Raw genomic sequence first — 276,429 nt, forward strand, 5'->3', positions numbered from 1 at the left:
TTGAGGTTCGTTACTGCTGACAATCGGCATGAGATTTTTCAGCACTCACAGTGTTGAAACATCGGCTGATATGCTCGGAAGTGGCCTGGCCGACGAGCGGGAGTGACGCTCCCATTAAAACCAAAAGCTTTGCCGTCAAAGATCTGACCCAAGCCAGGAGATTGACGTCGATAGGATTTGGCTCCCAGTACATTGGATCCGTATGAGTGTCGATATTTGAAGCGGAAATATTTGACGGATTCGCTCTTAAGTGCTCCAGACTTGCTGCATGGCTGGGTCTTTCGGCATCCGGTGTCTGCCGCGGTGGAGGAAGCTCTGGCTCGTATGCTACCAAGTAGTGAACTACAAGGAGGGCGAAAACAAGATAACCTGTCCCCACGAAACCAATCAGGACCTGAGAGAGATCGTATTAGCGAGTCTTCTACATCTGCTCATTGCAGACTTGTGTGCTCGCAACCACGATGGGTTCGAAAACTCACCCCCAAGCCAGCTATGTCGCTATTAGGCTCCCAGGCGTCAGCTGACTGGCAGTTGAGCCTGGTTGGACACACAGATTGTGACATACTCAGACTGTGGATATCAACTCTCTCTTCGATTCTTGTGCCGAGAATCCGGATCCGGTGAAGTCGTTCTCGACCTACAGAGATGCTTGATTGAGATTGCTGGATTTGCAAACAGCCATGAGCGGGACCAGATCTTCTTATCTCTTGAGAAATGGCCACATTGATCGTGGGATGCGATGATCACGTAGCAATCCTAATGGTGGTGCTGCAGGAAACATTGGCTCCCCTGCATCATCGTGTACCCGAATGGCAAGGAGGTCAGCTTCCCTTTCCATTCGGCGAATTAGAATGATCCAATGGCTGACAGAGAATTGGAAAATTGCCTAGAGGATCATTCTGTACTACCTCGGTGTCACTCATAGCTCCCTGATTTAGATCAGGCTGACCTATCACCATCAGCATGTGCCGTCCTGCATGTCGCGAGCTGCCTGATGTTCTACGTGCGCGACAACTCCTCCGGTTGGAGCTAGATTGAGCACAGCCAGCGGGATGGGAACAATATCGAGGGGAGCAAGATACGTCGTTAGTTTCATCCTCAACGCCGCAAAGTAGGACATGCTAGAGACCGAGAAGACGGGCCGCACCTGCCGGTGTCAAGATCAGGCCCGGCCCCACTTGGCCCGGAGCTGACGGCGTCCCCCTGACCGTGACGTCCGACTCTCCGAAGCCCTAGAAGTCAGCCTACCAGCTAATTCGCAGATAAAACAACAAAGACTGTTCTTTCCCTAGTATCCGTAGAATTCCAGCTTAGTTTTGCAAAGGGGCTAAAGTCAATAATCTGCAGTGGGCGGCAACCACGGGCTTGGCGGCGGTGACCCTCCATCTCTTGAATCCTTGCGAAGTTTGTCACCACCACGGAAAATCTGACAATAATAGTTGGGAAATCACCAAGGCCTATACCACGTAGAATTCCAGGTATCTGATAGGAACATTTGCTAGATTTGACCAGAGACAGTTTCCGTCTTACAGAAACTTATCCAGATCCACCCATCGATCTCACTAGCATTCCCTTTGCAAGACTCGCAGTCTGACAGAACACTCTTTTACTAAGTTCAATCTACCATATTATCCTATTCCAACAATAGATCTCGGTTTTTTGCCTCCCTCTCTTTCTCAAACATTTGAGACGACCGGCCAGACACACAACAACATAAAATCCATACAATACCACCCTGACAAGAATGACCGACCGAATTTTCCAGTCTGAATCTATCACGCCCCAGCAGATAATCCAGGTGTACATAACATTTGTAACAAAAGTTAAATGCCAGGAAAGAGCAAATCCCAAGTAATAGCCGAATGTTCCAGACGGATGACTGGCCCAATCAAGGGCCGTTAACCCGGCCAGGATGGTGGCATGTCCTGCGAATAGATAGCTCAAGAGAGCCAGGTAGAAGACTCCTATCTCTGTGAACATATATTCCGTAGGTTTCCAGTCTGGCCAGAGCCAATAATGCTGATATGGGTCTGTATATTCATCCGGATCGTGAGATAACGCAACCATATAAAACAGTATCTTGGTCGCGTTTCGGAAGGGAAAATATACGTGTACCCCGATCAAAACAATACTAGAAGTCAGATAAGGTATGATAAACTGCATATCAGAATAGATGTTCCCAGAAACAGCAACTGATGGACTCAGATAACTCCTATTATCGGTTCGATCCGTGGCGACTTCGCTGCCAGAGGTTGCTGCCGTATCTAGTGCCATCGTGATTGGCAATGAAGCCTCATCGATTGGCTGGCTTCGATTGATTCTAGGCGCAGAACCCTTTGAGATACCCACATTGTGTCTCTTGCAGTTTGTGCAAGTTGATTCCGAGATAAACGAGCTGAGGAGGGTAACAAGAGGTGCCGCCAGGAGTAGCATTGGAAGCACCTGACCAAATTGCCAACGAGTGTCTTCGGAGCTGTCCTCCACCAGAAACGTTTTCCACCGTCCTCGAGCGGCGGCAAGAAACAGCTTCGAGGTACCCCAGAGCAGAACGACCCAGAGCCAAAATATCTGATTATCCAAGTTGGTCAGTTATTCTGATGGCACGTGGAGTGTATGGTTTACTTACATCTCCTAACATGGAGTTGAATGAGGAAAACAATGACTTAAGCTGTGCCGATAAAGCCAATGATTACCTTGGAAAATGTGAGTTAAGTTCTTCCCAGCTTTTCGCAAGGAGTCGCGAATACGAACGAAGATGCAATCATTATCAAGCACCAGACTTACTCCAGTTCCTGCTATATCGCTATTCGGTTCCCAGGGTTGATGATATTGGTCATGACGGGCGTCTATCTGACATCTCTCAAGCATTATGATTCGGAGACGCCATAGACTTAGAGGAATGTACAGAGATTGGATGTGCTACTGGGTCTCTCAAATGTGTAATGAGTTCAACAGGTTGACGAAGGCTTGGGAGTTCATGCAAGGCATCGACATGAGAAGGGGGATAAGATATAGTGCGGTGAGCTTTCATATAGCCTTAAATTAGGCCCCTAAATTGTATCCTCGACGGGAGTTGTGCTTTCATCGACGTGGAAGATGGCGAGTTACATCATCTTCGGCGAATGCGGTTACGCGTTGCACCCGTGAAGCAATCGAACCAGTAACACCCGCCCAAAACCCACTCTCTTCGCGCCAGAAATCGTTTTTTGTTAGGAAGTTGACCAATTTCATTGTAGATTCGAATCATACCACCGAGACTGCGGTATCGCCAGTCATGCTGTCCTCCTTTTGAAACAGAGCCTGACGCTTTTCAAGGGACGCGTTACCAATCCAAAAGGAGGGAGGAAAGATCCAAAACATCGCCAACTTCTCATGAAAAACTTTCATTTTTCGCAATGAGGCGTAAGGTAGCTTGTTCAAACCAAGGCGTTTCCAGCACGGCGGGCGACAACGGCGATCGTTTACCGGGCCGGGACTCGGCCCCACATGCGGCCGAACGGCAGTGTCTGGTCACCCGGAGACACCGATGGGCTACCTCAACTACCGTTGCTCTAACGCCTGGGGGGCGACATAAGTGGCGAGTTTGTTTCTGAACACAGTTGCACCGGACGTTGGATTGGATAGTCGGTGAAAAAAGGAAGCGGTGTTTTGAAGTCAAACGTTTAACAGGTGACAGATCTTCTGCCACCGAACTTGATGCTGCTCGAAGTCTGGCTTCACCAGTACTACCATACGTGAGTAAAATTTGAGGCTGTCTAGGGCGCTCTCGGGCACAATGTTTGCCTGTCATCCTGACGCTGTTGCTCAGAATGATCGGAAGATTCCATGCATATAGCCTTTTTGAGAGGGGCAAGAAGGATAACGTCAGTAATGGCGTCATCAGCGAAGCTTTGCCTGTGACCTACCTAAGCAGCGTTTAATTTCATCCGATCCTGAATCTGATTAGCCTCTCTCGTCATGAAACTCTGGATTGTCTCCTGCCGATAGTATATACTGAACGCGGAGCGAAAACGACAGCAGCGAAAGAGAGGCAGTTATGAGAACGTAAGCTGATTGTTCATCTTGTGAATTTGGTATATTCGATTAAAAAGTATGTTATCCTGTGTCTTTGCTAGACATTTGCGCCAACAGCAACAAACCAGGCCATGATCATGAACTTTTTCTTCTTCCCAGTTCCTCCGCCCATCCTCATTAAGTCTAGACGTCCAATTGCTTTAATTCATCCTACACATACAGTCCCAATGGCGGAGTTTCATCTACACAGTATATGCGTACATGCTACCCCTTTCCTGAAGGCAGTTCCTTTCCATAACCATCGCCAAATGTCAACCCCTTTACAGAGCAGCAACGATACCAGCGATGGCAGCAAGGGCAAGGCCGCCAACAGCAACGCCGCCCTGGGGAGCAGCGTTGCCGGTGGAAGAGGCAGTGGCGCTGGCGCCGGTGCCGGTGCCAGTGACAGCCGTAGAGGCGGTGCGGGAAGCAGAGAGAGTGGCGCTGCTGACGGAGGCAGTGGCGTTACGGGCAGAGGTGACGATAGCAGAGGCGGAGGCAGAGGCAGAAGACAGAGCGGCGCTCGCGCTGGCGCTGACGGAAGCGAGAGCAGATGAGACGGCACCGGAGACGGAGGCAGAAACAGAGGCGGCGGCCGAGGAGGCAGCAGCGGAAGCGGAAGCCGCGGCGGAAGTAGCGCTGGGCTGGGCAGAGCCGGCGGTGGCAGCGTAGGCGGCGCAAGCAGCGGCGGCAGCGGACTGGGCCTTGCCGAGGTCGGCCGAGTTGCAGGCGGCGAGCAGGCAGGAGGCGGCGACGGGAACGAGGGCCTCCTGCTTCTCCTTGGTGCACTGGCAGGCGGTGTCGGTCAGGGCGCAGCCGACCTTGGGAATGGCATCGGTAAGGCAGGGAATCTGAGGGGGAGGAATGTTAGTTTGGGGTCATAGGGATATCAGAAGGATTGTAACGTACGGCGCAGGAGGGCTGGCCAGAGAAGTCCTGGGCGACAACAAGGCCGGCGGCAACGAGGGCGAGAGTGAACTTCATTGTGAACGTTGTGTGGTTGTTGTGAGTATTACACGGTATTAGGTTGATATATCGGTAAGATATAGGACGTGACGAGATGGACGACGTTGAGATTAGCGGACGTGAAGTTGAGCAAGACAAGAATCAAGAGGACGTATCCAACGTTGATCCGAGAAGACGGGATGGGCCATAAATAAGAGTCCAACGCGCGCCGGCAAGCCACCACGTTCCTTCGGGGGAGAGAGCGACAGGAGCAAGCGAGTGAGAGGGACCCCTGGCCCTGACTCTGAAGCTTTTCCCCTTCTGCCCTCTGCTCGCAAAAAGCTTATCCCAAATATCCGCACCGCGCAGCGGCGGGCGCGCGCGACGGCGGCGTCTCCAATATCCATTGGGGTGGACTCGTGGAGGGTGGAGGGTTACGTTAGCTCCGCTTGGGGAGGCGTTAGCTTTTCGCTTTTCTGCTGGGGCGACGCGACCTTGACTGGCGAGCAAGGGGGTGTGAACCTTGGGGCCGTCGAGCTACTGCGAAGAACACACTGGGACTTGGAAACCTGGACCTGGACCCATTCGACCTGTAGCTAGACCCTGGGCCACGGACCGGGTTCTGGCCAGGAACATGCAACCATGATCTCTTTGGTCAATGGATGGCAAGTTGGCTCCTGGTGGAAAAGGGTTGGCAGGGGCAGAAAAGACGGGGAATCAGCGTGATCATTCTCGAGCTGGGCGAGTGAACTGACTTGTGGCGCTGGTGATTGAGGTGACATCCAATTGACTCTTCTGGCTCCAATGGAACGTCAACGAATTGCTGTTTGATGCATCCCTTTTTCGAGCTCATTCGAGCAACGGGCTGGCGCACAAGGAGCTAGATTCTTGAGCGAGGTTGTCCACCGTCCAGCTATCTTGCTGTCTAGCTATCTAGCTGATCCACGCTGTCTCGCGGTCCGTCCGTCCGTCTAGCCAACTCACGCTTCAGCTCTCTAGCTCGTGTCCTGACTCTCGATTGCCCGTCGACCTTGGCTTAGCGTCCAGCCTCATGAAAAGTGTGACAGCCGAAAGACGACTACGAGACGGACGAAATACGGGCATCTGTGCGTTTTGATTGGATGGCAGGTGGCTTGAGCCCAACCAAGAACGCGTTGAGCCGGCTGGCTGTGCTGAGACAACCATCGGATTGAATCGAATTGCCTCGACTTGCCCATCATCTGCCCTGTTGCGTCGGCACTTTTCCTTCCCATCAGTCTTGCTTTGGCCCCGATGCCCCCTCCGAGATTCTGTTAGTCAGTGTGTCTGCCGCTCTCACTATCTTTAACTGTTCGGCCGCCGGGCAAGCTATCCGCACAGAGATGAGTCAAGGTGTCAAGGCTCGACAAACCTGGCGCGTCGCCGTCTTGGTAGTAGCAGAAAGCACCCGAAAAGAGCGAGTTGATGGCCGGCCGGTTCTACGACCTGAGTGCCGGGCTGGCATGACATCGTGCGAGGTGACATGCGGGACCAGCAGACCAGGGGCCAGGGGTCAGTAAGAATACCTACCGCACGGGGAAGCCCAAACCAGAGAGACCAATGGCCGTTTTTGCCGTCCTGGTGACCGTGGTGAAGAGGGAAAAGAGAGAGAGGGGCCCCACGGTAAACACCTGATTTGACCAATTTCATTAGAGTTTGTCACTGCCAATATGTTCCTTGCAGCATAGAAACAATGAATTACTCTATTCTGCAGGTTGCCTAGGCGCCTTCTGGTAACTTTGTGGCCGAAGAGACTGGGATACATACTGTAGAGTTTCTGATTAATTTTACTGAGAAGGAAAGAGAAAGGTTAGTTAGAAAGGCAAAGAAACATTGAACCTTCTAGACTTGCCTTATCAGGCGAGGGGTTTCTTTTCCTCACTCAAACTCATTTCGGTTGGTTTATTCATCACAAGAAAGATGCCGCTGTCGCGCTACTCGTAGACACTGTGTCGCTCACGCACAGCAGCTTCGGAGCCGTTTCTTCTGACCGCCAACTTTGCCATGTATTGCGTACCTTACCCATATTCTGTAGTTGCAACCCAGTAGCGAGCCCGTGGAGTAAACACGAACGATATTAATAACAGCAAGCCAACTGTTCGACGACTTGGAAGCTTCCCCGACCTTCGGCTACCAAATCAAACGTGGAGTTCGCTTCGGTACCAGCGTTCGGACCTCTAGCTCCCAGTCGCTGCTCGACTCACAAAAGGTTGTTCCTTGGAAATCTTCCTTGCGCTGCTATGCCGATCCCCGCTGGCAATAAACCCACCCGACACGAGCTCTGATCCCCGTCTTATCGTGCCTATGTTTGTGCCGTGCAACTCCCCACAGCCATTCTCCTGTGGCTCGAATATCAACAACCGATGAAGCGTTTCTTTGTTGTTCTTCCGGTCACTCTGAGCAATGTCCGAATTTCTCCACAATTCATATTCTTTGCTCACACGCGAAAGCTCGTCCCGTTGAAGGTCGCATCTGGCTGCCGTGCTCAGTCCACGTTCGGTTGGTCATGTCTCGATGAAGCTATCGATCGTTAATGCTCCGCAGGTTGGGGTTGGAAAGTCTCCGGTGGGTTTCGATATGCTTCCGGAGTTGGCCTTTGATCTCCCGACTGCATGTGATAGCTTTTCTTAACAGTTCGGAGAGCCAAAGACCGACCGTGCTGATGATGAAGCGAGCGCTCAGCGGATATCGGAAGCGTTGAAGCCCATTGAGGAGTGCTTATTTCGACATAATCATCTATTCTCACAATCCAGCGCACTTCCTCCTATCGATCCTGCCCAAACCAGATGACCAATTCAAGCCCTCCTTCAAGCTGATTTGCATGTTGCTGCTGTATTGCCAGGAGCGATGCGGTACCCATCATTAACTGTCATGACGAGCGAGCCTTTGTTGATCATCTCCCACGGATTCCAGTAGAATTTCAGACCTGGCTTCTCCTTCTCCACATTGTACACACGACCGATGAGAAAGACGTCTGATGGTATCTTGCCATGCTTGAAAGCGTACTTCCGGGCCTGCATTCATGTTAGATTTCCTCAATCTCTGATGAACCTGGAAGTCAGTGGACAACTCTTACCAAATTCATTTGGTTCTGGCTGAAGTGGAACGGTTCTTCGAATCCACAGACCGTTCCCTTGACCTCGATGTGATAAGTGATCGTGTGCGAAGACCACGATTCGCGAACGACTCCAATGGCCTGGAGTATCTTCCCCTCCGTATCAGTGTAACTGAAGTCTGCTGTAGCTGATTCGTCGCCAAGGAACACGGAATAGCCCCTCTCTTCCCGGAGATGACTTGTCCAATGCTTCTCGGGCTTCCAGTCAGGAAGATGTTGTTGAAAGAAATTGTTGACCTGAAGAAATTGTGAGTAGAACACCATGATGCCTCTGGGAACATCAAACTTACGTGTATCTCGGCCTTGAGTCCAATCTCCCTGAACCTGCTAGGCAAGTCTTGTTGAGCAGATGTGAAGATCCGAGGGCCATGATCAGTCGCATGCGACAGCAAACGCGGCACCCCAATACTTAGCTGTTTGAATACACCTCTCGCTGCGGCGTTCAAACCTGTAATCTCTCCATCTTCGGCAGCAGCATGCTGCTCAGCCTCATCGACGCAGAAGTCGAGAACTTCAGTGGAAGCTCGAATATTTGCTCCCTCTAAAAGATCTCGCACATCGCCAAAGCTGGCTTTCAAGATGAGCGAGACGAGCGAGACACGGCTGACGTCCTCGATGGCACACAGGCGAATGAAGAAGTCTACGAGCTCCTTATCAACTCGTGGACTGCTATTCTTGAAGGGGTCCTCTAGGACGACGATTTTGACCGAGTCTTTGCTTTCCGTGATGGAGACATGTCCGGCCTCCGTTTTGCCGCGTATGCCTCCGATGGTCCTCTCCACGCTCAACCCCGAGGCGAGCAACACCTCGAGATGAGGCAGCGTCATGTCTGTATTGATGCCGAGACTGTTTCGACTCAGCACAGTCTATTTCAAATAGGCATTTGCAAACTTACAGAGCGATGCATCTCGCTTTCTTCTGGATGTCATTGGACCAGCCGCGGTTGTATACAGGTGATCCTAGGTAAGTTGTCCGCTGTTGTACCGCTGAACTCAAAATTTTGTTGTCAATAGACAGCCACTTGATCAAGGGCATAAGCTTGTAGATATCCTCAACCTCAAAATCCAGGAGGTAAACTCTTTCGACAAATGCCCGTCTCAACACGCCCCTATCCCCAACGTACCAGTCCTGGTCGATGGACCTGTACACCACACCGGGTGGTTCACCTAAAGACTCGGGTGTTGAGACCATCGGGAAGATTTGCAAGTTTCCCATCGTTCCTCGTAGGGCATCATTGACCTGGACTGGACTCGGTTGGCCTTTACTCAGGGATTCGCTCAAGGCAAGGATAGTTATCTTCAACAAAGAGTGATCTCGTGAGGAGCCCGGAATCTTGTCGACACGAACAAGCTCTTTGACTATTTCAGCGACACTTACATCCGCAACTCCTAGCGTGCGCTGAAAAAGCTCAGAACTGGCAGGATAGATGTTGGCGAGCGCCAGAGAGTTTGGGAGATAGCTTGAGCCTTGCCAGACGCAGGCATCCAAGGGCACCCAACCGCCTTGCGGGTGATACACTAACTCCATGACGGATCGGAGCTTATCTCTGCAAGTGTGGCTGTCAGCTTCGTCGTTTGGGACTCGATAGCTTTTGTACTTACTTCGCATCCCCCTTCAAGTTGCGGCAGTTCTTGGACAGGTATGTGTAAATTTGCCCCACGGCCCCCAGAGTCTCTGTGCCAATGGGCGACAAAATGACTGCCTGTAGCTCTTGCATATAGGCCTTGATGTTGACTTGGGTGGTTACCGAGAAGCTCGAGAAACATGACCAGTTTGCGTTTTCTGGATCGGGAAACTCTCCAAATGCGATGTGAGGGCAAGAGTCGAGAAGAGATTTAGATGGCACCGCAGTATCCTTCAGTTGCCGCTCTTGACCATCCCGGCAAGTGATTTTCATACACTGGACTTCCTGTCGTATGTACTGGAGATCTGAGTGGTAGTCCTTCAACAAGTGGTCTCTGAGGAGTAAGAGAAGCCCTTTAGGATCTTTGGCGATCAGCCAACGGCATTCCCTGCTAAGCGTCATGCCCATGAGGTCCATATCAAAGAACGTCAATCTTGGGAGAACTGCTATTCCGCAAGAGGACTGCAACCATTTGATGAAGGGGTGTGTCTCTTTCTTTGGCGCTGAAGTCTCGCCAGTCAACCTGGCTTCAAGTTGAAGATCTTCTGCCGCCACCGCCATGGCTGTTGAATCTTCGAGAGTTACCGTCTCCCTAATCGCAACCAAGTAACTTGCCCGCTCAAGGTATGCTGGGTGCAAAACTCTCATAGGAGCTTCTGGGTTACTAACATGCTGGTTAAGAAGGTTAGGAGGCGCATCTGGGTCGACGTAATAGACATATCGGGCGCGAGTTGGGCTTAGATCGTCATCGGCTTGAACCCAAATACTTTTCAGGTCCCTCGCGTCGCTCAAGCCGACCAGCAAGTGTCGATGGAGGAAGAGGTATACCATCTCTTCTACCAGGTAATCTAGAGAGCGTCGGTCATCGCGTTTGTGCTTTGTGCGGTGATCTCTCACGATCCATTCGCATATATTTCTTTTCCATAATTCGTCGACCCCAAGTCTTTGAAAGAGAGTCTCTCTGCGATGATCGTCACGAGCCTCGGGGTCCACGAGGACGAGCTCAAGACCTCTGGGGGCACTCCAAGCCACTTCTCGCGAAGCTAAGTACAGGTTCGCTGTTGAGGCAGCAACGAATGATCCATTTGTTGTAGGTAGAAGTGGTAGATTGCGCAACCTCGCTTTGCATTGCCCGGCAGCGACAAGAATCGCCGATATTTTCCCATGCCATTCGGTGGATTTGGAACTAAGGTCAGGCTTTTCCCGAGAGACCCAGTCGCAAAAGTTGGAAATGAATCTCTCTTCATTCATAGTCGTTACCCCAAGACGAGCAAGGCCTAGAGGTAGGGAGTTTTGTGGTGTGTATTCGACAGCTAGATGACCAGCTCGCTGTTTCGGGCAGTCGATTAACGGTGCATTGTTGATGCAGAAATCGGGTGGAATGAAGATCAAAGTCTCAGGGACTTGGAAACACCCTAAGCGGCTTCGAAGGATTCGAGAGGATTTGAGGCAATTGATCAGTTTAGCGTCGAGACTATCCCAGAAGACGTCGCGAGATGGGGTCCGCTCCAAGTACTGGGGCCAAGAGTACTGTATAGGATTGCCGATCTTGTTGAATCTCTCGACCGCATCCCCAAACGCGTTTATGACTGTTTCTAAGAGCTTGTTGTTCCACGCGTTTCCTTCGGGGAGGCGTTCTCTGTCTGCGAGTAAAATGAAATCGCTCTGAATCAGGAACTGTGCCCTCGGTTAGTCATTTTTGAAGGAGCTTTGTTGCGCAAATCTTACCCGGAATCCGTAGTTCCCAATTGGTAGGAAGGTAAAAGTTTGCTGCTCGTGAGCGATGGGACTTCCATCGTCCTTCACTGGGAATGCCAAAGTTACCTCTGACTGGTGTATGTTATTTCTTTGGGATTCCGACGGCATCTCACCCACTGCTCTCCGAACGATGATGTACTTGGTCTCTTTCTTTGACTCTGTGGAACTCTTCCTTATGACGACAGATCTCACTTCCCCTTGTAGTTCTTCATCATGGCTTCTGTACGTAGCTTGGTACTCAACTTCCTCTGTTCCTACTTGGACAATGATATGTCTCAGTCGACGGAGAAAGAGCAAGACTTCTGATTTCATCTTGCGCAGATCTTTGGCGATCTTCCCATGATATTGCCTGTCACCGATCCGTAGTGTCATTCTTGTGGTTTCGGTGTCATACTTCTGTTTGATGACTCGGGAAGGCAATGGTAGCATTACTCCCAGCATGTCCCCGGTCTTGTTAAGCTTGAAGTGGTAAAAACCACTCGAGATGTGAACGACACTTGCAACCTTGAAAACAGACTTGAAGCCTATGCCTTTCTCTCCGACGTATCCCGAATGGACATCTTTTTTCGACTTCTTCGTGCTCTTTCCGATGCAGCAGAGGGCGTCGATCTGGTCTAGGGAAAAACCATTCTCGTTGCACCCAGTCTCCAGGTCGTAGAACTTCTTCCCATCAGCATCAACCAAGGACTTGAGACTCAATGAGAAGCTCGGGAGTAAGTTTTGATTGATGGCCGCCGAGTAGTCGTTATCGTCGGCATTTTGAATGAGCTCCAAAATGAAATGGGTTGGATTGCTGTACAGGTGTTCCGAGAGAAGTTTCAGTGCTCCCCCTAATTGTTCACCCGTGAATTTATCTTTTTGGCCCCTCAGCGCGCGTCGCTTTCGTATGAGCTTCTTCAATTGAGCGTCTGCCTCTTTTCGAGACCGTGGTAGCGTTGGCGGCTCCATGCAGGGCGCGAAGGCGACTTCTCGCTGCACCGGTGTGTGACGGACTTGTCGGAGGAAGTCTTGGAGAGGCCCGAGAGAGTTGTGTATGAGGACTCAAAAGCCAAACAAAAATTCAATTGAGCGGCTGAGAAGTTATGATCGGGGCGAGATCAAGGCGGCGATGAGTTGAGAGTGGTGAGGTGAGTTGAAGGTGTGAGTGTGAGAAGATGAGTATGAGAAGGTAGGTGTGAGAAGGTAGGTGTGAGAAAAGGAGAGAAGGTCTGGGAGATGCGCCCAAAGAGGGAGGCCTGGTGATAAGTCACTTCTTCGCGCGACATGTAGTTTTTCGTAAAATTTGCGCGGCCTTCGAGATCAAAGGAAGGCACGAGGTCGTGGATTGAATAGCTGCTGAGGAAGGAGCCACCTTCGCTCTTGCTGTCTGACGTGTATTCCCTATCTTATGGGGAGGCGGCTTTTTTCAATTTCAGTGCCTTGAACAAGGTATCATATATTGGTGTTCGATCATTAAGGCAATCTCATATTAAGATGGCTTTCACATATCTCAAGTATGAAACCTGGTACTTGGTTGATTTGGCCGCTCCAGGGCAAATTCGAGGCAGAACCTCCAATATTCAGCATCGCACCACATTCCTTGATGATGAGATTCTGTTGAAACTATAGAACGAATTGAAGAGGCTGCCACTGCTACTGCCAATATCTATTGCATGTAGTCGTACTGCTCGGTCTGTCTCGCGTTTGAAGCGGAGCATGCCTTCACATCAGTTCACGAAAGGCACAATAAGTTGATGTAGTCTGTATATCACAGTAGACTACAAAGTCTGGTCCATCACTCCGATCCCTTAGCCCTCGACGGCTCGGTCGTCACCACGTCTCACATCCCCGGCCGTTCATCCAACATCTCATCATGGATGTAATCCGCAGCCCGTTCATCCTTCACCTCCTCATTCCCACTTTCATCTTTACTCTCCGCAGCCGGTTGATCCTCATACACGCTGCCCCCAAGATTCTCCGCCGGTCCCTGGAAAGCGGAAGCGAGATCACTGGCCCCTCGGAGGACTCGTCTGTGTACTTCAACGAAAGGCCATGTCTCAACAACACGACGGGCAGCACCACTAGCAGCGGAAGCGAGAGCGGAGACGAGATAACCGAGGCCCGCGCCATTCCGGCCACTGTCCTCCTCCACCGGGTCGTATGCCCGATCGAATACCGGATCGTATCTCGGCGCGTGGTGATGACCGACATTGAGGTGGGGTTGATGGTGATGGTGTCTAATGAATATAGCAGCATCTTCCCATAGAGCCGCAACATTCTCCCGGTCAAGAGGCCTGCCAGTGCCGAGCCAATACTTGATCCACTCATCACCAGTCTCCTTGAATTGGCAGAAGACCGTGACATTTCCATCACCATCGATGAAATACACGTTCCAGAGGTAGCTAGGGGTCAGAATCCGACCAAACGGCACGCCATTATAGATGTCCCGCGGCGCGGGATTCGCATCCAGATAATTGATGACCCATTGGCGGGGCTGCTGGTCAACGTATCTGCCGTCGATGTCGAGATAGAAAGATGAGATGTAGTACATCAGACCATCGCAATGGATCGCCTCCACGAGCTCCTGGGCTTCGGCATCGCTGAGAATACCGTGGACGCGACTGAGAACAGACATTTGATCCCAGTTGATCCTGTTCAGCGTGTAGTCCAAACCCATCTGGAGGAAGTCGCGACAAGTGACCTGCTCGCCCCTTGCATGGCTATCCGTCTGTAGCAAGACTTCGTAAATGTCTCTGACATCCCATGACTCTCCAGGGGTGTCGTGTTCCAGGCTGTAATTGGCGACCCTCACAAAGAAGTCGTCGACGGGGGACGGGGGCTGAGGCTTATCTGCTATACCCATCGACATCGTGGCATTCCTAAGCCAGACGTTGAACCGATCTCGCTCAAGATGGTAATCCTCAAGGATCCACCACAGAGGCTGGCAGATGAACTGGCATTCACATTCTTGCTGGCGACTAGGAAGCCAATGGTTGCATTGCTCGCAGGCGTTGTAAGGGACACCTCCGTTCGGCAACCACTCTCGAGCCCATGATCGACCTGAGAGATAAGTGGCGAGAAAGTTCTTTGTATCGGCTTCCCTCAGTCTCCAGAGGAAGCGGCGGTAGCCCATGAACTTATGGATGTCCTCCCTGATTTCGAGAAAGTCCTGCCACATTGCGAGCTCTTCTTCGATGTCTGCATCGTAGGGGGCTCGGCGTGCATCAGCGCGACGCTGCAGTGCCAGGAGAGGTTCGCGCAATTTAGGAGACACGCTCTCGGGATCTGTGTCTCCAAGGAAGTCGAATACCTCCTCAAGCCGCTCACGGCGCTTCTCAAAAGTAGGAAGGTAATGGACGTCCATTTTGATATGGCTGAGTCGGCGAGACAGGATAGAGGATTGGGAAATTTGAAGAGAAGGGGGCTATGGTTGATTTGTTGGAGATGTTGGGTCGAAAGAATGGACTTCTCACGAAGAGCGTAAGACCTTTTTATATATACATATATATTCCTGAGTTCTCGAGGTCTCAACATTGTTATAGGTGTCGGAGATAGGTACCTTTGGCTGGCACTATAGTTCCCAACCCGTTGCAAGATAGAGTTGGACTGTTGCGAATCAAACCGTGTGCCTCTACGGTCTTAATACGACATAAACAGTTCGTACACAGAGTTTCGTACACAGGGTAAACATCATCTATGAAGATGGCTTCCATAGCATTTCTTTTCCTTGTTGGGAAGGTCACGGGTTCTCCAAACCTGCTCACATTGCGGCAAGGACTCCGTCAAGGTATCAGCAGCGAGATACCCGGTATCTCCGATGAACCGGCTTGGGTCCAAAAATAAAACAAAAATAAGAATTGGCCCATGAGACTACTGTGGTTCCTTGGTTCTCGCCAACGTTGTTGTTGCTGTCAATTATGACCTCAAACTCTAATGCATACGGAGCCTCCAAGCCTGATCACCATCCCTCAGTTTCGGAAAGCCTGCACGAGCTCATGCAGCTTGTCAATGACAACCGGAGCAATGGCTCCGAGAGTGTCTTCAATGATCCTCTCGAAAAACAGCATTGACTCCTCCTCTGTGAGTTCCAGGTGAAATCGTTCACGAACCTTCAGCACTGCCTTGTCGGGCTCGAGTCGAATGTCGGGAATGTTCGCGTCCACCATCAAGCTAAACAAGTTGAGGATAAGATTAGAGGATTTGCGCAAAGCAGTGTATGCCAGGAAGCAGTACTGCTTGAACTGTTTGAAGTGCTCTGAGTTGACTCCGCCCATACAGTCTACCATTTCCTTGGAGAGCTTCATGACTGGTGCAAACGGCTTTGGATCTCGTCCGAGGATGAACCCAAAGTCAGCGTGGAAGAAATGCCCATCCGGAGCGAGGAGAAGGTTATCCAGATGCCGATCGCCGACACCTAGAATGTAGGTGATCACGCAGTATCCGGCGCAAGACTTGATATAGGTGTCCAGAGTTTCTTGACGCAGACCTAGGGGTTGCCGGTCGTCTGGGTTGTTTGATTTCAAGTAGGTAAGTGCCGGATTGTTCCTGAATTTCGAAGCAATGCTTTGAAAGCTGACGGACGGAACGAATTGAGAAGCGCCTGCTGTTGTGCTGGTAGCCAGAATTTTGTAGGGGGACAGCTTCAAATCCAAGTTTTCTTTCTGCAGTAATTGGTCCATGAGAGTAATGATTTGAATGACCAACTGGTCCTGGCGGAGGTCGTCACCAGTTTTGAAGATAATAGGATACTTCTTGCTGGTGCTGGTCTTGAAAGTGACTTTAATTGGGCAAAGGGATGACTTAAAGACCGTCGTCTCATCAGGTACCACCCCGACCACTAGCATAGTAGGGTCGAGCGGCAAAGGCAATGGCGGGTCGATTGTCAGAATTTCATTCTTTGGATCTGCCAAGAAGTGTTTGACGCGGTCAGTCTTTTTGGCGATTGATTCGTGTGACGTTTTGACTTCTCCGGAAATCTTGGATAAGATGGCAATCAACTCAGCCTGTCTCAAGAGTGTTTTTCTCGATTCGACTCCATCTGGTTGCTTCACTAATTCAGTCATGAAGTCGTAGGCCACCTTTCGGTAGATGTTGCGGTTATCCAACCCCTGCTCTGGGCTGTGATCGTCGCATTCGACCATCAGGTACCAATGGAAGTAGTTGCCAAGAAGGAAGTTACCAGCTGCTCGGGATATTAGGAATTGAGCCAGAGACGAATCATGAATGGCCTCCTGGGAAGAGTCGGCCTTGATATGCTCGTATTTCAAGGCTTGCACCAATTGCAGCAGGTAAAGGAGCAGCTCATGATCATCCGCCTTACGTAGTCTTTCCACAGCATATGCTCGAACAGCTTGGTTGTCGAAGGTGGGGCCAAGCAACTCTAAAGCGTCGTCGACGTCGATTTCGGTCCAGCGTCCCAAGACTTGCACTGCCTGCTTGGCTTCGCTTTGGTCCTGCCAGTTGACTGATTTTACAAACTTGGTGACAGCCCGTTTGTCTCGAGTGAGATGATAGCGGAATTTCCAGATCAAATCCTTCTCCTCCGGGGTTAACGTGTGGGTTGGCGAATACGACATGATGAGATTCAGCTCATCTCGGACCTTAGCATTTGGTTTGAGGTCCTTGTCGAGAACCCCGTGGCGATGCTGACTTCTGACCAGCCTTCTGTGCTTGCTTTCGGCTGGATTGTCGCGAGCACCAACCTCGGGGTCATAAACCTTCATCAATCGACTCCCAGCTGAATCGTCAAGCGCGTCGATACCGGGACCAAACTGCACTTCGGGCGGCGGCTTCAGCATTACATTAGACTGAGAAGCAGACACATGCTGAAGTGCCGAAATCGGCGGAGGATCATACTCCAGATCCGCGAATACAACTGGGAAGTCGAATCGCGGCAATTCCACGTTGAGCTGGAACTTGGAAAACCCAGGATGGGACTCGGTGTTCACAGTACCCTTTTCGCCTGATATTCCCTCCTTTTCGGTCGATACATCTCCGTTGGTCGTCCTCTGGCGTTGCATAGTCTTGAGTGAGGCTTTTGCCGACTGTAGCCCGCGCTTCTCAAAGCCACGGAAGACAAGCTGGTCGAGCCAGTCGACTCTGGGTATCTCGCCCATTTCGTGCTTCTTGAATAGCTTCTCCATGCGCTCCAACTCTTCAGCATCCTTGTCTACGGTTGGAGCGGCTCCTTTCCTCGAGCCGTCCCGTTTCTTCCTCGGAACCGCAGGTGTAGTGGTATTATCATTCCCATCAGCGTTCTTGTGTCGGTGGACCATGCATTTCTGCCGGCCCTTCTGCACCTGATTGTCTCGGTCGAACAGTGGGAGCGTTGTGCCGCCGAAGGGGATCGCATGGCCTCTCGCTTGTTTTCCTCCAGCTGGCGACGAGTCCCATAATGTGATGGCTAGGCAGGAGTTCAGAGGGAGGGTTTTGTAGTTGATCGGTAGAGTGAGCCATTCGTTCCATCTATGCGCGCTACGGGTTAGAAGTGTTTCTCTAGGACCAACTACCAGAACTAAGGGGCGCCGCTTACCTCCTCTCATTACGAAACGACTTATATGCCGTCTGGATGGGCACTGTCAACGGCTTCGAACCGGCCCATACTTGGACGGTGACGTAGAGATCGGAGTGCGAACTATCAAGTCAGCGATGCCGACCAGCAGCCGTACGAAAGGTGTTACCTTGTGTTAGAGCCGATGTGTCTCAGCTCGGCCTTTTCCAATAAAGTGGAATGCAAAAATGGTGTTTCGTCGCCCTCTAAATTGATACTATCACGGCAGCATCAGTCACGCGCATTATTCGGGTTGGGAATGACGAAGTAGCTGGGCGCATACATGCGAATGCTGACTGGATAGTCTAGAGACTCGGAGCTGGCAAATGAAAATGGCTCCATCGTGGGAATAGGAGCTCGTTCGAAGAGGTTATGAGTCCATTATGCAATGGAGCAGGCAAGTTGCAGAATGTCGTTGGGCGAATGCGACAGACAGACAGCGATCGCATGTGTTTGTGGGTAGCAGGTTGAGGTCACTGACTGCACCAGACTGGATAACCGGGCACCGGTACCTAGACGGCAGCTGACTGTGGGAAGCTCCAGTGGAGTGCACTAGGTAGGTAGTGCCTCCCAGCATGGGCCAGCAAGCTGTGGACCGCTGTCGTCTATGACCCCCGCTTCAGCCACATATCTCTTTCCTATCGATAAGGCAGTCATCCTTACCTAGCCACATTCACCCCACGCACCTATAGGTACGATAACGATTGCTAGAGCGCGTTGAGTGGAAGGGTCGCCTGGGAAGTGCCTGTCGCGTCTTCCATGTTCAGTCGCAATTTCACGCGTGATATCCTGCACAACCACCCGAGGTCGTCATCGAACACCGTGCAGAAGGCGCACCCTTTGGTTCTACGCCAGGCCTTGCCTCATATCAAACCAAAATCCTCGACGACTATACCACCGAACACACAGAAACTTCTCACCAATCAACCCTGTCAACATCGAGAATGCCGGCGAGAGTTGGAGGCTCGTCCTCCCCCGAGTCGAGCGAAGATGATGCGCCCCGTCCTGCGCGCGGTCATCTCGCCGCGAGAGACAAAGGCAAAGATCGCGATGTCTCCATTGGCAAGCGGAAACGTACAGACACAGAAAATGGGGGTCATGCCGCCCGTCGCCGAGCTACGCGCTCCGTTGAGAGAGAAGAAGAATACGATTCAGACATCTATGACCCAGACCAACCGATGGAAGAGCGTCGAGAAATTCAACGAAAGCTACGAGACCTTCAAAAAGGCATTACCGAAAATATGGAAGAGTACATGCTGCCAGGCTCAACGGGTCTAAAGGATACCTTGATGATGGCTCAGCGCGTTGCCAAGGGTGTGAAGCAAACTACGGAGGCGACAATAGACTCTCGCCTGCTTGTCAGCGCCGTCGATATGTCGTACCGCAAAACCGTGAGGTTGATGCAGGGAAGCTCCACCGAGGGTGTCGATGTGGATGAGTTTGTCTCCAAGTGCTGCACCTACATGCGGCAAGCCGGTGGAATCGCAGACGACGAGGCGCCAGAGCTATCGGGTACACAAAGACGGAGACGCCGCACCAATAACAACTCACGAGATGAGGAGGATGAAGGAAACGACGAGGCCTTCAACTGGAGCCATCTGGGACGCTTCGCTTCCTTACCAAATGTTCGTCGGCCAGCCTTGCCCGGTTTTCTTCTTGGTCCCTTGTCCGTTGAGAAGAAAGTACGCAAGATATCGAAGCGCACCGCCCCTTTCAGACCCAATAACCTGGAAGAGACAAGACCCGAGGTGTTGAATGTTGAGGACCTTGCCAAGAAGGAGAATGATTTGACCGCTATCTGCGGTAAAATTCTGAAGCAGCTGGACAAGGTGCAAAGCAGCATCCAAACGGAGCTCTCTGAAATATTCGAAAACACCGAAATGGACGATGCCGAGCAGATTCAACTCATGCAGAAGTATGGTCTACGGGATACAGGCGGTGTTGACCTTCTTCGTTTCGTTGTCAACCCCAAGTCTTTCGGCCAAACGGTCGAAAACATGTTCTATGTCAGTTTCCTCATTCGTGATGGAAAGGTTGGCATCGAATTTGACAGCGACGAGTACCCCTCTCTCAGTAAGCCGGTTATCATCTAAACATGTAACCTTGATTGTACTGACCGGATTCCAGATCCCATCAGCAATGGAGACGCAAACGAAGACGGCACGGTCAAGCGTGAGACGGCGAAGCAGCAAGCAATCTTCTCCATGGACATGCAGACATGGCAAGATATCATTGACACATTTGAGATCAAGGAGCCGATGATCACCCATCGGAAAGAAGCAACAGCGCAAGGTCCCGGTGCCAGGGGATGGTACAGTTAGAAGAAGACAAAACGGCGTATTTGGCGTTTCGGCATAGCATCTTGGTTCCATCGTTCACTGGTGCAGGACGATATATAGAATACCACGTCAAGATGTTGCAATGGAGTTTTGTGGGAGGTATTATAAAACGGAGGATTGGAGGAATATTCCCAAGGTCGCCAGTGTATGGGGGAGTTGTTTGACCTACCTAGCAATGAATCAATGGGGCAACTGGCGCCCTCCGCAGCATCACTTTCTGGACCGTCCTCGACTTGCCGAAACTTCAAAACGGGCTTGCTCACTATGTGTCATGTCATAAGGTAAAGTACGAAGAGGTGAATGAGGCGAAGGCGAGGTAGGGGAAATTGGCCACAAAGACGGTCCAAAATTCCAAGGGATGTGCACGTCCGCAAGTCTTTGACCAACTCCAGAGTACTCATTGTTGGTTTGCGCTCCCTTATTCGGCATTGAGCCTTTGACTTGTTATTTTCAGATTCGGGGTTGGAAGCTTTGTTGAGAGTTGAATGGGAGTTGCACTGACATCAGGGCAGTCTGGTACGCAAACGGAGGCATTATCGTATCCCTCGATTTGGGAAAATCTGCCCCTGGCTAGAGGTCGAATGCTTTCAACATGTCGATGGAATTTATCCGAGTATCCTTCCAACTTCGGGACTTCTCCTGGCCAAGTCAATGTTCGTCATTTTGAAGACAAGCTATACCATAAGTACGGCGCGTCCACACGGATCAAAGACCTTTGGGGAGCTTTTGCCATTTCCATTCCTCTTCTTATCACTCTCTGACTTGTTTTCCTTGCTGTTATACACCACAGATCATACGAGAGAAATTGTAAGTACACCTTGCTTGGAGACTGACATACTTAGCATCGAGAGAGATGGCTGGGGAGAAGGGCGATGAAGTTGTGGAGAAGGAGGTTTTCCGAGGCCGAAAAAGCTCTCGGGAGGAACCTCCAGCGACAACAGCATCTGAGAAAGATGAGCTAGATGTGCGGACCTCGTCGGATCAGGGCTCCGAACAACCTCCAGCAAATGAAGAGCAACAGCGAAGTGGAAGGGGAGCGTCCGTCTCATTAGCGCCTCACGTTGACTCGCCAACCACAACAAATTCTTCCAGATTCTCCTGGGCCGCAATGGCTGGGAAGGGTGCCACTGGAGCGAAGTTGGATATGCGGAGCGTGGCAAGCCCTTCACGAGATGGTTTCCCAACACCAGCTACGCCCGTATTAGCCATACAGGACATATCTTCTGGTCGTCCTGCTGGTGAAGCAGGGCTTCCGGTCAGTCGAGGTCGTGACCAAGCAGTGCCATCAGATTCAGCCTCCAGGAGCTCAAGCGTCTCCCGGCGCGATGGTTCGGTATCCAGGGGCAGACGTCGCAACCCCGACGTTTCCAGGGGCACTGTGCTCGTCCAGCAAGCAAGACAGACGAGCAGACCGAAGAGTCCGGCCCCAGCCACCTCTGAGTCGACTCCGCTAAGCCAACAAGAAGGCGAGGAGACTCAACCGAGCAATCCAGCATCAACCACGGAGCCTATTGAGTCGACTGAGTCGAAGAGGCTCGAGGGTGTGAGAAATTATTTGAGAGGCCTCGCGGAATCACACGGCATTCTTTATCTAGTCAACAAGGAGCCGACGCCCGCAACATGCGAGGAGCTCTTCAAGAATTTTGCCTTAAAGGTCTCCGAAGAATGCAGTACAAGGCACGAGAAGCTTCAGGTAGAGATTTCAAAACTCGAGGCCTCGACGCAATCACACGCGCAGCTTGAGGGGGAAAAGACTGCACTGCAACAGATCGTGGCAACGCAAACCGACAAACTTGGCGACCTTGGCTCGCTTGAGCAACGGGTACGAGACCTCGAAATCCAGCTCACGAAGTGTAACAACGAGCGAGAAAACTTCAAGTCGGACCTGGAAGCAACACAGAACCAGCTCAAGACGGCTGCGAATGAGTGCAACGAGAAAGAGATTAGCCTGCAGCACCGCACAGCAGAGCTCAATGAAGTTCAATTGCGCATCCAACAAATGGCTCCTCCAGTGAACGAGGAAGAGCTTAAAAACACCATATCTAAACTCCGTGATCAGCTAAATGCCGAAATGTCAGCCAGGGCATTAGCGGAGCGCAAACTCGAAGACGAGAGGGGCGGGTGGCAGGCGAAGGAGAAACGGCATGAAGATGACATATCTTATATGGAAAAGCAGTTGGTGGACCACCAAAAGCAAGTCAAGGAAGCGCAAGCCATAGTCGAGAGTCTTCGGAAACAATTGGTGGAGCAGACCAGGAAAGTCTCCCAAGCCCAAATCGAGGTGGAAAACATGACTTTCACCGTCGACCACGAGAACGTTCCCCTTGCCGAATATCGCAAGCTCGTCGACAATGCGAGGGGCGAAGTTTCGGACTTGGAGTTGCGACTAGCCCAGGCAGAGACGGAACGCGACGAGGCACTGAAGCAAGACGTTCCCATGGATGATATGCGAGACATCATTGGAGAGGTTGTCGGCTTCTACGGCCTCGCCATGGATGATGCCGCGAGCAACCTATACAGCAACTGGCGAGAAGAGGAAGCTAGACTAGCGGACTTGGTGTGCGACGGCAACGACGGCTTCCGCAGATACCCTCATGCTGTCGTGCTTTCCGACGAAAAGCCTTCGCAGTCACTGTCTGATGATCTATTCTCGCCTCCCAAGCGGGCTTCTGGGGCGGTGGCTTCGAAATCTGAAGAATCGCAGACCGAGAGCGAGCCTGAAGTGAGGCTTAATCTCGCGAAGGAGCTTGGAGAATTCAACAGCCAGTCCTCCGCGGTAAGCTGAATTGAACCTCGCAAGATTGAATAAAAATAATAATTGGATTCATAGGAACCGGAAGAGATACAGGGCAGCCCCAATCGAACGCAACAGACACTCGAGGACGAACTCGACAGACTCGATAGAGTGTCTTCGGCAGTGAGTTTGAGCCTCTCCATTCTTGAGGTGATACTAACCAGTATTCAGGGGTCTCAGGGAAGCAAGGTTAACCAAGGAGACATGTCTCTTGAGCTTCGCAATACCCAAAACGCATTGAACGAATGTCAACATCATCGCAAGGAAGCCGACAACGAGATCAAAGATCTCAAAGACGATGCCAAGAAGCATGTTCACGAAGTTGCGGAGCTGAAAGCAAGCGCTCAGGTGCTGGAGCAGAGAATCAAGGAGCACGAATCCAATGCCGACCGAATGAGGGAAGAAGCCAGCAGACTATCTGCCGTCCAGACGCGCGACAAACAAGACTCCGAGACCAAGCGCAATGAAGCCAACGAGAAGATCAAGAACCTGGAAGTCACGCTCCAGCAACGGACGAAAGAGCTCAAGAGATTCCAGAAAAGGGACGAGTTCATGTCGCAGGTCTCTGAACAGCTCAAGAGGCAGTTAAGCGCTGTCCACGACAGACTAGGCAAAGCCGAGGCCAAGGCTACGTACGCCTGCGCGCGAGAAAAGTTGGCACAGGAAAAGTTGGCTCAAGAGGCTGCCACAGCGGATGGATCGAGCACGGGCTTGAGCTCGCTGGACGACCCAGGAGAGCATCTTCAGCTTGTGGCCGACTTGATCGACCGCGTGGACAAAGCGGAAAGCGACCAGGCGACGACCCGGAAAGATCTGCAAGAGGTTCAACAGATGATGGCAGGCCTCGATGAGGATGCCAAACTACTTCGGGAGGAAAGAAACAGCCTGGCTCTCGAGAGGGGCCAGCTCCAGGAAGAAAAGGTGGAATTGGTCCAACAGAGAGACACGTCGAAGGAGGATCTCAAGACGTACATGGAATCCGCGGACGAAGTCGCAGAGAAATACGTCATACTTCTGGAGCGACTACAAGAAACTGAGCAGGAAATGAGGAAGAAGATTGAAGAGATCATACGCAAGGACAAAGAAATCCAACAAAAGGATAGGGAAATAAGAGAAAAGGACCTCTTACTCAGGGAAAAGATGGAGGAGTTGAAGGCGAAGCAAAAGGCACTCGACTACTGCCACGAACATGGCGAGCGCCTCAATGCGGAAGTACGCACACTTGAAGAGAAGGTGGTCGAATTCCGGAACAAATGGAGCTCTGCAAAAGAAAGATACGACAGTGAGCTGAAGAGGCGCCTCATAGTGGAGCAAGAGGGTGTCGATCACCTCGAAACTATGATCAAAGGCAAGCTGATTGAGAAAGACAAGGAATTGCGAGAAGAGTGGATGGCGGAGCACAACAAAACCGTCGACAAGTTGGAGAACGACATTCAGGCCTTGGAGAGAAGAGCTGGGGTGGGCAAGACTGAGCTGGAGAGGACCAAAGCTACGCACCAGGAAGTAGTGGATGGCCTCGAATCCAAGATTCACGACCTGCAGAGCCTCAAGTCAGCTGCTGGCGAGGTTGCAGATCCGACGGAGATCGAAGCTCAACAGAAACAAATGGAGGAGCTCAAGCTTAGGGTTCAACAGCTGGAGAGTCGGAACCAAGCCCCCGACGAGGATGCTGGTCTAGCCAAGATCAAAGATGAACATCAGAAGACGGTGGATGCCCTCGAGCTCAAGATCCAGAATCTGGAGGAGGATCACCGGAGGGAGTCGGCAGGACTCGAAAGACAAGTCTTGTCTCTGACGAGCGAGAACGAGGGACTGACGCGGGTCTTGTCGGGCACGACCGTGCCGAGCGGGATCATGATCTCTCATCAGGGCACGCAGACTCACTACGCGCCGCCGGTCGAGAGCTCGACGCGGAACCCCGATCACCAACCGCCTAGCGAGGTGACTGTGAAGGCGACATCAGGCAACCAAGGCACACCTCCTGAATTCAGAGCCATGCACCAGCAGTTCCAAGACACTTTCAAAGGTCTGATACGAAAGCAGTCGGCCACCGCTGACAAGCTTGATTCCTTCTTCAAGAGGTTGTGCGACACACTTGGGAGGATGGAGCTACCAGAAGATCCTGACGAGTACGAGGTTGACCGCCTGGTAGAACTTCGTGACGCCTTCCAGGAAGCTCGCACTAAGATGTACGAACTGGGCATGCAGAAGAGGCACTTTTTTGAGACCAACATTGAGAACTACCCGGACGAGCTGTACGAATTCGCGCAGAAGATTCACATGTACAAAGAACGGCTCGAGTGGATCGAGGTCAGGGCCGCCAACACGGCGGCGAATACGGCGGCGAACAGGGCAGCCAACGAAGATAGCGGCGGAAACAATGTCGCCGGGAGCGATGGTGAGAATCAACCTCGTCAGTCCGAAGGCAGCGACTGGGTGACTGCCAGCAGTAGCGAAACTCCTTCTGGCGACGATGATGATGATTTTGATATAGACGGACCGGACCCTGGTGACGATCCAAAGAAACTTCGCAAAGCCATCGTCGCATTGGAGAGGATGAGGGACGAGGCCTATGCGACCCTAGAGCAAGAGGGGCGGATATTGCGCAGAAACATTGCTCATTACGGAGGGATCTTCAACCGGCTATACCAAGATCTGGGCAATCCGCGCGAGCCAGCCCGGCAGATCCGACGAGAACAGAGGGCCGTGGGACAGGCCGTTAGAGACTTGGCTGGCTCGGAGGCCACCGTCGCCGGGCCAAGCTCAGCCGCCGGCACCCAGCCGAACATCGCCGACCCCCCGCTGCCCCCAGACCCTTCACTCAACCGTCCGTCAGAGGACCTAGACAAGTGGAGAGGCAAGAAGAAGGCTTACAGATTCCCCGACGACGGCGATCCAGGAAGTTCGGGCGATGGCACCGTCGATGGGGACGACGATCAGTACGTGTCGCCCAAGCGAACTGCTTGGGAGGCACGCGTACATACCATCCGGGAGATTCTGACGCAAACATATCGGGAACAACGGGCTTGCATTTACGCTCGAAATGCCATCATGGAGGCCGCGCGAAATCTGCAAGTCGCTGATGACCCCGTCCGTCAACAGCCAGGACCGGCACCCTCCGGCGTTCCTGCACATCCGCTTCCCAGCGCACCTACAAATCCAGGAGACCCGGGATCTTCTCACGCGGGACCGTCGTCTGCTGCCGCGCAGCCAGCCACCCCGGACAGCCAAAACGACGAGTCCCGGAGGGCATTCCAGAGCCACAACGCATTTGACGACCTCGCAACCGAAATCTCCTCGCAGGCATCAAGCGACTTCTTCAATTTCCCCACCACGGACCGAATTCTACCGTCCTACCTCCCAAGAAGCATCTGGGACCCGCTGAATGACTGGTCTATGTGTTGTGAGAATGTGCAAAGCAATCTTGAACGTCTCAACTATGTAATCGAGGGCCTCATTCACGACGGCATCAACTCCCAAAACTACGAATTCCTGCGCAGCAGGGCTCGACAGTTCAAGATCATGCTCGAAAAGGCCAATGCGACAATCGCCTCCCTCAAGGCAAGGGAGGTCAACGAGTTCGTGGGCCGGTCTGACAACGAGCTCGTGGAAGAGGCTCAGCGGCTCAAGAAAGAGAACAAGGCGTGGGAACAGAAGCTTGAAGACTTCAAGCAGATAGCCGCGAAGCTACGAAACGAGGAGAGGCTCGTACGCTTCGCTGCAGATGCTCGCGCATCGACTTCGGAGAAGATGAACGAAAAGCTGAAAGAGACTATCAGCAAGTTGGAAAGCGACAAGAGGCAAGCTGTCGACGACGGCGTGGACAAGGAGATCCGCGAGACAATATACTACTACGAAGAGCAAAAGAAGGAAATTGAAAAGATGGAGCGCGAGATCGCGAATCTGGAGAAGAAGCTTGCCGAGGAGCGGTCGACGAAGAGCGCCGTATTCGACGAGACCGTCGGTGCCGTCAAGGACCTGCAAGAAGAAATTCGCCAGCTGCGGAGGGCCAACGAAAAGTTGGTAGACAGAGGCAGGACGTTGGCGACCGACATGGAACGGGCTCTGGACGCCACGGCGGGTACATCGGGAACTGACGCACAAAAGTTGGCCCGGATGCGGCAGCGCATCACCAACGCTCTACACCTGGACGTCCCCGACTACCAAGAAGAGGTCGAAGATTTCCCGATTGAGGCGGAGTCGGAGCGAGAGCAGGAGTTCGTTGACGCAATGAAGGAGTACGAGAGGCAGTCGAAGAATCTGCGAGATCTCAACGACCGGCAAATCCGCCAGCAAAAGCGAGACTTTGACGACCGACTGGCTAAACGAGACGCTTCTATGAGGCTTCAGCAGTCCAAGTTGAGGGAGATCATGGCTTCGCAGAGGCGGCGACTCGGGTTGTGCGAGATGGAGTTGGAGGCCGAGAGGATACAGCTCCAACATGCCAGAAAGAGGATGACACTGATGGAGAAGCAGCTGCAGGAGCAAGCTCAAACTAATGTAGATTTGATGATTGATCAGGATGAGCAGAACTTGAAGGCTGCTGAAGAGGGGACATCTGGAGAGAAGCCTGTGCAGGATAAGAAGGAGAATGGGAAGCAGCACGCAGGCGCACCCGGTGGTCCTGGTGGTGATCCCGACGACGATGATGATGATGATGATGACAACCATGGTGAAGGTTCCAGCGGCGGACCTGGCGCCAAACCGGGCGGCGGTCCTCGAGGACCCGGTAAGAAGCAGACAGGAAGCGGCAGGACGTGTGGCTGTCCCTGCCTTGGTGCCTGCGATTTAGCAGGCATGCCGGTGCCTTCTAGACAAAATGTCATCGACGACCTCATCAGGATGATCGCCAAATACAAACGTTGCTGTGGTCATGAACGCAACACCAAAAGCGTCACAAGCCAAGCGACCGCCGAATCCGCCTCCGGAACGGAAGCGGCGGTGGTCCCCGAAGACGACGGCCTTCTCCTGGTACGACTGGCCGGCCTCCTGCACATGGACAGCGACACGAGAGCAAGAATCGAGAATCCCCGCCTAAGCTACCTCGTGCGCCTCCTCCTCGCCTTCTGGAGTTGCATAAGCATCCACGGCGTCGCGTGGAAGCAGGTGCTTTACTGGCTGGTCGTCGGGAACCTTTACTCGGCCGTCTACTACCTGCCCGGCAGGCGCTGGAGACCGGGTCCACCAACGACTCCGTCGCCCAAACTCGTGGCGCTGGCGATCAAGGACGCGATCATATTGTACTGGTTCTACTACCTGTACCAGGCGCTCATGGCGACGTGGGCCGTGCAGAGGGTCTACGATATGGCCAACGGGTACACGAGGGCGTACTACATCGAGAGAGCTCTGCATCCGGAACGGTCCAGGTGGTGGGGTCTCGACGGGATCGATATGAGGCTTTCTGGGTTCTCTACGGCGGAGCCTCCTGTTCCTATTACTACTGACGATGGGGCGGCGGGCATCAGGAGGGGACTTTGATGTTTGGAGGGTAAAAGGAATGTGTGAAAGTTCGTGCCCGTGGAAGGCGCGGGAGGCGGAAGATGGGAGACGGGGAGAGTATCCCGCGCGCGCGTCTTGGCGGGGGATCTGTTAGTAGACGGAGATTTTGGCGGTGGGCAAAGGTATGTGTGGTAGAAGCTTTTCGTCTGATGATGGACAAACGATAAACGGTGTTGCGTATGCATGTCCGGGAAGTCTACAGGGAGCAATTGTACGGATCGTCGGTTTATGGTTCCACGGAGTATCGTCTGTAACTTGTTGTATTTTGCTTACCTAATGACTGAGAGCATATTGGTTCACTGGTTGTACGGATGAATGCTGTTTTGGGAAAGAGCATGTAAAGAGATTTTGAGAAACATGGCATCATTTACCAGTTGACGATCCGTGTGTCCGCTCTTGACATGGTCTTGACAGGAAACGAGAACGAAAGAGAAAGACTTGTGTGACTGACTGACTGACTGACTGACCAACAAGTGACCAGTGAACCAGCGAACCAGTGACAAACTGACGACAACCTCCGCTCAGCTCTCCGACGCATGATTTGGAATTCGGGGAACCAGGCCCATGTCGTGTCATTCATGATCCAGTTGCCAGTTCCGTCCCGGGACCCTGGGCCATAAGAAAAAGAGAGAAGAAAGGATGGAAAGAAGCCGCACTTTACGGGGCGGAAAAGGGCCTAGCGCCCCGGGCGCCCCACTATCTAGAAGATTCCCACTTTCGGTCTAGTCCGGCGTCTGTGCCTCGGCCCCGTACCTTTTCTGTTTTGCACCTCTGCTCTGCAACGGGACGATTCGTCTCCCCGGTTCCCATAAAAAGTGAAGGGAATCGGAGGAAATGTTTCGCGGAACCGCAAGCGCGCCTGCTTGCTGGCAGCTGGAGACGTTTTGGATTACCAAGACAAGCAAGTTGAATGAAGGGAACTAGGAAGGAGGATCCCGTCACCCGGCCCGGCACTTGGTGCACCAGCGGACCAGCACATCGAAATCCATTCGTTCGGGGCCTTGAACGGCGTCTACGATCCGCCGTCCCCGATTCTACCTCGGCCGCGAGATACCAAGCAGAGTAAGACGGCGCTCTTTTTTGGAAATGGAGCTTGGGGTTAGCAAAAAGGCACTACTATGCTATTACAGATGGCTGCTGGCGCCTGGCTTACTAACAGCGCGGCAGTGTGAGTAGCGTAGGGCGCAATGGAAGATGTCACTCTGATGCGGTTCCACCTCACACCACCCGGCCAGTGATGTCATGACTTGGGGGTGCCACGCCCAGCGCCTGTCAGTGGGCTGTGGTGGGAAACAACGTTCTGACTGACAGCAACCTGCAGGAGCACCCGCCGCGGCTGGTCCGGACACCCAACTGACCACCCATCGAACACCAATTTGACATATTCGCACTCGCTTATCAATTCAAGTTATTGTACAGAGACTCTTTGCGACAACCTGAGGTCGATCGCCAGTTCAACATCAATCGTAATACATTGAGAGTCTACGGATATAGTAAGACATTACCAGAAAGCGGAAAAAAGCTTCAGCAGACAAAGGGCAAAGCTCGCCGCAACAAGAATAGAGAAGAGTTCCGGTTTGGTCTGGTCCTACCAAGAAGTTCATAGGACAGCTGAGAAGAAAAAGCTCGGCCGACCCGAACAAGGCATTCAAATCTCATTTCCCATGCGCCGGTCACCCCATCGGATTCCATGAAACGTCTTCTCCCCCGACTCAGCACCATTTCCCGACCACACCCGGACGATCTCTCTCCTGCGCGGAACTCATCCCAATCACCTATCAAACCGTTCCCAAGTCACCTCTTGAGGAAAACAAAAATTGGCCAGCCCATTTGCTGACGGCGGCATCCCCCACTCCCGCGCCCTCCCACCTCTCCAATTCTAGAACGTCGTCTCCCTCGGACTTGGACCCTTACCGCAAGGTACATACGTTGAATTTGAAATGGTACGTGCTTTTTTTTTAGCTCGTGAACTTGCCTCATCCCAGCAGCCCGCCGCCCGCCATTACCTCATATATAGGTAGTCGCCCGTCCTCCTCACACTAAGCTCACAACTCATAAAGAGCTTCAAGATCTGCCTATTCGCACATTGTCACGCACTTTTGAATTTCTAATCACATTCCTCTATATAGAGACTATCAAGATACCCGGCTATAACAGCCCACGCCCGCCACCTCAACCCCTCGCGCATCCATCGCAGAGCATTCACGGCAACTCATAACCCGCAAGCTCAGTCCCAATCGCAACAATCATCAGCAGCAGCAGGAAACTCATCTCACACCAACAATAACACCAATACCAACTCGCAGTCGCCAACCCAGGGCCAACACACCCTCGACTCGCCAGAGCAACAACTCAAGGATAACAACAACACCACCAACCCTCTCCAATCCGCCAAATATCAAATCCACAACCTCGCAATGTCTTCAAAACTCATCCCCCAAAACCCGGCAGACGTCATGGTCATCCGCGACCTTACCCCCAACATCACAACCTTCTCCGTCCCCTTCTCCCGCTTCGGCACCCTCAAAATCGGCGGCCGCGCAACCTTAGTCCGCCTCACCTCCGGCTCCCTCGCCGTCTTCAGTCCCGTCGCCCTCACCGACGCGGTGAAGGCCAAAATCGCCGAAAAGGGCGGCAACCTCGCCTACATCATCGCCCCCGACATGGAGCACCACATCTTCATCTCCGAGTACAAGGCCGCCTACCCGCAGGCCAAGATCATCGGCCCCGACGGCCTGCCGCAGAAGCGCGCCAAGCAGACGGGCGACCCCAAGATCAACACGTCGGACGAATTCTTCGTCGTCTTCAAGGACGGCGCCGAGAAGCGGAGCACCACCATCACCCCCGAGTTTGACGCCGATTTCGAGTACGAGTACGTCGACGCCCACGCCAACAAGGAGCTCGTCTTCTACTTCAAGCCCGAGCGTGTCCTTATCCAGGCGGATTTGCTCTTCAACCTGCCCCCGCGGGAGCAGTACTCCAAGGCGCCCGAGGGCGAGCGCGACACCTCCTCCGGCTTCGGCAACAAGCTGTTTGGCGGCCTGCAGACTACCGAGGGCGACGTCAAGTGGGTGAAGCGCTTCCAGTGGTACGTGATGAGCAGCAAGGACAGGCCGAGCTTCAACGAGAGCATCCAGAGGATCGATGCGTGGGACTTTGATACGCTCATTCCCTGCCACGGAGACACCATCCAGGGCGATGGAAAGGAGAGATTCAGAAAGGTGTTTGAGTGGCACCTGGCTGGTACCAAGAAATAGAGGAGAAATCGGTGTCTTCTCTTTTTGTAATGGGGACAGGGGGTGATGATTTCACGGTTTGCATGACGGCGCTTGTATTTACTTTAGCTCGATACCACGTTAGAATCTAATAACATTCAAATCACAAGCAATATTCCGCAATCCAAGGGACAGATGATTTTGTTCTCGCGGAAAACATTCTGAAAGATACAAGTTTCTCTGGCCGATAAAAGTCGATCGGAGTCTTCTTATTAATGCTCCTGTAGCCCTCCTGCCTCTATCTTTTGAGTTCCAACAATGTGATTGAAGAGGTGGATTGGTAAAAAATGACCCTCGCAGGAGTGACACGAATCTCAAGCTGTTCATCCACCTCCGTCCTGTCCTCTTCTCTTCATACCCTCCCACCGTCAGTGACTGACAAGAAAAGTCGCTTCAAGTCCACCAAACAATGCTACAGTTCTGAAGGTGTTACAGGGTGAACGTAAGTATGCAAACGAAGTAGCCTTGCGATCTGAGTCGAGTCGAAGAGTCGACGGGAGGCGAGGCTCAAGGTTTGGCCTCTGGCTGGAGCCAGGTCTTGGCCGGATCTCCGGCTATCTTCGTGAAAGATCCTTCGATCAGCTTGTTTCTCACATCCACGGTGTTGATCGATAGAACGGGTAGTCCATGCTTGCTACTGGATTTGGCGTATCGAGCAGACCACCAGACCATCATGTTCGACAGGTTGTGATACCTGGACAATGCATTTGTCACCCAAGCAGCAGCGTCAGGGCGCCGCGTATCAATATACAAGATCCAAGCGGCCTCGCCAATGATGTATCCCAGAGCAGATTTTGCACAAGTCGGGTGCGCGAAGACCATATCAATGAGATTAATGGCCAAGGGCTTGCTCTTGTAAGACCACAGCGCAGTCATCAGTCGCTTATCAATGGTGAGCATGATCGTGAAAGCCTATAACCGATTGGCGAGGTCCCAGAGCCGGACATGTAGCACCAAATCGGCCTTGGGGGCATTCCAGTCAGTGGTGCCTTTGTAGAAGTAGTCGAGGAGGTGACGCATAACCTCCGGTTCAACGTCTTCGAAATAGACCACGCCGTAAATGTTCTCCTATCCGATGTGTCAGTTCTCGTTGTATAATGCAGATCATTTTGGAAACTACGACCTTGAAGCTGCTGTTGAGAAGAGTTTCAAAATACTTGGAGTGGCTGGCGAGCATTATCTTGTGAACATGAATCTCCTTGCCCCGACAGATGGGTTTGAAATCCGACAACTTGCCGGTTTCGATCATCCATCTGTGATCCTCTTTGGCCATCATGCAGGCCTTTATGGCTGGGTTGGCGGGGTAAAGTGAATGGTCTGTGGCAAGTGGGTGTGAGATAGTGGGGGAAGAATGAGGTTGGGTTGTGGGAGCGTTTTGCCGCAGGAGAAAAATGAGAAGTGGGAATGGAAGGAAATAGACATTTTCCAAACGAAGAAGGAAATAGAAGCCCGCAGGGCTGAATTAGTTCGGGCTCCTGATGAGAAGGCAAGTGCGATGCTTGAAGTGTGCAGAGAAGGGACGTGGGAGAATGGAGGCTAGGTCCTTCCCGTCTGACAAGACGTTGTAGACGGGTACTCTATTGATGATTTATTTTAACCTGCAGCTGTTTTTATTAAGAAGAAGAGCCAAAGAAACTTGTTTGACACCATATAAACGCGATCAGGCCAGGTCAATCGCAAGCAGTGCAGTTCGTTGACTTACATGATCTCATGGACTAAACGGCCTGGCGTTGCGGTTTGACAACGCCAGTCCTCAACAGGATCTTTGGGTTCTTGCAGGGACTTTTCTATTTGATCTGCAGAAAAGTAGATGCCATGCAAGAGGGGTGTCTTTATAGACTTATTGCATCTTCGTCACCTATCTGAAGCTCTACGAGTTTACGCTGCTCTCCAGCAACCCTTGCGTCGCAATACTCCATACGCACCGGTTTTGTCCGTCGTTCACTGTCCTCCCGGAGATCCTGATGGTGAAGATCTAGAACTTGACGAAGTTTAGCTGCGAAGAGTTCTGTGTCGGCGCCAAATCGAACCAAGTTGCGGAGTCGACGGGAGGCTCTGCAGTGTTATAGTCATCCTCATAATGTCCATATCTTCTCTGGTAGCGAGACTGAAGACTTGCTATAGAATCCCATGCTTTTTTATTTTTGACGTTTGAATCTCTCATCTTGCGCGATCGGATCATCAAGCTTGATCCCCATTCCTTTCACATCCAGCTGGGCCAATTTGCAATCCTCCGTGAACCTCCATCCGCTTGAAGCTACTTTTGTCATCTTCCACAGGGACCATACCACCGGATCCAATCCTTAGTGATAGAGTTTCTCCTATCAATTCCGATGTGGATTTCAGTTTCTTATCTTACCGGCTGTGGTTCCGGTAGCTGCCCTCGCATATCTCGAGACTGTTCTCCTCCCAATACACAGACAGTAATTGGAGCTGAGAAATGGACAAAGAGAGTCATCTGTCGAGGGAAGCCTAGATCTCATCACTAGATGCTTGCCGACTGCCTACTGATCTCTGCAGCGGAACCGGGTCCCTGGATGCTCCCCCGCCTCCCAAGATGGATAGCACAACTCAGATGGCTCGTCTTCCCAGCTTTTAGCAAGTGATTCCCACCGACCTTTATACCAGCGGCGATGCCATGCCAAGCAGCCTTGACTACAGCGCTGAGTAGCTCACCAAATACACCGACTCTTCGAAGGCCCTGCCATATTGTCACTTGGCTCTGATAAAACTCCAGAATAGTCGAGTTGTGTCCATACTTTCTCGCACCCTCCCATCGAGCAACTTTCACAGCGCATCCCTCTTGCATGACGCTAGATTTTAAAAGGTAGTCGGGATAGACCTCTCCTTCCTAGAACTTGATCCAGCACGTGAGCACATCATCACTCATCACGCCAGCAGAGGAAGAAACACAATGTCAGTAAACATCCGGATCTTATTCTCCAACACGCTCATGCAATTACACAGAGTTGAACATCAATCCAACCGCCCACGCACCACAGTATGCAACGTCAGACCCAAAGCTCAAACGACAATGCGTAAGATAAATCCCCCTCACGCGATGCCCTCTATTCCTACCCTTCATCATCGTCGCCTCACGTCCCTCACGTTCACGCGATACACAAGCATCTTTTTGCATGGGAACGACTTCTTTCGAATTGTTCCGGCCAGCCGCTCGCCTCTCTCCTTAGATCCTCGCCCTCAATCCTTTCTCTCCCGAGTCCTATCCTACTCCCTTGGCAAGCCCTCCCACATCCAAGCCTTTGCATGCGGACAAGCTGCTTTCCCAGTCGAACAAGAATCCTCATCCAAGTAGAAACAACAATGCAAAATAGAACCATGTATCGATGGCGAAGCAGGATTGCCGTCACCCCTTCTACATGAAACATCACCCCCGACACCGTCGGCCCCGGAGATTGGCGCCCGTCAGGTAGACAGCAGCCATCTCCATCGCCAAAAGGCAGCCACGGATGCGGCTGAAAAAGAATTTCTTGAGTAAAATCACTCTGGTATCGATCTTTAAAACATGTTTTCCCTTGGAAGACGGATGAGAAACAACTCATTCGTGGAGTGAAATCAAGGGATTTCGGATCTCCTGTTGCTCTTCCAAAAATCGATGGCTTCAACAACGTCCTCTCCCTTCTCGTCTTCATACGCAAAGATGATCTGTAAATTGTCAGTGAGGTGCGTGATAAGCAGGAGACAAAAAGCATTACCTCATGCGTGCTGCTGTGCAGCATCCGAATGTTCTTGTGTGGCACAATATGCACAGCACCATTCTCAATGTTTCTGAGCTCGATGAAGTTCTGCTCGAACGCCAGAATCCACGGGTAGCTAAGAGCAAAGCTTCCCGGTGTACCCTCCCAGTCGATCCGCCATTCAGGTCTTGCGCGCCATCCATTACGATTGACGAAGAACGAGAATTCAGAGTAGTTGAGGAGGAACTCGCCATTGAGACGCTCGATGTGAATCGGCTTGACATTCTCCTTCCTTGCAACGAAGTCGAGACTCGTGTCTGCCTGGTCGAGCAATGATTGCGTCTCAAGGGTCTCAAGTGAGACCACCTCAAATCCACGGGCACATGCCACACACAACTTCGACTTGAGGAAGTGTACGGACGATGATTCCGTGGGAATATAGAACTCCTTGAACGGCTTGAGCTCGTCTTGTCCAGCAAACATCTTGCCGAAGCCCTTTTGCTTCTTACCCTTCGACATAGCATCGTTGGGTTCATACACCTTTATTGTAGTCGAGAGAGCTGAGGACTTAACGCAGCACACAAGATGTCTGCCGAGGCAGATACCTGTCTTGAAGAAGTTGCAGTGACTCTGGATTTTCTTGGGTCGCTTGGATAGAGCAGGTTCGTTCGGATCCAATGCTCCAAGCGGGTACGAATACAGTGCCTTGTTAGATAGCACCAGAAGGAGGCCATATTCCTCAAGAACATCGAGCTGGGTGACGCTCGTCGTCTCAATGACGCGCTTGGGCATCGCATCTCTGCTCTTGCGATCAGAAAGGTAGATGCCATTGTCCGTGCCATACAGCAACTTGCGGCCACCATCGTACGGCGTAACGCAGTTGACTTGGTTCGTGCCCACAAAGAAGCCAGTGGAGATGACGCTTGTGTTGAAGAAGTCGGCGCGGGCTCTCAAACGTTGCTGGGCGCTATCAATGAACTCGAGCCACTTCTTACGTGCAGCCTGGTTAGACGCGTAGAGCGTCAATTCGTACCCGGCTTTGCCCAAATGCCTGAACGTGATCGGCCAGCCTTCACTCTTCTTGTTATCGTTTGTGTTGGCTCGAAGGGCGGGCAGCAGGCTTGACGAAGATCGCTTCATGGCACCGGAACCTGGGATAACCTCTTCCATTTCGCGGATAGCGAGCAGCTCCAAGGGAATCGGCCGCCTGTATGCCTTGATTTCTTCGCCCTTGCCAGCCTGCTTGATTCTCACCAGAAGAACCGCGTGGTCGAACAAGAAAGCAGTGATCTCAGACGCGTCTTGCGGTGTCTTCTTCAACTGACTCTTGAATACCAACTCTCTGCCTTCCTCTGTCAATCGAAGATCCACCCTCTCGTTCGGCCGGAAGCGCAGTTGCTCATGGAGTCGCCTCAGGTTGAATCTGTTCTCGGCCTTTCCTGACTCGGCGTTGACTCTCGTCAAGAGGTCGCGAATCAACTTGAGCACCTTGGGGATATCTTCCTTGTCAGAGCTACCGTCCTCTGTGTACTTGAGCACGTTTTCCAGCAAAAGTGGGTAACGAGCTAAACGAGTCGTCGGCTTGGTGAGGTAACCATTGAGTTCCAGCTTGCGTGACTCTTTCCGCCGTTCAATCTCATCAACGAACTTGGCAAAGTAGGGATTGGCGGATCGTTCATTCTCAAATTCGAACTTGGCCTCCAATTGCTTGGAACCATACCAAATAAATGGCTCGAACTGAGGCACACATTCGAGGAAAATGTCGCCAATAGCGCCAACAACCGGGTTCTTCTGTTGCCGCTCCGTCAACATCTTGGCGAATTTTGCGCTCACAGCATGCAAACTTGGGTGATCGACAATGTTGCTGAAAATTGCCTTGACAACCTTTTCCCTCTTGTTAGCAGGTATCGGAGAAGCCTTGGAGCGCAGAGGCAGGATCCAGAAGTCGCGCAGATATTCCAAGTCCTTCACGAAATCTCTCTCTGTGTAGCAGATTTCTGAAATGACTTCCTGTCTCTTCTTCTCCCTGTCACCAATACTGTCGGCCACTTCCTTCGGGACAGAGTTGATCCAGAGCTTCTGTTCATCGGTCTGGTCAACATCGTCTTCATTCGAGACGTTCTCAGACTCCTTCTTCAGACCAGGCTGGATCTTCAGGTTCAGCCGAGATACCTGCTCCAATCTGCGAGGGCACGCAATGGAGTAGCAGAGCTGATCTCTTGTACAAGTCGGCGAGTAACACTCGGAAAGGAGCACAAAGACACCGTCGACCGCAGGTCTCTCTTCCGTTTCTTCCATCAGAGTTTCTCGGAATTGGTACATTTCTGACGTGGAGTCTCGCAAGCGATGTTCGTAGGTGACGTCGTGGAAGAACTTTTGGGCATCTAGAGCTCGTCCCAACAGCAGCGCCAAATTCCTGTCTGTCGTTCTAATAATGTACGACAAGACATCCACAGCTTCGGCACCACTGAAGGCGTTCTTATACGTGAGCTCGTTCTTCGTCCGGTCGCCTGTGATGATCTTCTGCCGGAAGCAGTCGGCCACTCGCGATAGCAGTGCGGGATATACCAAGGGGGGTCGAATTTTGCCAGTTGGGGGTCGTTCACCGTCGATAGACTTGCTCATAGAAGGTCTATGCGTCAGGGTCGCGTCGCTCTCCGAAGGCGTGATCGTTGGTGCCACCGTAGACGCCATCGACATCGTCCTCTGATTATTCGGATCGCCGGTTATTGAAGAAGCCATGCTCATCGTTCTGGTCTGAGACCCTGGCGCTGGTGTATAGCCGCCTCCGAAACTTCCATTGGTGGCCGGCAATTCCACGGGCGCCCTTCTATTCGGAATGACCCGACCGCTCATAGTCTGGTGGGAATTCTGGTATTGGTGCACATCGCGGTCTTGCGGGTGATAACCAGTCATTGACATGGCTCGATCGTCTTGGCGTTCTGGAACAACCCTTCCTTGTGCTGTTGTGCGAGACGAGCTCGGATTGTACGGAGCATGGCGGAAAGCATTGGCCGGGGCCTGGTGACTAGGCTGTGAGCCGTACCCATTCGAAGGAGACTGGTACATGTTCGGTCTCGGAGCTGAAGCAAGAGACTGTGAGCGGTATGAATCGTTATTCATAGCTGGCGCCGCGCCTCCTGCTCCTTGGTAAAATCGCTGTGCTGCTGTTCTTGGCGGGCCGTACTGCCCTTGGGACGGCGGCGGCCCCCTTCCATCACGCTGGGGGATGGGCCCGGCAGGCCCTCCGTATGGGCGGCGAGCTTGCTGTTGCTGCATGTATTGTGCTTGCGGGTTGGGGACTTGGTAGCCGCCGGACGCTGAGCGTTGTTGAGCCGGGTAGCCATTCGGCTGCATGGGAGCACCTCTCGGAGAGCCCGGGTCGCGGTCCATGTACTGGCCTGGAGGCACCCTCGGGGGCGGCTGTCGTTGCATAGACGACATGGAAGATGACATTGTCTGCGTCCTTCCTCCCTGCTGTTGTGGCATCATCTGGGGAGGCATCGAAGAAGAGGTCATTGTCTGCGAACGTCCCGGCGGGGGATTGGCGCCGAAAATGTTAGAGTAGGCGGCTTCGCGCTGGTAATTGGACGAGTGACCCCTCGGGTCGCCGCGGTAGTCGGACATAATGGGTTCGATGGAGGAAACTGGAAGTCGGCGACAAGGCCCTTATCAGCTTTTGGTCGTGGGTTGGTTTAAAGGGGAGAGATGGCAAGTGTGCCAAGGTGGAGAAAAATGTGGTACAAGAGACTGGAAAGAGAGGTGTAGTGGTACTAACAACGTGAGGCCTCAACGGCCGCCGACTATGGCGAAGAGACACAGGACCGCCCAAACCGCTCAAAGGGCACAATTGGCGGGATTAGAGGCAGATGTCGACGCGGCGGTCGTCGGTCTGGCGGAGAGGCGGTGGCCGGCGTGGGGGAGGATTTTTTTTGGTGGTTACTATTCGTTTCCCCTTCGTTCTAGGTGTTCTGCGTCCCCTTTCCAGGATGGGCCGGGTGACGTTATGGGCCTATGACTTGACACACGGCCCTGACCCGGGCGATTGTCGAAGGGGGGGTGAAGAAGAAAGGAAACAGGGAAGGCGACGAAAAAGAAACCGAGCCACGGCAGATCTGGCAACTTTTGTTTATGTCGAGACGATGCGAAAAGGAGCGTCGGGTAAGGTAAGGCAGCGCAGTTGTGCGGACGGGCGATAGCAATGCTGAGTAACTTGTTGCTGGCGGCTAGGAAATGTTGCGGGCAAAAAGTCGAAGGATGGTGGTGGCCGTGGTGGTTCGTGGTGGAGGAGGTGGTGGTAGTGGTGGAAGAGGGTGCTGCTGGGTCGCTGGTCGTCGTTGGTGCTAAGTCATCGGCATTGGGCTAGAACTGGGTCGGGGACTGGAGACTGGAGGTGCTTCCAGGTTGGTTGGGACAGGCGTCGAAAGCTGGGGATAGATTGATAGGACGGCACCAAAACTGGCAGACAGCCCAAGGTCTGGATAGATGGACGGGATACCGCTGGGAGGGGACCAACCACCTCTTGTTGGTGTCCATTTACTCTCTCCAGTAAGTATTCGTCGAGGGGAGGGCGCCTTGCCTTAGTCAGGGTCGGGACGAGTACTTTTTCTGGATGCGCCGTTTTCTCGTGCGGGAGGTGCACATGTAAGGTACCTTTTCACTTTCTTCATCTACAGAGTACCTACCTAAGGTAAGATAGATGATTCCAAGTTCTACTGGCCTGACTCTCTACCTCCCTGCTTGCCTGCCTTTGAATATGCTACCTGACGGTGTATGCCTGTTGGACAGTGATACATCCTGCCTCCGGGTTTCTCTCTGTACCCTTCTTTTGCTTGGCCCAGCAAAGTGCCACAAAAGGTCACGCTTACAAAGGCAACAACTGCTGTGCGATCGGCTTGCGCCCATCTCGTTCGATTCGTTGCTGTTGATTCTGCTGCTGCTGCTACCCAGATACATCCGGGAGGAATAGATACACACAGAGAGAGCAAGCAGCGTGCCTGGTGCACGCCAACAACTCGCGAATGTGCTAGGACAGTAGATCGGTCAAATCAGTCAATGTCAAAAGAGACGGCCGACCGCCAAAAGGTGCAATCTGGACGATCCACCGAGACGCCAGCACAGGTGGACTTAGGACTTGGGAGAGACTTGGCCCGATCCACCGTCTCCCTTCCGCCCGTGAATTAGACGCAGCGCCCTGCTTCTCTGCATCCAATATTAAAAGGCGTCGATTCGCCTGGCCAGGGCATTCCTCTAACGTGCGGTCTGGCGATGTCAAGATCTAAGAATAACAATGTCTGACTTGTGATAGCGCACTCTTCATTATTCAAGAACCTTTGCTAGAAACAGGGGGGGCTAGACTGGAGACCGTCTTAACGCCGCGTGAGGTGGGCAGCGTGACTGCCGGAAGAAATGGAGCTCCCTCATGCAAGAACCGCACGCCAACAACGAGGCCCCCGGCCTGTCTCTTGTTTGCAATGCGCCCGTGTTTCGAGGTCAGCTTTACTTTTCTTGCGGTCGGCATTCGGGATGGCTTCGAATTAACAACGTCCCTCGAAGCTCTCCTGCCCTCTTTATCCAACCGGAACTGTCACTTCCCCGCAAGTGCTAGAGAGACGCGACAAAAGGTTGATTGTATTCATCGCGTCAAGGCACGTCCCGCCCCTCCTATTTGGCTGCGAGTGAAGAACGCAAAATGCGCCAAAAACATGAGATAGAGCTGTGACCTGCAGTCGAAGGGGGTGGAAGTGAAAGTTGGCAAAGAAAGCCCAGGGATTCCACCCGCTGCTCGGATGATGCGCCGCGATAAGGCTAAGGTAAGGTATGCATCGATAAAGCTGAAATCCAGACCCCCGTCAGACACAGACCACCTGGAGAACGCTGCTGCAGCCGCTGCGCCGCACTCGAGCACCGTCTCCATTCCTGCCAGCCCCGCCCCGCCACACTCCCAGTTTTCAAATGCTACACCAGCCACAACACCGTTGAACTGGGGCTGGAGTGTCGGGCCGGCATGGCGCCGAGTCACGGGTTCCTCAGCCTGTCCACAGTGCAGTCCTGATTGGGCCTCGTCACCGTCACCAAGCTCCAAGGTCCTGGATCCAGGAAGCCAACATCGCGGGATCCTCGACACGCATATCCCTCCCCCCTCCGTCGGCCATCAACACGCATCCCCCGCATCGAGTCCGACCACCATTTTGCCCACCATGGCCGAAGACTCTGTTCTCGCCCCCAAGTTCGCGCCGTTCATCGGAATGGTAAGCTCTCGCCCCCCGACATCCAGCTTGCTCAAGTAGCTCTTCCTCCAGCAAGCTACGGATAGCTATGACATTTATCTTCGAGCCTGTGCTGACATGTCTTCAATCTAGGCCGGCATTGCGGCTGCCATGATCTTCGGATGTACGTTCACTTTGCGAGCATAGCTATGCTTCTACCCGACGCGACGATATATGGACAATGTGGACAATGTACTAAACAGACTCTCCTCGACAGGCATCGGCGCCGCATACGGTACCGCCAAGTCAGGAATCGGTATCGCTGGTGTCGGAACTTTCAGACCCGACCTCATTATGAAGGCATGCCACTCGAATATTGAACACCGGTCGACAAGCGCTTGCTAACACTGCCGTAGTGTCTGATTCCCGTCGTCATGTCCGGTATCATTGCTGTTTACTCTTTGGTTATCTCGGTCCTCATCGCCCAAGATTTGGTCCCTCCCGGTGCTGGAAGCAACTACAGTTTGTTCAAGTGAGTCGCAACAAGACACACGACTACAAAAAACCTCTGTGTGCTAACTCGAGAATAGCGGCTTCATGCATCTTGCCTGCGGTCTCTCCGTCGGCTTCACCGGCCTTGCGGCTGGCTACACGATTGGTATCGTTGGCGACAAGGGTGTGCGCTCGTACATGGAGCAATCACGCGTCTTCGTCGGCATGGTCCTGATTCTTATTTTCGGCGAAGTCCTGGGTCTTTACGGGTATGTCACATCATTATGGACAATGCCAGGTGCATAGATGCTGATCAACGTAGCCTTATTGTCGCTCTCATCCTCAACACCAAGTCCAAGGGCTAAGACGGTCCCGAATTCCCCGAATAATCCAAAACGGCGATAAATTACTACAACTTAACATCACCCTTCAACGAAACAAACTGTACATTAAGCCAGGAAACCGCCGGACGTCAGGTTGAAGAAACATCAAAAGAGAAGGTGTATGGGTGGTTTCTGGTCCAAACCAGCATATGGCACGGCGTTACAATAGGACCCTCGTGTAGATTTTATGTATGACGGGCTAGAAGAAGGTCTCGGGAGCTGTGGAAGGTATGATAGGCATCCGGGTTCAGTATCTTTTAAATTTTTCGATCGCAACTTGAGTCCGTCGTCTGTGATAAGTGGTATATATGACAGATCAATCTTTGGTTAAGCCTTGAGTAAGTGTATGAAGTTCGGTGATCTGGCGCAAGTCAGGCAGCAGTGACTAGAAAGAGAGAGGAATCTCTATCAGATCCTCGCCCCAAGGCTCTCCACCGGGAAGCCTTGCTGGCAAATTCCTCTACTTCCCCAACAGAGAAACACTGTGAAACACAAAGCTCTCGAGGTCTAGCATTAGGGTCAATTACGTATCGCCGTCTCAGCTTGATATCATAAAATTGGTAAGCTTGACAGTGGGCCAGACGTATAAAGGGGGATGTTGTGCAATAGTGATCGAGTGACCCTCCAATTACATATTCAACGAAAGATCTTGCTTTAGCCACTCTTCGTACCTTAACGGACCTTACCAGCGAATACGGAAAAGTCGTGACAGCAAAAATGGCGAATGTAAACAAAGCAAGCCCGTTATGAGTGGCACCACCCGCTACTTCCTCGTCTTACCAGATCACAAAAATCGCAGCTTACTCCTCTAATCATCGGAAACACTAAAAGGCCAACACCAAAAAGAAAACTTGTCCATGATAGCAAAAGAGTTCATCACCCCGGTGGCGAATGGGGACTACATCTCTGGTGCACATGCTGGGACTCGAACACGGGACCTCTGAGCCTTCACCGATTAGGCTATTCGTGGACTTCAACCACTCCACCACCCAGCCAGGTTTGACCTGACCTCCCAAGGGAGGCGCCTGCTGGCTGGTGACGGGGACGGACTTGGAGGGGTATATGAAGGGTTTGAGGGTATCTTCTTGTATATTCGGGGAGGGTGGATGGGATGAATATACGCGAGGTGCGTAACACGTGATCGTGCTCTCAGGGGCACCTACCTGCCTATGAGGGTGCCCGGGGAGATTGGGTTGGGTGTATTCCTTGTTTTGACTGTTCAGTAGAAAAGCGTCTACGTATGTCATACACGCATATCGATGAATCATCGTACTCAAGATACTGCTTAGAAGGACGGATCTTGACCCGCGTGTTCGAGCTCATTGACAACTTTGAGTCACCTAATTTCTACGTTATCACCGAGTGAATGGGTGCTGTTGGCGTTGTAGGCTTTGATATATCCTTGTAAACCGCGTCGACGACCAGGGTGGGCGCTTATTCGGCTTCCGCTTGTCAGACTTGCAGAAGCCCCGAGGTCTCGTCAAACTGACATGTCAATTTGAAAGGGGTTCGTCTGTTCACACGAAGAACTGAGATTGGAGTGATGATACCTAGACAGGAGGCAAGCGTCCTAAAAATTAAAAAAAAAAGGACTTGTGCGTCAAAATCTTACAACCTTCCTCCACCTCTCAACTAGAAACAACTAGGGCCACCTCATCAACATGCATGGCTACCCTATCCCGACGAAGCGGCAATATTTCGAAGACTTGGGCTGTGAATAAATCAGGACTTCAGGTGCCCCTGGCCGGACAAGAAGAATACAGCGTGGGATTGAGAGCTGGTTCCGGGAGGTTCAACCGTGGGAAAGAGAAGCAAGTCAGCTCAAGGGTTGTTGTACTGTGCTACGTGTATATCTTTCGTACCTAATATGTTCACCCCAAAGACAAGGCTTGAAATTCAACCGTCTTCTCAAAAGAGAGGCATTTATCAAGTCTGAGCTAATGAATCCTCCGGCTAAGAGCGCTTCTCTTGTCTCCATAGAAATAAGACAGAGCATGTGTGAAATCATCGCGACGGAAGCGAGACCGGAGGACTCCTATGATCTGGCCACGAACGTCAAGATACATACCATCATGCAGGAATACGAAGTTATTTGTCACAGTTCCAGACGTAGATGAGATATCTTCTTCAATTTGGTTTCATATACCCTTGACCCGGGGTACTCTAGCTAGGCCCTATATGCCCCTGCCATTGGCTCGTTGAAACGCAATCAAGCCATGTAGACAGTATGTCTCCGGCCTTACCGAGTCCGTCCTCGGAAGGCATCTGAAATCTAGATCCGATGCCAAAAAGTGTTGAAAATCCGCCCTATGAAGCCCCAAAGGGGGGGGGGGGGAGGCCGTAGGCAAGACGTATGTCTTGAAAGAACTAGAAGGTTCCAAGTGCCGTGCCCGTTACCCATAAACAAAAAGACCCAAATGGAAATCATCTCCTTTCTAGGAGGAATCATCGGCTTCCCTATGCTCTATGCAGAGACGCCGATGGATGAATGATAAGAGAAAGACCAAATAAACGACAGACTCCTTTTCCCAATGCGTGACGAACCCTTTGTTTTTCAGTCATGTCACACGCGCATCAAAGATCGTGATAGCGTCAAGCGATCTACCAAAGACGTCCCGCAAGGCGGCGGGTCAGCTTCTTGCGCTGCGTCGGCGGGGGTTGACGCAGGTTCCTCCAACTACTGCGATCGCGGTCCTCCCAAGTTTGCATTTGTGCTGCCGGAGGGTTAGCAAGCCATGACCACACTCTGACAGAAAAGGATATGAAACATAAAACAAGACTTACCGAGAAAGCGGTTCCAACGGCGATCCTCGTCCCAAAGAATGTCCTCGCCGGACTCGCGTGCAAGTCTCTCTCTGCGAGCGCTTGCAGCGGCCTCTTCGCCAACCAAGTAAGGGTCCTCGAGCGGTCTGAAGTCTCGAGCTCGCTGGGCCGCTTCCTCCTCGGCCATGCGCTCAGACATGAAGCGACGTAGGTGGGCAACGGGATCGGCACCTTGGTTCATGCGTCTTCGGGCGACGTTGTTCAGCGTCGGATTTGTGTGCACCGTTGACCACGTCGGGATGCGGAACTGATCGAGTCGTGGGGCTGCGCTGGGCGGCGCCGGGGGAATCGGGGGCAGGCCGGTGGTTCGGTGGGGCTGCGGCGTCGAGTTCCCGGAACGGCTCGGGGCCGGGACGGCAGGGAGCAGGGACGTTGGGTGTTGAGTGGAGCCAGTGGCTGTGCGATTCACATTGTTGTTGTTGGCGGGCGGGGAGTAAGGAGGAATAGGCTCGGGATGCGGAGCGATGGAGTGGTAAGAGGGCGCGTCTGAGACTGTTGTTTGGTGTTAGCTCGACCACTTCCATTTTGAAATATACTGTGACATGTCTTTGTCTGTGAAGCTCGAGCATGTCAGGCGCCAGTACGACGTCCCGTGCAAAAGCAAAGAAGCCGCCCCGACGTCCCACGTAAGACTCGCTCGTGACAAGATTCAACTTACAATAAGACGGCGCGGCTGAGCGGATCGAGGCTGTTTCGAAATCATCGTGGCTCAGCGCATCATGATGTGAAGGAAAGAAACGCGGGGGTTCAGCTACGGCAGCGGCCATTTTGTCGCAAGGTTTCTCGGTGGAATAGAGCGTAGAACGGTAGGCAAAACTTCCAGAGTTCAAGAGTAACCGGTCGAAGGTAAAGTGCGGAGAATGGAAGGATAAATGTTGACCATCTGGTTGCGGAGGGAGATCCGGGCCTTTCAAAATAACTGCGCAAGCGCAGCTCGAGGATCAACGTAGCAGGTAGATCAAGCGGAGATCCCTAGCCAGGGTGTATTGCTGTGCGACTCTATCTTGGGCAGAGGAAGATAGCAAGAATCCTGAGCAGGTTGGGAAACGAGCGTGTAGGATGTGTATGACGGCTTCCGAGACCCAACTTCTAAGACAAGTAGGTCAGGGGAGAGGAATAATAAGTCGGTCACGCTCGAAGCGAGAGAGACAAGGTGGACGCCGCCCACGGATAAAGCAGCCCAGTGATGGCTGCAGTCCAGTCCGAGCCGGCGGGAACTGGGATGCCTCTGCCCGAAAGGTGGGTGCCCTTGGTGCGTAGTTTGCGTGATGGAGGGGGTGGGTGTGTGGAAGGTTGGAGCTTGGCGCAGCGGTAGCGTAGTTGTGAGCCTCTCGTGCGAATGTATCTTTGTGTATCCGCAAGACTGTAGCGGCCTCAAGGGTCGAGAACTACTACCCAGTGCTCCAGATTGGACGAAGGAGGTGGTGCAGGACACGTGAGTAAGGGACTAGAACGATAACAGAAGCCCAGCCGGAAGCAGGGTACAGGACGACTTCTCTACTGTGCAGTATTGTGGTGTCGAGGCCAGGCAAGGGAAGGCAGGACGATGCAGGTCAGATGTATCGTTTTCCTTTTTGAGATGTAGAGGGAGGGGTGAGGGGTCGAGGCAACAGGAAGGGAACGAGCAGATGAGGATGGATGGTATGCAGGCTGGGTTGGGCGTGGATGGTCCCCTTATACTAGATCAGGATAGGTAGGTACAAAACAAATTCAAGAGAAAAAGACCCGGCGCGGTTTCTCACGTACTTAGATTAGTTGATAGTTGAGGGCGATGGAGACTCTCTTACGTCGCGGAGGGGCTGAGGATAAGCAGCGAGCAGGGCAAGAGAATGGAGAAGACTGGATGGAAACAGCAACAACATCAGCCATGGCCTGAAGGAGCTGGAGAGACCAGAGGGAAAGTGGCTCTCCGAGGCGTCGTGTTCCTGGCGCAAACGTGCCGTCGCCGAGCATTGGCTGACGACGATGGGGCTTCTGTCAGTTTAGCCAGGAAAGCACCCCATTTGGGACTCTGGGGGCGTGGGCAGAGTGGAGGAATAAATGGATATTGAGCGGCGTATTTGGGGGGCCATGGCCAGGAACAGGATTCCGATATGGTTCAGGCCGGCACAAGCTGGGCCAAAGTGGGAGGGAACGACAGGTACGGTGCATAAGCCATCGTCAGTACAACGCCTCCGGCCTGTCACTGAAGGAAGAGACCGAGTTCCTGGGATGATGAGGGGAGGGAACCGGCAAAGAAACCGTAGAGATGGGGATTGATAGTCCCGAGGTCTACGTGGAGGCATATGCTGGAGATGATATACGTACGTATGCCCGCTTCAGAAGACTTGAAGGATAAGAATTCTAGAGAGAGGGAATTATTTCCAAGTGGAAACAAGACGAACACGAGAGGAAAGAAGATTCATTGTGCGTTCTGATAAGTATCGACTAACAGGATTGGATACCCCCGGACTGCGGTACTGATATGGAGTGAATAGAAGTGAGAAGTGAGAAGGCGTCAGTAAGCGCGGGGTTACGGACAGAAGGTCCACTTGAACCTTCCACTTCCATGTTCGTCTGGTTGTTTGATTGCGGGTGGCATGGGGCCGGTTTGCATTCTGGCGGAAGCAAGCACAGCCCAGTCCAGTCCAGGTCCAGCCCAGCGCCGTCTTTCCCGTTCTCTGAAAGCCTCAAAGCCCGTGGGAAAGTGCTCTAGTTCCGTCTCCACCGGTTGCCGACGTCCCCCGAGACCGTCAAGAGGGGTAGCTTTTACCTGCCGTGAGTTGTTGTCTTTCCTGGGAGTTTGATTTCTAGCTTTACGCACGGCTGCGTTGGCTGGTAATGACCTGTGGGAATAAGACGATGGAAGCATACCACCATGAGACTGCCGCGGTACTTGCGTACGGATGTTTTGTTTCCTTCTCGCGTTACGGTTCCTCCCAGCCAGTCGATGGATTGCGAGGTGCTTTTGGAAGTCTTGGCGGGGAAACACCGGTCTGCGGAGAGACTCCAATTTTGTGGATACCGTCGACGTGCCTTCCATTTGTATTCCAGAGTACTCGGTACGTACTCTATTGTGTCTCTATAATCGACAGGAAGGAGGAGCGATAGCGGGTGCGGTTGCAACTTCGGGTTAATCCACTACTCCAGTCATCTGGGAACATGGCAGGCATCGTACAATGAGTCCACAGCAGGTTCCTGAGCTCAACATGATGATGGGGATATCTCAAAGGGAAGAAAAACGGAGCCAGCAGCACCAGTCAACGGCGAACAAGTTACAACTTACAGCTAGAACATAGCGGGAGGAGGCCGAATATGGGGCTCTCTGCATGGTAATCAGAATCATGCTTCAGGAACCAAGCCTTGCCATCCCGCCATCCCACCTTCACAGCATTCGAGGATGTGATGAGACGACGGCAGAATGAGGTGCTCCGCGCAGTAACCAGCTTGCCCAGCCATCGGGACGACACGGATCCCCCGCCGCTACCCCACCCAAGGCGCCAACTTGAGCCAAATCCCCGATCTGAAAGGGCACAAGAAAGAAACCCATCAACGGATTCCGCTATCCAGAGACGGACAACAGGATCCCTCGGCCCCCAACGACTAACATCACTCTGTCTTTTCAGCCCCGAACGTGGTTAGGTTACGCAAACCAACCCGTGTCAACGGCCCAGAACCTACAGACAGGATCCAGGTGTGGGAGGTTGCGAGACAATCAAAACCTCAACATGTTGCTAACTGGGGCTACGTGTAGCCCGCCTATCCACTATGACGACCAGACCTCACCCGGCAGCCCTATAGCTATCATCCAAAACCTGCTTGCGACCTACCTTCTCCGAACACTCTGTACGGAATACGGATACATGTCCTTGCACGGGCTTTGTTCACTGGCCGTTTTCCTCACTTCTCATTTCGGCTTACCTTTGCGGAAATAATGTTACTTGTTGCCGTCTCGGTCCGTTTTACGGGTTACGACCTCACACTATCTACTTCGACTTGGTCCCGACGGCTGGACAACTATATGATGCTGTCGTGCAGGACCAAGTGGACATTTCGCGGGGAGCATGAGAAAATTCGAATTCCCTGGAGTCGACCTTGACGACCATGGAGCCCTCCCGGTCGCCGTAATGCAATATGCCAACGTTGTACAGGAGACATGTGAAGCTGTACCGTGGAGTCCAAACGAGTCGGCGAATAAAAGCCTGGACACTCCACCATCGCAGCCACACCTACACAGTACGGTAAATGTTTCACTTGATGGTACATCAACAACACCGCCAGATGCAACCCCAATCCAGGTTTCTTGGAGATAGTGGCTTGAACACGGGCCTGGACGTGTGGCACATGAGCACACGACACAAGACACTCTCACGCGACCACACTTTGATCCTTATCATAATCCCCTTGCGAAGAGAGGCAGAGAAAAAGGGTCTGGAGCCGCCCAGCACGCTGGCATGTGCATGCACCAACGGAGGGGTTTCTCCAACTGATCGTCGTTTCCCTCTGAATGCCGCAAGAGGGTGTGTGAGGTGAACGGTAATACCCAAGTTTACCTTTCCCTTGAGGGCCTAAAAGGGGGAAACGAAACCGCCAGATCGACGTTGCCGCTGCGCAAGCTGCCAAGAACCAGAACCCGCCGGGGCCATCGAACTCAGAAGTCTCTGGGAGGGTGTCGCATTAGCACCGCATTTCAACGACCTACTCCGACTTGCCATTTTCATTTCCATTTCCAAAGTGGGCAGGATTTGCGCGGCCCGCGAAACGATCGTCACAAATAAACGTCCTGTCAAACTGCTGAATTCCGATAAATCTTAAGCATGGGGATGAGACTAGAATGGGTCCGGTTCACGATAATGTCAGCATGCCGTCAATAATCCCATTTCTCTGCGGAAGCAAAAGAACTCGGCGCGGGATCGACCCCGGATCCTCACAATTCCCAAGGAATCGTGGGACCATTACAATCAACCCTGAGAGTTTGTACTTACCTTTGCGCAGACTTGCCTACACCCGTCGACGTAATATGACCGGCGCGCGTGAAGAGTAATTGAGTCTTGGGTTGATTTCTTGGTTCAGCCAAGGCGTGGGCCACGTACCGTTGATCTTGGCTTATTCGAACAACTCATCACTTGACAGTTATTAGTTAGACTGTCCACCTCAATCATCAGTTGAGTTCAGTCGTCTGAATTCCTGAGAAAAGCCAAACCCTTCCACTGGGTCGACATCGGATAACAAAGGATTCTCTCCTAAAGCTAGCCAATTGACGCAAAATGATTATTGACGTATTGATTGTGGTAGCAGCAGTTCAGTTATTGTTTGTTGCACTACCGATACTTATCATGCCCATACAGCCGCACCGTCATATTGACTGCGCCTGATTTTATGTCTTTCCAGCCTTCCAGGTCTTTTACTTAGCGTGATGAATTTGCCAGAACGACCCAAAGGGCTTGCTTTCCTGGATTCAGATCAAGATGACTGGAGTTCTATCTGCACAAGTTGCTAATTTCAGCGATGCTCGGCCCAAGACATGCATACATCGCCGTACTCGACGGCGGCAACGGCAGTGCCACCCTCCCAATCCCAAATGCAGCCGTTTTCCAGGAATCCTCACGCTAGGCACCTTAGGTATGTCTAGCAGTAGCACCATCTAGTCATCCTTCTTCCCAACCGTACCACCCTTTCGAAGCCCTCCGACTACAATGATGAGCACCGCAACCGTGGCGGCGAAGATGGTCCAGAATGCAGCGCGGTAGCCTTCCATACGCGCCTCCCGGGCATCGTCGTGGAAGACAACCGAGTGCTCCGTCACGGAGGCCGCGATGGCTGCTGTCACGGCGAGGCCTACGGCGTTGCCGATCTGCCCGATCTCGCTGAAGACGCCGCCGGCGAGGGATTGCACGTCTGCTGGGAAGGCGTCGGAGATTATTAGGTTGGAGACGGTGAAGAGGGCTTTTAGGATTTCTAGGTCAGTGTCTTGGGGGCTTGAAGCATGCTCGGAAAGGGGAGATAGGGTGAACATACCATCTGCATTCACTGGCGAAAGCACCATGGCCCAGAACGGCCCAAACCAGTAATTTCCGTCGAGGCTGACTGTGGCCATGAGTATTGGTGCCGCGGTTGTTATGACTGCAGATACGGCGCCTAGAGTCTGGACCTTTATCCGTGAGACGAGCCATGCTGCTGCAATGTTGACGAGGGTGCCCATCACGACGTGAGGCAGAAATCGCAGAGAGCTTTGCAGCGCGGAGATGCCTTGGACTTTTTGGAAACTGTTTGAGGGCATTAGCATTGGAAACTCTTGATCTCTGCCATACAGCACTGACTATAGCATGATGAAGTATTGTATCGCATTGAGAGAGGCCCAGCATAGGAAGATGGACACCTGGCGATATGTTAGAGGTGTCTCACGTCTTTTCTTCCCGGATATTCACTTACACAAATCGACGTAAATGCAGCGTTTCGCCACAGACCATTCGGAATCAGCGCCGGACGATCCATTTTAATCTGAAAGTTCATCCAGAGGGGGAACACGACCAGCAAGGCTACTGCTACGGTCAGGAGAGCAATATTAGTAGGATCAGCAATTTTTGTGTACGAAGAAGTAGTCATCGCTAGCACATAAAGCAGCAAACCCAGCGCAACACTCATGATGACGGCTCCTGTCCAGTCAATATCCTCCGCCAAGCGGCGCGTCCACTTCTTCTCGGACGGCTGGTGAATCGAAGGCAGAGACCAGACCGCCGCGGTCGACAGAGCAAAGTTGATAAAGGCCATCATGTAGTATGCCCAACGCCAGCCGATCGTATCTGTGAAGATGCCACCCAGGACCAGGCCGAGCGCATACCCGAGCGGGAACCCAATCCCATTCATCGAAAACGCAACGTTGCGCCACCCGCCCTTGGGAAACGTCTTTGTGATGAACGCCATGGCCGTGGGCAAGCACGCCGAAATAGAGACGCCGACGGCGGTGCGGAAGAGAATGATTTGGATCCCCGTCTTGGACAGGCCGACGGCGACGGTGAAGACGACGCAGAGGTAGCTCCCCGTCAGCCACATGAGCTTTGCGCCCACTACGTCGGCGACGGCGCCAAAGATGAGGAGGAGGCAGCCGGCGGCGAGGTTGTAGACGGCGGCGGGCCAGAGGACGAGGCTCTCGTCGAGACCGACGTCTTGGGCTATGCGCGGGAGGGCGGCGATGAGGATGCCGGAGCCCATTGTATTGAGGAAGTTTATGCCCGCGAGGGTGACGATTACGGTGATGCTCTTGGCTACGGAGACGTTGCGGGATGGGAGACCTTGAGGGGGTTCTGGTTCTGTCGGTGTTGAATTTCCATCAATAGGAGGGGAATTGGGTTTATGCGATGAAATGCTTTGCTTCGATGTGCTTGCTGGGTACTTCAATGGGATCATCTCTATGGTCGATGATGGGTTGTTTGAAGCGCCTTGCACGAGGAGGGCCTCTGGCATTGCTTCCTTGAGGGCGACGTTCATGATGAAAGGTAGACGTAGCAATGATTCAATTGAACCACTTCTGAGCTGCCAGAATGAGTGGTCGATATACTTTGAAGAATGAAGAGAGGATTAGTTGGCGATCACTAATATTTGAAGGAAGCTATGAACGGTGTAAGCAGCAAGATGAGACCAAGGTCCCTTATGCAGGGGAACAGCTAATTGCATTTGTAATCACGCCATTCATGTACGCAGGCAATGGGATGTTTGAAAAGCTTCCCGAAGCCGAACTTGGCGGTAAAGGCGCAAGTTGGCGCGTAAGCTGTCATCAACTATTCCTTTTGACGACGAGGATGGACGGTCACCCTGAAGTTGAAGGCATCCGGAGAATCGCAGGTGGATAGAGCATGGGCCAGGTCTCGTTACATAAGCAAAGTTAATTGAACATGTGACCTCGCGCCTGGTCCAGCGCGCATCCGATAGATGGCCCACCCCCGCAGGCGCGTCGAGCTCTGGACATTCGTCCTGAGGGTGTTAATCCTTCAAGCAGTGGCGGACTGCGACTTGCACCAGCTAAACGTCCTCTGGTCATACGATGAGGACGAAGCCATGGCTGCAGATCACAATGGCAGGCCGGCTGCCGCTGCCGCTCCCAACGCGCCGCCTCCCTCTACGCTCGCCGCACAATTGGTCGAGAATATTTCGGCTTCGACCAAGTCCACGCGATCCGACGAAAACGCCGAGCTGAAGAGGCTATTCGCCGTAATCGAGAAGGTCAAGAATAAGCCGGAGATGTTAGAGACTGCCGAGCAAAGGACGGACCACAATCATATGCTCATCTACGTCTACGCCCGTGTTGTTCTCGAAGGAATCAAGCTCGACGATCCGTTTTCCGACCGAAACCATATGCGAAACGAGGCTCTGAAGGCCATAAACTTCTTGAAGGTCACAATTGAGGAGACACCGAATGTCCTGGACCATACTACCGATGGAAAGCAATTTGTCTTCCGCGGGGAGGAGCCTCTTTGGATTTGGATCTTCCCCAAGATCCTTCGGTTGCTGGGCCATTCTCGCTGCCTCGAGCTGACAGGAGACTTTGAGGGTTTCTTTCAATTTGTTATCCTCGTGGTTATCCGTACGGGATCCATGTGGAAACTTCTCCCGTCCATGTTACTATACTTGCGCGAGACCAGTAGGGGTGAGTTTCGGGCATTCATTCAGTTTCAAGATCCAACCACTGACTTTCGCAGCTCTCATAAATCACCTGCAAAATATGGCACCGAGTTCAACTGGGAAAGACGCTAGTGTAAACATGACATTGCCTTCGGATGGTACACTGGAGCTCTTGTTAGGAAAGCCTGGCACACTCTTTGTCCAACAGACCACATATACCGTCCAACATGTCTCTCAGTGCATACATCAAGCAACGACATTGACCTCGGCCTTGGCGCACCCCTCAATCTTCAAAACTCCGAATCTCGTGTCACGGCCAACATTGTCTCAACTGGCACCGTGGCTGCTTGACTCTCTGCTTTCCCTTCGTGCTGTACAGAACGCATGGCAGGCGATTGTGCCAAGGCCTCGAGCCGACTTGCTCAAAATTGCTCTGAACCTGCTCCCAGTTAAGCCACGTCCTGGCAACAAATCATTCGACTCAAAAAAGGCATATGCTGTGCTGGCAGTGCTATGTGCTGAACTGGCAGCACACCCCGAAGAAATACAGGGGACAAATGAGTCGAGCGTGGCAGCGAGGAAGACGGTCTCGCTGGCGCTCATCCGACTGGCGCATGCATCGCTCGTAGATCGAGAAATCGGCAGACTAGCAGCACCAAAGATTGTATGCCCTTTGGAGTACGAGATTCCTTCACTTGCAACGATTAGCGATGCCCACGATTTCATAGTAAGTTTAAGGGTAATGACACCGTTTCGAGCTTCGACTAACACATCTCCAGCTTTCTATCCAAGTTCTGAAGCAAACATCCGGATCCATCGTCCCAAAAGCCCTCGACTCTGAGACTCAACCCGCTTGTTTTGTCGACGTCGACTTGCGTCAGGCAGTAGAAGACCTTGGTCTAGAAAATCGTACCACTGAAGACGCAGAACCCGCTTCAAAGCGTCTAAAGGTGTCATCAGATGCTCCTGAACTCCGAGCATTGGTCAAGCGTATCTACGAAGTCTGCGAAGTGAATGAGGTCGAGGAAAGCGGAGGGCTGGAACATGTTTTCTTGTATGTCTCTCTATTTGATACGTTTGGTCCGTCAGCTCACATGTGCCTAGGAACAAGTACAATGACCTCAGCGAAGACAAACAGTGTCGAGCTATCGACCTGGTAGCCCGCATATGTTGTGCAGTGGACTTGACAACAATTGTCGACGGCGGTGTAAGCATCAGAAATCGTAACAGCATGGGATGTGCATTCTGCGATGAGAAATATACAGGCTCTCGAAGCCTTGATGTGATAACAGCCGCAGAAAAAAGGGAGGCCCAATCTATTTTTACGAAGCTCATTCATCTACCCAACTTTAAGGAGTCGAAGCGCCCGAGGATCGTCGCGATGATCTCTGCCAGACGTATCATCAACCACGCCGACATTACAGAACTCATTGATCTCGAAACATCTCCTCTGGGCCAATGGTGTTTGCAAAGCTTGCATAGCTCTATCAGAGAGCTCAGAATCGCTTCTGGGTATGTTGCACTTCAACCCAAAAATACTCTCTGGCAAATAATAGCAACTAACTGATTGCAGACGCGCTCTTCCTCTATTCCTGAGAGATAATAACCTGGCGTCGCTTGACTCAACTCTGATCATTCGCAACCGAAAAAATGCACTTAGTCTGCTCAAGGCTGCTTCCGAGAAAGATGCAGCCATATTCCATGAAAGCGGAATCCTGTCCTGGGGCCAACTTGGACGGTAGGAAATCAAAGCTCCCGTGACTAAATGCGTTCATACGCGGTATATTAACGAGATCAGGGTCCTGACTGGAGACGAGCTCAATCTTGTTCTGCACAAGTTGCTTGAGTACCTCGGTAGTATCAACAGTCTGATCGCATCATGTGCCTTCAACGAGGTAGACATCCTTATTATTGACGCAATAGACAAAGACTAACGTGACTCTAGATTCTCAACCTAGCATCTGCCTTGAACACAACGCCGCGTCGTCTGTTCGAACCCTTTTGGAGGAACCTTGCATATTTCGCTGTCAAGGACATGCAGGCTCGGCCGCAAATTTGCCGCGCGATTTCCGACCTGTTGCAAATATCCGTCACAGACTTCCTGCTGCTTATCCAGGCTCATGCGTTGCCTTGGCTGGTATTAATGAAAAAGAAGGAGGTGATTCAGAAAATCGCAGAAGCCCGAGGAGAAAGGGACATATGGATCCCTATCCTGGACCCAGCCAATGCTGGCTCAATCATTGCGCTTTTGCTCATTCAAGATGTTGGTAACATCGAGAAGTTCGTCATGTCTAGACTCGTTGAGGTTTCCTCTCACCTAGAGACATTTACTTTGGTTGAGCTCGTGCAATCCGAAGTCTGTTCGGTCGCTCTAGAGCTTTTCAAGGCTGCCGGCGAGGCGGATGAAGCACGGAAGCCCCGAGTAAGTACATCGCCTTCGCCAAAAGCACTTAAGTTGCTGACTCGTGCTAGATAATTGAGGCATTGGCATCCTTCTGTTCAATGATGATGATCGCAAACAAAGAGTCAAAGCCGAAGAAGGGCAACACGATTGGGAGATATCTACAATCGTACATTCTTGGTCTTATGGCTCGCCTTGCAGATGTTATCAATGATATGCCACTTGTATTTCCTCCAGCCGAAGAACAGAGACGCTGCATACGTGCCTTAGAGGAGATGATCAGACATTGCAAAGTCTATGTTCGAATTGCTCGCCCACAGGTGAGTAATGATTCGGTTCGAAGCTGCTCTTCATACTAATTGTCCTAGATTGCCGCGTGTCTTCTGTCATCACTGGCTCAGGATGATCTCAGAGAAGCTGCATTCTCTTGCTGGGCGGCTCTGCTCACATGTCTCGAGCCTGAAGACGTCGAGGTTTTGATCGAGACTACATTCTTCGTCATCAGCCACTACTGGCCGCTCTTTAGTCAACCTTGTCGACAAATGGCTAAGAATTTGATCAGGGAGTTGATCACGGATTTTAGTGACAGCCTCACGTCCTACATCAGCAAGTTACCTTCTTTGGGCCACATCGCAGAGTTGGCAGACGTCGAAGGGGAACTCAACGCCGCGCGTCCAGTCCTGGACAGCAGGCAGGCATTTGCCCTCTTCGCCGAGCGCACGTCTCACGAGAACTCTGGTGTCGTATTACTGGCACTGACCGAACTCGAGGTCTACCTTAGACAGAGTGGAGGCTTCCTCCAGACTTCAGCCGTCAGCCAACAGCCTGACCCCGTTGTACCCATGTTGATACGAGCCTTGCTAGACTGTGCAGCAAAGTATAGTGCTATGCACCAGCTCGATATTGCCAGTCTTTGTACTCAATGCATTGGCTTGGTTGGCTGCCTCGACTCTAATAGAGTGGAAGCGCCACGAGAGCAAAAGTCGATGGTCATCTTGAGCAATTTCGAGAGTGCAGACGAGACGACAGACTTCGTGTTGTTCATCTTGGGACAAATACTCGTCAAGGCTTTCTTGTCCACGACAGACACCAAACTCCAAGGTTTCCTTTCCTTTGCCATGCAAGAACTGCTCGACCGGGTCGATATCAAGGCTGCACTGGCTATGAAAGGAACTGGGATGCGGGATGGTGGTGTCATCTACAGAAAATGGCTAACACTATCGGAGAGTGACCGCAATGTCTTGACGCCTTTCCTTACTTCCAGATATCTTTTGACACCTATGAACGTTGTTCCAGTCGAGTATCCTATCTTCCGCCCAGGAAAGCCCTACGGAAACTGGATGCGTTCATTCAGCATGGATCTCTTGGGCAAGGGGCAAAATGGGCACGCGGATCTTATCTTTGAACCACTGTGTCGCACTATCAAGGTCAAGGACTTGGCCGTTGCCGAGTTCCTGCTGCCATATCTTGTGCTTCATGTCATCATAGGTCACAGGAGCACGCGAAAGGACCGGGACAATGTCATTGGAGAGCTCGTTGGTATTCTTCAGCACCAACCCGCCGAGGACGCGCCATATTCGGAACGAGAAGACATGAAGCTGTATTGCGAGGTGAGTAAGCTTTCGTGCAGTGTTGGATTTGTAGCTAATCAAAGCAGGCTGTCTTCAGAGCTCTCGACTACGCGAGCAGGTGGCTCCAAGAGAAGGATGCAAGACGCAAGAATGACGATGACCTGCCCGCGATAGGACGTGTTCAGGAATTGCTAAACACTGTTCCGCCAGTGCTCATCTCTCAACGTGCGATGGATTGTAGAGAATACCCACGAGCGCTCTTCCACCTCGAGCAGCATGCCCAGCAAATGGAGGTTGAGAACAGCGACCCAAGGCAGAAAACTTTACTACTCGAGCAGCTGCAGGACATCTATACTCAGATTGACGAACCTGACGGGCTGGAAGGGATTTCCGCTCATCTGCACGTTTTGGATATCAACCAGCAGATTCTCAGTCACAAGAAGGCAGGCAGATATACTGCAGCTCAAACTTGGTACGAAATCAAATTAGCAGAAGAGCCTGATAATATCGATGTGCAAATCGATTTGCTCAATTGTCTGAAACAGTCCGGCCAACACGGTAAGAGAACATGTTTCCAAGCCACGGGTTGCACACATGTACTAACATTATCAGATGTATTACTCAACTATGTTGAAGGCATGCGAACAGAACCTTCGACAGAAAACAAGATTGTTCCATACGCAGTTGAAGCAGCGTGGGCTACGAGGAGATGGGATACTTTGAACAAGTACACTGCCCGATTCCATGGCAGCCCTCTGGAAGACTTCAACGTCAGTATCGCCAAACTCTTCAACGCGCTGCAGAAAAGGGGGGCCGGCAGCGATACATTCCCCGAAATGCTGCAAAGTATGAGAGAGAAGATCGCCTCCGCCATGACACACGTGGCAACGTCATCTTTGCAAGCCTGCCACGACTTGAGACTTAGGTGTCATGTCCTTACTGACCTTGAGATCATCGCTGGAACTCAAGCTTCTGAGGGCGATGCACATCAGGAAGTTCTGACAATGCTCAACCGTCGCCTTGAGGTTCTTGGGGCGTACGTAGGCGATAAGCAGTACTTGTTGGGTATCCGCAGGGCAGCCATGGAGCTTTCACGGTATGTGCAGTGTCGTCTACCAGCAATCCTAACTAAGCTAACATTCCATAGGCCCAAGTTTTCCGATCTTGACATATCTTCGCTGTGGCTCTCAAGCGCTAGGTTGGCTAGAAAAGCCAACTCAACCCACCAGTCGTTCAATGCCGTATTACATGCTTCTCAACTTGGCGACGGAGCTGCGGTCATTGAGAATGCTCGGCTTCTGTGGAAAGACGGCCACACGCGCAAGGCGATCCAAGTTTTGCAGGGAGCCATTGAATCGAACAACTTCATGACACAGACCAACAGTTCTTCTTCTATCCGTGGCATGGATGCTCAGCAACGGCAATTGACGGCTAGAGCTCAACTGATGCTTGCAAAATGGCTAGACGCTGCCGGTCAGACGAACCATCTGACACTGCGTGAGAAATATCAACAACCCCCTCTCACAGCTAGCGCCTGGGAAAAGGGCCACTACTACCTGGGACGATACTACAAGAAAGTACTGGAATCTGAGAAGATGCTCAAGGCAGACGATCAAACCGATCCCTGCATTCAGGGCGAATACACCAGACTCGTCGTCGAAAATTACCTTCGGTCTCTAAACTACGGCACCAAATATCTCTACCAGACCATGCCGAGAATTCTTACACTGTGGCTTGAATTCGGAGCGCAGGTTGACAAGGCCCCCGAAGGCAAAGTTTCACTGTCTCGTGAGCTGCATAGGAGGCGAACGGATCAGTTGAACCTCCTTCACCGGTTCCTTGACAAGTCCATAGCCCGATTACCAGCGTACATCTTCTACACGGCACTTCCACAAGTTGTGGCAAGAATTGCTCATCAGAACAAAGATGTCTATGAGCGTTTGACGCACATAGTCATCAAGGTCGTCCAATCCCACCCTCGGCAAGCTCTTTGGAGTCTGTTTGGAATCATGACAACGAGACAAAACTCAGAACGTCGGGTAAGGGGCCAACAGATCTTGCAGGCGTTGAAGGGAGTCACCAAAAAGGTTGACGGGAGCACCTACGAACTCAGGCAGCTCTTGAGGATGGGCGAGAAGCTCGCAGAACAACTCTTGCTGGCTTGCAACAACGGCGATTTCCAGAGCAACAGGACGACCGTGGCGAGCATCACGCGCGATCTGAACTTCAACCACAAGTGCACCCCTTGCCCCCTGGTGGTGCCCATCGAGTCGTGTCTGACTGCTGCCTTGCCGACGCTGACTGACAACGTCAAGACCCACAAGGCGTTCTCACGAGACGTCATTACCATCGACTCCTTCCTGGACGAGGTACTGGTTCTGGGATCTTTGGCCAAGCCGCGACGACTAACCGCACGCGGGACGGACGGAAAGAGCTACATGCTTATGATCAAGCCCAAGGATGATCTACGCACTGACCAGCGTCTGATGGAGTTCAACAGCATGATCAACAGATCATTGAAGCGGGATCCCGAGGCCAGCAGACGCCAGTTGTACATCAAAACGTATGCCGTCGTGCCTCTGAACGAGGAGTGCGGTATCATCGAATGGGTTGATGGGTTGAAGACACTGCGCGAGATTCTTCTGGATCAGTATAAATCCCGCCAGGTACACCCCGACTACAACCAGATCAAGCGGATGATGGCTGAGGCAGTGACGGGACCGAACAACATTAAGATGTTCACCGAAGGCGTCTTGGGCACGTTCCCGCCCGTCCTGCAGCACTGGTTCGTCCAGCGTTTCCCCCACCCTTCGACTTGGTTCTCTGCGCGGCTCAAGTACACGCGTTCCTGCGCCGTCATGTCGATGGTGGGTACAATCCTCGGACTCGGCGATCGACACGGTGAGAACGTGTTGCTGGAGCGCGACAATGGCGGCATCTTCCACGTGGACTTCAACTGCCTTTTCGACAAGGGCTTGACGTTTGCGCAGCCAGAGAGGGTGCCGTTCCGCCTGACGCACAATATGGTGGCTGCGATGGGCATCTACGGATACGAAGGTCCCTTCCGGCACTGCAGCGAGCTGACCTTGGGGATTTTGCGGCAGCAGGAGGAGACGCTGATGACGATTCTCGAGGCGTTCATTTACGATCCTACGCTGGATCTGCAAAAGGAGAAGAAGACGAGCCGTCGGCAGGACGGGGCGCCTAGGATGCAGCCGCAACTTGTTGTCGACAGCATCAAGCGTAAAGTTAAGGGGTTAATGGGACAGGACACGATCCCGTTGGGTGTGGAGGGCCAGGTGGAGGAATTGATCAAGCAGGCTGCTGATCCGAGAAACCTGGCGGCTATGTATATCGGTTGGTGCCCATTCTTGTAAGTTTGGATCTTTGGGGAAATGTGTATGAGAGGGTATACGGGCTAGAACTGGCGTCGAGGGATGACCAGAGGCATGAATATGGCGGTTTGGGCGGACATTGGTGTTGGCGGTGGTGCAACGGATGTAGATGATAGCATGAGTGGCTTTTTCTGTACCTATATTTGTTACGATTTCTATCGAAAAGTTTCTTGAGGTTATTCTTAAAGCGCTTTTTTGTCTTCACTCACTGAGGGGGAGTATCTGATGTGTTGGTGTTTTGTTTCCATGAATGGGACAGGTCGTTTGCATTCCATCCCGTCGTCTTATCGGCCACCACGTGTTCGGGCCATGCGAAACTCTTCGAGCTGGAGAAGTTCAGGGCCGCTGCCTGGCTACGATTAGGTTGCCGCACAGGGGTTTAAGTGAACAGACGCACTGAAGCTCAGGAGCTTTGGGCAGCTAAAATGGGCCCGGCAGGCAGAAGACAGGAGAAATTGTCACTGCCCACCTCTCAACCAACGTCACTCCCCTGTTCTTTCCCTTCCTCTGACAGCTTGAGGTGCTTCCTCCAAAATCTGTCACCACATCACCTACCTCCCATTTCTTCTTCTCCGAGACACCCTCGTTCATTATTTTCCCTTTCTTCGAGAAGACCCTTTCCCACATTCACACGCTCTTCAAAGCTTCCATCAAAATGCCTGACTACCGCATTGGTAAGTTTACAATTCCCTGTGATTTGGACTTTCGGTCTGGCTTGTCAGGAGCTACGGTCGCGTCTGGCGGACAGCCGGCGACGCGTCCAAATTTCGACCTCACGTCATAGGCGACCGAGACTCCCATCTCAAACGTCACTTCAAGCTCGCGCAACACCCGCACATATACACATGCTAATTTTCACTTTTATTTCATTGTAGAGGTGTCGCCCAACAACCGTGCCGGATGCACCGATGGTGTCTGCAAGAAGGCTGCGGCCAAATGCTTGAAGGGTTCCCTTCGCTTCGGCACATGGACCAAGATTATGGATCATGAGTCCTTCAAGTGGAAGCATTGGTATGTTGGCCCCTTTTCCCTTCCCTGGTCACAACTCACTCCCCCACCCGCCACATACAACTCTCAAGGCAGGAAGAGCACAATATGCTAACGTAATCGATTTAAGGGGATGTGTTTCTGGAGAGCAGATGCAGCACGTCCAGGAGGTTTGTGAGAGGAACGGAAAGTTCGACTTTGACGCCTTTGACGGCTATGATGAGATGGGGTCAGCCTGCATTCCTTCCTTATTCACTTTCTTCACTGGAATCCGCCGCTGACACGCAAGTCTAGCGACCACCCCGATCTGCAGGCGAAGATCCGTAAGGCCATAGAGCAGGGCCATATTGACGCCGAGGACTTCAACGGTGATCCCTGGATGAACAAGCTCGGTCAGCGCGGCATTCGCGGCAAGAAGCCCAAGGACTGGGATGATGGCGAGGAGGAAGATGTTCGTCTCAACACTGTGCATGTGCGACTTTACATACTGACGCCTGAATATAGGAGGATGAGGCCCCTGCCAAGGGCAAGAAGCGCGGTCGCAAGGCCGCCGATGACGAGGAAGAGGAGAAGCCCAAGGCCAAGCGCACCAAGAAGGCAGCCGTCAAGGCCGAGGCTGAAGACGAGGAGGAAGAGAAGCCCAAGCCAAAGGCCAAGCGCGGTGCTCGCAAGTCCGCCACCAAGGAGGAGGAATCCGATAATGGGGAGCCGATAGCGGCTCCCAAGCTCAAGCGCGGTTCCGCCAAGAAGGCTGCCGCCGTCAAGAAGGAGGAGTCTGATGCCGAAGAGGCGGAAGAGGTTCCCAAACCCAAGCGTGCTCGCAAGTCCGCCGTCAAGAAAGAGGAGTCTGATGTCGAGGAGGCGGAAGAGGAGGCTCCCAAGCCTAAGCGTGGCGCCGCCAAGAAAGCTGCCCCCAAGAAAGCAGCCACGAAGGCCAAGGCGGAGGAGAGCGAGGAGGAGGTCTCTGCTGCCGAGGAAGAGGAGGAGAAGCCCGTGCCTCAAAAGGCCAAGGCGGCGCTCAAGGGTCGCAAGAAGGCTGCCCCTCCTGCTGAAGCAGAGAAGCCCAAGTCGGCGCGGGCCAGTCGCTCTCGCAAGTGAGTCTCTGGGAGATGCCCGTGATGCCGAAATGGGAAGCTGACCTTGCTAGGTAAATTTTGCTCTTGTAAACGGCAGATCTGACCTATGTTGTCAGGTGACATTATGAGAAGCTGTCTGCATACATATGTAACACTGCTTCTGGAGACTCGATCGCCAGCAGATGTCTTACTTGTTGTCTTGGCGTTTCAATGTTTGTTCTTACAAGTTCATACCCTACTGATGAGACTAAACTCATATGAACCTTTCCCGCCCAAAGGCGAGGATGCTGTACATCACTCTAATTTGCTTTGTCTTGTGTCGTCAAAAGCTGTCGACGTTTACGAAGGACTGAAAGGGGATTTTCATGTTGACGTCGAGAGCACAGGCTCGATCGAGCGAGTAGCCCATTAGTGCTAGATAGGCGTCAGTGAATGAGACGTTGTAATGTTGCGATTGTTTCTGGTGTCTAGATGTTTTGTGCCTGCTGCTAAACTAGTTTTCTTCATGGTGCCAAGTATCTGAAGTTGGCCTGATCCAGTCAACGGATACAAGTACATAATAATCAGGATGAGACCACAAAGCACCTTGTAGTACACTCGTTAGAGAACAGTCTAAAGGCCGCGCACTGAACCCTTGCGATCCTCATAGCCTCCTGGTCTAACGTAGTTGAATCAAGAAGATAACCTGGAATGTTCGTGGAGGTAAGGAGCAATAACTGAGAGCTGCCTTCTCATATCTATGTATCCGCTCGTGGAAGAAACATCAACCGTCCGGGATGACTCTGGCGCTATCGAGGGGGCACTCTCGCCCTTTGAAATATGGGAGCCAAGCTTCGCGTCACCGGAGCCCTTTGCAGTACATGTACCTTGGGTAGGATTCTACATGTCTTACGGTTACGGTATAAAAAGACCCGATTCCCTGCCATCTCTCAAGAGATTTGCAAGCAGGGATGATTGCGCTTCAACATCTCTACGTCAATACCCATGTGATGAATCTGGGAATGCGACTGATAAGTGACGAGATTAGTAAAAGATACACACATATGTTCCACATTCGGATCAAAGCCAGGTCTCTAACGCACCCCGTCGCCTACTTCTTCCACCATAACCATTCACTTCTGAATACCCAGCCGAAGGAGACAAGAGACTGACTAAGGGATCCTTCTCCTGTTCGTGGCTACGTCGTAGTGACCACGTCCAGAGAAACATCAGACGCACTGGGCTACCTTATGAGCCAGGCAAGGACGTCTAGGATGTACATCCATCAGCTACACAGCAATGTCTCGGTGCCTGCGTTCAATTTCTGTACTAAGCGGTAGCGCTGCCACTTTAAGTACTCTACACTTTACACCATAGGAGAAGAAAGCTGCTGCCCGGAGACTGTCCTGCCTCTTCCAGTATGGCGGCATGTGGTTCTAAACTCATTATACGATCCAGACCTTAAAAGGGTGGTTGTTAACCGAGGCCCTGACATCACTTCATATACAAGAATCGAAAGGAGACGCAAGAAACCCGCTTCACTCATGCTTGTCAGATGAAAACACAATGAGCCCTGCTCAACTTCCAGCTTGACCAAGCTCGTCTTGTCTTCTCCGGGCACTGCAGGCGGGGAATCCTGCGCCAGGCCGGCCAAACATATACACAAGAAGCGTCAGAGAACATCGAATGCGAGGTTTCAGTCACTCAAGCAGCTAAGTTTGGGAAATTTGAGTCATAAGTTCGTTATTTGCTCCTAATACAATCTAAACTCCGCCCTATTCCTCCGCCGCTATGTTGTATTCATAAATCGTTACACATGGTGCTAGGCAGAAATCCCCACATGTTGAGTGGAAAAAAGTGAAGTAAAAGACACACATTTGCCCGCCCGGCAGATCCGGTTTCTCTAATGCAGCACATCCCATCCCGAAAATGATATGTTCTGTAGTCCGAATCCAAATGTAAGGCGTGCCTGTCTCAGGCCCCCTCAAAGTTGCCGAATGTCGGCTGGGTATTCGATTTGTATGTTTCTTGGGCTCACTTGTGCTGTTGTTTATGCAATGCTTAATAACGTCGGGGACGCTGGCTGTCGTAGACGACCTCGCGCTCGTAGATTCGCTCATCATCGTACTTGCTGCTTGGTCCGCGGTGGTGATGGTGATGAGAAGACCGGCGGTCCCAGTCATCATGCACCCACTCCCTCTCATATTCGCGGACACGCTGTTTGCGGAAGCGGCGGATATCGTCGGATACCTGCACCAATTCAAGCACATCATCCTGTATTGGTGAGTAATCTGACCGTACTAACATCAGAGAGACAAAACTTACGTATTTCAGGTATTGCATAATGTAGAAAAAGTATTCAGTCTCCTCGAAATCATATCCAAGCTGAATAATGGCATCGCGAATAACCAGGTCTTTTGTGATCTCAGTCCACATCTCGTTGCGCTTGGATGGAGGTCCGCGGCGCGGAGCGCGATCCTTTGTCTTTTCAATCTCGATCTCAGTCTCGCGGTCATAAACCTGCAGGCTGAGGCGGTCTCGGGACTCTCGCGGGGAGGGCTCCGCGGGAAGTGGGGCCGGCGCCGAAATGGGAGCACCGTCCCGTTCGGGAATGAACTGTGCCCGCCTCACGCCGTTGTAACGCTGCCAAGTGACCTCGGCAGAGCCACCGCCAACGCCGTCCATACGGACACGCTCTGTACCGGGCGGGACGTCGACAATGGACCAGTCTTTGGTGGCACCGTTCCAGGCCTCGCCCATCTTGCCGCGTGAGTCGATCTTGGAGGTGATGTACTCGGCTTCCTCATCGACGGGCGTGCGTGCGGCCGCAGAGTGAGCTCTACGGCGTGACCCGCTGTGGTAATGACGGTCGTCGATCCGGAGACGGTCGGTGCTCACGACGAGTTCTCTGCTGTCCTGGAAAGCAGGGGATCGGCGCTCCCTGCTAGGAGATCGGTGGCGGCTTTGCGAGCGGTGAATGTCAATGTCGGTTCCTCTGCGGGAGGTGGTGATATCGATATCCAGCTCCCGCTCTTCGGTGCGGGTCTTAGGGCGGGGAGCGGGACGAGGGGGAGGCGGCGGGCTGGGCACGCGGGTAACACCTGGATGCATTAGACCTCGCGGTGGTCTTATTTCCTGCAGTTTGTCCTTGTACTCACCATGATCGATGTCTCTGTAGTGCGTAATGACTTCTCTTTCGATCGTGGGGCCGCGAATGACCTGAGGTTGAGGTGGTGGTGGTGGCGGTGAGGGCGAGGGGGAGGGAACTCGCTCTCTTTCCCTCTCACGCTCGACAATGCGCACGCCAACGCGGCTGCGCTCTCTGGCTGGTGGAGGAGGAGGAGGAGGAGAGGGTGAGCGCTGCCTCTCAACGTATCGAGCGCGGATCATCTCTGGAGGAGGGCCGCGGGACGGACTGCGAATCTCTCGCTCGCGCTCAGTGACGCGGACTCGGGAGCGCTCGAGCTCTTGCTCATGATGAACGTGCGGAGGTGTCAAGCTGCGGGCTCTGCGTACAACCCGCTCGCGGTAAACAGGGCTAGGGCTGCGGGCGCGAGGCCGTGACAGCTCTCTTGATTCAACCTCTCTGCGACTCAGAACAAGGGCTCCGGCTTCGGGAGGACGCTCATCGCGCAGGAAGCGGAGGCGGTCACCTTCTCGCTCACGCTCGCGCTCCCTAACGCGAACATCAACTTCGTCGAAAGCAACCCGGCTCTCGGCGCGCTGGCGGCGGGGGGCGTCGTAGAAACGCTCCTCAAAGTCGTTGGACCGGTGAGCCATGTTTTGTTGGCGAAACACAAACGGCTTTTCGGTTTAGGAGAGGTGTGACGGATGGGCGTCCGTGAGTGTTTGTTTGTGAGTTTATCTGAACAGGTGGGATGAATGGCGGGGTAGTAAGCCGGTGGTGATTGTGTAGCGCAGGTGATAGCGTGAGTGTTACCGAAACTAGACAAGACGATACACCAAGATCCTGCGCAAACAGACAAGGCGACGCTGAAAAGAGGATGAACCAAACGAGTCTTGTAGCGCTGGAAATGAGCGACACAAGATGTGTGGTAGTGGAAGAGGTACTTTAATCTGAGGCCGAGCCTAGAGCTGCGCCGGCTGAGGAAGAGGGGGTGAAGAGAAGGGGGTGAGTGAGTGAGAAAGAGAGAGAGAGAGGTGAGAGGGAAAAGAGTCAGAGTAGGAACAACGTCGTCATACCACAGTAGGAGAGCCGGGTATGTATGTATGTAGGACGTAGGTAGGCAAGTAGGCAAGGTGGTATGTAATTAAGACAGCCGACAGGTGATATAGGGCGGCACCAGCAGGCTGTATGTGTGTGGTCCTTGGAGGTTCGTGGGGGATCTCACTCTGGCCTTGGTGGATGGGGACTGGGAGTGGAGGGGTGAAGAGAGAGAGGGACGGGAGAGTAATGGAAATGGGAGGGGTTGGCCGGCTCAAAAGTTGAAAGCCGCTCTTGCTCACTACAGGCTTATTACAGAGCGGGAGCGGTCGAAGTCTGTCAAGCTCGAGTCGAGGCCAGTCCCAGCTGTGGACAAGCGCCGCGCGGTGAACCGCTGTCACTGAGCAGGGGTGTTCCCGACGTTTTGTCTATGTTGCTGCGGGAAGCGGGACGGTAGGGATGCCGTCGCAAAGAGAACGGAGGGTGTCGAGGCCCTGTTAGGACCCGCGTGTGTACACTTTAGTTTAGAGCAATTTGGGCTGAATTTGGGATTTGAAAGTTTGCGGACGGCAGTGTTATACAGACTACGACATTCAGATGTCAAACTTTGTGTTTGGAGTTGCATGTGTGGCGGTGACAATGGGTGCCCTATCGTGAGCCCTTAACGACGATCGAATGCCCAGTCGAATAAGGTAGAAACGGAAGAAGATGGGGAAAATGGAACAAGGCTCCAGCGATCCGGGAATCAACAATGCAGGCTGCGCTACGGTTGGGCTGGGCCAACAAAAAGCAAACGGAAAGATGTCGATAGGTTGCGACTTGCAGCAGCTGGAGACGGGCGAAGCATACCTATCCGTAAGGTAAGGTACGTAGCAGATGGTGATGAATGACGGGCAGCTAGCTGGTGGTAAGCCGAAGGAAAGGCATGGAAGATGCAGAGAAAGGAGATCTTGGGACTTGTTCTGTCTTCTCATTCAGTCAAGTCGTCAACCATCCACTTGATTGCATCGGGAGGCATCCACTTGGGCTCTGGCAGTGGCAGTGGCAGTGGTGCAGCTGAGCTGAGGAGTTGCTTCCTGGGCATTCATTGGGCTGACAAGAGGGCAAATGGGCGCCTGGTTTCTCACCGATCTCTGGTGCCCAATGACTGCCTGTCTGCTTGACTTGTGACTTGCAGGCTGGGTGCAGGAAGTATACTTTACTACTCCGTTTAAAGAGAGGCATCTTGATATCCCGCATTCCGTCTACAGCTCGAGTGTCCGCCCGAGAAAGGCTTTGGTGTTCTGGATTGGCCGTTGTCGAAGGAGTCATCAAATCTGAGTACCTAAAGCATCGATGTGATAGATATGGCCTTGGCTCCTGCCTCGCCCTTCTTCTTCCATAACCGAGGAACCTTGTTCTACATGGTACTTTACCGTAAGGTATGGCAGGAAAGATAGAAGGCACGCCAGTCGCGGCCGTCACTGCCAGTCCTTGAAATGTCTCTTTATTGCAGACAGACAGCCTGGTCCGGCTGCTTCCACCAGCGTTCCATCGTGTCTCTCAATGACACCCCAAGTTTAGGATGATGGAGCTCTGTGTTCCTGAAAAGTCCGCGGCCAAAGTGCGCATGAAGTTGGCTTGAGAACCCCAAAGACCTGATTTTAGATCATATTGTATCTCTGCTATTGCTTGGGAAGTCCGGTTGAAACAGGGGACGGCGAGAGCCTGTCGTGTACCACCGTACATAAGGAAAAGCTCCTAATTGTGGAAGGATGGCGGGAAGCTAAGACGATGGGAAAGTGGAGCTTGGACTGGCCGTTGTCCAACTTTTCTCGCTCCTTCTTTCCAATCAATCTTTCCCATCCGCTATCCACCAGTCATCGTCACTAGTCACCATGTCACTGTCACAAGCACACTCTGAATTTCGAAAACGCAAGAGGGGACGGGAAAGCTCTCGACGCTCTTGAGTCTTGACAACCTGCGCAGTAACTTGACAGCTGCTCGCGCCTTCCCTGCATTTGGCAGTCCCGTCCAGCCAGTGTCTCCTCCCACCTTCCCCTTCGGGCCATTCCCCTCCCTCCTCTTTCTCCCCTCCATCCGCCGTGCCCAGCCCCGTCACATTCGCACCTGCTCTGAAAACTCATCGCCAGAAAAGGCACTGACGCAATCCTGCATCCACCCCGGCCAGTCACTCCTTCCCTTCTACTACTCCGTACTCCGTACTGCATTGCCGCATTTCACCATTCACCTCACCTTGACCTTCCTGTCGGCTCTGCCCCGCCCTCTGCCCACTTTTGCTTCTCCTTCTTACGCCAAGGAATTCCTTGGACACCAATTGTAAAGACAGAGAAAGAATCACTTCCAATTCGTGCTTGCCGTCCCATGCGATGCCACTTCTGGATTCCCGACAACTGCCGGGCCTTCTCTCTAGACGGGAACACATATTCGTCCTGTTCTAAGAAGAATGTTCCCTGTTAAACCAGACACTTTCCATCATCACGTCGCATTCATTCATCTTGCAAACCATGAGTTATGATGAGCCACAACTAGCTTCCCCAGGCTTGATCGCCATCTCAAATGAACATTCGGGAACAGCTATCGCCCAACCAACACTGTGACCGCAGAGCAAGATTCCGGTAGCCGGACAGTTCAAGCCATGTGTCGTCAAATGGTTCCCGCCAATTCTCCGCAGTTAGGCTTAGGTTCGGCTCTCACCGACTGTGCCAGGATATTGCTGCTCCAGTCACAGCCTGATCGTCAGGACCGACCCATCAGTTACGCCCAAGGACTCACACAGTCTGACTAGCTGATAGATGCGAATATGCTCGCCCAGTCTTTCACCCGAAGCTCCTTCTGAAGGGAAGCCAAAAAAGGTCGCCTTCGATTCGCCCGCTTCCAACCCTCAATACCTCAATGCGGACGTTGGGGACATGGCAGAACTGCCATCCCTGATTGGGCCGTCCCGACGTCCCGGAAGACCCTGGAGAGAGACATGCCATCACCCGGGCCGTCCACGCGATGCTCCCATATGGAGTAGCCTCCCATACCATCTTGAGACATGACCCGGTCTTCATACACCCCAAATCCCATCTCTCCCTTTTCGGGACGACTTCAGCCTCGAACACCACCCTTCTCCAGTAGCAGCGAGCTTCGTCTTGACTTGGCACGAGCCACTATTGAACATGATACTCTCGTCCACTCTGTCCCTTGGAGCTTTGAATCCCCCGGACTTCGACCATCATGTGCTCGCCATGGTTTGCTGCATCCAAAAAGCTAGAGTTGTCGCAGAGATCATATTCACAGCGTGAATCACTATATCGAGCTCGACATACTTCAAGCCTTCACGACCTGATACCGACCTCAGCAAGTTCGCATACTCTCCTGATTATTCGTGCCCCGACTTGAGCACCACAAGACACATGGCCAAGTGTTTGGGAACCCTCAGAGCCAAGAAAAGGTAGTTTGGTCGTATAAGCCGGCAGCTATCATATTGGAAACGAACAGACGACTTTGCTGAAATCGATGCATATTTGACACGCCCTGACACAACGTTACTAGACCTGCAGCTGCCCTCGGGCACGGTGCCTTGAACGCGATTCGATATAGTCTTTAATCATTATGGTCATTTATTACTACGTGGCTTCATTATTCACGCCCTCGTTACTTTTCCGCAGCCGCCTTTTGCGCCTCTCTCCACCCTCCGATACTTCTCCTCGCTTTGTTTTGCCCTGTTGCGTCCATCTCTCTCCAATGGCCCTCGCCAACGAGCTCGTATCTTTCGCCTCCATTGGCTAGTTCTTGTGGTGCGGTTGTATCCACCGCATCTGCCTCGAGTATCTCGGTGCCGTGTTTTTCATTCGGCGTCTCGGGACCCCACGTCAAGTTTCCGAATTCCGTATATGGGCCCACTCCGCCTTCGCCGTACGGTCCCATTTGAGCAACAGCTTCGGCTTCCTTCAGACGAGCTGCCTCGGCGGTCTCGGCTGCCCGTTGCCGCCTTCTCCGCACTAGGAGGAGGAGGATGCCTCCAGCAAGCGCAACAACTCCACAGGAAACGCCAATCCCTATGCCAGCCTTAGCTCCGGTCGACAAGACAACTGGTTTCGCTGTGGCCGTCGATGAAGCTGAAGGCGTTGCGGTTCCCTGGGGCTCTTCTTCGACCGCCTTTGTTGCGTTGAAGCTGGGGACCACCACGGCTTGTTTCCAAAGACCATCTTCAGCATGGTATAACTGAACCAGGCTCCCGTTTGATTGGTACCATATCCACGCTTCGCTAGTGTCAAAGTTACTTGTTGTAGCGAAAGAGCCACTCGCAACATCGGCAGCAGGCCAGAGACGTGCATCCTGGTCAGGCATGAGCTTCCACTGCCAATCGATGTTCGACATTTGATGCAGCTTCGCATCTGTTCCCAGGTAGAAGATGCTGCGTACATATGCTTTATCCACCGTTGCGCCTAGCGACGTCAGGTTACTTGCGAAAGCTGGCATGGTGAAGTTCGGAGTAAGCGTCGAATCGAGGTGGATATCGACTGCTACCGTCGATTCATTTGCGTTCCCTAAGAGTGGGCGAGGCAGCGTAGCTTTGCGATGGTCAGCAAGTGCATAACTCACAACAACAACAACAATGGGGGAAACGGACCAAGGCGCCACATCTCGTCTTTGAAAAACCTCGATATTTCGACATTTTCCGAGTCTTTGGGAAAGACAACAGACATGTTGAGCTGCCCCGAGTGTACCGAGGTCAAGGCCATTCCTCCTACGGGGTCCTGCGAAATTGGCCCCTGCAATTGCCAGTCGGTCTTGGTCGTGTACGATAAAACATTGACCGTCTTTGCTTCATCGTGAAAGAAGACGCGATATCCATCATCCGCACCCAGTAGCTCGACGGCTAGGCCGGTCTGGTTGTGTATGGACTCGAGTCCGGCCGTTGCGGAGATGACGTACTCGCCCTTGATGGCGTAATGGCCCGTATCGAAATTACAGGTGAAGTAGCCGTTCACAATGGAGTTATCGTCGGTCTGGTAGAAAATTGAGGCCTGGAAGGAGAGGTCAGTTGCGACGTTTCGCATCGTGAAGCCAGAAGAGACTTACAATCGTCGTCTTCTTCGACACATCGTACCATCCAGCAGCGGCGATAGAGGTGCCAAGCCTCGGCTTTCTCTGGAGAAGAAAGATGTTGAGCCCATCTGTTGGCAAGATGGGCGTGGAGTTGCTATTGCAAGCAGTGTACTGAATATCGCCCGTCGTAGGGTCTTGGAACGCCAGATGGGGACTCACTTCTGTCCACCATGCCGTAAGACACGATACTGGAGAGGACAAGAGGAGCAACACCCCCAAGAGAGTTCCATAGGATCTCGTCATTATTGGGAAGAATACCGCATGGAAGCTGGTGAACACAGACGGCTACGGCGGACGACCGCCAAGGCTATCGCTGAGAAATGTCTGGATTCTTGCTAATGGCTATTCAACTTCGCAAGAGGGACTCGGTAATCTCGATAGGCCGGGACCTAATAGTCGTGGTGAAAAATTGACACGGGCGGAATAACGAGACGCGAAGGAGTTGGTTGCCGCTCAGACTCGGGGATCGCTGGGTTTATCACCATCCGCCCCATGCAATTTTCCGGCGGGGATGTATTGAACCGGGCTTCCGTGATGCTCAGTTGCATTTCAATCCCAACTCGGGAAGCTCAACCGCAGCAACCTGACTTGCAGTAGCGTGACCCCCAGAAGAGCCTACAAGGCAAAGGGTCCCATGGCTCTGCTTCCACGGACGACTTGAAAGCTCGTTGGCTCAGAGACAATTTTCAGCCCGTTTGTTGATCAACCCCATGTCGCTGACACAGCCATCGGTATGGGAAGTCGCGTGGGGCTTTCGGGGGCGAAGACCGGCCATTGGGCAGACAGGCAACGCTTATGAAGAAGACATTGACAAACAAGGCCTATGCCGTGGTCAAGGGTCTTGAACAAAGATACCAGCCAAGCCTAAAGTGTGATGGTGTCCGCATGGGTTTAGCTTTTAAGAGTTCGGTTGTGGCGTTGTCGGTAGGGCTTGGTTAGTTTGCTTGATCCAGAGCCAACAAGATGTCAACGCCCGTATAGGTACAGCTGATCACCACGACGGTGGTTGACGAGATATCCGTAGGGGGCCAAGTGCGGCTGCCTGGCCCTGACGACTCTGCCGTCAGCACAAGCACCGAAGAGGGCCTCTCATTCATCGATTCGTCCCCTGGAGACAACACTTGCTGGAAGGCTTTAGGAAAGGTGATGGATCTGACCTACAACTCGCTCAGTCTCTCAATGGGCACAACACAACACAGAACCAACCTCCTCTTGGGCCATGAACAGGGAGTCAAGGACCGAAACCATGGGATGTTGCCCAGGGTTGGGAGCCAGAAAGGCCTTTTTCCTTTTCCAATGGTCTCTCGCTTCGATTTACCTCCTTGGAGCGAGCTTAAAGCCTGCGCTGCAACCCCAGCCCGCAAATCTCTCCTCCGAGCCTAGGGGAAACCACATTAAGATGGGGCCAGAACTACTCCATACTATCTCACAGCCTACAGGTGGTGCTTACTGAGCGCCCACCCTTCCCCACCATGCGAACGACCAGGTTCGCCCTAAACCTTGTGGCTTCCATTGTCAACTCTCCATGGACTCGTGCGATGTCTTGTTCCTTCAGATTCTGGGGGACCTTCGGTTTCTGGTTCGTGGCTGGAATTCAAGACGTGGAAAAACCATTACGCTGATTTCCCCCGGATTGCCCATACGAAAGACACAGACAATTTGGCCACATGCCTCCTCTCGCGTAGTAATCAACGGCCCCCAAATCGAATCATTCAGCCGCAGAGAGCCTGATCAGTGATTGTTCGCTGCCGAGGGGGCGAAATAGAGACAATCTTTGCTTTTTTGCTCCCCTCCAAATCCTCAGCTTCTCGTTCATTCTAACTGAAAACCGGGAATTCCTCTGACGCTTTGCAACTATGGTCAGAGATGGACCGCTGTGCGCTCAGCAGCGGCTGATCATTGCTCATTGAGAACGGGAGCCAGTCAAATCACTTCACATCACATCAACACCAACCGCCACCCCCTTGTCACTCTTCTTCTGACATCAGCCCAGCGCAGCATTCACCAACTTACCCAGGTAAGCTTATCTATTGTGGCATCCGTATTTCAACCCTTTTCCAAACGGGAAGGATCCCCCCTCCCGTCCGTTCTCTAGAGGTGTGTATGCGACTGTGAATGAGGTCCATTGGAGCCCACGGGCCATTGACTGCCGTCGCCATGTGACCAATGTTAACCCGTAACCTGCAACGGGGTATATTTCGGTTTGCCCCCGACTCCGGGAGATTCAGGTTTCTTGGAGATGACGATTCGGACTGTATCCGGATGAGAGATAAGCAGATAGATAGGCTATCATAACCTAGACTCGTCCGTGAGCCAACCTCGACCAACCTGTAAGTGCCTCGATGAAGAAACCGCTCGCAGGGATCAATGCGCTTCTCTAAAAGCTCGCCATCAGAAGGCTTCCAGGATCCGGGATTCGATAAATGGGACGAGAAAAGCGCGGACGAGAGAGCTCATGGTTCGTCCGAACCGAGCCATATTCGTTCGCCGTCCATATCCCGTCCATCTTGTCTATAGACTATTGTTACGTACCTATCTACGGATTAATATAGTGTATCTGTACCCGCACACCCACCATCGTTCGGACTGATTCTCCACGCCTCGGACTTGGGACGGGCGGCCGTTGAGACTAGTCTCTGGACGACTGTGAGGTTCTAGACCACGCTTCCTAGGGGCGGAGATGTTGCCCCGAAACGGGGTTCGATACTCTTTCGCTCTACCATGTCTGCAAGGTTACAAGGTCGAGGGGCCAGACGACCGGGTCACCTTGAAGACGGAAAAGTTCAAAATCCCACTCCAGCCAGTCTCACTCTCATGGGTCATGCAATGCGGGGAGGGGTGCGATATCGTCTAGTCTAATAGAAAATGCATTTCATCAAGATTCCCTAGGTAATAATCAAAGCCAAACCCCGACGCGCCACATCTCCCCAGCTTGAATCAAGTAGCACCCGTTCCTTTCCCATTGTATTGAGTTTTTTCTCCTTGTATTAAAGCAGCGCCTATTCGCTTGCACCTTGCACGTCGCCTCTTGCGGCGACTTTTAATCGTCGAGGCCTCTCTTGACGTCCTTTGCCTTGAGGCCGGTGATTGGCTTCTCCGGTGTGTGGTGGAGAGGTCTGCCGGACAGCATGTTGACCACGTCGCCCATGTGCGCCCAGTGAACGTTCTTGGGCCGACGGTTCTTCCAGTCCGTCTCGTGGTCCTCGAGATCCCAGATGGGCGTAAAGGTAACGCTGGCACCCTTGATACCAATGACAGAGGCGCTCATGGGATCCCTCTTACACCTGTTATGCGACTTGGGACGGAATTCCTCGAGGTGCTGCATGCACTTGATTGCCAGTCTGACGGCACGACATCTGTCCATGGGCGAGGGAACGCCACCCTGCTGGACGTGTCCGGGGATACTGTCGCGGGATTCGAATCGGCCGCGCGCCTCCTTGCGGATGATGTCCGCGATGAGCTTGGCGTTGAACACATCGTCGGCCTTCTCGTTGATGAGGATCAAGCGTCCAGACGACGACTGGCCCTTGTCCTTGGAGAAGATTTCGCGGAGATGGCGAACGTCTGCGGCCAGCATTTCGAGGTCCATACCCTCCTCTGGCGTATAGACAGCGCTCGCACCGACGCTGAGGCCGGCAAGAGTCGCGATATATCCAGACTTGCCGCCTTGTGTCTCAACGACAAACACACGGCGACGCGTGGCGGAAGCGGATTGCTTGATCTTGTCGCAGTACTGCACGAGCTCGTTCAAGCAAGTATCGGAACCAAGAGAGTATTCTGATCCAGGAACGTTGTTGGAGATCGTAGCTGGCAGGAGAACCATGGGAATGCACAGAGAGGGGTAGAGCTCTCTGGCCTTGCGCAACTGCGAAACGGCGTGGTAGGCCTCGAAGCCACCGACGAGGAACAAACCATCAAACTCGTACTTTTCAATCAGGTTGGCGATGAGCTCCATGCCCGACTCTGCAGGGAGCTCTCGGTTGGTACCGATTTCTGATCCTCCCTTGCTGGCCCAGCTGTCAACCTCAAGCCAGTCGAAAGGTCGCACGGCTCCGACGGGCTTATCGCCATGATGCCTAGCGAATCCGGCAAAGCCATTGTGGATGGCGACGGGCTCATGGCCGCGCGAAAGACAGTAAGCAACACCAGCGCGCACAGCAGCGTTCATACCACCAGCAGGGGCGCCGACGTTGATGAAGCCAATCTTCATTCTCTGCGAGATTGTCAGTTTCTCTTTTTCTCTTGGAATCGAAGCTAACTTCACAAACCTCCTTCTCCGGCAGATGGTGGTCATCTACTCTGACGTTTGTGGTCATCATGTAAGAGCTGAACATCTCGGCAAACTCAGTGTCGCGGAGACCCATTGCCTTTTCGAACTGCTTCTCGTCAACCGCCTTCGCAACCTCCTTGGTATCCTTGACAGCCTGCATCAGCGGTTTGCGGCAGATTTGGTTTTCGTTGATGGCGATGAAGCAGGTCTCGGTCTCGGGGGTAGCCTCCAGAACGGCCTTAACAGCCTCCACACCTTGGAGGGTAGCCAACATTCTGTCGTAGGCAACGGCAGTACCGCCACGCTGAACGTGACCGAGTGTTGTAATGCGGGTGTCCAGAGCAAGCCCGTTCTTGTCTGCGAGCAGATCCTTGACCATGTCGGATGTGATCTTCTTGCCGTTGCTGTCGTTGGCGCCCTCGGCAATGATGACAATAGTCTTGCGCTTTCCAAAGCTTCGGTGCTACAGCCTGTCAGCGTCGTCTTGGCTACTGCTGGTGCTAGGATTTCCAGTCTTACTCTTTTTACAATATCACACATTTCTTCCTCCCAGTTCTCCTCCCTAGGCTTCTCAGGGATGAAGATAAAGTCGGCGCCTGTCGCAACACCGGCCATAAGAGCCAGCCATCCGCAATGGCGGCCCATGACCTCGATAACAAAAGCTCTCGAGTGGGACGAGGCGGTAGCTTCAATGTAGTCGACCATTTCGCAAATGCGCTCGAGGGCAGAGTAACATCCAATGGTGGCATCGGTGCCAGACATGTCATTATCGATGGATCCAACCAAACCGACAATGTTGAGGTGTCTGTAGGGGTCAACCTGCTCCTTCTTGAGCTGGCCGGAGGAGACGAGCTCCTCAATTAAAGAAGGCCATTCGGCGCGGAACTTGTCAGCACCAGTGAGGGAACCGTCACCACCGCAAATGATCAAGGCATCAATTCCGTTGAGAATCATGTTCTTGGCAGCAGTCAAGCGGCCGGGTCGTTCGTAGAAGGCCATGCAGCGGCGGGTTCCAATCAGAGTACCGCCTTGGCCAAGGTAGTTGCGCACATCACCCCATTCTGCCTTTTTGATTTGGTCTCCGCCTACTACCAAGCCTTCGTATCCGTCATAGATGCAGTAGGGTTCGCATCCCATGTGAAGTGCGGTTCGGACTACGGCGCGGACTACGCCGTTCATGCCTGGGGAGTCACCTCCCGAGGTCATGATGGCAATCTTCTTCTTAGCAGCCGTGGGAGCCATGGCTACGGCGGAGAGTAGTTGGGGTGGTGATGTTCGTAGGTGGTCGGGACTTCGGAGTCAACGGGAGGAGGGAGGCGGAGGAGGGCGGAGGTGACCGTATACAGGGTCTGAAGGTCCGTCGGTCGAGGTTTGGTGTGGAGGGGATACTCTACGGAGCTGGAGGTAAGATGTTCAAGGGATGATGGTACGAGCTAACCGGCCGTGTGCGGAATCAGGGAGGGAGAGTGAGTAGGAATGTGAGGCAGAGAAGATGGGGAGGGAGAGAGAGGGAGAGAGGATAAGATCATGAAGTTCCAGGCGAGACGAGGCAGGCGCCAAGTGCTTGGAAGAAGCTGTGTGGTGGTTGGAGCTTGGACGTGGAACAGGAATAGGTCGAAGGGGGGGGAAGCTGCGAGACACACTTGGCCGGGCTTGGGGACGGAGGGGGACGCCGCAGAAAAAAAGGCCGTTTGGTGTGCCAGATAATTATAGCGTGGGACACCTCACGCTTCGCACTGCGCAAAGAAGACGAGACAGGTTTAATGGCGGGGGACCAAGTTCGTCGGAGCCACTTTGAAGCACCCGCACCTCGAAAAAATAGCAGAAAAATTACACGCGGAACGGGAGGGGGTAACTTTCCAGGTTACCTACCTTAGGTACCTTACCACACTGGACCTCACCTCAGCTCACCACATGTAGGTTCCCTACCTACTTAGGTACTTACCTTGAGGTAATCCACCCATGATTCGACCCCTCCATCCTCCCCCAACAGTGAGCCCGCGCAGTGACGTTGAGTGAGGTGCCCTCCAAAAACAACCCGCCCAATTCTTATCGGGTCCTTATCTTGGCGCGGGGGAGCTTCAGGTCAGCCAAGCCCACCTCACAGAATTAAAACAGTCCAAAAGCCTCAGAGACCGCACAGCATCGTCACAGGAGCAGGGCACCAGTGTCACAGCGAGCCTATGGGAAACCGTTCACGTTGCTGAATTAGGAACGATGCAACGGTCTTACTGGCCAGCCCGGTTACAGTGGACTACCTAACCTAAGGTACCTTAGGTACTCGATGTTTTTCTTCAGCTGAACCTGCTGGAGGGATTCGATCAGCGATGTGTTGCAGAAGCTTCTCCAACCGCAACCGTCTACATTGGCGCTGTCTGTCTACCTAACTTGGGATGGCTGGCTTAATCGCTCATTTGCTGCGACAATAGCAGTGTGTCAAGCTATTTCGCGCTACACCCATTGGTGAGTGAGGGAAATACTGGGAATATTACGACTGGAGTCTCAATCCGTCGACTGACTGGTGACTGGTCTCCGTCGTGTGTTTTTTTCTCGCTCTTACTCCGGTCGCCGGTGAGGGGTTTTAAACCACCAAGCAAGGTTCACTCGGCCTCTTCCAGCGTCCCATCTCGGGCTTATTCTGGGCTCCTTGCACAAGTCGCACCAAAATCCACCTCAGTTGCCAGGTCCAGACTTGCACCAAGTTACCAATGGATCCTCCCAAAATGCCCCTCCATCGAGCTCCAGTGCGGGGCAGGCCGACGGCCGGTGCAAGGACTCGATGAGAATGTCAGGCAATCCATGAGGTGGGGGCTTTGTCTGCACGCCTCTCTGTAAATTTGCTATTAAAGTCAACAACATTATAGAAAATCTTACCAGCGTATGATCACATGCTATCGTCTAGGTATAGCGAACCTATTTCCTATATGCCCGCTTACTCACAAGAGCGCTCCATGTTGGTTTATTAGACTGTGCGCCTATATTCCTAGCTCTATCCAAACTGCATTCATTCCTCTTGTCACTCGGTCCATAAGCCATTGACTCGCTCCCAGTGGAGGGCCGGACTCTCGCAGGGATGCAAGGATTAACCTCCGAAGTCCCGGCGACGGCGACAACGGTGAATCTTTCAGATCAACATATCAACTCATAAGTCGTCCGACACCTATACTCATCCAAAGTGGTGCAACCAGACATCACGACATCATCAAGGCGAACTCGAGATATCTCGGCCTCGCTATTCAGCAGTCTCGCCGAACCTTTCATTTCTACCATCACGACCAACGTCACGGCTGAACATTGTGGTGAGATAATGAGGACTTTGAGCTGTAAACAATCCGGAATCACGCAAGATCAAGTCCACCTCATTTTCGTGTTCTTCACCCATGAACACTGTGAATCGGACGTCATCAGGTGTGGAGTTGCTGGGTTAGCATCGCCCGCATTGAGTTAAGTTCAATCGTCGACTCAGAAATGCCAGTCGTCAGTCAGAGTCGACGGCGATCACACACACTTACACAGCACAAATCATACTAGAGTCCAAAATGCAGCGTCTCTATCTGACAGCGAAATCTGAATTAAATTTCTAGATCAGTTGGGTCACCCCCCGGGAAAGCCGAACCACGGTCGCGCAGGAATGCCGAAGTGACATGCTTCCGATCTTCCCGCCGTTGGTATGTCTTAAACCTACAGAGTAGTGACTCTGCAATGAATCTGCCATGAGATCCCGAGGTCCCATTATCCGATCGGTCCTGTCATAGACTATGCGATGGCAATGAGTATTCTCATGACTGCTTGCAAGCCCATGCTATGACATCAGGCACCTTTTAGATCTCGGCGCATCCTATCGAGTAAAACTGGTAGCTAGATTAGGAAACTATGAGTATGATTCCTTCGAGTATGATCCAAATTCGAGAGGTGCGGCCGCCACGGCTTATTGAAAGTGAGTTTAACTCGGTCACGCTCGGTGAGTTGGCGGCTTCACCGAAATTGCGCACCCTTTGGTCAGTCGGTGGAGCTTGGACCGGCTCGGTGGCTCCAACCAATCCATAGCTCTTGCTCTCATTCAACCACCAGCCTCGCACTACTACGTACAGCCTCACCACGATTCGAGACGCAAACTTCCCTCCACGCCATGCAGCGCACGTTATAGTTTTCTGACTCCACAAACTTCGAATCTTCGGAAACACCCATCAAAGATCGACGCGCGACCCCGAATTGCCCGCCATGGCGTCGGGCAGCTCCATGCCCTTCTCTTCCCTCCACCCAGTACCCACGGGCGATCGCAAACCAAAAAGCCTCGGCGAGTTTATTGCCCGCGTACAGGCGGAGCGCGGCTTTCGAAACGTCACCGAGGAAAGTCTAAAGGAGGAGGTCGAGAATAAGAAAAATGGCGTCGGCGAGGTGAAGGAGGAAGACACGACAATGGTCGAGGGAGACGATGAGGACGAGGAACCACTAGATGCCGGCGCCGCGCGGATGGAAGTGCTGAGGAATATTGAGTTGGTTCTACCTAAAAGAGATTCTACTCTCTCAGGAATGATGGCTAATTGCGAGCCGCCAGTACCGCGCAAAATGCTGCCCTAATGACCCTCGACTTCATCTCATTACTACTCTCGAAAGAAAGCCCTGCGCAGGCAGGTGTCACTCTCTCCCAGCAACTGCGCGACTGGACCGGGATAGGAACCCTCGGTATCGCGAAGCGCGAAGATAACGAAGAACAGAAGCAAAGAGACGCCGAGAAAGCAAAGGACAACCGCGACGTGTCTCTAGGTTGGGCTTTGCTCGATATCGAAAAGACAAAGGAATCGGCCGACAAGGCGGCAACCCATTTGAGCAAGGAAGTGGAGCGTGAAGCAAAGTACTGGAGTGAGGTACTGTCCGTACACCAGGCTGGATGGTCCATGTGCAGGCTGCCTGCGGAACGACATACCCTCGGCGTCAGATTCGGGTTCTCAGAAGGTAAGCGCCCTCGTCCCATTCCCGAGTATCGAACAAAGCTGACCATGCATAGCATCACCTGAATTCAGAAATAGCAGTCTCGCGCCATTGCGACGCGGAGATGACGGCTCAGCGCTTCTCCAGCACGGCCGCGTCGGATCCGGCTGTCAACGTCTCGCCATCACCGTGAGCAGATCAGGCGAGCCGAGTGGTCGTCTTGCTGTTGGGGCCTCCGTACCGGACTCGGCTTTGCTACCGGCTCGCGTCCTCGAGGCCCGTAACACCATCTTTGCGCAAGAGCTCTGGCATGAGCTCCATCGTGAAGCACACTCTCTCGCCTCGTATGGAGTCCGCGCGGATAACAACTCCATCAACTTTCACCCCAGCTCGGGACCAAGTTTGACGCTGGAGCTCGAGACCCTCGAGGATAGCGCCGCCACCGTCGGCGCATCGCCTGACAACGTCCTTGCCGAAGCAACGCATCTCGGTCTGCACATCCTCCTCAGCCACGCTCATCGCCTAAATGAGCTACAACGACTGCGGCCAACGCCCCCTCACCAACGTCGCAACCAAACACAAAACCAGTACCACCTCCTTAGACCCATCATCGCCAAAATCCTCTACGACCGCTCCGTCGAGCAGGTCACCAGTTTCGCCGGCGACCTCACCCGCGTACTACGACAAGCCGGCGTCGACGCCGCCTCCTTCACCCTCAACACCCCTCCCTTCCCGACCGCCGAGTTGAAAAACACATCGGGTGGTGCCTCCAATCGGCCCAACGCCTCACAAGCACTCACAAACATGCTCACATCCCCAGCAGACTTCCAGATCGAGCTGACCCTGACCCCGACCTCCCGCCTCCAGATCCGCGGCCGCACATTCCTCCTCCCGCTGACAACAACACAATTCCAACTCCAACTTCTTCCCAACGTAGCAGCAGCAGCAGGAACAGCAGCAGAAAGCGAACCGTCAAATGGCGAGCAACAGCCCGCGCCGCCACCGCCAAACACCCTGCAGTCCTCCTACCCGCCTTCCCGCGACCCGTACCCAGACATAGCCTCCGTCCAGCTCTATATCACAAACGCGGCAGCCCATGCACTCACAGACCACGCAATGTCCCTCATTCCGCCGCCGCCGCAGCCGTCCAACCCGTCTACGCCCCCCTCGGAACCCGCCCCCGCGGAGTGGATAAAATCCGTCCGCGGCACCGCCATCCGCGACATCGACACGGAAACGCGCGAGATCCGCTTCGATATCCTCAACAGCGGCCCCGATAACCGGCCGACGCTGCAGATTGGCGCCGCCTGGCGCGCGGGAGATAAGCCTCTCCTGCAGCGCTGGTCTTGGGCGGCTGGTGGCGACCCGTCGTTATCTTCGTCACAGCCTCACGTCAGTGACATTGTCGCCGCTGTCGTCCAGTCCAGGGAGGTTTAGGAGACTACCCTGGTTCGTCTGAGTAGGGAGGAGGTCAAGGCTTGGTTCAAAAACAGGGAAAATAACGAATGAAGGGAATGAAGCGTCTCCACGTGTTTCAGCATCATCGGAGAGGCTGTTCTCGACGAAATTATACTGCCCGGTGTTACTAGTAGTCTTGTCATCTATCTATGCGAGGGGGCAATCAGCCAGAGGATGCCTGGTGGTAACGAGGCCAAGGCAGGGTGTTCAGCCTTGTTCACTATCATCAATACCAAAAGTCATTTACAACATATTTCATATCATGATGCTTCTCTAATTCTGTCGGCCTTCTTACTGGGCTAGCCTTCACAATTGATGAGCGATTGCGTGTCGTCGGCCAACAGAATTGTTGATAGTAGCCCGTATACATCACGCCCGTATTTGTTGCAGGCCATACACAATTCATGATGAGCAATTGGATTGGTGATCTCTATCGATCTAGCTAGTCGTCCTTCCTGTTTCCGTGAACGATCTTCGCATGCCAAAGGCAGCCGTATCATCCCGAGCCTAGCCATGGCCCTGTACCTGTACCCTGGACGCCTCATGGGATTTGTGACGACAAAAGAAAAGAAAAAGAAAGATGGGGCGACAGGAGAAAATATGTCCTTTCCCCCCTTTCCCATTCTAGTCACATTTCCGTGGTGTTGGCTGTGAAGCCTATTTTCTGTGCCCATGTCTTCGTCATGGGTATGCTTTCCCCCTTCCCTTGTTTCCTGTTCACTGTAGTGATGCGGATGCAATAAAATGCCAGTCGTAAGCGATTCGTAATACCTCCCCCCGAAACCATTGATTAAAAAATGCCTCCTCCGCCTCGCAGGAATAACGAGATCTGGTGCGAAAAGGTCACTGAAGAAATTAACTTCCGATCCAGATCGTCAGAGATTGTGTTGTGAACCTCTACAAACGAGACTTGGAACTGGATTTCGAAATCGAATGTAGATCGGTCGAATCCTCTCTCAAAGATTGAAAAGGAAACGCAGTTCAGTCATGCTGAGGCCAGCCAACTTAGCACCCTCACGCTCGTCCAAAGCGGCGTCCACCGTCGCCCTTTTCTTCTCCTGAAGCTGGACGATACGATCTTCAACCGTTTGCTGGGTCAGGATTCGGTGCACCTTTACAGGCTTCTGCTGGCCGATGCGGTGGGCTCTGTCAACGGCTTGCATCTCAATGTACGGATTCCAGAAAGGATCCATGATGATGACCTGCGAAGCCGCGACAAGGTTAAGACCAGCGTTTCCGGCGCGCAGCGACACCATCATGACCTTCATGCTCGGGTCGTTCGAGAAAGTGAAAGCAGTGTCATCACGCTGTGCCATCGACATCTCTCCTGTGTAGCGGCAATGCTTGATGTTGAGACCTTGCTTTCTGATCGCGACCTGCAAAAGATCCAGCAGCATAGTCCACTGGGAGAAAATGATTGTTTTCTCGCCTGTTTCCTGAATCTTCTTGAGAAGATCCACACAAGCTCTCGTCTTGGAGGAAGCAAGCCAATGGTGACTCAGGTACTTTGTGTAGTCCTGCCAGGCACCAGCGTTCTTCTTGGCATTTTTTCGAAGCGTTGCCAACTGGCTGCCCTTAATCTTCTTCAGTCTCTTCTTTGACTCCTTACTTGAAGACTTTGCAGCCTTCATTTTTCCCTTCGACTTCCTCTTCTTTCGCTCAATCGCCTTGGGCTTTGGCGCAGGAGACCCTGACAACTCGTCCTCATCATCACTAATGTTAGCGTAAGCATCAGGAACGACGAAGCCTTTAAGGTTGCCATTCTTATCGGCGTCATCTGCATCGGCATCGTCTTGCTCCTCTTCCTCTTCCTCATCATCATCGCTACTCCAAACAGAGCCGTCGGACTCTTCATCTTCAGAGCTTCCGCTAGCAGCTTCATCAGGCATGTAGACCTTCTTGAACGCCGAAAAAGTGATTACGTTCGTCGGGTCCAACGCGCCTCTGCAGACAGCGCACTTGACCTGGCCTTCGTCTTCGCCATTTCTAATGTTCTCCCGCCTAGCGTTGTCAACGTGCTGCTTGAGACAGCCAGCACAGAGTTCGTGCCCGCAGGGCAGTGGAATAGTCGGGTCGGGCATCATGTCGTAGCAGATTGGGCACTCAAAGCCCTCATTGATGGCGTCGGCGCTCTCGAGAGCGCGAGACTTCTCAGTCAGGCGTTGAACAACAGCTATAGATAGAGTTCTGACGCGACTAAGCATATCGTCATCGACTTCAGGCACTGCATCGTCTGCTTCAAGAAGCAAATGCGGGTGACAGCAAGTCTGGCGGAGGCGGAGAAGTAACACCAATACATGAGAATAGTGCTTGCCCAAAGTACCCTTTCGCAGGTACTTGTTGATCTGAACCTGCGACTTGGTCTCTAGATCAGTGTAGAACTTGCGCTCGTCCTCGTCCAACTCTGCGTAAACCACCTCCTCGGTTTTCTCTGGAAGTTGCAAAATGGGCTTTCCATCAATTTGCGAAGTCTTGGTTCGGCGTAAAAGAGTCGCCTTGAGCAGAACTTGCAAGTTTCTCATTGCTTGGGCCTGAGGGTCACCTTTCTTCCCGAAGAGCACCCCAAAGGCGCCACGGAACTTAGACCAGTCACTGTATGGCTTGATTCTCAGGAACCTGTAGAGAGAATAGAGCTCGTCGACGCCGTTCATCATCGGTGTACCGGATAGGCACCAACGATACTCGCTTTGCAGGTGGGAAGCGGCCCCAGCCGCCTGCGCCTTGTGATTCTTGATCTGTTGGCTTTCATCCAGAACGATGCGATAAAACTTCGAGTAATCTGGATGGAACAGGGAGACAGAGCTCGCCAGATTGGGGTCGGTCTTGGTCAACGCAGGACGTCCGTCCAAGTCCTTGAGCCAAGCAGCATACTTCTTCTTGTCCGAGACGAGGGTCCCATAGGTGGTCAGGACGACATCGTACTTCATCAACTCTTGGGCTGTCGTCTTCTGAGTACTGTGATGAATGTATACAGTCAAGGCATGAGGCAGGCCACTCTTGAGCTTCTTCTTGATCTCATCTTCCCACTGCCGAATCAGGGACAGCGGGGCCACAATCAACGTGGTCTGTAAGGGGGAGTTAGCAGCATATGAAAATTGATTGGAAGTAAACCTACCTTGCATGTTGGTTTGGTCGACTTTTGTGACACCATGAGGGATAGAACGGAAATTGTCTTTCCCAGGCCCATGTCATCGGCCAATATACCTCCCTTGTTAGTGCCCTTCTCTTGGCGCTTCATCCATGTCAACGCAACCCTCTGGTGCGCATAAAGAGGGTATCTCATAGCTTCAGGAGTTCCCTCCCGATCTTCCTCGGGGATATCCATGCCGGCGTGCACATTTCGCAAAAGTGCCTCCACTTCCTCTTTGGATCTGCGAGGGTCATTGTTAATGTCCTCCATCAAGGAGACAACGCGAGCATCCAGCGGGTTTCCGGAGCCGTCGGTCAGGTCCATGAAGTTGTAGTTGTTAGCTCTGTTGATCACATCAGAGGTGCTTAGAGCAGATCTGTTGCCAAAAGGATATCCGTTCCGGTTGGCTAGCTGACGGTTCATCATCTGGCTAGCCGGCGTGAAACCAAAGTTCATGTCTTCCTCGTCGATGTAAGAACCCGGCATCCGGGGCATAAAATCTCCGCCAGGGGTTGAAGCCATACTCGAAGAAGAGCTCGCGCTGGCATATCCCTGGGGAATGACATTATTGGGATTTAGACCGTTGGCATATCCAGTGCCATATACGCCTGGGAGATGATGGACCACGGGAGGATGTCTGGCGTCGTATGCATTGGCCTGAGAGAATTGACGGGGAGTGCGTGCCAGTGAGGCCATTCTACGACCTCGCTCCTGTGCCTCCGCTTGCTTTGAGCGCGATATGAATGATGTAGGTACATCATCATCGTCCCTGCCAGATTTGTTAGTCCTTGTATCAGAAAACAAATAGTCATTTGTCGCCCAGACCTAAGCCCAATCCAGCAGTGAAATATAATTTGTACTTACCCAGTAAGGTCGATGACATCAGACACATCGGTTGTGCGCTGAGACTTGTTCCGGCCTGAAGTGGCCTGGCCGAGAGACTCAAAGGCGGAACCAAATGCTCTTTTCCTGTTGAATGGATTGGTATGGCTTGCCGAACTACCTAGATTGGGCACAGGCGGTTCAAAATGGTTCCAGGAGGCCGAGCCGGCACGAGCGGAACCCGAGTTGGGCATGGCGAATGTGTCTTTCGAAGGTCCCTGGGAGGCGACCGCGTTTTGGGACCCGGAAGATGGTCTGTAAGGGACGTTGGCTGGAAAAATGTCAGTTTCACAGAGGTATTTATCAGTGTCCCATGTGACCAAGGTGCTAATAAATCAGGTAGGCTGAAATATGCCTAGATCGAAATCATGTTTGATCGTGGATAGGTGTGAGGGATGGTGTGGGATGGTCGAGACGGTAATAAAAGATCAATGAGAGACAGGTATTCTGAAGGCGGGAGGTTTTGATGGGGCTCCAGGTCAGTGTAGAGAGTTGAGTGAGGAATGAGTGGTGAAATATGAAAAGCTTAGATTATGATGTGGACCTGTGGAAGGCGTAGGAGGAAGAGGAAGGCGTCGACTAGGCAGGAGTAAGGCATGACTGGGTTGCTTTGGGAAGGCAGGAGCGGCACTGAGAATACTGCCTGCCTTACGCCCTCAGACCTTGGGCAGCCATGGACAGGAGAGCTCGATGTTTTCGTTACTTCTTGACAAGTCGATCAGGCGCTTGAGAAAACAATATCCTTCAGACAAGCAAACCTGAGACTGTCATTCCCATCGACCGACACCCTTGCCATGACCACCAAATGATGGATAGACAGGTCAGACTTCTGACCGTCCTTCCATCTTTGGCAGGCCAGTTGCTCGTACACTATGGCTGACTTCTTCACTTGAAGAATCTGGGGCCGAAATCGAGATAAGTCGCAAGTGCAAAACTCGAGCAGTTCGGGTAGGCTTCGCAATAACTCAGCAAATCAAAAGAGAATATCCACGTACCAACTCCCCAGCGGTCCCTAGCCGCTCTCATGTTTGCGTCTTCTCCGAATGTAGCGTCTCTCGTTGACTGTCGCGCAAAGTTCTTGGCCGCCCGAATCCGCTGTTCCAGTCGCTGCTTCTCGAGTGTCTTGCTTTCAATCGTCTTCGCAGCCGAATCGTATTCTCGAAGAGCCTTCTCGTAGTCTCGCGGATTCCCGTCGGCGAGAGATTCGGCGATGGCTTGTCGAAAGTCTCGTTCACCCTCGAGGTCCAGGAGTTCGTTGGCGAGGTTCCTGAGTGCCTCCTTGTCCCGGGCCTGGGTGGCAGCCGGGTCGTCGTCCATATTTGTTGGTTGCGCAAACGCAGTGTGAGTGTCGGTCGGTCGGTGGGATGCTGGGCAAGACGGCGGTGGCGGGGCGAAGTTTCCCTTTCCTCGCTCAAATGAGGCGAGCTGCAGGCGACGAGGTCAAAAGGTGTGTGGCGCGGTGCTGCAACATCTGCTGGGTGCTGGAGAGGTTTATGTTGTGCTGCAGCAGGCTGTCGGAGATGGGTCGGGAGCCGAAGTGGTAGAGGTACCGTGTGGTGTCGTCTGGAAGAAATCGGTCTCTGTCGGCAGAGTGAGTTGTGATGGAAATGGAAAGATAGTTGCCGCAGGGACTGAAAGAGCGACGATTGATTCGGCCTCAAGGACTGGGGGCAAGAGGGCCAAAGTCGTCGCTGCCTTCTCAATCTTTGTTCGATCACTGGTTGATCTGCTGAGTGAGAGTGATGAGGGTAAAGCATGAGGTCTGCAACATGTATGATCCAGTCGCAAGGAGATGGTACTTTTAGGCAGAGGCAGACTCTCGGTCCTGCTTGCAGTGGTGATTTCCCTATCTTATCGTAGCTTCCTTCAAAGTATTTGATGTCATGTCTGTCACCTGGAATAGCGCGACGCGTTAATTGGAGCGCGGAATGGACTTTGAGGCACTGTGGCATTTGTTGGCTAAATTTACAGTGTACTTCAAGGAACCCACAGAGCAGGTACGTACCTGGACTGCCCCCTGCCCCCCTCAAGCGTTTGCCTCTTAGGGAAAGTACAATGCCGAGTGTTTTCAAGGGTCCAAAGTTTTGGCCCACGCATGCGTAGATAGAAATTCAATTATTGCACTTTCCCCTTCCACCAATCCTACCATGACTGATTCGAGAGCCCCATCCCAGCATTTTCGGTGTGTGTCTTCTGTTCCATCGCCCTCTGATGTATCGGCCTAAGTAGAATGTCTTGATCCACCGGTCTTAACAAGGCATCCAATGAGTGTGCCCATCACTTGAACATGCTTGTCTTAGGTACTTTTCTGCAAATGAGACCTGCCCTGACGTTGTGAGGCTCTTCAGGCCAACGCTCAAGGACTAGCCTTTTTCAGAGAATGTTCTCTCGCATTTTCAGATCAGTTCACACATGGCCCAAGTATTCACTGAGACTCTTGGCTTATAGTCAATGTCATTACTCAACTTCTTCGACTCCTGACTTCACTTGAACATGTCTCGGTGACCCGGATACCTGCAGTCAGCCCCAGGCTGCAACCGCCTCCCATCTGTTCATTGCGATTATTTTTTGTCTCATCGGGCTCGCGTGAGGCACAGGCCGTTGTTTTACCACACCGTCGCATTCTGTCCATCGAATCTCTCGAAGTGTTGTTTGCTATTCATGAGCCTCGTGCTATGAGCCTGCATGCTTGCCCAGAATGCCTTATGGCCTAGAGGCTTGAGCAAATATCTAGCCCGATTCCTGCCTTGCAACCTTGCCCAGCCAGACTTTCGGCATGCGCCCCCTAGCTGGCAGGTCTCAACTTTACCATTGGGTGTATGATTGTGATTCGATAGACACAGCATGAATTCATTTATTTTCATGAAAGAACTCTTTACCACCGCTTCTCGACCATGCGGTCATATTGTTCAACGTAAACTACCACCGGCGTGTCGAGTATTGTCAATAAGCTGTGGCTTGGATTGTTCTTGCCACACTGCGACGCTTAGATTTCTTGACTAATTACCCTTTTTGATTAATGCTCAATAAAAATGAAGGTAGGTAAAGATATTTACTCAAGGTACTCATACACTGGAGCCTCACTCCTCGCTCGCTCCTTGATACAAGTACAGCCTTGGGTCATTTCCGATAGCCGGGATAGGACTGCTACTAGCTACAAGCACTTGGCAATTTCCTCTCACAGAGGCAACTTTGAAATGTAGGAAGACCGCCAGTTTCCGCCTAGATCTTGCATGAATACAAGACAGTCAATTATTGATCAAAAACGAGAAGCCGGCCCAGAAAACTAACTCTAAAGCGTTGATCTATCCGGTCCCTTCCACAAAAACACATCATTCCGCCCATGTGTATCCTCCCATTCACACACGCGGACGACCACAACCCCATTGTACGACTAGATTGGGCCACCTCACTCCGGTCCTTTCATTTCGTTCGGACCGCCACACACACCAGTCTTCTTAGGGAACTTGGCCCCCTCCTTGCCCTTCACCACTTGCCCCTGCTGGCAACGACACCAGCCAGGCCCCGAACAGACGTCTCCCCGAGAATCTCAAAGACGGAGACATCGACTCCCCCGGCATTGAGGAAAATCTAGTTCCGAACGCCTACAGCAACAAGGGAGTCGACGCCGTACGCGCTGGGCGCCCGCTCCGGATCAATCTCCTCCGGGAGGAGGGACATGGCCTTGGCCATCAACTGCACCAGGCCGGTGCAGATGATGACCGCGGCCGCCTCCGCCCCGGAGCACACGGCGAGCATCTTCTTGACGTCAGCTTCGCCGCTGGAGACGCCGCCATCATCACGACCCCCCTCCGGAGAGTAGATCGGCACGTCGACGATATTCATATACGAATAGAGCGCCGTGCGCGACCAAAAGGGGTCGCCGGGGTTGTTTTGGCGGATGAGGCCACCGGTGCCGACGCCCGAGACGATTTGCGGCTTCGTCTGGACGCCGGGGGTGACCTCCCCCCGTGATGGCCCGTTCCACCATCGTCAGGAAGTCCTGGTGCCGGATTCCGTAGAACCCAGCACCGCGGAGCTTCCCCAGGATCTCCTCGTCCTCCACCAGCATCCCGGCCTGGAGGACCGGACCGAGAGCCAGGGAGACGGCGCGAGGGAGAACCTGGGCGAGGGCGTCTTGAACGGCGTTGGCCGCCGCGTAGTTTGCTTGGCCCCGGTTGCCGATTATTCCCGAGGCACTCGAGAGGAAGAGGAACCAAGGGGCGGCAGCCGGGGTCGACGGGCCGGGGTCGGGTTTAGGGCGTTGGCCGAAGACTTGTGCTAGGTTAACAGCGCCGACTGCCTTGGGAGCGAAGGCGGTGTGCCAGTCGGCAAAGCTCATCTTCTCGAAGAGAGCATCCTGCTTTCTGTTAGTCTATGGCCAAATACGGGTCAAAGGAGGTGAGGAGACTGACTTGAATGACCGCGGCGCACTGAACAACGCCAGCGATCTTGCCCAGAGTCGGAGCGAGTGCCCTGAGTGCCTGAAGATCTGTGATATCCACCGCGGCTGCCGTGGCTTGGACGCCTGACTTGCTGAGATGATGAAGGAAATCCTGGGCATCCTGATTGCCACCAGATCTTGACAAGAACACCAGCTTCTTCGCACCATTGTCGGCAAGTAGTTTCGCGATGCTCCTTCCTAAGCCTCCAAGACCGCCAGCGAGAACGTAGGTGCCTTTCGAGTCGATGGCATCAGCAAGAGGCTTGATCTGTGTCTCTGTGGCCACAGGAACGAGGGTATCGCGGTCGGCTGTCATGGTGACAAGACCGTGGTAGGGTGCTTTGTCGATCTGCTTGAAAGCTCCTTCAAAGTTGGACATGGGGAATCGGTGGACTGGCTGGCACTGTAGGCTCGAGCTCTTGCGCAAGTAGTCAAAGGCAAAGTGATCTACCGTGGTGAAGAACTCCTTGATGAGGTCAGGGTCATCCTTCATGATGGTGGCAACGTCGAAACGCATGAACATCGTGGAAGTAACAACGGGACCTCTAACAGGCTTTCCAGTTTTATCGGAGAGCTGGAAAACGCAGCCAGCTATATTATTTTAGCTTCGCACCAGGTGAGGATATATGCTGACTTACATGACTTGACACATTTGAAATTGACGGCAGTGTGCTCCTGGGTGGGGTTGTAGACAATGTTGACCTTTCCGAATCGGAGAACATCAGCAACGAAAGACTCTCCGTTAGCGTCGAAGATATGATCCTCCGGAATGCAGTGAGCTTTGACGAGGGTTTCACGCTGGGCATCAGAGTCGCTTCCCAGAACCGTCGCAAAAACCTCGGCACCGATCAGGGTTGCGACGCGAATTGCAGCTTGACCGTAAGAACTTGCCCCAGCGTGGACCAGCAACTTCTTCTTCTTCGACAGTTTACCGACGCCGAGAATTGCATAATATGCAGCGATGAGGGCACTCGGAGTATACTGACAACACTCGAACGGCGGCGGCGCGGGCTTGACGAAGCCCTGGTCGACTCGATGAACCGTCTTGAAGGCGCCGGGGACAAGGGCCACAACCTGTTCTCCGCAGCGAATGTCCCTCACATCGCGGCCGACTTTGCTCACAATTCCCATGACATCAATGCCCAGTGTATCATCGTCAGTCCGTCCCATGGCGGTGTGAAGATCGGAGACATGCAAGGCCGCGCTGAGGGTCTGAATCTCGACTTCCTGAGGACCAAGCTTTGTAGGATACGAGGTCTTGACGAAGTGGAAGTTGTCATTCGAAATTCCTGGCCGACAGATCGCCATCTTGTAACCTTCTTTGCTCGATGAATGGTAAAAAACAGGCTTTTGGACAACCTCGATATGAGAGTCGTTTTCGATCATTCTGTTGAGCTCCTCCTGGGGCATCAATCTTGGGATGTAAAGATCGCCTCCTGCTTCCGCAAACTCCGCCTCCATTGATCCAGCCAAGATTGAAGCAAGGACAGACCACACAGTCTTGGGGAGGGTGGACGAAGTAAGTTGAGTAGCTCCGGCCAAGTCGAGAGTGACAATCGTCTTTTGCGGATCCTCGGACAAGATCGTGCGTGCAAGCGCGATGACGGGTGCGTTCTGTGGAATGGTAGGACGTCTGTTTGCGCCACGGGTAATCCACAAGAGGCTCTTGGCTGTGTTTTGGAGATTGTGGAAGTCACTGAACTGCTCGATCGTCCAGTTATATACAAAAGACTCGCACGCTTCGAGAAGTGCGATACAGATCTTGCCAGCAGGGTCGACTTCGTGCAAAAGGCCAGCGCTCACTTTGAATCCTTTGTCGGACAAGAGGTTACCGAGAGACGTGACAAAGCCATTGAGGGCTGCGTCGGCCGTGTCGGGCAAGACAAGGACGACTTCGGGTGACGAAACAGGGTCCCACGCGTCGGCAAAGAGATGAACCTCGAAATGCTGGTCCAGCATGTCGCAGCGAATGACATCGTCCGATTCGGGCTCAAAAGAAACCTGGAGCGAGGCAAGCTCGTCTGAAAGCTGCTGAAATCCGGACATTGAGTCGGTGGTAGTCGGGGTCATTGGAGGCGAGACCTCATTGAGCAAGAGCCCGTCCTGCAGCAGGAGCTGACTTGCTTCGATCAATTCGACGCTTGAGTTTCTGGCCGCGATGATGAGATTATAGCGAGCAGAATGTCCCTTGACAGCTTCCCAATCACGGTGCTCCAAGACCTTGACAGCCGGTGATTTCTCAAATGTCCGCTGCGTGATAGACAGTGTAGCGGCATCGGTGATGGTGAAGCGGGACAAAAGTAGCCTGTCGCCGTCCAAGAGTGTCTCCAGAACATGTCGAGCCATCTGCTCATCTCCACCACATTGAAGGACAGACAGAGATGGGTACTTGTGCGCCATAAGCTCTAGCATATGGGTGAAGTCTGCGTACATTGTCGCGGTGTAGTCCTCTTTCCATACGATATTGGAACAGAGATTGCGATGATTAGGAATGAAACCGCCGTCCTCGATTGAGGGCGCCGCCAAGGCAGTGAAGTGCAAGCCTTCAACAACGATGGACGGTGTCTCCCAATCATTGACATCAGCCACCATCACAATAGAGCCAGTGGCGTCACGAAGACCGTGTCTCTCTGCCGTAGCAAACCCGGTAAACTCGAAGCCGGCGCCATGGGGTGTATTCGCAGAAACGAAGATGCTTTCGATAGACGAAGGAACCATCGGCTTGCTATCGATGGCGAAGAGAGTCTGAAACATGGCATCTAGCGTGGCGGGATGAATAACGTGAGGATACTCAAAGTTTGCTGGCATCTTTGACTTCGTATCGGGAATGCGAATCTTGCTGACGCAGGAGTTCTGGTGAGTTGATATTGACGCGACGTTCTGGAAACAAGGTCCGTAGTTGAGACCTACGATATCCAGGATCTCGTACAGCTGTCGCGGAGGCATTTTCGTGGTGCATTGACTTTGGATCTTTTTGAACATGGCCTCGTTCTTGGTAGTGGATGACGGAATACCCCCAGCCTTTTGTCGAATCTTGATGCATCCGGCAGCATGTCGAATCCACGGGCCATTTTCTTGCTTTGAGTAAACAGAGAACTCCCACACTGGTTCAGCATTAAAGTTGGCATAGCATTGCTTCAGGTTGAGCGAGTACTCGAGACCGTAAGCCGTAGAAGGAATGATCATGGCTCTCTCGATCGTCAGATCGGTCAAGTGAAATCCCAAAACGTCCGTCACGCCATGAGAAAGCTGGCTCGCGGCTTCGAGAACCATGGTGACCATGCCTGCCGCCGGGTACACGATCGTCTTCTGAACTCGATGATCCTGGATCCAAGGGTTCTCAGATATGCGGAAGAAACCTCTCCAGCGCGGCTCGAAGGTGGTAGCATCGGGAGAGGGCGATCCGATGAGGTCTTGGCGGCCAAAGTTTCGGAAGCGATGCTCGGTACAGGTGTGTGACTCGTGCCAGAAGGTCTTGGAATGATTCCAGGGATAGGATGGTAGATCGACAAGCGTTTTGAATGTACGATTATCGGAGCCCCTAGCAAGTTATTGTGAGCAAGGTAGACAAAGTGTAAAGAAGAGACTTGCTTACTTGGAAATGACCTGAAGCATGTCAACAGGGTAACCGCGAGCCCAAAGCTCTCCAATCGCCTGGAGCGTCGTGGTTGCCGAATCCTTTTCGCGTTGCATGAGCGACAGATACGCCGGCTGGCTGCTAGGGCTATGTTCGGCCATAATCTCAGAGAGGGCCGATGCCAGCGTCGCGTGGGGACTCAGCTCGATCAAGAGATCCGGTCTGTTCTGAGAGTCCATTATAGCCTTGACTGCGGAAACGAATTGCACCGGCGAAACTAGGTTCTCAGCCCAGTAGAATTTCCCGAGGAGAGCATGCGGGTACACCCTACCCCGTACGGAAGAAAAGAAAGGGATGTTGCCAGTGGTGTCTTTTGGTCGGATAGACTTGATGCGCTCCAGGTAGTCCTCCTGAACCATGTTCATCTGCCTCGAGTGGTAGGCGATGTCCACATCCAGCACCTTGCAAAGAATCCCGCGCGACTTGAGTTCATCTCGCATGTGTAGAATATCCTCCAGTTCGCCAGAGATTGTAATCGAGTTTGGGCTGTTGATACAAGCAATCTCCAAATCGCCAGGATTCTGCCGACTCTTGAGGTAAGCTTGGACTTCATAGCAAGTCATCCTGACGGCACACATGGCTCCCTGAAGAAACGGCGCATAAGTCTTGAGAAGTTCAACGCTCTGACCACGGTGGTATGCCAATGCCCAAGCCGCTTCGCAGGTGATGGCATCACATGCGTACGCAGCTGCGATCTCTCCCGATGAGTGACCAACGACGCTGTTGGGAGTGATGCTACATGACCGCATCAAGTCGACCAGCGCCACCTGGATCGCTGTTGTTGCCGGTTGCGAAATCTGAGGCTCTTGAATGCGCGACTCTGGCTTGGGCCGCATAATTTCTCCGGTGAGGTCGAAGTCGTTATCGATCGTCTTGAGGTACTGTGCCGCCGCGTCAAGACTTTGCCGGAACGATTCGAAGCACATGAGCTCACGTCCCATCTGAGCCCATTGCGCACCCTGGCCACAGAAGACGAAGCCGAGCTTGAGCTTCGAATCACGGCTAGATCGAACAAAGCTAGACTCATCTCTGGCCATCAACTTCGCGATGAGATCGGCAAAAGAATTGGCCACAGCAAATCCTTTCCACTCCATTACCGAACGGCGACATCCCAGGGTGTATGCATAGTTATCGGCGTCTCTCTGATTAGCATCTGCGAGCTTCTCAACGTGATCAAGGTGCGTGTCCATTAAGCGAGACACGCCCTTACGCTCGTTCGAAGAGAAGACGAAAAGCTGAGGAGTCGAAAAGGCTCCCTGGCTCGCACTGTTTCCGTTGTCCTTGTTTGACTGGTTGTTGTCGACAACAGAATTGTGGTTGGCGGAGATGCCGCGCGAGGCAAAATACGCGGCTGGCTCATCGAGGACGGCATGGGCGTTGGTTCCACCAAAGCCAAAGCAATTGACGCCGATTCTTCGACTACCCTGGATAGGCCACTTGACCAGATCTGTGGGAACCTGCGATACTTATCAGCATGGATTAGAAGCAACATGTACGAGTGGATAAAGTCCTACCTTTACTTTCCAGTTCTCAAAGTCGATGTTGGGGTTCCCTTGCTCAAAGTTGATGTTCGGGGGTATCTGGCCCTTTTCGGTGGTAAGAACGCCTTTGATCAGGCCAGCGACCCCGGCGGCTCCCTCAAGATGACCAATGTTTGTCTTCACAGAGCCTACAAACACTGGGTTCTCGATCGACCTTCCGTCACTCAGAGTCTCAGAGATGGCCTTCAGTTCCCGGAAGTCACCAGCCTGGGTTCCAGTTCCGTGACACTCGACGAAAGCCGTCTGGTTCATGTCCAAGTCGTGCTTGGAGTAGAGAGATCGGATGTTGGCAACTTGGGCCTCCTTGCTCGGAAGAGTGATGCCTTGTAAAACCGTCAGAATTTTTTCCCCCAGTTCCCTCGCAACGTGGAATACTTACCTGTGGTCAGGCCGTCTTGATTTACGTGGGTGCCACGGATGACAGCTCGAATCGTGTCATTGTCTCGGACGGCATCTGAGAGCTTCTTCAAGACAACGAAGCCGATACCTTCCCCACGGCCGTAACCATTGGCACGAGAGTCGAAAGCGAAACATTTTCCGTCTGGGCTGAGAAAGTTGAGTGCCGTCATGGGCATCATTGTGTTGGGTGTGAAAATAAGACCAGCACCGGCAGCGAGGGCCTAGAGAAGTCAGCCTGCGAACTCCAAAATGACGGTGGTGGAGCACTAATACCATTGAACAGTCGCCAGCTCGGAGAGCTTGAGCGGCGAGGTGGACTGCAACAAGACTTCCACTGCAGCCAGTATCGATCGTCATGCTGGGCCCCTTGAAGTCGTACGTGTAGGACACGCGGTTTGACATGATGGCATTTCCAGTGCCTGTGGCGGCGTACTGGGGCTGCCAGTCCATATCTCTGAGGCAGATTTGTTCATAATCTAGGGGCAATCAGTAGGGCTAGGTGAGAGAGAAGCGAGGTATTGACGAACCTTTAACAAACGAGCCCACATAGACAGCTGTCGGGCTGCCTTTGACGTCTTCCATGCGAAGACCAGCTGTCTCAGATTAGCACGGAATCATTTGAGAGGTTGAGGACCACCGCACCATTCTCGAGTGCTTCATAGGAAACCTCCAGTAGGAATCGCTGCTGAGGATCAATGGCCTTAGCGTCCTCTGCCATGACGGAGAAAAACTGTAGAGAGTCAGAAAAGGTGATATCTCAACTGAGAGGTCGCTGATGGCGACTCACCGACGCATCGAAAGCTGCGACATCATCCTTGATAAAATGAGCTCCTCGGAACGAAATCTAGGTGTATCAGGTCAGTCTGAAGGTATCCCAAAATAATCTGGACAAGGTGAGATGAAGACGCACGCTGCCTTGACGATCACCGCTTGGATGATAGTAGCCATCAATGTTGAGACGATCTTTGGGGAATTCTGACCACGCCGACTCCTTCGCAACCAACATCTCCCAAAGCTTCTCTGGAGACGTCGCATTGCCGGGGAAGCGGCAGGCCATGCCGACGATGGCAATGTCTTCCATCTTGCCCGCCTCGACAAATTTCGCAACCAAGGTGTTGTCTTCAGTTGGAAGTATCGACAGACGAGGTGGTAGGAAGGGAGACGCAAAGCGAAAAGAATCTGACTGTACGAGGGCAGCTCAGACAACAGGATCTCGTCTCCTTTGCGACTGGGTCGATGAGTACAGAAGAAGGAAAGGGTATCAATCGGCTGGAAAAACAGGATGGAAAGGGAAGGAAGGAAATCTCTGAAGAATCAAGGTGAAGTTGGGTAGTTGAAAATCTTTTCCGCCACCGGACAGCTGACGGCGGGTGACCAAGGGGTCCCGGCCTTGATATTCAAATGTGAATATGATTTGAAGGTGAAATCGTGCTGCCTTTGGTGCCAGAGGCATTGCCAAGTCCATCCACTTATTCCACTCATATGCGGGAGCGGGAGCATACGGCATGAAGCTTAGAACTTCAAACCTGGCGGTCAACATCAATCCCTTGGTACAGGAATGGCTCTTTGTATGATATGATTGCCAACACGATTGCATGGACGTCACTCGATGTGATCAATGGTCTTTGTTTCTCAGGGACAGGGAATCTTAAACCAACCCTTGGGAAGTAGACATAATACCGTCTAACATAGAAGATATTGGCTCTGCGTATCAAAATCATGAGGGCAACTTCATCCGGTACAGCTCCTCCTCGTGCTGCCCTTCTTGGGTTGTGGTTCTTCAAAAGCATAGCCCACGGATATCAACGGCTTCTTGCAATTAGACCGACGAACAAATCAAGAGAAGCTATGAAGACGGGAAGAGGATAGAGCTAGTTGCTTGAAATAGAACGGGGATGGGGCGCAGCCCACTTTGGCATGCAATCAGCCCCAGAGGACCGCAAGAACATCTCCAACATGACATAAACTTGTGTACGTAGGAGAACAACAACGATCGATCCTGAAGTCCTTCCGCTGGACACTGGCATGGCCCATGAGGGTCATCTCTTTACCGCAGGTTGCAAACAGAACTTTTGAGGAGCACCGATGCTCCGACTCCAATGCAGCGGGAATGACGGGAGTAGCACATATTCCTTCCCTGGATCGATACAGTGTCAGGCTGGCGTGTGCTCCAATGGTTGATTATGGTTGTAGGACAACCGGTGGAAGAGATTTGGCCAGAAGATAGCTCCCGAGTCAGTGCCAACCTGTCACGATATTCGTGCTCGGTTTGCCACGACTCCTGATTGCCAATCGTGCCCTGTTCTTGGGGGCTGTACGGAGAGTTGACGGTATGACCCGGGCAGAGAAAATGCATGACACAGTGAATTTGACCTGTTTCCTCGTGGTGGTGCCCAATCCCCAGGAGGGCCTGGATCGCCAGCTCCGCGGTCTCGGCCCGAGTACAAAAAGAGAAGCGGATGAGACTAGATAGAAGAGGCCAAACGATCTGATTTCGAACGACGAGAAGACTGGGAAGCTTTGACAAACCACGATGGAGCAGGTAACCGGCTATGTCAGATCATTTCGTTGGGCGGGGACGTTGACGTGTCGAACAAGGTTGGTGGCATTGGCAGGAGTGTAGCTCGCCCGATGACATTGTGCAGTACTCACCGACGCGGCCGTACAGACGGAGGCCCGATGTTCCGGAGACTTGGCGCCAACTTGATGCCAGTGTCGTGTTGTTATCCGTTCCAACAGTTCTCTCGAGTGGACTGGCCACCCACCAATCTCTCGAAGAAGTTGAAATCAGATCTCTGGGTGATGATGCTGAGAATATGCCAGACCGACATTGTCGTAAGTGTAGCATGTTGTCATATGCAGGAACCCATTTGAGACATGCTGGCTCCAGACTTCCACGGTGGTTGAAAGGCGAACATCGAGCAAAGCAGAGAGTGAGAGCAGAAACATCGTTCAAGAGGACAGGGAAATATAGATAAATATCGCATCTTGGCAATTAGCCTGAGAAGACTTGTAAATGGAACTTTAAGCATGAGATTATGCCCAGAGAAAAGAATATCAACCGGGTACAGTAACTGTGCCATGGGCTTGCCAAGTTCCGCTGTCCGGATGAAGTCCATCTCAGTCCACACCACACCACAGGAGCTCAGCCAAGGAAATCTCGGACCGACCACATTTTCCGCTCCGACTTCACACACGAAGTCAGGGATCTTTATGGCCCGAGCTCATCCATTCACGCTTCTCATTGTCACTTTCCTTTCCTTTTGAAGTTGATCATGCCTACTCACATCCAACCATCTCATAGGATCTCAGGGGATCTCATGTGGCTGAATGTGCATTGAGAAGCTGCACCATCTCGATTGACGAAACGCTCAAAGCCTGTACGACAGTTCAAAATGGAGCTGAGTTGACGGTGAAATTGACACAGCGAGACCATTTTGCCCAGTCTGGCCAATCGAACCATTTTGGGACCGACTTGATGTTCCACGAGCAGGTGTACAACCCTCATCAATCAAGACGAGGGGAGTTCGACCCCTAGTATCTGTGACACACACCATCTCGACAGGCCAAAGCGTTTCAACATGCCTCTTTCTTCAGATCCCCCAGTTTTTTGACAAGGACATGCTGCCGAAAACATTGTCGCCCAGCGCTGCAGCAACCATTGAGGGAATCCGAGGCGAGGTCGCACACGGGCCGGACCAAGAGTTGTTCGGCTAAGCAGCGTGGTCCATGACCTCACTTCGCAGATCTCCAGCTTCCAAATGAGCAACCCTTCTTCCACTGCGTTTCTCGACATGACGGATTAAACAAAACGTTTAAAAATGCACAGTCGGGTGCTAGTGGCGCTCTGCGCATCTGTTCCTATCCAAGTGGGTAGGACGATGGCGACCTAACCACGAGGCATCTAAGAACACAACGTCCCAAATGGGGCGTGCAGAGCTAGTGGTGCAGACGGGAGGTCAGTCGGGGATACACAGATCCGGTAGGCACTTCGTTTTTCTGCTGCGATTTCCTCTCTCTTTTCGTCTTGTTACTCTGAAAGCAGAGAGCTGAATGTACACAAGGTGGTACTGTCGGATTCTGGCATCAAACGGAGACAGCCAGTCGATATTCTGTTGCACCGGCTCAGAGTCAAACAGTGTCGCTTGATATAAATCTCCCCCATCCCAGTCGGGGACTTGAGTGGCTTATTTACGAAATGCCACGGCCTCAAATGCTGAAGAGTCCTGGGGTTCGTACAACAACGGGACCTGTTCCTGTCACCCTAGTGGCAGCTCTTCCATTTCTGAGAGACCAACAACTGGGACATTTGCCTGACACATCCTACCAATGGCTTGCCTTCTCCCCTCTGGTGGGATGCACAGTCATCAATCTGCCCCTGGCTTTTCCTCGGCCTCCATTCTCAAGTAAGAAAGCCTTTGTCTTGGAACATGGTGTCGTCGTTACCACAGCCGAGCGAGGCCAGGGCACAGGGCACGCGAACAGCTACTACAACTATGCTTCACAGTCTTGACGCTTTCAAGTTGTTTGTCCTACCTTGCACAGCACCCGTCATTGTCCGTGTCTTCGCCTACCCAAGGTGGAACTGTCAGAGAAGATCTCATCTTCACCCTGGCCTAAGGTGGGCTGGATGAGCAAGCCTCTAGGAAAACCACTGTCTCGGGCATCATGGATAGGTGCATTTGGTGCTCTTCTTCTACTGTCAACATGAGGGTAAAGAGCTGCAGTCAGTATAACTATGTATTGTGGCCACTGTCCAAGTTGGAGAGGATGGGCAGCTGCTTACCTCGTTTGTTTCTTGCTGCCGCTCAAGTCCTCACACCAAAAAGGGATGTGTGTTCACACATACACACGCGTACACACGTACCCTCAAAGTGTTCCTTTCCTCCTCACACCACCTGCCTCATTGTTGCATCGTCGAGGTAACCAACAGTTCAATTACCAGCCAAGGCCCACGTCTACCTTCCTCGATCAACTCTGCAAAGGCCCTCAGGACAGGCAGGCACAAGGCTGAGCACTGTCTTGTTACTGGTTCTCTTTTCCTATCTATCAGGAAAAACAAGCCGGCCCCTATACCCATCGAGGCGAGAGCAGCCAGGTACCCTTAGAGACCTTCCTCAACCAGGTTTTCCTTGCCCAGACACCTTCTCTCCCCATACCACACCCACACAATTTCTCTCTTGCCCCTCTGCTCTTCAGAAAATCTCTGCCTCATTGCCATATTTCTCTTCGAGACAAGCTGGATTCGAGCCCCGAATATTACCATCGGTAAGAATTGAAGGCATATCTCCATCTTTTGCCCCTGAGAAGAGAAGATAACCGTCAACCTTGCTCCAATCCGCTCTCACGACAACCAAAAACCGCCGTCAACCATCGTCGAGACCATCGTAGCAATGGCCGCCCAGTCTCCCTCTCGTCGCGAGATGGCTGACCAGCTATCCTATCCCAACCCGTCTCTGGGCGACACTGCTGGCTTCGCTGTCGCGAACTTTGCTCCCCGCCGTGGCGCTGAGTGTTCTGCTGCCAGTCTTCGCCAGCCCACGATTGAGAGAGTCTTGATCGTCTTCAGGTAAGGGAATTGCAGCATTCTCGCGAATTCAGCTGACCAGATAGTCTTCTCGTGGGCCTGTTCCTCGCTACCCTCGATACGTCCATCATCGCCACCTCCCTCATCGTTATCTCTGAGGAGATTGGCGACCGCCAGCACGCATCCTTTGTCCTTCTCGCCTATCTCCTTACCTACATGGGCTGCGCTGTCGGAATTGCCAAGTGCAGTGACATTTACGGTCGCCGAACCATGCTTTTCTACAGCTGGACCGTTTTCATTCTCTTCTCGGCTCTGTGTGCAGGCGCGAAGAGCATGAAGCTCTTGATCATTGGCCGCGCTTTTCAGGGCGTCGGAGGCTCGGGCCTGTACAGCCTTGCCCAGACCTGCCTGCTTGAGCAAGGTCCTGCCCACAACCCAGCCCTGATGGGCGCTATCATCGGAATCACTCTCGCCGCGGCTTTCCTTCTGGGCCCCATCTTGGGTGGTGTCATTGTCTCCAAGATTACTTGGCGCTGGATCTTTGGACTCAACATCCCTATCGGTGTGTTCGCCGTGGCCTGTCTCACTTTGGCCTACCCCAAAGACCGACAGGCCTTCAAGATTTACTCTTGGACGGCCTTCAAGAAGCTTGACGTGGTTGGTATGACCACTCTCTTCTGTGGTTCGGCCTTCCTCGTCGTCGCTATCGAGCGCGGTGGGTACGCATTCTACGGTTGGGACCACTGGACTGTCATCGTCATGTTCGTGTGCTCTGGGGCCTGCTGGGTTCTCTTTGGCATCTTTGAGAACTACCTATACCGGAATCGCTGCCTCTTGATCGATCATCTGCGATGCTCGCATCAAGAGCCTGTCTTTCCGGTACACCTTGCTCGGCGCAGGCCCTTCATGTGTGGCTTGGCCGTTACCTTCCTCACCGGACTCCCCCTATGTCGCCCTCACCGTCATCATCCCGGAACGCATGCAGGTGATTGCGCACAAGAGCCCTCTCCAGTCCGGCATGTACCTATTGCCTATGCTTGGAGCCTGCGCAGTTGGATCGTTCGTTGCTGGAGCGGTGAACTCCAAATCGAACAAGGTGGCTCTCGTCATGACTGTCGCGTCGATTGCGCAGGTCCTCGGTATCAGTCTCATGCTTATGGTCGTCGACGCTCAGGCGGACTTTGCTCCTACGTATGGATTCACGCTCGTCTTCGGACTGGGCGTCGGTCTCAACTTTGGCTCTACGACCATTCTCTCTGGCGTCGAGGCGGAATCGACTAAGGAACACGCCGTCGCCCAAGGAATTCTCGCTCAAGCTCGCGCCCTCGGCGGCTGTCTTGGTGTCGCCATCTGCACTGCTATGTTCAACGCGCGCTTGGAGGTTCTCAGTCATCACCTGTCTCCGTCTGAACGCGAGGCTTTGGCCCACTCCCCTACCACATCTTCCGCGTGGGACTCGCACCTCAAGGACCTCATCAAGCATGTCTACTCCGACTCCTTCAGAGACCAGACTATCTTCATGATCACCGCCTGCGCCATTATGGTGGTCGCCGCCATCTTTACCTGGGAGAAGGACCCCAGATCCATCACCCTTCTCACTGGTCATGCGCAGCAAGCCAATAAGACACGCCTGCAGCAAGAAGGCAACGACCACGATGGCACCGAGATGAGTGACATGGCCAGTGTTCGCTCTGGTCGCTCAGTCGCCTCGGCCGCGGTCTACGGTCGCTCAGCCTAGACGCCATTGTCAACGCATTGTCCAACACGGTCATATAGCTTCATGGGAATATCCAATTTCAGGGAATCGGAAAACCAGGATCTGCTTCTTTCAGGGAGTTACAAGGCGTCAACCGGGGGGGCATCAGCTATGGAATGGGGTGGTATTGTGCTTTCGCGCTCCTATGCGCTCTTATTCTCGTAAGCATTTCGGCCAGACTTGGTCGCAAGCGTCCAACTGCATCATGGCTTGGGAACTTTCTGGTGTATGTAGAGTAGTTTTCGCCTCCTTCAAGGCGGTTCAAAGTTTCGACAAAAGACAGAATGTTCACTATCAATACTTTTTTTCGCGCAGCTTGTGATACGTCATGGGGGTCAATTGCATTGATAGCATCAAACATTAGTAGCATTCCCATGGATCTGACATGAGCGGGTTTGAGTGGATGCGCCTAATGACAAGAGATACGCAGCTTGTCTCCACCGGTTGGGATTTTGAGGCATGTGCGTCTCGCGATGCGAATCTCGCATCGAAAAGTGACTAATTCAACGGTGCCGCCGCATAAGGTAGATTTCAAAATAGAAGAATTTGATGCTCATCTCCCTAGCCAGCCTCCATTGTCCCACATCCATCGAGATCAAAGATATGAGTCACTGAGCGAGCCTCAGGGGCTTCATCTTCAGACAAGAGCGCACAACTCGCCTTCTGCCTCGTGCTTTTTTTCTTCTTTTCTCATTCAGGCGGTAGACCAAGACATGGCTCGTGGCAACGGTGTGACGGTTGCGTGTGGTGGTTGGGCGCGCGTAGACGTGGATGTGGACGTGACCGTGAACGGGGGAGAGGTGATTTTGAGACGTTGTCTTTGATCCAGTGAGTTACTTGCTTGAGGGATGTACGGATAGAAGGGGAGGGGTAGGGGATTTGGAAATTTGGGAACCGAGACAATGGTTCTTGCGCGCGCGGTCTATGTGTATGAAACCTACTTCTTGGAATTGGAGCACGGATTTTGTCGCGGAGGGTTTGCGAGATGAGAAGAATCAACGGACGGTTCTAATTCGATCCCCGACTATTTTATAATTTCCGACCCTTACTCGTGGATGTAAAGTAAAATGTATTTTTCTGAACTTTTTCTTTCGCAGAACTAAAGTAACATTGAAAAGAATTAGAAAAGAAGAAAAAAAAAAGTCTCCATGGAATTGGAATGATCGGCTCAGACTGCCGTCCTCGGACGCTATGGCTTTTTTCCAGGCCGACAACGAAACGGCTGGCCGGAAAAGGGCGTCAAACTTGAAAGTTTGAGAAGAGGGAAAAGGGAAAAAAGGGATTGGGTTTGAAGATGGGGCGACTTTTCCCCTCTCTCTCAGAATACCTACCGTTCTGTGTAAAGGTATTACTCCATCTTCCGAGCTATGGCACTTTTCCTTCTTCTTCACCTTTGCTTTGATGGTAAAGAAGATCGCGCCGTGGCACCTTGCAGTCTACACCCCCCTATCCCTGGAACTCAATGGAAACCAACGCAGTCAACAAAAGGACCAAGGACGAAAACGAGGCGAAACTCCTCAAAGTCCAGCGCTCGAACCCTTCCTCTCTCTCAGCCTCGCCAGCTTTTCCAAGAGCCCCGTCTCGTCTTGTCTTCCTAGACCCCTCCTTTTTTCCTTCTCACATTTTCCTCATCGAATTAAGTGGTGCCTTATTATATCCCCCCCTTCCCCTCCACATTTAATTGCGCAAAAAGCCGTTCTTTTGCCAACGAACGACAATCGGCGCCCAACGGGTGGATACTTCGTTCTCTCGGGTCTGCTTCGATCATTTATGCGCAGAACGTAGCAGGCCACTTCCCGGTTGATATTGGTGAGCTGGGCGGAAGGGGGTGGGTGGTTGGTTTGCCTTTCTTTTTCACCTCAGCCAGTTGACTTGGGTTCTCCATTGCACTTACACGTGTCAGACCCGTTGCGAGCAGGGCATATACTGGTATTTTTCATGCTGATGAAGGTTGCCGGGTTGGGCACAAGATCGCCTTTTCGCGTTTGAATTTCGTTGGAAACCATTATGAGCTTTTTCTTCTAAATATTCATTCAGGCATGTTTAGAAATTTGGGTATTCGAAATGAAGAGTGTCGGAAAAGAGGATGAGCCAAACCTCGTTCCTCATCGTCAACCGGTAATTGCTTAATCAGTACCATGTAAATGCCATATCCGATCCGGATCTCCGTGTTTAATCGCCGAAAAGAACAACCCCTTCCATCCCGCCTCATCCCGCCTCATCCCTGCGTAGTGGAGTCATCGATACCCCCATGTCCCCCGGACTCAAAGCGGGGAGGGTAGACGTGAAGGGGGGCGGCCTGGACCCGAAAATGGACAGATCCGGACCGCGGGCAGCCGTCAAACCACAACTCCCCAACTTTCTCCATCGGTTTTCGCTGGACCAAGTTCCCACTAAAAATCGCCCGTCGGCGGTCGCCAATCTCATCATCGTCGGCAACCTACAACAGACCACCACACATCAAATCTCACTCATCGACACACCATAGCGACCACACACACACACACATCCATACATATCCATACACATCCACACACACCCACTTACCTACCTATATCCCGACCGTTTGCTCGGGCCAGCCTCATACCACAGCTTCACATCACGCTCACGACACTACCGTTTGATCACAGATTCACAGCCCCCCTCTCTCCTCCCCTGCTCTCCGCTGCCCTCCCCTACACCTTTACACCTTACACCTTGGATACCTACACCTCATCCAGCTGGAGCGAACAACCGTCAAGCCCCTCCTCCTCCTCTTCCGCCGGCATCCATACATCCCCCCCCACCATCCCATGACGCGCATCTCCTCACGAGACCAGGAAGTCTAAAGCCCAATCCCGTCCATTTGATACAACTAACCTGAATCGCTCCCGTTTCTATTACCTGTGTGCCCTCTCTTTGCCTTCTCGCCCTACTTTTGAGTTCCTTTACTTACTCCCTTTCCCCCTCCATCGTTCCATCCTTTCTCCGCTCGCCGTCTTTTCTCTCCTTACCTTCATCTTTCACATCAAATACCCATCCGGCCAAACTTCTTCCTCTTTTGAACAATTTCGTTGTGATACCGGCTTGATTTCCTCCATCCATCATTATACCCAGAGATACCCCCAAGAAGAAGTCCAGACAACCGTCAGTAACAGTTAATCATCATCAACAACACAATGGAGGCCATACGCCAAAGAATCACCATCCCGGACTCGATCAAGCAGATCCCCGACCAGCTCAAGCCCAAATCCCCCAAGGCCCTCGACAAGGGCACCGACTCCATCCCCACCTCCCTGACGCCCACCCCCGTCTCCCCTCCCCCTCGCGACCCCGTCCCACGGCGACGTCGGCGCTGTCCTCACAATCGCCTGCGCGACCCCCATCGCCGCCAAGCCCACCGCCGTCCTCGCCGCCGTCCTCAACCCGGCAACCTACCCGGCCTGGAACACCTTCGTCCCCAAGGCCACCGTCTCCCGCCCTTCCGGCCTCGCCGTCCCGCCCATGCTCGCCGACTCCTCCGTCGCGAAGAACCAGCCCGGCGAGCTCCTCCTCGAGGGCACCCACGTCACCTTTGAAGTCCACATGACGCTCGACCCGGCAAAGACGACCACCAAGCAGGCCCTCGTCGTGACGAAGCTCGAAGAGTACACCCACGCCGCCGCCTCCACCGCCGTCGCAAACGGCGAGACCCAGCCCGTCCACCGCGGCCGCAAGGGCTACCGCGTCTGCTGGAAGACGGGCGGCCTCGTGCCCCCCTTTGTCCTGAAATCCGAGCGCGTCCAGGAGTTCCTCGAGACCGAGGACGGCAACGGCACAGAGTACCGCTGCTGGGAGACCTTTTACGGTCCCCTCGCCCAGGTCCTCCGCTTCACCATGGTCGGCCAGCTCGAGACGGGCTTCGCCGCCTGGATGGAGGGGCTCAAGAACTTTTCCGAGGGAACCCTGACGCAGCCGCCCCCTCCTGCCACGACTGCTCCCGCTACTGATGCGGCTGCCACGACTGCTGCCACAACTGCGGCCTCGACTACGGCGCCTGCGACTGCTCCGGCTTCCGCGCCCGCTGTTGCCGCTGCCTCGTGATCGTGTAGCCGTGCGTGTGTGTGTGTGTGTGTGTGTGTGTGTGTGTGTGTTTGTGTGTGGTCTTTGTCTGTTTTCTCTTGTCGATTTGTCTCGATTTGTCGGTGATGCGGCTTTATTTCCTTATCTCATATCCCGGGCTGTAAGTGGGTTTTTATTGCAGAGCTGATTGTCAATCGTTAGCTCTGCACGATTGGGAGGAGGAGGGGGAAAGAAAAAGAAATGAAAAAAAAAACAGTGGTTCGAGGCAACAAAGGTCAACAACTGAGAAAGAGGGGCAATTGATGATTGTGTTTCAGAATTGGAGGAGGAGGAGGAGGAGGAGGAGGAGGAGGAGGAGAAATTCCACGTATGCAAAGTAGCTTGATACCTGTCCATAACCGGCAACAAGGAGTATTTGACATTTTTCCTGGAATAAGTTTCTATTACACCAGAGAGAGGTTCGGGGAGAGAAAATGCTACTCCACGAATCACAGTTTTCTCTTTTTAACCCCTCAATGAATTTCCTCTTGGATTTGCACCATCCCGAGTACGCTCTGGATCTACGAGTGCTTCTTCTCCTAATCACCAGAAAATACACATCTACAAGACGGAAACGGCCTCGGGCTTAAAGTAGACGGACATGACGCCGCCGACGGTGAGGTTGCCCTTGACAAAGGACTTTAGGACGCCGTGGGCGGCGCACTCATCGTCGTAGTACTTCATATCCTCGAGCGAGGCGAACTCGGTCTTGGCGACAATGGTGAAGCCCTGGGCGCGCGGGTCGTCGACGGCCGGTCCGACGACCATGGAGAGGATGTACGGCTTTCCATCCTGGTGGAGGTTTTTGTCAGTATTGGCCTGGTGGAAACTATGGTATTATGAAAAGCCGGATGGCAAAGCCGTAGAAACATGAAACCCAACATGTCCTTTCTTCGCCCGTCTTTCGATAACCACCCAGGAAACCGTCGTCGGCGCGGACGAGCTATGGTGGGGCCGAATTACGGGTGCCGGGATCCGATGGAACGAAAGATCCCGCTCCTCTCCGTTCCGCACTCGCGAACACAACAAAGGACCGCAATAACAAGAACGAAGAGAAGCGAAAAAAAAAAAGAGTAGAAACAAACCTTCTTATGCGAGCCTCCCAGGATCTTGTACTGTTCAATCAACTGCTTCTGCTGCCCCTCATCGGCAATCTTGAACATGGTCACACGGTGAATCCGGTCCGCCATTTCGTCTGTGATTCTCTCGACGCCCACTTCTTGTCCTAGCAGTACTACGTTTCGTCCTTGACGATCGGCGCCGGTTGTGGAGAATCGGCGGTTTTGGGATGGTTGTTGTTGTTGTTGTTGTTGTTGTTGTTGTTGCCGTGTGTCGCAGATTGCTACTCGGCAGGTAGTCTTCGTTGATGTCGTCGGTGTAGGTAAGCACAGAGACCCAAAGGCACAAGACCGGGACGACGATAGCGGCGAGGTGATGCTGCTGTTGAGAATGGAGTTCCGGAGTCGAAGGCGGGGCAACTTTTGGAGTGTGGTTAATAGCGTGGAGTTTGGGGGCATTTGAAGGAAGAGAAAGAGAGGCGTCGAAGGGGGAGGAGGAGGCCTTGCGGAGAGTTTATATTCGGTAGTCCGGTTGGCTAGGTAAGCTGTATGCAAGTCCAGGTAGTAGGTAATGTAGGTCCGGTAGATGCGGGTGGTCGGTTGAAGACGGCGTTGCGCAGGGACGTTTGCGAGTGTGAGGTCAAGTGCAGTGAGCAGAGGGAAGTGTCGGGTGGGAGCTCCGTCTGTTGCACTCGGATGAGGGGTGGGGTGGATAGCGCCATGCAGGAGCTATGCCCGCGACGCAGTGCGCAGTACCTTGGTACGTGAATCTTGGCTGAGGTACCTGACTTGGTGGGGGAGGGGTATGGCACCTTACCTACTTCCCCTCGTTCCCCCAATCTTACACTACAAATCGAACCTGCCAAATATCCACCTCTGATGGTGCGGCTAAGGTATTGTCCGTTTACGCTAGATTTCCGGAAAGAACATGTGTCGGGGAATTGGAAGGAAAGCAGATAATAAACCGCAGGTCATGCCTTCCTGTAGCGTTCTCATAGGTTAGGTACCTAGCTCATAAGACCCTCAAGGAAAGAAGCTCGGCCAGGAACCTCAGATAACAAACCACGGACCTTCCCCAGGCCAAAAGGAATAGCTCCCGTCCCCGGGCAACCTCTGCCGCGAGCGGGCCTCGAGAACTCGAGAGACCCCATCGTCTGATTACAGACGAGCACTTCATTCACCAGAGTGATTTAGTGCTTAGATGACATGCATAAGCCCGTACGCAAACCTGTGCTCCCGCATCTCAGGAAAGCCCATTTGCATTGCAAGACCCCTTCCCGTTATCTCACATGCCAAACGGGAGTCCTATCTATACCTCGTCTCACGCTATATTCCAAAAGATGGGCAAAACCTGCGCGATAGAACGCAAGAAACCAAGAGACGCGTGAGAAGCCGTCAAGTCCATGATCGAGGTTCTCCAATACTCAACCTTTCCTCACACCTCGAAAAGCCCGCGTCGGCCCGGACACCCTGCTGCCCGTACCCGACCTGAGATATGTCACGCCATTGTTACCTTACACAAGGAAGGAGCGTACTTTATCCGTACCTACTACCCAAGATACATTAAATCTTTCCAATCTTCTCTATCTATTTACCTAAGCTACATTCCTCGATTCTCCCCGGTGAGAAATCAAAAGGTTCTGTTTGTCCTATGCGTACACCAAATTGCATAGAACCTGGGCTTCTTCCACCGGCCAAGTACAACGCGGCGCCCATATAGTGGGGCCGTGACACAAAACCGCTCCCCTGCATCCATCCATGGAGGACATCACCGGCGGCCCCCAAAAATCCCGACCAATTACGAATTTCTCCGTCTTGTCTCATATTTTTTTCCCCTTTCACTCTTTCCTTGGCGAGACTAAGTTGGTTATCGTGAATATCAACAACCTCACCTGACGGTCTTTAAGAATTCTGAGATTTCGCCATGTTCCACAGCCCCGAGGCTACCTAATTCTCAAGCAGCAGCAGCAGCAGCAGTAGAAGGAGGGCAATAAGCTCACAGAGGCACAAATGATTCAGTCTCAGGTACAGGTAGGTGCCTGTGGAGGTTTTACCAGCGGCGACGACTCTGAAGCAAGGTGCGAGATGTCCGTATTGCTCCATGTAACGACATGGGGTTGAAAAGTTCACATCCGAGGTATCAATTCTTCTCTCTGTCTGACCCGTCTACGTTGGTGAATAATCATCAGATTTACCTCAGCAACAGACGCCAAGGAACCTCACTCCACGAAACAATTCCCCTTTCTACCTCATTTCTGAATTAAGCCAGTCTTTCTTCCCAGATCCATCGACATGGCTAGCCCCCCCGCCGATCAACGCCATCCGATACCAAATCACTCTCTCTGCCCGTGGAACATCCAACGTCTGAAGTCTTCCTGTCGGCCAGCATCCAAGGCCATTTTTGGTATCTCTGTTCGTCCAGCCACCACATGACACACAGCCAAGTGTGACCAGACTAAACCCCGGAAGCAGTCCTCATCCCCGAGCCCAGTCCTGCTGTGGCTCCCCTTTACCTAAACGCCGTACCCGTCTCTGCAGGATCACCAGCCCTTGGTTATCCATGTGACCAATAATGCTTTCTTGCTGCTCCCCCCTCCGCCACTCCGATGGGAAGCCCTTACTTTCATTATCGTAAAGGCGACCCGGGAGAAAGACCCCCCATCCGCCGGACCACCACTTGCATCTTCTCGATTAGCTCCGGCATCCGATAAGGCTTGACGAGCACGTCGTCACACCCCGCGCTCTTGGCATCTTGCATCTGCTCCGGCCTTGCATTGGCGCTGACGGCGATGATGGGGATTCTTCCACCGCTCGCACAAAACACTCTTCCTTCCTTCTCTAGTTCACGGATTCGCCGCGTGCATGTCAACCCGTCCTGCACTGGCATCTCTATGTCCATGAGGATGAGGTTGATCGATACGGCAGGGCCCTGAGAACTCGAGTTGCTGTGAGTAAAGTACTCTGGGTCGTCTTGCTTTTGCAGGGACATGGACTGCATGAGTCGTTCCAGAGCCTCGATTCCGTGATTGGCCACGTCGACAGTGAACCCCCTATCCTGTAAGCCGCGACGGGTGATTTGCTGATTGATCAGGTTGTCCTCCACCACAAGGATCCCATCCAGCCGGGGGTCGTAACTCTTAGGTTTCGGCCGCGAGCCAGGTGTCTTCTGTTCGTTCGCAGGGGCTCTGATCCGCGGCATCGTGGATGGCGTGCTCGACGCAGTAGCCAGAGTCGTCATTCTCACAGCCGCGGCTGCAGATTCGGCTTCCCTCCGCGAAGACTCTGTCGGCACGTATGCCTCGATGAAGAATGCAAACGTGGACCCCACCCCTGGCAAGCTGGACACACCGATAGCGCCCTTTTGCAGCTCTGTCAATCGTCGCGAGATGAATAGCCCCAGCCCGCTTCCACCGTATTTGACATGAGTTCGCGAGCTCGCCTGCACGAACCTGTTGAAGAGATTTGACTTTTCGTCTTCTGACAGACCCTGGCCGGTATCTTTGACTTCGAACATGATGTAGACTGGGTCTTTACGACTGTCGAGAGCAGGCTGCTCGTACTCTGACTCTTCTTTGCAGGATCGGGGAATGAAGGTGACCGGTGCCGTCTCGTCCGTCGGCCGTTGTCGCGATGCTTTCATGCAGACGGATACATTCCTGATTGACCCGGACTTTGTGAACTTGAGAGCGTTTGTAAGCAAGTTGATGAGGACCTGTTTGACGCGAGAGGGATCAAGATCAAGGTAAACGTGACCCAGCTCCCGGTACGACTTGTCCACAGTCATCTTGAGGTCAATGTCAACACGACGGGCCTCTACGTCGAACATCTTGATAGCCTCCTCTCCAATCTGAACGGGATTGACCGTGCAGGGAGTGACAGCTAGGAGCTTGGAGTCCAACTTGGACATTGTCAAGATATCGTCCACAATCCGTTTCTGATGCTGTGCGCAAGCAACAATCGTCTCCGCATTCTCGATACTGTCCGAAAGAAGCTGCTTGATGTCAAAGTGTTTGTCGTTACTTTCGTCATCCGATTTAGTCGTCTTGGGAGTAGGAGGCCGGTCGACGAGCTCCTCGCATCGCGCGAGAGATGCAATGATGGCGTCTGAACAGTGGACAATGGCGCTGAGAGGGTTTCGCATCTCGTGAGAAGTCATGTCGATGAAGTTGTCCTGTTGTCGCTTCGAGTCGATTGCCTCCTCGGTGCGTTGAGTTTCCAATTCCAGTTGCCACTTTTGCAATGAGACGTCGCTGACACAGCCAGTAAATGACTGAACGATGCCATCTGAATTGCAGACCGGCATCAGAGTGATGTGTACCCATCTGGGCGCGGTGATCTGGTTTCCCCCAGCATCCTCAGCTGTCCATGTGGTCTTTAGGCGTATCTCAGCCGACTGGGGCTTCTTCGTCGCCACAAGCCGAGCCACACTCTCGCTCAAGGTCAGAATGTCGTCTTGTACCACCGAGACTTCCCATGGCCGTACTTCATGTTGCAGAAGGTCCACCTTCTCTATCCCAGACAACTCGAAAAAGACGTTGTTTGCCCCAAGGAGACGTCCTCCGGTGTCCATATCAAACATGCCAACTGTGGCAAGCTCAGCCATCCTCTTTAGATTCTCTGCCTGTTGGGCCCTCCTGGTCGCTTCATCGGCCGTCCGTTTGTGCGCAGTGACATCTGTCAGGCAAGTGAAGGTTCGAATGATAGTTCCGTCAGTTGCTCGCTCGGCCTTTGCCTGAGCCATTACAAAACGTTCCAGATCCTCGTCAAGATCACTGTATACGTCGGCTTTGAAAGGCGATCTCCTTGCCAGCATGCGATTGGTATGTTCCGTCCCTTTGACGCGGAACTCAAATTCGACTTCGTCCTTGGTCTGCAGTTCTTTGTATGCCTCGCGAATCTTTTCTCGGTCTGCCTCCAATACACAAGAGAAAGAACCGCCTTCATCAGGGTGTCCTGTTATGCGGTACCACAGGCCGTTTGCGAATGTTATGTTCCCTTGATGGTCCCCAAGGGAGAATCCGTTGGGAATGAAGTCCGAAACTGTCTGGAACAGCCGTGTGTACTCTGTGGCCTCCTTGGTCTGGTAGGCGAGCTTTTCTTTCAGCATGGCCTGATCGTATGCAGCCTGCTCGGCAGCATTCCTTCCTCGACGTCGTTCCTCCTCTAACAAGACTGTGCAAGCCAGAGATGTCGTAAGCTTCTGCGCTAGCAACTGGATGTAGAGGGTATATGCATCATCGTAAGGTCGTCGAGGGTTGAGGCCCAGCACAAGCAGTCCCATGACTTCCTCCTCTTTTGTGGGCCGAATGGGCAAGACAATAGCAGCTTCGCAGGGATCACCAAATCCTCGCCACTGCAGGCCGGTCAGTAATTCTTTGGGTAGACTGCCGTCTGATGTGCTGATGATTAGCGGCTCGTGGCTGCGCAGAGCAGCTCGGTACTGTGGCGCCAAGCCAGCATCGGTGTCCTTCAGTTGCAAGGTCTCGGGCATGATGGGATGGTTTGCTGGGACACCGAGAGCGCCCTCGAGACGACAAACGTGGTTGCAGTCGTGCCGCGACTCGCTGCCAGCATGTGACGAACCATCACACTCAATCGAGTAAAGCATCGCGAGGGGTATATCGTATGCGGGATCGCATTCGGAGAGCTCTTCGATCAGCTTGCTCCAATAGGATTTAACATCCTTGGCCGTGACGAGCTCCTCGCCCATGTTGACGAGCATCTGAATCCGCCGTCGGAAAAGGTGGTATAAAGTCGTGTCCGATATCAAGTGAATAAAGCCGAGACATTCGCCGTTCTGCATGACCGGTACAATCGACCATTTGAGGTACGTCTCGAGGGGCGATCCGTCGGGTCTTTCGAGGAAAAAGCGGAATGCCTCTTCGTTGCTGGCGCGACGACTTTGCCCGGGGTTTTCCATCATATCTCTGAGCTGATCTGTAATTTCAGGGAAAACTTCAGTCACAGAACGGCCCATAAGATTGGGGTGTCGTGCTCCTATCATCTCTCCATAAGCCTCATTGTAGACTGTTGTGAGCTTCTTGCCCCAGTAGATTGCTGTGGGCTGGGAGTTGCATAATATCTGGCTGTAAGACTGGTGAAGCAGCGAAGGCCACCGGTTCATGGCACCCAGAGGAGTCGCACTCCAGTCGACGCTATCAACCATATCAAGAAAAGGCTCTTGATCTGGCATAAAATCCGGCACGACTATAGGCGGCTCGGTGGTTGCTCGAACTATCCGGGGATACGACAAATCTTCTGCGGACGACTCTGCCGAAGGCACTGAGGGCACGGTGGAAGTATGCGGATGCAAGATACCGGTGCTAGATTCTCTACCTCTCGAACCATCCAAGCGAATCTTTCTCGGAGGCTCTGAGGAGATTGGAAAGTCGTTGGAGCTCACAACAACCCATCTGGAAAGTAAGGTGTTCCGAGTCCAAAAGTGGTTGTTATACAAGAAAGATTGTGGTGGGTTGGCGTCTTGGGCAGTGATCCAGTCCCAGAATCTCGTATGGTCGCGGCTGGGAGAGTGATCCTAGGACCTCGAAAAGAGCAGGCTTGCTCACCAGAGCCGGATTGCTGTAGACAACCTCGGCAAGCGCGGGGTCCTTGAATGAAGTTGGTAGCGCAACAACGAAGCTCGGTCGGGGGTCGGACTCGAGCAGATCAACAACGCCCACACCGAGGAGCGGGGGAGGATGCATGGCTGCGGGCAGGGTATGAGTCGTCCGCTCAGCCAAGGGATCGGCAGGTCTCGTTGTCAGTATCTGTTTTCTCTCTCATTCTCAACCAATCTTGGCCTGGAAAGAGAAGAGGTCTTGCAGCCAGACCAAGTGCACAACTCTTTTGGCGCTGTCCCCCCTCTTCAATCTGCGGCTGGCTGGCGAAAGATGTTGTCGGGCCCGCCGGTGAAGATAAAGCCTGGATCGGCAAAATGCCCCCGCGCGCGCGATATGGCCCTGGGCGAGGTAAGGTGAAGCTGATGGGCGGGTTTTTGATGCAGGAGAAGGAGATGCGAGAAAGGCGCAGGCGTAAGTGGGAAGCAGAGAAAAAGCGGCAGAAGCGAGCCGGGGTTGTAATGTGTGCAATAGTGGCCCAAAGTGGATGAGGCAGACGAGGGTGGTTGAGCTCGGAAGTTGCGATTCTGCTTGCCGGGTGGAGTTGAGCGCTCGCGGCGGCACACCTAGTCCGTGGTGAGCAGGCCACCAAATTGGAGATTGGTTGGTTGCTGGCAGAGTCGTCGTCGTCGTCCTGATGGGATTCAGCAGGACCCCCAAGTTCCAACCAAACTTGTTAGATGGAGGTCGCGGGATGTTTGCCGTGAATGCGTTGTCCGGGTGGTTGTGTAAATCTGCAGCGGTGGGTATCTCGCATCGGACCTTGGCCGATTTTCGGGTCGCTGGCAGTGAATTGGTCCAAGACGGGGGATCCGCAAGTGTAGGGAAGAAGCCTTGATTCGACGTGCAGGCCAAGATGCGCGGTAGAAGTTACCTCGGGAAGGAGGTGTTCCAAGGTGAAGAGGAGGCAAGATAGGAGGGCAAGACGGGCACGCTGGGAGGTCAGAACAGATGGTGAGAGGAGGATGATCACTGGTGGATGATGTGACGACCCTTTCCAATGGTTGACCGGGGTTCAGTGTCGGAGGGGGGCTGAACAACGGACGTCGCAATGTGGCTTCCTATGCAGATGGCGTTCTCATAGAAAAATAGCAGACTTGGATTCTTGGTGCCAACACCGGGTCAGTCTCTCCTTTGTCCTCACGGAGTGGCCTCGGGCTGAGCTGAAGCTGGACGGAGGAGGTGAGGTGGTGTTTTTTTTTTGTCGCGAGATTGGCAGGCTGGTGATGCCAGATGGTGGAGGTGGGCTTGTGGGAGGAAGCGAGAGGAAACGAAAAGTGCCTATCCGGGCAGTCAGGGTCACGCTGGCAAGGAGGTAAGGTTTAGAAGAGCGGCAACCCAGGACTGGGCGGTGGAAAGGCGGAAAGACAAGGGACGGGGGGGACGCGGAACGGAATCCGATGACGAAGGCTTCTTCCTGCCAAGGTATCGTGACCCCGGCACGCGAGTCTTTCGAGTCTACTGTGTAATTATTATCCGTGTCCGTAGAGTCTAAGGAAGGTATGGGATAAGTTAGAGTCCCGTCCTGGACGATGGGGGAGGAGTCGACGAGATGACAACCGGACGGCAGAAGTGGAAGGCGCACTAATAGATTATAGGCGGCGGCAAAGAAAGAATGATTCAGTATGGCTTATTCCTTAGTGCTTCCATCCCATGCCCTTTTGAGTCGTGCGTCTCAGCCCTCGCTCTCACGGTATTGGACAACTTGTCGCTCCTCCCCTCCTACGCTACGGCGCGGCATGATGTTGATTGGGGGTGGGGAGAGAGCCCCGTGAAGGCGGTCAAGAAAGATACCAAGATTCCAGACTGCTCCGGTAATCCAATGTGCCAACCTTACCTGAAGATGCATCAATGGAACAAGATGCCGATATGTAGTGATATTGGGTGAGATTGGGGGATCCATCATCCGGCCCCCGAAGACCAATTTTAGAAGAGATGGACTCCCAGATTGTCACCTCGACCGTGGTATCCGATCGCAAAGGTTCTGAATTGGGCCAAATAGACCATGTCGTCCGCATATGTATACATACTTCTGCATCTGCCAGGGAAACTGCAGCAGCAAGATGCAACAGAAGAATGAGAAAATTAAGAAAGAAAAAAAAAAAGGCCCCGACCAGCGCAACATGGAACGGGGGGCGGGCAGGGGCAGGCAAAAAGTGGGAATGCCCAACACTCTCCGAAGGTCGACTTCCTTCCCCGAGAAGACTCAAGAGAAAGGTCCCACGATTCCACCCGGTTCGCAAATGGAATTAACGGTGCGACAACCAATCACGGGCAGCCAGGGTTGCATCGTGCCTCCCTGGACCGTCTCTGCAGTGCTGCACTAAAAGCTTCGATGGAGACCCGGATCCGACGCTACAGGACCTGTCAACCCGTGCTAAATCGGATCGTCTTCTTCTCCGTCTTCTTTTACGGATATGGCGCCGTCCAACCATTCCACTTGGCCTCAGCCATCCATCTTGAGACCTTCCATCTCGATAAAACAGAACTCAGAGGTTTTGGTGGAAGATTAACCCCTCCATTTATTGACATTTTTCCAAGGTACCTACCTATTGAGAAGGCGCACTGAGCGGTAATAGTCACCAAAAAGATAGTTCAGCCCGCTCATTTGCCAGTGACGTTATAGCCCCACGTCATCCCGACTTTCACACGTGGAGTCGCCAATAACAACCAGCGTCCTCAACCCCCAATACCACCAACGCAGCCACCACCTTCCTTTCCCCATCCCGGCCACAATTCCCACCTCAATTGCAACCATCAAAAAGCCAACGTCGCTAGTTTCCGAGACTCCATCCGATATCTGTTTGTTTACCTACCTCCTCCCCCCTTTTTCCTGGTCATGCACCACGCTCCTGTAATAGACATTCATCCTGTTCCTGAAGGATGAAGAGAAAGAGAGTTTTCTGGCCCTGGCGGCTGCACGCCGCTGCTGGTTGTCAGATCGTCCCTTCCCGCGCTCCCGACATGCACATGATGTAAGCGCAGATTTGGGGGTTTGGGCCTCTGCGTTAACCCTGACGTCACATCGCTCCCAGACGGCATCATCCTCGTTCCCGGAGTGGAAGGCACGGGTTACTTGCCGTTTGGCCAATCAGAGGCCACTTGCCAACGTCGTTATGAGTGAGCCAATGAAACCTCTCAAATGGTCGTCGCAGGAGAAAGCTCCGGAGCAAAATCACCAGACGAGACCACCACCATAGACTAGTCGGTTGGGTCTTGCAGATTCCAGGAGATGGGTACGCTGTACGGATACGGAGTATGTGTACTATAATACAGAAAGCCGCATACCTAGAAATTTGATCGGCAATGCACCTAAATTAACGATGCTCCACAAACCCTCGGCCGAGTTGACTTAAGTGCAGTTTTGGGGGATTTGGAAGCCGAGCTTTGGGTGGGAAGACTTCACCGAAAGGCCAATTGGTGAAGAGACACCTTCCTCATTGTCTTCCATCTCTTAACCAATGCCATTGTCTGTAATAGTACCCTACGCGAACACGATGTCGCACGGATAGCAGCCGAGTGTCTTACCCCTTGAGACCCTCAACGTCATCACGCCATGCGGCGCTTTCTCACCGTTTAATAGCCAAACAACAAGCCCGCTTTGGCCCTTCAGCCAGCCACCAAAAAAGCAAGTCCCAAAAGAATGTGGGTGAGATTATACCTAATGATATGTATTGGGACCTGGCTGCTGAAGGCTGTAAAAGTGACTATAGGTCACTCCGAGCTTCCTCTGTTACCGCTACTGACGAAGCTTGATAGGTTCATCGTACATAGGACGGGGGTGAGCTTAGAGCTTGTGAAGGAACCTCTGGGCAATTGGCAAGTGTGGTCCAAATCTCCTTTAGTTGACATAGAGCGAACCATGGGAGGTTTCACAAGGTGGCAAACAGGTTAACGCGTTGGCAAGGAGGACCCAGATGGACGGGATCACACAGCGCTGGACTTCAAGGCTTTGCAAGTTTCCCACGGGTATTTCAAAAAGTAAGACTGCCTATCGGGGGAAACATTCCACAAGATGTGAACAAGGCACGCGAGGCAACGGATTTGGATTCCCATTGTCTTTAAACTAGATTCAAGGAGGTCACTTTAGCTGGTGGTCAAAGTTCGAACAACGTCGTTGTCATCATCACAACCGTCAATAGAATAGCTAGGATCTATAGCTAGAATCAAGTGTGACCTATAAACTCATTCGTGCTGGCACTCCAAGTGTCTGAGCTTATAATGCCAATGCCAAGGCGAACCTGGGATGCGTTCCTCTCGATGCTCTCGTTCTTTTCGTACCATTTCGTCCAAGCGAGCTTTGGAAATCGTCCACTGTCTTGCCATGCACCTTGTTTCCTCCAGCCCAAGTGCCATTTGCTACCCCCCAACCCCCCATTTGCTCGCGTCCTCCAAAATGTGACGTGGTATCAACCCAACGGTAACCATCTCAGTCCCGTCTAAAGATCAGTTTCTTCGCATCGCCAAAAGTATGGAGATCCCACCATGGTGCGGGCCTACATCGCTGGTGCACTCTTTATCTCGCAGCGACCAGACTCATGTAGATACCCCAAGCGACACCCGCCAGAGAACCAACCAAGTTCCTACCCTCGATACTCTTGATAAAGGCAAAGTTCACTAAACTGACCATGGGCCACAATTTCAGGCCCGCGATGAAGATGGGCACGAACTCGAGCTGGCTCTTGTGCACGACGGACCGCCAGTCAACGTTGCTATAGTCAATGGCGCCACGCGAGAACAAAAACGTGCCCGAGTGCTGCGCAGCCGCGAGGTGCTCCGGGCGCACCATGGCCGTCTGGATGCTGTGCATGAACATGCTGAAAGCGAGCGTGTTGAGCGAGGCGCCGACGGTCTGGTCAAGGATCAGCTTGACGAGCGTGTTGCGGATGTTGAGCTTGGGCTCCACGAGCTGGTCCTCACGCGCCTCGCGGTCGAGCGCTTTGTCGTCGTTGGCCGCGGCCGAGGCGATGGCCTTCTTGGTAGGCGAGACGTGGTAGGCCGGGAAGCTCTCTTCGAGGAAACCTTGCCTGGTATGTGTCAGTGATGACGGTCTGGGGTACGACGCGTATCGCGCATGCAGGTAGAATAGGGATCCGCGATGGTGAAAGACGAGCGCACGCTGGGAGACCCACCACAAGAAGTTTGGCGGCGTGCTGAGCAGGGTGAAGATGATGAAGTGGAAGACGGGGACCCAGTCGATGACGAGCTGTTTCTGGTCGCAGTGTTAGCAAGAAGGTCTCAGGTGATGTTCAAACGACGCAATGATATATGACGACTCAAAACATCGTAGAGTCCATGAATCTCGGAAGTTCATACATCGGTCTGGTAGGCCGTCAGGACCTGGGCCAGTATGTTCGAGGTGCCACTAAGTGCAGCTGACTGCAAGGTTGCAGTGACGATAGGAGGGAGTGCCATGATGGTGACTTGTAAGTATGCAAGCTTGACTTTGATTTGCTGAAGACGTGAATTGAAGTTGTAAGTTTCGATGAGCGATCCAGACTGTTGGGCCGGGTAAACCACGGCAAGTGCGCTCTTGAGAGACGTCTTCAAACCAAGGTGACGGGAGGCAGAGGAAGATAGAGATAAGAACGGATGACGTCCTTGATGCAAAACAGGTGCCTGAAGACGCCAGAACTTATATGCGACACTGCGTGAGGAACGTGAGTCAATTGTCAGTTGCAATCTGTTCAATAACCCTTCCGAGCTGGAGCATTTGTAATCGGCAGAAGTTGAGGCTTGACGGGATGCAGGGCCGGGAGTTGGACGCTTTGGCGGGGGTTCATGGGTAGTGGAGGGAGAAGCGACCCCGGCTTCCATTGTGGAGGTGGCCAGTCTCCAACACTCCAAGTTCGGACCAGCCAATCAGTGATGACATGTCTGATTTATGGGGCTCCTGACAGCTGTCCCTTCAAAGCAAGCTAGAGCTCCAATAGGCTAGACGACGTGGCTGCTCACTTACATGGTTCCAGGCACCACAGGCAACAAGCATCGAGAGTCACAAAAGCGAGCCTCATTGGGCATGAGCATGGCTATTGTGCCTCTGAAGAAGTCTACTTGACTGGAGAAAAAGAATGCCTAGAAAGGCTGCCGGCTTGATAAATGTCAGCAAAGTTGATTCGCTGCAGAGGACTTCAACGCACTTACTAGCGCAACCTTATTGGGTGAGTGATACACAGGCAGCAAAGAGCTTGCATGAACATCTACTGCAATCATCAATGCACTGGCGTGACTGGTAAGGTAGGTACTACAATACAGGTTTCTAGCGTTTGTTTTGATTCGCGTCCCCTTCATCGTCTCAACTCGTGCCCGCGGATTGCCCCTCGTGACAAGCTCCGACTAGTCCTATAGTACAGGGATGGAGCTTCTTCATCTTCGTGTACTGTATAGCTAGCCCCCCGATATGTTAGGGACTCTACACAACAAACAACGCGAGCGGCTAGAATGTCGTGTCGTTGTATCGTACAATTCATCTTGACTGTCCGATAAATCGCACATCACCAAAAGCTGACTTCAACCAGCCATCCCTTCCTTGTATCTGACCACCTAGCAAGCGCATACCCAGCTACTCCCGGACTCCTTTTTCGTGTTGATCTTTTCCATATAATGGTGCTTTTGGCGTAAACTTAGTAGTGCCGTGATGGTGGTTCAAGGCCTCGACAGGATCCACATGAAAAGTAGCTGGACAATGTAGGAGTAGAAGAAGAGAAACTGGGTCCTCTGGTTTCGCTTGGCTCGGGAATCGCCAGTCTGCATAGGGCCGGCACCGTTGGCTGCGTTTTCGGGGAGCAAAACGTACTTGAGCGAACGCATCTAATGGGAATATTAATCTCTTGTATCAAGTGGTGACTTGCGTGAGGACATACCAAGAACAGCGAGTTGGCCAGGAAAGTGTAGAGGAACACGCCCCAGCCAATCCACCCACCGGTACCCTTGCCACCGTTCAGAATCTCGGCCACAGTGACAGTGACGATGATACCGACAAACTTGTAACCGGAGTAAGCGATCAGATCGTAAAGCTGCGAATCGTTCGAGATGCCCAACAAGTAGCAGCCCAGCTTGAGACCGAGGATCTCTGCCATGACTATTACCAGGGCTGTCGACGCCGTGTATCCGAGAAGTTCTGGTTGAAATTGCCCGCGGAGACCAGCAAGGAGTGTCGAGAGAAGGATGTACGTCACGACAGCCATAACGGGAATGTACATATCGGGGCTGTTGATGTCGTCTCGCGGAGGGAGGTACCATCCCTCCTGTCCGCTAGGCCCGACGGACTGCTTGCGCGACCATGGCTTGTGCCTCCAAGGGAAGAGGACGAGAACTATTTTGTTGATGACGTAGGAATTGGAAACGTTGAAGTAGTGCTTCAAGGCGTTGACGTTAACGTATCGGTTGAACTTCAGGAAGGGTTAGCTTCAGAAAAAACTTGATGCATCTCGATATTCGATCGGCAAGGTGCTTGGAGGTTTGCGTCCCCATCCCAAGGCTTGACGTACGTTTTGCTCCATGTACTCCTGGCCATGTTTGAAGGCCGTCTGGCCAAACTGCGCTGCCACTTGCGCTGTGGGATCGTTCATGAACTGTCCGTACGCGCCGAATACGTTCCCGCTCGTGCCGCCTTGCTGTTGGTAAGGACTGCCACCGTAGCCTTGTTGCGATTGCGATTGCGACACGGGAGGAGGGGGCGAGCGCAACTGGGGAACCGTAGAGACATGCTGGGGTACGGGGTGGTGCAAGGGGGGCGACTGCCCGTATGTTTGTGGACGCTGCATGATGTGCAAATGAGCTCGTGGTTTTGTGTTCTGTTTGTGAGTATCGTTCGATGGGGTTGTCGGGAGGATTGGGAAGCTATGTTGGAATCGACGGCGGCGTGGATGTTGGGATGCCTCCCTTCCAGGTTCTCTGAGTCCACGTCGTCTTTGGCGGGCCGCGATGGAGCTGGTACAGAAAGGTGTTTACTTCCATCGATGGCCCACACTGGTCAGATGAGCAGGGCAGGTAGCGGTGGCCTGAAGGGGCTTAGCTCAGAGTTCTTCTTGGCCAGCTCAGCACGAGCCCTCTCGCGGGCCTTTTTAAGCCGCTTGAAAGCCTGATACCGGCTGGCGTACAGCTGTCACTGGGCTCGCACCGGCGCATATCGATCAACGACTTCACTACCTCTATTATCATCTCTTTTCAGGCTTCTCGAGGCAAATTTCTGTAAGGATATATGGATATTCGTAGGGACTACAGGACATGTCGTCTTATCCGTGTTACGCAAGTCGTCTCAGAAAGTCTCATCTCATCAAGTATCGTCTCGCCATGTTCTTGCCATTGAGCTAGACCTGCTCTTGGAGGGGGTCGATCGGGTGTCTTTATTACAGATGCAAAGAGAGGCTGACACGAGTTGGTATAGCGACTAAAGGCAAGACTCTATGAGGAGCCAAAGACGGATAACTGTACTTACCTTCAAGTTTTGTACTTCAAGGAAGCAACTCAATCATGGAATAGTAGTAATAAGCTCTCAATCCGTACTGTACAGACCGCGCTCTGGAGGACTGAAGATACAGTGTGAGTACCCTCCAACATAGGTATTCACACTTCCAGAGCTTATCGATAAGAAAGAGCCAAGGGTTCACCCACTCCAAGGGCCCAAAGGAGCGTCCAGCCCACTTCATTGACCACGGGTCTTGCGCCACAGGCCAGCTTTTGGGATCGAGCAAGTCGCCTCCAACTCAACGCTCACCCTCTCACCTCTTTCTCCAGTACCCAAGTCTACACCATTTTTGGTGTCGCCGCAGATCACGAAACCGAAATCGCGTACACACAATGTTAGACACTTTCGAGATTCTGACCACCTCAGGCGTGGTCCTCTGGTCCAGAACGTATGCGCCGGTCAACCCGTCCGTGATCAATAACTTCATTGCCGATGTCTTCATCGAGGAGAAGGGCGGCGCTGCCTCCAGCCAGTCCGCGGCCAGCAACCCTCCATACAAGCGCGACCAACACACGTTACGGTATACGTTTGTCAAGGAGCTAGGTGTCATCTTTGTGGTATGGAAGTCTAGCAGCAGCCAATGCGCCGCGCCCCGCCAAGCCATGGTACTGACAAGGTGTGCGAACAGGCCGTTTACAGATCACTACTTCACCTGTCATGGATTGACAAGCTCGTCGACAACATCAAGACGATCTTTGTAGATCTGTACGGAGAGCAATTGACGAAGCCGCACACGACAGTGGTCGAATGCCACAAGTTCGACGAGTACTTTGACCAGCAGGTCAGAGAGCTGGAGACGACGGGAGCAAAGGGCGACTCCAACGTCTCAGAAGCCGACTTCGCAAAGGAGGAGAAGACATTGTCTGGAAACCTCGGCGATGACCCTCCCCTTCCTCCGGGTCTGCACTATAGAGGTAGGCTGAATGCGCCATGCAGATGAATCAGTGTGCAAGCAGCTAACAAACTTCCTCCTAGGTCGCGGTCTGAACAGCGCAAACGAAACTTCCAATGACTCGACCCCCATCGCGACGCCCACGACCTCTCGACCCTCGACTCCCGGAACCGGCGGCGTATTAGTAGGCAAGGCCGGCCCCGTCGCCAAGATGTCTCGGCGCGCGCGCAAGGCAGGCAACTCTGCGCCCCTTTCCTCTGGCGACGAGTCCGCCGGCAGAAGGCCCAAGCCCGCAACGAGATCATCAACGAAGAAGGGCCGCAAATGGGACGCAGACGGTATGGCTGACGAGGAGGACGACGTGGTGCTCGACTACTCGGCTGCTCCGAAGTCGGCGACAAGTGACTCGGAAGCCGAGACCACCGCCCGCTCCTCCGCCGTCGAGCACGTCGATCACACGACATGGGGGTCCAAGACGTCAAAGGGCCAATTCGTGCTGAAGGACCTAGACGACGAGGTGCACAACATTCTCGCCTCGGCGCAGGCCAAGAACGACCTTTCCAACAAGACGGAAGCATCGGGCGGGCTTATCGGATCCGGCCTGAGCACGATCGGAGGCCTCTTCCGCAATGTCGTCGGCGGAAAGACGCTCTCAAAGGCGGATCTCGACAAGGCGATGAAGGGCATGGAGGAGCACCTCCTCAAGAAGAACGTCGCGCGCGAAGCCGCGGTACGGCTTTGCGAGGGTGTCGAAAAGGAACTCCTCGGCGCCAAGACGGCCAGCTTCGAGAGCATCAACGCAAAGATCCAAGCCGCCATGGAAGCCTCCCTCACAAAGATGCTCACCCCGACCTCCTCGCTCGACCTCCTCCGCGAAATCGACGCCATCACAGCCCCGCCCGCGACCTCCCTTCGCAAGGCCCGCCCCTACGTCATCTCCATCGTCGGCGTCAACGGCGTCGGCAAGTCCACCAACCTGTCCAAGATTTGCTTCTTCCTCCTGCAGAACAAGTACAAGGTCCTCATCGCCGCCGGTGACACCTTCCGCTCCGGCGCTGTCGAGCAGCTCGCCGTGCACGTCCGCAACCTCAAGGAGCTCACCGTCCGTGAGGGCGGCCGCGTCGAGCTGTACCAGAAGGGCTACGGCAAGGACGCCGCCACCGTCGCCCGCGATGCCGTGGCTCACGCTGCGCAGGACGGCTTCGACGTCGTCCTCATTGACACCGCCGGACGCAGACACAATGACCAGCGTCTCATGTCCTCCCTGGAGAAATTTGCCAAGTTTGCTCAGCCCGATAAGATTCTCATGGTCGGCGAGGTAAGACCCATTCCTTGCTTCCCCTTCCCTCCCTCTCTCTCTCTATTTTCTCACATTTGTGACCAAACAACAAACTGACTTCCTTCTCCCAAGGCCCTCGTCGGCACAGACTCAGTAGCCCAAGCCCGCAACTTCAACGCGGCCTTTGGCTCCGTCCGCACCCTCGACGGCTTCATCATTTCCAAATGCGACACCGTCGGCAACATGGTCGGCACCCTCGTCAGTCTCGTCCACGCCACAAATGTACCCGTGCTCTTTGTCGGCGTCGGTCAGCATTACTCTGACCTGCGCAACTTTTCTGTAAAGTGGGCTGTTGAGAAGCTCCTGAGCAGTTCCTAAGGTTCCGTTTCTCTCCCTGGGGGGAAGGCGGTGCAGAAGACTATAGAGTGGCACTGAAGTTGCCTCTCTCCCTTGGGTAAAAAAACCTGTATAAATCGCCTTTTAATACGAAATGAGATGAAATGATATCAAATTAATTGGGGTTTCCACGGCAAGAACCCATTGTATCCCCCAACAAATTCAAGTATTTCAATAATTCCCGTTTGATATGCCTAGTTATCTCTCAGGTCCCACGAAAACACGTTTGTGCTGTCCATGGTTAGCCACGAGCATTTTGCCATATTGAACCCTCGTCACGACAGGTCCCGGTGAAAATAATTCAATGATCAAAATTGATAAGCCAAATCAGGCGTGCGAATTATTACTATATACTTCTTTGGTGTTGTGTAATAGGTAAGTAAGCAAAGGAGGGCTGGGCTGCAGTAAACATGACCAGGCCAATAGGTAGAAGCAAGCAAGCCCACAAAGCTAGCAAGCATCACGCTATACTCAAGCCCTTCAACCCCCTCTCCATTTCATCGTCATTTTCTTTCCCGCTATGCATCGGACCGAAACAGAGAAAACAAAGGAAATTAACATTTAGCCCTCTCATCCTCATACCCCGCGGGGAAGGAAAGGGATATTCTCCCCCCTCCACCATGGGGAGTGATTACAAAATGGGTAAAATCCACGATCTGAGTGTTCGTATATGACATTCCTCCTCCTCCAATGTCCTCAGTGGATTGTAGTGTAGTAGAAGTAGTCTTGCGAAAAAGGGGGTATCATCATTCTAGTGTGTCCATTCTTTTGGGCTCAAAAGCATGCTGCGTGATAGAGAGAGAGAAAGATTGACTGCGGTGCGAAAGACAAAGGAAATCCTCCACGCTCCCACGTTTCTTTTCACTCATCACCGCTCCTTCTTAGTCTTCGAAGAAGTCAGTGTCGTCAAAGTCGCCCGGGTGAGCATCCGAGTCGTAGCCGCTTGACCGCATCATCGGAGGCGTCATGGGCTGTTGGGAACGGCTCGACGGACGGCGAGCGGGCGGGCTCTTGAGGGGCATCGGCTCGGATGGCACTTCCGTGATGGACGGCCCTCGGTTACGGGCCTGTAGTTGCTGAGCCGTGTACCGACGTCCAGTGGTCTGGAACGCCGTTGGCTGAGGTTCTTCCGCGCGCGCAACGTTCGAAGGAGGGGTCTGGCGGAGACCAGAAGCTGGCGGGGTCATCAGTCCGTTGTGGTTGTTGCTGAAAGAGGCCGATGCGGTAGATCGGGACGGGGTGTGGTTGCTGTTGACAGTAGGACGGGCCGTAGAGGGCCTACCGCTTCGTCCGCCCGACGCGAAGATTGGTTGTTGCGATTTGCGCCAGTTACCCCAGGCTGCAGCCAGGGGTCCTACAGCTTGAGCAACACGAGGTGATGCAGCCTCCCGAAGCGACTGTGCAATATTGGGCAGATTGATTGCTGATCCGCCATTCATCGCACGCTCGCGCTCCTGCTCCTCCATTTGAAGGTTGGCCTTGAGACGGATGGATGCATCCTTGACAGCTTCCCTGTCAAAGTCTTCGGCAGAGACGGCAAGGATGATGTCTTGCAAATCGCCATGTCTCACGGCAAGAAGCTCGCGTAACCAAGTGATCTCGTCGTCACGCTTGGCAATTTTGGTGGGAGCTTCGGGATCCAACTTGTCGACGGTAGACTCGAGCTCTTCGATGCGCTGCTCGCGTGCCTGCAACTGCTCTTGCAAGACCATGATGGACTCCCGCAACGCCTGGGGCGAGATCTTCTCTGGGAGATCCAGAGCCTTGGACACGACGGGTGCGGCAGGTGCCGCGGCCTTGGGCTGGAAAGATGCGGTGGGCAGAGCGGTTGGCTCGACACCGGCGGACTTGGCAGCTTGAGCGGCAGCACGAGCGGCTTCCTTGGCAATCTCAAGCTTATCTTCCAAGTGTGCGACACGGTCTTGGAGATGTTCGGTCTTGGACGTGGACAGGCTGAGACGCTCGAGGAGGTGTTGCTCGGTTTTCTGGCCATCTTCGACGGCATTGCTCAGCTGTCGCTCCCAGCGGGTCTGGAAATCCTCGAGCTCGTTCTGGTGCTTGCGCTTGAGTTCCTCAATAGCGTCAGTCTTGCTGGTCTGAGCCTCCTCCATCATCATCTCAGACTGAGCCTTGGCAGTCTCGACGTCCATGTTGGCCTGGTCAACTTCGGCTCTGAGCTTAGCGACCTGCTCCTCGAGTTCCTCGCGAACAGCATTGACATGGTGGTTGGCCTCGTCAATCTCGCGCTGCATGGAAACGCGCGTTCGCTGAACCTCGGCAATGCCAGACTCTCTCGCTTCCTTGAACTCGCTCTGGTATCGCATGGCAGACTGGTGAAGCTTGTGGTTCTCAGTCTTCATCTCGCCAAGCAGGCCCTCGAGACGCTTGCACTCATTAACGGCACGCATGCCTTGGCGTTCACCGTTCTCAAGTCTCTCCATTTCGGCTTCAATTCGTTCGCGCGTACGGGCCTCGGCTTGGAGCTTAGCATCCAAGACCTCTTGACGAGCGACGAGTTGCTGCTCCCGCTTGGTGCGACGAGCGTTCTCCTCAGTGATGTCGCGGGCAGCCTTGGCCATGTCTTCCTGGAGAGACACGAACTTGGCACGCCAGCTTTCCCTGACGCGCTCGTTCTCCTGAAGCTGTGTTCCTAGGGTGTCGATGAACTTCTGCATGGCCTTGTTCTCCTGGAGTGTTTCGGTGAGGTCGATTTGTTGTCTGCGGGCGGTCTCAACCACACGCTCTGTCTCGGATCTCCAGCGGTTAGCCTCGTGGGTGGCGCCTCGGACCTCGTCCTCCATAGCGTTGATCTTGTTGGTAAGTTCAGTCTGCGCCTGAGTAGCGTTGGTTTGGGAGGCCTCCATGAGTGCCATGCGCATCGTCTGCTTGGAAGCGGCCTGTTCAAATGCCTTGAGCTTGTGGTCCCGCTCCTCAACTTCTTCACGGAGGCGGACCTCCTCTTCGCTGGCAATACGGAGCAGACGCTGAACCTCAGAGAGTCTATCTTCGGCAGTTCGGCGACCGTCAAGCTCTGTTTGAGTGCGCTCTTCCTGATGTCGGAGCTTATCCTCCAGGTCGCTAACGCGATGGTCGAAAATGCTCTTGTTCATAATCTCGACTTCAACGCGAGTTTCCGCGGTCTGAAGCTTTCTGTCGAGCTCTGCCGCGAGATCTTCGGCGGCGCGGCGATCGGCAACCTCCTTTTCAGTCTTGCTACGCTCAACATAGAGGCGCTCCTCGAGATCCATAACCTTGGCCTGAAGCTCGCTCAACTTGTTGTTGACGGCCTCATCATGATCACGGTCGGCGGTCGGCTGTTGAGACGGGGTTGGCATGCGCTTCTCGACAGCTTCCTCGACAATGTTCCGCAGATCCTCGCCGCGGAAATCAAGGCGCATCGAAGCGCCAAACTGCTCTCTCATCTCCTCCAGAGCCTTCAGAACAACAGTGCTGGAGGGCTCGTCGGCAACAGGTGCGGAAATTTGAGGCACGGGAGCGGCACCACGCTGCTGAACAGCAAAAGCATCGAGTACAGCGGCACGGATTTGTTCCATGCGCTTGTCGCGGCGCGGACTAAGCGAGCGACGAGGCACAGGCTCTTCATCCTCATCGTCAGCGTCGCTGTGTTGAATATCGGCAGAGACACTGCGACGAACGGAAGACGAAGCTCTTCGGTCGCCTCGGAGGGACTGCTTGATGGACAGCAGGGTCTTCTCCAGGGGACCCAAGCGAGCGGAAAGCAGATCCCCGACGGCTTCGTTGACGCGACCGTCGAAGAACTGGACGCGCTGCTCCAACTTGGCTTGCTCTTCGTCGCTGAAGGCACCTTCCCAGTCGCTCTGTGCAGCACTCTCTTGGCCAACCAGGTGGGTAATTGGAGCATCGAATGACTGTGCACTCAGTGGAGGATCGACGAAAGGATCCTCCAACTCCGTGGTCGGCATGGCCGAGTTGTCGGCGGGGAGGCCATGGTATTGGCGCACGGGGCTGGAGGTTCTGCTGCGGTATTGGCTACCGGCCTGCATCTTATAGGGCGACAAGTTGGTAACGCCAGCGACCTGGATCTGTCTGTTAGGGCTGGGCTGGTGCCATCTAGCGGCCTCATCATTGGCCTTGTTGACACCAAATGTCGGGTCATTCTGGTTGAGGTGGTTCATGATATCATCAATCTCCTCAAAAGTTGGCTCATGTTGTTCATTACTGGCATCAATGGCCGGCTTTGACGGGAAGGTGAACTCGTGGGCGTTGGGCTCATCAAGATACTCTTCTCCCTCAGACACAACATAGTCCTCGGGGATCTCTCCCTCTTCCAGAGAGTCTTCGTAATCATCCTCTCCAGCGTTGCGCGCAGGCGACGGAGACGCGGCAAACCGAGACGCAGAAAGACCCTTAGTCTTAGGCGGGCTTGCGAAGCGAGAGGCGCCCAGTCCCTTGGGTGCGGCGAACTTGGGAGGTGTCGGCGCTCGAGGAGATGGCTCGCGAGGTGGCGAGACCGGGGCGGGTGCCTCGGTGCTGGGCAGGATTGGCTCAACGGTGTCTTCTCTGTCACGCTCATCCTCTTCGTCCTCATCAGTTTCGGTTGCCGGAGTAGGCGCCCAGCCGCCGCCAGGGATGAATGCTCTCGCAGTAGCAGAGAGCGACTTGTTGTGGCCCTTCTTGTACGTGTCGATACCAAAAGGTCGGGCTTCGGCGAAGCTCTGGACATCGTTGTTCGAGTCGAATTCGAAGGGTGCCCAGTTCAGGTGCTGCTGGTCAGGCGAAGTATCCGAGGGGCTAGTAGCCGTAACAGCCTTGGAGTCGGCGGGGTGCTCGGAAGCAACGGTGGAAGACATGGTAGTGTCGGCGGGCGTGTAAGCTTGCTCGTCAGAGGCATCCTGCTCCTCTTTCCTAGGCTGGAGTGACTGCAACGTGGTGGGTTCGGGGGATGGCTCAGCGAACAGAGGGACATCGTCCTCGTCCCCTCTAGACGCCTTTGCCCTCTTGTAGCGAGATTCATCAATCAAGCGGCCATCTGCATCATCCGGAAGATCATCTTGAGATTCATCCTGGTTGTTATCGCTGCTGCTGGGACGGATAATTGGGACGGCCTTTGACTTCTTGGGAGGCTTGACAATGTCAGAAAGGTTCAGATCAATGTTGCCGAAAATCGAGCTAGTACGGTTTCCAGCACTCTCGCTGCCCGACACAGGGCTAGTGACAGAATCCGAAACATTTCCAAAGGGTGTGAAGGCGGGTGCATCCGGTCGAAACTTGGGACCAGAGGCAGAAAAGCTAAAGTCGCTCTGACCGGGTGAGAAGACAGGGGCCGCCGCATTAATCTTGGACGACATGGACCCTGCACCAAACGAGCCTGCTGACGGGGAAGTGACTGACGGGGCGAAGGATGCACCGCCGGCCTGGAAGACTGAGGGCTGGAAATTGTTGCTACCAGCGCCGAAAGTGAAGCTCGTCTTTGACTCGTGCCCTGGGTTAAACTTGAATTCGGGTGCCTTGACGTTGAGCTTGGAGAGCGAGGGCTTGCTGGCATGGCTGGGTCTCCTCGGCATGCCAGAGTTGCTTGACATTGACGAAACATCGTTCCAAGGATTGCTCGTTGTGGAGAACGATCGCTGGTGCTGCTGCAAAAGCGTCGTGAGGCTGAAATCTTGTACGGGTGTACCGAGATTGCTAGGGTTGGTCTCGATCTCCGCCGCCTCGTCGATCCGCTGGGCGTCAACCTCGTGCCATCCGGCCAGACTGTCGCCGCGGGGTCGGGTCTCATCGTGGTGAGAAAAGAAGTTCTGGGACAAAGAGTGGCCACGGCTGTGAGGGCGCGGGTGATGAAGGACAGGGCCATCGCCGCCTTGAGGACCGAATTGTTTGGGAAGCCGCTGGGGTGCCTGGAACTGGACCGATGCTTCTCTGGCATGCGCTAGAGGCTGCTGTTGAGAGAAGTTGGCCAGCTGCTCAGCCGCAGCTTCCTCGTTGTGTGGGCTGTAGTCCTCGTGCTCTAACTCATTGCGCATCTGCTCCTCCAAGTGATACTCGGCCTCGTCAATCTCTGCCTGGAGGTCATCGTCGTTGATTTGTGCAGGCTCCGTGGGCTTCATGGGGGTCTCTTCGTGTGCCTCCTCCTCTTCCTCTTCGTCTTCTCGCACCTCTTGCAGACGAGGTGATGCGCGCGCGGGTTGCTGTTGCTGCTGCATGAACTGATGGGGCATCATGGGGTACTGCAAAGATTGGTGACGTTGGTGCGCATTGAAAGCAGGGCTGCCAGTCGGCGCAAACCCTTCGGGCATGAAGGGGGAGACGGGGGAAAGGATTCCGTTCAGCAAGTTAGGTGACTCTGTTCCATGCGAACCTGGCCAGCCTAGAGGCGATGGCTGACCTGGCATCTGGAAAGGCGAGTGGCCCATGGGAACTGAAATCGACTGTCGATTGTTGTACTTGGCAGGGTGACTGCCGAAGCCAATGGGCGAAGCCATGCTTGGGCTGTGACTGTGGCCCGCAGAAGAACGACCACCAGGTATGAACTGTGGCGGGAACGGATAGCCTTGCACGTGATTGCTCGACGCTGAGGATGTAGGCAATGGCGGGGAGAATGGCAAAGGCGGATATTGCGCAGAGGCCTGTCGGCTGGGCTGTGATACTGCAGGCGATATTGAAGGCGCTGGAGGATCGTCGTCGCCGAATGACACTCCAAGAGCTCGCAACTTGGCTTCGTTAAGCTCATTGACGTAGTCTCTCCAAGCTGCACAGCAGTTAGCGTTCCCATTGCTTTCCCTCGCTTCAACGCAGGCTTACCATTCAAATCAGGCAATGTGACTTTGTATGTATGTTGCGCTCGCTCTCGAACAAGGTCCTCGGGGCTAGGCCAAGCGTCTCGACTCTGGGAGTATCCAGTGGGGGCCTGGTACGTGCCCTCTGCAAGATCCAAATCGAAACCACTGATATCGTACCCAAGCTCTTCCCATGATCTAAACATGCCCTCGATTTCGTTCTGGTTCAATGGCTTGGGCGCATGGCCGGGTCGTCCGCGTTCCTCGTCTTTGGGAAGAAGAACCATAATATTCTTGCCCTTCCATGGGATCTTCTTCTTCACCCTAGGCGTCATGCTAGGCTCTTTGATCGTCACTCTTGCAGATGCACTCCTCATTGGCGTGGTTGGCGTCCTCGCTGTGTTGCCGACAGCAGCACTAGCGCTCCGTCTGGGCGTTGTGGGAATTGGTGGGAGGTCTGGCAGCTCGCGGGCCAAGTCGGCCTTTGAGAGATCTGGACTCTCCATCTTCGCGCTTATAGTCTCGTCTCGAGGCTTCACGTCTTCTTGCTTGAGCGTCTCAACGCTGGATCGGGTTCGAGGATAGCGAGGCTCCGTGAGCGATGCGCGCGTCAGGCGTGGTCGGGCTCTCCGGGTTCGCAGAGATTCTTTATCGTGCCAAACAGCTTCGTCGCCAGATCCTGAGCCGCTCAGTGAAGAGTGCTCGCTTCCGTCGCTGAACCAATGTCGGCTCTCAGTATGATCACCCGCCGTGTGCTGGCGAATCCAATCTTCAGTCAATCGTCGCGCAGGTCTCCGAGCGCGATTAGCTAGAACTTGAGCCGCGCTAAGGTAGGGCTCGTGCGATTCGTCCTGTCCGAGCGAGAGCGCTGGTGGAGGTCGAAGGAAGGGAGTACTGATAGCAATGTGATGGATGGGCGAGCCTTCGGATTGATCGCTGCCGATGCTCTCGCGGCGAATGAGGTTCGTCTCTTCAGTTGAGTAGGGCGAGCCCCAGCTAGCTGTCACGTATCTCTCCTCCTCTTCTTCGGGATTGGATTGGGTTTGACTTCTGAGAATTTCCCGAGCTCGATCGGGGAGTCTGGGCGCGGGTAGCGAAGGTAAAATTGGGGAGGACCCAAGGTCCTCGCCGTCGGCAGCTGTGGACGTCGATGAGAGGGCGGGAGACGTTGGCGGCGAATTGAAGGATGGACGGTGAGGTCCTGTGCCGTCCTGTGCGGATGCAGCAGGAGGAGAATGGGATTGCTGGGAAGAAGACGTCTTCGTGGGACTCTGTTTCAATCAGGAATGGGTCCAAGAAAAGATGTGGCGTGGTGAGTGGACGTTCAAGGTATCCGTACCACGCCGGGAATGTAAAAGTAAGGTAAGGTGAGGATGCGGTGAGGTGTAGCTTACCACGGTGAGATCAGCGCAGACGATGGGAATCGTCTGCAGCCAAGTCTCTGTGTATTCGCGTCGAGGACCCTTTCTTCAACAGCCCTCAAAAATCGGCATGCACACACAACGAAGCAGGCCGCGAGAAAAAAACGAAGGGAACGGACGGGCGCTGTCGAGGTTGTTGACAGGAATAAGGGGGTGGAGGAGAGGCGGCCCGTGTGATTGGGGATGGATGAGTGTGTATATTTGGGGCCGATGGGTGGTTTTTTTGGTCGCGACGCGTATCCGCAGGTAGCCCAGGTATTTTTTGTTAGGCGGGCAGGGAAGGGGACCGACAAAAAAAAAAAAAAGGATAGCCAGCAGAAATAAGGTATTATTTTGCAGGTGGTGACCCAGTGCAGGGATTAGAGGGACGGGGGGCCCGTTGCAGAAAGGAACTGAGAGAGGGAAATTATTGACTAAGGAGCGACATGAGGAGAGAAGGCAGGCAGAGGCAGCATGCGGTTACCGGACGCATCGAATTACAGGGTGAGCTACACGAATGATGGCGATTCCGTCGGTATAGCACGATGCCGCCGGCTTTGGTGGAGAGACAGAGGAGAGGAGAGGATGGGTCTGTCGATAAGGTACGTGATGTGTCAGGAGCAAGGTGGTAAGTCAGTGAGGACTGGACAGGATGGCGAGGTAAAAGGCAACCTGGAAGGACACATGTAAAGCTAAGGTAGGAATTATTGCCTAGTTTCCCTTTCCTAAGTTCTCATTAGAGATGGTGCCGGCCGGTTAGGTGGTCAAGACTCAGGTTGAGTGTACTCTCTCCGAATGGTTCGTAGGTAGGCCATGGAAAATGAAGGGACTCGATGTACATGCACAAGACTGGGAACGGGGTTTTGACAGGAATGGCAAGGTACAGGTACGCGCACGGGAAGGAGCAGGTACAGCAGAGCTAAGGCACGACCGTCAGCCCAAGACAGCTCACAAAAGGCTGCCTTAGTCTCGCTACCTAAGGTACCCCAGTACACTGTACATGGTACATAGGTATCCGTACCTTACCTTTGCGAGTAGTTAGGCAACTTGGCAGACTTTCTTGGTTCCGCTACCTAAACGTTTGACACCTTTGTTGAAAAGAAACCGTCAGGCCCCTCAATGCAGTGACAACCACGACAGGATAGTTCATCTGCACTGGTACGAATTCGTGGGGACTCGAGAAGAGAGAAACGAAGGGATACCTCCGTCTCAGGCTTCCGGGTTCGAGTAGACGTGGAGACCTGGATTCGGTGGTCCGGCACCAGTGGCACGATGAGATTGGACGGCTTCCAATGGGGCCGCACTCCACGAAAGACAGCTGGCACTTTTCTGCCTCTGACTTTGAATTTCGGGGCCCTTCTTTTCCCAGCCGTGCCAGCCAAGTTGCGAATGAGCAGTGGCACATGAACGAAATGTCATTGGGAAAACGGGGCAGAAGAGTGACAGGCCTGGAAGAGATGGGGCCTCCCCTGCCTGCTTTCCAATGGGATGGACCGGGGGAGTGCGAGTCGCCAGGGACAGGCTGTCCAATCCACCCGATTCCACTCACCATGCGCACGGGGGCGAAGAGGGACGACGACGGCACGATGGGCCACTCAGCGGCCCAGCTTTGTTTTAATGAGAGTCCACGGGGCCGAGCTATGACCAGCCCAATCTCGCCTTGTTTGGATGATACTCTGATACGCCCAATACCGCTTCAGACGACACCAGAGACGAAGTAGTCTCTTATCATCATCCAAATGACCCCGGAAATCGCCTCCCCTACTACTGCATCGCATCTGGAGCTATGGGTGATTTCCCGCCGGATGAGAGGCCCCGCCGCTTGGATTCCTAGACGACATCGTATTTGCCAATGGCTCGAATGTCCGGCCCGTTACGCTCGTGCTCAGATTGCTTCGAGGACAGCTTATTGAATGATGCAGAGAAACTTGCGTTGTTTTCAGGTAAATGGATTCGGTGTCAAAGTTGATGTCGGCATACTTATTGCTCCCAAGAACGCCATTCCATCGATATGACAGCCTCAAGGTTTTGAGCCAGAGGCACAGGCAGCTCGAGACTTCTGGAATAGACCTAGAACATATAACAAGCCCTATTATTGCATGTTCTACCTAGTAATAGCGTCTACCCACTCTACAGCTTGACATCAAAGTCCCAGCTAGGCAAACCTGCCTGCATGATGGCAGCCCCAATTTGTCAAATTACTGCTGTCATCCGTCCGTCCATCATCCCCCTCGAACGCACGTTTTCTCCCACGGCACTACTGCAGTTTCGGTCCAAATTCGAAAATACGCAGGTACAGATCTCCAGACATTCATCATAGCTGAATGCCGTCGATTCGTCTCGTCTCATCCTGGGTTTCCATCCCTTCCTACTAGACCATCCGTGAGAAGCCTCCTGCATGTTATCAGGTGGCACCCCCGCCCCAGCCAGGCACGGGAAAATCGCCTTTTCGATTGTGGGATTTGCGATTCATTACTTGAGACAATCCTCCATCTTGTCTTACTCCCTTGGAGCCGGCCATAAAACGCGACAAAAAGTCGCTCGGGGCAAAAACAAAGGCAGGTTGTAAATTCCCCGGAACAGCGTTGAACCTGGGGGACGTGTTTAATTAGACAAACGGATGTTAGTGCCCGTGTGGTTTATTTCGAGAGAGGTGCCCCGTCGGGATCGGAATTCCACTCGCTCATCTCGCTGCTACCTTCTGAGAGGAAGAATCCGATTCAAACGACTCTCTTTTCGCCTTTTTTTCTTTTTTTTTTTTTTTTTTGCGAAGATGATCCATTTTTTAGGAAACTAGGTGTATAGGGGGTGGGATTTGGCTTACCAAAAGTTGGGACGCCAAGAAGGAAGTGAATCCTGCCCATAGCTTGTGTTATTGTTACAAGACGCACCACTTCCTGGGCATTATCAAAAGGCGTGTTTGGCTCGCAAATAGTTGCTTCAAGATCAGCTTCTCTTTTGAGTATTGTTTGCTGTCAAAATTGAGGGCATTCCAAGACATCACAATCCCAGTTCACTACAAACTATCCCAGATTGCCGCTTCTCAATATCGTCCAAGGATGTTCACCACCATTGAAATTTCATCATGATTTATTATTCATGGAATGAGAAGAAGAATAACCTCCACAGCCTCATCAACAGCCGGACGTAAGGCCCGCCGGACATCATCCTCGCTCTTTGCTTCGAGGAGCCTATAACACCAAACCAACCTTTAACATGTACAACTCAAATCGCCCTTCAACACCTCTGCCAAACACTGGCTAATAGTCCTCATCCGCTCATTCGCTTTTCCCCATGTCTCAATATACACATGCCGAGATGTCTCCATTCACATAACCTCTCAAGACAGCATCACCATCATCACCGCCACCCGCCGACAGCTGATATCTCACTCAGCCAACTCAGATGAGCCTCTCAAGGATCACAAAAGATATCAAAGTCTCCCACCGTACCCGAAAACACGGGATCGCTGAAGCTTTGCTTTGTGATTGTGTCGATTGTGTTTTTGCATTGCTCTGCCGGTCCGTATTAGTATCGTGGTTCCTCTTCCTTTGCCCCCATTCATCTATGATACGAGCTTCTCACTCCGAGAGAATGAATAGTATAAACTCACCAGCTTGCTCGTCACACTTGGTCACCTCAAACTTTTGCGGTCCGTTGTTGGCTGCTTGTGAGCACTTGTTCTTTTGGTTATCGCAAGATCGGCCCGCAGCGGTGTTGAAGTCGGGCTATAACCAAGCACGCATTAGCACGTTTGCTTCCCATAGTTTCCCCGCTCCCTTCTTCCTCTCTGTCTCTGGTGAAGAGCGCCAGAGATCACGCGGAAGAAACTCACAAAAGTATCACCGTCGACCTCGAATGGTCTACTAGGGTCATTTGACTTGGTAATCTGCATCCAAGCCACAGAGAGTCAGCAAACAACGTTCCGTCCTACGATTACCTCATCCAACTCCTGAAACAGCGCCACTCTGTGAACGCCACACCGAACTCCTCCTCGGAGCTAGACATACGCGCCCACAAGGGTCTCGACTCTTGCTTGGGTGTTGAGGGGCAGAATATCCCGAGAGAGATAGAGAGAGGAAATCACATACCGCTGACGCCTGTACACCGCCCAAATTTCCCTCGAAAGTCTGGAGGTTCTGCGTCGTTTGCCGCGGCAGCAGGCCATACTTCCACCCCATGCGCATCTCATCGCCGAGGTCCATTGCCAGTACACCCGCTGCCACCACGGCAGCCCCCGATAGGGCGTTGAACAGTGTTGACGTCCTCATTGCTTTCTCTCTGATCTTTTTCCTGGGCCGACTGTGGTTTGCCGTTTCCCGCTTGCCTTTACGACGACGTCCTTTCGAATGTGATTATTGGATTCGCTCTCCTTCCGATTGATTAATCGATCGCGTCGGTTGCTTCTCGTCGAGTATCGCGGCTCCGTGATTGTTATCGTAACCCAATTGATGTATCTCCCTCCCGTGTCGTAGGAAAAGTGTTCCAGCCCCGTCCTTCCACCAACTCGTCGAATTGAAATATTAGAAATATGTCGTTGTGATGGTAATTCCGAGGCTCAACCTCGTCGAATCGTAAGTATATAGCGTCTTCAGCGAAGCGCAGTAGGAGTTGTAGTGGGATTGGCGACGCGCAGCGCTCAAACGTAGAAGACCGTAACACCGAAAAGACGTTGGAGGAGTAAGAAAGCAAAAAAAGGAACAACCCAACGTCCGTCACTTAAACTTTAGCAGCACTTTTTTCCGATTAACAGGCGCCCGCGGCTGCGACAGATGCACGGCACGGGAGGGGGAAGGTATTGGATTGGGGCCTTGCAGCAAGCAGGAAAGGGAACCTGAAACGCGGAAAGAGATCCAACCACGGCTGCCCACAAAAAGCTGGGATGCAACACCACCGCAACACCACCACAAAGCACACCCGAAACACCACTGAGACGGGGAAATCATATTACGGATGGCCTAGCTTTGCTGTGTCCACGTGATATTGCCCAGACGGGACGGCAGCCGAAAAAGGACGATCATGCTGGCTTGGAGACATGGAGTTCATCAGATGGCAGTTGGCCCCTTGGATGACGGCCGATCATATCGGGAAAGATAGAATGGAATAGAGTTCAGAGGGAGGAGGGGCTGTAATCAATCGGTTGAACTCAGTTCTCTCCCTCAAACCCCCGGCCACCTCAGCCAACATACTTCACTTGCGTCATTTTGAATGTGGTATGTGCTTATTGTCTTTGCCTTTTATTGTTTGAACTGTTTAGAAGTTGGTGGTCCTGATATTAAAGTTGTATCTTAACGTACGTACAAGCCTACGGGCCTAGAAGGCTGCCCATCAGACTTGCTTATTGCGGTCTCTGCCGTGTTGTCTTTGCTGGTATCGATGCCCTGTCCTGATGCGCGACTCGTTTGAAGCCCACGCTAGTCCAGTGAAGTGATCATCCTAAGCCCAGCCGACAAAGAAGAGTAGTTTTCTGCCCTCTATGTACATAATTCTATCCATTAGTCCGGAGACCTTGCGATATGCAACCATGCCTGCCATAATGATCTGGCGGCCCTAAACTCCACATGACTGGTGGGAAGGCCAGCCGCAACAAATGAGTAAAAAGAGAAATCAAGGAGTGTGGTATCCGTGTGGAAAGGACTAGGGAATCAACGCTTTCTGCCGCAAGAAACAATCAATGGAAGTCGCAACAACAGCAAACATCTTTAAAAGTTGGACGATGCATTGACTTGTTGGTTGGGCGCGTGGTAGCTTTCGAGAGTCGACTGGAAGGGAGTACGGCCGGAACCAGATCCCTGGGCGCTACCGATCTCATTCTTGGGCTCATTGCCGTACTGGTTGTTGTACTCCATGAGGCCATCGTTCTCCTCGGCCTGCTTCTTCTTGCCCCAAATTCTCCAGGCGACGAAGCCCAGGGCACCGAGGACAATGGCACCGCCGACACCAACAACGACACCAATGACAGTCTTGCGCGTCTCGGACGACATGCCAGAGGACGAGTCTCCAGAGTTTGCCTCGTTGAGACCGGGCGTGCTCGTGACGGTGGCCTCGGAGGTGAAGGAAGTTGCGACACCAGCGGAGTTGGTGGTGGTGATGATGGTCTTGATGGTGGAGGTGACGGGCTCGGCGGTAGTGGAGTGGGTAGAAGAAGCGGCACTTGCGCTGGTGGTCTCGTCATTGTTGCTGCCGGCAGACGTGGTGCTGGTCTTCAGGGTCGTAGGGGCAGCCGTGGCTCCCGGTGTTGTGGTTGATGCAGGCGCATTGGCGGATGTGGTAGGGTCGGCGGCGGGAGATGTGGTAGTAATGATGGCGACGGTGGTGCTGGTGACGGGAGCAGCTGTCGTGGTTGTAGTGACAGCAGCAGCAGATGTGGTGGTTTGAGCGGCAGCAGTCGACGTGGTTTCGGCACCGCTGGCGGTTCCTGATTGTCTCTTAAGAAGGCCATCGCGGGGCTCAGCTTTGTTGAAGTTGAACCATGACGCTTGAGCGACTGAGGCGAGGGCGAGGACCTGAATGGCGCGTTGGGGATGCATTATGACTGTGGTGAATGACGAGTTTCCCAATATGCTGGCGGTGCTTCGATGATCGGTATATCAAGTCAGCCGACTGTAGAAATTATTTTCTCGGTCGGTCAGATAGGTTCAAGAATTGTTCGTTTGTGTGCCGACAACCAAATTCTTTTGGTGGTGGTGTCAAAGACACAGGGTCCTGAGATGAGTCGAGTCGGTTCGTCTGGAATTCTCGGAAAGTTCTTATGTGCCGGGTGGGTACGAAATAGGAGGGCGGCACGGGTGAACCTAGGTAGGAAGGCGGAAGCGACCGGTAGGTTGAAAAGGTAAAAGGCGAATTTTTGTTGAATGTGATGCGGAAATCACTCGGAGGAAAACGAGAGGAAGGAACTAAAACTGACGATAGGGAAAAGCGAGTGAATGGTTTTTATGAAGTGAGGGATGAGTTGGGATAGGTTTTGAGGGGGGTGGTCATTGGAGTGGAACGAGCGGGAAGGTCAGAAAAACAAGACTCGTATTCGAGCTGGAGCGGCGTAAGAGGGTGGTCAGTGTGAAAAGGCAGGTGCGGTTGCCAAGTGGGCGGTCACTGGTGGGTTACTGTGCACGCAGTAAAGCGCTGAGGGCAGGTCCACGGGTCTAGGCAGGTACCAGGGATGCAGGGCCGGGCCACTTCTTCTTTCCTCCGTCGCACTGTCTGCGACCCGTGTGGTGGCTGTTCTTGGCTTCTTCCTGGGCCAACGAGCGTCAGAAAAGGGAACCTCAAGTCTCCAAACAGAAAACCGCCCAGCAACGTTGCGCAGGGAGACTCAACCTACGCAGTAGTGTAGAGGTGGGAGGGCCAGCCGGTAGCGACCGGGGGAGTGGCTGTGGATGCTTGCCAGATTTTGGTGCAAGGGACGACGTGGTGGCGGTCTGACGGCCTAAGACATCAGGTTACCCATCTCAGATTTGTCCGCTTCTCGCGCGATGAGAACTTTTCATTGGTCAGACCGGTTGAACCCTGGGCCCGACGCGGGGCACTGTGGCACACGACGATCAATGCTAAAAGATACGTACACAGTACGGTACGCTTCTCTCCCGTCGTCTACCTACCTACTTCGTCTCTCGGCGAATCAGAGATGGCTTCACCCTCAGACCCTTCGTTGCCCTCCTGGTGTTTCCCTCACCCTCGCGGCCTCACCTCTCGAAATTTACATGGCTCAGCCTCCAGCTCGCTGCTCCCGACCCTTTGCTCAAACGCTCAGTCAAATCGTCTGTTCGCCGCCTCCAACAGTCGACGACGCAACCGAGAATACCGCCGAGCCTCTGAGGTCAGTGGGAGTTGTTGGAACACCCCAAGGAAGCAGCCCTGCTGTCAGCAGTCTTTAGCGGCCGAATGGTTGGTACCCATGGGAAACGGCTTGAACGGCCCCTTCTAGCCCGTCAGATGGCTCCAGACTTTGAGAGCCTGGTCCAGCCCGCTGCAACCGCTGACTCTGCCGCATTCCTCGTAGCGGTTGGCGCCGACTTGAGGTGTTTGCCATCAGGAGCTTTTCTCTGCAAGCCGCAAGCCCCAAACGCTCGAATGCAGCAATCCGATTTTGCATGGCGCGCTTTTTCTTTCATCAGCAGACAATGAACATCCCAAAAATAACCATGGTCTGTCTGTCTGTCTGTCTATTGTTCAACGATTAATTCTGTCGACAACGAAGAACCAATGACTACACCACTGACATAATGCAGGACACCAGGATTTGCCGTTGCAGTCGCAGACAACCACGACGATGACGATGGGATAGAAATCAGGCTTTGTGCTGGTCTGTCTAATCCAGGATGGAAAGGAGCGACAATACTGTGGCATGCGCCATTGGGTCAAGCCCTTCATAATAGATGCTTAAAACCAAGCATCATGAAAAGTAAAGCATACAAACACACACATGTATTGCCAGCCGGCACCAACGGAACGATGGCCAAAAAAAACACCAGGGCAATATTGAAGCAATGAAGCCACTGGTTGTCCCCGTCCACGGCAATGCAACATGCCTGCTCATGGCCGATCTTGTCTCTATTTTCAGCATCGACCCGTCGCCCTTTGCTCCAACCGCCTCCGCTTCTACCAGCCTGGCGTGCCAAACCCAGCCAATTCTCCTTCAGGGTCTTCCAAGCACGTCTCCACCGTCCCCCGGGCCCCTCCCAGCATTCGTCATTCTTCCCGGCCCCGTCCAAGAATCCGGATTCCACAACTTTTTCCAGAACTCGGCATTCGTCGTCGCACCACGCTTGCCCTACTGTATGTACGCAGTGTGGCAGTATGCCAATATGGACGTCGACAACAACCCTAGGATATGTGAGGGGTTTTGGGGAAGGAGTCAAGAATTTCTCGGACGACGGGCATCGCCTCACTGGACCATAAGATTTGCCTTCCGCGGCGGCCGACGTCACTTCCGCGCTCGAGGGTCTTCGCACTTCACCGAGGGCCCCTACAACAACAATAACAGTGCTACTGTAACAGTACAGCCTGCAGGATGACGATGTTGAGAATACCGTTCAGACTGCGCCCGATGCATCTTGAACTGCCAGCGACAGCTCTGTTCAAACATTTTGTTGGCATGCAACTGATGCCCCCTATGCGTCATTTCGACCACCCAATGGTCAACCTCCAGATGAACCACTCAGCTAGCAGCTGTTTGAAGGAAACTGAGAACCCAACGAGTGCGTTTCGCCTAGCTTTTACAGTTCAGGGTACCCTTTATTCGAAGCTCTGTTTCCTAGCGCCCTCCTCATGGGTTCCCCTTGTTCCCACATCCCGGCACAGTGTCCCTACTCCGCCCACCGAGGAGACTGGAGACCTATGCGTACGGATACAGAGCGCAAGAGGCAACCGATGGTAGAACGATAATCCGTCCGCAGCAAGCTTCAGTTCGGGTCCAGGTATTCCTTCCGCGGATCTCGGCGCCGGAGGACTTGGTTAATCACGGACACCCGCATAGTGCAACGATGATGTGAAGCATTGCATTCCATCCTACAGCCCGCGGGTGTCAAACCACGCATTGAACCCTTAGTCATACGCTGCAGGTGCGCATCGCCTCTCGATACCGTGATACGATTGACCGACCATACAGCGGTGAATACCTGGAGAGTAGATTGTTTTATTTACCAAAGTTCCTTTTCGTGTCTCTCCTTGGACTTTCGCACGTTTCAAACGGGAGTTTATGATAACCGAGCTGCCTATGACAGCTAGCTTAGGATCTTGCCCGCAGGTGAATACATCATCAGACGGTAATCAACTAGGTGTTTCATTCTGCAGTCTACGATAGCACTCTCTATTGACTTTGCTATATTATATCACGAGTCTCGCAACCTGATAACTTTACCTGAGCCAGAACACGCTTGTGCTGTCACAAAACCTCGCAACACCGCAAAAATGGGTAGTAGACTGCGCGATGGGAAATTTACAATACATACGTCACTGCTATTCAATCCAAGAAATAAGACTTTTGACACGGATATCTCGATTGTCATCGATCCAGCGAGTGGCGCCATTGCAGATGTGTATGAACGACAACGAACCACCAATGTCGAGTTGAGAAGTCATGATCTAGATCTGCGAGGGAAGGTTGTGATGCCAGGATTCGTTGACGCGCATACACATGTGTTTCTTCATCCATACGAGTGAGCCTCCTCATCGCGACACTAGGTCCTTGGTTCATCTAACAGCGACTAGTGAGGCTTCATCGACGGTCCAAATGCGGGACGAAAGTGTTGTCGAGAGAATCGTTCGTGCTACAAATCATCTCCGTCTTGCCCTTCTGTCCGGTTACACCACCTACAGAGATCTGGGCACCGAAGGGCTGCGCTCATACGACGCAAACCTGAGAGACTGTGTCAACCGAGGCCTCATACCCGGCCCGCGACTCTTCGTGGCCACCGAGTGTCTCGCCAGCACTGGCTCGTACGAGGTCCGTCACGAGAACTCGTGGGCCAAACTACCGCGCATTTCGGACCCCTGCGACGGTCCGGTGGGTGTGACACAGGCTGTCCGGCGCCGTGCGGCCGACGGGGCGGACATCATCAAGTTCTACGCGGACTATCGGCGCAAGGTGATGCGATTCCCGAATTCAAAGGAACCGGTCCCGTTTCTTCCTTCGGAGCCCAACCCGACTGTGGTCATGTTCAACCAAGAGGAAATGGACGCAATCGTCAAGGAAGCCAAGCTAGGCGGGCTACCCGTGGCGTGTCACGCAGGGTCAGCCAAGGGCGCACTCATGGCTATCAAGGCTGGTGTCGACACTGTTGAGCACTGCCAAGAAGCCACCGATGAGGTCTTTCGAGAAATGGCGCGCCGCGGTACCATATTTGTCCCGACGCTCGGGATTATGAAGACCTCGCCTGATTTCAGCAGCATCGCGAAGCAGACCAAGCGGGCATACGACCTCGGCGTGCGTCTTGCTGCTGGAGGTGATACCGGAACGTTCCCCCACGGGGAAGGTGCTTTTGAAATGGAACTCATGATCCAGGCCGGGGTTCCTGTCGTGGATGTGCTGGAAGCGTGCGTGATGGGAGGCTGGGAAAGCTGCGGTAAGGAGAAGAGCGGTTTCTACTTTGGTTCCATCGAGAAGGGATACCGAGCCGATATCATTGCCTTGGACACGGATCCGAGAGAAGACGAGGGGGCTTTGAGGAAGGTTGGCTTTGTCATGAAGGACGGCAAGGTCTGGAAGAAGGACGGGCGAGCAGTCGGCTTCTTCGAGGAGCAGACGGTCGATTCGAACCCCAGCGCCGATGAGGAGTCGGATTGGACTTTCGTTTGACATGGCGTCATATGAGCTTCATTGAATTTCTTTTAGTCAATCGCTTGCCCGCTCCAACTGGCCGTGATGAGCAGCAAGGTTACATTGCGCCAGCCGGATCATCACCAACAGGCGACGGATACGAGCTTGAATGCGACCAGACAGTCACAATCAAAGGAATTCCGGCCCTCGGCACTTGATATATCGTAACTCCGGCTCTGCGGACAATATACGGGCATCGCGTTAATTGTTCTCGAGGTAGGTACCGGACGATCAACACTGGATCATGGCCTCGTACGCTTTTTTTGATCGCATTTCACCGTCGCATCAGCCTTCGCATACATTCGGCCGAGATTGTTCCTGGTAAAGCAGTCAAGGACGTCAAAGGAGGGGTTATTAGAACCGCTTCCTCCACATGCTCCAACGATCACCACCACGTCCCCCGCACGGCTCGCGCGGGCTAGGCCGGCGAAGCTTAATCCCCAGCCAACCTCTTTTCAGGATCAGTCGTACTTCGAGGCTGCAGAAAATGGCTTTGCATATCGTGGACCAAGCTTTTCTCAAGAACCGGGCATCGGACGATCGTTTCGTATGCGAAGCTAATCACACCTGTTCTTCCGGACATGCCCAAATCATGCTTCTAGTGCCGCTACTGCATCTTCCCGGCAATGGAGGGGAGGGGAAAGAGACGAACGATGAGCAATACTACGCACACCTCAACTATTGACTACCTATCGCATCATCTGCGCCGTTCGAACGGCGCTAGAGCACCTAGAAGGATATCGGTCTCCGGATGACTCTCAGGGTGCGCGCAGCTGTAAAAGTCCGAGGCTGTAAACTTTGACAATTATATCATGTACGGACGGCACCCGGTCGGTCTCTTAGTCTCATCCTTTCACCCTCCTCTGTCCCATTTGACAGCCGCCACCCGGGTAACCTGTCAACATGAGGCCGTCTCTATTCTCCCTCGCCTTGCTAGGCCTCAGGCTATGCTCCGCCGCCGGAGTTCGTTCGTCTCTCGCTCCCGCGCCCGCAGTCAAAGTCCTGGACGAGAAGAGAGACCAGCTCCAGGACATTGTGACATGGGACGAGCACTCGCTCTTCGTCCGCGGCGAGCGGGTCATGATCTTCTCGGGCGAGATCCACCCCTTCCGCCTGCCCGTCCCGTCGCTGTACCTCGACGTCTTCCAAAAGGTGAAAGCCCTGGGCCTCAACACGGTCTCATTCTACGTCGACTGGGCTCTGCTCGAGGGCAAGGCCGGTGATTTCACCGCCGAGGGCGTGTTTGATCTCCAGCCCTTCTTCGATGCCGCGACCAAGGCGGGCATCTACCTTATTGCGCGGCCCGGTCCGTATATCAATGCAGAGGCCTCTGGGGGTGGGTTTCCGGGTTGGTTGGCGAGGTTGAAGGCGAAACTGAGGACTTCGGACCCCGAGTTTCTTTCTGCAACGGACAAGTAAGGCCTTTTTTTATTTGGAGGAGTTCGTTAGTGAAATCAGTGACTGATGATGGTAATCAGCTACATGGCAAATATCTGCGGCATCATCGCTAAGGCCCAAATCACCAACGGTGGCCCGGTCATACTCTTCCAGCCAGAAAACGAGTACACCAACTTTGAAGATGGCAGCAGCGCCGACGGGCCGTACTTCCAGTATGTCATCGACCAGGCTCGCAAAGCTGGGGTTGTCGTTCCCCTCATCAGCAACGACGCCAAACCAGCGGGCAACAATGCGCCAGGAACGGGTGTAGGCGCCGTTGACATTTATGTAAGTCACTCTGAAGCTGTCGCAGAGACTTAAGACTAATACGTTCTAAAGGGCTTTGATGCGTACCCGCTTGGATTTAACTGTGTACGTAGTATCCTGAAACCCATCCTGAAAGGTCTAGCAAATGGAACTGACCGCCGAGGTATAGGCAAACCCGAATACGTGGCCGGATAACGCTCTACCAACCACCTACCATGCACTTCACTTGCAACTTAGTCCAAGCACGCCATTCACGATTCCAGAGGTAGGCCTGCAAGGATCATTAGAGAGACATGAGCTCACTCGTTGCAGTTCCAAGGAGGTTCCTTTGACCCCTACGCTGGACCTGGATTCGAAAAGTGTGCAGCATTGGTTAATCACGAGTTTGAGCGCGTATTTTACAAGAACAACTTTGGAGCTGGTGTCACTATATTTAATATTTACATGGTAAGTTGCTGCGAGGGAGTGGGGATGAGACAACGTGACTGACGTAAATCTAGATATTCGGAGGCACCAATTGGGGTAATCTGGGGCACCCGGGAGGATATACGTCGTACGATTACGGCTCCGTGAGTAAAAGGTTGATAGATCCGCCTCTATTATACTTACTGACGCTATGCAAGGCAATCACTGAAGAGAGGAGTGTCTCAAGGGAAAAGTACTCTGAACTGAAGCTCGAGGCGCAATTTTTGAAAGTTTCGCCTGCGTATCTGACTGCAACGCCCGGAAATTTGACCGTCGGAGTATACAGCGCAACTCCAGACATCACAGTCACGCCTTTGCTAGGGAACGGAAACGGCTCGTTCTTCGTTGTCCGGCACAGCGCCTACAACAGTCTTGCCACGACCGATTACACGCTTCGTCTACCCACGTCGCAAGGAACCATTACGATCCCGCAGTCGCGCGATCTGCTACAGCTTACCCGCCGTGATTCAAAGATTGTTGTCACGGATTATCCTGTTGGGAATACGACTCTATTATATTCGACAGCGGAGATCTTTACCTGGAAACAGTATAAGAACCAGACGGTTCTTGTTGTTTACAGTGGACCTGGCGAGACGCATGAGATTGCGATCAAATCGACCGCGACGCCTTTCCTCGTTGAGGGCACCAGCGTTGATCACAACTATGTGAACAACACCCTGCTCTTGGCATGGGAGACATCCAGCACTCGGCGTGTGGTGAAGGTTGACAACCTGGTGATATACATTTTAGGTAAGTACACCAGCTACTCTGTACCGCATTGCGACTAACATAAAGAAGACCGCAACTCGGCATACAACTACTGGGTACCAGACAAGCCCAGCTCCAGCCAAGGGGCATACGGCACGTCCATTATGAATCCAGACTCGCTCATTGTCAATGGCGGGTACTTGGTAAGATCGATCTCGATACAGGATGGCACTCTCAGAGTCCAGGCAGACTTCAACCGTACCACTGAGATAGAGATCATTGGCGTCGAGCCGGAAATCACAAAACTTGAAGTCAACGGCAAACAACTGGACCATACAACGAACAACCTAACCAACTGGATCGCGAACCCGTCCCTTGCGGGTGCCGCGCCCACCGTACCGGACCTCAAGTCACTCAACTGGACTTTCATCGACTCTCTCCCCGAGACTCGCGCCGGCTACGACGACTCCGCGTGGCCTCTCGCAGACCACAAAACCACAAACAACACAATCGCCAACCTAACGACCCCCGTCTCCCTCTTCGCCTCAGACTACGGCTTCCACACCGGCACGCTCGTCTTCCGAGGCTACTTCACCTCAAACGGCACAGAAGACAAGCTCAACATCACAACTCAGGGCGGCTCCGCCTTCGCGAGCTCCGTCTGGCTCAATGACACCTTCCTCGGCTCCTTCGCCAACGGTGCCGACGCCTCGGGCGATAACACCTCCAACTACACCCTGGCGAACCTCACCGCGGGCGCGACGTATGTCCTGACCGTCCTCGTCGACACCACCGGCCTCGAGGAGAATTTTGTCATCCCAGCGGACGTGATGAAGAACCCGCGTGGGATCATGGACTACAGCATCACGTCGCCCTCCGGCGCCCAAACAAACGTGACGACGTGGAAGATTACGGGGAATCTCGGCGGCGAGGACTACGCCGACAGGGCCCGCGGCCCCTTGAACGAGGGGGGGCTCTTCATCGAGCGCCAGGGCTACCACCTCCCATCGCCACCCGAATCGGCGCTCAATACGCAACGCTCGCCATTCGAAGGGACAGATGCGCCCGGCGTGGCCTTTTACGCCGCGAAACTGGATCTGCAGATCCCCGCCACAGACCTCGACGTGCCCCTCGCCTTCGTCTTTGACGACATCGCAGTCTCCAACGGAACGGGCGCGTACCGCGTCATTCTGTACGTGAATGGATTCCAGTACGGGCGGTATGTGAGCAATATCGGTCCGCAGACCAGGTTCCCCGTGCCCGAGGGCATCCTCCGGTACCAGGGGACCAACTACATTGGACTAGCTGTCTGGGCGCTCGACAATGGTGGGGCTCGCGTGCAGAACTTCCGGCTCGATGTCGGCGAGGTGGTGACGACTGGTCGGGAAGAGGTCAAGGTCGTTGAGGCGCCGGCTTGGAGTCAGCGGGCGGGTGCATATTAGGACTATGTGGCGGACACTTTTCCTTCTTGTACATTTGTAGTGCATATAGCCCGGTGGTTTCAATAATTAAGGTGTTTGCAGAACCAAACTTCTAGTCCTACCATGATAGTGAGAGTGGATGATAGTGAGAGTGGGTAGGCGTTCTCGGTAGGAACTGCACTTCTGTCTATTCGATACAAGACGAAAGGAAATACACTCTCGAACATATGGCGGCTCAGAGGTCATCAACGAGAGGACTAGGTCCCTGCGGCATCCCGATCCTATCCTCAAACATCATCCTAAGAGCCTCCACCCTACCGCGATCCGACATGAATCGGAGATACTCGGCAGAGTTGGTTGTATCCATGTCGAGGATCCCCGGGTAGCCACCAGGCGCCGTGATATCCTTCCGAGCACTCCACTGCGAAGAATTGCGCTGGAACCCATCATCGAGGAGGAAGTTGGCAAACAGCTTCGAAGCATCGGGGTGCGGCGCGTCCTTGAAGATGGCGACAGACCGCGGCCAGCTGACAAAGAGCCCCTCCGTCGGAAAAGAGGCGTTGAGGCTGCCCGAGGACCGGAGACCGATGCTGGCGGTGAAGGTGACGGACTGCGTGCTGTTGGGCTGGCGTAGGACGGCCAGGGGCGATCCCGTACCGCGGACCCAGCGAGGCTCGTTGGCGAGGAGGCCGTCGAACCACTCGGGACCATATTGGTGCATTCTGAAAGACGATGTGAGTACTCCGGCATCTCAGAGAAAAGGAACGTCTGGGAGTATCTTACACGAGGTCAAAGATGTACGCGATAGCATCGTCGTCACTGGGGTGCGTCAGGACAATCTTGCCCTTATACTCGGGCTTCAAGAAATCCGGCCACTCCCGCGGCGGGTTCGCAAGCTTCTGCGTGTTCCAGACAGTCGACCACGCATTCATCGCAAAGCCGTAGTACGCCGCGCGTACGTGGCGGAACGGCGCCAACACCTTGAGATAGTTATTCGGAGCATAGTGCAGTAGCGCATCCTGCTGTTCCTAGCGGGGGTAATCCTGTAGGGCCTGGAGAATGATCGTGTCCACCTCGAGCGGCCTGCCCGAGGCGAGCTGTCTGTCGACGTTGACGCTGTGGTACTTGGAGCGGTTGACTGTGATGTTGAGCGTCATGTCCGGAAACCGGGTCTCAAAGGCGCGCTTGAGACCGTCTTGCTGGGTGACTTCGTCGCCGCCGTGCCAGCATGTTACGATGCCGCCTTCCGCTAGGGCGGCTTGGTAGATTTCGTCAATGGTGCGGTTCTCGTTGACTTGTGGGGTGTCGAAGCCGAGAGAGATGTCTGCTGAGGAGGCTTGGTGGGCTAGGAGGGCACACAGCAAGGGCAGTGAGAGACGCATCTTGAAATGAAGGTAATGATTGATGTGAGAGAACTTGTTGAGGTGTACTAGTGGCGTATCATGACTTGATGTTCGTCCGATGTCAGCGAACTTATACTCGCGAGACGATGATGATTATCAATAGACATGATGAACTAAAGGCTGGTTACTTGGCGAACGCGTAATAGTCGAGCTCAGCCCACAGAGGCTATGGCTTGGCGATCATGAATTTGGTGAAGCTGCTTTTCGTCCTTGGATCTCATCAGGTCATTGACAAGGTTGACGTTGACTTTGTTTCTGTACGATTTCCATGATCGGCTAGGGGCACTCGACTTACTCGAATAAAGTTGCTGACACTAATCACGGTTTTTAGCTTATAGCCGGAAATCGACTGTAGCCCAAACACTTACTTTTGTAGTAGATCATCCGATAAATTAAGCTTAATCATTAGACTAGCTACTTCTGGTACCTCACAGCTGTAACGGCGCGCGGGTCCTGACTCAGGTTGGGAACAGTTGCATAGAACCCGAAAACGGTATCAACTCGCCGTAAATCAGAGTTTACAAGCCCCTTGAGCACTGCCTGGATTGACATAGTCATCGGGCGTCTCAGATTACAAGTAGTGTACCGTCGACCAGTAAGAGAGTCCTTTTCTTCTCAAACAGGCTAATAACTCTAGGGCTATGCTCGCTACATCCTTACAATGTGAGGCGGCTTACTGAGCAGTTCGTTACGACAGGAGTTAAAGCGGCTAAGTTATCTACCGGACGTTGAGTCTCTCGGTCGGCTCGGCCGAATACATAACACCTTGCTCACGGAAACCGGTTTTCACATCGGATTTACAATATATAAGGCCATATCGAGGGAAAACGGTCGTAATGTGTTGACTGCGCTTGAGGTGGATGGAGGCTTGGCAGCGAATACTCCAGCCATTCCATTGCAGTCCGGTTCAAAGGTAACTATCAGAATATGCTATAACTTCCAAGCTTCTCGTTCGGTATCTCAAATTGTAGCTCAATTAGTCTAGCCATACTGTTACTGCCCCAAACTGCCTCCCGCATGTGTACTGAGCGGAGAATACAAACGCAACGCACGTTTCCGGTATCTCCCATCATCGCTATTAAAGCAAATGAACGATACTGCTGAACAGCAATAGTTTCTAGGCATCTCTTTGCGCCATATGATCAAGCATCAGAAGGGTCTAGTAAGAAAGCTCGATGAGCAACCCCGATAGCTGTGGTGGCATATCTGACAGCTGGGATAACATTGCTCAGGGGCCAGCCGCCGAACGTGTCGGCCCCAGATACGAGTGGGTAGGGCGTCAAGGTAAGATTCGAGACGGCGGATGTTCGAAAGTGATGTAATAAGACCGAGGCTATTTTATCAGGTAGAGAGTATCAGGACCGAGGAATTCATGGGGTTGAGGAATGAAAATTCACAATTCATTCGTCAATCGTCAACGACGCGCGCGTCTTCCGTGATTGTATTTGGACAACTTGCTTATTTTCCAAGGCAATATAGTCGTTGCCTACGACTTTGTTGTTCTGGTCTATTCCTTGTTGGTCGCGGCATGTGCATCAAATATTTGATGATAGTTGGGCTCACATCTCTTGCAAGTCAGCTTGGTCTTGTCACACTCGACGTGGCGAATCCCGGCTTTGTGACTCACGATGTCACAATTACGAAGTGACCAACGGGAAAGATCCGATCACTTTCTATGGATCAGTATGTCTGATTAGTTGTGTTGTCTTCTAGAGACGATATGCAGTGAATGGGGCGCTGTCTACCGTGTCAAACAGCCTGTTCTGGCCTTGGCAGTTGAAGCTCCCGTAAGCTTCGGTTTCGTCCGGATAGTTATCATGTCGAACTTCTTGAAAACAGCGTCAAGTCGTCGCAGGCTCGTTTGACAATGGACAGAGGCTTCCTTCCTGGCCAAGACAACAGGCCTACGAGAGTTAAATTAGTTGACGCAGAAGACTTGGTTCAGAAAACTCGCACAAAATTAAACCGGAGAAGGGTTCAGTGTGGTCCGGAGTACTCCATAGTGGTCTACTAATTCAGCCTCAGTCCGGATGAACGCTCGAAGAAGCGCGGCATTAAGAAGCGTACCACTGAGGCTCTGGCGTAGATATATCTCTAGGTCTATGGATTTAAGGAGCATCAGGCTCTAAGGTTTGATATAATTTCTTTCCCATCCCCACCTTTTCTTTCAGTTTTCTCAAATACTGACTAGGTCTTCCTATTTCCCATAACATTGGCAGTTACTTCCTTACTTCCTTACATTTATTTGAGAAACACATATTTAGTAGCCAGATGAGATACATAGCAGAGTAGATGAAACCGAGTTCGGCGTCTGACGCTTATTTCATACTCATTCGAGTCCCGACTGTTCCGCTGTAGCTGGTGTGTGATGCAAGGGAAGAGGCCCATCTCCTCTAAGGTTAGGCCCGAAGATGGGGCAATTGATCTTGGCAACATACTATCTGAGAGATAAGAGTTGCAGTTGTGAGTAAGGCCGAACGTTCGGAAATTTTAACAAGCATAATGTTGCTAGTATCGAGGCGGCAGCGGATGCCATGACGTATACCTCCGCCAGCATAGGGAGAGAGGGTATGTGGTCCTTTGGGCCTTGGATCGGGAGCCGGTGATCACGGCCCCCGACTCAGTTGCACATGCTAGTCAATGTTGCTTCGCAAGATAGCAATACCGCCTTTTTATATACCGTGAGCGCATCTCATGCACAACTTTTTCCTAATACGGCGTAGCGACGCGGTTTATTGGTGGAAATGGGTTTCTTAACCGTGATCGCTACTATCTACGGCCTCTACACTGGATGCCGGTATATCGAAGGACAACTCTAGGGAGAAAGGCTGAAATTACCATTCAATTCTTTTCAGTGGTCGCGCTCATCGTGAGCGCGTTATTTTTTGATATAAAGAGTGATCATATAACCCGACTAGGCAGTGTATGGAATGAGATGACCAGCGGCAACTTCTTACATGAGCTCTTTGAACATTCTCCTCAGCAAACTTTCTTCGAGATGTATATGCCAGCCAAGGCCGTGGCCATTGCCTTGGTTACGCTGTAATTCAACGCAGTTCGTAGCCAGCAGCTTAAGGCCATGATTCTCGCAGATACCAACCGCGACGGTATCGTGGATGACGGCGACGCCACGGACAGAGCATTCTGGACCCCTTCTCGCGGCGCGATCTTTCTACCAAACGTCGGCGACTCCCTTCAACGCTGTCCTAATCAGGATCTTCAGGGTAACCCTCTCAGTAATCACGAGCTAGCATCTTGCCACGATGCTTCTGGTCACCTACTACTTGAGCCAAGCCTAGTTGCCCCCCTGAAGACGATCCCATTAGAAGTTTCAAACGACACCATTGCCCACATCTACGCCAGTCCTGACGCGGCATCTGAAAGGGTTCGTCTCTTTTACATGAACGGTTCGTCCGCCAACCCCACTGAGAGTGCTTCTTGGATCTTTGTGGATCCTGAGTTAACCTTCAACGCAAGCCATGTCCAAGCCGGTATCACTCTCGGAAGTGACGGGCGTGAGTTTGTGAAGGATTCGGCAAAATGGGATGGCAAAGTGAGGGTGCATTTTGATGTTCACACCAACGGTACTGTCATGTCCGACGCCGTTGAGCTCAAGGTGGCTCCAGTTCTTACCCATCACCATCTCCAACGTGTCAGCGCCTTTGTCAGCACCGCGGCAAATGAGACCGATCCTGTACAGCTCGGTTTCATCGGCCAACTTGATGAAGTAAGGAAGGCAGCAGGAATACAGGAGCCTCTGTATCTGTTCAACCAGAGTGATGATAATTGGGCATAGGATTTTGTTGAACCAGCATACGCTAGCATGCCCTTGACCCAACGGCCAACCTATCTCCCTCAGAATCATGCTGAGGTCGGCACAGTCAGTCCGTACTGCTGGCCGACAGATCTTTGAGCAACTTCGCGGGAAGGGTGTTGGTGGCTTCCAACCTGAGGGCGGACGCGGCGGCTATGGCGATCGAGAGATTAATGCATACGGCAACCTCGAAACGATCCCACCCTACACGTCTAAGAGTGGAGTCAAATATCCCGCCGGCCGGATCATTCATGGCAAGCATTACGACAAGATGCCAGCGGAAGCAACGATTGCCTTCTTGGAAGGCCAAGAGCTTCAAAAACCTCTTTTCCTCGAGTCTGGATGGCTACTCATCGGTCACGTTGATGAGTTCGTCCAGTTTCTACCTTCCAACGAGACGGGCCTTGGCTTCACGATTGTTATCGCTGACACCACGTCCGCCCTCGACTTGCTCAGAAACACCTCAGCGGCGGGACATGGTGGTGTGCGGGCGATTTCTTTCAATGGCTGTCGAAGGCTCATCTTCTATCACGAAAGAAGAGCTGGCCATAACGATCGATGAGCTTCTTGCCAATGAGACATTTCACGAGGTCAACGCTTATGCGCAGAGGCATATTGATGCTAATTTGGGAGTCCTGCTCGCTGAGATACCTATCCTTCGAGATCATGTGATTCGCATCCCCTCGCTTTCCAAGGCTCCCAAGGTGTCCTCCCTATCCTCGTATACGGAAACGGTAATGAAAGGCGAGTATTTGCTAGTGAGCTTCAGCCCGGCGGCTATCAACGGTGTCGTGTTGGACAACTACTATGTGAGTGCCAAGACTTGGGGTCCCGTGGTGGAGGGACGAGACATCTTTGAGGTTGCCATCCGGGAGGCATATGCAAAGGCTGGCATGGAGGTTGGGTTTGTGGACGATTTCATGTCGCATCACCACACCTTTGGTGAGATTCATTGCGGAAGCAACACTTTCAGGGAGACGGGCGTAGCGTGGTGGGAGTAGGGTTAACATGCTCGTGGTGTGTGGGAATGAGAGGAGAGGATGGGAGGGCCTGGGAGTCATTACTGTAACAGCTATATGTAGTGGAGAGAGCTATAGCATAGAACAATGTGCTCTGCAGTAATCATATGTTTTTCGTCCTTCAAGGCTTCCTCGTCACTTACCTATTCTGTGTGCAGTCTAATTACCCCTTGCCGTGGTGTCAGTACATTAACGTTAAGTTTCCTGGTCTGATACGGATTTTTTATGCTTTTATAAATTGCGGGATAAATGGTTATCAAATACTACTGGACTGATTGAATGTATCTTGTGTGTATTTCGTAAGATAAGTATAACGCGTCGATGAGAAGGGCGAGGTTAGGGCCTCGGTCAAGTGGTGGAGACTGATGGATAAGGGTGGCTGCGCGTGGGAATACTAGGCAAGGGAAGCCGGGCTGGCGTTATCACTGCTACTAAGCTGAATCTAAGCTTAAAAGGGGTTACACAGGACAAAAAGAAGATGCTGTAGTAGTGAGCGTTCTCTACTATCTTCAAATCTCACGGAAAGTTTCACGTTGCTCTTCCACGTTACAAAGACGGCAACTGTCTCTCAATTAGAACGTTGGTCTACCAGCGTAGCCAGAGGTAACGTTCTGCTACCATCATACAGCTTCAGCGATAACAGCATCCCTGCTATTCGCGGAAGAGATATCCTTTCATACTCCATATCCCAGATGCTGCTTTCCCTAGCCAGCAGGATGGACTCCAGCACACTCGCAATCTCCCGACTATCCCACATGCCTTCTTTTCTTCGCATGGCATACAGCAGCGAAATGGCCCTTTTCTGCAGATCCAGCTCACCAGAGAACCCAGCAATGAGGCTCATTCGCGGAATCACATCCGCAGCCAGAGTAAAGACTGGATACTGCATCGGCTCGGACTCGGCATATATGAGCGATTCAGCATCTTTCAGAAGATCCTGGAAATATTGCCGATCAAGAGGTTGCGAGCTCGGAGTCTCCAGACATTTGATAATCACCGACCAGTCCTTTTGCATGACTGCCATTAGTCGCGCCTCCCATAACTCTTGTCTGGTCGTTGACGAGCTTGACTGGAGGTGCTCAATGTAATTTGCAAGCCGGCTACTGAAGACATCAAAGAGATGGCGAGCTTTTAGCCATTCCTCGAGCCGCAGGTCATCATCTCCAAGTGGTGACATGCCCTCGGGCAAATTCAAGAATGAGGTCCAAGATATCGGCATGCTGCCTCGAACATTGTACCGTAGAGCCTTCCCAAAAGCATGGTCTACGAGGTGAAGATCGTACCGGGCCTCGATGGCGGAGGAGTACGGCTTGGAAACATCTGTGGGGCCATTGCCCCGGAAGAAATAAGACAGGTCCGGAATGACTTCTCCCTCTTCCAGTAAGTAGGCAGCATCGCAGCCAAAGCAGGTGAACATGTCAGCAAGATCGCATAACTGATCATAATAGTCCTTGACAGTCTCAGCCAGACATTTTTGGTGCACTGAAAGAGGTAACCCTGCCTGAGCATCCGTTGCCGCTTTAGACAGGGCGACCATGATGCCAGAGCCGGATCTAAGGTGTTGCAAAGCTTTGTCGTAACGTCCCTGTATGATTTCAAAGCAGATGAATACCAAACAAGAGACGAGCGATGTCCTGAGAGTGGTAGGCGAAAATCGTTCCATTTCCTGAGCCGTAAAATTCATGGCTTTGGAGCATTGTTGGGATGCTAGCATATCGTATGTCTGCGCGTCCGCAGCCTGATGTTCTTCTCTGTAGTCGCCTATGAAGCCTCGGTGTGCACATCCCAAGGCTATCAAGGCATGTTTAACCGAGTCGGAATAGTATCCCAATGGGATGATGTAACTGTTCCATAGCTTCTCCAGGAGCGCGACAGCCCCGAAGCCCTCAACTGTGCATTTTCGCACATGATGGAACATGGCTCTTTCTGTTGGTGTTCCTGAGATGTCCCAATTGACTGGCGGCGACATCGCTGATGCTTGCCGACGCAACCTAAGCTGGAAACATCTGCGTCTTCGACAAGCTGCCTGCCCCTTGGCACAGCATCTCCATAATGTCAATTACTGCAGGATTAGAGAGTGTAGCGGAATGAGCTTACTTGCTACATGATAGCTTAGTTAGTTTAAGAGTCACAAAGTGAGGGTGAGTTGAAAACTTACTGTGGCTGATGCTTTGAAGTGGCTTCAGGGGTAGCCTGCCCTGTCTTTTCCCACGCCTCCAACATGCTCCGTGATGGGCGACTCAAGCTGGCGGTGCAATGTGGCTTATCGCGTCAGGTTGCGATTGGCAAAGTTTGAGGCACGAAGCTTTCAACCGAGATCTCGTGGCTTTGATTGGATGCAGATAAGCATAACTCTGAGAGCGCGCAGGCGTGATGACATGCGGGAAGAGTGGGCTGAAACTTGCAGGTTTTCGACGAGCGAGCGCCATCGCGATTTTCTCCTGGCCAAAGCTAGCAGTTCAACTTGTTTCCGCTTTGGTCCCACAATTCGACCGATGCCGAACTCATTGACGATGTCTGATTCGCTGTCTGCTTTAGAGGATGAAACTGTGACATACCATACCGAAGGCGGTCTAAAAATGTTGAAGAACGCGTCACCATTGCTGCTGGCCACCATTTTTACGATCGGTAGTATTTATAGGAGAACGGGCGGAATCCCGAGATTTCTAGTAAGGATAGTTGCATATAGTAGTTCATAGAGTGTAAGTAAGATATCACGGACTTAGAGGGCGGTCTTACTCATAATAGCATTAGGCAATTGACTAGTCATCCTTGCCTCCCTAGATATAACATCATTTACAAAATCAATGTCTCTTTACTTACTAGTTCTGTTATCTCGTTTTCTTGATAATCAACAACTTTAATGAGAACGGAATTAGGTCAATAGGCCATAGTCTCACGGAACACGATACCGGCATCATATAAGTCATAGCGAGCCTTATTCTCTAGACGTCCAACTACTAGTTCTAGAATAATCATTATGAGACTCGAAATCAAAATTGCTTCAAGAAGCTAACCATCTACAGAAGGCGCATTGCCTTAGTCCTCATATTTTGTGGCACTACTTAGACCCAAACCTCACCGAATACTATGAATAACTGGTTTCTTCATTTCTGCCGGAAAGAGCCACTCGCTATTCAGTCTCCGTTTCGCTATATAGGAGTTGACTCAAAAGGTTGTTTCGTTCTTGTATAGACTATATGTATCTAAGAAAACCAGGCTAGCAGGCTGGACTTGCCCAAAACCCATGCACCAGCAGCACGTCATTGCACACACCACGGAGGTTTTCAGAAAGATTTACCCGGAGTATTCGTATGATTAAAACTCCGTAGGAGTAAAGTCTCCAAGATCGACAAGAGTAGAAAGTTATTGTGAAGGCTGGGACCATAATGCTAATTTCATTTATATTAACGAGTGAAGCATGACTGGCAAAGTAAGCACTGACCCAAAACTTTGTTCTCGTCAACGCAGATCTTCCAGCGTCTTCACTGTAGGCGGACTACGGAGCTGTCCGTTACCGATTATGCCTGACTCGAATGCATATTAAATGCCCGTGTAAGAGTTCGTATTTTGAATTTTGGTAAGGATTCAGGGGGGCAAGGCCTGCCTGTTTGATATAAACATCAAGTTCAAGTCCCAAGGAAAGTGAAGTGGCCTTCCGCAGTCTTCCTCGTCACACTTTGTCTCCAACTACCCACGATTCTTTCAGTATACAACCTTCCAAATATGCGTTCCACACTTGTTTTCGCGATTGCATCCTTCGCGAGCGGTGCTATCGCAGCTAGATCCATGGGCTACTGCCAAAACGCAGCAGGCGACGGTGGGGACATCGGAAAGACGAGGTTCTGCTGCGACTCCCAGTTCGACTTCCGCTTTTCAGAGGTAAGTTTTACAACGACTGGAACAAAACAAAAACCTGAGAAAGCAAATGTTAACGTGGGGGGATTCAATAGTCTGGCATATGTAACATCCCTGCGGGCTCGTGCGGTGGCATCAGCACCTGCTGTGGGACTGGTTTCTACGTCTTCAACACTTGTCCCGACACGTTTCCTTGTGCGAACAGCGCGGTGGACAAGGTCTGTCCCAAGAATCAGTCGTGATTTATAGTACTGAGCTAGGATGACTGAAGATTAATCTCCTTGATGTTCGCCATATCACGCTGCCTTGACGCGCAACTCATTCGTGATGTCGTGAAGACCGACTAGTTCAGCCCATGACGGCTTACCAAAGAGCATGTACTGCAGCTTCTGGAAGGATATCTCAACGGCACGCTAAAAGAGCAGGGTCCAATTCTAGCGACTAGCCACCTAAGTCAAATCAATAATCTCTGGCTCTGCTTTCCGTTTCGCCCCAGCAACAGGTGGCGGAGGCCGACTTGGCCCAGGAGCCGCAGCTACACCCATACCGTTCAGACTCGAGGGCGGTGATCGCGACGGCCATCCCGCATTGCCCGTTGTCGGCGCAAAAGCCCTGTGTTTTGCTCGTACTCCTGCAGACACCCGTGCCGACCCGTGAATCGGCTGGGGACCATTCATCGGTTGAGCATCGTTTAGGGGCGGTGGAACGGACGATAGTCCGGCTGCTGGCGCATTAAAAAACGACGGCGGCGGGCCGCGGGCAGACCCAGTCATCGGCTGATGTCTGTTCGTGGGCGGTGGAACCCACGCAGGCCCGAATGCCGGCACAATGGCGTGCCCCGGCGGTACATAACCTGCTGCAGCGGGTCCTGGACCAGGAACAGGAGCGGGAACATAAGCTGCAACCGGAGCCGCAACCGGAGCCGGAGCTGGAACTGGTGCTGGAACTGGGATCGGTGCCGGCGGATACGTTATACCACCCCGCCCGGGCACCAAATTTACCGGTCGCTGCCATAATGCTGTCGCAATAGCAGGATAATCCTCACCCAGCAAGACCCCCAACTTGGTCTGATCAAATGCCTGGAAGGCCTCCTCTGCCTCCTTGGCCCTCACCTGCTGCTTCGCGACATCCGTCTGCCCCACCTTGTTGATCACCATCGTGGGCCCTCCAGGCGCAAATCGCTCAGTCTCATGCGTAACACGGATGTCGTTCTCCTCGATCACCCTGTGCACGTGGTGTCGCTGCTTCTTGGCGCCAATGGTCAGGCGGAGTGACGTCTGCGCCGGGTTTGCGAGGAAGTTGTCCAGTTTGCTGCAATCGCCGCAGGTGCAGAACTGCACGAGGTACATGCCGCTTCCCAGCTGGCCGGCGGGCGGACGGACTGATCTCGAGCCGACGTAGTTGTCGCGGTAAGCTTCGAGGACGGCGGCGAAGAGTTGTTGGTAGCGTGGGGTGTCGAGGGGTGTCTTGGTGGCTTCCAGGATGGTGAGGAGTTCGCGCAGGAGCGGGATCCAGAGGACGGGGAAGTCGAGGGCGTGCATTTTGGGGGCGTGGCTGACAATCTTGAGGGCCAGTGGCAGGACTAGGTCCTCTTGCGGAGGGGAGGATGCTAGCTTGATAAGACCGGAGAAGAGGTCTGCCAGGGCGACGTGGTTCAAGGCGAGGCGGTGGTCGGGGGCAGAGGGCGCCGTCTGGCCGTATGTGAACCTCGCCGCCTTGTGGACTGGGTCGTCTTCCCTGGGGCCGTGGACCCTTTCGAGGTCGAGCATAGAGGTGAGGCCTTTGGCGAGCTTCTTGTACAAGTTGACCGCCAGAGTCACCGGGAAAACCTTCCGTCTGGCGCAGGAGAGCAGCTCTGATAGGAACTCTAGTGCGAAAGCTGGCGTGCGTACAAGTAGCTCCGTCATCAAGGGCATCGCCCTACAAGTGATAGTCAGTCATATGTACGTCTGGCGGTGATTTGGGTTTCTTGGAGGAGACTTACACAGAGGAAAGCCATTCAAAGTCAGCATACTTCTCAGCGCCCGTCACTAAAGCCAGACCATCTTGTCGGACGAAGATTGCGGTATCAGCAATGTCCTTGACACCTTTGGTGAGCGTTGCTCGTGCCCACTCCCGAATCTCGTCAGACAGAGGCTGGTCGATAGGGGCAAAAGCCTTAACTGCCTCAAAGATCTCGAAGAAATGCCGACCCCTGAACACTGTGGAAGTCAAGCTGGAACATCGACTAAGTGGTTAGGATGAGAACTTGGAAGCATGGGCTGAATAATGGGGGGAAACGAACCCGTTTTTTGATCTGAGAAAAGTCCACTTTGCCCTGCGAGACCTCTGCGTAGAGTAATTGATAGTAGCCAGCGGGCAGTGGCCCTTCCAGCCCCCTTTCGGCCTTTTTCTTGCTTACTTTCTCAAAAAAGTCCCAATCCTTCATAGCCAAAGCAGACCTTAACACTTTGCTCAGGATTTCGTCTTCAGCCTTTTTGGTACGCCTGCCTTGACGAGGAACCGACGTATCCCATATGTCCTTAAGTGTCTCAAAGGACGACTTGCTATTCGACGCGGCCTTGAGGATCGAATCTGTGAGATAATCGAGCAGTACAGCGCTGTCCTGGTAGTGATCCCACTTCGACCTCGTACTAGCTTTGAGGAACGAAGGGATCCTGTCCCGGCGAATGATGAGCGCGGCCTGAGTCCAATATTAGCGAGAAGGCCGCGAGGGGAAAGGGGAATTGAAAGCTCACTGTTACGCAGTACCAGTGGGTAGCTGTTGGTCCCTGTGGTTCATCTTTGTCAACATGACAAACGTGCCCGCCACTTCTCTGGATCGAAGACCTACCCAGTTGCCCTGGTACCCCTCATACTCTTCCTTCCGTTCAACGCCTTCAAAGAACTCGCTGGCGTCGAGAACATTTTTCCATTCCAACGCGATATCACGAAGTATCGGGCGCCCGCTCAAGTCCACAAGCACCTTGACAGACAACGACTCGTCCGTCACATCCTCGATGTCATGGGACAAATTCGCCTCATTAGGATCCTCCTCAAAACCATCCGAGCTAGATGCATAATCCTCATACGGCACACCACACGAATCGTATCCATCCATTCCATCAAAATCACCAAAGGAATCAATCGGCCGCTTCCGCTTCCGACGCCGACTCCATTTCTTCTTCGAATACCGCGCATTGCTCTCGTGCGCCGTCGGCCCCATCTCCATCTTCTCCGTCAGCGCCAGGAGGACATCAAACTCGAGCCCGGCCGAAAGCTCCTGCAGCGTCTGCACGACAGCCGCGTCGCGCCCCTTGAGCGCCTTCATCGAGATGCTAGACTCGGTGTACTCGTGGTCCAGGCCGTAGTAGACGTGGTCGACCTCGCCGCCGTCCTCGGGGTGCTCCAGCCATCGCCGGAGCGTGTGCCGCAGCTCGCGGGTCTCTTGCCTCCGCAGCGCCGCAGAGGGCCGCTGCTGCGAGGCCGCCGCCGCCGCCGGATCGACGGCTAGGTTGTACGTGAGCACCACGCGGTAGCCTTCCGTGACGGGCAGAACCTCGTGGTGGACGTCCGAGTACCAGCACGCAAAGGACTGGTCTGCCCCCGAGGTCTTGAATGTCTTTGTCTCACCGCAGTGCTTGACGACTATGTCGCCCCCCTTGTGGCCGCAGGGAAGGCATATGACGAGCGTGCCGAACATTTCGGGGCATTTCTCGGTGCTGATGACCCGAGTAGTGTCAGCTGTTTATCTTATACAGCTTCACGCACCGTAAATGACAACACACCAAGAAGACTTACTCGGTATGAGCCTTGAACATGGCCCCCTTTTCGTAAATCAATAACTTATACAGCTCCGCCGTCACAGGCGACTTGACGCCTAAATCCTGTGCCACAACAGCACAAATTTTTTGCAGGTCCACCGGCCAGCGCGGACTCCGGAGCTCGAAATGCGAGGAATCCAGCTCCCATGTGTTGCGCACAGCGATGTCGACGATTGTCTCACTTCCCTTACCAAACGGAGCACAGGTGGCCTTCTCAATCAGCTGCTGCACCGCCGGCTCCGGCAGCGGCAAGCCGATGGGTCCGACATCTTGGACCCAGAGATCCGGGTCCACGCGCCTCAGGGGGTGGAACGAGGCAAAGGTGCCCTGTGTCTGGATGCCGGCGAGTGCCTCGGCGAGGTCATCGTCAAAGGAGCGCTTCCAGTCCTCTGTGAGTGCGCTGCTGGCTACGGATGCTGCGTCATCATCGTGCTCTTGGCCGGGTGCGGCGTCCCTGGCTCCACTGGGTCCGGCCGTGACCTCGTTGTTGTTGGTGTCGGGCTTAGTGGTGGCCGTCTGATCTGCGAGAGCTTCACTCGCCCAGGGCTCCTCCTCAGTCTCAGGGACTGTGTCATCTGTGGGAGCTTGGGAATCCATCACGGCGTTTGGTATGGCAAAGGATTGGTCACATAGAAAGGGCTCCAGGAATCAATCTTCATCCCATTAACTTAATTGCACCAAGACGCGATGCGTTAAGGGGAGGATATAGATAGTGGAGAAGCCTTGTACCATCCCTGTTGAACAAGTACACATGAGGGAAGTTAGGTACAACGTCGAATGTCCAGAGTTGTCTCAGCTCAGAGACTTCTAGGCCACCGGATGGAGGATGATCACCAAACAGCTTGAAGTTAAAGTCAATCAATCGAGTTAAATCGATGCATTCGTCGAATATATACTTTACTACCTTGTCATACTCGTGAAAAAAAGAGAAGCGAGCTTGTCTGTTTGGAAGATGCCATCTCCAACAGTCATGGGAATATACTTCTGCCTCTCTTCCCGGTACATCGACCTGTCCCCACTATCTCCCGCAGCCAATGTGCCCAGTGTGCCGACCCCCACGTTTTTCGTGTTCCCCTTGATCCGTGCGGGCCGTTCCTCGGTGAAAGTGTGGCGTTAGCTCTCGGTGAGGCACGCGTGGCAGGAAGGGTGTCCAACGTTTGACGACTCACCTTCAATCTGCCCTAAAGCTGCCGTTGACAGAGAATGGAGGATTACATGCATCACAAAAATACGCTGCGAAACATTTCAAAATCTCATGTTCCAAGTATGCCACTGTCATTTGGTCGACCGCTGTTGGTGACGCCCTTCTTACGTGGAAGATGCCTTTCACACTTCTTCCGCTCACCTCAGTGGCGGTGTCATGGACATCATGTGTGGTCGACCTGCACCAAAGAAACTCAATATCACGGAGCGATGGGTTGGATGTCGAAACAAACATGTTCGTATTCATCGAGATTGGTCGGATAGATTCTGCTTGCTATCCCTAACCCATGCAACAAAACCTATGAATCTGGTGTATCATTCCTGTTCCCGATGGTCCTAACCTATTCAGCTGTGTACCAGAACTACAGCTTTCCCCAAATGATTCCCAATCATAGACAATTTCAAGTGGGTATTCCAAACTCCGTCTGCACAAATTCGAAAACCAAGTTTCAAGCAGACGTTTCCCCAAGAATGACGTATACTGTGTTACCGCCCGTTCCAAATCCAAAAATTGGGGAATCAACAAAGCTTTGAGAAAGAAAAAAAACTCCTCCTACTTGTTTCGATATCGGGTATAAGAAAAGTCATTGGCCAGTTTATCCGTGTTTCATCAGGCCGTGTTGTTTTTTAACCACTGGGTATATCCAAGGTTGTGTGTTTGTTCGTGTCAAAAAGAAAAACGGCCGAAATAATTCGCCTTTTTGTGAAATCCGTTAATCGCGAGGTTCATGCCGGGACGATCGGTTTCGCTAGCCTGATCGTCGAATGCGTATGCTGCAAGACTGTACATAGAGAACTTTGTAAACAAAACCAGCGCCAGCTTGCGCAAGTCGTCGAGAATCGGTTGATGTCATATCGGACGCTCAAAAAGAGCAACGGTATGTGATGGAACTGGCCACCTCGAGAAGTGAAATGATGGGTCAGCTGCTACACTTGGTACGCAATCAAAAAGACTCAACCCCAGATTGGGGCGTTGCGGTACGCCGGCGAGTTGTAGCTGTGGAGGACTCTGTAGGGCTGGTCGCCGTTCGCGTGAACACTACGACTCCGGCTGCGGCTTCTGGAAAGGCCTGGCTGAACAGCGTCGGGTGAGTAGTACTGCTGCTGTTCCCATTGCTGCTGTTGGATATTCAAGAGTTGCTGCTGATAGTAGCTGCCACTTTGGCTCGGGCTTTGGTTGGTGGTTGAATGTCCGCGTGCAACAGGTTCCCGGTACTGTGAGTAACTGTCGTAGCTTGATCGATGACGAAGCTGTCGCTGCTGCTGGTGCTGGTGCTGATGTCCCATAGGGTTGGTGGAGGCACTGCGTGTGACTGGGTGGCCAAAGAGAGGGGAGGAACCATTGGTAGGGCGCCACTTGTCTTCAATCGTTGAGCGGCGCCTGGCGTATTGCTGCTCAAGCATCGTCATGCCCCTGCGAGGGCTCATTGGCGGAATGGGCGGCACAGCAATAGCGTCGTCGAGTGATGCTCCCATCAACGCCGATGGGTAGCTGTGAATGGTCTCGCGACTGTTCTGCCTCGACAGGGTCTGTCTTCGAGTCGCCTCGCTGGATGAGGACGACTGCGGACGAATAGGTACTGGCTTTCGGGGACTCTTGGTGCTACTGCGGGTGTGCAGACTGACAGGCGGAGAAGTCTTCCTCTTCATTGCCATCTCGGGAACCTGCAGGTTCTGAGACGCAAATTGGGACTGGCGGCCTGTCGGAGGCAGAGGCTCGGTGGGACGAAATTGTAGCCCAATCTCAAGTTCCATATGTGCCGGCATTGTCAGAGTACGACTGTGTTGGGCCTGAACAGGCTGCTCACGAGGGAGCGCCATGAAAGCTTGGTCGAAAGCACTCTTACCGACGCTCTCGCCGACCTTGTCGATGGCCGTGATGCTCGACTCGAAGCCGTCCTGGATCTCCTCGGCTCTGGCTTCGCCGAAAAGTTCGGCCTTGCTAACGGCGCCAGAAGGCACTGGCTTGCGGTGGATAGAGCGGCGCGGCATGACAGAAGCGGCAGCTTGAGCGAACGAGGCTGGCATGGTCTGGAAAGAACGGCGGTAGGGTGACTTGGGCTTCTCAGAGGGTCCAGGCGTCTCTGCTATCGCCTCACTCACGACCTTAGGCGCATCGACCAGGAGCGCAGAGCTGCGCTTGTCGTCGGCATGGCCGGCATCGAAGCTTCCCACGCTGAAAATGGTCTTGAGAGTCTCTTTGCTGGCCTGCGCACGAAGGGTCAATCGCTTGGTTGTGATGGGAAACCGACCAGAGTGCTCCTCAAGCTTTGACTGAATATCCTGGGGTACCGAGGGAATCTCTTCGTCAGAAGGATGCGTTGCGTGGACGGTTGGGGGGCCTCGCATTCCAGAGCCGCTGAGAAGCCTGTGCAGCTTGCCAGGTTTTTGCAAGCCGTTGCCAATGCTCAAGGAGGAATTTGGCTTTTCGGAAGCAGCGCCGGGAGAACGAACGTCTGCCGGAGAAGCGGGGCCTTGTTCGGCCGATTGAGTGCTGTCAATCAACACTGGGGCCGGAGATTTTCGATCCTTGCGGAAGGAATGACCGGCGCTGAGGTTGAAGAAGAACTTGGGTGACGTGACCGTCATTGTGTTGTTAGTTGGAGAGACAAGAAAATCGTCTTTCGGGGGTAGAGACGGAGGAATGGATGGGCCAGATTGTGAAGGATCGACAGAGCGGATGTCAGCCTTAAGAACACTGACTTGCAGCTTGTCGCCGCTGACAGCTACAATTGGGGATGCGGCTGAGTCTGACAGTTCATCGCCCGAATCCTCCGATGCGGCACGGCCAGCTGGACGGCTGCCTGCAGAAGGTTGCTTGGCGTGGAACGACCTCAGCGAGACATTGGAACTGTAGCCGGAATCGGCCTTGGAGAGCGGTTTGGGCTGGTGCTCGGTGGTCGGGCTAGCAACGACTCCACTGTCGGCGCGAGCAATTGCTCGGGAATGTTTCTGAGACTGATCCGCTTTCAGTCGCTCGAGACTTGGTTTTGCATTCGGGTCATTTCTGACTGTCAGAACCTCGGCAGAATACTCCATTTGCACATCTTCATCTTCTTCCGCAAAAAGGTCGTCTTCCATGGCTGTGTGCTTGGATGATATTTTCAACTCTGGACTGAGTGGCCTATATTTGAGTCAGCGTGAGCCGTCTCATGGTGCCTTATACAACATGGCGCCGTCTGCACGAATTGGCAAGGGAGACTACTAACGAAGTTGACCGCCGCCTCTGCGATTCCACCTTTAAAACCGAACTCTTGATCGGACTGAGTGTCTGCGAAGTAGCACTGGCTTGCACTGCTGAGACCGTGATTTCGATGTCCTTGTTCTCAAAGCCCGTCCCGCCCGATCCATTCTCGTGACTGAAATACTCCTCAACAGCAACCATTTGCGACTTTTCCGCTATGCTGACCTGAACTGCTGGCTCAAAATCCGGACTTGGAAGCGGGCTGGCCTCTCCATTCGTGATCCGCAGCGAGCCAAATTTCATGGAACCGAGCGGCCGATAATCCATATCAGAAGGAGTCAGTGCTCTTTCGACTGGTTCAACCACTGGTTCACACAGATACTCGGGCTCCGAGGCGAATCGCTCAGCGACGTACTCTTCCAACGTCGGAATCGGATATGCGCTCGAGTCAATCGATAATGAGTTCATTCGCGAACGCCCTCCTGCTGGTGTTGTAGGCATGCTGTGTCGCACGCTTGACCGTCTAGATGAAGCATATTCTGACGGCATTCGGGTCGCAAGACCTGGAGTTTGGATCATAGAACGTCGCCGTACGGGTGCGTACAGTGCTAGGTCTGAGTTGGCTCGGGGCAGAGGCAGCTGTGTGCTGGCTGATTGTGCAAGGACTGGCTGGTGTGGATGCGAACTTTTCCAAGTATTCGGTGACACCTCGAACTTGCTTTCAGACACCATGGAGTTCTCTTCGCAGGCGGTGAGATCTTCGTTGAGGTTCAGGAGCCTTCTCGATTCGTATGACATGAGATTGTAGTTGATGGACTGGCGATTTCCGGGAACATGCCAGCTAGAGCCGCCGTTAGTCAATGGTAAAGAAGAAATGCTGGGGAATTGACCATACCTCTCGACTTGCAACTGCCTGGAATTGTCCATCTCCTGCTGACTCTCCCAGGTCATTGAATTTGCCCTCGACATTCTGTCTGGAACAGGCGGGCTCAGCACCATGCTTTCCCTACGTTTCTGCTTCCTCGGCTCTTGAGAGCTCTTAGACCTGAACAAGCTTGCCCTGCGCTTCCAATCCCTCGCGGGTTTCACTTCTGGGTCCGCCATAGAAGATATACTGGGTGCTCGGGCGACTGCACCAAGCTGAGATCCGGCGGGTGCAGAAATAGGTGACGGTACAGGCGAAGTTTGCCCAGGCAGAATTCGCGAGTTCGATCGAGAGGGTGGCAGACTGGCGGATGCAGCACGTTGTATGCTTAGTTGGCTGGGGGCCGGTAATTGGGTTGTTGGAGAGGCATGATTGCCGACTCTAGGTTTTGATAATTTGTGAGGTGACTTTTTGCTGCTGCTTACACCTTGCACATGTGAATCATGAGGCGTCTCGGTAGACTGTGCATTGCCCATCTTGATGTTAAGAAGGTGAAATTCCGAAATGGTTCCCTTGTACTCAACCAAATGACAAAAGTCTGCAATCTGGTAAACGTAGAGGAAATCGCCTCGAGGTGGTACGGGTTACGGATGGCAGTGCTCGAAAACGGCCAGCCGATAGAAATTTGGTTACGATGGCACTGTTAAAACTGCCATGCCGCGCGAATTATTCTGGAATTATCGACGTTACTTCGTGGGTATTGGGGTGTAGGTTGCGTGACGCTCGAGTGCTCTCTGCGGTATTGAGAATTGGGTAGATGGTCTGATATTTGTCGACCCTTTAGGAGCTGCGCCCTGATTGATACTCCGTTCCAAGCAGCAAGACTCTGAGGCGACAATGGGGACAGACGCAACCGGTGAAACGAAGAAGGAAAGGGGGAGGGAGGCTCGAGGAGTCTAGTTGATCACCGCCGGAGACCAGCACGAAGAGAGAAAGGCGGTGGTAGAAGGTGGGATAGGCGCAATTAAAGAAGAGGTGGCATGGGTCTGAGCATTTACCACCGGACCAGACCGAGCGAAGCGTCTATCGATTTTGCCAACTCCACATAAGGGAATGCCTGGTCTGTTAACAGAGTCAGTTGCCGGGGTCAGTGGCGAGTTGTGCAGGATTATACAGCAGCGGCAGGCATTCGTATGCGGGAACAGGTGTCTCTGTATGGGGAGTATTGGACGGACAGCGACGGTCAAGGGCCGGTGCGAGTGCAGCAGGAATGGGCCTCAGATGGCATCTGAGAGATGGACATGGACACCGACAGGAAACCAGGAGGTGGAACTGACGGTGACGACGTACATGGTTTGAGACGCGCAAGGTGGGTTGGGGCACGGCGGAAAAGGGTAGAGTACCGCCTGCGGCAGCGAATGGGCAGGGCTGTTCCAAGTTCCAAGACTGGCTCGTTGTTGGCCCATGCAGGGCTGTAGTGGCATGCGTCTTGGCCGGCGGAACGTGGATGAAGAGGTGCGTTGGTGTGGTAGGTAGGGTAGGGAGGGAGAGTGCCAAGTGGTGTCGGACGGCTATCCGCAAGGGTGTAGCGGCATCAAGTTGCATCGAGGACCCAGCAAAGGCGGAGGCGAGACACAAGAGACCAAAAGGACGAGACGGTGATTGGTGATGTTAGATGGCTGAGGTAAGGTGAAGGTTAAGGTGAGGACAAGACCAGCAGAACAAGTCTAAAGGTACCGTGTACCGGCGACAGTTCTTGTTGTGGGCGCGGCCCGGTTCAACATGGTGGATGGTCCATGGTGAATGGACATCCAGACGGGATGGATGATGATTAGGTATGGTATTTCGTCTGATTGATGCCATTTTGCGGTCTGGCCGGGGCCTGGGTATTACAACCTTGGCGGAGACGAGACTAAAGATTGCCCTTGTCCTGCGGTTGAAAAAACTCCACGCCGGGCGTCCAGCCTCTATCCACAAGCCCCCAATCTTTGAATGGTGTTTTGTGCAACCAGCAAAACGTTTACCAGTCCGGCGTCTCGCAGACTGCAACTGCAGCAGGCAGGTATCCGTATTCCGTACCTGTTATCTGGGGTCAGCCACGGCCGTCCGTCCAGTCCGGTCCATTGAGAAACTGTCTTTGTGTGGCTGCTGAAAGGCTTCTGCGCCGCTGGCTGTGCGCAGACGCAGTATTGGCAAATACGGATTACGGACACTCTTTGCCCCTCTCTAGCCCCTCCGCTCCGGACAAAAGCTGTAGTAATGGTCTACTGGAATGATCTGACACAGTCGGGTTGACCAAGCGAGGCCAGGGTGGAGTTTGATTAGGAGCGTCCGAGATGCAGCAGGCGGACGGGTAGACGGGCAGAGTGCAGATGGGATATGAGGTGAGGATGATGCGAGGAGACTGGCAAGGCGTCATTCCATGTCTTTGATGCGCTAGGGCGGGTAGGTAACTCAGGAAGCAAAAGCTCAGCTGGAGGGAGTGTCAGTGTAAGTGAACAGAGAGAGATGACAGGGTGAGAGAGAGAGAAACGGAGAACCAACACGGCACGAGGGGAGTGTGGCACTTGTGGCTCGGACGCATGTGGATGATGCATCCGGCAGAGTTGATTGGAGTTTAATCGACGAAGTGACGCCTGGATCGGGGTTCTGTCTGGTTCACCGATCACTATCCGTATATCCGTGATGTACTCCGTACCCAAGCTGCCAAGGTTGTTGTCGTTGTCTTCGTCGATGGAGAGAATGGAGGAAGGTAGGTAGTCGGCACAGAAAGCTTTAGCCATTGCCGCAGAGACCCTGATTCTTCGGAGTTGGCATCTCTTGGTTGTCATCGTCATTTCAGTCCAGTCCAGCTTGGTGGTTGCTGATGAGCTGTACATCTGAGACGATAGAAGGCAGTAAACTAGCACTTGAATTGCATGGTGGCTTGCACTTGCCCGTCTTTGGCGTCGTCAAGCAGCTCGGGATCCCAGAACCGGGTCGACCCCGCTTGCCCGCTTCGCACGCTTCGCACGCCATGAGGTCCAAGGTTCTCAATCTCCCAGAGTCCCAATCTCAAGGTCTTGATCCGCTTGGATGGGGAATTTGGGGGCGTCAGACTCGCTCTGAACGGCGTCTTTGACTTGTTTTAGCGGGAAGCCCATCGCTCAGGCTCCAAAGCTGTCTCTCGTGGATTCCCGCCCGCTAGGGACCCGGAAGGACGTCTTGTCACGCGGTGGCGGTCCAGCTGGCAGCAACAGAGGTGGTGATCGCTCGTGGCCGTGTCATAATATTGTCCAGTAGACAAGCACACAAGCTGTGAAGGCGCGAGCTAGGCCATCTGCGTCGTTATCTGAGGTGAGGTATATGCCGGCTGGTGTTCTAGATGGGGCCTTGTTACTTGAAGGGTGCGAAAAACAAGGCCCAAGTGCCGGATATGTACCTCCGCCATTCTGAGTGGCCACGCAGCCATGCCGCCATAATGGATTTTGCCTTTTCAATTTTCAGTCACTGATATTACAGTAAGGTAGGTATTACTTTGAGGAAGCCGCGTCGGAACAAGTAAAGCAAAGTATCTTATGGACTTGGAGCAATAGAACAAGAAAGTCGAAAAGGTTGGTAGGCAAGCACGCAAGGTGAATGCGGAGAGAAGCTCTTTCCCCCGCTTACATGGGCAGATTGGTAGATGCTAGATCAAGCCACCACGTTGCGACGCTCCTGCCTCCCTCGTGAGGTATCTTGTTCCTGGCTCTTTGCGTGTCGCCTTCCTCCTGCCGGCGCTTCTTGAATCGTGCGGCGTGCCATGTCCACGTTGCTGAGGTAGGTGCTTCTGAACGTAACCTCATCCTCCTCCTCTGCCTCCTTCCTTGCCTGCCATCGAGTTCCTGCCTTGCCCAGGTTGCTGGTGAATCTGGTTCGCTTGTCCAGACAGGCAGGCACCTCATGCCCTCCTCTTCCAAGGCCCAACTTCATCCCCAACCTACCTTAATCCATTCATTTCAGTAAGGCAAGGCACCTCGGTTGTTCCTCCGACGCCGACTCGCTTCCAAGTTCTGTCCATCATCATCATCACATTACATGAGAACTGCCTGAATCGGGACGCCAATGTCTCTATGCCTTGATCCAGCATACCAATACCAGATCTTGCGTTGGCTGGTCCGGTCACTTGCCATCTCTCCGTGGCCTCGTTTTCGTACGGGGTTGCGACGCCAACCTCTTACAATGGCCAGGTGCGAACAAGGATGTTTCCCCTCAACCATGGAGAGACAGAGACCGCCGCTGCTACGGATACTCACTCACTCCTGTTGACGGCCTTTGCGTGTCCGTGGCCCAGCACGACAAGTCAACCGTTCATCTCTGCTTGTCCCATCTCGGCCGCAGTCTGGGTTGTCTCTCTTGTGCGGCATGCATCTCCCTCTCAACCACCATCGACCCCAACCCAACCTTGACGAATTCCTTACGCAGCATTAGTGTAAGCAGCTGTGTAGCAGTATCCGTCGTGTGGTGTGCGGCGTGCCATATCCCTCGTCTGAGGCTCAGATCTTCTCAGAAAGTGTGCCCGTTTCAGAATGTGCCACTTGACTTGATGGGTCAATCGGAAGTTGCAAAGACCAGCATATCCTCATCAATTATCCCCGGCTTGCCCGCAACTCAAGCAACATGCTTGGTCAGGCCAGCAACAGTCTCCAACATCCCCGATGCAGTTCGTGCATGCGAAGGGATGCCCGTCGTCGATCATCGGCCGCCAACAGCCACTCTTTCAACGTCGGACAACGCTATCTGAGACCACCCACTCCCCGAAACCGGCTCGTCAGAGTCGTCACTCTCGCCCTAGTGTCGCTTGTTGCGATAGCACTCAAAACTTGAGGAATTAGGTGTCGACATTCAGACGAGGGTCAAGCAGCGTATTCGTTTCCTGCATCGAAGCACTCTATTTGGCACGCCATTATCCGACTGTTCTGCTCAGATGACCGAGACATTCGCTCTCTGTCTCTCATTTTCGGCAACTCCCAAGACACCGAGACAAGATACATCAGTCGTCCTGCGATACGGGCCGTGGGACGAATGCTCTGGTATGCTCCCCGCCCAAGATAGCCTCACCAGACACCAAGGGCGGGCAATCTCCCCCACTTTGAATTAGCTCTGTCGCCCCGACAAACAAGGTTCAGGGGCCTGCGAAATTGCCCTTCCTACTCTGGCTGCTTCCTCATTTAGAGCACCAGAGACCGAGAGACAAAAGAGAAAAGACGACTCATCAACATTTCATCATACAGAGCTCATTGTCCGAAGCTACAATATGCCTTGCCTGTTTCCAGTGTTACCGGCCCTCCACACCAAGCGGAGATGGTCAACGAAGGATGCTCCGGCCCATTTTGCAAACCACGTGTTGGGAACGTCATATAGACACAGAGGCCCTGTTTTCGGGCTCGGCTGCCCACGCTGAATTGCGAACTGGCCCGCTAGTGACACGGGCAACGGTCATGATCGAGATTGGTCGTTCTCGTTCTGCAATGGCTGCGCAAGTCCATGAGTGCTCCCATCAACTATTTTCCGAATGGCCGGATTGACAGCAAGGGTGATGGGTCACGTCCTCGTGGACAAAATCTTAGCGGCGTTGCATGGTTGCAATGGCCAAAAGTGCGCGTTTTTTTTTTGTTTTTTTTTTTTTTTCTATCTAGGCGCCGTAATTGTATCCCAGCATGCCTGGCCTGCTTAGCCAGGAATAACAGTATCAGCCTCGGACATGGGAAGAAACGAGACACAGCGTTGCTGCGATGCACTGCAACTCCTCCGCTCACAGTCCATCGTCCGTACCAGCGTGGACCGGTAATTGTGCCGCTCGACTCGATGTGGATATGGTACCAAGCGTTAACCGTACGAACCCTCCACCACGCGCCACCGATTCTTTCTCGTTCGGCCGAAGCAGCAAATGGGTGATCCCCTCGGATCTCTCGCACTTCAAGGACCATACCAGTTCGCGAGCGGGCAAACGACGGCCGCCAGCAAAGTATCGACTACCTCACCAGCTCACCTGGCTTAAGCGATGGGCGGTGTTTCCGCCGGTCAAACTTATCACGTCTGCTATCGACCCGAACTCCACCAGCCCGCAGCACCACTGAGACTTCTAGATTGGACTACGGATTCTTCCCGACGACGTTTATCGGCACCATCCTTGTCTCTGCCCGGCCTGTCTACTCTTCCTTCTGGTGCAGGATGTTAGGTAAGAATGAGTTCTTGGGTGAACGAACCCTACATAGTCGATTGCCTTTCACCGTCTGATACTGCCCACTCACACGAAGAAATCCTCCCCGTTGGACCCAACTAATGCAGTTTCTTCAAACACCCGATTGTTGCCTGTCGAATCACAAGGAGTCGGAGCCACTATGATGATCAAGCAGCACCGACGGGATGTGTTCCTCTTCGGAGCAGCTTCGGAGCAGACTGCAGATGTCGACACGGCAAGCTCCATAAAATAAGGCCCGATGATCATGCAACCTGAAAAATGCCCGCGCCGCGACCCGTCGCTGTTTGGGCGAGATTGATCCCCGCGCCTCTGTATCCCATTCAAGAGATTGACTTACGAAGTAGGCACCTCAAAGTTGACCGGCGCACGCCATATGTCGGCTACTCGGAAAAGAAGAAAACATGTCCTTACTACTAAACTCAACTTCATGCGAAACTTGCACAAGCGTGGTCCACATCACAGAGGACGCGACTCATCGCACGCATTCCTTCTCGACCCAGACATGATCAAAGGATTGAACCTTTCCATGGTTTTCCGACTGAGCGATTATAAGCAACACCTTGGAGACTTACACACTACGGTCGTCTGGCCTCGAGTCAAGCCTTGCAGGAGGTTGATAATGATTCGATGCTTTTCGGACTGGGAGTCATCGTCCAAACACATACCTAGACCCAGACAGTTGCTGTCGCAAATACTGCTGCCAACCGCCGGGAAGGAGGCCATGAGATGAAGGTAGACGGACGAAATTCGGGCATCCTAGCGCCCACAGACAGACCGCCTGAAGATGCGGGCTATTGGGCTGCAGAGCTTTGGTCGCTCGCCTGCTGTCCAAGCGGGAACAGGCTCTACAAGATAGCCTTGGTTGTTTTGAGCTTGTCATCTATCAACGAAGCGGGAGATCTAGTAGAGAATAAGCCTGCTGCCGTCGACACGAACCAAGTGCTGTCAAGCGGCGTGCAATCGATATTATTGTCCAGCCCCAAGATCACATCTTTTGCTTCAGAAATCATGGCCTCTTCCGGAGTACACACTGAGGACGCCGACACCGAAGCTCGACAACATGTACCATTCTTACAAACATGCTGGTATGCCTACCTGGAAATCGAGTCAGGTGTTGCATTGAACAGACGAAGCTGCCTCGTGGCTAAGGAGGTTGGGTAGGTTCCATGGCCTTCCGGAACGTTTTGATCACCATGCCCCTGAACAAGTCGGGGCGGACCTCAAGGCCATCGCGCACGGGCAAAGGATTTCTCCATGTTTCAAAGTCGTTTCTTTCACGGCGAGAGCACAAATTCTATTATTCTGCCCCGGCCCCAAACGCGAGTACTCATTCCACCACTGGTTGAAGTTGGTGTTTTCAGAGAGTTGGTCTGCTAATTTTGTTCGGGATGGGACTCGGGCAAGTGGGCTGGGGAGCGTATGGTATACGGTTAAGGATTCAATTTCTTCCAGACTTCATTATTGAACAACGAATGCTGACCACCGCAGATATGGTTAAGATTGGTTCTACTGAGGGCACTTTGCTGCTTGATTACCAGAAAGAACATCTGTGAAGGCGTCTCCTGCGGAACCATACCATCAAATAAGGGGACCAAAGCTCTGACCGGGTGTTCGGAGGTCCAAGTGAGGCATGAATCTCATCTGAGGGGTTTTACGATTGCCAGTCAAAGTCAAATCGGGCTCCTTTACGTTTGATGTCGATACTTCGTATCTGGACTTCGGTGGAAAATATCCATCTATCCTAACACAGGTTCAACGGCCTCTCCGACACATATCGTCTTTTCTCCCAATTGCATAGTACGGGGGATAGATGTGAGCGTACTCAGACCCTGCGCGTCAGGAAAGAGTTCAATGTTCGACCATAACGCGCCACATTGAATTCGCAGAACAGCCATGATCCGGCGGCATTTCAGGGGCAAGAAACGGTCGCCAAAGGTTTACGCCTCATTCTCCAATGACATAGGTACATCCCTCATCGCCAATCCATACTTCATGCACGCGGCCGGCGTCTACGTCGATACGGTCGCCGACGCCATAAGTAACCTTGTCGGGGTTCTTGTCCTTGGGATAAGTGATGGTAAAGTTCCCACGCAGGATCAGATGGGTTGTCAGACCACGATGCGAATGCGGGGAGTAGTGCGCGTTCCTGAGCTTTGATCGTCAGTTCGTACATAGTTGGCTTCCACTCGGGGTAAGGCCAAAAGGAAAGGCAGAAAGGCAGTGGGCATCACGTACGGTCCGTCGGTCCAAGTGAAGACATGAGGAAACCCCCAAGATCTAACCTCGGACTCGCTATCACGCTGGGAATTGGACTTATTGGGCATGGCTGCAATGTGTGGCGATTGCTGGCTTGAAGCTGAGGGGTAATGTGCGCAGGGCAACGTTCAGAAGCTCGCTCGTAGCGTGGCGGTGACGGCGATGGAGGTAGACTGACAAAAGCTTGCGATTACGTCAGAGAAGATCAGATGTTGAGCTCTGTGCAGTCGACCGGGTCCGAGAGCTGTTCGTCGGCGATTCCGACAGCTGACAGGTATTTTCTTCTTTGGAGACTGGGCTGATGCGAGTTGAGAGAAACCTCGTTGAGATAGTTCGTTGGCGGAGTCGATGTTCAAAACGCCAGGTCGGCTGCCGAGAGGTGGTGGTGGCCCGCGTACTCGAATCTCGAGAGTCGGCTGCAGTGTGGGTGAAGCCGACTTTTAGGTGCTCGACCCCCACTTATGCCCCGAGTGCCCCGATGCCGTGTGGCGACTGAAGGGACGGTGGTTTCCGGGAGGCGCAGCAGCGGTGGCCGAGCAAAAGAGATGCATAGGCGCCGGTGGGAAACGCGTGAGTTGGTGGCCAGCAGCAGCAACAGCAAGCAGACAAACACGGAGCACCGGCGAAGGCCCCGCCATGCCACCATGCTCCCTCATCCTTGGCGTGCGGGTGACAGACTTAAGGCCCCTCCCAGCTGGACCTATGTACACTACTAATGCATTGAGGTGGAACATAACAACGGCTCGACGGAAGAAAACCGCCCCAAGGCTCTGTCAGGCCAAGTGGAGACCACCAGAGAATGCTCGGGTTTCCAGACTTCTGAGCCCTGGAGACTCTGTCACTTACTGCGTCGCTCTGGTTCAGCTCTTCCCACCTTTTCCTGGCGTGTCACCGTGTTGAATGGCTGCCTGGAGAGCTGTTCCCTCGACCTTAGCATGCCCATGATATCACTTTGTATGGGGATCATCCCTCCCTCCATACGAAGCGGCAACGCCTCCACTACTTACGACATAAGGTATCCGTACGAATACCCTAGCTTGCCCAGGGCCTACCCGCAGTCCGTACACTGACGGTTTCCACCCGCTGTATCCGTACGGATGCTATGTTTAGCGCATGTCGAACGGGGGACCGCGAGACGTCAATATTGAATAGGGGCAAGGCTGGCTAGCAGGCGACAAAAGTCTCGAACCATCAGCCGTAATGCCGTTTTGCCGAGCCCGGTGACAGTATAGCATGAAGTCGCTTCGAACTTGTACGGACAGCACAGCAAACAACGCATGGTGAGTTGTATGCTAAGGTGCTGCAGTCTGCATCTTGTGGCAGGCGAAATGGGCTGAGCCCTCTCCTATGCAGTGGCCAGACTACGTCGTGCATTGAGCCTCCCAGTGAGCCCTACGAAGCGACACCAATCTGTCAATGGATAATCGAGGCTCACGTCCAATTTTTCCCAAAAAGGCACCCCGTAAGACAGACAGGGCAGACTGCGATTGGGGGCCAAGACTAACCATCTGCAGATGGATTCAGTGTGACGTTCCGCTTCGCGATGCAGGGAGAAGAACACACAGAGAGAGGGACACACACATAGTCACACACATGCACGCAGACTCCGCCCCAAAAACAAGGCGTCAATACTTGAGCAACTCACTATTCAGAATTTGAGGAAGATTCTGAGTGTCGGCAAATGTGCCTTGGGGCCTGGCACTCTCCAGTCTGACAATCATCATGCATATCACGTACCCAAAACAGACAGTTATGAGAGAAACTATGCGGTACGCGTCACTCTCGTCCAATAGCCGACATTTTTCAGTCGCGGGAGAATGGAGAAGAGACGCGGGCTCCGACGTGATCAACAACAAAACGAAACAAGTCAAGATACAGAGGCCAGCTCGAGAACCAAGGACGTGGGTCCCGAGGAGGTCGTCCCTCGATGTCTCAATTCTGGGAGAGACTGAGAGAGTCTCACTCCAGTTTCCATCTCAACAGGCAGTAAAGGTAAGAAACACCACGCTAGAGGGCACCATCGACAGGGCCCTCGGGACCACCTACAGCAGGGATCCAAACCATTGGGGGCAGTGCTGGCCCCTCCCTATTGGCCACTTGCATCGCTCAGCACACCCATCGGACGAGGCTGTCCCCCCCTCCAAGTGCCCTGCAAGTGCTCTCCAAAGGGCTCCAAGTCGTATGGAACGGGAACCCCATTGCGCTGGATCACACTTTACACTAACTATTCGTACAGTAAGGTAGGAACTTCCCTGCCCACCCATGTCCTAAGCTATGCTGACATGCATATCCACGCTTCCCACTCTCGTTGAAATTACCCTTTTGCTGTCTTTCGAATGCCTTCGTTCCTCGAATTTCCTCTAATTCTCGAAAATAATCCTAAACTCTCGTTCAACGACAACCCGTGTTCTTACAACTCCGTTCCTTCGTCTCTTCAACCATTTGTTATCCTGTCCCTCCAATGGACTAATGACCATACTCATACGCTCTCCGAAGCCGTACCCCTCTGACCCCTAGAACCAGAGTAGGCTTGATTGAGCAAAGAATCAAAACCCCTCCCGCGCGACGACAAGAGTCAGCCATACGCACGATCGATTCGTTCAACCAACACACACACACACACATAGAGAAAACAGAGGTTTGAACCGGAGGCAGGCTATCAAGCCGCTGCAGCTCGCCCGCCATGTGTCTCTCTGTACGTCTCTCACCATATCCCGTAGGGGTTGCGCGCTCAATGCAAGGCTCCAGCATTGGCAACGCCCGCATATGATGCTTCTCCCGCACTTTCCTAAAGCCTTTTTGACACTGGCCTCCAGCTTGTGCAGTTTGTGGTCAATTGTCATACCTAGACTTACACACATCTTGACAGTTCTGGCGCCGTAAGACCGCCCCGAGCGACGAAAAGACACAGAAGAAGCGAACCCTCACGATGCCGCTGTGGTCCTCTTCCAACAAGACCTCCGCCAATACCCTCAAGAAGATGGTCGGCCTCACCACCCTCCTGGCACCTACACGAGACGGATTCCACTTCCAGCCCGCTCCCCGGCCGATGCCCCTCATCAATATCACAAACGTCGACGGCGCCACCGACCCTTCATCCTCGTCATCCGCTGCCTCGGACCCCAAGGAGGCAGTCGTTTCGCCCAGTCCCGAGGAGATCCTGCTCAGCCAGGCCATCCGCGAACGTTTCGAAAAGATATTCAACGACCTACGCTCCCGCCGCTCTTCACTATCCCGTGAACCTTTTGTTACGCGCGACCAACTCCTCGTATTCCTTGAGAATACCCAGGGCGAGACCGATGTCGAGGCTGTATTGCCTGAGGGTCAGCAACGATACAACTATGGCGAGTTTCTCGAATTGTGGTGGAGAAACTACGGCTGGGATGCTACTCGCCCAATAAAGGAGGAGGACAAGGACTTGAGCCGGCCCATTACGAACTACTTCATCAGCAGCAGCCACAACACATACTTGGAGGGCAACCAGCTTGCCTCCAGGAGTTCACCCGAGGCTTACAAAACTGTATGTTGCCCTGTGCTTGCATTCTCTCGGCAAAGAGACATAGCTTCTAACACGTGAACTGCAGGTCCTTCGCCGTGGATGTCGATGTATCGAAATCGATATCTGGAACGGAGACACCCCCATCACAACACAAGAGGGCAGCCGCTCTCCCAAACCTGATCATTCGAGGAACCTGTCTGGCTCCTCTCTTCCCAACGTGGCTGCGAGCGTCAAGGAGACGGTGGAAGATCTGCTGATCGAGCGCAGCACGAACGGCAATGGCCACAACAGAAACACCAGCACTGCCAGCAGGTCTCTAAATCCTCGCGATAGTGCCACTCTGCTGGGGCCGAGCGAGTCCACTGACTCCCTCGGCAAAACCCTACGGCCCTCATCGCCGACCCCCTCTATGAAGAACCGCCTGCCGTATCCCAAGGATGAGCCGATTGTCACTCATGGCTGGACTTTAACGACTCCCTGTGGCTTCAGAGAGGTCTGCAAGGCCGTTCGCGAATCCGCTTTCGAGACGAACGAATTGCCCCTGATTGTCAGTCTCGAGGTCCATGCCGACAAGGAGCAGCAGGAGGTGATGGTCAGAATCATGAAAGAGGAGTGGGAAGGCATGTTGATCGACAAGTCTTGGGAGGGTATTGATCCCCGGTTCCGCCTCCCCAAGCTCGAGGAGCTGAAGCGCAAGATCCTCGTCAAGGTGAAGAAGGCGCCTAATAAGATTGAGGTGCCTCCCAGCACGACGGCCCTCTCCCAAGTATTTGCCAACGACGAGGACGCTTCGGGTTCCGACGATGAACGCAACAAGGAGGCGCCTAAACCGGAGACGCCGAAACCGCCCATGACACCAAAGCTCGATGCCCCTGTCAAGGTCCATAGTGGAAATGAGCCGGCCAAGAGCACAAAGGTGGCCATTTGCCAGGCACTTAGCAGTTTGGCCATCTACACCCACAGCGAGCACTTCAAGAGTTTTGAGACGCCGGCGGCTAAGAAGCCGAGTCACATCTTTTCGATAAGCGAGAACAGGATCCTGGAATTGCACACGACCAAGGCCCGCGAGATGTTCACGCACAACAAAAACTTCTTCATGCGGGCATTCCCCAACGGCTCGCGTGTCGACAGCTCCAACCCTGACCCCAGTCTCTTCTGGCGCAAGGGCGTGCAGATGGTTGCTCTGAACTGGCAATATCTCGACGAAGGAATGATGCTCAACGAGGGCATGTTCGCGGACGAGCTGGGATGGGTCCTCAAGCCTGTTGGATACCGCAGCTCTGACAAGGACACGCTGACGGAGGTCGACGCCGCGCCGCAGGGCGATCTGGAACTCACCGTCACCATCATTGCTGGACAGCACATCTTTGTTGACGACGATTCTGCCAGCGATAGCAGCCGCGGCAAGCACCTTCGGCCATTTGTCAAGTGCGAGCTTCACGTCGAGATTGGAGCGCAAAACGGAAAGGCTGCCGACGAAGACGACTTCAAGCTCAAGACGGGATCGAGAAAGACTGACCACCCGGAGTGGGAAAATGGAGCACGGCTCAAGTTCCCCAAGATTTCGAGGGTGGTGGAGGAGTTGAGTTTCCTCAGGTAAGAAAAGTCACAGTTTCCTTTCACTTTTTTTTTTTTGCTTCCTTTCTCCCTCCGGCAGCGGCATGTCTGGGCCTACGAGCCTTGACGATCTTTTGAGACCATGACTCGAGAAGACGGTGAGGAGGATATATGCGCGGCTCCGCGCCTACCCTCCCGCGCGCCGGCGTGTCCGACCTGCAAGACCAGAACAGCTCCGGCGGTGTTACGTTGTCTGAAGTCGTGACGGCTCCCTGACCCCCGGGAATGGCCTGATTCTCGGATGCCATGCCGGGACCCGTCGCCGCTCTTCGTCATCGGCACGAGACGGGAATGCTCGTGGAACGAATAGTCGTCAAGCTATCCTCCTTCTATGCCGTGTCACCGTCCCCTTCCCGTTCACGAACCGTTAACCTGTCAATACTTACCTGCCACGCGGGCCGCTGCGTTGACAGCCCGGGCCGCCGCACACCGCAACGTTGTTCTTCTTTCCACCCGCTTCTCTGCATCCTGCGAATAGCCATGATCAAGGGGGAAAATAAGAATGATTTTACTGACTTGTGTTTGAACCGCGCAGATTCAAGATTGAGGATGATCCGCTCCTCGGCGGCGACGAGCTCCTCTCGTGGGCATGTATCCGCCTCGACCGTCTCCGTCCCGGCTTCCGCTTCATCAGGCTCATGGACACCAAGAACAGGCCGATTGAAGGTGGCAAGCTGCTCGTAAAGATCGACAAGGTGGTGCGGTAGAGACCCGCGCGTCCCGTCCGTCTGTCCGTGATACCGTATTCCGTACCCGGCCTACGGGCAGAAGCGACAATGCTGTGACGCGCGATGTGGCAGACATACTAGCAGGGAAAGGTTTTTTTTTCTTTTTCTTTTGTTCCCTTTTTAATTCTTTGGTTCTGCGGGTTCCCATGGGAGGCTCTGATACCTTTTTATTGCATAATACGGTTGGTTGGGCGTTGACATGGAGTTTATTCTTCTTCTTCTTTCCTTTCTCGAGGCGAGCGATACCTATTTCCCCCCCTACTACGACGTAGAGTTTCAGATTTTTCCTTCCCCTATCAAGCCACCTTTTTCTTTTCTTCTATAATTTCCTTTTTTCTTTTTGTTTCGAGCATACGCTGTCCGCGGCACATTCGGAGAGACTCCTGTCCGTCTCGGGGAGTTTTTCGTTTTTTTTTCTCTCTCCTGCTTTTGATCGAGAGGCAAAAATTGAGACTTGGAAGGAAAACAACGGGAGAGACACAGCAGGTCATCTCAGAGTCATGAGAGGCCATTTGCTTATTTTTAGGGTGGGCGGCGGTGGTGGTTTGAGAGAAGGAAAACCCCCTTCTCTCTTGATGAGGTCACAAGACTTGCTGAGAGCAAGAAAATTAAGAGACAGGACTTATGCGTTGGTGGGAAACAATTGTCTCAAGGTCACTGAGATAAGACACATACACACACACACACATGACAGACAAGACAAGACAGGGCGCAAAAGGACGAACAGCACACATACAAACCTACAAACCTGTGGGGCGCCGATCTTGACGCAGAGAAGCGCGAGGCGGGATGGAACCCAAATTCCGTACCGTATGCAGTGGAGAGGAAATGACTAAACCAAGGGATCTCACCTACACATCTAGACTATGTTTTTGGGGGCCGTAGAGACCCAATCCGTGTTATGTCGTCGCTTCCGTGTGACCACTCCTGTCTCTTCTGTCAACGGCTCCCTCCCTAAATGGTCTCATTCACTGTCCAACGTGACCGGATCTGGGGGGAGCATGTGCCGGCCATCCTGGAGCTTGACCGCCGCCTGCCGAGAAAGATCTGTCATATTTGAGTATTGACGAACGCGGCTTATGAGGATGTTCTATGCTACTGTGTAGCAGTCGAACACGACGAATTATCACCGCAATATCCGTATCTGACGAATAGTCACGGCAATGTGAACGGGAGCGGATACCTGCCAACCTTGTTCGGGATATGCAGGACGGACAGTACACCTCGTCAATGACATGTCGGCCGTATCACCAGCCTCTTATTTTATTTTTTTTCCACTGGCGTATTGTCTATCTGCAAGTGTCACGACCATCAGGGTAGCTGTCGGTTCCCGTCAGCATGTCGTGGGACCATGAGATTCTTCTTTTCTGCCCCACGTCGCACCTAGGCACACATGCTTCTTGTTGTACGACGCCGGGAAGGAAGACAATAGACTCGCGGACCAAGAGAATCTCTTATTGAGGTTGAACGATATGATTCTCGAGACTGTGTAACCTGAAAAGGAATGGTGGATGATGGTGGAGGGTTCCGAGTTGACGGGGCATCATATCCGACCACCGGTAGGCCCCGTTCCCTGCTGTTATTCAACATCGGACGAAAAAAGGACATCTTCCTCCTGCCGCTTTGTTGCCGCTTCTTCGACGGGAATCGGTCCTCGTTGAGCCGCCGTGTAACGACTCTGGATGTGACTCCACCACCCATTTCCGTGCCAAGAGGACTGACTGCAGTTGAAATTTTTGCTCGTAAAGGCAAGGTTCTAGACTGCTTCTGTCCGCCGTGATGCGTTGGTCGTCTGCGACAAATGAAGGCTCTCATGAACCCCACCCACAACAATCTCAACCCCGGCGAGGGCTCAACAGACGACGCTGCAGCCCTGCCCGGCTCTTGCGGCTTGGCACCGAAAGATGCACGATTGGCAACCCTTCCTGCCTGGATACCTAACCCGGTGGCACCAGTTGTGGGCTGCAGTCTCGGCATCAGGAAGCAAGCCACCGAAAAGAACAGATGAAGCTAAGCGGGAGTGCGTCGATCCCCAGGAAGTCTCAACCCGCTGTGGCGGGTGTGATAGCATAGGTAGCCAAAGGCGAGGTGCTCAGTGTGACCGTTGGTCTTGAGACAAGTCATAACGTAGAATAAGAAAGACTGTTCCAAAGTTGTCCAATGGACCAATTTCATCTTGCATGTCTGTAAGACAAAAAGGAATAATCGCCGTCATGTGCAATCATAGTGCCGGACTAGATGATATCTGGCGCGGCCCGACAGTTGACAACTTGTCAGTTCTCACTGGAGGTAGATTTGCCGGTGCGACTGATCCGACCAAGGGGATCGCCGCGGAATAAGCAGCCTCAGCTGCAGGTTTTTAGTTGGCATCTCGACAGTCCATCCCCTCGAGCCGTCAAGAAGAAGCCAGCACCAGTTTGCTCAACTTGCAGCCATCGGAGGTTGGCCATCTCCCTGTCCGCAACGAGTACCAACGTCGCCAAATTAAAGTTGACAGGACTATGGCTTGATATTGAGACAGGCGATTGGTGGTTACCTGGCGTTGCGGGAACTAGGGCGGTGTAACAAGACTATCACCAAGCGCCTAGCTCTCGAGTAATGTTAGGAGTTGGCCATGAAAAAGGTGTTCAAAGTACCTAAAGTACGTATGCAAAGGGCAAGGGTTTGGGAAGTGAGACATGCGTTTGTTCTGTCAGTTGGGAATGTCGTTTGGCGGGGGCATCATCGAGATCTCCCTCAATCTAAAAGTACCGTTAGGGATTGAGCCTCTGGTTACTGAATAGTGATGAAGATGCAATAACCCGCCATTGCTTCTCGGTTTTGTGACTGGCCATGTGGTACACTGGCTGGGTTGCTGCGGGCGGTTCCGACAGTCTGGTCGACTAGCTAGGTATGCCTGCCGTCCATGAGCATGTTACCGAGGTTTTGGTGTTTTCCATGGAGATGATCAGGAGATTGAGGGAGGGATCGTTCGTAGATCTGATGGAGCTTCGAAATGGGGCTGTCTTGAGACTTGGATCCCAGTCTTACGTCAATCGTTACTCTCTTAGCCCTGCCCAAAAAGCGGTGATTACCATGTGTCAGGAACCTCGAGTTCAAGACTTGGAGCGGCAAGCCATCAATTAGGCCATGAACCAGCATAGCCAAACGAGGAGACGAAACAGCCGTAGTCCCTGTTGAGGATCCTGGCGACTGTCGTTTGGCGGTTTGATGAGACATAAGCCCATCGAAGCTGAAGGCTGCCAAAACACCACGTCTCTCCGGTTGCTTGCAGATGTAATGCAAGTACCCTCACCGCAAGGGACTTGTCGTTATTGATATGCAGTCGTGGAATACGCGAAAGAATTGCTGAAAACCTGTTTGTTCTCGTGCTTGATGCTGTCCGGAGCAGTCAATGGAATGTTTTCATAGGAAATACTAGTGCAGCCAGGTTTTCCGAAGCAAGGGCGGTAGATTTAGTAGCTCTTTTGTGCTTGACCTAGACACTCCCGGTTTAATTCGATATATTGGTCGAACTTCCCGACAGCAGAGCCTCTCGAAATTACGCAAGTTACTGGTCACACATCCTTGCAAGAGGAAGATTAACGCTCTTTTCCATGGTCTCACCATACTTCGAGCGCGACCAGATCGTAGAACTGTTGAATAGTGATAGTGACGAAGAGAATGTCTTTGAAGGGGCGGGCAGTGAAGCTTTGCAGCGGAAGTTGTAGTTAATGTGACAGATCACTTTATTCCGTTCGATTGCAGCCTCAGTGAAATTAGAAGCGGAGGCTGGGACAATGCCGGGCATGTACCGATTTTCGATGAGAGACTGACTGATCGACCGCGCATCTCGTCTCCGAGATGACAGGTCACATTGGCTTCTTGGTATGCTGGACGTCCACGCAGGAGGTGGGCATTGAGGCACCCAAACGACCCCCCGATTCTGACATTGAATGTCCGTAGTGTTACGCACAAAGCTGTCTGCACGAGTATGCAGGTCAAATGTTGGAGGCGTCGACTGCCAGATGAAGGCTGCAGGAGGTGTGTTGGTACGTCGGCTAAAGGTAGTGACCACTGACTAGTCGTTGAGACTGGTTGGAGGCTCAGAGCGTGCGTGTTCTGTGTTCCGCTAGTAGTGGTCACAAATGACAAGAATGGTATTTCGCCGAGAACAATCGACACGTCGATTCGCCTGTTGGGTATTTGAAACCAAGATGTGTGAGACACGAGATTGTCTTATGATGCTCCTGGGTCGGCGCCAGCTAACATTGTCGATTCACATTTCGGTGAAGATGGAATCGGAATTTCTGAATCCAGACCCTTCGATGATTGTTGATGAGTCTGCCCACATGCATTTTGAAGATCGCCTGCCATTGAACGGTTCGGTGTGAAATGAGCTACACCTGGCCAGAACGGCACAAGCCGCGGTACCATCTCATCGATCAACGGCGACTTTGCCAAGCGCAAAGTAGTTGCACACCTCCCTCGTTTGATGGAGGTTGGTGGCAATGCCTCCGACACACGGCGGCACGTCTGCGAGAACAGTCGGGACGACAGCCGGAGGCCCGAAAACGTATGATCTCGTGTCTTTCGGCAGGGCTGGTGTTATGGGGTGAGATGCAAAGACGTTGGAAAAGGCCACTGCGACGTCACATTGTGTCCAAACCTTGGCACATGTGTCAAACCTCGTTGGCGTCGCTTGGACCAAGGGCGGGCTGTGGTATTACACATTCACCTTTTTTGCGGCCTCGTATTGCGGCCTCGTCACACCGCGGTAACGACGAGTAGCGTGTGCGCACCGTAGATCGCGGGATGTGATGGCGGATACGGCTGAACGTCACAGTCTACGCGGCCGATCACGGTGCGACCACCTTGAACCAGCTTGCTGGGATGAGGCTAGGCTCCTGCCTCTTGCAGTAGTCGGTGAGCTGTGTAACAAGCAGCAGCGCCAGGCCGGTAGGTATCGTGGTCGACGTTGGAGAGGGTGTGCCAGGACCGCCCACGTTTCGAGGTGTGGTCCATCCACTGGAGCAGCGATATCGCGAACAATGAGCGAGATCCCGCTGACCTCGAATTGGACTCCTAACTGACGAGCAGAGATGGCACCAGATGTTCACATTCCTAACAGACCTCCACTGGGGGGGTCTCGTAGTTTCCGTCGAGCCGAGCTGCTCTTTGTCCCTACTCACGATAGCTAGGTAGTTCGTGGGTGCGGGCACGGTGCGGAAGGGACGTTGAGGACACCGTTGACCTCTCAGTCCAACGAGAGAGCCCATGACCAATTTCGATCGATGCGTAGGCGAGTTGTTGCAGAACAGGACGCTAAGGAGCCTGGGATGAGGAGAAGGGAAAAGAGAAAAGCAATTATGGGCAAGGGAGCCCGTAAGTCCGTGGAGCAGGGACTAAGAGAAGAAAGCGGACTTGTGCGTCAAGTGGAGACATTTGGGTGGGATCTGAACCAAACGCGAACCTTGGGTCCCATGGGAAAAGAAAGAATGGAACGGATTATTCCATTAGAAAAAAAGAGACCAGAAAAGTAAATGTGATTTGGCGAAGTGAGAGCAAAGCGTTGCCGCGGCCGGGTGTTTGCAGCAGTGGAGGACGTTGCGGAAAACTCGGAGGAGGGTGGGCCACAGAGCAACATTTCCATGGTCGTACGTTTCTAGCTTGGAAGAAATGAAGGGATGGCAAGGTAAGGGATGGGAAGAAACCAAACGTGAAAGAAGCCTTGGTATCATTGACATTGAAAGGAAGGAAATGATGTAGGGGAAACGGGGACCTGATGTTTGTTCTCTTGCGGTGGTTGGATCCACTGCGGTTTGCGAGCTCAGTTTTCTCAGGGCATGCAATCAGAGATAGGAGAGAGGGGGGAGGGGGAGGGAGCGCAAGGTAAAGAAAAGAAGCAGCAGCTGAGGCAAGGAACCACATTCCACGCTTTGAAATCTCGGTAAAACTAGGAAAAAGACTTTGATGTCGATGATCGACCCCGGATCGTGGTTTACATTCTTGCAAGTTCAAACCTCGCTCTCGCGGTACGTACACCCACACTCGCACGCACTTTCCCTTCCAAGTTGGTCATTGCAATGGAAGATACAAAGATACAAGATACTTCCAATTGACGGAAGCGACATGGAGGTAAGAGCTCTCTGTTGTGACACAGAAAAGAGGCAGGTCGTTCTCCTTCTTTTTTTCAATGTACAGATATGCGCCCATCGAGGTTGACGGATGTACGTACCTACATGCAAGAGAACGACTCGGCATATCTGTATGCCTTCTCTTTTTTTTCCCCCTCGTAAGCGTGAGAAGCGCAGAGAAGGAACAAACCCCTCTTGTACTTCTTAGAGATTTGACGCGGGGGTCCCTTGAGTTCTCTTGTCGCTTCTCCCTTTACGCTTTGCTACACACGTGTTAGCCCCGCTTGAGTGCATTCTGGGCAGGGCTAGGCAGGAACTGGGGGGGCTTCAACGACGACGTTCCTAGTTTGATTACTCCGTAGTGTACGTACGGATACCTCGTAGGTTCTCATATCGGGAGGAGCTGAGCTCAGCCAGAGCGAGACGACTCGAGAGAGCTTGCGCGCTGCATCGGAGCTTTCAGCCCTGAAGCCTAGCAGTTGGGCCTGGGCGCTTTTAGACGACGGTCCAGATTTCACCATGTGACAGGAACGAATGATGATCAACAAAATTAGAAAAAGCTAGACAGGGCTGGGAAATTCGAACCTGGGGGTGGGTAATGGAATGGGCTGGGCTGAGATTCTGCTGCATACCTTGGTGTATGGACTGGACACTGGTGAGATACGGTCGACCTGAGGTTCGAGATTCAGCTCAAGTCAAGGGCTACCTCCGAAAAAGAACATGGAACTAAAAACCACCACTTGTAGCAAGGTTGGTGGTCATTAGCCAGAAAGCGAATTGCGCAAAAGTGACGGAGGGCAAGATAGGTACTGCGTAGGCAAAAAAAGGAAGGCCATCGATCAAAGCGATACTCGGTACGGAGTACATTGCCTTAGGTACCTTACCTTGGAAGTGTGAAGAAAAAGGTGGGTATCGGATCTGGTAACATCTTACTATGTAGCCCTGGGATCTAGGGAAGCAGGGGCGATGGCTTCCGCCTCCTCCACTACGACCACTACTTCCTTACGAGTGACCACCAGGAAGGAGTGTGGTGAGGTCGTACAACTAACCTCCATCTACGGAGCACATCGACAACCACAGCGGTTGCAAGATCCATCGGCATGCAGCATGGGTCAAACAGAAAAAGATCCTGGCATATATGTGTATATGTGTGTGCGTGTCAGTTGAAGCAGAACGTACATGATTGGAAAGACCATAGTGCGATATGTGAGGAGACGTTGGAGATGCCGGAGATGATGAGCGAGATCCCAGGATGCAGCAAAAGGTGTCATGGTGGCGGTGGTGGTGGTGGTGTGTGTGCTCGCACGCACAAGCCCACGGGCAAGCCACCAATCGAGCAGCCGCCGGTCATCATCACGGTAGGTACGGAGTACGTAGTCAAGGTAAGGTGAGCTTCACCAGCCGCGATAACCCCTCCCCTCCCATAACCTCCCACAACCTCCCACAACCTCCCACCCGGGCCCCCCTGAGACGAGAGGAAAAGGAGCGCCACTCAGCCCCCCGGATGAACCAATAGGGTCATCCGAACAAGACAGGACCAGGGTCATTGTCATTCGTTCATTGCTTTGCTGCTATTCCAAACTCTCTCACTCTGTCTCTAAGGTACGGAACATCTGTACCTTGGAACTTCTCTCCAGGGTAGGTAGGCAAATGTCTGGGCTATCTTTTTTTATTCTGCGACAGGCTCTCCATACTAATCATTTTTGTTTTTGTATTTATGATTGCTCACAAATCCCATCCCAGGAATCCAAATATCCCGGCTTGCAGAAAAGGAACATAATCGACTTTGTTGGGACTTGGAAAGCAACAATTAGATTCTCTTTTGTTTTGCATTTTTCGCCCCCCCTCCCTCCTTCGTTCTCGGAGGAGAGATGAACGAGGTTCTATCACTTTTCCCGTCACCTTTTTTTAGCCAGCAAACAGAGTTTACGGTACAGCTTCTTCCCGGGATTAATATCACCTCGTGCCTATCAAAAGGAGTCATTGGGAGTCAGTGCCCCGGACGGGTAGCCATACAAACCCTTCCCCGGCAAGCATCTTCCCTCGTGGACGTTTGACACTACCGTTCGACCTTTTCGCCTTACAGGCTTACTTACACACACACACACACACACAAACAACAGAAGCTATATGTCGTCTCTTAATGGATCTCCATTACCTTATTCATCTCGACGCAGTAGTTCGCACCCGCTAAAAACAGGAACTAGGTAGGTTGGACTTATTACGTGCATTTTGCCATGCCCATCGGTTTATCCCAACAACGTGCAATCCAGAGATTCTCCAAACTTTATTGTGCCTTCGTTGGCAATCTGCATTGCTACTACAGCTTCCATGGCTCTATTGCAGAGGATTACGAGGCCCCCTTTCGTCGTGGTTGAATTTTAATACAGCCGTGACAGCCACAGAGCCCACAGTCCCGTTCCCCCCTCTCCTCTCACTCTAGTCACCTAGTCCCCGTTGGGGGCGTTTACCAAAGCAAACGGGCACGCGATAGTATTTGCGATGGAGGTACCTAAGGGGGCTTTTTCTTTTCCGCTCCCCCCTCCCTTACCTACACTTGCCATGTTTCTCAACTCTACCAAAGGCAAAGAAAAAAAAAGCCAATTTGAAATATTGTCCGAGCTACCTTAGTGCCAACCAAAAAGTATCGCGTTCTCGCTTTCGTTGGTGTTTCGTCATACCCATCCACGATGTGGAGTCCATAAACCGATCTCCCCCCCCTCTAAACCACACCCCAAAAAGGAAGCGCTAGGGTAAGAAGAAGAACCATAGGAAGAGAGGGGGGGGGACAGAGAGCCGTTTGAGCCTCCACGTCGACTCTGGAAGGGGGGGGTTGCGATAATTCTGCAGGGTTTTTCCGTTGGCTACCGGATACATGCAGTTCAAAGTAAAGGAACCCACGGGGAGGGGTCTACTCCATGGGACAACATGGGACAACATGGGTCAGTGTATGAAGTGTAATACGGATACACTATTACAGAGTTTCCCAAAGTCCATTCTTTCTCCGCTCATACGTGCGTTACTGGGAAGAAAGAGAGAATAGATACACAGTATGGGGGAGGGAGGGGGGCATAACAGGGGGGACGGTTTCTTTCACCAAGATAGATACCTTAAACCTTGCCATGCTTCAAATGACTACGCAGTACCTCTGCTGCTGACTACGGAGTACATAATCCGCTCTCCGCCTCTCTTTTCTTTGCTGCAAAGTCACACAGCACAGAGAAGGAATTCCCCGGCGCGGAATCCCGGGGCAGATCGAACAGAGCTCTGGAACATCCACTCATCTGGGTTATTCTTCTGCTCGCTCCTGTTCGAATGTACCCCTGCCTGCACTAGCCTCGCGATCGACTGCCCGCCAGGGACAATGAGCAACCCCAGGGGGCATGGCCGCATGGGGTGATTGGAGGGATTGGGATTGGGGTTGGGGAGAAGGGGGAGCATCCGGATTTACATGGTTTAAGGGAAAAAGAGAAAGAGAGAAAGAGAAGGAGAAGGAGAGAGAGAGAGAGGTGTGTGTGGTGGAGGAATAATGAGTACTACCTTGATAGGTAGCTGGCATCATAGCGCTTCTGCCTCACCTTTCGCTTTCCATCACTTCTTCCCGTGTGGTGATGATGCCCCGGTAATATCTAATTCCAAACAAGGAGGATTCGGGAATATTAAAAAACGAAGAAAAAAAACACACGGTAAAACAAAACAACAGGAAAGAAACCAATCAACCAAACCTCCGTCCATCCCTCCAGGCCAGGCCCCCAGAGGAGCCGCCGCCAGCCGAGCCGTGTCCCCCCCATTTTGGAGAGACTTGGAGAGGGCACCTTCATGGCTTTCATGGCTTGAGCTGATTCGGAGTTCTGTCTTGTCTTACCACGAGGCCACGGCATAAAGGAAAGAATGAAAATGCAAGTAAAAGAATGGGCTTTTTTTTTTTGGTTTTGCCGTAGAGCAAAGTACTATCCTCGCACAAACTCCTGATCCCTTCTTCGCCTTCATCTTCGTCTGCTTCTTCTAATTCTTCTTCTTCTTACCCCTCTACCCCTCCCTCCCCATAGACAGGAACCCCAAGAACTAGCTCTGCCTAGTCGTGCCAAGCCAAGGAAACATACATACAGACAGACAGGCCAGAAAAAAAGAAGGAAACAAGAGACACACCCGGATGCATGTACACGCAACTACCTACGCTCACACACGCACACACAAACGAAGCGTGCATGTACCGTACCTTACGGTCGTTCCCGATGAACAATTCTTCAGCCATCACCATGGGGCCTGGTTCCACCCCACCTTGCTCCCCCCCTCGAACAGAGTAGGTACAGTCGAGAGTGATCCCAAGGTATCCATCCACATCCCCCATCGTTCAGACCCTTGTCCCATGCCTATCCTGGCAACCTGGTTCGCGCCACCGTCGTTCATCGCTGAACTGCTGATGATACCTACGCCTCCGGGGGGTCCTCTGCTAGTCCCGCACCAGAATGTGATATGTGCCATGTTCTGCACTGTACCAGTCTACCGGCCTGTTTGGTTTCTTTTGCTGCTTGCTACTTTTCTGCTGGCGGCCTTCCGCCGGTTGCTCGCCGATTTGATTATTATCAGATGGCACTGCCATATTTTCTTCTTGCACTAGTAACCAGAACAGGGACTTGGAACACCCGCTCCCGCCTTGGAGCGAAGTCTCCCTCGCCGTGCCTACCTGGTCCTTGCCCGTCTCGACGGCCCAGCTAGCGAGTGCTTTGTCCTTGTCGTGCGATTTCAAAGGAATCTGCCAAACTATAAGTATCGACGGTTGCCGCCTGGAGTTCTCTCGCCCTGTCCAGATCGCCATCATCGGACATTTTACAGGGTAAAGGAACATCAGCTTGACGCATCCAAACCTCAACCTCCATCAACAACACTTCGACTCCGAGTCCAACCCCAGCCAGCCAACCACTCAACCCCCACCACACCTTTTCGAATCCAGATCCCACGAACCAGAACCAGAACCATACACAACCAACCAAGTTCGCCATCACATCTCGCCAACATGGTCTGCTCAAACCACTGCCAGGTCGACAAGACCGCTTTCCGAAACCAGCAGAAGCCATCGTCGTCCTCCAAGAGCGGCTCGAAACAGGTGAGTGTGCATGGCTGCACCCCACGTCCACACAGGGCCTGAATTAACTCTCTTTTCTCAGCACCTTCTCCCAGGCATTCGCTGCCCTACGTGCCATGCCTCAGGTAAAGAGGTGTGGGTACTACCCGGAAAAGAGTGCGGCTACTGCGGCACCCCCTGCGGTTAAGACAGCTCATGTGAGTTCTCCAACTTCTTCCCGCGTCATTGCAAAGATGTGGCGGTGAGGCTGACTCTTGTACAGCGCTGAATCCCCCGATCAAGAGTCATATAGCTGGGACTGCGATGCGATATTGGGAACCACCAAAACAATTACGATACCCCGGGACAACGGCGAACGGCGACACACAAGGGCTATAGATTGAGGGGCTGTGTGCGAGCGAGAATGAGATGACCAAAGGGGGTTGTGCTTGTTCGAGTACGAGGAATTCTTTTCATCCTTTTTTTTTTCTTTCTTCCGTCATTTTTTGGGTTTATTGGAGGGAATGGGAAAAAAGGGGGCAGATCAAAATCGATGAGTGGGCCAATCTGGGTACTGGCCCTGTAATGTTAACGAGCCATGTCTATCCGATTTTCAGATCGGAATGTACAGTTGGAGGGGTTGAATGGGCGGGAGATGGATGAGCAGAGGGGTAAGAACAACATGGGCAAACCAACTGGCGCTTGGGCTTGGGCCTGGAGGGGGAGTTTGGAAATGTAATGGTAGCCGCTTTCGGCATACTTGCTTCAATCAGACACCATACAGGTTCTTTATTCGTTTTCGCAACTCATTTGAACCTTGACTGTTTCGAATCGGAATCGATGTCAGAGGTATGGACACGGCGACGGGACTCGAGTGGTGTGTACCTTGGTACAGGTCCCACCCTCGATCTTGGGACCAAGAACGGAGTAGGTATTCAGATGCAGGCTGAAGACACCTGTATGGACCGGAGCACATCGCATGGCCCCGATCGCGACAGTGCCGGACGGGACGCGGGAGGTGGCTTGCTCGGAGATAACACCGGGGGTGTGGTATTGGCTGCTGCTGAGCCCGTTTTTGCGACGAATGGGCACAGCAATGCCTGTCGTTGCATGGGGGGAAACCCCGATCCCCTGATGTGTGTATCGGTCAAGATCGAGGTGGTATCGCAGTTGGAAAGGGGAAAGAGACGATGAGTCGAAAAGCAAAGAGGTACTTTGGCACTGGATATCAAGTGCGGATTAAGGTAGCAGTCTCTCTAAACAGAGTATCGCGTTGGATGGAAACCTGGCAAAGGAGGGCGATTCTAATGACCATATTCAGCATAAGGTTGCGAGCTGCATCTTTTGCAGGCCCTTGGAGTGATGACAAGTCGTTTCTGGATTGCGGCGCGGGGCTTCGCAGCTGTGTCTGTAGCTGCGGACCGACGGGCTACAACGGGGATGGGAGGTCGGCGTGGAGGACGGAAACAGCGGTGATGCATGGCGGACCTCGGGCTTGCGTGGGTTCAGGTGGTTGTGTTGCGATCAGGTCCCCCTATCAGCCCAATCGGTCCCGATCCCACGGTTCCACTGACACACACAGCTGTAAGGTAGCTTGGAGTTGCCAGCTGGGTCAGACTCGTTGCACCAAACGGCGTGCAGGACGCACCAGTAGACGTCCTGCAACACTCGACAGGGAGTTCAGAGGCCTGTCAAAAAGCAGGGCCAGCATCCAGGAAGGCGCATTCCAGCTGAGATCCAGGTCCAAGAACCTAACTTCGTAGCGTCCCAGCACGTCTTGCCCTCAGGAATGACTGTGGGCGAGATGGCAAGAGTAAGAGTGTGGGTTGCCGGGTCTCTGACAGATCGTGACGGATCGTGACGGGGTCCTGAAAAGCCGCCTTGTGGGAGATGCCAGTGCTTGGGTTGGCAAGGGAAAGATGAGGATTGTGTGGGCGGCCATGTCTCTCATCGTAAGACATACAAAACCGTCATAAGTGACAGCACGGGTAGTCCTGGCCTAGATGCCATGGATTTGTTGCGCGGTGAGGATTCCCTCTAGGTTGGATAGCGCCAGGCTGTGCGAAGATCGAATCGGTTTACTGAATCGCAGCGATGAGTAGAGTCAGGTATTGATTGGATGCATCATATAACAAGGCAGGGTATATCTGCAAGCGCTGGTGATTTGTTCAGGGGTCGGCAAGCTGAGTTGGACGAGGAAGAGGAGGAAAGGAAGGGTAGCTACTACACCGGTGTGAAGAGACGATGCTTGGCAGCATTCACCGTCAGTTTCGGAGGGACGTCAGGCCTCAGCAGTGAGCACTGTGAAGTGTTATTGCGAAAGAGGATGAAGGAGTGGAAAAGTGACAGAAGAAATGGCGGCCAGAGCTGGTGGAAGAAAGGGAAGAAAAAGCAAGGATGGATTGAGGCTGCGTTGGGTTGAGAAGTTGAGAATTGACAACTCTTTCGATGGCACCTGCTGTCTGATGTACCAACTGCCTGATTGGCCCGCGTCATGAATGCGCTCCTCCCTCACTTTCCGATCTGAAGCACTGGTCCCCACCTGCCTGCCTCACTCTCAATCGCAACTTCTTCATTCATTCTTCAAGTGAGTTGTGAATTGTGAGCAAGATTCATTCACGTGAGTTGTCGAAACCGAGTGGATACAGAGTACAAAGTACGGAGTACGGGAATCCGCTCCTTCTATCCGTACCTTACCTGAGAACCAAATTGCCTGCCGCCGGGCCATGGGGAATTCACGCACGACAGAAAGCCCGAATATACGGTAATTTGAAGTCAGATGAGACCCAGGACCCAGGGCCCTGACAAATATCTCATTTGTTTCCCCCGTCACCTTTATTTATGGCAACGGAGTCCATTTCCTCCAGGGTCCTGCTGTACCTTGATCAGATATGCAAACCTTATCATTCCGGCCCGCAACCGGGCACTCTGGACGGAACAGTAGTGGATCTATGGGTCTTCTCTGGGATAATCTTAGCACTCACTGTCAAACAGGAGAAATCGAAGCTCAAGATAGGTTTCAGTCATGGGAAGTTCTTGACTCGAAGAAAAGCAACAGAAGATAGATGACCAGCAGAAACAAGTCATGAGCCTAGGCCACCGATCTCATAAGAACGTCATCATCACTCCTGGTCTGCTTTTACCAAACTGTAGCGAGGGTGAAAGTCGTCAATAGCCCGTTTCGGAGCTAGTACTCGCCCGACCTATCCTGATACTCTAGGATGTCGTCGCTCTCTATAGGTTGTCACTGCTGCTTGTTTTAGTTGATTTTGTCCCCATTAATGGAGTTGTTTCTTCTTGAACTCGATCCACCATGATGCCTAGTAGTCTTCGATGCCCAGCAATGTAGCAGAGACGTCAATCACAGAATCGCAGGGCTATCAATCCCATTATTCTCAGATTGTCCCAGGTATTTGTTCTCGAATTGTTCCTTATTCCTGTCTCAACCGCCTCGTATTCATGAACAAGGCTTGTCGACCCCACAAGGAAGAAACAGCCATGGGCCTAGTCGACACGGAACAGGTGGTGTGCAAGGCCCACGAGTGCAACGACTTGCAACGAACCGTCAGTCAGATTTAGACTCTCGACAACGTGCGAGCGCATCGAGCATCAACATTGCATAGGTAATACGCTCCCGTCCCGTCCTTGCCGTCCGCCAGCCTGGCCATCTGCTCCGGTTCCACAGCCAACCACAGTAAGGCAAAATCCAACGGCTCTGGTCCCCATTGGCGTTGGGTATTTATGTATTTCCCCCCCTTCCAGGTCGGCTGTCTTAGGTTTGGGCCTAAAACCCCGCAAAAAGGTACAGATGAGCGTCGAGGTCGGCCAAAGTACCCTTTCATACTCATACGTGCGGGGAGTTACCTTTCCCCGGCAGCCGTGACATGCCAATTACCATGCCCGCAATGCGGCCATGCCCGTTCAGTGTTTCTTGCCCTGCCCACCGCGGGCCTTCCCCCAGAATATGAGCTCGCGTGCTCCACTTTGCTGCCGTCCTGAGGTAAACTTTCCCCGCCACTTCCCGGTGCCCAATTCCCTGATGCCGCTGCCGTCGCAAGACTTGCGCAAAGAGCCTCTGCAGCTCATCATCAATTCCAACTCAATCTAACCTCCGGCCCCATCTACATCCTTCTCCCTCCTCCCTCCCGCCGACCGTTTGCCAAACATAACATGAACGGCATCGACATCCTTTGCGATGCCGCCGGCTCTGACATGCTGAACCCCCTCTATTCCCCGCCGGAACTGCCGAAACAATCGGCCCAACCTTTACCCCAACAGCTCGGGAAACGCAAACTGAGCACATCCGATACATCTCCCTCTTCGACACATGTATGCCATATATGCAAGCGCGTTTACGAGCGGGCCGATCATCTGACGAGGCATCTACGTTCTCATGAGAATGCTCGTCCCTACCAGTGCTCCCGCTGTCCCAAGCGATTCAATAGAGCTGACCTCCTCACCCGCCACGAAACAACCCACGACCGGGATAATACGGGCAAGGGCAGAACCTTCATACGGAGGAGTGATCGGGCTGCCGAGGCGTGCCTGAATTGTGCCGCTTCCAAGTCAAAATGCGAGGTAACCCCCCATGTGGAAAAACTATAGTCCTGCCCAAAAGTACCAGTAGACTGATACACATGTAGGATGCCAAGCCATGCTCTCGCTGTCGATCCAAGAATTTACCATGCGAAGTCCCCTCGAAGCGTACACATCCTCACCGGACATCAATCGATGGCGCTTCCAGCCCTTCCGAGACATCAACCCTGCATATGAGCGTCGACATGAACGGTAGCATGGACACTAGCTCCGTCTATACGGCCTCCAAACTGGTCATGATGCCACCAAACCCCGATATGAGCCATGATCTGGACGCATCCTCCTACATGGACGATGGCTTCTCGAACCCTGTCATGGACATGGTGATGGACGATATTGTCAACTTCAATCCAGTACACACGTACTTCCAGGACATGGACTTTTCCTCATGGGACTTAAACTTTGACGCCATAACCATCCCACAACCTGAGATCAATCAAACCCCCGAGTCCACCACAACCAGCCGGTCAAAATCCAACACAAGAAATGCGTCAAAGGCACATGCGGCCTTCAAGCGGTCGCCTTGGCTGTGGGAGCCGGGGCCAAAGGATTACGCGCTGCATCATGCGTCACCGCAGGACAAGGAGCAGCTTATCCTTGACAACGGTACCTTTGCTAATTCTCCCGCTTTCGATAAGCTCATCAACACTCCGGGCACGAAGCTAAAGATGACTTCCCTCTCAAGAGACAGTCTCCTGGCCATGGTGGTGGCTAGCACAGTCTCGAAGGGCGGCCGCACACGAACACCATCTTTTCCTTCTTTGGATCTCCTGAATTATCTTGTACAAGCCCATTTCATCCACGATGAGCACCAGAGCGACAGTTGGATTCATCTGGCGACGTTTGATGCTGCTGCTGCTATTCCAGAACTGCTTGCCGGTATTCTGTCCAGCGGTGCTACGTATATCTCCATTCCTGCTGTGTGGCAGTTCGGGTTCTCGCTACATGAAGTGCTCCGGCTTGGCCTAGCAGACTTGGTAAGTCGATAGCCCCCTTGACCATCCGCCTAACAGCGAATTACCTTATTAAGATTGCCTAGTTCGAAAGCTCAAACTCTTTCACGCGAGAGCTTGCGGCTCTACAAGCATTCATGCTCAATCTGGACATTGGCATCTGGAGTGGCTTCAAACGAAAGATGGAGATCGCAGAGAGCTTTCTGCAGCCTCCGATGACCATGCTCAGACGTGCAGGAAACTTCTCGGCCCCACCAGACTCTTCAGCCATGATCCCAACGATGACAGACTCCCCCGAGATCCTGGACTCAAAGTGGCGCAAATTTGCGAAGCGTGAATCTTACAAACGCCTTGTTTTGCATATGTTCTTTCACGATATTCAAACTTCTATCGGGTTCTGCAAAAACCCACTAATGTCTTACACCGAGCTCAACTTCAGCCTGCCAGCTTCTCGAGATCTATGGAGGGCACGATCCGCAGAGCAATGGAGGAATGTGTATGTTGCCAAAACAAACGCAGCCCAAGACCGTATCATTCCTCGTGTATCAGAAGTGATGCACTGTACCGAAATTTTGGACGAATTCGATCAACTGGTTGATACAGAATTGTGCTACATGGCCTTGCTGCATGGCTACTGGGGTCAAATAGCGGCGTATCGTGAAGCCATCAAGTTCTATGCCGACGGTCTCTCGAGCAAGAGAAATGCGACCCACCGCCTGTGGCTCAAAACACAGTACCAGGAGCTCTACCGAGATTTGAACGACTTTTCAACCATGATCCTCACATCAAAGCGGCCCACAGCTCAACTTGCAGTCATGTCAGAGCTTCTGATGATGCTCCTACACGTCTCTCCCGACATCTTGCAGACGTTTGCTGGCAAATCGGGAGAGGATGAGGCCCGTAGGACATATACCAGCCTGGAGGACAGCTGGGTAAGGACATCCGAGGCACGTCACGCGATATGGCATGCTGGTCAGATTTTTCACCATGCTCGCCAGCTTCCACCTGCATCACTGCGTGAGTTCAACGCTATTGCCGTGTACTACGCATGTCTCACGTTATGGGCATATGGGCTGCTATCATATTCAGCATCTAGACATGGTTCCGACCAAGAAATTGGCAACGGCATGAGCAACAGCAGGTCTACATCGGGATACACTCTGATGGATTCGGACGAAAACCGGGACACGAGAGCTTTTCTTCAGCTTGACCGCGGAGTGCCTGGCATCACTATCAACGGAAACCCTGCTGATGGCGTGGAGTCGCTTTCCAATCCGAGCGTGGTTCTCTCCATTGCGAGAGACATTTTCCGGAACAACTTCCCAGTGGTTTCGGAACCTCTACCACCCTTGGTCGAGAGTCTACGGAGCCTATTGCAGGACCTTGGCTCGGGGGCGGCAGGGCGACCTTCGCGGGCTGGGAGCTCGGATTTGCCATAGCTTTCTGCAATGTATTTCTTTCGGCATTATCTGGCTTATTCATGTTTCGAAATATTGGCCAATTGCTGGCAACACGGCGGTGTTGCTGGATTAGCGAGTGACACAGGGTTCACTCGAACGGATGATCAATGGCATGAGATGGTGTTTATGGAGCAGGCATAGCGAAAGCAGCCACGTGTATTTCACTGAGTGATTACAGTAGCCTCATTGTATGTGACTAATGACCCGGCCACCATTGTATGCGTCTTTGAAAGATGAATTTGACTTCATGGGCTCGTAAGTGATGTAAACATCTTATCCACAGCAACGCGGAATGTCTCTTTCGCTCAAGCTCACAGATGATGGAGCGGTAGGCGTCTGTTTGGCCCCCGCATTCCACGGCGCCGGGGACGTCTCGGGGGCCGAGTGGGGGCACGTGCGTCGTTCCGGACGGGTTGACGACCCTTGGGCGGGCACCTCGATGTGTGGAAGAAACATTGAAGTATGTTGGCCGAGTTTTGTGGCCTGAACGTGGGCGGGTCCTTGAGTAAGATTCGACTTACTCCGTAGCAAAGATTTCGTTGCTTACCCAGCTGCGTGACTTATTTGGGTCCATTGTACGTATTTGGAGGCGCAACTGCTGTTATTCATTAGGGTGTCAGCGAGTTGTACATCATGATGCAGGCTCGTGTGGTTAATTTTGGAGGCACTCAAGGGATCAGGTGTATAACCCACGACGACGTTGCCAGTTTTTAAGATTCCCTTTCAGCTAGTAAGCCACGATTCTATGAGAGCTTGCTGCTATGCCCCGAGGTCTTTGTAATTTATACGCAACATCATTAGAATACGGCGGTCTTTGATAGCGGATATCTTGAAACTTAGATTCCCTGTAACCTTGCCCTAGTGCCGAAGAGGCTGTGTACTTGTAAAGGAGGAACATGGAATAGCACCAAGTTTTCTATCAAAAGAAATTGTGGGCTGGACAGGTGGGTTGAAATTTGACGTAATCATTCCACCACGAGTACATAGCCATGAATTTTGTCCATATGGCTCAGAAATAATGCCCAAAGGAACAACGTATCATGAATATGTATGCAGCAGCCTCTCTAGTCTCGAAGTAAGCGCTCTCATGTCCAACGCAGTAGGCATCTGCCATGACATCTCACATCGAGCGTAACTCGTGCTTGATTTACCCAGGACAAGGTAGAGAATTTCATGTTCCAGTCCTAGGTATTTCCAAAGCTCATGAAACCATGGCTACTCGCAGAATATGTAATACGAACACTTCAAATCCCGCGACTTGGCTTCTTGACATGGTACCTTGATCCCCCAAAATCGAACCTAATTTCATGTGAGCTGACCCAGTTTGCGCGAGCTCCCAGTCTACTATCGAATTCCAACGCACTAGAAACGCATTCCGAGGGGCCGTCCTCGCTCTAACCCCATCTGTTGAACGCTTCCTTGGCCTTGTTCTGGCACGGAACTCGTATAGGCCGTTCGACAAGAACCCACATTGGCATCTCGCACAGAAGAAAGAAATCGTAAACCCGACGGCACTGCACAGAAGTTCCGGCGTGAAAGTTTATCTTGGCCAAAAGAATAGCTCGTGAGCTGGACTGTGGTGCTTTACTGAGATATGATAGGTACAAGACACATCAAAGTTCAAGCACTTGCTTTTCACCCCCGGCTCCCCATCCCAGGCTCAACAACACCATGTCATACTTACTTCATCTCACTAGAACCGCTCGAGACGCAACACCTCATCGATCATCTACGTCCTCTCATTACCCCCCACGCGAGCATGTTCGTGACCACCAAGTCCTCATCCAAATCTACACTCACCCACCATCACCCACCGAGAACGCGTCAAACAAGAGCGGAGATTGACCTCATACAACAATACAACAAGCGTCATGATATGGAACAAAATCTACTTTCCTGACGCTCCTACAGCGAAGAGAAATGGCTCCATTCCCATCAAAAACCGAGCAGGTCATGGTCACACTATCCGGGACGGCCCAGAATATCTGGCTCTTGTAAGTCAGAGTTTGGTAGGATAATCACCGCTCTCTACGATTGCGTCTGCTCCTAATGCCGTGTGCCGAAGATAGATCTAAGTAAGGTATCTGCTCAGAAGAGGGGCTTGCCAGACCGGCACCGTTCAGGTGTGGATGTTTCCCCGTCTATTGGTGATACGAACAGTCTGTAGCCACCTGACATCAGGTTGGAGCCCCGAGCTCTGCCTCATGAAGTAGACATGGCTAGCACTCCGTGACATCCTAACATATCACACAGGTGGCGATATCACCACGCCAGTTTGTTCAGGTGTTTGCTTATTAGAGTCTTGCCAGCGGGGGTGAATCAACTCCAGGTGGGTCCTTCACAGATGAGCCATAGATGATATCATGATACAAATAGCCCAGTAGAGTGCACAGTAAGTTAGATATACCAAGTCAATATCTCTGGTCCGATGCTCTCTTATCTCTCACCGTATGGCCAGTACATTTCGCTGGTGAGAACCGGTCGAGAGAAATCTTGTAGGACATATAAACACGACAGTCGTTTTGCACAAGTCATGTGTTTGGCAGAAGAAATCCGTGTATTTCTCCCCAAACATGGGCGAGCGCTCATCAAAGTTTTGACAAAAGACAAGTTCAAAGATAAAGCGAGTATTCCCCATTTCCGATTTGAATGCCAGAAAAAAACCAAATAGTTTTTACGAATTCTGCAATACGCATTCGTTTGTCTCTTATGCTTTCGTCGGGTCGGAAAAGATCAATCTACACACAGACAGACCCAAGTAAAACCACACCGGTAGGTGATTCCTCAAGCCGTCGTTAGGCGGAGGGAAACCGGAGGGATATGAGGGGCGTGATAAGATTTCCGAGACCACGACAGCATTTTGTCCCAAATTTCACCATTTTCGCCAACCACCCTTGAACTTGATTGTCCCGTCGATTCCACCCTCATGCCGGTGGCCCAGACGTTCCTAGAGTCGTATCGAATGCATATGGGAAGAGAAAGGCGCTTAGGAGGTAGGGTTGGGGTTCATCTACAAAGCAGGCGGAGTTAGTCATCTGAGGCCATCGAAAGATAGAGGGGGGGGGATTCGTTATCGAAATCGTACCTTGCGCTTGCCTCCGGTGAGGGTGACGTTGACGAAACGGCGGGTGTATGTGAGTCTCTTCTTCGCGCGGCCCTTGGGGGTCTTCTTCTTCTCCTGGGGCTCAACCTTGGGGCTGTTGCAGTGGTCAGCGATCACGATTCGTCATTTCATCATCATCATCATCATCAAAAATAACACAGTCCGTCGCCCGGTCGGTTGTCGTTTCGATGGAAAGTGAATTTCCCCGTCGTAGGTCATCGAATGAATAGTGTTGTTGTCCTTTCCCTTTCCCGACCGGCGTTCCCCCTCATCGTCGTCCGTGGTGACCAAAGTTTTCGTCGGTTTGCCACCCTCAATTCCCAGATGCACGGGGGGTATTTTCTGTTCTCGTGGATAAGAAAAAAGACTTACGTCTGAGACTTGACCTTTCCGGCACGCGCCAACGATCCGTGAACCTTTCCCATTGTGGCGGTTTGAGTTGCTGCTGTGGTGTTTCGGTGAGTTGGTTGTCGATGGAATCGAGGAGCGGGCTTGTCGTCTTCTGCGCGGGCAATGGGCGTCGGATTGCGTGGGAGGGTTGCGGGCCTGGACAATTTTGGGGGTTCGGTTCGTAATTCTGTGCGTCACGTGTAGTGAGTGGAGAAGGAACAGGGCGGGCGAGGGGGCTTGCCATTTTTTTTGTACTCAGCCAGTCACCTTCCTTTATTTGCCTCCGCCCCAATCCGGAAGAGGTGGTCCGCCAAAAAGAAATTCGGCCTTAGGGGTTAACATCACAACAACATGAGCCACGCTCAGCACTTGGTGGTCAGAGCTTTTGTGGTGGCGCTGGCGAGATGAATCATCGGCAAATAAACTACCTTAGCTGGACAACATTCGTCGTAGGTAACACTGGTGGACACCGGTAGCTAGGAGACATGGTTGACTACGGTGACTCAGTCTGCCAGTAGTGTTTCCGCCATGCCATGACTGATAGAAGGATCTATTGAACTACCCTAAACAACCAATGTTTGATGATGTTTGCTTTCCCCTTACGCCAACTTTTCCGTTATCCATCTTCGTAGCCGTCCAACTTTCGTACTCTACAGGGTATCTAGACATGTTCTCGTGTGTATACATCGATCTTTTTAAGTTGCTCAAGCATTGTTGAGTCCCGAAGAACCCCACATCTGTTCCTCGCTCTTGGGGTCGGCGCAGTATCCATTGCAGGCCAAGCACTTATCCAACTTCTTGGACAGCATATCCTCCAACGACGCCGGGTGAATGATCAGATCCTTCGTCTTCAGGTTCTCATCTAAGAATACGTAGGGGCCTCGGTAGTCGCTCTGGCGAATCTCGGGAAGGAAGGTAATGTTGTGAGGAGTGTTCTTCTTAGCAACCTCAGCCCACGCAGCCTTCACATCAGCTCCAATATGAAAGTCCCAGGTGCTCTCCCACGATGCCGTTGTCGACAAAATCTCGACGGAGTAGCGGAAGACGGCACCTCCAAATTGGTCAGTCTTGTAGATCTCCAGTACCTGGAGTGCTGGCATGTGCTTCGCGGCACTGGCGATCGAACGAAGGATGCCATTAACGGTCTCGTGGTCGATACCGTCAATCATTGTATGGGAGGTAAGCGCAAGTCGGCGGAGGTTGTTCCAGACGGGCTTGCGTGAGAGGAGGCCTTGAAAGAAGGCAGTCGCGTCAGAGACGTTCGAGACGGCCATCTCCTCAGCTTGCAAGCTGAGGAAGCCCAGGTTGTGACCAAGGCTGGGGCATGAGGTTCGGGCAACGTCGCCTGCTTCTTCCGCACCGTCGGGGACAACGGGAAGAGCGATGTCCCCGCCAGTTGGGTCCGCGTCGTTGTCGTCGACAGACTCAGCATCCTCCCATTCGGCTTCCGGGCCATCATTGAAAGCATCGAAATGCTCAAAGATGCTGATCCGCTTAATATGGGAAGGCCAGAAAGGGAAAGTACGGGCATAATCTGGGAAAGTCAGTCAGTATTGGGCCTGTGGACGGTGAGACAAAAGGGACATACCAGAGTCGACTTCGAGCTGTGCTTCTAAGTCAACTTGATGCCAGGGCTCGAATCGGACTTCCTCGAGCTTAGGCAGACTCGAGATAATGCTGAGCAAGGCTCGAGATGAGATGTTGCGATGGTTGCGGCGAAGAATCTGGCAGCTGTTGATGACCGAGACCTCGGGGAGACCGTGTCGCCCGACCTGCTCACAGCCGGCAGTGATGAAGCAGAAATCTAGGTCGTGGTCGAAGAAGCGTGAGTTGCCGTCCTGATCCAAGCCCAGCTCACCAAACAGCTTATTCTTATCGCTGGGTGAAGCGGCGCTGAGCTCCAACTCGACACTCTGGCCCGAAGATGTCCATTTACTGAGGATGTCAAAAAGGTTCCAGATTCCCTGAGTGAACTTAATCTCATTTTCATTCTGCTCACTGTCTGTCTCGGGGACCTTGGCCAGCTTGCTGTTATAGCGAGGCAGCTCAATGCGAAGTGAAATACGGCGCAGGTAAGAGCGACGGATGGGGTCCTGAAGAATCTCGTCGAAGCGGGAGAGATCCTTGGCGGAGTTGATCTCGAGATTGTTGAAGTTAATCTTTTCTATGAACCTCTGCCATTGTTGACAGACGACGGCATAGCTGCCCATGTCATGACGCTTGCTCTTTGACTTTGGTGGTTTTGAGCGTCTTTCGGCGACGGCTCCGTAGGCGAGGTGCTCGAGAATGAGGCCCTTGAGCTCGACAGGCAAACCATTCCAAGTTGCCATGTTGGTCTCCTCTTCCATGGCAATCAATTGGGAGTCCTAGTGCGAAGTCGGCGTTAGATAGGTACTGTAAGCACGTTGGTGTTGAAGGCCCTAGTTGATCGGTCTCACCTGCGGACGCCCAAGTCCCTCAATGCTAAGGAAGTTGAGAGTGAATTTTCAGCGGGGCAAGAATGGAGACTGGGCTCACCTTGTACCCTTGTTCAAGTCGACACTGGATGATTGAGTGAGTGAGGGGCAAATGAAATGCCTCGTCTTGAGTGAAAGGCCCTAAGCATGCACTGAAGTTGTGTGCAGAAAGGCGCGCCTTTTTTTTCCTCGTCTAGACTTGTCTGCCCAAGGGCTTGGGTCTTTCTCTGTTTTGGTGTTGTAGGTAATTGTTGTCCTGGGGTCTTTGTGAGGTGAGCGACGCCTTTCCTTTGGAGACTTGACTTGAGGTGTGAACGGACAAGTTGCGCGCACCAATCAGGACTTGGCAATGAGAAGACCCTTTTCGGCCAGCCGGTACTTCCTTCCTGGAAAATTCCCAGCACAAGTGGGCGCCTTCTGCCATCTAATCGTGTACCGTCAGTGTACCGTCAGTGCCTTCTTCACTCAAAACCCCTCTGGCCCTCCGCTCCTTCCCCCCGCCTTAGAAAAGCAGTACAGTGTGTGTATGGACGCATAAATAACACAGGACTGCTTTATGCACTGTCTTCCCCCTCCTCCCGATAAGCTGATAGCCAGATGCTGAGCCGAACACAGCCCAGGATGCTGGCAGCTACCTTACCTTAGCTGTTCATCCCGTTACTCAACCCTCTAGACGGAATTACAGATATATAAATAAGGTATACCAACAACATTTGTTCATCCAGACGCCGGAGATGATCATGCAACCCAAATACCTGCAGGCAGACAGACAACCTCTCGTCAACCCACAATTTCGGGAAAGGACCTAGAAATTTCACCTTGCGTATCCGTACTCCGTACAGCCGCCAGCAGCCCTGCCCCATGCTCGCATGGCTTGGAGTGGATAAAGTCAGGCTTGGTCGTTGTCGCGCTAAACGCCGTTTGGCTTATCAGATCTAACCCCGGGCCACTTTCCAAGCGTCTCATCCCAGACATCACATGCGCCCATCTCCTCTCTTGCGGAGTTGCCCAGCTAAACCCAACTCGAGGTAACCTAACCTTCTGACTGACCCCAGCCCACCACCGTTGCAGACCGATCTCCCGTCCTCGCCCGTTACGAAACCCGACTCGCTCTTCTGACTGTTACCGACGTTGTTGGTACTCGTGTTTGCTCAGGCGGATCCATCCAGTCCTCTTTGTTCTTCATTCCATCCCCCAACGCCGAAGAATCCTCCCCAAAGAAGACATCGTCCCCGCCGTACTCGCACTCAATAGTTCCCTCCCAAATATCTTGGCCCAACGTCCTAACCCTTCCGAGACCGCCTCACACCACGAACAGCTCGTACGATCCGATCCATCCCACCCTATCCGACCGACCGACCGAGCGATCACACACACACATACATACACACACGCGCACCTCAAGTGAGGACTTTGCTACAAAACCTCGCATACGCCCGTTCCCGACAGATCCTCCTCCTTCTACACCCTCTCTTCCACCTACTGCCAAATAAGTCCCATACCTCCTTTTCTCGGCCTCGTCCAGCCTGAGAACAAGATGAAGACATCCGCCATCCTCGCCGGCCTAGCCGCCTCCGCTGCCACGGCTGTCCTCGAGCCAGGCATGCCGCAGCACCTCCTCTCCAACCCCGAGGGCGGTGCCGATGCAAACCGCATTCCGACCTCGTATGAGTCCGCAGTCATGGGCCGCCGCATTCTCGCCGTGACCAAGTTGGCCGAGCTCGCAACCGTCTTCCCAACGGGCGCCCACTCCGCCTCGGGCGGTGACCTCTCTGGCATGCCCATCGGTCTCATGGACTACGTCGCCGACTGCGAGGACGAGGGCAACCCCACCATCCTGGCCATCACCATCGCCACGTCCTTCAAGAACGTCCGCGCCGGCTCCAACATCTCCCTCTCCATGCACTGGGTTCCGCCCTTCCCGCCCGCGAAGCGCATTTCCCTCTTCTCCTCACTCAAGAACAGAATCTTTGGCTCCTCCTCCTCCTCCGACGCCGCCACCGCCCTCCCCGACACGGTCCCCTACTCCGCCGCCAACCTCCCCCGCTTCTCTCTCCTCGGCTACCTCGAGAAGATCCCCGCCGACCCCGTCTCCTCCCTCAAACTCGCCCACTGCTTCGTCAACAAGCACCCGGACTCCAAGTACTGGCTTCCCGGCAGCCCCGTCCACGAATCAGAGTGGGTTCGCTTCGTCGTCACATCTGTCTACTGGATCGGCGGCTTCGGTGATCGCGCCTACATTGGCTGGATTCCCCTCGAGGAGTGGCAAAAGGTCACCAAGGAGGAGTACGAGTCCATCGAGCTCCCTGGTGAGAAGCGCGGCTGGAAGGAGTGGAGCGTCAACAGCTGGTTCGACGGCAAGGACCTTTGAATGCGTGTTGAGTAGGATGACGCCTGCAGTGGTCAGGTAATTGATGATGATTAGCGTACGGGAGGGATCCAATCTTTTTTCTTTTGGTATGATACCATTTACAAGGCCAGACCCCAAAGGCCTCAAAGGGGCTTGCTAGTTTGCCATGCATTTGCGGGTCGGTTACTTGTTGAGTATTTACATGCCAGTTTTGCCCAAATCGGCAATGTCATTTAGACGGGAATTTGGTTCTTGAAGTACTTGTGGTAGCTACGCGAGATACACACACTGCTGAAGCTAAATCATCATGCATGCGCTATATGTGTGCACTTGAAGGACTGCGAACTTTGGGAATCAAGCTACACAATAGCAAACGTGCTGAGGAGGGAAGTTTCATCATTACAGCGTATTATATCAGGGTTTGGGGGTATCTAGCACTACAGCTCTCAGATGTAACAATGCAGGCACCCTAGGTAGTCCATCTCTTTCTCTTTTCCCCCTTTTCAGTAGTTCCCGCGAACAAATCAAACGCTATGCATGCCTCTCGTGTGTGCACGTGTGCGTGTGTACCCCTGGTATCCCTTGTCAAAAATAACCCCGACGCCAGAAATGATGACTTGATCTCCGTCGATCGTTCTCAACTATGTACACACAAGAAAGGTAAACAAAAACGATTCAAGACAAAATAGATAGGAAGAGAAAGCGTCTAGTCAACGCGGATGATGACCTTCCAAGCCAGAGCGCCAGCCTCTCTGATGGCGCATGCCAGGCAACCCCGCCGGCGCCTCGAGATGATGGCATTCCAGCCCTTCTCTGCGCAGAACGCTCTCACCAGGACTTCCATGTCGCTTCCAAACTGGCGACGCCGGGACTCAAGGTGCATGTTGGTCGTCGCAAGGCTGGCACCGTTGGCGGTACGTTCGAGAATGGGAGACGTGGGGGTCTCCTGCGTCGGGGCTTGACGCCTGAAGCCCGTGATGCAGTCAATGACCAGAACGCGAGGTGTGGTGTTCATGGTGGGAGTGAGAGATGGACGCCGGACGGATGACGTGTTGAGGAGTAAACTGTCTAGGGAGGCGTCCGGCTTCTCGAGAAGCTCTGAAAGATGGATAACAGTATATGTGAAGAATTTGTGCAGGGGATGTCCTAGATGATGGTTAGTTTGCGCGGTTGTCTCAGGAGGAGTTGGTTCTTCTTACCCGTGATGGTGGCCGGCTTAGAGCTCACACCGCCGATGCCGCTACCGTCCACGTCGATCTGCTGGATGGTGGGGCTTGAAGGGGACCTCAAGACCTTGACGTGGGAAGATGGGTGGCAAGGGTGAGCCGTGACAAAATGGATGTCCTTCGTCAGGGAAAATTGGTGCTCCTTTGCTTCGCCGCCGTTGGGGCCAACAGAAAAGGAGATGGAGGCCGGATATGTGTAGAGTTCGTGAGCTCGGGTCACGTCCGAGAAGGGTGTCATCACCGTCTCTTCAGTCGGGGTGGTGCGAGCCGAGTCCACGGGCGCGGACAAATTGAGCGACGTCAAGGAAATGCTCAAGCTGGGAGGCGGCTCCGCATAGTTATTCTCATAAGGGATGATGAAATCCGCGGGTAGCACCGAGCTGGGATCCGCATCACCCAGAACACAGGACTCGCGCTCGACGTGAGTCTTACCCCACAATCGGGCTTGCTTGCCTGTCTTTTTCATGTCATCTGCCAATGATGTTTAGTCTATGTCAATGGAGAGCTGGTCAGAAGGGCACTTACCACAGACTTCGGCAACATCGATATTCACCCAGCCGTCACCATGTCCTTGGGGAGTGATATCGCTCGAGATCCATCCCATGCATTGAGCAGAGCCAGCACCAGCAGCCAGAACGCGGCCAATAATGCAAGCAGTGCTCCAAAAACTCTTTCCACGATACACGAAACCACCGCATAGGTTCGCCATCGGGCCCAATTTGGACATTGCCTCCTTGTCGTTCTCCAAGAGAGTGGTCATGATCAAGTGGTACAGTCCTTCGCCCGGAAGCATGAGGCCGGACACATAAGATTTGGATAGCCATCCCGATGGATGCAAAGCTGCCGAGATCTTGTGTTTTCCGGACGGATGTCGAGTAACGCTCGCTTCTGTCCGACCGCCACCGAAATAAGATGATCTCTTTGTATCGATACTCATTGGTGTCTCTGCTGGCGTGTGAATCGGCGTTGCTTCTGATACCTTGTTGACTGTCTCAGAAATCTGCTCGGCGTATGTGTCTGATTCGATATCGGGCCAGCGAAGCTTTCTTGCAAAATTTGTCAAGCCATTGACTTGTCTCTCGCTGTACCGTCCCTGAATGGTGTACACGGAGACGTCGCCGTGTGAATGAGCATGGCTATTTGGGTGGAGGCTCATCTTCCCGGTCAAAGATGCCAGCCATCCGCCAGAATTGCGCTTTTGAGTATTCGCCGGATCGACCTTTCGCTCAATGATTTCAATGTTCTCCAGCCAAGCGCGTGCCAAGTGCAATGACCACTTGACTGTTGAGTTTGCATCTTTTTCGAAGCGCTTAATCTCGGTGGGTCTGATGCTCTCGATACCGAGCTCTTCGCCCTCTGTAATGGCATCTAGCCTAATGAGCAGCTCACATGCCAGGAGAATCTGGAGCAGCAGCCAGTATCTCTCCTCTTTGCGCTCATCGTTGCTGTCGGCGTCGTCGATCTCGACGTCTGTTTCGAGCTCATCGCCCTCAAAAGAACCCCAGAGTATCTGACCCAGTCTGATTCTCCATTCCACGTGGGAGAAGTCGATCCAGACGTTGGGTGCAGCAAGGACCTTGACAAGCGCCGAGATCTGTACAGAGAGGCTGTAGGGGTCGTGGTGGTCAATGACACGGGTCGGAGGATGCAGGATGCCCAAGAATAGCTCGTTGTACAGGGTGTTGTGGATCTTTCTGTGGACCTTGTTCTCCTTGTACCTGGCGCCATTCTTAATGAGCTGATCCAAAATGGACGATTCCTCCAAGCGGCGGAGTCCGTCTTTGGAAGCCAACATTCTCTGGCGCTGCTCGACAATCGCTTTGGCCTTGGATCCAATGCTGTCGAAGCCAAACTGCTCTTCCTGAAGCGCATCGCCAACGGGCATCTCTAGAGCCGCCTGGTATCCCATTGTGCCCTTCTCCAAACCTTGCATACTGAGCATATTAGGCCGTTCTCGGCATCGTGGGTAGAAGTGGGCTCGCTTCCTTTCCTTGGCGCATCGTATAGCAGCAGGATTGGAATTCATGTCCCTTGTGATGTGAGGCCAGGCTGTAATGCAGCTCCAGGCGGCGTCCTCGATCTGGACATGGTCGGTCAGGTCGCGGATCTCGAGCGACTCGTCCCAGGGAAAGGCGACAGATGGGTGGGGAGCGCCGGTGTAATGGCCCTCGGAGCGAGCAAAGTACTGAGGAGCTCCAGAGAAGAGCTTCTCAACGTCGTCGTCGCTGAGAGTTGCCATGATTTTCGTCAGTTTCAGAACTGGTTTGGCGGAAGGGCCATTGGCTTTCTGGTCGGCGCTGTCGAAGGCGAAGGGAGGCGGGGAAGGCAGTGGCTTATTGGGGTTGAGAGGGGGCGGCGATCGAGAGGAACGGGACTCGGCACTGCTTTGCGGAGGGGAAACCTGGGGTTTGCTGGTGAGACACAACGGCTTTTACGACGGTTGAACAAAGAGACGCGGCCCAATTGGGGTAATTAGAAGAGCCAGTGTTGTTGAGACTGGAAAGGGCAAGGTGATTGGGTTGGTATGATGGTCTGCTTTCACTGCGTGTAAACGGAAGATGATGTCTTTGTCTTCAACTGTTGGAAAGGCGTGGCTGATGATGACAGCAATAGACTGTAAGAGAAATTGCAGATTTGGAGAAAGAAGGACTGTCGACGAAGAGAAAGACAGAAAGGGGTGTGTTATACAAGTAATATTGACCAAAGTAAAGAGGGGACGGGAATTGGAGTCTCGGAAGCTGATCACGCGGCAGAGAAGGGACGGGTTATGCAAGGGAGCAACGGAGGCATAGATCGTCAGAGTCTGAGCAACGGGGTAGGTACGGAGGCTTGGAAACTTGGGAAGAGAGTCTTAATGAAGGAACACTGGAAAAGCGGATGAACATCTCGGAGGACGTCACTGCAAGCAACTTAAGCTGATGGCCAAGCAAGCAGACTGATGTGCAGTGAGATGATGGATGGGCAAGCAGAGATTGCAAGACAGGGCAGACCAGAAGTGGCCTGATGCAGCTCCCATTTGATGGATTGCATAGGACGATGGCGGGGGAGTGACACGGTGGAGAGGGGGATGAGGTCGTGGTGCAGTTGTGGTGCGTCGTGCTGCAGACTGTGGCGCCGTCCACCTTACGCAGTACCGTCACTGCCACCGTTTCCGAGCCTTACGTAAGGTACCTAGAACAAGGTATCCTCACCCAAGAACTCGAGATGCAGCCGCAGCCCGGTGAGGTGGGGACAGAGAGTGAGCTTGGAACCAGGAAGCTACCGAGTATACACAGTAGAGTACCGAGAAGCTCAGGCATGGGAATGCCACTGCCACTGCCACTTTTGTGTAGATGCTTCTCCTCTTCCACTGTCTGTGTTCACATCCTCCGTCTGCGGCGCACGGAATGTCCAGCCTTGGCCAAGACAAATCCACCGACACCGACGCGGGAACCGGACCTGGTCTGAGAGTGCGGGGGAGACAGCACGGAAGAAGGAGGGTTATGGTGGGTGGTAGTGAAGGAGAGGTGCGTGTGATTTGAATAAAGCATGTAAGCTATGCGCAACCAAGTTTGTATTCAAGCAGCACTGCTGCGTTGCGTGCATCTTCCCGGTACGGCCATGCTACTATTCTGAGGAACTTCCTCATCTTCCAGCTTTCAGCACCGGGGACATCGGGGACGTCGGACTAGGTAGACTCGAAGTACCACATCTCAGGGACCTTGCCTGAGAAGACAAACTGGGGTAGAGGACCACAAAAAAGGTGGAAAATAGAACGACGAAGCCGCGGGTGATCTGACGAGATCGAAGCATGCATCGAAATGTGGGAAGCTAAACCTTTCTGAAGGAGGCGGACCGTTTGGGGTAGAAAGGAATGACAGACAACGACAGATACAGATACGAGAAAGAGACAAACTTACGGGCAACTTTGTCGGTGACTCGGCACCGGCACCCCGCCCAGATTTTGTTGACGAAGCCGGCGTCGATGCGCTGCTGCTAACACTCCGGCCTTTGCTGCGACTCAACAGCCCTCCAAAAAGGTCACGTTTGGAGAACTTGCGCTCCCGCTCCGGCTCGCCCGTTCCGATCCCCAAGCCGCCCGCCGACGCCTCCCTTCCATTCTCCTGTGGTGGCGAAAGCGGTGGTCGAACTTCTTGTTGTTGTCGTTGCTGACGCTTCGAAGGGGATAACGGCCGCTGGTCATGTGCCTTGGATCCTCGTCTGAGAAGTGATAACGACGGCATCTTTGCTGCTGCTGCTGCTGCTACGGATACCAGCCGCGAGTTTTGTTAGTCGTGAGTTGGGATGAAGTTTGCCGCCGTGTTCGTCTCATTCGTCTCGATTTCGTCCCTGTTCCCCAAGGTAAAGTAAATACTCCAGTCTCTTTCTTGTCCTTATTCTCCCAAATTCTTTCCCACTCTCTTTCAACTTGTAATTCTTTTGCTCTTTCGATAAGCTTTCAACCGCGTAATCCTGATCCTCAGAGGTGACTGATCAAAAGTGGCGTCGTTGGGGGAGCTGGTGGTGGTGATAGTGGTGTTGGTGGAGGGGAAGACCCTACGTCTTATCGCCGACGGAATTGAGGTAAGTCCAGGTTTCTGCAAGGTAACCTTTCATGTGTCGCAATGAAAACGCGAGGCGCGGTGTTGAGTCCAAGTTTTGTTGCAGAAAGGTAGGTAGGTGGATGAAGGTCCGAGTAAACGATAGGCAGGCAAGCTTCGACAGGTCGTAGGCAGGTAAGAAAATAAACAGGAAAAAAAGAGACGTAGTAGATAGAGGATGAGGAGGGGGATGGGGGTCAAGTCTTGTAAGGTGAGAATCAGAAGTAAAGAAGTGGGAGACGCACAGTCTTACAGCAAATGAGAGGTAAGGCGGCAGGATGTTAAAACAAGAAATGAATGCGAATCAACAAGAGAGACAGACAGACACACGGCCGATGGTCTGCCAAGGCAGGGGTGGTCTTGGACTTGGAGGGGAGTGACAACAAGAACAACACTTTCTGTATCCATATCTCTCTATCTGTCATCGTCCACTATTTCTCTCTTTTTTGCTTTCCTCACTCCCCTCTTTGCACTGTTGGACACGCTCTCTGCCTCTCACTCACTCAGCCTATGTGTTGGGCTAGGCCTGTGACCCTTTGGGCTTGACCCTTTCGACGAAGGGGGTCCCCTTCTGACTGGACCAGTGGACAGTGACGGGATAAGACATCCACGGGATAGGACAAGACGAGGGGGGCCGCAGAGGAAGCCATGTCCACTTTGTTGGTGTACCCCTCGTCCTAGCCGCAGGCGACATGCAAGTTGCAACAGGGCACCGGGGGGAGGGGATCTGACTGTCTAGTCTGCTACGGCAAGGAGAGCGAGAAAAACAGAGGGAGAAGGGCGTCCTCGTGCCTATTACTTTCACGTATCTGAATATAGCTGCATACCCTGGGATAGAGAGCTCTGGGGGTCGAGGGAAGCGAGGAAGATGAGCCCCCTCCCCTCCCACCCCGGGCTAACAGAAGAAAAGGGTGGGCAGAACGAACGGCAGTCTCAGATCTTCAATGCTCCCATGTCCAGTGAGAAAAGGTAGAGAGACAGGGACGAGCAGAGAGAAAAAAGCACCGAAGGGGAGATCAGAAAGATTACAAGATTAGGGAAGCACGGAAGAGACGAAAAAAGAACGCCCTATGGAAGCAGAGCGAGCTTCAGCTTTCCCGTTCGTTCGTCATTCTCCCACCCCATAAACCAGATGGACCAGGGGAGGGAGGGGTGTGAGTGCCAGAGTGGGCGTTCCGCGTCTTGCAGGCATGGCATGGACTTTATGTGTGTGTGCGCAGTAGGTGCGTTTTTGCTCTCTTTTCTGTCTCCCTCCCTCGTCGTGTAACTTGCTGCGTTGTGACTTCATCGGGAGTGCTCAGCCCAGCAAGAAAAATAAGAGCCCAGTTCCATGTAAACCTCTAGGTATCTTAGGTGCTCCACCCGGACTCCCGCGTGGCGGCCGGCTTCGCCATTCTCGCCTTGCCGTGGCCTTGGAATTGCCGTGGTGTAATGATGATAAAGCAGCGGGCAGAAAAAAAGAGAGATCAACAAGATGACGGCCAGCTCTAATGGCAATTCTGAAAGGTCGCACGGCGCGCACAGAGGAGAGGAATGTCAGATTTTGAAATTGGCGGCTTGTGCTTTTTTTTCTTCTTCATCTTATCCCGTATAACGCCGACCAAATTATACCCTCCCTCACTTCGTCATTGCAGTGGTGCTAATGTCAGATTGCATGATAGCGTGCGTCCTGCCCGTCGCTCATCTTTTGGGTCTTGCATTGTCTCCGGCAGGTCCATCACCAACGAGAGATGTTTACTGAGGACTCGACAGGGGTACATGAGGCAAGAAAAAAAGATGAGCGAAACACACACACACACACACACACACACACATCAGACAGCCGCAGCGGGTAAGGGGAAAGGAGATCCATGATCACGGCCGCAACAAAACACCATTTTAGGGGACCCCTCGTCACCAACAAATTGGTGGAGTTTCTTCTAGATGGACTTGGTGATGAAGAAAGAATAAGAAATCATGAAGAAAAAGGCTTTTTCGTGGAAGCAATGGAGATTAGGAAAAAGAGACGAAGGAAGTTACGAAACGCAAAGACATCTGCAACAGGCCAGATTCAGAAAGCTAGAAATCACACTACACTGCAGGTATCCGTAAAAACAGCCAGCTGGCCTGCCTAGCTCTAGCCTTCTTGCTCATCGAAAAGTGCATGTGAAATCCACCCAAAGTGCCTTACGCCGCTACGATGTTCGCCAGCTCGCGGCCCTCCAAGACCGGGGTCTCGTTCGTCTTTTTGGGGAAGATCTCTTATTAGGTGGTTTCGGGGATCCGCAAGCCCACACATCGCTCCTCTCTCCACCCCTTTGGGCAGTGGGAATCCAGAGAGGGGAGGAGGGGAGGATTGATGATGGATCAAGGTGTCTGTCTCATGGATTTCATGTTGCAGCTGCGGTGGGCTTTTCTCTATGGTTGATGTTGCGTCGTTCGCTCTTCTCGGAAGGCCTTGATTTCAATACTCACCGGAATCGTGGGATTCTGACCCCGAGAGACCCTCAGTCGTGCCGGATACGGTGGGACAATACCGGAAGAAAAGAAAAAGAATGCACATACCACAATATTAAAAGAGAAAGGGCAAAAAGCAAGAATACCACGAAATTCGTATATGCCGCTAAAAGGTCAAAAATCGATTACTCAGTGTCCGTACTCCGTACAGGCAGTGCAAAAGAATCTGAGCAGGGCCACGTTCGAATTAGCAAGGACCACGCTTGTGCAGCAGAGATGGTGTAATTTGACATTTCTTGCAGAACCTGAACGCCACCATCGTCAGTAAACCAAAACCCATTTGCCGGGCCCAGTCGTCGCACATCACTTTCCTCGCAAGCCGAAGCACGCATTGTGCCACCAATGGGTTTTAGGGCCGAACGGCAGAGAAGTAGCGTATTACGGAGTACTATGCCGCGTCTGCTGGTGGTGTGTGTGGCTTGGAGCCTTGAAGACCTTGAACATCTTCCCGCCCGCCTCCCCTTGGCATTAAAGATCTTCCCTTCGGCTGTTCTTCTCGAACGTCTAGCAAAGGGACCAGCATTTCGAACGCCGCCGAGCCGACCAAGAATTGGTGGGATTTAATTGGAACCGAGTGCCTGGACGCAAGGATGACCTTGAACTGCTGGCTTTGAATCTCTAGCTTGAACTTTACAGCCCAATTTGCCTCCCCCTCGTGACCATTCTGAAATCTAGATAGAGAGGGTCTAGTATTGAAAACATCACGGACCTATTTCGAGAAGGATTTCCGAAACGAAGACAACGGGAAGCTTGCCTCACGCGGTAAACGACAAGCTCTGCTCTACCCTTCCCGCCACGACCGAACGAACATGGGACAACGTTCTTTGACAAGGGGAGGGCCTCCATCGTCGTGGCTTGGGAGAAGGTCTCCGCCGAAGAGCATGAGCACTGGGCAGCTGGTGGACCTGGATCTACCTGGACTGTGGACATGAGACGACATGTCACGGGGGTTGGGTGTGGGCGCGACGTGAACAACGTAAGGAGGAGAGCTGGGCTTCTCTCCATTGTTCTCGAACATCTTCGTCTCATATCACTGGAGCAGAAGGGAGACAGGAGGCAGGCGGGAGAGGGGACGAAAAAGAAAGGGGTGTGAGATTATTCTCAGCTGAAGCTCCGGTTCTTCCAGCAGGCCGGAAAAGGGGAGGAAGGCATATCATCAGAAAGGTCTCTTGACAAAGTTGACAAGTTCGGGAGGTAGAGAGCTGCGTCCCGCGGACTAATTCTGAACCCTGACTATAACACCAGTCAAAAACCCCCCCAACAAAGTTCAAATAAAAGCCCACCGCCGAGGTGACTTCAAAACGGAACGGGTTACACCAACAAGTTGCAACAGAGCTGGCCCTGTTGCGTTACGTGGACATTATTGACATTGGCAAGCTACTATAGAAGCGACAACGTCCAGAAGGACGCAAGAAAAAGGTTAAAGGAAACTTTAAAGGAGCCCCAATCTCCCTTTACGACAAGTTTACACGAGAAGAGCCAGAAACAGAAGAGGGCGAGGGCGTGGACGTGGGCAAGCGAGCCTAGTAAGGCCCCCGGAGTCTCGGCAGGACCTCGCCAAAAGTTACTGAAACGAGAGGAGGAAAGATTTCCAAAACGACGTGCCTCATACAGAAAAGTGCGCTAGCATGTGTGCAGAGAAGGCGAAAAAAAAGTGCGGCCGCATCAAATTCTTCGCCGGCGTCCACTTGAAATGTCGCCAAAGTAGCAAATCCTCGACCGCCGACTGCGACAAGTCCGAAGCGACTTTGAAGCGAGAAAGCGACGTGGGTGGTGGTGGACTGGTGGTTTCTTCAAGGGGAAGGGCCTTTAATTTAATTCCCAGGTATTTGGGGGGGCAAGCCGGCAAGGGGTGTGTGTGTGGTTGCAACCTCTGCCCGTTAACGTTTTGAACTTCGACTTTCCAAATCCGAGCCGGCGCCTTATCCCGGCCTAGTTCCAGCCCACTTCCCGTTCGTTCGGTGTCGCGCCACGTTTCTAGGTGCACCCAAAGCCCCAAGCTTGGGGAGGCTTACCAATACGTTTGCGAGCCACTGAGCTACCCAGATGACATTGAGCTCATGTCCGTGGTGCTACACCTGGTCCGCGAGCCTAGCTTTTTTAGCTTCAGAGCTGGAAGTGCCAGTGTCAGAATGCTAATGTTAATTTTCTTTCCAGACAGCCTACAGGGGAGAAGCGGACGTCTCGGCTCGGACGGTTCGTCGCGGAAAGCAGGGAAATGCCCAGCTCCCGGAGCTGACGGGTATGGCTTCCGCGGGGGCCTGGGCTGGGCTGGGCTAGGCTGTCCGCCTTGTCCTATATCACGAAACGATGATGGCTTCGAACATCATTTTGAGTTTGCACTTGTCTATCATTTCTTGCATTCATCTCGAGCTATCCGGCAGGGCCGCGGCCCTGGCCGCGATCGCCCGCGGAACACCCGCCCCGGCTTCATTCCGGACGTATATGCTGGGTAGTCGTGGCGGATGGTAATATCAGGGTATCATTCGTAATCGCGCCCGCCTCGACCGTCCATGCCGAGCTATCTCTCGTCCCCCTTGCGTGTTTTCCATGTGTGTATGTGCGTCAAGCTTGCAGCTTGGCAGCTTGAAATAGGTTTCCCGATTTCCCTTTCCTGCGTATTTGTAAATACGGTCGTCTGGGAGCCGACCAATGAGCATGCCAATCCTGGCCCTCTGCCCTTCAGCTTGGCAAGTGCAAATCCTCCTGAAGAAGGTCCGCTCGGTGAAGCCAATGGCGATAAGTCCGTGAAACGCCGAACGATGCCAAAATCGTGAGTCAGACCTCGAGATTCTTCAAGCCGGCGGTGTGTCATGTACTACGATGAGGAGGTACTTCGGATCCGGTACAATGACCAGCTCCTGTTTCTTCGTTCGTAGCCTCAGTAGCTTCAGCTCATCCTGTTCCAAATGATCAGCCCGGCCCTTCGTTCAGGAGTGAAGATTCGTTCCGCAGTCACCCTGCGGGAGAGCGTGTCACTCTTCTTACCTCGGTATCCAGATTCAACACCAGGGTGCCCGACGCATTCACCCAATTCCAGACCTTTGCGGCAAAGTCTTCAAGGCCTTGCGGTTGCTCCTCGCCGTTCTGCTGCTGCTGCGCGGCAGCGCCCTCGCCCGAGAAGGAGCCTCCTCCGGAAGTCTGTAGTGTTGCTGCGTTGAAGGACGACAGCTGACCGCTCGTTCGTAGTATCGCGCCGGTGACTCGGTCGAGAATGACGGTGGCCTTGACGCCGGGCTTGTTCGAGAGGCGCTTGAGGGTCTCGTCCAGCGCGTCGGGTCCGTTGGTCTGCAAGGGGACACATTCTTTGTTTAGCTATGACGCCATTGCTGAAGGGGAGGAGGGGTCGAGGTCGCTCACGGGTGTTGCGTCGGCCATATTTGATAGACTGAGAGTTGAACAAACGAGAGACAGGTACGGGTGACGCTTCGTCTGGATTCGTCTCAAATTGCACTGTGAATTCGCCAAAGAATCGAGTTCGTTGAATCGTGGAAACAAATGAGTGTCCCGAAAGTTGGGTCGGGTCTCGTCTGTAAGGCTGGGTTGGAAGCTAAGGTGCCCAATAATTGGAGCTAGGATTCACCGGGTAACAGCGTCTCAACGTCGTGGTGGGGCTGAGTTGCGAGGGGACCTTGGAGCTCGACCAGATTCTGCCGCACCTGACCGCCGAAAAGTTCTGGCTCCAGACTTTGCAGGGGTCCTAACCTTCAATGAGCCAGCCATCTCATGTGAAAAGTGACCAAGACTTCATTGCTCGACACTCGAAAAATACTACGAAAATTCAGCCTCACAATCATAAGATTCGCGAATAACGACAGTCAACTTCAAGAAAGAACATCTGATCAATAAGACATCATGGGTTCCAGCACGAGAAAGAAGAAGGAAAAGGCCAAGGACTTTGCGGTATGAACATAACATCTCATCGACATGTGTAAACATGTGTGAACCGAACCGCATCGCTGCCTCTCATAAAACCTCGCATCAATGCTGACATACTCTCACAGAAACCAAAGTTCAAGGTCGGAAAGGCCAAGGCCAAGCCTACCAACTTCACAGACACCAGTTTCAAGGCAAAGTCCATTGCCATGGGCCACCAGAAGCTCTCAACTGAAGCCCCTGACAACGCCACCCAATTCAAGCACAACCTCTCACTAGCCTCGACATCAAGAGCAGACAAGCAGCGCAAAGAATCCCTAGCCCATCTGACAAGCCAGGTGCTGGCAGACAACAACCCCGTCGGAACCGCAACGGTGCTGAGCAAACTCCTGCCCCTGATCTCAGACGCCTCAGGTCCTGTTCGTAGCCAGCTGCTGAAGCTGTTCCGGGCCCTGCCCGAGGCGGAGGTCAAGCATCACGCCGAAAAGTGCATCATGTACACCCGCGCAGGAATGACCCACCTTTCTGCCGACATCAGCAACGACTCGCTATCCGTTCTTGAGTGGCTTCTGGATGTCGCGGAAGACGAGACCGTCAGCTGCCCAGGCGGTTGGGTCAAGACCCTCAACAGCTTCTGCGCGCTGATGGGCTGGACCGTGAAGACGAGCTCGGGATGGTCGACCGCGCCCAAGACGGGCCTCCGCACAAAGGACGCACAGTCGCACGCGAGGCAGGTCGCCGTGCTGGCTAGGTTCCTGCAGGCGGGACTCAAGCCCGAGGTTGCGGGGCCGAGTAACCCCAACGCCTATGCGGACAATATGTACCGGGTGCCCCGGACGCCGAACCCTTTTGCGTACCTCAACCTTTTCGGGACTCGCCGGGACGAGGAAGCTGAGATGTATAATGACCGTGAGTCACGGCAACGGGTGTTCCACAGGAGGTTCATGGATTCGTTTCAGCGAGGCGTTGAGCAATCAAAGAAGGAGGGCGGTATTATCGGTCGTTCGGCCGTTGCATTGGACCAGGCCTTGACCGAAGGCATGAGCGGGTACGAGGCGACGTCTGCTGTTGAGCCTCAAGATCTCCTTGATCTGTGGTGAAGGATACAGCCCCACGAATTTTCAATCATCTACAATCTCTGGCGGTCTCAGGAACCTACCTGACAAGATTGCCTGCTCATATCAACCTCTTCCCCGCAGTACTGGAGGTTCCAGGCATTGCCGCTGAAGCTGAGTGCCCGAGCACCTGCGTCTTGCCTGTCGGTGTCGCCGGGGGGTTTCTTGCGCGATAGAAAGGCTCTACGCTTCATCGCGAGAGGGCCAGACGGTTGGTCTGTTGGAATTGGCGGATGAAACGAAATACTATTCAAGACGCTTAGTAAGTTCCAAGCGCGTCGCCATCCGCTATCTCATATCCTGTAGCATTCATAGATGGATATGTTAATGATACCCGTCTCACCTCGGTGAGACCCCTATTGTCCAAAAATATCAGTTACTTCGAAATTGGAAAGTGGGGGGACATCTCTCAGGTGAATGGCTGTCCTTTAGTGTCACGAAGTGAGCCTGCTAGGCTGGAAACTCCTCAACTGTCTTCGTCTAGATTAATCCCGGACACCAAGTAGCTATCAAGCAGTATCTTATGTGCTCTGATCTGATGGTAAGATGCTCCATTTGGACCTATTGAAGTAGACTCAGCTGCAGACTCAAAGGTGAGATACTCAGAATACTTTGTATCTTCAAAGCATTTCAACTGCCTTTATCTTTCTAAGATCACTTATGCATTCTTCATCCTCTGCCCATACTACTTATCTTTTTTTTCATGTTCTTTCTTGCTGTAGGCAGCTAACTCGAAGGACCTTGTCTAGGCAAGAAGTTAGTGTGATGTTAGATGAGCGTGGTCAAAGAAGGGATCTATCTCTTCGTCTGGCCTTTCCTCTCGTCCGAGGCTTCGATGAGATTTCGTCCAGTGTTTTCAGGTTCCAATTGAGCCTTGAGAAATGAGGCAGAAGGCCAAGTCCTGAGTAGAACTCTCCCACCCGCTTTGAAAGCCTCACGAGGCAGTCACACTTCGACCCTCATCCCCGCTTAGTCGTCCTACCTGCCTGCCTCGTTCATCGTGTCTTTCTTCCTCTGAGGGTGGTGCCTGCCCTCAGCCTTCAGCCCTTTTGCCCTCTACGGACCGACCTACCGCCTTCCTGCCTTTCAAAGTCCTCCCATCACGGATATTTGTATCCCACCTGCTGCTGTTCAACTTCTTCCTCTTCCCTCTTTTCCTCCACACCCATCACAGATCGTCGAGAGAGGATCACCAACAGGAGATCAGTTTTTGACTTCATTCTTCGTCTGAGAGGTAAGTACTTTCCATATCATTTGATCGGCGAATTCATTATTCCCATTTATTTTTCCGTCAATTCCCGTCATAATCCACCGACGGATTTTGCGCGTCTTCGCAAATTCGCGGGTTCTGCCGTCTTCAACTTCGATCGCGGAACGTGTTGTCGAGCGCCAGATTCTTGGCTTCAGCCCCCCAAATTGTCTTCACTTTGCAATCAACATCACCTTCAATCTCCCAGTCCTTGATCCCGATCTGCTTGCCCCATTGGAGACTGCAGTTTCTCGGGAACAACCCTTCTCCAAAGCTCCTGCCAGTTTTCACCTCGGAAATTGACAGTCCTCCGATCTTTCCTTCCTCGTTGTAACCACATCAACCGTGTTCAGATTTCAGTGGCTTCCATTATTTTCTCTCACACAAATCCGGCTTCCTTCTTTCTTTGCGTTGTACTAACTCATCGACAAAACATCCAGCACCAAGGTTCTCGCCCCGTGTAGTCTTCCTGGCAATTTTCGCAGCGTCCTTCGATCAAGCAAACCAAGGTAAGTACCACGAGCCGCATCCTCCTGGCCAACAAAAAACCAAAAAAAACTAATCAACACAATCAGACTTCCTCCCGCCGAGATGTCTGCCTTCGACACTGCCGATATGCAGTCGGCTCTTCCTACCGATGGCAAGAGGGCCCCTGCCGCTGCTGTCAACAGCGATGGTACGAAGTGGGCTGAGCCTCTGCCCTACAACTACGACGAGCTTGCCCAGCAGGGTCCCGAGGTTGTGACTGAGTGGGCTGGCAACGGTGCCGTTTACGAGTGGGATGAGGAGTTTGGCGATGTTGGCCCGAAATTCCCCGACCTCGAGCTGGCTCTCTTCGGTGATTCCAACTCCCGCATTGCCTCCAACTCCGGCCTCGACTTCTCCGTGTAAGTACCCTCTTAGCAATTGATTGAGCAAAGCTGATAGCATCTAGCATCTCTTCTGTCGAGGTTACGCAGGAGGGTGAAATCCGTGTCGAGCCTGTCCACTCCTACAAGGACGCTGGCTTGCACCCCGTCATGTTGGAGAACATTGAGCTTTGCGGCTACGAGGCCCCTACCCCCATCCAGAAGTACACCCTTCCCGCCATTCACAAGGGTCTCGACGTTGTAGCTATCGCTCAGACCGGCAAGTTTCTCTCTGTTTGCATCTTGTTCAATATAATTAACGTATTAAGAAAAGGCTCCGGCAAGACCGCTGCTTACCTCATTCCCATCTTGAACAAACTCATGGGCAAGGCCAAGAAGCTCGCCGCCCCTCGCCCCAACCCTGCCGAGATTGCTATTGGGCAGCAGTGGGTTCGTGCAGAGCCTCTGGTGGTCATCGTTTGTCCAACTCGCGAGTTGGCAATCCAGATCTTTAACGAGGCTCGCAAGTTCTGTTACAGAACCATGCTTCGCCCTTGTGTCGCCTATGGTGGTGGTCCCTTGAGAGACCAGATCCAGCAGCTTGGAAAGGGCTGTGATGTTCTCATCGCGTCCCCTGGTCGTCTGGTCGACTTCATCCAGCGGCCCGACACTCTCTCGCTCAAGCGCTTGAGATACATGGTCTTCGATGAGGCTGACGAGATGCTTCACGATGACTGGCGCGAGGAGATGGATGTCATCATGACTGGCGGTGGTAAGTACTCTTTGCCGGCTCTTGTCTCAAACTTCCACTGAACCCTTTTTCAGAACAGCAGGAGGGAAATATCAAGTACATGCTGTTTTCGGCTACCTTCCCCAAGCCGCTCCGCGATCTCGCGAAGGAGAACCTGTCTTCCTCCAGCGTTCGCATCAACATCGGTCGCATTGGAAGCACTCACACCAACATTCTTCAGCGTGTCTTCAAGTTCGACGCTTTCGAGAAGAAAGAGGCTCTCAAGGACCAGATCAACTCCCCTCCCTGCCTGCCGCACAATCATCTTCGTCAACCAGAAGCGTGCTTGCGATGACTTGGATGATTTCTTGTTCAATCTAGGCTTCCCTTGCACCTCGATGCATGCTGATCGCACTCAGCTTGAGCGTGAGGCTTCTATGCGCGCTTTCCGTACTGGAAAGTCTCCCATCCTTATCGCCACTGGCATCAGCGCTCGCGGCATTGACGTGAAGAATGTCAACCACGTCATCAACTTCGACCTGCCCAGCTTGGATCACGGTGGCATTGAGGAATACACCCACAGAATCGGTAAGCAGAGCTTTCTCTTGCATGTTTTCATCTGCGTATCAAGCATGGACTTGTGTCTTTTCTCTCATGATTCGAACTATTACTAACGCAACCGACTATCAGGCCGCACCGGTCGTATGGGTCAGCGTGGCATTGCGACTTCCTTCTACACTGACCGTGATGAGCCCATGGCTAGCGTTCTCGTTCGCACCCTTTTGGAGACCAAGCAGGAGATCCCTGACTTCCTCGAGCCTTTCAAGCCCACTGGAAAGGGCCTGGAGAACCTCAAGTTCGAGACTGAGAGCGACTTCGACCCTGAGGAGGCCGGCATTGCTCACCTTGGCGGCGAGAGCGGCGGCTGGTCCAACGAAGGCGGCGGTGGCGATGCTGGAGGCGATGGCTCCTGGGGCGCTACTGGAGGCGACTCTGGTTGGGGTGGTGGCGGCGATTCTGCCGGCAATGATACCAAGCAGGAGGAGCCCGAGGCCGCTCCCGCTTGGGGTGCTTCTTCTGGCGGTGGTGGTTCTTGGTAATTAGATAATACCTTCTGCATTTCCAGAGGCAAAGTTTGGGTTCTTTGCGGGGTATGTCGATCATAGACGGGATAGGTGAGAGAAGTTGGGGCGGTCTATTCGGAATGCTTTGATGGAGTTTGCCAGAATGGAATAGGATCGCAGCTAATGAATCATTTTATCTCTTGATACCAAACCTCGCGCCTCCAGACTATGGACACTGGTCTTGAGAGTCTAAATACGACGTGCCTGATGCTCCAGAATCAAGTCCTTGGCTGACAACATCTATCAGGAGAAAGGCAGTAAGCCAGACGGCCCTGTCCATTTGGTCCCCTGATTCTGTGCCGGATGTATAACAGACAGACCTTGGGTCTCACAGAGTGATTTAAATAGATAGGGACGAAGCTGGGCATGAATGTAAAGTCTTGTTGCTTTTGATTAATTTGGTATCTATGCCTCTAACCTCTCACTTTCCCTTCCACCATTATTACTCTTATACAAGATCTAGCAAGCCAGTGCAACTCAACGCCTCCATTTTCATTCAATATTCATAAGGGCTATCAAAGGTGATTAGGCATTCTTCATAATGTCGAGAATGCCCTTGAATTTGCCCTCCAGACTCTGCGCGTAACCGACGCCAACAACACCCCTAGTAAACCGCCAGCTCCGCTCCTGTTCCGGAACAGGATACTTTACGGGTGGGGGGATGGCCGTACGAATGCCCAACCAGCCGAAGCGGTCGACGCAGATGCTCTTGATGTTGCAGAGGCCCCTGAGTCCTTCCTCGCCGGCGAACCGGCCGTAACCTGAGCCGCCGACGCCACCAAAGGGGAGCTGGACGGCGTAGGTTGCGCCAAAGTCGTTGACGGCTACCATGCCGGTGTTGAGGCCATCGACGACGGCGCGGAGAACGGGGTCGTTGTCGCCGCCGAAGATGGAAGCGCCGAGCCCGAATTCTGGCGCGTTGGCCACTGACAGAACTGAGTCTGCGTCTGGTCCAGGAGCGCGCATGATGGTCATGACGGGGCCGAAACACTCCTCGTTGGCAATCTCCATTTCAGAGGTAACATCAACGAGGAGAGTTGGGATAAAGTAGTGGCCCTTGGGGTGCTCTGGGTGAGTGTACCGTTTGCCACCTGCCAGCAAGCGAGCTCCTTGCTTGACTGCCTTCTCAACGAGGGATTCGAGGCGGTCAAACGCGGCATCCGAGATCATGGCGCCCACGTCTGCGGTGGGTCCCAGGCGAAGACCCTGGACCTTTGGCGCTAGGGTTGCCACGAGCTGGTCGTAGAGCTTCGGCGTAGCAATGATGCGCTCAATTCCAATGCAATTTTGTCCGGAAGCTTGGAACGTACCTCGCATGAGGATTTCAACAATGCGCTTCAAATCCTTGGCGGCGGAGCCGAGGACGATGGAGGGATCCTTGCCACCCAATTCCGCGATCAGAGGCGTGAGAGACTTGGCAGCAGAGGCAGCGACCTTGAGGCATACAGGGCGCGAACCGATGAAAGTCAGGTGGGAGATCTTCGGGTGGGAGGTGATATGGTTCGCCGTCTGCGGCCAACACACAACCGTCTGAATCAGGGCAGGGTCGTGGCCGTGGGCAATGAGAGCCCCTCTCGCAATACTGGTGAAGTATTGTGAACTCCAGGCCGTCTGCTCAGAGACCTTGACCAGCACACCGTTACCGGCGAAGATGCTCGAGATGATGGGTCCGACGAGGTTGTGGAACGGGTAATTCCAACTGACCAGGGCACCGACAACACCAAGTGGTTCGTACCGCACTTCGTTCCGTTTGTATGCCATGAGTAGATTCGTGGGTCGCGGACTGGGGCGGAGGGCCTTCTCGCCGTGGTTTAGCGTCCATGTGAGCTTTTCGACGGTCACGAGAATCTCGCCAAGCTGGGCGTCCACCATAGTCTTGCCCGAGTCGAGACAGGCGGCGCGGCAGATGGATTCCTGGTTATCGAGAACATGCTGTAGCATCGTGCGGAGCACCTGACGGCGCTCCCGAAAGCTAGTGTTCTTCCATCTCGCCTGCGCCGCGTGGGCAGCGTCGACAGCGCGGTCAATGGAGGCCGGAGTGGAGGGGTTGATGAAGCCGAGGAACTGCCCCGTGGCCGGAGCGTAGCATTGGACTGCGGTTGTGCCGGAGATCTGGATCGTACAGCCTAGTCAGCCGTCGGTTCAAGCTCGAAAAAAGGTCGGAAATCTAGGCAACGCAGTATGCCATACCTTGACGCTTGTCTCCTTGACAATAGAGTGCTCGTCGGGAATCTTCGGCGGCGGGACGGTGTATGGGATAGCCTTGTCTTCATTCCAACTTTGTGCCAGCCGCAAGAGGAATATACTGATCGCAATAGCAGCAGCAGCCAAGATATACTGAGGAAGTCCGGCCCTATTGTGAGCACGTCGAGTTAGTCTTTGGGTTTCGAGCACAACTGTGACGCCACTTTCTCCTGGCAGTAGCTTACGGAACGGCGTCGAGGTACGCGTTAAGCTTGTCGGCGACGTCGTCCAAGAGCTGTACGTCCATGATGAAGTATACCCGGGCCGAATTGTGTATCTCCAGAGTGCTTGTTATGAAGAGATTCTGCAATTGCCGTCGTGGGCACTGGGATCGTGAAGATGCTATGTTCAAACACCGAGCCCCCTCCAAGCGGATCCATCCATGAGGTCGCGGCGCATCGGATGTTCTTGGTCAAAAATCAGCAGAGCTCGGGGGAGCTTGCCCCGGTCTGGTTCCTTGCCAGGCCCTCGCTGTGGTGGGACTTGCATCGGGTATTGGGCAGGGGCTGGCTGCAGGGGTAACAGGTGAGGGAGGGTACAACATATTTGTACCTAAGCTTCCCAGTGTCCCAGTCAAGTGCTCAGTTCCTACTGGACTTTTGAAGAGCAATATTAGGCCCTGGGAAAGCTGAGTCGCCCAGTAACCTCACTGTTCAAAAATATCATCGCACAACCTTCTCCTCTTGATGTCGTCAGCCAACCAAGGGGAATCACAAGTTTAACATTCAGGGAACTCAAAGTTAAAACGGGTCTTCTTAACAATTCAAATACCACTTGGCTTCTGTCTCTGTGGCTCATCTCCAAGCTTTCCCCCTATTATGTTTTGTTTTTTGCATCTTTTCCCTTCTCATGCTCGCGCATATGTACAAAAAGCGTCAACAGCGCGAGAGCTGTGCGCCATCACTTTGTTTGGTCCGCCCAGACTTACAACGCCCTAGGGCCTGACGAAGAACATCCAGCACCCTCAGCATGGACTGGTTCCTGGCGCCCCCCTCTCTCAATTCTAGGATGCACACCAAAGCTTGCACAAAAATGCCTTCCGAGACTTCCGTTCCTTTGTCCTCCTAAACGCCGTCGCAGTAGGAGTCCCTATACGATAAAAATACCAAGAAAACATAATGAACTGGGAACCAAACAGAAAAAAACAGTGACGGAGCGTGTGTGTGTGTGAGTGTGTGTGTGAGTGACAAAGCATCTAGTCGCTGGAGTGCGAAAGGTGGAATGTCGTAGATCGCTCATGCAGATCGTGATGCATCGGGGGATATCAACAAAACAGCAAAAAGAAACAATACGGCCCCGTCGGGAGGGCCAGGCCGGATATAGTACAAGGAGAATTCGATTCGATTCGGTCGTGGATCTGGAGCAGCTGCTACATATTGGCGCTCTTCGTCAATGACAGACCCCGTAGTCGTCTAGGATGGAAACGGTCGCTGTAAGACTGGCTAGACTCTATCCGAGAGAGGCGAGCGGCCGAGGTAAAGTCGTTACTGGCCTCGAAACTAGCCCGTGTGCGGTCCATCGAAGCTCGCATTCGATCGTAGGATGGTCGGGCTCGGTCGTAAGAGGGACGTGGTCGTTCGAAGGAGGATCGCATCGGAGGGGTCATGTCGAGGGACTGCGTTTGCATCATGTCCATCGATTGCCGGTGGCCCGTGTAGTTGGTGCCATCGCTGCCGTTTTGGCTGCGCGGGTTGTGCGTCGTGTGTGTTGCAACTGAAGGTGGATAGATTGGCCTTCTGTCCTCATCCACACTGGCATAGTGTATATGCTTACCCTTGCGCGAGCTGACCGACGAGTTCGACGGGGTCTTACTCGCCGTCTGCTCCCCAATAACCGTCGCGTCGTCGCCCTGCGTGAGACGAGAGAATTTTCCTTGCCGCTCCTGCTCGCGGATGATGTCGACGTCGTATGGGAAGTAGACCTTTTGAATCGCCTTGATCGCGAACCGAGGAAAAAGACTGATGACCGGTACAATGAAGAAGACCGCCCAAAACGATGCCTGGGCGTATACCTGTGGGGCGGCTTGATAGAAAAACACTGACCCTTCGGTGGCTGTGTAGATGCCGGTAACGATGAAAATCATAAGGTCGCTGAGGACCACAATCAAGATCATGATCCAGTCCCACCGGTATGTGTTGATGAGGATATACGCGTTGATGACGAAGACGGCGGGGTGTGCAATGTAAGCGCCAAGTCGCGTTCGGTCTTCAATGTTCAAACCGTTCTTCGTCACGAAGCTCGTGCTGCTCACTGCCAAGTACGGAATGTAGAAGACCATGACCGATTGGTAGACGCCGTCAAGCATGTAAAGCCTGGAACCTAGTTAGCATCGCATCAGGGCCACTGCTGTGACCATACGTACCAGAATTTGGTCTGTGTCCATTCCAACCGTTCGATACCGCGGCGATAGAGCTGCGGTACAGCCAGAGAGACCTTGTCCGAAACATCCTGGTCAAGAACACCCATAACGACGACCGGAACCGAAGTAAAAAGCAGGTTGAACAATAAGATGTACGTGTACTCGTAGATATACGTAACGTCGAAGTCGCAGTAGATTTGGTACCAGAAGATACCAAATACCCACACAACGTTCTTGTAGAAGAAGTTGGCCACCGTCTCGGCGAGACGACGGTACGACCATCGACCGTGTACAAGCACTAGCCGCGACAGGAAGCGGAACTGGGCGATCGCGTAGTCTGAAGACATGACGGCTTGTCGACCCTCCTCACCAGCGATACCAACGCCGACATCTGCCTCTTGAATCATGGCAACATCGTTGGCGCCGTCTCCAATGGCGAGAGTCATGACATCCAGACCGTTCTTCACCATGTTGACTACGGCGGCCTTCTGAGCAGGACTGACTCGGCAGCAAAGAACCGACTTGCACTGCTTGCAGAGAAGCAGGAACTTCTGCTTCAAAGCATCGTGAAGAACCCACTTCAAAGAGAAACCGTCAATGACCAGGCCGTGAGTTGGGCCGGGTGGTTCATGGTTCTTCCTGGCCTTGGCCAAGTCGTCGTCGTCGCCCTTCAGGCCGAAGTCCTGTAAATACTTGTCGAGCTCCTGCTCCAGGATGTTAAGGAAATGTTCGTCTGGTGTCTCGCCAGTTTCGTCTTCGTCGACCTTCAAGTGGATAAGCTCCATATCGTTGTTCAGCAGGTTGCAAGAGAAACCAATGTTGATAGCAGTCTCGACCTTGTCGCCAGTGAGAACCCAAAGCTTAATGCCAGCGTCGCCCAGCAGGGCGATGGTGTCGGGAACGCCATCTTGCAGTCTGTCTTCGATAGCAGTGCCTCCAAGTAGTGTCAATTCTCGCTCGAGGTGATCCGCAACCTCCTCCATCTTCTCTTCTCGATGTTCAAGAGCTGCTGCGGCCGCGTCGTACTCCTTGCGCCAGGTGGCGTATTGGTCATCGGTGAGTTCTCGCTGCGCAATACAGAGCGTTCTCAAACCTTCGCGGGCAAACATTTCCAAGTGCTCTGCCGTAAGTTTGCGAAGCTCTTGCTGCTCGCCCCGCTTCAGACGCGAATAGATGATACTGTCCGCTCCCTTGCAGATGAGCAAAATACGGTTGTCGGGCATCCGTACAATTGCGCTCATTCGCTTTCTGCTCGAGTTGAACTCGATTGTGTTCAATATCGGGTAGAATCGATCCTCGCCCATCACATTCAGGTTGATGCCCTCCTGAGAGCTGCCAAGCACTGTGAAACCCATATCGCGGGCCGTTGCGACAAGCGCCGCCTCGTCAGGTGATTGTGCCTTGAACAACATCTTTGGCGGTGATCCGGGTATCTTCTCGGCGATGACAGTATGGCACAGAGCGAGGCAGAGCATGAAGTGCTCATTCGCCACCTGCTGTTCATCACCAGAGTCACCCGCCAAGTCAGAGACATAGTCAGGCGCAATGAAAGTCAGGTCGGTGTCATGCAAGTAAGGGTTATCGTGAATATTCCTGAGACCGTCGATCGCACGTATTTTGGCATCCGCAATTTCGGCTCTGGCTTCGGCTGCCTCCTTCTCCACGTCGACACCGAGGCGTTTCTGCATGCCAGCTTGAGCCTCCGTGTATGCTTCGCCATACGGCTGTCCGTTGATAGTTGCTTTCTTGAACTCCATGACGTTTTGTGTCAATGTACCAGTCTTGTCGGAGAAGATATACTCGATCTGGCCAAGGTCGTCGGAAATGTTCCACGACTTTGGGATACAGGGTTGGTCCAGGGGTTCGTAGTACATCTCAACGTCGCTGTAGATGAAGATTGCCTGGAGTAGGCGAACAATTTCGAGAGTGATGTAGAGAGCAATGGGAATCAGGTTCTGGAACACAATGAGAGCGGCCCAGAATGTGATGAAGCCGGACATGGGTGCCGTTCCTCCGATGGATCCAAAGTCGAAGAAATGTAAAGATGCGTCCGTTTTCGCCCATGCGACACCGTTGACAATGCCGGTCAAGACGCACAGAATGAAAAGAATGCCGAAGTTGTAGATGACATTGAAGTTCATTTCCCTAGCAATTCTGGGACGCTTACTGGGCGTGATACCAGAGTTGATCATGATTTTGGTGTCATGTCCCGTGAAGACAACGACTCCAAGGGCCCATTCCGTGTTCCTCAGATTGCAACCACGGAGAAGCAAGTTGTCGATCGTAATGGGTTCGGTCATCAGGTCGGGCTCGGGTGAGTCTTCGAAGGTTTGGTGCCACCGAATGGCACCGTTATACTTGTATAGATTGGGCTGCGGCGGCTCACTCTCAATCCAAAACTGAGCTCGTTCACAGTCCCTGGCATGCTTCAGTGACCTACCACACCTCAGTGCTTGTCGGACCTTCAAGTTCGTCTCGCCGTCCAAGTTCTTGGTTTCGACGTAGCAGGCGCCATCTGGGTCAGATGTGGACAGTACGATAATATCAGCTGGCAGCTCGTCGTCGTTGTAAATTCGCACAAAGTCGCCAACTCTCAAGTCTTTCCAGTGGTCCTTGTGAAATCGGGCGTCGCCTTTGACCGGTAGGCTGCGGTTTACCACGTCCCCCTTTCGTTGCATCAACTCTCTGACGCGCTTGTGGTCGTCTTCTTGCGGGACCTCGAGAGTCTGTCGGGGAAGCGGAGAGGGAACTGGCGTCATCTGGATATCCTCTCGGGCAGATACAAACGAGTCTCGATTGGATCGGGGTTGATTGAAAGAGTCTCGGGGTATGTGGGTCTCAACCGAGGGTCGCGGCGCATCGGCGTACGCTTCTGGGTTCTTGCGAACTGCCAATTCCTTCCTAGCCTTCTTGGACCAGATGCTTTCGATTGTGTGCCAAACAAGGCCAAAGAAACGACTGTTGGCCTTCTTAATGCGCCTCCACAGGGAAATGTTATCATCCTCGACGTTGACGTTGTTCCAGCCGCCCAGGCGATGAACGGGGGCGTTATTGAGCTCGATATCGAGAATGGTGCGACGGTAATCTTCAATGGCATCCTTGATGGCCGTGACAGTGACGATGAAAATCAAAGGTACCGAGTTGAGACCTGGATTCGTACCGCCGAAAATGGGGAAAAACTACAAAGGGTTGGAACTGGTTCAAGCATGCATTGGGGGAGACCTCGAGTCCGACTTACCACCAGGATGACGAGGAAAAGGAAAAAGATGTTTGCGATGTTCTGGAATTGGAACCACAAGTTCTTGGGAACGAAACTTATGGGCGTATACTTTGCTGTGCGGATCTTGTTTCTCGGGAAATGCTGACTTGGGTGACCTTCCTCGTCCAGAAGCTCTGCGGGCAAAGGGAGGTTGAAGAACATTTTCCTGCCACCATTTCCTTCCTCGGGGTCAGTGGCCGTGTTGGCCTCGGTTTGTAAAGATTCAGTGCCACCGGAGTTACGACTCTTCTCGCTGTTATGTTTCTTGTGGCCGGCGCGGTGCATGATTGAAAGCCTCTTCTTGTTGCTGCTCTTTATCGTCATCTTGCGGGTGGCCCATCTCGTCCTCAATGTTGTCAGCGCGGGACCCTCGGGATCGTTGGCGGGATCGTTAGCAGGATCAAGGGCCGCGTTGGGCCCTTCTTCGTTCGTGGGCGCCATCGTGGTCTCTTGGTGTGCGGGCGAGCAGCCCGATCAACCCGAGTGGTCCTCCAGTATGGCCACGTCCGGCCGCAACGTTGGTCCCAGACGGGGAAGGGAGACGATGTGTTGCGTAGTATTCCAGTACGGGGATATCTGATTGCGGAAGTCGAAATACAGCAGATTGTTGTCGAATGAATTGTGAGAGGGAGAACGAGCGACCGTGGGTGTTCAGCGTAACGTCGTCGTCGTTGTCGTCGATGTCCGTCCGAGGTTGTGTTGTGGTGGTGTTGGTTGGAACTTGGGCGAGATGTGTGGTTCGTGCGAGGGAGTAGCAGAATTGAAAGGGAGTGGTCGGAAGGGGGCAAGAATTATTTTGGCTGAAGGGGCCGGGAGGCGCTGTCGCGGTGTTTGATGACAGCGTTGTCCATAAACCCGCTGTGAAGGGGGGAAGGGAGTGCAGAGTGCAGAGTGCAGCTGGGTACCGGGGCAGACGGGGGGTGGGTGGGTAGGCGAAGGTAAGGTACCTCGAGTCACCCCCTTCAGTGTGTCTGGGAGCAGCGGTGCGCGCAGTCAGTTTGTGCAGAATGCAGGCGGCATAGCAGTAGATGAATTGGACAGTGCTTCGGTCATTTAGACGGCCAGGACGGGTTTGTGAGGCACGGGGGGGGAGAGAACTCGGAGGAGACTGAGAGGGGGGCGAGAGAGAGAGACAAGACATGGAAGTTATCCACGCTTGGATAAAGTACCTCACCTCACCTTATGGATCTCACTGTGCAATGGCGCAGGGGTAAGTAAGTATACGTATCGGAGGTACCTCGAGGGAGCACGGCGGCGGAAGTATCTCGCCCTACCGTTAGAGTGGGGGACTGTAGCAGAAACAGCCTAACTAGGTACGGACCTTGACCAGACCAGAACAGGTACTGTCTGTAATTGCCCTTGTATTGTGCTTTTTCCTCTGATTCCCGTCCCCCTTAAGGCTTGATGGCTCAGATATGTGCAAAGGGTCGAGTTCCACGTTTCTAACAAATTTCTCAGAGCACGCTGCACCACTGGAGATGAGTGGGAGGGAGAGAGGCACAGAGAGGGATGCGATGCACGAATAAGGTCGACGCGGAAAAGAGGAGAAGGAAGGGAGACAGACGGAGTTGGAAGCTCCCGTCGAGAACAGTTGGAAAGGGCGGAAAGGAAGGAGACCAAGACGGAGGAGAGAGAGAGAGAGGAGCAATCCTTCCAAGCAAGCAGCAACCAAGCAACCGAAAGCGCGAGCCCGTGGTGCGGGTGCCGTGTCGGCCGGGCCAGTTCCCAACTTCCTTCCCCCCACCTCATTCACACCTCTTTTTTCTTTCCCTTCCCGCAGATGGAGTGTTGTAGATGCACCTCAGAATGGCGGCGGCACCACCATAACCAACAAGCGACAAGCAAGAATGCACCACCATGATCACGACTCCTCCTCAAAACCCAGACGGCCCCGTCGGGTCCCTCAAGTCCCTTTCTGCCCGTCAAGTGGTCACTCGCGTCACCGATGCACACCACCTCCCGCAGAGTTGTGGCGCCGCAGGTACATGGCATAGTACCAAGGGATGGGCGCGTCAAGTGGCCGCCCGCCCGGATGGCCCGGGGACTAGCAAGACTCCACGTCCGTCTCTGCTTCAGCACTCCTGCAGACGAATGGGCTAACGTTGGTAGCAGAAACTGCTCAAGGGAAGGGCAAGGCGACAATTCCCATATTTTCTTGCTTGAGCAAGCACGGCGAAGAAAACGATCCCCGCTTAGTCTGCTTTGTACGACGCTCGAAGCCGCGCTTCTGCCTCTGTAATCATAACCAAGTTCTTTGTACAGTTGATGAGCAATCATGAACCACCTACGGATACCTACCCTACGGATACAAGTCACAACCTTGACGCTAGTCGGCTGCTCGGCGGACGATGGAGGTTGATGGATGCGTGCAATTGGTAATCACTCGCCAACCTGGCCAATGGCCCAGTCCCGTCTTGTCTCCCTCACTCTCGCTACCACGGCGACAGGAGATTCGAGAAGACTTGAAGCATGGAATCCGCCATAGACATTGACACTCTGTCCATGTTTTCTCCTTTGCACTAGCATCGGCTCTAGAGATTTCCATTTCCCATGCAACCTACCCTGCAATGTGCCCACCGAGTGCCAGGCCTCGCCCTCTTTTTCCAACCCCGTTTTTGATATAATACCCGACCGCTATCAGGTATCCGTACAAAGTATCCATGCGTACGAATACATGGCCATGTGGACAACTTGATCCTACGGAGTACACCGTACCTTACTTCGTAACTTTGTCGGAAGACTCTTCGTTGATAAGCCTGCAACTGCGAGGCGTGCATGAGAAAGAGGAAAAGGAAAAGCAAGCAGTTGTCCGGAACTTGTTCACCCCATACTTTCATAGTCATCGTCCAAACATAGCCAGCCAGTGAGGACATGAAATCTATCGTCTATCTATCTGACCTCACAAGTCCCGACACATTGCCCCCTCGTTTTGCATCTAGGACTTAGGCACGCATAGCTTACTCGGTTGGCCATTTGATGACGGTTGTGGTTCATGAGCAACAGGCACGTACACAACAAGACCAGGCCAAACGGGCACAGAACGGGCCGTGGCCATAGGGCCTTGAGCTTGTAATGCAACGCCCTACTGTCAAACCAGTGAGCCCAAGTCTGGTAATTCTAGTTCCTTCGTCACCATGATACCTAAGCCCTGGGCGCGGGCCAGAAGTACCCGCCACCGTCAACTTGCTGAAGAGGAACATGGTTGAAGTTGATCATGTCAGCAGCTCCCAGCTAGCGGGTATCTGTACGGATACGTACCTCGCCATTCCTGCCTCCCGCCAGCCACAGCTCCTTCCTGTCTACGGATACCTAATCACGCACTCGCGCCAAAAGGAGATGCTTACCTGATCGGCAATTTCTGGTAAAGAACGACAACGAATGCCACGGTCATCCTTGTGCTCGTCCTTCCCAGCGAACGGTTGTCTTTTTTTCTGCAATGCTGCACCAGCAACCTAATAAAGCAAAATACACAGTACACTCACCTTCAAGGTTTGCGATCCAGTCGTCCAATCAATCCGGATCCGACCCAACCCAATTCACTTCGTCTTCAAGCACTCCAAAGTTCTGCCTGCTATTCTCCCCATGTGTCCACTAATACGGTACACTCAGCGCCCATGATCCGTCGTCTTTTCTGCTTCCGGATGCGTCACGTCCGTCTGCACACTGCGTATTAGCGCTCACGTGTATCGACTATCGGCTTCCCGTGTCTGCATAGCACAACTCTCATTTCTCCCCCGCCAGGCTTCTCCCTTTCCGTCTACCGCTTTCGCCGAGATTTTATGGAAGAACATGGTTAACATGTGGTGGGCAACTGGGCAGAGAGAAGCACCAAAGGAAGAAAAGGCATGGATGTCTGGTTGCACAGCCCAGCCACTGCGACTGCTCGCTGACATCGATCTGGCCGACAACTGTGTGCTGGCAACGCTATACACTGACCATAGGCAGATCTCAAGAGCAACCACGGCGGCTACTGGTTCACTCGGATGAGCTCCAGTCAGCATTCCTTCCTCTCAACCAGGCGAATCCCAACCTCGAGGCGGTCACCTACAGATACAGGACGATTCCTCTGGGCCGCTTCCCAGCCAGCAGTCCGGGATCAGCCATAAACCAATTTGCTGCGTCACAGTATTGCCCTGCTACCTCCAATCGCTCTGAGGCTGAGCAGTTGGCTCGTTTATTACGGGAAGCAATCGTCGTCACCCTGGCCCATCCAATGCCCATTCTCCTGCGTCTTAACTGGGACTTGAAAGATGGGCCCGTTCCAGGCGCAGGCATCGCTTCTCGCCAGAAATTAGAGATACTGGTTCTGACAATGACCCATACTTGGCTGCCAACTGCCCCCCGAAGGAGAAATTGGCCAAGAATGTGGCAGCCAGGGGGGAGCACGCAGATGGCCCCCAGAGGGGCAGTTCAAGTCTTGTCTTGATGACTGGCGGAGCACCAAAACTGACGCCTCATTTACGAGCCACTGATGCTATCCCGGGCTCACTGGCTCCGGGTCGCCGTGTGCCCCATATCCCATCTCATTTACACCTCAAATAGCAAGCGACGACACTCCATCAGCCAGGCCCCCGTGATGGAAGTGGGAGGTCGACGGGTCTCAGGGTTGCATCGTACCCACGGTGCCCGGACGGATCGCGAATCTTTGCGCCTGTGGCACTAGGGCCTGTTAGGCATGCGGGATTGAGATGCGCGCTCGGGCAAGCCTTCTAGTGCTCCTCACCTGAGCCAAGCTTTTTCAGTATGTCGTGTCAAGTTACAGAAAACAACTCGCCAGCCAAGCTCAATTCCTTCGCGCGGGTCTCGTAGCAGACCACCACTACAACAGCGCAAGACGGCGACACATCAATGGCATGGAAGAAGCAAAAAGTCACACACAAACTCACATCAAGATCCAACCGTTTGGGGGCAAACATGAGGCTGAATACCCATGGAGAAGATGCCCTCGAGGAGGCGATCCCGTCCCGATCGCACCGCCCGACCAAACCGTCCTAGCCACACGGGAATGGCATTTTGAAACAAATCTACAGCCGCTGCGGAGGCACGCAACCAGTCACTCAGCACCCCTTTCGTGCATTTGGCAGGGGCGACCTTCTTTGCGCCAGACCTTGGCAACCTCTTCTGGGATCGCCTCTGCTCACAGATCTGTCCGTGTTCTTCTATTGCGATGCAAGGAAGAAGCTGATGCTAGAATGAACTACTCAGTGCTCACCAAGGAACACCGACGTTGTCAACGCTGATTCCAAGCCAACAGAGTCGTTAAACCCGGGCCGGCGAGTATTGGGTAGCCGTCACATCAGTCAACTAGCGTCACCTTCTAGGCTCCTCCTCGTCAGCACCACTGATCAGTCCAGCCATTTGCATCAAGCAGTCAAGTCGCTGTCTACCTCCGAGTAAGGCTCCACTTGAAGGGCTTCGTTCCAAGGGGGGCATACTGCCGCATACACTAGCAATCAGCGTACTAATACCGCATACATCCCATTTGGGATATAGACAGAAAGTGGAGGGACGTATGCAGAGTCGGGCCTTCGGGGCTTGCGATATGTCCATTCGGAGGTAGGACGGGGGGACGCGGGACTTGCAGGACGCACCAAATAGCCACGCATTCACGGCGCGGACGGTGCCCTTTTTGACGCCGAGGACGACGAGAGTGGGACGAGTGAGACTCTCGCGCGCCGTTCTCACAAGCGGACGCCGCCCTTGAGTGGCACAAGTAGAAAGTGTTACCATGTACCCCGTAAGGTACCCCAAGACAACGCGCCAAGCACCACACCATGGGCAGCTCGACAGGTGGACTTTTCTTTGGGCATCAAAGGGCAGAACGGTTGTTAGCAGCAATGGCCGCTGAGGATCTTCTCTTCCAAGCAGCATTTGTCGCACAGATTCTGCCTCGAGAATTCTGTGCGACTCAAAATCAGATGCGGAACTCGCTGAAGCCAACACCCAGATTTCGTGCCTACCTATGTCAATTGACACTAGGTTGTTCTCATCCAATCCAGCATCTCTTTAGGATTCAGTCTTTTCCCGCAAGGAAACGGACGGAGGACAACAGATGGGAGGCGGGAGACAGAATGTGGCCTCGCGCTGGAATTCCCACGCCCCCTCCGATGCAAGCCCTTCCCAAACGTGCAAGCGGAGGCCAGACGGCTTACACGGGACGCAGGCTGATTTAACCTTCTAGGATGATCGCTTTGATCGCGGCCCAAGGTCCTGGAACAGGTTCAACGATGCACCTTTGACCCGGACCACCGTCTTTACAAATGGGTTCCCTGAGCAACTTTTGGTCCGATGACAAACTCGGCAAGTTTTCGAGCGTGCTCCAAGCGTCTGAGCAGCGTGGCCAAGGACTGGCTGCAGGCCAGGACCTTTCCTGGTCATCGTGGATGTGTCGAGAAAAAGAGGGGGGATGAGGGACGAGAACGTGACAAACGGCTACCTGTTCACGTCGCCCAGGAACTCCTAGAATAAGCAGTCATGCACCGCAACGATAACCCAGGACCACAATGGCCCCTATTCCGGAGTCCTTCTTGGCCCCTGAAACCGCGAGAGAGAAAAAAAAAACGAGGGGGATGAATGCGGTCTCCAACGGTTCGCGCTGGGGATCGTCGGGGTTGGCCTCTTGGCTGCTCTTCATGGACAGCCCGGGGTTGTGGACTGCTGAGCAGTCCGCTGCCCGCGTTCCTGCGCGGTGATGAATGATCAAATCCGTTTTTGATGCACCTCCGAAATCCTTTTGCTCCCGTTATCCGTAGCTTCCGCCGTCGCAATCAACTCCGCCGCCCCGCGGTTGCCGAACCTCTGTTCGTCCGACACTAACCCGAGTCGAGTCATCGCCGGGCTTCACATGCGCCGCAGTTAAGGTGAGCTTTGGCAGAGAAAAGAAGCAATAAAATCTGAACTACCACTGTGGCACCTGGATGCTTGCTGGCAGGTGTCAACCGTTGAATTTTCGTTCAGTAACACCTCACCAAAATCAAAAAGTAAAGTCGCAGCTACGTACATCGCTTGCCCCAGTGAGTGCGAGCGGCCTGAGACGCCAAACCCTCTAACATAGGTACGAATACAATTGCTCAAAGGGGATGATTCCGTCCAAACGAGAATATAAGGGGAGATGTGTTTAATCTAGTCTCTTTCTCATTACCAAGCTGATGCTTTGTATCTACCTATTGAAATCCATGTTCAATCAAGAATGGCCGCACGCGTTTGTTCCAGAGAGCCTCTCTCCCAAAAGGTGCACTGATGACATAAGGGCCGATAAGATAAGGCCATAGCTAAAGTGGTCCCCACTAAATGCTCCCCGAACCACGCCCAACGCGAAAAGCGTCACTCACGCGTCGGACTCCCGAGCCTCCCAACTACAGCTGTATCCGACCTCAGTGAATTATGTAACCCAATATTCTATCACGTCTCTCTACACATCCTGAAAGGCACGCTCACCTTTAGCCCGCTGTTTCTTAGTAAAGTAGCCTGGGTTAGAAACATCTGCGTGGTTAGATTTGTGCACAAGGCTGCAGGCGCCTGCTCTCATCCGCCATGGCTCGCAAATCGACCAACACCGCCCAGGCAGGTGCGAACAAGAACCACGATATCAGAAGCTTTTTTGGTGCCAGTCGCGCTGTTACGAAGGGCGCACCTGCCATTCTCTCCTCACAGGTCTCTCAAAATTCCTCATCACAATCCTCAGCAGCAACACAAGAGCTTCTACCCGCCCGCGCTCCTGCCCGAGATGTGAAAGCGATCATGAGCAAGAATCCCCCACCAAACAGAGACCTCGACGAGAACAAAAATCCCAAGGTCGCTAAAATCTCTCCTGGCAAAGGCGCAAGCTCAACCGCCGGCCAACGGCCTGCCCTCACGGCATCAGATCTCAATACCTCCATGTCATCCTTATCTGAACTTCAAGATACACCAGTTCTATCCCCAGCTATGCGTCGTGTCATTCGCCTAACGCCAATACGGCAAAGATCACAGCGGTCACGATCTGGCACGCCGAGGGGGGTTTCAACTCCCAAAATACTACGGTCAGGTCGAAGTACCGGCTCGCCACGTAAGGTCTGCTTCTCATCGCTACCATCGTCGCCTCGGGTGTCTCTTGAGCCTGAGGAGCCAACAACACCACGAAGGCTGCTGTTTGGTCAGAGTCCAGGCAGGAAGACGGCCAGCGAGAGCCCACGAGGTTCCCCTCCAGCCGGTGATCTGTCTGAGCTACCCTCATTGCAGAGAGGCAAGCTGCAACGCACGCCAAAGCGCGATATATCAGGGGAGCCGAAAGTCGATGGATCTCCCAACAGCGTGCCGTCACTCCCCAGTCTACCTAGCTCCCCGGCCCTTCCATCTTCTCCGCCGACTGCGAACAAGCGCCCGACTCTCACGAGGGATGCAGTCATCAAAGGGTCCGATGACGAGGACGACGACGATTCTTTGTCTGATGACTCCTTTCCTGACCTCGATATGCTTGGCCCTACCAAACCCAGGCCTGATGGAACGCCAAAGGCCAAGAGACGGGCCAGGATGGTTCACAAGTCACCTCTCACCATCCAGCCGAAGCACAAATTCGACTTCAAGACTCTGGACGCTCACTCGAGGAGGCATGATGTGCTATTTGACAGCCCACGACGACCGGCTGAGCCTGCACCTACGGATGAGATCATGGTGGACGTCGAAGAAAGTCCTAGCAAAGCTCGCCAGAAGCTAATCGAGATTGCCGGTGTCAAGACTGAGGAAGATGCGGACAAGGCTCTCCGAGCCATGGAGCGAACTGATGCCGGTGCCTCGAGGACCAGATGGTACTTCTTCAAAAAGGATATCGGCGGCCTAGACGAACCTCCTGCGTTCCCGAAGAAGTATGCAAAAGGTCCTTGGTCTTTTCTCGAGAAGCCTGGAACAAGAGATCGACACATCATGTCGGGGATGCCGAACAATCTTGCTGTTAATGTCAGGTTTCCGGACGAATTATATCTCTGGGTCTTGGACATGGTGGCTGTTGAGAGAGTTGGTGTTCTTCGGGAGGAATACAGCAAGATCGTCACTGCCAACGGCAAACAAGTCAAGCGTCTGATCACGCCTCAGAAGCTTGAAGAGTGCCTGAAGCGATTAGGCGCAGCGGACTATGTCGGAGACGAGGTACTACGACCTGTGCGAGAAAGCCGAGATATCTACGCCGATTACGAATGGGAACCTCTTCAGTCGTTTTTGGAATGGGTTACCTATGTGGCACATCATCTTAATTACGCAACAGTTGCGTATGCTGTCAAGATGCTCTTGCGCATGGCAGCTGATAAGGTGATCCTCGAGAACGTAGACGTTCTCACACGCCATCAGGATACCTTGGCAGCCTTGGTCGATACTGTCGAGGACAGTGCCTGGGATGAGTTTGTAAGTATATCCCCCCCAGTGTCAAGTTGATGCTCTTGCTCACATGGCCTGTCATAGTGCGCCGAGATCTGCTCGTCTCTTTATCATGGATTCGATAAGACCTCGCTGCGAATGTTGCCGCTCATCTGCATGTCTGTCACTTCGCGGAAACTGCACGAGCTGCGCAGGCGCCTAGCCGTCGCCTTCTTCCTTCGAGACGCTGCTCTAGCAAACGAGCACCCCGACGATGTCATCAGCCTTCGCCTCGTCATTGCCCGGGTCAAGGACAGCGACTTCAAGATCAACAATAAGACCGACTATGTGAACTTGAAGGCTTTGGTCCAGCTCCTCGACATGGCGGTGGACGACGGGGCTTTCGTGCATGACAACGAGGACTCGGATTACGAAAAGGAGTTCAACGATGACATTGACGATCTGGCGAAGCGTCTCAAGGCCATCTGGCGAGGCATCAACGACATAGGAGCTGCGAACTTGGCCCGCACAGAGGCCAAGAGCGTGCTCGAATGGGTTGGAGAGCGTCTGACATACTCGGTCAGAACCAAACGCCCGCCAACACAGAGCATCTTTGGAGATCAGGGTCCGTCGTCGGCCAAGAAGAGGCGCCAACAAGACTTTATGCAACGATTCGTGCATTCTCGGAAGAACAAGCCGTCCGAGATAGATACCAACATCGAGCCAGCTTCAAGCGAGGATGAGACTTTCGTTACGGCGATAGGTTAAGATGATAACGAACTCGTAGTTGCAACGATAACTACCTAATACGCCAAGGGTTGGCCACCATCATACAGCATCTAAGATACACCACAGGAAGGAGTTTGAAACAGGGTGGGCGCCGGGGAGTCCTTCATGCAGCGTTTAGTGTGTCCAGCCCCAAGGGAGATAAAGAGGGCTATACAGGGTTTTTGCAAGGCGCACTTATGGGAAAAGGGTGGTGGTTTAGTCAGTGAATCTGCGGTTGGGGTTCTTGCCAAACAGAGTCTCTCGGACGGCCGGCAGACCGGTCTCCTGGAGCAGGTTTAGACGCTCCTCGAATGTGTTGTTGATTTCAATCTTGCCCTTTCCACCGATGACGAAAACACCTCCAGCGCTGCATCGTTTGGTTAGAACCATGATACATAGTCGTGATATTGCTGCCCGATTCTCGTTCAGATATTACGTACCTCTCTGCGGACAGGGGGTCCGACTCGTCAAGCTTGGCCGCAGTGTCCTTGCCAACCTCCTTCTTGTACTCCTTGGTGGCCTCCTCGATGGCCTTCTTGACGGCATCAAAGTCGGCTTTCCGCGCGCGGACGACGACCTCGGGCTCGGAGAGGGCGTAGAGGCCCTCGAGGATCAGGTTCTTGAGAGTGGCCTGGTACTTGCCCTTGTCCTTGGTGGCGTTGGCGAGCTTCTTGCGGGCGTCCTCAAAGATGTTATCGAGGAGCTCCTGGCGGGCGCCGAGGACCTTGAGCCGCGTCTTGTTGGAGACGGTGGAGCGGGTGATTTGCTGGGACATTTGGGCCTGCTTGAACTTCTTCTCGTACTGGCCGTCGATGGAGTCCGTCTCCTGGCGAACGAGCTTGGACTTTTCGATTGCGAACTCTTCGTTGGCCTTGATTTCGATCTCGCGGGCCTTTTCCATTGCTTCTTGCTTTATGAAGGCCGTCATCTTGCGGAGCTCCTGACCGACCTGTTTTAGTGCACGCCGTGTCTGGTTAGCCGGGCTGCGTCTCTCCATCTCCCTCTCGTATGTGTTCGTGTACATCGGGATGTTCGGTTCCAACTCCAACGAGGAGACTCGCAATGTGAAGGCGTGGACGGGGGAGAGCTTACTTGGTCGTCCGTCAACGGTTGGTGAGACATGATGGGCGGTTTTGGGGGGGGCAGCTGCGTGAGCGACTTTTGATGATTCAATTAGGTTTGTCGGAGACGAAAAGGACGACGGGCGATGATGGGATCGCGTGGGATGTAGAGAGGAGCTGGTGGGAGCCCGTCGGGAGGAGGTTTCGCGATGGGGGAGGGGAGGATCGGGATCGGATTGTGGTGATTGAATGAAGCTGTTGTTTGACGAGGCCTACTACCTACTACCTTGGGTGCTCTGAGCCGCGCAGCAAGCGCATCGCTGGGCGTTCGGCCCCCCCAGCTTCAGGAATCACATAGCAGGTATCCATCCGTCCCGTCAGCCACAGATTGCCTGCTTGGCCTGGCAGGTGCGATACGGGAACCGGCTCAGATTGCACCTGTGCCACACATGGTCTGTGCGGATCTCCAGCCACGTTTCCTTCTCAGGCTGTGACATCACGGAGGCAGGCGAAGCCTATCAGTTCCAAGGCCCACCAGACCTCCCGTCATGGAACCAGGCAGGTGAAGGGAAAGGAGCGATAAGATAATCCGGTCACGTCAGGTGACGATTGCCCGAGAAACAGCCGCCTCACCCACCACAGTCATGCACCCAGCTGAGCTACCTCACCGCCTACCAAGACAGCGCACGGCAGAGGTGCAAAAGGGCTAGACGCAGAGTTCCTGAACTGAATAATGCAATGCAGGCGGCACCTGGAGAGGTGGAGAGCGGCGGGAGTCCCTTGCTGCTTGGTTGCTGCGGGCGAGGTACCTACCTTGAGATCACTGGGGTGTGTGATGTGGGTTGCTGCTGCTGCACTATTATGCTTGACCGTACCTTGGGCTTGGTGACTTGGTTGCTTGGTGCAGTCGGCATCTCCCCCTTCCTGGTTCCGTCCTGGCCAGACCACCTCGACCCTCTTCTACACCGATGGGAACAGAGAGCGGCCATTGCGTCGGTGCATAGCGAACGTACGTCTGTCTGGTGTTTCGAGCTGAGCCATCATCTAACACCAGAGACCTGTTCACCGACTCCGGCCATGTGGAAACTCGGTATTCTATAACGCTGCATTGATCAGGTTTACGCAACCAGCAATTTCTCGAAGAGGATAGCCGGCCTGGAAGACGGAGTACCTGCCTTCTGACATTCCGACTTTGTCGCTTCCATTTAGACGCGCATCCGAACTTGAAACCCATCTGCGAGCTCTCTCTTGGCGGCTATTGGAGGGAAGCGACACCAAAGTCACCATTTTCCCAAGCGTGGCGAGACACAACCCGTCGGACAACTTTACCTAACCACATCATCTCCAATCCCCAACGTCGAAGCAATTCGCAGACGCCTCGTCTGCACCGTTACCCATCCCGCCCCCTCCATTCTGCCGAAGCGTTCGATCCCCTTCCCACCGTCCCGCCGCTGGAGTCGATTTCATCTGGTCCTCGTTGCGAAAAAGGAAGTTGCACATCCCACGAACGTGCCGCTAGGATACTGGCGGGACGACACACACGGCTGCGCGGACACTGAAAACAACGGACGACGATAAATCGATGAGACCGACCGCCGCTGCTTCAACTTCGACCGCCGCCAGATGACCGACGGCTAGCTCCTTGCGCGTGCAATGGGGTCCCTCGGCGGCATCTCCCCTTGGGGGACAATCGCCGTACGCATCTGCCTCCCGTTTGCGCCTCTGTCGCTCGTTGAACGACCAAAAAGCTGTCGCTAACATTGTATTTTCCCACTCGCGCAGATAGGAATCATCGTAGGTCTCTTGTCCACGAGCGTCCAGAGCCTGGGTCTCACCCTCCAACGAAAATCACACATTCTCGAAGACGAAAAGGGCCCCCACGAAATACGTCGGCCACCGTATCGGAGGGGGAAATGGCAGCTGGGGATGGGAATGTTCATCGCCGCAAACCTGCTCGGTAGCTCCGTCCAGATCTCGACCCTTCCACTCCCTGTACTCTCAACCCTACAGGCCTCTGGCCTCGTCTTCAATTCGATATGCGCTACCCTTATACTTAACGAACCCTTCACGAGGTGGTCGCTATGGGGGACACTACTCGTCTGCACCGGCGCCGTGCTGATCGCCATCTTTGGCGCCATTCCCGCACCTGCACACAACTTGCAGGAGCTGCTTGAGCTCCTCGGTCGGAAGCCTTTCGTGGTATGGATGATCATGCAGGCCCTCCTCGTCCTATCAATAGCCATCAGTGTGGACTGCCTTGACCACTTCACGAGCCTGTCACTCAACTCGAGATTCCGCTTCGTCCGCGGCCTCGCCTACGGAGCCATAAGTGGCATTCTCTCGGCGCATTCGCTGCTGGTTGCCAAGTCGGCTGTTGAGCTGATCATTAAGACGATCGCGGACGGCAATAACCAGTTTGTTCACTGGCAGGCGTGGGTCCTCGTGCTGGCGCTGGTCACCCTAGCCTTGAGTCAATTATACTACCTACACCGTGGCCTGAAGCTCGTCTCGACCTCGGTTTTATACCCCATGGTATTTTGCATCTACAACATCATTGCGATCCTGGACGGTTTGATCTACTTTAAGCAGACGGACCAGATTAACCCCTTACGAGCATGTCTCATTGCACTGGGGACAGTCATCCTACTTGCCGGTGTGCTGGCGTTGTCATGGCGTCTCAGCGACGAACAGCACACGCCGGGCGTGGGCCAGTCATCCTTAGCACCAGGACTTGGCCTCGTGGAGGACACGGAAGATGAAGAAGAGTCCCTTCTGGGCGGTGACGACCTCTACAGCCTCCACGAAGAAGATGACCCATTACCAGCTACAACCTACTCGACATTTAACGTGGCTAGTGGCGAGACAACGCCGCTGACACCGACACCGAAGCGGAAGAAGACGGGCAGGAGATGGCAAGAGCGCGCTGAAATATGGGGTGAGCTCGAAGACCGCGACACGTCCAGCCCGCCTATTTCGCGCCGGCGCTCCAGCACCATGCCTGGCGAACTCACCGAATCCACCTCTTTATTACCGCACCGCCGCGGCGTAAGTAGCGGTAGCGGCAACCCTCTCTTCTCGTCCTCAGAAGCGGGACCCAGCTCCGAGTCCCTTTCGTCACGCCGGCCCGGCCCGGGTAGGAGGCGACGTAAATCTACGGGATTTCCGGGTTTCACAGCCCGCCGTCGGCGCAAGAGTCAGAGCAGCAGTCAGCCCACACTACAAGAGGCGTTGGGCGGCATCTGGAAGCTCAAGTGGTGGCGACCTGACAGAGGAGACGACGGCGCAAGCAATCCGCCGGGCAGCAGCGGGAGCGGCAGTGTGTGGCCCGCATTCCGAGACGAGCCTCTCCCGACAACGGGGCAAGGGGAAGGGGAGAGAGATATTGGTGGTAGTGGAGGCAATGACGGACGTGACGGGTCCCAGGATAGGGGGCGGGACCGGCGGCCGAATGACGATTCGCCTGTATGAGTATTGGAACACTTGCCACGTCAATATTCCCTTTTTAAACATCTCTTTTTTTTTCTAACAAGAAACCCGTTACTTCTTTATGTGAGCATAATAGCGATTACTTAGACATGTGCCAATTGCCAGCAGTATGATTTATATCTGATTCTTGAATGGTTTGCTTGTCTGATATAGTTCATGGGAGCACATGTCAATCAGCGTGTCTTAATCATGACCTCGTTCAGCATAAAGAAGTCATAGAGACAGATACATCGGATGGTCGAACTTGATGGAAAATATGGTTTCGTTGAGGTCAGCTATCGACTACGAACGGACGCTTTGTTCTGTTTTTTCTCTTGGTTTTTCCCCCTCCCTTTTTCGCCTTTTCAGAGTCTGTTCAGAGTGGTAGAAATTTTTCATCTCAAAGAATAGAGGGTAAAGGGCGAAGGAGAAAGAAAAGACAGCTGGCACGTTTTAGGTGCACGGTCAACGCAGGCGACGTCGAAAAACTTGATCTGTACTCATTCTCTTTCTTCTCGGATATTAACGCCTTTGATGTTAACATCACCTAGATTTTCAGAATTGACGAATGTGCTACAACGCAATGTCCGTAGTCAGGAAGGTAAGCCTGTCTTGGGTATTTTTTTCATCGACCTGATCTGAACGGGGGGAAGAGCATAGACTTGGATCTAAGCCCCCGTGTGGGTGTGGATGTAGCTGGGCAACTGGTACTCGATTCTTCTCTCTGAACCTACCCGGCTCATTTTCATCTATGTATTGACCGAGTCAGAGAGCCACTATATTTATCGCACTTGTTGAACGGGAGAGCGACGGTGCAGTCAAACTTTCTTTCTTTTTAGCGGCTTGTTGTACGGATATAGTACTCTTGGGCCATCCTATCCTGACTCGGAGACTTATAACGTCATTCGGGGGGGGAGGAATTCTCAACCTGTCTGTGGGGAGATGTCAGACACTACCATCACTTTCTCATGTACTGAAAGTGAAAGTTGAACAGCAGGCGATGTGATGCAACTTGTCGTGATGGACAACGCTCGCATTGTTCCTAGTAAAACTCCTTGTAAAAAATTTGAGGTATCGCCTGTACCCGGCGGGCGAGTGTTCGATAGACAGACTGACCTTACGTGGTTGGAATATTCGAAACCGGAACTTCTTTTGGTCTGCTTTGTGTGGGAATCACCTCCGAAGCCCATGCCATAGATCAGACTGTCTGGCTTACCACTCCAGCGTCGAACAAGACGGATAGCTCACTCGGCGCGGGAGAAACTCGAAGTTGCATACTGAGTAGACCGGGTGCGTTCTAGTGGAGACGATTTTCCCATAGACATTGCGCATCCCAAGTAGCCACCGCACCCATTCTGTCATTCATACGGATACACAACCCGGATACTCGGCTTCACAGCAACAGACAGCCAAAAGCATCAACCCCCCTCCCAGCCGCGTATCATCAAGATAGAGCTCGACAAGTGATGTGGACTCTTCATGCTGAGTCAGAGTGGTAAACTGGTGTCGTTTGAAGGGTGGTGGCCGTTACCCCCCTTGCCCGCCGTTGATCCGGGTAGATGATCTAGCTCGTTTATCTCGTTCCATCTACATTGTGGGGTTACCCAGCGCATTAAGTCTGCCTCTCTGTGTCTCCCCTGCCGTCCATGGCAGTCTCATCCAAAAGATACTGCCAGGTGATCGATCCCATTCGAACCAAACTCCCAAAAATCTCAACCGGCCTCTGTTTCTCCTCCTCGTCCTCCACACAAGCTCTGGTTCACCCCCAATCATCTCTCGACGTGGTTTCGCTTGGCGTGTTTACACTAGACATCCCAAGAGTTCTTCTATTTCAAGCTCCTCCAGTCTTTCCTCGTCTCCGTACGGCGCTCTATCCGTAGGTCAGTCAATCTGGCACATGCCATCTGTGCTTCGCCGACTATGATCGGCAATCTTGTTTATTCAAATCCGTGGGGGCTGCAAACAAATAGATTGGGGCCGTGGCCTTCTTCATGTACAACGTCGTCCATGTCACAAATAGATCCGGCGCATGGTGGGCGTACTCACACTAAGATGAACTACCGAGATTGTTATATATATGTTCACACGCATCTCCCTCTCTCCTGGAATGTCACCACAGCTTAGACCGTCCTTGCCACCACCGGGAGCTGAGCCTCCCCCTATTCTTACACATTCCACGCCCTCCCGTCGACTTCACTTGAGTCCACATGTTCAGTCACAGTCACCAACCATCGAACGAGATGAGAGAAGGTTTGAAAAAAAACAGGTACTGCTTTCAGGGCAAGTTCCCCCCTTTTTTACAGAACAGAGATAATCAACACTAAAAATCTATATATGATGTCCGCACAAACAAGAAAGAAGGGGGTTCGTCGGTAAGGAAGGCTGAGAGAGAGAGAGGTAAGAGAGATGTTGGCCACCACACGAAAAAAGACCTGTCGCTTCGAATATCTCCGTCCGAAAATTCATTTCCATGCGTTAAGATTCGTACACCGCCCCGACATATCCTCGTAATAGAGAAGAAGACCGAGGGGCTTCTGCTAAACGCAGATAAAAAGGGGGTCAAGTTATTGATTCTGCCTGTCCACTTTGTCTAAAGAAAATCGGAACAAGATTAAGACCAATCAATGGCCGCGGCGGGGGTGAGGCGATTCAGTCTTATCCCCGGTCCAGAAGATGGGAGACCACAAACAGTTGCTCGCTCCAGATTTGCCACACGCAAAAGAGAAAAGGAGTCCCCAAGAAGGGCTGGCTTTCCGAGCGAGAGAGAGACGACAAGAGTGGGCGCCAACTCGAGCCAGCGGCGTTTTTGTCCTGAAGAACCAAAGCCGAGCCGCCGGCTTAGAAACCACGGTAACCAGCCTTCTCGTCAATGTGGCGGTAGCGTTCGCGCTCCTTGCGATCCTTGAGCAGCATGGCGATGGTGACAATAAGCATGGCGTCGATACCGACCATACCGAAGACGGCAGTGAAGATGTTGTCGACGAAGATGTTGGCGAAACTCGTGATCGGGGTTGCGCAACCGCGCTGTAGAGCAGCGGCGGCGGGACTCGGGCACTGGGCATCGGTGACGAAGGCGGGCGAAGTGCTGTTGAAATATCCGCAGCATTTGAACTGATGTCAAGTGTCAATCATTGGTGATGATGGTTGAGACCAGACGAAAGGTCACTTACAGCAGTCTGCATGAGCTCCTGGACACGAGGATCCTGGACGTTCCACGTCTTGCCAAAGTCGTTCTTGGTGGTGAGAGTAAGAACCCAAAGGTAGACACCAAGAACCAGACTGAAGAGACCGCAGAAGGTGGTCAGGTAACCCGAGATCTTGAGCCAGCCGCGAGTCGGCGTGATCATACCGGGGATGGTAGAGAGGAAGGTAACGAAGATGAAGACGGCATTGGCAATACCGGCTATAAGTCAAGTCAGTCACGATTTCCGCTATATCCCCTTGCTCCCTTCCGTCACGTAAGTGACATCCTCCTAGATCGTCGTCGTACCTGTCAGTGGGAATTGGGCTGTGAGTAAGCGCATAACAGCCTGGGCTCCTTCCGTGGGCGCCTCCTTGATGAGGTTCTGGTTGATGAGGGTGAAACCCAGAAGAAGGGCTCCGGTGATGACGAAGATGATGTCGGCGACCACGAAGGTCATGAGCACTTTGTTCGCCATAGCTGAAGCGTTTCGATAAAACCGAGCAGCCTAGAGACCCGAGAACCAAGATGTCGCTCGGAGAGACTTGGCTGCTCCTTGGTGCTGCAATTCCTCCTCTTTTTGTTCCGAAGAAACCTCCTCTTTTTTGAAAATAGTTTTTAGATTTTGCGATTTAGAGATTGATGTTTGATTTTGACGTCCGGCGTCTCTTTGTGTCTAGAATTTGGTGATCGGTAGGAAAACTCGGCGGGTATGCGTTCGTCGGTGTCGTCGGTGTCGCTGGTGTCGGTGGGTAAGGACTGTCTTCGACCAGCAAAAATGTAACGGAACCTCCACCACCCAGCGGGGACGAGCACACGAGAAGGAAGGGGTTTGAAAAGAGAGAAGTCGACGAAGCCGTCGTGAAGAAGGGAATAAGGTTGGAGTGAACGATTGTACAGAAGAACGAGAAGATGGACCGAAAATCACCCTCCAGATGGAAAACCCGACTACAGCACTGAGGAGTGGGAGGAGAGGAGAAGAGATGCCTCGTAGTGCAACAGAGACGAGGTCTGAGTCTCTCTCTCCACCGGGTCCATAGAAGAATGGGACGTGGGCGGTGGAGCGGGAGAGCAGCCGGTAAGGGGGGTCCACAATACTGTCTCGGACGAGACCTGCGCAGGCAAGGGAAACCCCAGAGGAGAATCGCCAGATTCAATCAATCAGGCGAGGGGGCGCTGTATCGAGACTCGAGACTACCACAGTACTCGAGAGAGAGCGGCTACTTGGTTACGTATCCGTACATTAGTTCAAGGTATTGGCGGGCGGTCAGGGCCCCTCGTCCATCCTGGAAGGCTCGAACAGCAGACGCGAGGATGAGAAACGCACCAGAAACACCTTGGGACCAGCCCATCGCTCGTCCACACTGTGCCTTGGAGGCCTTATTTCCCCCAATAAGCCAGCAAGAGGGAGCCGTGTGAAGAGATCGAGACAACAGCAGAGAAGGAACTGTGAAGGGGGGAGAAAAGGGCTGAGGGAGGTCGCGATGAATCCAAGTCCCTGACGGACTGCGTTTCAGGATCGAGGGGCGACCTCATGCAGGCGGCTGTGGCACGCACCAATCGAGAAGCCGTGCAGGCGCTGGTGTCCGGGATCGTGGCCAATCACAACAGCAGAATCGTCCAAGAGTCGCCAGATTGGGGTGGTCGTCCGTTTGAGCCAATGGCTTAGGGCTGCGCGTACCTTCCTTGGAGGCTTGGTCACTTTTCGGTACCTGGCTTGGCCCTTGCTTGGCCCTTGCCTGAGAACTTACTTGTACGTTCATACGTTGGAATGCAAAGAGAAGTCACTGCCCACCAGCCATACGCTGGAACGCTACATTACGCAACATTTTCTTCCCTTACGTCTTCACGTGGTGAAGCATGGCTCATGCCTGCAACACTCAGGCACATTACGGGAAAAACACCTTATTGTTACGCTTACTTCAGCGGCCCCAACGGTCTGTCCTTTCCAAGACCTCGAGACACTCAAGCCTCCTCGACTTACATCATCAAACAGGAGACGAATTCAGGAACACCCCCAAGGACCCAAATGCTCACCAAGTGGACGCGGCAACGCGAGACATGTCACAACCCTCGATAGCGAATACCACTATAACACCCGTCGACGGCCTCTTGTGTCCACAATCTGTGCCGGCTAACCCGATAACTCACAGAGTTCGGATACTGTCGTTACTAGTGATAATGATCTTTCGGAGTACGTACACAACGGATAGATGCCCTGTTCAAAGGATAGGTCGGCCGGCTCCCACTTGGCACTCGTACGAAAGCACCCTGCCCAAGGCAAGCTCCGGGCACCGCGGAGCACTCTACCGATTCAGAATCCTTCCATCCCGTCCACACTTCACTTCCAGGCCCGCCGCCCGAGGCTGTGAGCCCTCCTTTCCCGCGAAATTCGAATTTGACAGGAGCCCCCCCTTCGTCCGTCGTGGCACGATCCAGTGAGAATCCAGCCCGATGGTCTCGCCTTTTTCATAGACTCAAGACTGTGGTGGTACGGTGGCACCACATTACCGCCCAATTTCCAACCTCTTGGCTCACCTGCCGAACCATGTCTGGCGATTCGACGCTTCCCCACCAGAAACCTTCTCGTGATAAGGTAATCCGGAGATGCGCGACTAAAAAAGGTTGGTGGTCACTGTTGCTTGTAGGCAGCTGTGGTTCCTCGGGAACGACGCCAGGGATCTTTGGGGGCGCTAGCGACTCGGACCCTCCCTTTATTCTCTTTCCTCTGTCTTTGATCAGAGTTTGATAACCATATTCGATGTTGATTTACCGTTGTCATATGGATAAATGCCTAAAGTAATGAGGCTCTGTCGTCTTGGGCATTTCTGTATCTGTACAGATACTGCATACGCATCACTAGCATACCTTCGTATACCCGCAATGCACCTCTGGATTGCATGGAAGAACTCTCGGGCTTTTCTTCTTCAGAATTCCCGCTGGTTTGGACGCCCAGACCTGTCAAGAGAACGCCCTCCAGCCCGTTCGATTGAGGGACAGTGCAAACCTCAGACAGTCTGGTGTTGTTGGCCTTTCGACAAAAGAACCCGGGTCGACCAACCGAGAAGGCGTGCTATCCGAGAGGAAGCATTGCCGTGGTGTTTGACGCCTGTCGTTTCGTGCATGCTGCGGTGCGATGCCGTTCCGTTCCGTTTTGCGTCGTCTGGTATTTCATTTCGATTCATGGTCCAATCAACAGGAAACGTGCGCACGACGAGCCTGGAGACAGCGTGCAGTTCCATTTTCATCTCCATTGACCGGCATTTCAGAGCCGGTACTTGCGTCGTTGATTGAAGTGCCTCTGATTTTCGAATTGTGGCCCTTGTTTGTTGATTGTTCCGGGCTGTTTCGATGTCACGGTTCGCTACCAGGCGATCATCTTCCCGGTGGTTCTTGAGGCAGCATGGATAGATGAGACGCACGTCGTGCAGTGAGCTGAGAATGCCGATCTAATCAGCCAACACCTCGGAATACCACTGTGCCTTGCAATTGGGAAATCTTCATGTTCTGCAGCGGCGCAGCCCGGCACTTCACTATGTTGCGCTTAGATGATAAGCAAACAAAACACAGATGTAATCCAACAATCTGAAGAAACACAGTGGCAAAAGAGTCTAATAGACGACGGGCGCATGCGCACGTGCCACTTCCAGTCACACGCCAACGACCACATGTTGCAAAAATTGTCCAAAATGCCTTCTCTTCGCATTCCATCACTACAAAAAGCATGACCCTCGAATCAGCAAAAGAGTTGGGCCCTAACCAGGATTCGAACCTGGGACCTCTCCCAGACGTGTCGTGAAGACCCTAAGGGAGAATCATACCGCTAGACCATCAGGGCAGATTATATTCCAAGTGGGTGTCCTTGGATGAAGAGCCGGGCAGAGATTGTGCTCAAGTTGGTAGGTGAAGTGGGGGGCCACGATATTTTCTCGACTAAGGGCATCTCACACGAGACAGGGGTGTGATGAGGCGCAAAAAGCGGGAACAGATGGTGAGACATTTCAACGGTTTGTGGCGCCTCAGCTACGCCTTGCAATGGATGTAGGGTTCAACGTACATAGGTATGATTCTTTTGTCGTTCGTCTCTAATTGGCGTGACAAATACTGAACATTGAGCATCAAGTGCGTAACACCAACGTTGTCTCTGCCGTGCCAACACATCTTAGCAGGCCAATTGGGTGAAAAACAGGGTGCCGGTCAACGTATGGTTATTATCCCTATTATAATCACTACCTTCATTATCCCTTAGATTGCCTCTTAAAGTATGGTCTCTTAACAGGAATACTAAGAGAGAAAACCTTTCAGGTGAATAAGGAAGCCAATATGGCGGTAGTAGTAGTAGTAGTGAAAACAAAGATAAGATATTATATGGCAAATCATTGTGACACTCACTTCATCACCTGCTGTACTTGCCTCTCCAACCACGCATCTTGTGATATTACCCTCAACTACAACATGCCGTCAAGCCTATACAATGCCAACGAATTAAAGCATATGTACACTGCTCAGAAGTCATATCTGAAGTCGGGGTTCTCCTTATCCGTCATATCAGCAAACGCATTCGAGTGCTCAATCTTCTCGTCGTTAGCCCCGGCAGCCCCAGTATTACCGACATCCTGCTCGACCTCCTCAGCCGCCAGGTTCGCCGGGTCCGCGGCAGCAGCGGCCTTGCGCTTAGCCATGTTGCGGCGGACGAGGAGAAAGCGGAGGAGGACGAGGAAGAGGTTGAAGAGGACGTAGAGGCAGAAGTGGGCCGTGAAGCCCTTGCGGTAGCGCGGTGCGTCGGCAGCCTGGAAGATTTGGGGCGCCGTCATGTTACCCGCGGCCCAGCCGATAAAGGTCATGGCGAGCGTCGTCGACTTCTTGGTCTGGCCCGCGACGTTGCGCGAGATGAGGGAGAAGATGAGGTTGCCCTCGGCCAGGTAGAATTGGGTGCAGTAGAAGGCGATGAGGAGGCCGATGCGGTTGCTGGCGTTGGGTGGGATGCTGTAGATGATGGCTGTGCCGATGATGGCGGGACTTTGTTTTAGATGTTAGCATAGTCATTAAGTCTTTCTGTTAGGACGGGTTGTTACTGACATTGTGCATCCCTAAGGACAAGAAGAGTTAGCTTGATGTTCGCACAGCGAGTAGGTCTCGGCTTTGACTTACATGCATTACCCAGGCAGTCTGCCTCGACCAAGTAGCCAAAGTCGCGCTACCAACCATGACAATGATGGTGACGGCACCTTGTGCAATGTTCAACAGCTGCGTCTGCAGGTACGTGAATCCAAACGAGGAGATGATGAGGTTGGAGAAGACGCCGAGCCCGCCAATGATGAGGGTGGAAGTGACCTGAAGCATGACGTAGCACCAGACGACGGGGTCGGTGACGGTCTCGATCATCTGGTAGCGCTTGTACGTCTTGTTCTGGATGCCCGTCTCGTTGGCCCGTACACGCTCAATCATGAGGCGCTTCTGGTCCTCGTTGAAGCACTTGGCCGCCATGGGCGAGTCGGGCAGCCACCAGCCGATGAAGAGGCCCCAGGCGCAGGTCGCGACGCCGAGAACGAGGAACAAAAGCTGCCATGACTTGATGTCGTGACCATTGTAGTGAGAGGCTCCCCAGGCGATGATGCCACCGATCTATGTTGCTTGTGTTAGTCGAGCGTTCTGAAGGCTTCAGGTCTTTGGAAAGGGGCAGACATGCCATGAGTTGAACGCCACTCATGCAGTACCAAAGGGAAGTCAGAATTGACTGTTCTCTCTTCGTATACTAATTGTAATTACTCTGTTAGCAAGACAGGAGAAATGATGGAGCTAGAGACAGGACAAGTACATACCCACATGGAAGTCCTGTGAGTTCTGTGTCAGCAGGATCCTCTACCATTCAAGGGGCTAGGGTTGACAAACATAATGATGAATGCCGGTTGAACGCAAGACTCAAATACTCCAAGCAGAAATCTGACAATCATCAAAGCTGTGAAGTTCTTCGCCGTAGCTGAGCATGCAATTACAATGCCCCAGCAGAAAACATTGGCGGCGAGATATTTTGCGACGGGGAGCTTCTGCAGAAGCAAGTTGGTCGGGTACTCTCCGATGAGAACACCCATGTACAGAATGGTTCCGAGCCAGCTAATGAGAAGCAAGTAAGCGGTTGCTCTTTAATCCCCATTTCCCTCATTTGTGGGTGTTGATTCACCTGAATTGTTGGCCTACCAGGTTGGCGTCTTGCTTAATGTTCATGATGGAGGCAAAGCCAAGAGTGCCCTTGTCGAGGGACTGGCAGAAGTATGTGCCCAACATACAAGCCAGGATTCGTCTGTTGACTGTCCAGAAAAGCTCCTTGCTTGTCTTGTCGTCAACATAAATCGCTTGAGCATCGGCATATGCGTTGGCCTGTGTGGTGTGTCAGCCGAGTGCTATTTCCCGTGAAACATACAAGGTAATCAAGAGTCTGAATATCTTCCCCAACCCCTGCATCACTTTGAACCCTCCCCTTCTACGACTAAGCCATGGATCTGTGATACTGAAAGAGTAAACTCACCGACTTGTCCCCCTCTTGGTGCTCGTAAGCCACGTGAGAAGGTGCTGGTGCGATGGCATTATCACCAGTTTCCTTGTCGGTGGATCCCTGCTTCATGCTGTACGGCGCTTTGGTTGCTACAGTGAAATGGGGTTTTGTCCTTCAGACCAATGGTAGTTGAGGCTGCTTGACGATGTCTCATGGCTTACCCCGGATTTCTCTGGATCGTAAGCCTCTATATGCAACCAATATCGAAATTTTGGGGACCCCGGTTTTCACGAGCCCGGAACGGCGGAGTCAGAGACGCTCCTAGAGGCCAAAAACGTGGAATGATGGTGATCCGGGGCAAAGGTTGCGGGCGGAATGTCTCCTCGGGGCAGCCTCCGGGACCTCGCCCGCGCCCGGAGCTGGGGTTGGCGGGCGGATCGTCAGTCCAGAGACCGGGGGCGTTGCTATGCATTAGTGTCACGGCAGAAGGCTCTGATTGAGACCAGGAATATCAAGATTCGGGGTTACGCTAAGCTCCCCGGACTCCTCTTGTCATTTTGACTATCCGAGGTTGTCGAGACTACGTGCTTATCCGTCTTTTTAAGGAGTCATCTTCCGTACCTCGCACCTGTGTCGACTTCCGGCCTATTGCTGTTACTACCATGAGGATTAAGTGAGCAAATATGATATGAATAGGGACATTCCATTAGACTCATAATCTAAGAATATGATGTCTCCTTTGACCCTCAAAACGCTCGTCGTCATGTCGTTCACCCGGCCTCTGCGGCTCTCATTAGTGTTCAGGCGATGAAAAGGAGGCCATCTTCTGAAGAAACTCTAGTGTGGCTGGACGGTTACAGCGGCGATCACCAGAATTGTGAGTCAAGGATCCCCTCCATAGTGGCTTCTTTTAGCGGTCCAGTGGCATGTTATTGTGATGGATGCCCAGTTCTTCCCCGCATGCACCTTCTCCACGTTCAGGTCTTACCCCGACATGATCCCCAAAAGTGGCTTGCGACAGCGGCGCCTTCGCTTGGCTTGGATAGTGACGGGAGGTGGACAAATCAGTTAGATAGCTCCTGACATGATCTGGAAAAGAGAGTGAAGGAAGGAAATTTCCGTCGTTGCATCCTCCAACTTCCCTCCTCCTCCTTAACTCTTTTTTGCCGCGGTCCCTGCGTGCGTGATGGTCTTCGAAGACGACGACGAGGCGCTGTCCGGTCGCTCAGGCGGCGAGGAAGACATCCAGCCCCGGCCCAAGAAGAGGCGGACAAACTCAAGTGCACAAGCGAATGGCGTGGATACTGAAGGCCCCGCGTGAGATACCTCCCAACTTGACCACGGCGCCAGTGACCAATTCATGCTGATACGACGTCTAAAGCTGTCAATCCTGTCGGAAGAAGAAAGCTAGATGCTCAAGGCGGCAGCCTTGCTCGGCTTGTGTACGATACAGTCAGTCTCTGCTCCGAACACAATGAAGAACTCCCCTGATTCCAGTGTCCAGACGTAGAATGTGTGTACGATGACAGAAGATCCAAACCAGGATTGCGCACTGGTGCCGTTGAGAACCTCAGCCAGAGAGTCGGTACGCGTCTGGCGAGTCTTTGACAATGTTATCATGAAGCTGATATCCGCTTAAAGCCACGCTCGAAAACATGTTCCTAGGTCAAGGAGTCCTGTGGCAACAGGTTTTCCACTGCCTGAACTCGGCAGCCAGTCGCAATGCCCCCAGTCCAAGCCAAGACGGCTCTTCGAATGTGTCGCTCAACGAGAGAACAACTGCGCTCAAAAACACCCTCGCAACCCTGGCCGAAGGTGGAGAGCCTGCATTGACAACACTTGCAACCATTCCGACGAAGGATACTGCCACTCTGGAAAAGACGACCGAAAAGCCAGCTCGAACGAGCCTCAATTTCAGTCCCATGACCGAAGCGGACCTACTGCCAGAGCTGGACCTCATGGACGCTCTTGTCGATATTTACTTTTCCAATATTCACCCTTGGATCCCTATGCTTCACGTGCGCCAATTTCGGGAGAGGATGCAGGACCCAGCCCAACGACCCCATCTCAGCACCATATTTCATGCCATAGTTTCTTTGTGCGCAAGGTTCTCCCAAGATCCCCGCCTAGGACTACATGAGGAAAAGACACGCAGGGCACGAAGATGTCGGCAGTTTGTGATATTGAACAGTATGGAGTCCTTCTCAGTGGAGAATCTTCAGGCTCTGACAATAATTGCCTTTGACACCGTGAGAACAGTCCCGAATCTATATTCAACTTATCTTGAGACGAATTAGCTGATCAAGAAACATAGATTGGCAGTGGCAGGGGTCCATCAGCTTGGGTTAGTGGCACGTCGCCTCACATTCGGTCCATACTTACATGTTTCTAGTCTATCGTTGGTAGCATGACCCGAACAGTTGAGCAGCTACAGCTCAGTGTCGAAGACGAAGACCAACCACCGGCTGCGAAGCATCTTATCAAACGTATGGCATTCCTGCCACTATGTCGAAGCTGGAGCGAACGAGAAGAGAGGCGTCGAGTTTTCTGGAATATCTTTCTGATGGACAGGTTCTGTAGTGTCGCAACAGGTTGGAACTTCTCTCTCACCAGTGCGGACGTGAAACGACGTCTACCCTGCGAGGGGGCGCTTTGGGAGAATGGAGAACCGCTCCAAACCCCTACACCATATTTCGGTGTAGCCGACCAGTCCAGCGGTTCCAGTGGGACCCTTCCTACTGCACGCCTGGAAGAGGCAGCCCAGGACTCACTCGGAGGCTTTGCGTATTGCATCGAAGCCACCGAGAGTCTTAGTCTTGTGACGTCCTTCTTTCTTCAGCAAGCTATTGATATTTCCAAGCCACACGAGATCCAAGTCTGGTTGATGAAGTTCAAACAACTTGACTTGCGTCTGGTTCAGTGAGTATTCCAGTGATGATCGATTTCAACAGAGAGATTGACACAATACAGGTGGAAGATATTCCTTCCCGAACAGTGGCGAGAGGCATGCGTCCTCAATGGGGACGGCATCATGGACCCCAATCTCACTCTCGCTCACCTGACGCACAATTCGAGCGTAGTGCTGCTTCATCAGGGCGTCGCCTATCCGTTGCCCGAATGGCAAGCTACTGGAATACGACTGCCCTCAGCATCTAGTGCGGAAACGTGTATGGCTGCGGCAACAGAAGTGGCTATCATTGCCGAGAAATTTCTACAAGATTCGCAGCACGTTGTCAGCCCGCAATTCGCGTTTTGCCTCTTCATCTGCGGACGAATGTTTCTGGCCCATTCAACCTACTACAACGTTGCTCTTCCAGACGGCTTTGATTCACTAGTAAACAGTCTCAATGTGATAGCTCAAAGATGGAACGGCCTCGGCGATATGTCCGACAACTTAGCATCCAAGTTCGCTGGTCGGCTGATTCAAGCGCGGCATCAGGGCAGGGGAATGCTCGACATACGGCAAGCAGTCTACTCGGATGATGCCCGTCCAGACACAATCTCTGTGCCGACTGGAGACAACCCAAGGACTCCTGGAGTGTCTCGTGTTAGATCGAATCATCGAGATATCGCATTCTCGCCGAGTCAAGCCACTGGCCAAGATTCGGCCTTTTTAGGAGGCCTTGGAACTTCTACCATGGACTTTGAACAAGAGGCATCCCCTGACAGTATATCTCTCGCATTTCCTCCACTTCCTATAGCGTTCCATGCGCAAAGTACAAGCAGAGGCCCGACGACCATGCCGTCACCAGTGCCTGCCGGTGCGATACCGCCAAGCCACCCGAATGCATACGATCACTTCGACGTCGGCCTTGTAAATAACCATGGCAACACACACCAGCCAGTTGGGGACTTTGAGGACCTCAACGCATACCTAGATTACTCCTTCTTGCCGAATCAGCGAATCAGTATGTTCTCGGGGGCAGCAGGAAAAGAGTAGTCAACGCATGAGCAGGTGAAAGATGACGATAACACATTCCATTGGCTCTATAAGCTCGGACTTGGGGACGCATATTTACATAATCAACGAACAATTCATCAGCCCAGACTCTCTAAATATACCTCAGTCATTCTCCGCGTTCAAATGTTCAAGACCGGTTGTCATCAAACAGCTCTTCGACACCCATCTCCAGGAGTTTGTTGCCCACCAACAGGAAGAAGTAGTCAGCATACACTAGTCCGTGGTTTGCCCACCTTCGCGGCGCAAATTCGTAGTTGTTGATGGTTGCTCCATTCAGTATGGTCTCCGGCTTGCCCCCCATGTCCACTTCCCACCCTACTTCTTCAACCACCGTGCCGTGCTCGACCGTATCGATCGACCTTCGAGACTTCACATAGCTTCCGCCACTGTTGATGTGGTTGTTACAAGTAGCGCGAATGAGACCGATGGCACTTCTCAGGTACGTCGATGGCCTTCCAAGCGCCGTCAGAGCCTCGTGAATGAGCAACATGCCATACGCCGCAATCATGGCGGCGCTGACATCCGGAGGTTGTGCCATGTCTTTGGGTGCAGCGAAGTCCCACGGTGGGATCCAGTTCGAAGGGAGCTGCTCGAGAAAATAGTCCGCACACGAGATGGCTGTATCGAGGAAAGATCGGTCCCGTGTCCAGCCGTAGGTCTGCGCGAATCCCGCGATCGCCCACGCCTGCCCCCTCGACCATGAGGATGTATCAGAGTATCCCTGGTTCGTAATCTTTTCTTTTGGCACGCCAGTCGCCTGGTCAAAGTTGACGACGTGGAAGGTGGAAGAGTCGGGGCGAATGTGGTGCTCTCTTGTCGTTTCAGCGTGCTTGACAGCCGCGTTCCACATGTCGTCGTCTCCCAGCTGGGAAGCGGCCCAGAAGATCACGTCGAGGTTCATCATGTTGTCCTGGTATCCGTTTAGTAATATGCTTCAAAGATTTGTCGACGGTAGTTGTGAGGTGGTGCCTACAATGATAACGAGAAAGTCTTTACTCGGGTCCAGAAACTTGTATCGCTTCGTTACGCAGACGTCCCATGACCGGATGGATCCCACGGCAGCATCATATCGGCTATACAGCGACCTCGCTGCTGTGATAGCTGTCTCGAACGATCTGCGATCACTTAAGAGTTCCCATGCGGGTCGTGCCCAGGGAAAGATCATGAAGCCCAGATCATGTGTCGTCTTGAGCTCTGCGTTGGGGTGGAGGGTTTCTGTCCACCACTTACAAGCGAATCTTGGTTCACGGGTCAGTCGATTGAATTTTTGGAATATTGGTATTTGGGAGAGTTACTCGAGATGTAGTAAGTTAGGCTCCTCTTCTACCGACCAGCCCAGTCGTTTCAAGAGGTGAGAGTGCCTACGCCTGCGCTCGAGGAGGAGATAGAGACATCCGGGGAAGAATCCTGAGGTCCAAAAGTCCAGTTCGCGGTAGACGTACTTGGTGCCGCCTGGTTCTGTGTACTCCGGGAATAAGGTCGGTGGCGAAGACTTTGCGCAGAAAAACAATGTGTTAGCAGATGATGAAGCTTTCGATACTTGCGATGTCAAGTTAGGGGGTTACCGCTCATACCGAAGAGAAGCTTTGTTGTGCCACGCCCCAGATCTTGGCTACGACCTTGGACGAGAAGAGCGAGGCGGCCAGAGACTGTTCTCCCTGCTTGATGATCTCTGCCGAAGAAAATGGAGGAGTCGTGAGACCTGCTACTGTTCCCATCTTGTCCTGGCCGTGTTTGCTGCGCTTCTGTTGTTGATGGAAACGTTGTGTTAGCATTGACGATGGTGATGAGGGCGGTAGGAGCATGGCTCCACTGACACAAGCGTTGCCGCCTATCTTGAAGTCCGTGTCATCGTCAACCGACCTCTTATTGAGGCTGTTCGTGACTGAGACTTCCTCGGCTATTATGGCTTCGGGCCTCATGTTGCTAGACCAGCTTGGATGAGGGCTCTCTGTAATGTGCTTCTTCTTGAGGGGGGCAGACTTGGAGTAATCGATAGCAAGTTGCAGTGCCTGCTTTCTCAACGGACACAAGAGACCGATGGAACGTACTAACTAAGAACTCAGCTTTTGAGGCACTGCATTCAAGTAATCACTTTCCTATTCATCCTATTCACCTCCCAAAACTCCGGTTCCATGGGGATTATGGCCATGAGACACAGCGCCTTAGTCATGGAACACATCCCCGCGGACAAACCTTCCCGATAGAAACATGGGTTTGCAAATTGACAGACAAATCGCCGGCTCCTACGGTAGAGCTTTCGGGCCGCATAGCCTATTGATGAACAGCGATCTGTCGTGCTCGGTGGGATGTTCTGCGCTGTGTTGGTGGTGCCGGAGGGTTGTCCGGAACTTGCTCCGCACTCCGGTATAGGGGAGTTGAGGGTGCCAGGCCACTCGGGATGAAGGGACGCGGACCACGCTTGAAATATTCAGTATGTTGGATTACTCGAAGATTAGTGTGATGTTCCACGAAACAGACACTGAGGCCTGCCACTGATGCTAGTCCAATAGTCGTTTCCTCGGTTTTTAGCTCCCCGAACATGTTGGAAGCCGATCACTCTGGCTTTCTCCACAGAGACCAAAGATCTTGGCTAAGACTCACTGCCATGAGATTGAAATAGTCACCAGAATTAATCCACCTTGGCATTTTTTCGCCAGTGATAATGGTTTTCCCCTCAACCTTCGAGATTGGTTTATTTCTCGTAAGCTTTAGATTTCGTTAAGTTCAAGACAATATGGTTCAAGCGAGATGCAGGCATGGAAACAGAACCAGTAAAGCTAGATATACACAAGGAACTTAGACTCTGTTTCTTCCTTTGGAGTCCCATCAGAAGACTTCCATCTAATTGTTGACATCCTGAGTTGGTTTACAGATGCTCATCTTGAACTGGGTGCGGCTCTTGCCAGATATGTGATACCCAGAATACCCCCCCTGCATATCTAGCAAGACAGCAAGAGAACTTTGGTCTGCCCGACCGCCACCCCTTTCAAAATGATCTTCTCCTTGACGATTCCCAAATCCTCATCAGCCCATACTTCCCTCACTTTCAACCCTCCACCAGGACACTCCTTCAACCCGTCGACATCCTTCCACGGCACCTTGATGCTCGTCGCGTTCTTGCCGTAGTTCAAGGCGAGGACAACGTGCCGGTACGCCCCCGCCTCGATAGAGCCTCCCCATACCTGCACTTCGTCTTCCCTCGACAACCCGGGCAAGTACCTCACGGCCTCGCCTCGCTCATCCTGCGAGACCGCGATGATGTCCTCGTTGAGCAGGACTCTCAACGACGACTCTCGGATCTTTGTGATGTCAGCACCGATGATGAGAGGCGACTTGAGCGCTGCCCAGAAAGAAAAGTGCGTTTGCTCCTCCACCTCAGACATGTATACCATCTTCCCGCTGAGATTATACCCGACCCCGACCTCCAACATATCCATGTCCGCCCAACTACCCTTTTCCTTTGCCTGAAACGGTGAGACCTCTCTCATCTTCCGAATCATTGTCAATACGCTCACCCCAGCGTATCCAGTGTTAAGACAGTACGCCGTCTTGCAGATATTGGCCTTGTCCTCCGCGAAGCGCGCGTAAATGTCGCCAGACATACGGTACGAGGCGGCGCCGACCTGGTCCGCCCAGTACCAGGGGAACTGGTGGCCCCACTGGCACAGGCTGTAGAGTATATCGCGGCCGGTTGCCAGAAGGGCGGACGACATTGTATGGAAGCGTTCCTGCTGGGTGTGCGTGCCCGCGTGGAAGCCGCCGCAGTTGTCATACTTCAGGTAGTCGATGCCCCAGGCAGCGTAGGTTTGGGCGTCGAGCTCTTCGTAACCCCAGGAGCCAGGGGTAAAGCCGCAGCCAAAGATTCCAGAATCACTAGGTTTTTGTTAGCCATTTTTTTCGCGAGTCACTTTCTGCTCTTCAGATCGACCTTCTCTCAGTGAAAAGAAGCAAAAGAGGGAGCCGGAGTGAGAAGCAGTATTGACAAAGGGAGAATACCTGTAGAGACCAATCTTGAGACCTAGGGCATGTACGTACTCCGCGAGTGCCGAGATACCAGACGGGAAGCGGGTGGCGTTGTGCTGCTGCCGACCCTCGGCATCTCGTTCGAGAGCCTGCCAGCCCTCATCCATGACGACGTAGCTGTATCCCGCCTTGGCTAGGCCCTTTTCTACCATTGCCGTTGCCGTGTTCTCAATCAGGGTCTGGTTGATATGTTGCTTGAACGTGTTCCACGAGTTCCAACCTGTATTGGAAGAAAGGACATGTAAGTGAGTAGGACGTTGACTTTGACTTTTGGATTGGAAGATCTATGAGATGCGTAATTTCCTCACCCATTTGTGGCTTGCTGACCCCTAGTGCAGAGGCAACTACTGTTAAAATAGCGAGAAACGTCAAAAATCGCATGATGTTGATTCTCGAGGGGAAGTATGGGATACAGACAGGTTGGCAGAACCAAGACGCCATGGAAGCTACATGTTTCCCTTTTAAACAAAGGTATACACTCAGCTGAGGTGCATTTCGGGGAAAGAACAAACTCTTGTCATCTGCAAAAATACAAGTTCGTCCGGAGGACAGTTCCGCTGCAGCTTCCCCATCCGGAGAAAGATGAAATCTGCGGGGGATCGTCTTGCCATCGTGTTCCCCGCATCCCGGGATGACTATCGGGGCATGGAGCCGGGCCGAAAGATTGACCCGGTGGTCAATCGTTGCGGTAGTCACAGAGTATTGGAATGAAAGGAATACAACGAGTGCTGTGGTCCATTCAGCATGGTACTTTGGTCCACGTGAATCTGTTGGTATAAGACTGTCACTCCGCGTGTCGTTTAATCTAGCTTCTTTTCCTCCTGACTTTACTTCGACAAACCTGGTTATTCACACCAAACATGAAGTTTATCAATCTATTGAGCATCCTTACTCTCGGAACGATCTCAACAGGGGCTGCCGCAGATAGGAACCCGCTCTCCTACGCGTCCAAACCGGCGGGCACCTACGTGACCCCAAAGATATCCAACACGACAACCCTCCTAGACTTTATCAAATCCAGGAACGATCTAACAACGCTCGCCAAGGTCCTTGACGGATCCGCGGGCTTCACGGAGGCGTTCGACACCGTACCCACTTGGGACTTCACCTTTTTCGCGCCCTCGAACGACGCGTTTGAGAAACACACGGGGCAGTACTTCAACACCTTCGCGCCGACGCCAAAAGGCAAGTGGTGGCTCGGTAATCTGGTACAGCATCACTACGTCCCCAACTCGCAGCTGCTCACAAGCGTCTTTAACAAGACGGCGACCAGGATCCAGACGGGGTCGTACTTGTACGTTGGCACGCAGGTTAAGAATGGACAGGTGTGGTTGAATGATGCTGCGGCGGTGACGGAGGGAGATTTGAGGGTTACCAGGGTGTGTTCTGTTCTTTTCAAAAGCAAGATCTCCAACATGCGTCGATTTAGGCTGTTCAGAACCAACAGTACTAATGGAAAATTTTGTTCAAGGGCATCGTTCACATCATCGATCGTGTTCTTGATCCATCGGCGCAGCTCTTTGAAGCAGATAAGACCAAGGCGAGCCAGAAGTTCATTGCTGGGAGCTGCTCTGACACGTCCCTACCATATTGTTAGACTCGATTGGAGAGCAATCTGAGAGTATCAGAAGGTTGGCGGGGGTAAATATGATGCATATTGACCAGGCAAATAGACATATTATACGCAGTCTTGGAGTAGGAAATCTTCGTAAAAGTCGCAATGCTCAACTCTGTTGAGGTGTAATCAAATCACGCGCCGCTTAGGATTACCTTGTTCTTCGCACCACATATGCTGATGGCACTCAAATAAGGTTGCCGAGAAGGTTCAAGATTTGACTTTATTCCCACTCGCATATGCAAACCCAGAATACCTTCCGGTAGATGAAAGGAAAGATCCCATTGGAGCGCCAACACCACAATCATATATACCGTAGTATTATTAAGTCTTCCCACGCGCACTTGTTTCAAATCTCTAGACTGCGGATTATCCCACCCGACTTGGCTCCAGTCAAGGTAGAGGCAAGGCCAACGGCTGAATACATACATGTACTCCGTACGAACGGTTCATCCCGTGCGGGATCAAACTATATCGAGTCCACAAGAAGATAGCTCTCAGCCAGAGGCAAAGGGCGACAAAGAAAATGAAAAAAAAGTGATAGCTGACAACAGGCCTTCAGCAATATCCCGTCATGGGAAACCTAAACAGCGACGCCGCGTGGCGAAGTCTCCCCTGTCCCCGGCACACGCGATCCGCGGTGTTTCTCGGATTTGACGAGGCAGAACTAGGTCAAACTCAAAGACCGACGCCGGTAACAAGGCGCATCAATACGGGGAGATCCGGCTCGAGAATACCATGTCGCCCCTGTAGTCTAGACCTCACTTCTCATGGGTTTCTGAGAGATACTGATGACATTGTAGCATTCTAGGGCAATTAGCAGGGGAGGATGTGTTGCTGCCCCGACTCAAGTCTTCATCACAGCCTGCTTGTCCTCGGATCCGAAGTAGGCTTTCATTGCAAGGAGGATGAGTGTGACAAGACTGATGAGAATGAGGTGACTGCAATGACGAGAAGAAATACTTACGTTGCTTAAATGTGCTTGTCTATCCAAGTCAAATGGGCAAAAGGGCAGTTTCGGAATGATCGATTCGATATTTGCCCCTAAATGGCGGCAAGGCGCAACCAAGAAAGCGAGCCTCTAAATCCTATGCCTCTCCTGCCTCACAAAGTACTTACCATTATTCCATCAACAGCTTCATCTAGTAGACCGACCACGCCCAGACCAGCTATCCGTAGATCGGCTTGGGGCTTGCTCTAGGAAATCCCGGCGCGACGCGAAGCGCGTTCAAGCAACTTCACGAAAGAAACGCGTTTTCCTCTAGTCCCAGCACCAACCGTGGGCCGGCCCCTCTCCCCTAAGTAAAAAAAAGCTCCCCTTCCAACCAGCAAAATCACGTTTGTCAGCATACAAAACGTGGACGTGGAACCAGCCAGCCTTTTTTCCTCGCGGCTATTTTGTCTCCGCAAGCCGGAAGGCGAAGGCCGAGCCAAGGCTTTGTGATATGGTGCAAGCTTGAACAGGATCTATCTCATCACGCCGGGGCGGGCGGAAACTCAGAGGAGAGAGGGGCTGCTGAAGCTCGGAGGCTGGAGCAGGAAGCTTTGTGGAGCGGGCTCTGTTCGTCCCTGGGCAGCCGGGGTGACAGGACGTGCTTCGTGATGTGGGCTATGTATGAAGACGGCAGCGATCTAAATGCCCGGAATCGCAATCCCAATTCGTCGTCCCTGTGAAGGTTGGCCTAGATACCGCGGTAATTTCACCGATCTGTCGTTCATATCCATAGACCGCCTGAGACGAGAGGGACTGTCCGAGTCGATTGGTCATCGCAAACAGTATAGCATTCTCGAAAAGAGAGAAAAATAGCATGTCCTTGCGGACGTCTCCAATTCGGGGCATCCTCGCTAGTAGTAAGCTCGTGGACGATAGTGCACACACTTCGCTAGCCCTTTCCCTCTGTTTCCCAAAGATGTCTAGCTTGGAGTCAAAAGACGTTGGACAGGGCAGAATGCCAAGCTTGAACTTGTCAAAACCGAAGAACGTGGTTCGGCCGATAGACGCTGAAATCGGGCTCGTGAGATCGGCCACTAACCATATCGGAATTGGACGCGAAGCAATCAACGACACCCGAGAGGGTCATTGCTGGGCAGAAATCATCGAATGGTCAGTGGAAGGCGATGCTTCGCGGGCTTCATCGAACACTTGGGATTGTCGAGCCTTCGAGTGAAATTCGAGACTAATACGATACCCATGCCCAGTATGCTGTTCAGCAGCGACCACACTCGAGACTCTTGTCGCTGGAAAGTTCTAGGTTTCGCAGCTGATACTGTAAGCCTAACATGTCTGGCATGCCCATGGAATTCTGACGATATTGTCTTGCGGCTGCATATAGTTCGCAGGATGGTCGTCCCTCCAGATGAGAGACAACAACGGTGAATCCCCGAAAATTTGCACTGGTACCTTTCGGTTTACCTTGACTGCTAGGAGATACCACATGAGAATCTAATTCCTATTACCTTTGCTTCAGCCGGTAATTTCTGGCTCAAGCCGTTTTGTACATGCAACGGCGAATCGTAAGAGCCTAGCCACAACGTGGTCAGCATGCCACTGCTTAGCTACTGTCCCATCTATGGCTGGGGTACCGGCGAGATGACATGCCATCGAGCAGCTCCTTCTTCTGGGCGACTTCTTCTTGCATCGACTGCCAGGCGAGAAAACGGGAATCCGCCATAGGAGCCGCCTGATGCCCTCCGAACTTGGCCCCTGGCAGTCCATAGACCAAGGAACATTCCTTGTCTGAAAATTGCTGCAAGATCTGGTCCACGCGGACCAACAGGCTTGGCTTGAAAGAGTTGTGTATGACCCTTCAGAATACGGTTTACGTCAAGCCGTTGACTGCGGAGCGACACGAACACCAGTGGCACACATTTAGGTACGCTGAATTCGGAAACAAGCTTGACTTGAGCTCAGGGCATCGGCCGAGCGCAAGGCTGGACTGCATCGGTTGCCCCGTTGAATTCGATTCTTGCGAACCATCCCGTCATGTTGCGCGGAGACCGAAAGCGGCAGTAATCCTATGTGCCCCGGGTTGCGGAGCGAGCTTGTCGAGGGTGTGAACCGCGGCTCGAGGCGCCGCAAACCCATCACGAACGCACGGTCTCTAACGTCCTGCGGACAAGTTTGGCGGGATGCGAACGAATACGTACGGGTTATCCGCTTGCGAGAATACAAAGAAGAGGGTAGAGCCGAATGTGAGCGACAAGCGCCAACAGGTCGGTAGGAAAGACGGTCGAGGTCAGATAATTTGTCGAACGAAACGAAACGCCGTGTCAGCTGTAGTCCCGACTCCCCGAGTGCACCGGGCAGAACGGTGTTGGTGGTGTGGAGCAGGCAAGGTCGGTGGAAGCCTCGGAAACCACGAACACACACGGTGCAGGAAGTGAAAAAGGATACTGGAGTCTGGAGTCTGGAGTCTGAGGTGGAAAGCAGGCAGGCAGGTGGTGAGTGAATCAGGCGAAGCAAGAGCCACCGTTTTCTCTGACAAGTGTTAGACCGGGGTGGAGGATCGGATTGTCACGTGCACGGAAAAGATCCGGTTCAACTGGGTTCAACTGGGTACGACGCAGCGACACAGACTTCCAGGCTATGTATGACTGGGGAATTGCAGGGAAGGAGCGGTAGGGTAAGGGGAGGCGTTCTTCGATCGGCAAGCGCTCGCCAGTTCTCCCCGGAACCTGGATCTCGCTCTCACTCTGGCATTTCCATTGCTGACTGACGCCGATGCTGAGTGTGAGGCATTTGGGCTGCATGCCACTCCGTGTGCCTGTTCTGTCGTCTATTGTCGCGATGCTTCGTAAAAGGGAAAAGAAATCGCTGACAACGACCGAGGAGTACATCATTCGTTTTCTGTACGATGCTGTGTTGCCGCCGCCGCCGTCGCCGCCGCTCCTCTTCATCTTGTGTGGCTTTCCAGCGTACCTAGGCCTTGCTTGTCTTGTGTTAAGTCGTACTGCCGCGAGATGCTGCAGAACAACAACTTTCGATAAGAAACGGGCCCGATGATGAACGGGCCACGGAGCAGACCTTGTCCCCCCTGACTTGACACCAAACACGCATCTTCTGTTGCGCACTCCGGAGTCCGAGTTCGTTTGATCAAAGAAACCGATCCAGTGGACCAAGTCAGCTTGCTCGAGTGTGATGTGCTAGGGTAGAGGAGAGCAACAGCAAGAGCGAGCAGCTCCTGCTCGTGATCCTGGGAGATTGTGTTCATGTATTCTCTGGTGTTAGTGAAGGAAGTTGACAATCTGGCCATGTCTCGAGGCATTCCCACGCATGTCATTTTCCTAAACATGTTGGTGGCCTCTACTCACCTTATTGACGGGCTAAGGTAGGACGGTAAATTCCATGGCAAACCGCAAAGGCGAATCAATCTAGTACCTTAGCCCGCATGCATCTGCAGGCAGAGCGAGCAATACCTTACATGCAGACTGCAGCCCGGCACACAATACATTGAACATTGATTCTCTCATTTACCCTGCATTCTTTTCCTCGACTCGCTCGGGTACCCGTACGGGTAGCTGAGGAAGTATCCTCTGAGATGATGTACACTGTGTGGAGACGTATATACTTAACTTCCTGATAGGGAATAGCGTCCACTCTTGCCTCGCTCTAAGGTATTTTGTAGAGTCTACCGCAGTAAGGTACTCTCGATCCTCCAGCAAATGTTCATGAGCAATTACTGACTGTGTACGGAGTGGTGTTAGTCGATTCCTGGGAAAAGGTAATGACAGTCAACTGGATAGCCACCTTATCCGTAGACCGTAGTGTAGACCCATGGCCACTTGTCGCGTTGCCCAGCTTCTCATCGCGTGGTTAAAACCCCATCAACCTTATGGGGGTTAACATGTGCCTTGTATCCGACCTGATGTCGCCATGAGTGAGAGTGAGTGAGCCCGGAGTTGCACGATGAACCATAACTGCGAGGTGGCGGATACGTACCCTGCTACTGCCTTACTCCTCCCGTGGACACTTGCCTTTCTTCGTGCAAACCCGCAGCTCCTGCCTGCCCAGTCAGGTAGGTAGAGATACGTACATCCCCTGTTCCGGACCACGCTTGTGTCTCCATGTCCCCGTCTGTATCGATTTCTCTGCTCTTTTGGATGGGTTTGGACCAATCTCGGCCCCCTTGCTCCCCGCTTCGCTCCACAGTCCCACACTTCATGGGGGGCACATTGGAACATGGGAGAGCGGAGGGGAAGGGGGGGGGTCGCCCGCTGCTGCAGGCTGTAGCTGCACTCTTTTTAACATACATCGACTTTTGAGTCTTGACACTCCAAGAGTCCAAGGTCCCAACTTTCCAAGTCAAGGACCAAAGCGTGTCAGGCTTGGATCTGAATGGACGGCTTCAAATCACGACGCACCGGCCCTCCGAGTCCCAATCCCCCCATCACCATCCAACCGTCATGGGCCCCCGGCAAACCGGTAAATCCGACCCAGCTCAGCCCAGCCCAGGCCGCGTCCAGCATAGCACGCGCCGCCGAGCCTGGCAAGCCCAGCCATCTGCCCCAGGTCCTTGGTCCTCCAAAGGCTGTCATCAAAGCTGTCAAGACGAATCGAGCAACGTCCAGATCTCTCCTTCGGGAGCACAAAAGTCAATTTCAGCACGCTTTCCCTTGTCAGGCCTGACATCCCACCTTGTTCGTGGTCTCGAATCCCTTGGTTTTCCTTCCCGTGTCAGCCTCTTCAACTTCAATCCAACGTCAAGAAAAGGCTTGATTTGTACCGAGATTTGACTTCGCATCTCGGCACCCTCGACTTATCAATGGCCGCGTACTTCGCCTTTCATCATGGACGAGGACGGACAGCAACGAATTACGAGACCATGTCCAGCAGCCGTATCCCACCCTGCGGCCTGCCCCAGGCCCCAAACAGGGAGCCAGACCGGTGAATGACGGCCCCTGTCAAAGCTCGCATATCAAGATTCAACCCGTCCTCCATGGTTTCTTTTCCTCCCACCGCTGAACTCTTGGCCATCTTGGGGCGTTGCTTTTCGAGATCTCTGTTGTCGTCAACCTACTTGAGCTGAATGCTTACCGAATACCCTCCACGTGTGAACAAGCACGCGTTGTCTCGTACGTATGCGACGGCAGTTGGTTCG

At 53.0% G+C, this 276,429-nt stretch overlaps 53 protein-coding genes and 1 non-coding gene across 54 annotated transcripts; 21 read left to right on the plus strand and 33 right to left on the minus strand.

The window, feature by feature from the left end:
• Window positions 1–4,334: 4,334 nt before the first annotated feature.
• N0V96_010390 (uncharacterized protein) lies at window positions 4,335–5,037 on the minus strand (the record flags this gene model as incomplete). Its single annotated transcript, XM_053194742.1, has 2 exons — window positions 4,335–4,904; window positions 4,963–5,037. The coding sequence occupies 2 exons, from the start codon at window positions 5,035–5,037 to the stop codon at window positions 4,335–4,337; spliced, it is 645 nt and encodes a 214-aa protein (XP_053047911.1).
• A 2,786-nt stretch (window positions 5,038–7,823) lies between these two features.
• Window positions 7,824–9,848, minus strand: N0V96_010391 (uncharacterized protein; the record flags this gene model as incomplete). The annotated part of the gene is made up of 5 exons (XM_053194743.2): window positions 7,824–8,030; window positions 8,093–8,368; window positions 8,422–8,977; window positions 9,027–9,677; window positions 9,733–9,848. 5 exons carry the CDS (start codon window positions 9,846–9,848, stop codon window positions 7,824–7,826), a joined length of 1,806 nt encoding a protein of 601 aa, XP_053047912.2.
• Window positions 9,849–13,332: 3,484 nt separating this feature from the next.
• Window positions 13,333–14,856, minus strand: N0V96_010392 (uncharacterized protein; the record flags this gene model as incomplete). The annotated part of the gene is made up of 1 exon (XM_053194744.1): window positions 13,333–14,856. One exon carries the CDS (start codon window positions 14,854–14,856, stop codon window positions 13,333–13,335), a length of 1,524 nt encoding a protein of 507 aa, XP_053047913.1.
• A 604-nt stretch (window positions 14,857–15,460) lies between these two features.
• On the minus strand, window positions 15,461–18,384 carry VPS34 (Phosphatidylinositol (PI) 3-kinase; the record flags this gene model as incomplete). The annotated part of the gene is made up of 4 exons (XM_065758928.1): window positions 15,461–17,957; window positions 18,025–18,126; window positions 18,173–18,259; window positions 18,326–18,384. The coding sequence occupies 4 exons, from the start codon at window positions 18,382–18,384 to the stop codon at window positions 15,461–15,463; spliced, it is 2,745 nt and encodes a 914-aa protein (XP_065612451.1).
• Window positions 18,385–18,986: 602 nt separating this feature from the next.
• N0V96_010394 (uncharacterized protein) lies at window positions 18,987–20,363 on the plus strand (the record flags this gene model as incomplete). Its single annotated transcript, XM_053194746.1, has 2 exons — window positions 18,987–20,115; window positions 20,170–20,363. 2 exons carry the CDS (start codon window positions 18,987–18,989, stop codon window positions 20,361–20,363), a joined length of 1,323 nt encoding a protein of 440 aa, XP_053047915.1.
• A 1,025-nt stretch (window positions 20,364–21,388) lies between these two features.
• On the plus strand, window positions 21,389–28,653 carry N0V96_010395 (uncharacterized protein; the record flags this gene model as incomplete). Its single annotated transcript, XM_053194747.2, has 4 exons — window positions 21,389–21,423; window positions 21,474–23,157; window positions 23,212–23,298; window positions 23,347–28,653. The coding sequence occupies 4 exons, from the start codon at window positions 21,389–21,391 to the stop codon at window positions 28,651–28,653; spliced, it is 7,113 nt and encodes a 2,370-aa protein (XP_053047916.2).
• Window positions 28,654–30,614: 1,961 nt separating this feature from the next.
• On the plus strand, window positions 30,615–31,931 carry N0V96_010396 (uncharacterized protein; the record flags this gene model as incomplete). The annotated part of the gene is made up of 2 exons (XM_065758929.1): window positions 30,615–30,621; window positions 30,832–31,931. 2 exons carry the CDS (start codon window positions 30,615–30,617, stop codon window positions 31,929–31,931), a joined length of 1,107 nt encoding a protein of 368 aa, XP_065612452.1.
• Window positions 31,932–35,525: 3,594 nt separating this feature from the next.
• ROM2 (RHO1 GDP-GTP exchange protein 2) lies at window positions 35,526–39,274 on the minus strand (the record flags this gene model as incomplete). The annotated part of the gene is made up of 2 exons (XM_053194749.2): window positions 35,526–35,615; window positions 35,666–39,274. The coding sequence occupies 2 exons, from the start codon at window positions 39,272–39,274 to the stop codon at window positions 35,526–35,528; spliced, it is 3,699 nt and encodes a 1,232-aa protein (XP_053047918.2).
• A 2,573-nt stretch (window positions 39,275–41,847) lies between these two features.
• Window positions 41,848–42,713, plus strand: VMA11 (v-type proton ATPase 16 kDa proteolipid subunit 2; the record flags this gene model as incomplete). The annotated part of the gene is made up of 6 exons (XM_053194751.2): window positions 41,848–41,898; window positions 42,010–42,040; window positions 42,134–42,216; window positions 42,273–42,388; window positions 42,447–42,617; window positions 42,671–42,713. 6 exons carry the CDS (start codon window positions 41,848–41,850, stop codon window positions 42,711–42,713), a joined length of 495 nt encoding a protein of 164 aa, XP_053047920.2.
• Window positions 42,714–45,408: 2,695 nt separating this feature from the next.
• Window positions 45,409–46,321, minus strand: N0V96_010399 (uncharacterized protein; the record flags this gene model as incomplete). Its single annotated transcript, XM_053194752.1, has 3 exons — window positions 45,409–45,445; window positions 45,512–46,046; window positions 46,213–46,321. 3 exons carry the CDS (start codon window positions 46,319–46,321, stop codon window positions 45,409–45,411), a joined length of 681 nt encoding a protein of 226 aa, XP_053047921.1.
• A 4,856-nt stretch (window positions 46,322–51,177) lies between these two features.
• On the minus strand, window positions 51,178–53,021 carry N0V96_010400 (uncharacterized protein; the record flags this gene model as incomplete). Its single annotated transcript, XM_065758930.1, has 4 exons — window positions 51,178–51,479; window positions 51,552–51,799; window positions 51,854–51,912; window positions 51,966–53,021. 4 exons carry the CDS (start codon window positions 53,019–53,021, stop codon window positions 51,178–51,180), a joined length of 1,665 nt encoding a protein of 554 aa, XP_065612453.1.
• A 441-nt stretch (window positions 53,022–53,462) lies between these two features.
• On the plus strand, window positions 53,463–61,501 carry MEC1 (serine/threonine-protein kinase M1; the record flags this gene model as incomplete). The annotated part of the gene is made up of 12 exons (XM_065758931.1): window positions 53,463–54,177; window positions 54,230–54,879; window positions 54,932–55,206; window positions 55,257–55,664; window positions 55,726–55,890; window positions 55,951–56,047; window positions 56,098–56,574; window positions 56,625–56,873; window positions 56,922–58,163; window positions 58,211–58,682; window positions 58,737–59,220; window positions 59,272–61,501. The coding sequence occupies 12 exons, from the start codon at window positions 53,463–53,465 to the stop codon at window positions 61,499–61,501; spliced, it is 7,464 nt and encodes a 2,487-aa protein (XP_065612454.1).
• A 673-nt stretch (window positions 61,502–62,174) lies between these two features.
• On the plus strand, window positions 62,175–63,604 carry N0V96_010402 (uncharacterized protein; the record flags this gene model as incomplete). The annotated part of the gene is made up of 5 exons (XM_053194756.1): window positions 62,175–62,193; window positions 62,395–62,530; window positions 62,637–62,735; window positions 62,801–62,978; window positions 63,011–63,604. The coding sequence occupies 5 exons, from the start codon at window positions 62,175–62,177 to the stop codon at window positions 63,602–63,604; spliced, it is 1,026 nt and encodes a 341-aa protein (XP_053047925.1).
• Window positions 63,605–65,622: 2,018 nt separating this feature from the next.
• On the minus strand, window positions 65,623–67,341 carry N0V96_010403 (uncharacterized protein; the record flags this gene model as incomplete). The annotated part of the gene is made up of 3 exons (XM_053194757.2): window positions 65,623–65,835; window positions 65,887–66,662; window positions 66,720–67,341. 3 exons carry the CDS (start codon window positions 67,339–67,341, stop codon window positions 65,623–65,625), a joined length of 1,611 nt encoding a protein of 536 aa, XP_053047926.1.
• A 4,027-nt stretch (window positions 67,342–71,368) lies between these two features.
• N0V96_010404 (uncharacterized protein) lies at window positions 71,369–72,777 on the minus strand (the record flags this gene model as incomplete). Its single annotated transcript, XM_053194758.1, has 2 exons — window positions 71,369–72,264; window positions 72,348–72,777. 2 exons carry the CDS (start codon window positions 72,775–72,777, stop codon window positions 71,369–71,371), a joined length of 1,326 nt encoding a protein of 441 aa, XP_053047927.1.
• Window positions 72,778–75,866: 3,089 nt separating this feature from the next.
• Window positions 75,867–78,338, minus strand: PFK1 (6-phosphofructokinase, alpha subunit; the record flags this gene model as incomplete). The annotated part of the gene is made up of 3 exons (XM_053194759.1): window positions 75,867–77,039; window positions 77,095–77,559; window positions 77,616–78,338. 3 exons carry the CDS (start codon window positions 78,336–78,338, stop codon window positions 75,867–75,869), a joined length of 2,361 nt encoding a protein of 786 aa, XP_053047928.1.
• Window positions 78,339–81,317: 2,979 nt separating this feature from the next.
• SRB4 (RNA polymerase II mediator complex subunit) lies at window positions 81,318–83,465 on the plus strand (the record flags this gene model as incomplete). Its single annotated transcript, XM_065758932.1, has 3 exons — window positions 81,318–81,592; window positions 81,718–82,052; window positions 82,105–83,465. 3 exons carry the CDS (start codon window positions 81,318–81,320, stop codon window positions 83,463–83,465), a joined length of 1,971 nt encoding a protein of 656 aa, XP_065612455.1.
• A 977-nt stretch (window positions 83,466–84,442) lies between these two features.
• N0V96_010407 (uncharacterized protein) lies at window positions 84,443–88,815 on the minus strand (the record flags this gene model as incomplete). The annotated part of the gene is made up of 4 exons (XM_053194761.2): window positions 84,443–86,551; window positions 86,602–87,385; window positions 87,481–87,769; window positions 88,494–88,815. The coding sequence occupies 4 exons, from the start codon at window positions 88,813–88,815 to the stop codon at window positions 84,443–84,445; spliced, it is 3,504 nt and encodes a 1,167-aa protein (XP_053047930.2).
• A 2,274-nt stretch (window positions 88,816–91,089) lies between these two features.
• Window positions 91,090–98,576, minus strand: N0V96_010408 (uncharacterized protein; the record flags this gene model as incomplete). The annotated part of the gene is made up of 12 exons (XM_065758933.1): window positions 91,090–91,461; window positions 91,487–91,858; window positions 91,914–92,533; window positions 92,581–95,483; window positions 95,538–97,036; window positions 97,094–97,443; window positions 97,500–97,740; window positions 97,793–97,995; window positions 98,047–98,112; window positions 98,162–98,249; window positions 98,307–98,363; window positions 98,430–98,576. 12 exons carry the CDS (start codon window positions 98,574–98,576, stop codon window positions 91,090–91,092), a joined length of 6,918 nt encoding a protein of 2,305 aa, XP_065612456.1.
• A 4,336-nt stretch (window positions 98,577–102,912) lies between these two features.
• Window positions 102,913–104,784, plus strand: N0V96_010409 (uncharacterized protein; the record flags this gene model as incomplete). The annotated part of the gene is made up of 3 exons (XM_065758934.1): window positions 102,913–103,088; window positions 103,133–103,811; window positions 103,912–104,784. The coding sequence occupies 3 exons, from the start codon at window positions 102,913–102,915 to the stop codon at window positions 104,782–104,784; spliced, it is 1,728 nt and encodes a 575-aa protein (XP_065612457.1).
• A 3,176-nt stretch (window positions 104,785–107,960) lies between these two features.
• N0V96_010410 (uncharacterized protein) lies at window positions 107,961–108,864 on the plus strand (the record flags this gene model as incomplete). The annotated part of the gene is made up of 2 exons (XM_065758935.1): window positions 107,961–108,092; window positions 108,178–108,864. The coding sequence occupies 2 exons, from the start codon at window positions 107,961–107,963 to the stop codon at window positions 108,862–108,864; spliced, it is 819 nt and encodes a 272-aa protein (XP_065612458.1).
• A 579-nt stretch (window positions 108,865–109,443) lies between these two features.
• N0V96_010411 (uncharacterized protein) lies at window positions 109,444–110,072 on the minus strand (the record flags this gene model as incomplete). Its single annotated transcript, XM_053196994.1, has 2 exons — window positions 109,444–109,674; window positions 109,968–110,072. The coding sequence occupies 2 exons, from the start codon at window positions 110,070–110,072 to the stop codon at window positions 109,444–109,446; spliced, it is 336 nt and encodes a 111-aa protein (XP_053045483.1).
• A 2,494-nt stretch (window positions 110,073–112,566) lies between these two features.
• N0V96_010412 (uncharacterized protein) lies at window positions 112,567–116,644 on the minus strand (the record flags this gene model as incomplete). Its single annotated transcript, XM_065758936.1, has 2 exons — window positions 112,567–116,310; window positions 116,483–116,644. 2 exons carry the CDS (start codon window positions 116,642–116,644, stop codon window positions 112,567–112,569), a joined length of 3,906 nt encoding a protein of 1,301 aa, XP_065612459.1.
• A 4,429-nt stretch (window positions 116,645–121,073) lies between these two features.
• Window positions 121,074–121,972, minus strand: N0V96_010413 (uncharacterized protein; the record flags this gene model as incomplete). Its single annotated transcript, XM_065758937.1, has 3 exons — window positions 121,074–121,584; window positions 121,690–121,769; window positions 121,874–121,972. The coding sequence occupies 3 exons, from the start codon at window positions 121,970–121,972 to the stop codon at window positions 121,074–121,076; spliced, it is 690 nt and encodes a 229-aa protein (XP_065612460.1).
• Window positions 121,973–123,202: 1,230 nt separating this feature from the next.
• hrf1 (Protein transport protein yif1) lies at window positions 123,203–124,323 on the minus strand (the record flags this gene model as incomplete). The annotated part of the gene is made up of 3 exons (XM_053196997.1): window positions 123,203–123,367; window positions 123,421–123,948; window positions 124,048–124,323. The coding sequence occupies 3 exons, from the start codon at window positions 124,321–124,323 to the stop codon at window positions 123,203–123,205; spliced, it is 969 nt and encodes a 322-aa protein (XP_053045486.1).
• A 1,036-nt stretch (window positions 124,324–125,359) lies between these two features.
• N0V96_010415 (uncharacterized protein) lies at window positions 125,360–127,576 on the plus strand (the record flags this gene model as incomplete). Its single annotated transcript, XM_065758938.1, has 4 exons — window positions 125,360–125,584; window positions 125,656–125,941; window positions 126,003–127,237; window positions 127,331–127,576. The coding sequence occupies 4 exons, from the start codon at window positions 125,360–125,362 to the stop codon at window positions 127,574–127,576; spliced, it is 1,992 nt and encodes a 663-aa protein (XP_065612461.1).
• An 899-nt stretch (window positions 127,577–128,475) lies between these two features.
• N0V96_010416 (uncharacterized protein) lies at window positions 128,476–134,858 on the minus strand (the record flags this gene model as incomplete). Its single annotated transcript, XM_053196999.2, has 2 exons — window positions 128,476–134,324; window positions 134,378–134,858. 2 exons carry the CDS (start codon window positions 134,856–134,858, stop codon window positions 128,476–128,478), a joined length of 6,330 nt encoding a protein of 2,109 aa, XP_053045488.1.
• Window positions 134,859–141,454: 6,596 nt separating this feature from the next.
• Window positions 141,455–142,282, minus strand: N0V96_010417 (uncharacterized protein; the record flags this gene model as incomplete). Its single annotated transcript, XM_053197000.1, has 1 exon — window positions 141,455–142,282. The coding sequence occupies one exon, from the start codon at window positions 142,280–142,282 to the stop codon at window positions 141,455–141,457; it is 828 nt and encodes a 275-aa protein (XP_053045489.1).
• A 3,701-nt stretch (window positions 142,283–145,983) lies between these two features.
• On the plus strand, window positions 145,984–147,048 carry N0V96_010418 (uncharacterized protein; the record flags this gene model as incomplete). Its single annotated transcript, XM_053197001.1, has 1 exon — window positions 145,984–147,048. The coding sequence occupies one exon, from the start codon at window positions 145,984–145,986 to the stop codon at window positions 147,046–147,048; it is 1,065 nt and encodes a 354-aa protein (XP_053045490.1).
• Window positions 147,049–147,972: 924 nt separating this feature from the next.
• Window positions 147,973–151,388, plus strand: N0V96_010419 (uncharacterized protein; the record flags this gene model as incomplete). The annotated part of the gene is made up of 7 exons (XM_065758939.1): window positions 147,973–148,484; window positions 148,548–148,794; window positions 148,846–148,878; window positions 149,086–149,220; window positions 149,274–149,342; window positions 149,397–149,988; window positions 150,037–151,388. 7 exons carry the CDS (start codon window positions 147,973–147,975, stop codon window positions 151,386–151,388), a joined length of 2,940 nt encoding a protein of 979 aa, XP_065612462.1.
• A 214-nt stretch (window positions 151,389–151,602) lies between these two features.
• Window positions 151,603–152,749, minus strand: N0V96_010420 (uncharacterized protein; the record flags this gene model as incomplete). The annotated part of the gene is made up of 3 exons (XM_053197003.1): window positions 151,603–152,089; window positions 152,151–152,395; window positions 152,441–152,749. The coding sequence occupies 3 exons, from the start codon at window positions 152,747–152,749 to the stop codon at window positions 151,603–151,605; spliced, it is 1,041 nt and encodes a 346-aa protein (XP_053045492.1).
• Window positions 152,750–155,849: 3,100 nt separating this feature from the next.
• N0V96_010421 (uncharacterized protein) lies at window positions 155,850–157,585 on the plus strand (the record flags this gene model as incomplete). The annotated part of the gene is made up of 3 exons (XM_065758940.1): window positions 155,850–156,497; window positions 156,652–157,068; window positions 157,280–157,585. 3 exons carry the CDS (start codon window positions 155,850–155,852, stop codon window positions 157,583–157,585), a joined length of 1,371 nt encoding a protein of 456 aa, XP_065612463.1.
• A 4,325-nt stretch (window positions 157,586–161,910) lies between these two features.
• Window positions 161,911–165,861, minus strand: N0V96_010422 (uncharacterized protein; the record flags this gene model as incomplete). The annotated part of the gene is made up of 5 exons (XM_065758941.1): window positions 161,911–163,381; window positions 163,446–163,636; window positions 163,746–164,144; window positions 164,295–165,162; window positions 165,242–165,861. The coding sequence occupies 5 exons, from the start codon at window positions 165,859–165,861 to the stop codon at window positions 161,911–161,913; spliced, it is 3,549 nt and encodes a 1,182-aa protein (XP_065612464.1).
• A 1,560-nt stretch (window positions 165,862–167,421) lies between these two features.
• On the minus strand, window positions 167,422–169,638 carry N0V96_010423 (uncharacterized protein; the record flags this gene model as incomplete). The annotated part of the gene is made up of 2 exons (XM_065758942.1): window positions 167,422–169,582; window positions 169,634–169,638. The coding sequence occupies 2 exons, from the start codon at window positions 169,636–169,638 to the stop codon at window positions 167,422–167,424; spliced, it is 2,166 nt and encodes a 721-aa protein (XP_065612465.1).
• A 9,045-nt stretch (window positions 169,639–178,683) lies between these two features.
• N0V96_010424 (uncharacterized protein) lies at window positions 178,684–179,063 on the minus strand (the record flags this gene model as incomplete). The annotated part of the gene is made up of 2 exons (XM_065758943.1): window positions 178,684–178,885; window positions 178,975–179,063. The coding sequence occupies 2 exons, from the start codon at window positions 179,061–179,063 to the stop codon at window positions 178,684–178,686; spliced, it is 291 nt and encodes a 96-aa protein (XP_065612466.1).
• Window positions 179,064–181,678: 2,615 nt separating this feature from the next.
• N0V96_010425 (uncharacterized protein) lies at window positions 181,679–184,818 on the plus strand (the record flags this gene model as incomplete). Its single annotated transcript, XM_053197009.2, has 5 exons — window positions 181,679–181,682; window positions 181,812–181,819; window positions 181,865–182,515; window positions 182,580–184,090; window positions 184,647–184,818. 5 exons carry the CDS (start codon window positions 181,679–181,681, stop codon window positions 184,816–184,818), a joined length of 2,346 nt encoding a protein of 781 aa, XP_053045498.2.
• A 15,372-nt stretch (window positions 184,819–200,190) lies between these two features.
• N0V96_010426 (uncharacterized protein) lies at window positions 200,191–203,008 on the plus strand (the record flags this gene model as incomplete). The annotated part of the gene is made up of 4 exons (XM_053197010.2): window positions 200,191–200,349; window positions 200,437–200,598; window positions 200,664–201,593; window positions 201,656–203,008. 4 exons carry the CDS (start codon window positions 200,191–200,193, stop codon window positions 203,006–203,008), a joined length of 2,604 nt encoding a protein of 867 aa, XP_053045499.2.
• A 4,218-nt stretch (window positions 203,009–207,226) lies between these two features.
• N0V96_010427 (uncharacterized protein) lies at window positions 207,227–208,852 on the minus strand (the record flags this gene model as incomplete). The annotated part of the gene is made up of 2 exons (XM_053197012.1): window positions 207,227–208,056; window positions 208,111–208,852. The coding sequence occupies 2 exons, from the start codon at window positions 208,850–208,852 to the stop codon at window positions 207,227–207,229; spliced, it is 1,572 nt and encodes a 523-aa protein (XP_053045501.1).
• Window positions 208,853–210,515: 1,663 nt separating this feature from the next.
• On the plus strand, window positions 210,516–211,349 carry N0V96_010428 (uncharacterized protein; the record flags this gene model as incomplete). The annotated part of the gene is made up of 1 exon (XM_053197013.1): window positions 210,516–211,349. One exon carries the CDS (start codon window positions 210,516–210,518, stop codon window positions 211,347–211,349), a length of 834 nt encoding a protein of 277 aa, XP_053045502.1.
• A 685-nt stretch (window positions 211,350–212,034) lies between these two features.
• Window positions 212,035–214,793, minus strand: N0V96_010429 (uncharacterized protein; the record flags this gene model as incomplete). Its single annotated transcript, XM_065758944.1, has 3 exons — window positions 212,035–212,474; window positions 212,528–213,025; window positions 213,080–214,793. 3 exons carry the CDS (start codon window positions 214,791–214,793, stop codon window positions 212,035–212,037), a joined length of 2,652 nt encoding a protein of 883 aa, XP_065612467.1.
• Window positions 214,794–222,425: 7,632 nt separating this feature from the next.
• N0V96_010430 (uncharacterized protein) lies at window positions 222,426–223,008 on the minus strand (the record flags this gene model as incomplete). The annotated part of the gene is made up of 3 exons (XM_065758945.1): window positions 222,426–222,530; window positions 222,619–222,918; window positions 222,991–223,008. 3 exons carry the CDS (start codon window positions 223,006–223,008, stop codon window positions 222,426–222,428), a joined length of 423 nt encoding a protein of 140 aa, XP_065612468.1.
• A 477-nt stretch (window positions 223,009–223,485) lies between these two features.
• On the plus strand, window positions 223,486–224,606 carry IPI1 (rRNA processing protein; the record flags this gene model as incomplete). The annotated part of the gene is made up of 2 exons (XM_053197016.2): window positions 223,486–223,533; window positions 223,635–224,606. 2 exons carry the CDS (start codon window positions 223,486–223,488, stop codon window positions 224,604–224,606), a joined length of 1,020 nt encoding a protein of 339 aa, XP_053045505.2.
• Window positions 224,607–226,461: 1,855 nt separating this feature from the next.
• On the plus strand, window positions 226,462–228,548 carry N0V96_010432 (uncharacterized protein; the record flags this gene model as incomplete). The annotated part of the gene is made up of 5 exons (XM_065758946.1): window positions 226,462–226,757; window positions 226,805–227,490; window positions 227,544–227,777; window positions 227,830–228,036; window positions 228,139–228,548. The coding sequence occupies 5 exons, from the start codon at window positions 226,462–226,464 to the stop codon at window positions 228,546–228,548; spliced, it is 1,833 nt and encodes a 610-aa protein (XP_065612469.1).
• A 549-nt stretch (window positions 228,549–229,097) lies between these two features.
• MSC7 (Meiotic Sister-Chromatid recombination aldehyde dehydrogenase) lies at window positions 229,098–231,063 on the minus strand (the record flags this gene model as incomplete). The annotated part of the gene is made up of 3 exons (XM_053197018.1): window positions 229,098–230,684; window positions 230,763–230,925; window positions 231,002–231,063. 3 exons carry the CDS (start codon window positions 231,061–231,063, stop codon window positions 229,098–229,100), a joined length of 1,812 nt encoding a protein of 603 aa, XP_053045507.1.
• Window positions 231,064–232,185: 1,122 nt separating this feature from the next.
• Window positions 232,186–236,875, minus strand: DNF1 (phospholipid transporting ATPase; the record flags this gene model as incomplete). The annotated part of the gene is made up of 3 exons (XM_053197019.2): window positions 232,186–233,128; window positions 233,179–236,354; window positions 236,414–236,875. 3 exons carry the CDS (start codon window positions 236,873–236,875, stop codon window positions 232,186–232,188), a joined length of 4,581 nt encoding a protein of 1,526 aa, XP_053045508.1.
• Window positions 236,876–243,967: 7,092 nt separating this feature from the next.
• N0V96_010435 (uncharacterized protein) lies at window positions 243,968–246,529 on the plus strand (the record flags this gene model as incomplete). The annotated part of the gene is made up of 2 exons (XM_053197020.2): window positions 243,968–245,809; window positions 245,867–246,529. 2 exons carry the CDS (start codon window positions 243,968–243,970, stop codon window positions 246,527–246,529), a joined length of 2,505 nt encoding a protein of 834 aa, XP_053045509.2.
• A 216-nt stretch (window positions 246,530–246,745) lies between these two features.
• Window positions 246,746–247,651, minus strand: VMA4 (V-ATPase V1 sector subunit E; the record flags this gene model as incomplete). The annotated part of the gene is made up of 3 exons (XM_065758947.1): window positions 246,746–246,896; window positions 246,970–247,478; window positions 247,622–247,651. The coding sequence occupies 3 exons, from the start codon at window positions 247,649–247,651 to the stop codon at window positions 246,746–246,748; spliced, it is 690 nt and encodes a 229-aa protein (XP_065612470.1).
• Window positions 247,652–249,522: 1,871 nt separating this feature from the next.
• On the plus strand, window positions 249,523–251,058 carry N0V96_010437 (uncharacterized protein; the record flags this gene model as incomplete). Its single annotated transcript, XM_053197022.1, has 1 exon — window positions 249,523–251,058. One exon carries the CDS (start codon window positions 249,523–249,525, stop codon window positions 251,056–251,058), a length of 1,536 nt encoding a protein of 511 aa, XP_053045511.1.
• A 2,835-nt stretch (window positions 251,059–253,893) lies between these two features.
• On the minus strand, window positions 253,894–254,714 carry N0V96_010438 (uncharacterized protein; the record flags this gene model as incomplete). Its single annotated transcript, XM_053197023.1, has 3 exons — window positions 253,894–254,166; window positions 254,226–254,458; window positions 254,546–254,714. 3 exons carry the CDS (start codon window positions 254,712–254,714, stop codon window positions 253,894–253,896), a joined length of 675 nt encoding a protein of 224 aa, XP_053045512.1.
• Window positions 254,715–257,987: 3,273 nt separating this feature from the next.
• N0V96_010439 lies at window positions 257,988–258,074 on the minus strand. The gene has a single exon. It is a non-coding gene; the product is annotated as a tRNA-Pro (tRNA).
• A 667-nt stretch (window positions 258,075–258,741) lies between these two features.
• Window positions 258,742–260,858, minus strand: N0V96_010440 (uncharacterized protein; the record flags this gene model as incomplete). Its single annotated transcript, XM_065758948.1, has 7 exons — window positions 258,742–259,255; window positions 259,316–259,326; window positions 259,388–259,861; window positions 260,059–260,071; window positions 260,129–260,350; window positions 260,418–260,614; window positions 260,763–260,858. The coding sequence occupies 7 exons, from the start codon at window positions 260,856–260,858 to the stop codon at window positions 258,742–258,744; spliced, it is 1,527 nt and encodes a 508-aa protein (XP_065612471.1).
• A 3,959-nt stretch (window positions 260,859–264,817) lies between these two features.
• N0V96_010441 (uncharacterized protein) lies at window positions 264,818–266,612 on the minus strand (the record flags this gene model as incomplete). The annotated part of the gene is made up of 4 exons (XM_065758949.1): window positions 264,818–265,600; window positions 265,921–265,928; window positions 266,056–266,182; window positions 266,265–266,612. The coding sequence occupies 4 exons, from the start codon at window positions 266,610–266,612 to the stop codon at window positions 264,818–264,820; spliced, it is 1,266 nt and encodes a 421-aa protein (XP_065612472.1).
• A 1,020-nt stretch (window positions 266,613–267,632) lies between these two features.
• On the minus strand, window positions 267,633–269,028 carry N0V96_010442 (uncharacterized protein; the record flags this gene model as incomplete). The annotated part of the gene is made up of 3 exons (XM_053197026.2): window positions 267,633–268,566; window positions 268,690–268,936; window positions 269,025–269,028. The coding sequence occupies 3 exons, from the start codon at window positions 269,026–269,028 to the stop codon at window positions 267,633–267,635; spliced, it is 1,185 nt and encodes a 394-aa protein (XP_053045515.2).
• Window positions 269,029–269,576: 548 nt separating this feature from the next.
• On the plus strand, window positions 269,577–270,169 carry N0V96_010443 (uncharacterized protein; the record flags this gene model as incomplete). The annotated part of the gene is made up of 2 exons (XM_053197027.1): window positions 269,577–270,095; window positions 270,146–270,169. 2 exons carry the CDS (start codon window positions 269,577–269,579, stop codon window positions 270,167–270,169), a joined length of 543 nt encoding a protein of 180 aa, XP_053045516.1.
• Window positions 270,170–276,429: the final 6,260 nt, after the last annotated feature.

Source organism: Colletotrichum fioriniae (genome assembly GCF_027942845.1).
Source record: "Colletotrichum fioriniae strain IMI 355084 chromosome Unknown scaffold_14, whole genome shotgun sequence".
NCBI lineage: Eukaryota > Fungi > Ascomycota > Sordariomycetes > Glomerellales > Glomerellaceae > Colletotrichum > Colletotrichum fioriniae.